Here is a 288358-nt window from a genome sequence, read left to right as displayed (position 1 = left end):
TGCTTGTCCCTTTTCCCTTCCTCCGTATCTTCCTCCTGTGTTCTAGCCATCTTCCTGCATTTTCCAGTCTGTTCCATGTGAACAGAGCCCTGTCCTCTCTGTCTGTACCTTCAGCCCTGTTCTGCTCTGCCTTGTCCATCGCACCTGCGGTTTCGCTCCACTCTGTCTTTCCCACCGCTCCGGCGGTTTCTCTCTGCTCTGACTTACCCACCTCTCCGGCGGTTCCACTCTGCTCTGCCTTGTCCACCGCACCTGCGGTTTCGCTCCACTGTGTCTTGCCCACCGCTCCGGCGGTTTCTCTCTGCTGTGACTTACCCACCGCTCCGGCGGTTCCACTCTGCTCTGCCTTGTCCACCGCACCTGCGGTTTGGCTCCGCTCTGTCTTGCCCACCGCTCCGGCGGTTTCTCTCTGCTCTGACTTGCCCACCGCTCCGGCGGTTTCTCTCTGCTCTGCCTTACCCACCGCCCCAGTGGTTTCTCTCTGCTCTGACTTACCCACCGCTCCGGCGGTTTCTCTCTGCTCTGCCTTGTCCACCGCTCCGGTGGTTCCGCTCTGCTCTGCCTTGCCCACCGCATCTGCGGTTTTCACTCCGCTCTGCTTGCTCACCAAACCAGCAGTTCCTCTCTGCTCTGCCTTGTCCTCCGCTCCGGCGGTTTCGCTTTACTCTGCTTGTCTACCGCATCTGCGGCTCTGTACCTGTCTCCCAGTCTGTACTGGACCCTATCCAGCCTGCGCACCAACCTGCTAGTACCTCCCTGTCTGCACTCCAGCCGTGCTTGCCAGTATCTCCCTGTCTGCACTCCAGCCGTGCTTGCCAGTATCTCCCTGTCTTCACTCCAGCCGTGCTTGCCAGTGCCCACCTGTCTGCATACCAGCCGTGCTTGCCAGTGCCCACCTGTCTGCATACCAGCCGTACTTGCCAGTACCCACCTGTCTACATACCAGCCGTTCTTGCCAATACCCACCTGGCTGTATGCCAGTCTAACCTGCCTGTTCCTGCATTCCCCGGTGTGGGTCAACAACTGTGACTGGGGTCTGACTTGGTGTCGCACCTGGTCCCTCTGCTCGGTTCCTCCTTGGTCCATGGAGTCGACTAAGCCGCCGTGCGACCTTGGTCGGATCAGGTTGATACTTAGTTACGCCCCTCCAGGCACTCCTCGGTTCATGGTACAGTGGGATCACTAATCACGCTCTCGCCAGTCAGTCCGGGCGCGAGCGTAACAAATCTATCTCACTGGTAGAAAAATATTTAGATTTGAGAGTCCTCATTGGTTGATGCCTTTTAATGGCTAACTGAAAAGATGGTAACAAGTTGCAAGCTTTCGAGCTTTACTATGCCTGATGAAGAGGCCTGAGTAGTCTTGAAAGCTTGCAACTTGTTACCATCTTTTCAGTTAGCCATTAAAAGGTATCAACCACTGAGGACTCTGAAATCAAAATATTTTTCTACCAGTGAGATAGATTTCTTTTCTTCACAGACTGCTAAATTGCAGTCTCTTCCTTAATACGAAAGAGCATGCTCCATTGTCAAAACATGTAAGAGACAATACATGTGTGACATGCAGAAGTAGTGCTGTTGCTTTAAAAGCATTCAGCAACTATTAGAAGTAACACAAGCACATGAGACAGGAAGTGTTGTGCTCCAGAAGCATCCAGCAACTAGAGGGGTTAACACAGTCACAGGAGAAGGGAAGTGTTTTAGCAGAGCCCCAGGGGGATTGTGGGGAAGTTGTTTACTGTCTGGCTGGAGCCAAAGAGAAAGGTGGAGTGTGTGATCTGTATCTGTTAGAACCCTCCTTTTTGTTTTTTTCCATCTTGTGTTTTGCGGTCACGTGACCACATGATCTGCCTTTATATTCCAGCTCCGCCCTTTTGACTGTGCTGGACTTCAGTGTTTGACTGTTTCTCTAGCCAGGTGCTCCTGTGCCTTTCTCTGTCAGTTCGTTTGGTCCTTCTGGGACCTCTAGTACTTTTTTGTCTGTTTGTCTTTTTGTGTTTTGCAACAACTTCTCTGTTTAGGAGTTCTCCCATTTTTGTCCCAGTCCTTAGTTCTTTTAGTGACCCCTCCCCTTATGCTATAGGTCTTCGTTCAGACTAGCCGAGGACTAAGGCGAGTCTGTTCGCTAGAAACAGGCAGCCCGCTACATCGTAGGGATTCAGCTTAGTTTTTATGTAGGGACAGTTTTCCCGTATCTTTCCTTAGTACATGTTGCAGATCATAACAGTACCTCACAGAAGTGTTCTTGCAAGTGAAAAGGATTCAAGTCAGGAGTAGTGTTGAGCCACCCCCGTAGTGTTCGGGTTCGGTTCGGTTCGTCGAACACCGGGATGTTCGAGGAACTGTTCGTCGAACTGTTCGTCGAACACCTTAGAACACCTTAGAACACCGTCGAACACCGTTAAAACCAATGGCAGGCAAACAAAAACACATAGAAACACATAGAAAACAACTGCAAAGGTGTCCAAAAGCTGACAAACTGCTCAGAAGACACTCTCTTTAAAAAAGCCGGCCGGCAAATTCAGCAGCGGCATACACCGGTACCCGACAATTTAGACAAGAAGCAATAGAGCATCACACATAGATTAGATAGATAGAAACATGTCAGTCACACATATAAGAAGCACAGTGACAGTGTTGGTTACTGCACTTGTCATTTAGTGTAAAGGATTTATTAAAAAAAATATTAGTGTTTTCATGCACCGTCTCTTTAAAAAAGCCGGCCGGCAATTCAGCATCTGTACCCGACAATTTAGAACAGAAAGAATAGAGCTTCACACATAGATTAGATAGATAGAAACATGTCAGTCACATATATAATAAGTACAGTGATAGTGTTGCTTACTGTACTTGTCATTTAGTGTAAAGGATTTATTTAAAAAAATAATAGTGTTTTCATGCACTGTCTCTTTAAAAAAGCCGGCCGGCAATTCAGCAGCGGTACCCGACAATTTAGAACAGAAAGATAGAGCATCACACATAGATTAGATAGATAGAAACATGTCAGTCACATATATATGAAGTACAGTGATAGTGTTGATTACTGTACTTGTCATTTAGTATTAAAATAAAGGATTTATTATTAAAAAAATTGGCGTGGGGTTCCCCTTAATTTTAGGCTCTAGCGGAGGTTAAGCAGACGGCTGGGGCAGATGTTTGAAGCCTGGGAAGGGGGTAATACCCACGGAGCTTCCCAGGCTACTAATATCAGCCCCCAGCTGAATACATAGCCTTTACTAGCTATTAAAATGGGGGACCCCCCCCCCAAAAAATGACGTGGGGTCCCCCCTAATTTAATAGCTAGCAAAGGCTAGGCAGACAGCTGGGGGCTGATATTAATAGCCCAGGAAGGGAGCCATGAATATTGGCCCCCTCCCAGGCTAGAAACACCAGCCGTCAGCCGCCCCAGAAATGGCGCATTCATAGGATGCGCCAATTCTGGCACTTAGCCTCGCTTTTCCACGCTGCCCTGGTGCGGTGGCAGGGGGTAATAGGGTTGGGGTTGATGTCAGCTTATAATGCCAGCTGACATCAAGCCCAGGTTAGTAATGGAGAGGCGTCTATAAGACACCCCCATTACTAACCCCATAGTCAAAGTTAAAAAAAAACACAAACACCCAGAATAAAGTCCTTTAATTGAAATAAAGACACAATCCTTTATTGTTCTAAATTAAACCATACTTACCATCACGCCCATTCCAGCTGAAGCCAACGATCTCCTGCAATAAAAGAAAAATAATAAAGCAACCTCATCCTTACCTTTCCATGGTTCCCACGACAGCTTCAGCTCTGCTACATCGAGATGACAGGCTGGACCGCAGAAGAACGCTGCCATCCAGCCTGTCATCCCGCAGACACTGAGAAGCGCAGGCTTGCTTGCGCTGCTCAGCGTCTCTCTGTGACGACATCCAGATGAGCCGAGTTCATGTCCAATGAACTCGGCTCACCTCATGCACGTCACTGACAGCGTGGGAAAATTCTCACGCTGAAGCGCTGATTGCAGGAGAATTTTCCCACGCTGTCAGTGACGTGCAGGAGGTGAGCTGAGTTCATTGGACATGAGCTCACCTCATGCACATCACTGACAGCGTGGGAGAATTCTCCTGCACTCAGCACTTTAGCGTGAGAATTTTCCCACGCTGTCAGTGACGTGCATGAGGTGAGCCGAGTTCATTGGACATGACCTCGGCTCATCTGGATGCCGTCACAGCGAGACAGTGAGGAGCGCAAGCATGCCTGCGCTTCTCAGTGTCTGCGGGATGACAGACTGGATGGCAGCGTTCTGCTGCGGTCCAGCCAGTCATCTCGATGTAGCAGAGCTGAAGCTGTCGTGGGAACCATGGAAAGGTAAGGATGAGGTTGGTTTATTATTTTTCTTTTATTGCAGGAGATCGTTGGCTTCAGCTGGAATGGGTGTGATGGTAAGTATGGTTTAATTTAGAACAATAAAGAATTGTGTCTTTATTTCAATTAAAGGACTTTATTCTGGGTGTTGTGTTTTTTTTAAATACTTTACTAGAAATTCATGGCGGTCATGTCTAATACTGGCGTGACCCCATGAATTTTGGGCTTGGGGCCAGCTGATAATACCAAGCTGGCCCTAACCCCTTTATTACCCAGTGAGCCACCGCACCAGGGCCCTGGATGAGTTGGGTACAGCGCCAGAAGATGGCGCTTCTATGAACGCGCCATTTTCCGGGGTGGCTGCGGACTGCAATTTGTAGCGGGGGGGGGCCCAGAAAGCTTGGGCCTCCCTGCGCTGCAGATTCCAGCCCCCAGCTGCCTAGTTGTACCTGGCTGGACACAAAAATAGGGCGAAGCCCCACGTACTTTTTTTTTAATTATTTCATGAAATTCATGAAATAATTAAGAAAAAAAGGGCTTCCCTATATTGTTGTGTCCGGCCAGGTACAAATAGGCAGCTGGTGGTTGGGGGCAGCCCGTTCCTGCCTGCTGTACCTGGCTGGACACAAATATAGTGCGAAGCCCCACTTCAATTTTTTTTAATTATTTCATGAAATTCATGAAATAATTAAGAAAAAAAGGGCTTCCCTATATTGTTGTGTCCGGCCAGGTACAAATAGGCAGCTGGTGGTTGGGGGCAGCCCGTTCCTGCCTGCTGTACCTGGCTGGACACAAATATAGTGCGAAGCCCCACTTCAATTTTTTTTAATTATTTCATGAAATTCATGAAATAATTAAGAAAAAAAGGGCTTCCCTATATTGTTGTGTCCGGCCAGGTACAAATAGGCAGCTGGTGGATGGGGGCAGCCCGTTCCTGCCTGCTGTACCTGGCTGGACACAAATATAGTGCGAAGCCCCACTTCAATTTTTTTAAATTATTTCAGGAAATTCATGAAATAATTAAGAAAAAAAGGGCTTCCCTATATTGTTGTGTCCGGCCAGGTACAAATAGGCAGCTGGTGGTTGGGGGCAGCCCGTTCCTGCCTGCTGTACCTGGCTGGACACAAATATAGTGCGAAGCCCCACTTCAATTTTTTTTAATTATTTCATGAAATTCATGAAATAATTAAGAAAAAAAGGGCTTCCCTATATTGTTGTGTCCGGCCAGGTACAAATAGGCAGCTGGTGGATGGGGGCAGCCCGTTCCTGTCTGCTGTACCTGGCTGGACACAAATATAGTGCGAAGCCCCACTTCAATTTTTTTAAATTATTTCAGGAAATTCATGAAATAATTTAAAAAAAATTGACGTGGGGCTTCGCACTATATTTGTGTCCCTCCAGGTACAGCAGGCAGGAACGGGCTGCCCCCAACCACCAGCTGCCTATTTGTACCTGGCCGGACACAACAATATAGGGAAGCCCTTTTTTTCTTAATTATTTCATGAAATAATTTAAAGAAAATTGACGTGGGGCTTCGTCCTGTTTTTGTGTCCAGCCAGGTACAACTAGGCAGCTGGGGGCTGGAATCCGCAGCGCAGGGAGGCCCAAGCTTTCTGGGCCACCCCCGCTGCAAATTGCAGTCCGCAGCCACCCCGGAAAATGGCGCGTTCATAGAAGCGCCATCTTCTGGCGCTGTACCCAACTCATCCAGGCCCCTGATGCGGTGGCTCACTGGGTAATAAAGGGGTTAGGGCCAGCTTGGTATTATCAGCTGGCCCCAAGCCCAAAATTCATGGGGTCACGCCAGTATTAGACATGACCGCCATGAATTTCTAGTAAAGTATTTAAAAAAAACACAACACCCAGAAAAAAGTCCTTTAATTGAAATAAACACACAATTCTTTATTGTTCTAAATTAAACCATACTTACCATCACGCCCATTCCAGCTGAAGCCAACGATCTCCTGAAATAAAAGAAAAATAATAAAGCAACATCATCCTTACCTTTCCATGGTTCCCATGACAGCTTCAGCTCTGCTACATCGAGATGACAGGCTGGACCGCTGCAGAACGCTGCCATCCAGCCTGTCATCCCGCAGACACTGAGAAGCGCAGGTTTGCTTGCGCTCCACAGTGTCTCTCTGTGAGGGCATCCAGATGAGCCGAGTTAATGTCCAATGAACTCGGCTCACCTCATGCACGTCACTGACAGCGTGGGAAAATTCTCCTGCACTCAGCGCTTCAGCGTGGGAGAATTCTCACACTGAAGCGCTGAGTGCAGGAGAATTCTCCCACGCTGTCAGTGACGTGCAGGAGGTGAGCTGAGTTCATTGGACATGAGCTCACCTTATGCACGTCACTGACAGCGTGGGAAAATTCTCCTGCACTCAGCGCTTCAGCGGGAGAATTCTCACGCTGAAGCGCTGAGTGCAGGAGAATTCTCCCACGCTGTCAGTGACGTGCAGGAGGTGAGCTGAGTTCATTGGACATGAGCTCACCTTATGCACGTCACTGACAGCGTGGGAGAATTCTCCTGCACTCACCGCTTCAGCTTGAGAATTTTCCCACGCTGTCAGTGACGTGCATGAGGTGAGCCGAGTTCATTGGACATGAACTCGGCTCATCTGGATGTCGTCACAGAGAGACGCTGAGCAGCGCAAGCAAGCCTGCGCTTCTCAGTGTCTGCGGGATGAGAGGCTGGATGGCAGCGTTCTGCTGCGGTCCAGCCTGTCATCTCGATGTAGCAGAGCTGAAGCTGTCGTGGGAACCATGGAAAGGTAAGGATGAGGTTGCTTTATTATTTTTCTTTTATTGCAGGAGATCGTTGGCTTCAGCTGGAATGGGCGTGACGGTAAGTATGGTTTAATTTAGAACAATAAAGGATTGTGTCTTTATTTCAATTAAAGGACTTTATTCTGGGTGTTTGTGCTTTTTTTAACTTTGACTATGGGGTTAGTAATGGGGGTGTCTTATAGACGCCTCTCCATTACTAACCTGGGCTTGATGTCAGCTGGCATTATAAGCTGACATCAACCCCAACCCTATTACCCCCTGCCACCGCACCAGGGCAGCGTGGAAGAGCGAGGCTAAGTGCCAGAATTGGCGCATCCTATGAATGCGCCATTTCTGGGGCGGCTGACGGCTGGTTTTCTAGCCTGGGAGGGGGCCAATATTCATGGCTCCCTTCCTGGGCTATTAATATCAGCCCCCAGCTGTCTGCCTAGCCTTTGCTAGCTATTAAATTAGGGGGGACCCCACGTCATTTTTTTGGGGGGGTCCCCCATTTTAATAGCTAGTAAAGGCTATGTATTCAGCTGGGGGCTGATATTAGTAGCCTGGGAAGCTCCGTGGGTATTACCCCCTTCCCAGGCTTCAAACATCTGCCCCAGCCGTCTGCTTAACCTCCGCTAGAGCCTAAAATTAAGGGGAACCCCACGCCAATTTTTTTAATAATAAATCCTTTATTTTAATACTAAATGACAAGTACAGTAACCAACACTATCACTGTACTTCATATATATGTGACTGACATGTTTCTATCTATCTAATCTATGTGTGAAGCTCTATTCTGTCTGTTATAAATTGTCGGGTACAGATGCTGAATTGCCAGCCGGCTTTTTTAAAGAGACGGTGCATGAAAACACTATTATTTTTTTTGATAAATCCTTTACGCTAAATGACAAGTACAGTAAGCAGCACTGTCACTGTACTTCATATATATGTGGCTGACATGTTTATATCTATCTAATCTATGTGTGAAGCTCTATTCTTTCGGTTCTAAATTGTCGGGTACAGGTGTATGCCGCTGCTGAATTGCCGGCTTTTCATGTTTCACTGTTGGCACTGTTCCCATCGATTTGGGCAATCACTGTAATGCCACAACCACCATGGCTGTGGCATTACAGTGAGTGGCAGACAATCCCTGCATGATTGGTGCTCTAAATAGCGCCAGACATGCAGGACACGCTTTTGGTGCACGAACAGTTATCGAACATAACCTCGAACAGCCGAATTTTTTGCAAATCGTTCGGGTTCGTCGAACAACTCGAACACCGCCCAAAACAGCTCGAATTTGAGATTGGCGAACAGTTCTAGTCGAACACCGCTCATCTCTAGTCAGGAGTGAAGCTAAGCACAGGTCAGGTAGAGTTGCTGAACTATCAGTGCAGAGTATTGTCAGGCATAAAGATAAGGACTGGAAGAAATGGTGTCACAGGGATCATCTCCCTCAGCAAACCCCCCTCCTGCATCTCACTTTGCTGTAAAGAATGCTGTGTTCATTAATGTGCCTTTGTATTAGAACTGTGCTGTCCTGTACTACTGGGAAGACTGTTAACTGCTATGCTGCTAAGGATACTGTACTGTTTGTCACTGGAGCCTGTTGCTCATAAGACTTAACTTGCACTGGCTGTGTGGTTTCTTATTAAATGCTACTGTTCTACCATTTATGAGGTCTCTTGTCAAGTGTGTCTGGTCAGCAAGTGAAATAACTTATATGTCTGTGCCTGAGTGTCAATACCCCTGTGTTCCTGAGAGAAGCTGCAGCACATGGTATATGGTCGCCCTGAGTAACGGTTCCCCCAGGATTCCAAAGAATTCATGTAACCTGTCTCGCCCCTATCTGAACCTAGTGGCATGCGTGTAACACATGCAATAGATAACTGTTATTATAGGCCCAGGCCCTTCTCTGCCTCCATCTATTTTGAAGCCTACTGACACTTAGGTTCGTTACTAGAGCTAGGGACCATGCTGATTGGGTATATCTTGTCGTGGTAAGATGGCTTTTACACTTTTTTGATAAAAAAAATGTTAACTATGTACCATATGCTTTTTACAAGTTTTACTATATGCAAAAATGATGGTGAAGATGAAACCTTAAAAAAGGAAGACATGGAAGCCCAATCATTTTTGGTCTTTGTGCCTATCCCTGTGCAGGGGCTGTGCAGGGGCTTAATCATGTACAGGGTCCTACCTGAGAAATTCACCTCAGATGCTATCCCCAAAAGAGTAAATTTCACAAAAATTATGAAGCTAAGACAAATAAAAAATTATGCATTTTGTGTCAGACATTGCAGGAGCTCAATTCTACATAGGTTCCTATCTGGGGACTTAACCCACAGGTTGCTCTCCAAAATTTGATTTCAGTAAAAATTCGGACAATGCTGAGAAAAGTTGGAGTTACAAAAGACAAACAATGTTGTGCCTTCTTTCAAAGGCTTCAATAAGTCCTTCATCACCTACCAAAGAGAAATTTCATAGTACCACAAGCTCCATTTTCTATGCTGCATAATATTATCCGTCACCTCTTCATCTGATGTTACTTGTACAGATGCTGCAACATAGCAAATCAAATAGTGGCACAGTAAAAAACGTCCTGTCGCTTCAAATCGCTACATGGTTGAAGTGACCGCACTCTTCTGACAATGAGCACAACCTTGTCAGAAAAAATGTTGCACAAACAAATTGACTGTGTGTGCTGTTCAGAAATCATGTGTTATTTTGACTAATAGCATGGCAGCCACAATGTTTGTGGCATTTTCATTTGCAAGGTTGCCAAGTTGTAGTTAACTAGGAGTCAGAGGCTTACTGCCAATGGCGGCAGGCCCACATGACTGCTATGGGGCCCATGAGTTGGGGGGAGCGGTGACAGCATCGGCATTGGGGCCACCCGGCTTCGCACTTTCAACTGTATCGGCATCCTGCATGCCGATACAATTAATAGCAATGAAAGAAGAGGGAGCGCAGCTGATGTTCCCAACTTCATCACTCTTCCTTTGTGCTTGATGTCTCAGCCAAGCAGTGCAGAGTTCTGGAAGGCAATGTGGGGCATTATCCTTTATGGAAGGCTATGTGGGTCCATTATATGCAAGGCTATGTGGGGCTATTACATTATATGGAAGGCAATGTGGGACCTATTATATTATATGGAATGCTATTTGGGTCCTATTATAATATATGGAAGGCTATGTAGGGCTTTTATACTATATGAAAGGCTATGTGGGTGTCATTATACTGTTTGGAGGTCTGAGAGGGGAATTACACTGTTTGGAGGGCTATGGGGGGGGGGCATTACTGTTTGGAGGGCTATATGGGGCCATTATTCTGTTTATTGAGCTTTGTGGGTCCATTATACTATTTGGATGATTATGTGGGGGCTATTATACTGTTTGAAGGGCTATGTGGGGGCTATTATACTGTTTGGAGATCTATGTGTAGGCTATTATATTGTTTGGAGGGCTATGTGGGAGCCATTATATTGTTTAGAGGGCTATGTGGGGCCATTATACTCTATGGAAGGCAATGTGAGGCTATTACATTATATGGAAGGCTATGTGGGGAAAATACATTATATGGAAGGCTATGTGGGGCCTATTATATTATATGGAATGCTATTTGGGTCCTATTATATTATATGGAAGGCTATATGGGACCGTTATACTATATGGAAGGCTATGTGGGTGCCATTATACTGTTTGGAGGTCTATGGGGGGAATTACTGTTTGGAGGGTTATATGGGGGCCATTATTCTGTTTATTCTTTTTGTTGTTTTTTTGGGGGCCATTATACTGTTTGGATGATTATGTGGGGGCTATTATACTGTTTGGAGGGGTATTTGGGGCTATATGCTATTTGGAGATCTATGTGTGGGCTATTATACTGTTTGGAGGGCTATGTGGGGGCCATTATATTGTTTGGAGGGCTATGTGGGGGCCATGATACTGTTTGGAGGGCTATGTGGGGGCCATGATACTGTTTGGAGGGCTAGTGGAAGCCTTTATACAGTGCGGAGGTTTGTTTGTGGTCATACTGTGAGGTGGCCATCATATTGTGTGGAGGGCTGTGTTGGGGTCACAGTTGGGGCATCATACTGTGTCACCGGGTGAGCACTGTCATACTACTGTGCATCTGGAGGGTACAGTGTAGGAATTCACAGTGTGGGTATCATAGTATCATACTTTGTCTGGGGGGGGCACTTTTGTTGGCATCATACTTTATGGGAGCAACGAAAGGAGACTCTAGGGCTTCAATAGGAGGAAAATGACTCTGTAAGGGCTGCAAAGTTGTGAGATATGCTCTTCTATGCTGCATCAAATATTTTTTTTCCTTTTTTGAAGGACTTCTCCAACTTCTGCTATGGGGTCCCATGATTTCTATATACACCCCTGTTAGGAGTCTTCCTATGCGTTATTAGGTACAACATTCTTCCCTATCGCAGGGAATTAGGTACCACATTCTTCGGTTTTGAAGGGAAGATGTCCATTAAGGAAGTTGTGGAACCGTGCCCCAACTCTGTCCATTATCTCCCATATTTGAGATCTTCAAATGTAACCTGAAAACTCATCTCTCCATAAAAACCTACAGCCTACAATGTTCCCGTAGTCACCTCACGACCACCAAAGCTGCTACAACCTTCCGTCCTACTGTCTATCCTCGGTCAGTGTTAGTCTGTTTATTATAATTTACATATTTATTTTGTATGTAAATCCTTTTCACATGTACAGCACCATGGAATCAATGGTGCTTTAAAAATAAATAATAATGATAATAATGTCGAAGAAGTACATAAGCATTGCCTGGACTGGCAATATCACGAGTAAACAATGAGCCTGCTTTCGGTTCTGCATCACCACAAGGCAAAACATTGACTCAATGGGCCATAAAATACTGTACATGTAAATTCACTGGCCATAACTGCTGCCGTGGAGTGTAACTTGAACCACAACGTTAGTTCCAAGGAGTGGACCACGGTCTCTGTCACATTAAAGTGTAAAGCAGAGATGATTTTATTCCATAAACTAAGGTAGCTAATCAACATTCATAGAGTCTGAGCACACACGATTCTTTCACAAAAGGCAGTGCAATCTAGGTGGTTCGGTCAATTGTGGTGAACTTGTACATGTGGGAGTTCAGTTTCCACACAAACGGATAACTCAATGCTTGTTGCCAGGGCACACAAAAGGATAACTGACCATGCAGTGGATAGCCCAAGTGGCGTACAGAAAGCAGTAGATGAGTATAATGATTGGGATGATAACAATCAGGCAATGACAATTTTTGTGGAGGCAGACTGGCTACCAGAAAGACAATAATGAGAAGAGGAAGGATAGATTGGGGTTTGCTCATCTTGCTGGTCAGTTTGCTTTCCCCACTTGAGCAGGTGACGCTGCTTACAGAGATAACTAGTTCCTAGTTAATGTGTTCCAGAATGTGCATGACTTATTTTTCAACAGTAAAGCCTGCAGACAGAAATACATTGGTCCTTGAGCATCATGGAAAATAATTCCCACAGACAAGATGCCGCACCTAGGAATCGCCACTACCATGGCCACCATCAGAGCATTTAGGCCACATTGAGCCTCCTACACCAACATAATTCACGACACCACCTGCTCTTGAGCTTACCGCAGTAGAAACTGATTTTCCCACAGCTTATATTTTGGACAGACATTGGTGCTACTCTTTAATGCCAACAACACCACCTTTCCCTCTGATGACATCTCCTCAGCACCCCAATTTGATTCCCAATCATTATTCTTGACACAGCTCACAATTCTCTTCGTGTGGGAAAGAGTCCGACCTCTAGATTTGGCTGGCAGGACAGCACACAGCTAAGCATTTGAATTGTGTCCACCATCTCCTCCTGCACCAAGTCATCTGAGTACAAAGGCTGGCTGTCCAACTCATATTATAAATTAACTGGAAGAAGTTGTTCTTGTGAAATATCTTAATTAGCCCTTAAGGTGCTGTTGGTTAGCAAACTAAGGGGCTCAATGGATAGAAATGTCATTAATGGAGTTGAAAGTCTCCTATGTATACAATTAATTGATAGAATGTTGACTGTACAGAACACAGACTCAAACTGATTGTGTCGCTGTCAGAGGAAACAACTTCTTGATGTGACAGATACTAGTTGCTATATATTACATTATGCCCTCTGCTTCTTCCCCACTAATACTGTTTTCAGAGGCAAACAAAGGCAATTTTAACCAGCATTTGGTGTTCCTTGACTACCAAGGCAGCTGGTGCCAGTAGCACTGGTAATGCTGCTGCTCCTGTTAGAAGTTCAAATATTTTTTGCCACTCTCTGGCTGATGCAATCTTCAGCAATGTGTAAAATAACACCAGCATTTTTTTCAGGGGCAAAACACACAAATTGAATTCCAATTTTTTTTTAATTTCCAAACAGCTGCAAATTTCATGACATTCAACTCGAAGTCAATTTGCAGTGAATCAATTAGATCATCTATAGTTATTATTTATAATCCTAAAATGCTAAGACAATAATGTATCAATGTAAAAATAAGACAACAGTACAACCCAGAATTTTTAGATTATATTTATTCATGGTTAACATCATTGAAAATCTGTAATTATTTTTTTTTTTAGTAAAAACATCCATACTACCAGGCTTAATGGTCTAATCAATAACGTCAGATAAGGCTGCGTGCCCACTATACGTTTTTCAAGCGTTTTTGCAGCGGAATTTCCGCAGCGAAAACGCTTAAAAAATGCTTGGTAATACGTACCCCATGGTCCCCAATGATAATTCACATGCTGCGGAAATTTCCGCTGCGGATTATCATTGTGGAAAAATACGCACCATTAATTTTGCGGACACGCAGCGTAATATTGCTATTGACTTGTATTGAACCGCATAAAATCCGTATGAACAAATTTGCACAAGCGAATATTATGCGATTCAATGTGCGGATGGTACCCGGGTCTGGAGAAGAGAACACTCTCCTCCAGACTCGGGTACCATAGAACCTGTTAGAAAAAGAATTTAAAATAAAAAATAAAGATTATACTTACCTTCTGATGGCCCCCGGTTTCCTCAGCGATGTGTCCAGTCTGTTGTATGGGTCGCGGTGGTGTGAAAGAATCTGCCATGACGTCATTTAGTCATGTGACAGGTCACGTGACCGTCGACGTCAGCGGTCGCGTGACCTGTCACATGACTAAATGACGTCATGGCAGGTCCTTTCACACCACCGCAATCAGTGCAAGAGACTGGATGCATCATACAGGAGACCGGGGGACATCGGAAGGTAGGTATAATCTTTATTTTTTATTTTTTAGCATTCTTATTCTTTTTTTAGCTATTACTTGGTCACACTACTATAAATCCATGCCGGTTGCATGGATTTATATAGTGTGACCAAGTTGTCAAGCATTTTTCCAAGTGATGCTAAAATCGCTTGGAAAAGCGCTTGATAACCCGCATGCAGAAATGCATGCAAAAACGCTTGACAAACGCTTCTACCTGGCAGGAAAAACGCATGTAAAATCCGCACCCGTTTTTCCTGCAAGTGAGAAGCGGAAAAAATATGCAGCATTTCTGCATCATGGGCACTTAGCCTAAATCATTGTGGATTATATACAACTAGATCAACATATCAAGTAGGTATTGTAAAACATGAGATGATTACTCTATTGTGGAATCACATTGTGTTTTATTAACTCTTTAGCATTAGATGTTTATAACACAATGCTCTCCAAAACCAAAACAGATCCTCCTCATGTAAATTCTCCGCATCTTTGCTGCTTGCCTACTATTTGATTGGGAAAGGGGAAACCCATCTTTAGGAGAAAGATTGTTTCAGAGTTTTTTTAATCTCCCAGCAAAATGGTAGGCAACCAGGGAAGAGTATGTGGATTAAGTGTGTGCAGTTATGGAACGAACTAATGATTATACTTCTGAGTTTCCAAAGTTACTTGATCAGTTGCCAAATTATATCCTTAAATCATGTCCTGAAATAGATTTCTATGTATATTTAAAATTGACTCTTTATACTGTGGCAGGACAAGAGGAAAATGATTGAATGAGTGAAGATTATATCAAGTTTCTTGACTTATACATTTTAAAATGCAGACAAAATTTTTGTAGCATAAAAAAAAAATTGACAGTTTTCTGCATCAAAATTTTTTTTTGATTGTATAGAGCTAATTTTGCGGCAGAAACTTTACAATATCTAGAGTTTGTGATTTTCAATTTACAACAAATCTGCAACCAGTCTTAACATCATATTTGCACAACATGTTGATTTACTCTCTGATATTTTTCCCGCAGCATGCGGAGGATATATGTTAAAATCTTGTACAATTCAATAGTAATACACTGTGGATTTACTGCCTGCAAACCTGGATGGAAAATCTACAGCATTTCTGCTATAAGTGAAAATGGCCTTTATGTTTTCCCTTTAACTGCTTGAAAAATAAATAACATTGAATGAGGCCAGTGAAGAGGCCATGTATGATTGAAGTGGACACTGTGTTCTTAGTATGCCTGAAATGTTCTTCTATCTCACAAGATGGCAATACCATGAGCTATTCCTGTTGGAAAACTAAAAAATGATAAATTGTTTTTCATAAGTAATTGACTTTTCATTTTCTATTCTGTTCTATTTTGTTTTGAAGTCACAACCTTTACTGGAGCTCAAAGTAGCGATTCTGCAGATTCAAAATTATATTTTTCGTAATGCTTTTCTTTTTATCATTCTCTTACCATTGATGTAGGGCAGGTAGGATTTTTTATTTTTTTACATTTCATCCCCATAGGAATAAGCTGGCAAGTTTTGCTGCTTTTTCTTTGCCATTTTATTTATAAAGCACATTTGAAAACTTTATATACTTTAGTTTTTGGCATTCTTCTACACTTTTAGTTTTATGTTTAAGAACAACATGTTTAGTTTATGGCTTTTTTTTTCACCATACTCTTCTCGGGGAAAAACTTTTTTAAAATAAAAACGCCACAGACATGTTTGTAAAAGAAAAAAGAAAAGCTATGAAAGTGCTTGAAAAGACATACCATTTTTTTCACACCAAATCTAACAGAATAACTTGTATATGTCTCTGCTTAACATTCACAGGCAGGTTCGTAATGATCGCAGTCGCAAGGAGTATGACCTCGACCAGGTCCGGAAGTGGCTGAGGCTTCTTCATGGAAGCAGCAGTTTCAGTTCAGTTAGACAGGGGCGCTATTATGCCTGCAGTAACACGAAAGGCAACAGTGCTCTTCCCTCCTGCTCAGCAGCCTCTGCCTCTGCAACTCACAGAGATCACGAGGTGAAAACAGTCAGGGGTTGATATAACCCAATTTATATACAGCAATGACTTTAAACACTTAGTGTTAGTAACAAGGCAAATCAACAGTATAACTATTAACAGTAAGCTTGGAATAGAAAAGAAAGTCTTTCACTAATTAATGGTAATGTTCTTTTCAAACAGGTGGTGCGCCCAGTCCTGACCAACATAGGAGGAACTCGGAGTTCTCCTGCGGGGGATCTGGATCTTGCCAGTCAGTGACCGGCACCTGGGTGGTGTGGACTTCCCACTGAGGCCTGTCACGATAGACTCAGCGGCATCTATGGAGCACGTCAGCTCCGTTCTCTTGCTTAGCGCCAAATCTGTCTGTGGTTTGGCGCGCAGGGCTTTTACATCAAGGAAGTTCTTCCTGTGGGTCACCTGATCAGCTCCAGCACCCAAAGTCACTCCCCCTGCAAATCTTCCAGCACAAATTGGTTCATCTTGATTTCGCCTGGCCAGCAGATGGCAGTCTTTCCTTACCAATGGCACATCCTGAAAGGGCTCTTCAGGGAATTCACTGCTTCTTATTACACATAGCCAAACTATTTACTGACCTCAGTCAGCTTCAGTCCCTTCTGCTCAGAGGAAGATATTTCTGTGTTGAGCCTATCAGCACTGACTTTACACTATGCACAGAGTAGGCAGGAAGCTCGGCGCTCAGGAGAGAGGCTGCTTGTAACTAATATGGGGGTGGCTGCTGTGACACTGAGAAAGAAAACTGCAGCTAGTGACTAATGATACTGTGGTTAGAGGGCTGCAGGGATTAACTGAGGGTAAGGCCTCATTCAGACGTAGCTGATTTTTCATCAGTATTTGTAAGTCATGTAAGTCAAAACCGGGGGTGTCTGAAAGACACGCCGCATGTCAGTTTCCGAAGGTGATCCACAGGTGTACAGAGATGCATAGTGCCAGAAGCGTAGTGAAATCTCATCAGACCTGTATCCACAAGTGTACACCACCAATTAAATCATATCAAAAAGGGGAAAGGGAAAAAGGAAAAGAATGTGGATATATAATCATTTAAAATTCATATACTTTATTAGATTTCTTTAAAAAAAATTTTTGAAAGAGTACAAATTACTCATGCATCCACAGATGCATATAAGGTAACCATCCTAATTTTGGACGGTACCCACTAATAAATCTGGTTAGATGGTGTGTTGGATTAATTTGGAATGCTACAGCCCCATCCCTTGATTCATTAGGCTATAGCTGTATATTATACATTGCCCCTTCGACAGATATGTGCACTAATAATCACAGCGAGTAATCACTGCGACCTAACTCTCAGATAGAGCATCAAGTTATTAAGTTTGCTATCTATCCTCACCCCAGTTACGTATACATATGATCGTTGCAAATAGGCTGTTTGGTGTTATCATGACAGACCGTGATGCTCTATCTGAGAGTTAGGTCGCAGTGTGGATGCATGAGTAATTTGTACTCTTTCAAAAAAATGTAAATAAATCTAATAAAGTATATGAATGTTAAATAATTATATATCCACATTCTTTTCCCTTTTCCCTTTCCCCTTTTTGACAGAGATGCATAGTGGACATGGAATTTCTAGAAATCCCTTCCACTACGCTGTAACATATTCCTATTCAGTGTGTATTGCAATGAATATCAGTATATATGTATTTAAAATACAACAGAGTACTTTGTGCATCTGTGTATGTACATTCATATGTGTTTATATAAAATCATATTCGTGTATATATAATATCATGTGACTGTGTATAATTTTTTGTGTGTACTATTATTTATTATTATAGTGCCATTTATTCCATGGCGCTTTACATGTGTAAAAAGGAGTATACATAGCAAAAATAATTACAACAATCTTGAACAAAGCGAGTAACTGACTGGAACAGGAGGAGAGAGGACCCTGCCCACGAGGGCTCACAGTCTACAAGGGATGGGTGAGGATACAGTAGGTGAGAGGAGAGCTGGTCATGCAGCGGTATGGTTGAGCAAGGGTTACTGGCTGCAGATTGTAGGCTTGTCGGAAGAGGTGAGTCTTCAGGTTCCTTTTGAAGGTTTCCATGGTAGGCGAGAGTCTGGTATGTTGGAGTAGAAAGTTCCAGAGTAGGGGGGATGCACGGGACAAATCTTGTATGCAATTGTGGGAAGAGGAGATAAGAGGGGAGAAGAGAAGGAGATCTTGTGAGGATCGGCGGTTGCATGCAGGTAAGTACCGGGAGACTAGGTCATAGATGTATAGAGGAGACAGGTTGTGGATGGCTTTGTATGCCATGGTTAGGGTTTTGAACTGGAGTCTCTGGGCGATGGGGAGCCAGTGAAGGGATTGACAGAGGGGAGAGGCCGGGGAATAGCGGGGGGACAGGTGGATAGGTCGGGCAGCAGATTTTACGATAGGGGTGCGAGAGTGTTGGAGGGGAGGCCACAGAGAAGGAGGTTGCAGTAGTCAAGGTGGGAGATGATGAGGGCGTGCACTAGTGTTTTCGCAGATTCATGGTTGAGAAAAGTGCGGATCCGGGAGATGTTTTTGAGTTGGAATCCACGGCTTGGCTCTGAGGGAAGGGTGGATGAGCACTAGTCAGTCTCCACTAACAACTAAAGACAACAAGTGAGACAAACACGAGGAAAGTAACTTAGCTTGAGCCGACATCATAGAGATTACACCACACATCCTCCTAGCACCAGAGAGGAAGTAAACAGACTGCAATAGCTCCAAGCCTTCACAAGGGATCAAGTGAATATCACCGGCACCTCCCTGTAGCAAACAGAAAGTATTTAAACACCCAGGCCTGGGTGTCAATTAGCAGGAGGGAGGTAGCCGCTGGGTCCTAGAGTGAGACAGATCTAAGAAGGTGTCTGTAATGCCAAATGAAGAGATTTTCTGCAACCAACTGCAGGGCGACTGTCTGTCTCATCTGACACACCTGTGACAGTAACCCCCCTCTACAAGTGGCCTCCGGACACTCAGGACCAGGTTTCTAAGGATAAGAGGTGTGGAATGAACGAACCAACCTGGGAACGTTCAACTTTGATGCTGAAACCCACCAAGTTTTGTAGGGAATGACGATGGAGACGAGAATCTACAATCCTCGAAATCTGAAACTCCAGATTACCATCAACCATTATTGGGGGTGGGGGTGGGGGTGAGGGCTCAAGACATTCCACATATTTCTTGAGTAAGGACATGTGGAAAACATTGTGGACTTTAATGTCCTGAGGAAGCTCAAGACGAAACGCTGCTGGGTTAATGACGGCGGTTATTTTATAGGGACCAATAAACCTAGGTCCCAGCTTCCAAGAAGGGACTTTCATCTTGATATTCCTGGTAGACAACCACACAAAGTCATTCACATTCAGGTCCGTACCTGGCAGGTGTTTTCTGTCAGCTATATGTTTATACCTCTCTCCCATGATATTTAAATTACTCAGAACCCCCCATCACACCGAGGAGAGCCACAAAGCAAAATATTCCTCCTCAGGAACTCCCAAAGCTCCTCCCCCACTAAAGATACCAAACTGTGGGTGGTAACCATATGTACCAAAGAATGGCGACCTGCCAGTGGATTCTTGACAATGATCATTAATGGCAAATTCTGCCAGCGGTAAGTAGGATGCCCAATCCTCCTGATTTTTGGAGACGAAACACCTGAGGTAGGTCTCTAAATTATGTTTGATGTACTCGGTGTGTCCATTCGACTGAGGGTTGAAGGCAGAGGAAAAGGACAGCTGCACCCCCAGTCGAGAACAGAATGCTTTACAGAACTTGGAAACAAACTGGGTGCCCCAGATCTGACACCACATCGAAGGGAACCCCGTGAAGCTTCACGATCTCATTTATAAACACCTGAGTAAGTGTCTTCGCATTTGGAAGTGCAAGTAATGCGACAAAGTGAAACATTTTACTGAACATATCTACAATCACCAAAACCACCATTTTGCCTGCAGAAACTGGTATGTCAGTAATTAAAAAAACAATGGACAAGTGTGTCCATGGCCTGCTAGGGATAGGTAGCGGTAGAAGAGTACCAGACCGACGGATATGCGACACCTTAGAATGCACTTGCCTTACCACCTGGATGACCAGCATGCACAGAGTTGTGATGTTCCTTAATTACTTTGCAGCGCAGATTAGATGGTACAAATAACCTTTCTGAAGGGCAGGAGGCAGGAGCGTCCCAGTGAGCCTCCAACACCTCACCCTCCAGTTAAGGACACAATGCCGAAATGACTACCCTCTTCAGTAATATCGGGGCAGGGCTCTCATGATCACCGCCACCAGGGAAGCTCCGGGACAAAGCATCAGCCTTGACATTTTTGACCCCTGGACGAAAAGTGGCAACAAAATTGAACCTAGTAAAAAATAGGGACCATCTGGTTTGCCTAGGGTTGAGACGTTTAGCTGACTGGAGATGTGACAGGTTCTTAAGGTCAGTAATAACAGTAATAGGATGAACAGCCCCCTCCAACCAGTGTCGCCATTCCCCGAACGCCAATTTGATCGCCAAAAGTTCCCATGTCATAATTTCTCTCAGCCAAAGATAATTTTTTAGAAAAGTAAATGCATGGATGCCATTTACCAGGGGACGGACGCTGAGACAACACAGCCCCAACCCACACATCCGACACATCAACTTCAACAATAAAGGGTTGGGAAACATCGGGTTGACTGAGTATAGGTACCATGGCAGAGCAATTCTTTAAGGAAGAAAAAGCCTGGAGGGAGGCTTCTGACCATTTGGAAAAATCAGACCCCTTCCTAGTCATGTTAGTAAGGGGTTTTGTAATTTTGGATAAATTTCCGGTAAAAATTAGAAAAGCCCAGGAAACGTAGAAGAGCCTTCAAGTTCTCAGGATGGTCCCAATCAAGGACTGCACGGATCTTCTCTGGATCCATCCAAAAACTCAAAGATGACAACAAGTACCCCAAAAACTGCAGCTCCTGAACAGCAAAAACACATTTTTCTAGTTTGGCATATAGTTTATTATCCCTTAATATCTGGAGCACCTGTTTAACATGCCCCCAATGTGTCTCAAAATCAGGTGAGTAAAACCATCCCCTTCTCTGATTCTAGCCAGATTGTAGGCTCCCCTTAAATCCAACTTGGAGAATACCTTAGCTCCCACAACCTTGCTGAACAAATCTGAAATCAGAGTAAGAGGGTGTGGATCTCGGATGGTAATTTGATTTAATTCCCGGAAATCTAAACAGGGACGTAGGCCGCCATCTTTTTTCTTCACGAAGAAGAACCCTGCCGCCACGGGTGAAGATGAGGGCCTGATGTGTGCCTTCTCCAGACTTTCTGCAATGAAATCCTTCATGGTTTGTCTCTCAGGGCCAGAAAGATTATACAGTCTGGACTTTGGTAGTTTAGCTCCGGGAGTCAGGTTAATAGGACAGTCATAGGCATGATGAGGAGGCAAATCCTGACAACCCCTCTCAGAAAAAACATCCTCAAAACCAAACAGAAAAGCAGGTAATATTTCCATAGAGACTGTAGCAAGGGAAATATCTAAACAGTTCTCATGGCAGTAATCTCCTCATTCAATGATCTCCCTGGCTTGCCAATCTACCAACGGATTATGTTTCACCAACCAGGGAAGATCCAAAACAATTGGGGTGGGAAGACCGTCCAGTACATAGCAAGGGATTATTTCACAATGAACCGACCCCACCCTCAGTTTTACATTATGTACTACCTTTCTGGACTAGCGACCATAGGTAAGTATAGAGCAGGGTAGTAGGTATAATAAAATATTACTTTTAATAAATAGAATTAAAATAGTCAGTAAGGCTCAAAAGGACACCAAAAAAATAGCAAAAAACATTAAACGACACACATAGGTGGTTGTCACCTACACAAAAGGAGGGGGCATAATCCCTACCAGTGTAACCTAATTAATGTGATGGTAACACAATAAAAACATATACACTGTATATGAGAAAGGAACAATCTCACCGTTAGTTGGAGTCAGACCTTACTCATACAAGAGCAGCCTGCTCTTCCTCATACAATTGAGGCAGTGACATCATATGCCGACGTGTGTGCCGACCTCAGCTGCTGGCCTCTGATTGGCTGGCGGCTGTTAACTATTACCATGCAGGAAGCCATTGACCGAATACTGCCCCTGGAGCACAATGAGCAGAAAAAATAAGAGGGGGGCTCGATCTTGCTTCTGCTCACTGGGTCCCATATGCTAGTAATGGCAGTAATGTCCTAATGGTTGCCCTGACCATCAACAAGTTTCTTATACCTCTCAATTGGAATTTTGGACCACTCTTCTTTTGCAAACTGCTCCATGTCTTTCATGGGTGCTTTCTCTAAACAGCAATTTTAAGATCTCTCCACAGGTGTTCAGTGGGATTTAAATCCAGACTCATTGCTAGCCGCTTCAGAACTCTCCAGTGCTTTGTTTCCATCCACTTCTGGGTGCTTCTTGAAGTATGCTTGGGGTCATTGTCCTGTTGGAAGACCCATGATCTAGGACGCAAACACAGCTTTCTGACACTGGGCAATACATTGCGACCCAAAATCCTTAAGCAATCTTCAGATTTCATGATGCCTTAGACACAGTCAAGGCAACCAGTGCCTGAGGCAGAAAAGAACCCCAAAACATCTTTGAACCTCCACCATATTTGACTGTAGGTACTGTGTTCTTTTCATTGTAGATCTCATTCTGTTTTCGGTAAACAGTAGAATGATGTGCTTTACCAACAAGCTCTATCTTGGTCTCATCTGTCCACAAGACGCTTTCCCAGAAGGATTTTGGCTTACTCACGTACATTTTGGCAAACTTCAGTCTAGCTTTTTTATGTCTCTTTGTCAGCAGTGGGGGTCCTCCTGGGTCTCATGCCATAGTGTTTAATTTCATTCAAATGTTGATGGATAGTTTGCACTGATAATCATGCACTCTGCGCCTGCAGGATACCATGAATTTCTTTGGAACTTGATTGGGGCTGCTTATCCACCATCCACACTATTCTATGTTACAACCTTTCATCAATTTTTCTCTGCCGTCCACATCCAGGGAGAGCAACTACAGTGCCATAAGCTTCTTGATTATGTTGCACACTGCTGACAAAGGAACATCAAGATCTCTGGAGATAGACTTGTAACCTTGAGATTGTTGATATTTTTCAACAATTTTGGTTCTAAGTCCTCAGACAGTTCTCTTCTCCTCTTTCTGTTCTCCATGCTTAGTGTGGCTCACACAGACACACAATGCAAACAATGAGTCAACTTCTGCCTTTTTATCTGGTTTCAGGTGTGATTTCCATATTGTCTTCACCTGTTACTTGCCACAGGTGAGTTTGAACGAGCATGCTTGAAACAAAGTTGTTTATCCACAATTTTGGAAAGGTGGCAACAATTTTGTCCAACCTATTTTTGGGGTTTTGTGCGAAATGATGTCTAATTTGCCTTTTTCTCTGTTTTTTATGTTGTTCCAATACACACAAAGGCAATAAACATGTGTATAACAAAACATCTGTATTTGCAATAATTTCATGTGATAAATACTTTATCTGGAACAATTTCAAGGATGCCAACAGTTTGGCCATGACTGTATGTGGGTGGACATAAGTGGTGGGAGAAAGAATAATAAAACACTGATAGGGGTTTGTTATAAGTCTCCACATATATAGGAAATAGTAGAAAATATCATTATAAAGCAAATAGTTGAGGCAGTGAATTAGGGAGAAGTAATTATTATGGGAGACTTCAACTACCCTGATATAATAAATTGAGGAGCAGAAACCTGCAGGTCCAGCAAAGGAAACATGTTTTTGACAACAATGATAGGCAATTACCTTTCACAACTGGTTCAGGACCCAAAATGAATGGGGGCACTGCAAGATCTAATATTAACCAATAGACAGGAGAGAAATAACATATACAGGGTGGGGGTCGCTTGGGTAATAGTGATAACTAGAGATGAGCGTTGTTCTACTCGAACTGTTCGCCAATCTCAAATTCGAGCTGTTTTGGGCGGTGTTCGAGCCGTTCGGCGAACACGAACAATTTGAGAAAAATTCGGCTGTTCGAGGTTATGTTCGATAACTGTTCGTGCACCAAAATCATAACTGGATTTTTTCTCAGTAATGATGAAAATTAATGTTAATACGCAGTTTGAGTGTACTGCGGGGTGGGGGGAGGGGCAGGGGATGGATCTCTGCAGGAACAATGAAGATCTCCATTTTTTTTTTCTCTTTCCCGCATTTACAGTGGGGAGGTGCAGTCTGTCAGCCTATCAGCAGCGCACACACGGAGCGAAGTGCTTTTTTTCACACAAGCAAGGGCATGTGTCATTGGCAGTGTATGTCACATGTCCTTGCCCTATAAGACCAAGCCATTTTCCCCGTCGCCACCATTTTCTCACTGCTGCAGCTGCGTGTTAGACGGCACCGCTGTTGCTGTGTGCGCTATACCTTGTTAATTTCAAGCCAATTTTCACACAAATCTACAGATAGCTTGGGAGTAGGGAATAGTTGTGATTGCAGTCCTTTTAAGGACTAGGTTACAGCATTTCCTACGACTTTTATCAGGCAGGTCTGTGCTCTTAAATAGATAGATTGTGGGAGTAAAGACTAATTGTAATTGGAGTCCTTTTCAGGACTAGGTTACATCAGTTCCTATCAGTTTTTGCCAGGCAGGTCTGTGCCAGTGCTGTGCAAGTTTTTTTCACAGCATTTGGCTGAATCTAGCAAAGCTAATCCTTTTTGGCCTATTGCAGAGTGTGTTAGTCAGTGGAGTAGCCTATCTGTGTTGCAAGATATACCACCTGTGTATAGAATACCAATTTTTTTACTGCACCTAGTGAAGTAAAATCTTTTGGGCATAGCATCATTCTATTAGTCCATCTATACTGACCTCCATCAGGTTGCAAATTGAATATAATTTTTTTCTGCATCTAGCTCTGAAAAAATATTGGGCTTCTAGCTGTGTGTGGGACTTGTTGCATTAGTCCATCTATACTGACCTCCATCAGGTTGCAAACTGCATATATTTTTTTCTTCATCTACCTCTGAAAAAATATTGGGCTTCTAGCTGTGTGTGGGACTTGTTGTATTAGTCCATCTATACTAACCTCCATCAGGTTGCAAACTGAATATATTTTTTTCTGCATCTACCTCTGAAAAAATATTGGGCTTCTAGCTGTGTGTGGGACTTTTTGTATTAGTCAATCTATACAGACCTCCATCAGGTTGCAAACTGAATATATTTTTTTCTGCATCTACCTCTGAAAAAATATTGGGCTTCTAGCTGTGTGTGGGACTTGTTGTATTAGTCCATCTATACTGACCTCCATCAGGTTGCAAACTGAATATATTTTTTTCTGCATCTACCTCTGAAAAAATATTGGGCTTCTAGCTGTGTGTGGGACTTTTTGTATTAGTCAATCTATACAGACCTCCATCAGGTTGCAAACTGAATATATTTTTTTCTGCATCTACCTCTGAAAAAATATTGGGCTTCTAGCTGTGTGTGGGACTTGTTGTATTAGTCCATCTATACTGACCTCCATCAGGTTGCAAACTGAATATATTTTTTTCTGCATCTACCTCTGAAAAAATATTGGGCTTCTAGCTGTGTGTGGGACTTGTTCTATTAATCCATCTATACAGACCTCCATCAGGTTGCAAACTGAATATATTTTTTTCTGCATCTACCTCTGAAAAAATATTGGGCTTCTAGCTGTGTGTGGGACTTGTTGTATTAGTTCATCTATACTGACCTCCATCAGGTTGCAAACTGAATATATTTTTTTCTGCATATACCTCTGAAAAAATATTGGGCTTCTAGCTGTGTGTGGGACTTGTTCTATTAATCCATCTGTACAGACCTCCATCAGGTTGCAAACTGAATATATTTTTTTCTGCATCTACCTCTGAAAAAATATTGGGCTTCTAGCTGTGTGTGGGACTTGTTGTATTAGTCCATCTATACTGACCTCCATCAGGTTGCAAACTGAATATATTTTTTTCTGCATCTACCTCTGAAAAAATATTGGGCTTCTAGCTGTGTGTGGGACTTGTTCTATTAATCCATCTATACAGACCTCCATCAGGTTGCAAACTGAATATATTTTTTTCTGCATCTAGCTCTGAAAAAATATTTGGCCTTCTAGCAGTGTGTGGGACTTTCTCTATTAGTCCATCTATACTGACCTCCATCAGGTTGCAAATTGAATATAATTTTTTTCTGCATCTAACCCAGCCAATAGTTTTGGCCTAATACCACAGTTTGGCCACTCAGCTCTGCTCGGTTCCCATCCATTGTTTTTTTGTGCAAACAACTCCAGAGTTGTTAATTAGTTAACCACCAAAATGAGTGGAAAAAGGCCTGCTGCTGGTGGAAAGGGGAATAGGCGTGTTGGGAAGGGGAAAAAAGGTTGTGTCCGTGGGGTAGGTGTTAAAGCAACAGTAACATCTGCAGAAGAAAGACCATCTTCCAGCCAAACTAAAATGTCTACTTCTTTTAGCGGACAATGTGATAAGATCCCTTTCTTACGGCCACGCCAATCGCTACAAATTCCAGATGAGGCACAAAAACAGCAGGTGCTTCAGCGGATATCAAGTGCTCCTTTAAGTGGGCTCTCCTCCACATCAACTTCAACATCACAAATACTGCAGTCCTCAAAGGTGTCACCCCAATCGCACTTGCTTCCTCACAGCTCCCAAATCTCCAGCTGCCCGTCTGAGTATGAGGTAGAACAGATGGTTAAGTCTGCAGAGCTGTTTACTCATACTATAGCCTGGGAATCAGAGGTCGACTCCAGCGCTTCTGTGAATCCAGACGAGGAAATGATCTGCACTGATGCCCAGAATCTTTATGAGTCGGATCCAGGACCAGACGCAGAAGGTTCTGACCATAATGTAGACCCTCATTCCCAAACTGTAACTCCTGTTGGTGGAGACAATGAGGAAGACGATGATAAGACTCAAATACCTGATTGGAGCAACAACTTTAGTTTTTTGTCAGGGCAGGAACAGGTTGGCTCTGAGGACGACGGGTGTGAAAACACACAGGGTGATGATGATGAGGTTGGAGATCCCACTTACTGTCAACCCACAGTCAGCCAAGAGATGAGGTCAGCAGAGGAGGTGGAGGAAGATGCTAGTGACGACGAGGTCAGGTTGCGCCTTCCTGGACAGAGACGTAGTACTGGAAGCACGTCAATAACTGCATCCTCAAACACAACTCTGCCTCTCACCACAAGTCGTGGTGGCTCTTCAGGTCGCATGGGTACTAAGCCTTGCATAGCCTGGGCATTTTTTCAGATCAATAAAGATGACCCAACTCGTGTTATCTGTAACATTTGTCAGCAAAAGCTAAGTAGAGGCCAAAAAATACATAGTTTGAGTACTTCATGCATGAACCGGCACATGGACATGAAGCATAAGTTGCAGTGGGAAGCTCAGTGTGCTACAATGCGGCCTAGCCGGCTGGGCCAACCACGATCTGCCATATCTTGTGCATCCGCGGCCTCTTCATCCTCTGTGACTGGGGGGACAGCAGTCACACCTGTTTTGGGGCGCAGACCTGCCACCTCTTTACCCGCAACAGCCAGCGTGATTGGCAGGTCATCATTTTCTTTGGAGGTGGTAACACCAGCTGGTGTTGAGCGCTGTCCGACATCGATAGCACCACCTTTGGATCAAGGCAACCTAACATGTCCGCCTGCATCTTCCTCACAGACCGGCAGTTTGCCGGGGACACCCTTATCAACCCCGTCTAAGCACAATAGCCAGCCCTCGGTCCCTCAGATGTGGACAAGTAAAAGGCCATTTCCTCCTAGCCATGAGAAAGCTAAGAGGTTGAATTTCACCATCTGCAAGTTCTTGGCTACAGAAATGCTGCCTTTCCGCCTGGTGGACACAGAGGATTTTCGAGACCTTATGTCCGTCGCAGTGCCCCAGTACCAGATGCCCAGTCGGCACTACTTCTCAAAGAAAGGTGTGCCTGCGCTCCACCAGCATGTCGCACACAACATCACCGCTTCTTTGAGAAACTCTGTGTGTGACAGGGTGCTTTTCACCACAGATTCTTGGACGAGTAGGCATGGACAGGGGCGTTACATGTCGCTGACTGTGCACTGAGTAACTATGGTGACAGCAGGACAAGGGGCTGCTGTCCAAGTCTTGCCGTCCCCACGAGTTGTGCGTCAATCCTCTTTATGTCAAAGTTCCTCCACTGCTTCTGCCTCCTCAACCTCCTCTCGGTCTTCCACCTGCACCCAAAGCCTGTCTGGTCATGCCACAAGCTTTCTAACTGCGCAGAAGGGATCCTGCACACCTCCTTACTATGCTGGCAGTAGGGCTCAGCGTCATCAGGCGGTTTTTACATTGAAATGTCTGGGAAATGTGAGTCACACAGCTGAGGAGTTGTGGTCAGCTCTGGAGAACCAATTTCATGAATGGTTGTCTCCACTGGACCTGAAACCAGGGAAGGCCGTGTGCGACAATGCTGCAAACCTGGGTGCGGCCCTTCGCCGGGGCAATGTCACACATGTGCCTTGTATGGCTCACGTGTTGAACCTGGTTGTCCAGCAATTTTTAGCCCACTATCCCAGACTAGATGGCCTTCTGCAGAGGGCACGGTCGCTGTGTGCTCACTTTCGCCGTTCGCATCCCGCAGCTCAGCGACTTACATGTCTACAGAAGTCGTTGGGCCTGCCACTTCACCGGCTAAAATGCGATGTGCCTACCCGGTGGAATTCAACTCTGCACATGTTGCAGCGACTGTGGCAGCACCGACAAGCCCTGGTGCAATACGTTCTGACGTATAGCCTGGGCCAACGAGATCCAGAGGTGGGGCAAATCACGCTGGAGGAGTGGTCTCAGATCAGGGACCTATGCACCCTTCTGCACAGTTTTGAAATGGCGACGAAGATGTTTAGTGCTGACGATGCCATTATCAGCATGACTATTCCGGTGATTTACATGCTGGAGCACATGTTAAACAGAATTCGGAGTCAGGTGGTGGCACAAGAGGAGGTGGAGGAAGTAGAGGAGGAGGAGTTGTATGCGGAAGGGCTAACATCTGCATGGTCCAGACGGTCGGCAGCACCAAGGCGGCAGGCATGTGAGGGTGGGGGAGATGGTTTTACCAGGGCGCATGGTAGCAGCCAAACTAGTGAGGAAGGTGCAGGAGCCCAGGAAGAAGTGGAGGACGAACTGATGGAAGACTCATCAGATGAGGGAGAACTTGATCACATTTCTGTTGTGCGAGGTTGGGGGGAGAGGACAGAGGAAGGAAGCATGATTGTTACCTCACCACCAACACAACAGGGACTTGGTGCTCCTGGATGCGCAACACACATGAGTGCCTTCTTGCTGCACTACCTGCAACATGACCCTCGAATTGTGAGAATTAGAAATAATCCTGACTACTGGGTTGCCACACTGTTAGATCCCCGGTACAAAAGTAAATTTGCAGAAATTATTCCTGCCATAGAAAGGGATGCACGCATGCAGGAGTATCAGCAGAGACTGTTGCAGAATCTTACATGTGCTTTTCCACAAAATACCAGTGGTGCACGTAGTGAATCTCACAGTTCCAACTTGCCAACCGTGGGACCGTCAAGTGTTCAGCACTCAAACCGTAACAGAACCACAGTATCTGCTGGTAACATCAATTTTGCGGAATCATTTCACCACTTTTTTAGCCCATCCTTTGCAAGGCCACAGGAGACAAGAAGTCTGACACATAGTCAACGCCTAGAGACGATGGTACAGGAGTATCTCCAAGTAAACATTGAAGCCATGACTGTGTCACTGGACCCTTGCTCTTTTTGGGCTTCCAATCTGGATAAATGGCCGGAGCTAGCCACTTACGCCTTGGAGATCTTGTCATGCCCCGCAGCCAGCGTTCTGTCTGAACGTGTGTTCAGCGCTGCTGGTGGTGTGCTGACAGATAAGCGCACGCGGCTCTCCACTGATAATGTAGACAGACTCACGTTCATAAAGATGAACAAATCATGGATCCGAAACGACTTTTCTACCCCTGTGTCATCCTGGGGAGAGTAAAAGCTTGATGATTGGTTAAAATCACCCTACCAACCGTTTTAAGCTTTCAAATTACTAATCATGTTTATCTGTATCTTGGCTGGAAAATAATTTGGGCTTTGTAGCAGTGTGAAGCACTGATTCTATTAGGCCATCTATAATAAGCTCCACCAGATTTAAAATTACTAATCATGTTTATCTGTATCTTGACTGGAAAATAATTTTAGCTTTGTAGCAGTGTGCAGCACTGATCCTATTAGGCCATCTATACTAAAGCTTCACCAGATTTAAAATTAATAATAATTTTTAGCTGCATCTAGCCCGGAAAATAATTTTGGGGCTCCGAGATGCGCAAGACACATAAGTGCCTTCTTGCTGCACTACCTGCAGCATGACCCTCATATTGTCAGAATTCGAAGTAATCATGACTACTGGGTTGCCACACTCTTAGATCCCCCAAACTTTTCGATCAACCTTTTCATTTTAATAAAGACCAAAAAAATGGTCATTTTTGAAATTATAAGCATTAGCAGGTTGTTAGAAACTGAAATCAAACAGTTTTCAACTCAAAACTTTATTCTAGGTGATGTTACATTTTCACATAGGACCCCTTGTTCGAAAGGAGCTTCTGAACTCTCTCGTCCATTGAATTTGTCAGGTTTTGGATGGTTTCTGCTTCAATTGTTTTGCATGATGACAGAATACCCTCCCAGAGCCGTTGCTTAGATGTGAACTGCCTCCCGCCATCATAGACACTCCTTTTAATGATGCTCCAAAGGTTCTGAATGGGGTAGAGGTCAGGGGAGCATGGGGGTCACACCATAAGTTTGTCCCCTTTTATGCCCATATCAGCCAGAGATGCAGATGTTTTATGTGCAGCATGAGATGGTGCATTATCATGCAGAAAAATGATCTTGCTGTGAAATACACGGTTCTTCTTCTTGAACCATGGCAGGAAGTGCTGTTTGAGAAAATCCACATACATTATGGAGTTCATCTTTAGCGCCTTCAGGGATCCTAAAGGGGCCGACAATCTCTCTCCCCATGATTCCAGCCCAAACATTACTCCACCTCCTCCTTGTTGGCGCTGTAGCCGTGTTTGCGTGGGGTGTCCATCAACCAGCCATCCTCCACTCCATCCATCTGGACCATCGAGCGCTGGACGGCACTCATCCGTGAACAAAACAGGTTTGAAATCAGTCTTCATGTAATGTTTGGCCCACTGGAGCCGTTTCTGCTTGTGTGAAGTGGATAGAGGAGGTCGACAGGATGGCGTATGCACAACTGCAAACCTCTGAAGGACCCTGCATCTTGTTGTTCGGGGGACGTTGGAGGCACAAGCAGCTTCAAAAACTTGTCTGCTGCTATGACAAGGCTTTTTTGCCGCTGCTCTTTCAACCTGACGTAATTGCCTGTAGGAAAGAGTCCTCAATTTGCCCTTATCAGCACGCACACATGTGTACTGTGAATCAGCTACATACTTCTTGATTGCCAAGACACTTCATCCTGATCATCGCACAATGTTGATTGTAGTCATGCCTTGACCTAAACACTCCACAATTTGTTGCTTCTCAGCAGCCGACACATCCTTTTTCTTTCCCATTTTGGCAGAAAATGTAGGCTGCTTAATAATGTGAGACAGCCTTCTTAAGTAGTCTTGCCTTTCATTGGACACACCTGCCAAACTAATTAGTACAGGTGTCTGCAATTGCTTACAGTGATATAAAGAGCCCTGACACACATCACCATCAATGAGTTTAACTGACAAACAAACAAATTCTTCCCTTATCACTCCTAAACACTTTTGGCATAATAATTTGGAACACAGTGTACATGTGCTTTTCCACAAAACACCAGTGGTTCACGTAGTGAATCTTACAGTTCTAACTTGCCAACCGTGGTCTGTATGGAGTTGTTCAATAAAGGGCCCAAAATTAAGATAACATAGATGGGAGAGGTCTCTATGAATAGGAATTCCTAAGTATTTGATACCCTGTGAGGGCCAGGCAAAGGGAAAGTTGGACTGGATGGAATCCTATATGGATTTGGGGAGGGAGACATCGAGGGCCTCAGACTTCGCTGCATTGATTTTAAAATTTGACCATGTAACAAAGTGATCTATTTCAGCCATAACAGCATGGATGGATATATGTGATTGAGTGATATATACTAGGACATCATCAGCAAATAGAGAGCACTTGTACTCGGTGCCTCCCACCTCAATCCACCTAATATTGGGGTTATGGCGAATTGATGAGAGCAGGTGCTCCGTCACTAGGATGTATAAGAGAGGGGACAGAGAACATCCCTGCATTGTCCCATTGGTGATTGTGAAAGGTGATGAAAATGTTCTGACGCGCCCCCTGGGCCTTGGGACACCCGGAGCCGGACCCTTTTTGGTGGATGCTGGTGGTTGTAGTCTCCGTGGCGGCAACCCGGTTCCGTGGCTCAGGGCGGTCAAACCAGTGGCGGAACTATTTATGTGGTTTTGATGTTTAAATGTCCGACTACGCCACCCGTGGATTGCGGTCAGAGTGAACCGCCGCTCCAGGCCAGACCGCTGAGGCTGGTGTTGTGGGTGCAGCAGAGCGTAGCATAACTCCCCACGGGAGGAGTATAGCCTCAGGGCAGTGTATGCGGAGGATGGGGGTGATGGTGCAGGGCAGCAGCAGTAATGACACGGAGTCAGTGATGCATTCCAGGGCCTTTACTCACAGTTTTTATTATCCAGACCACGTCTGCAGGTAACGGCTGCCCACGTCGTACTGTGCTCACCAGGTGAGGGGCTCAGACAACTCCCAGATAACTTTGGAGTGCTTCACAGGACCCCCTTTGTGTGTCCTTTGTCTGGCCTTTCTTACCAACCCTTCTGTCCGGCTGCCTCGGGCCTCCTCTTGGTAAACTTGGCGCCAGTTTCCCTGACCCTATGTGGTGCCTTCCTAGCTGGTGTAGCGAGGGGCTGCGCCACATAAAATGTCACAGCCTCCTGTTTCTAGCTGAGGGTCGTTTCCTGCCTCCACTAGTTTCGGGGACCGGTCTCCCCCTTTGGCCTGACCCCTCCACGCAGGTGGATTCGGGCGTGCGGTGGCGACTCACCCGTCCGCACCCCTGAGATCCCTTCGTTCCTCATTCCTGGAGCCTTCTCCGCTCCTCTTCCTTCCTTCTCCCTCTTCCAGGCCTGGGCCTCTGTTACTAGGCCCGCCTCCGGAGCAGAGCTCATGCAGAGCCCCTGCTCCCTGCCACTTCTGCTCAGACTTCTCTGCACTGAACTAAGATGGTGCCCACCTTTTATACTCCCTTCTCAATGCACCCAGGAACTGCTTCCTCCCTGCTCCTGCACTACAGGGTTCCCCTTCCTCAGTGTTCCCCCCCCCCCACTCCAGCCAGGGACAGGGACTGTCGTGCCCATCTCAGGGGCATATTGGTCGCCCTGCCCCACGGCAATGTGGTGTAATGCATGCAGGTGTCGGGTCCTGATCCACACTACATCCTTACCTCAGAGTGAGATATCACACCTCTGGGTGAGGTGCAATACCTCTGTAGCAACCGAGCCCTCAGGGTGCTACAGTTCCATTTATCTTCAGCCTAGGTGACGTATTGCGATACAGGGCCGTGATTTTGGCTATAAAAGGGTCCCCTAGACCCCTACCCCAAGCTTTTTAAGAGAATCATATATGGCGTGCCAGGAGACTCTATGGAATGCTTTCTCAGCATCCAACGAGAGTATCTAATTACAAATTTTTAACTGCATCTAGCCCAGGAAATACTTTGTGCCTAGTAGCAGGGTCTGCTAGTCAGCGGATTATCCCGGCTGTTAAGCAAGCTACACCACCTGTAGTTTGGACACTTCATTTTTTCAAAGGAAATGCTTCGGGACCACGGGATACTCAGTGAAGAGCATCAGGAGGCACCCCAAGGCATAGGGGCTCGGACTGGCAGTAGGATGCCTTGCGGTGGACAGCCGAGCTCGATCCTTATAAAAACTTTTTAACTGCAGCAGCTTTAGTGGACGCTACTGGAGCTGGAATTACGCGGCTGCTGGCATGAGACTTGCCCTCCAATAGATCCTTGTAAATGGATTTAAAGTGTATTTATTCAAATTAGAGAGACAATTTAAATTAAAAAGCTTAGAGCTGCCTCCACCACAGGGGGGCTCGCTCGACCCACCAGCGGACAGGCACCAGTATTGGGAGAGGGGGGCTGGCCGTCAGGGTTCACCGCGGCTCTGGCACAAACCCGGCGACACGGAGGTGGCACGGGCAGGAGCGGACTGAACGTGTCGGCTTCTCACTTTTTGGATTTTAGAAAGGCATGACATGCCTATATGTGTGTCTCCCCCTCCTTTTACTCCTCCACCTCTTTTCTTTTCGCATGACTATATGTACTTGTCACTTTTCCATGTGTTAGTTGTGTCTTCTGAGCAGTTTGTCAGCTTTTGGACACCTTTGAAGGTGTTTTCTATGTGTTTCTATGTGTTTTTGCTTGCCTGCCATTGGTTTTAACGGTGTTCGAAGGTGTTCGACGAACAGTTCGACGAACAGTTCGGCGAACACACGGGTGTTCGACGAACCGAACCGAACTCGAACACTACGGGGGTGGCTCAACACTAGTGATAACAAAATATTTAATGTATCCTTTAATAAAATGTATAGTAGCGGGGCTACAAGGACACTAAACTTCAGGAAGGCAAATTTCCAATTGTTTAGAGATGCTCTTAGTGCCATAAACTGGGACACAAAGTACACAAAGCAAATGGGACACTTTCATAAGCATCCTGAATAGGACATGTGCACAATATATACATAGGGATAAACAAGCTAGAAATAGAAGGAAACAACTATAGCAAAATAGAGCTGTAAGGGACCCACTAAATGACAAAAAGAAAGTATTTCGAGAATTAAAGAAAGAGTGCAGTGACGAGGCTTTAAATAATTATAGAAAAAAAATGTGTAAAAAGCAAATCAAGGCAGAAAAGGCTGAGACAGAGAGACTCACTGCCAAAGAAAGTAAAAATAATCCAAAAATATTCTTCCACTACATAAACAAAAAGAAACTAAAAAATTATAGTGTTGCCTCCCTCAAAAATAGTCTGGGTGAAAGGCCAATCTTCTAAACTCCTTTTTCTCTTCAGTATTTAGACAAGAAAATACCATGACAGATGACATGATTTGGCTTCCGGTTCAGGTGTTTCCTGCGCTAACAGCGCAGGAAACACAGGCTCTGATCGGCGGTTATAGCATTACCGTGGTCAGAGCGCTGTGGCATCATGCTGACAGCTGTGACAGTGACCCATGGTACATAGCTGACAGCGGGTGATAGGCGCCGGCTGATGGTACTACTACCACCATCAGCTGGTGCCTACTGTCATAGGAAACAGCAAGTGCAGGCGCCGCTGGATGGGAGCAGTAGTCTCTCACCAGCGGTGCCTGTGCTGAAAGTAAAAAGAAAATGCTAAAATGAATTAAAAAAATATTCAAATAAAAATAAAACACATTATACTCACCTACACCTTGTCCCCGATGTTCTCCGCCCCTGCAAAAAAAAAAAAAAAAAACATATACTCACCTTACAGCTAATTCCAGAAGCCCATGATCGCCTGTAATAAAAGTAAAATAAAAAAGCAACCTCATCCTCACCTGTCCGCCGCAGTCCAAATAGTGAGGGTCCCACGATGATCCCAGGAATAGAACGGCCACATTGTAAAATATCTATTTATCTATCTATCCGTATATCTATTATCTATCTATCAAAATATCTATATATCCATATATCTAACTATTATCTATCTATAAATCTATTTATCTATCCATATATCTATCCATATATATATATATATATATATATGTATATATATATATATATATATATATATTATCTAGTTATCTATCTATCATCTATCTATCCATATATATACAGTACAGACCAAAAGTCTGGACACACCTTCTCATTTAAAGATTGTTCTGTATTTTCATGACTTTGAAAATTGTACATTCGCACTGAAGGCATCAAAACTATGAATTAACACATGTGGAATTATATACTTAACAAAAAAGTGTGAAACAACTGAAAATATGTCTTATATTCTAGGTTCTTCAAAGTAGCCACCTTTTGCTTTGATGACTGCTTTGCACACTCTTGGCATTCTCTTGATGAGCTTCAAGAGGTAGTCACCGGAAATGGTTTTCACTTCACAGGTGTGCCCTGTCAGGTTTAATAAGTGGGATTTCTTGCCTTATAAATGGGGTTGGGACCATCAGTTGTGTTGTGCAGAAGTCTGGTGGATGCACAGCTGATAGTCCTACTGAATAGACTGTTAGAATTTGTATTATGGCAAGAAAAAAGCAGCTAAGTAAATAAAAACGAGTGGCCATCACTACTTTAAGAAATGAAGGTCAGTCAGTGCGAAAAATTGGGCAAACTTTGAAAGTGTCCCCAAGTGCAGTTGAAAAAACCATCAAGCGCTACAAAGAAACTGGCTCACATGAGGACCGCCCCAGGAAAGGAAGACCAAGAGTCACCTCTGCTTCTGAGGCTAAGTTTATCCAAGTCACCGGCCTCAGAAATCGCAGGTTAACAGCAGCCCAGATTAGAGACCAGGTCAATGCCACACAGAGTTCTAGCAGCAGACACATCTCTACAACAGCTTTTAAGAGGAGACTTTGTGCAGCAGGCCTTCATGGTAAAATAGCTGCTAGGAAACCACTGCTAAGGACAGGCAACAAGCAGAAGAGACTTGTTTGGGCTAAAGAACACAAGGAATGAACATTAGACCAATGGAAATCTGGGCTTTGGTTTGATGAGTCCAAATTTGAGATCTTTGGTTCCAACCACTGTGTCTTTGTGCGACGCAGAAAAGGTGAACGGATGGACTCTACATGCCTGGTTCCCACCGTGAAGCATGGAGGAGGAGGTGTGATGGTGTGGGGGTGCTTTGCTGGTGACACTGTTGGGGATTTATTCAAAATTGAAGGCATACTGAACCAGCATGGCTACCACAGCATCTTGCAGCGGCATGCTATTCCATCCGGTTTGCGTTTAGTTGGACCATCATTTATTTTTCAACAGGACAATGACCCCAAACACACCTCCAGGCTGTGTAAGGGCTATTTGACCCAGAAGGAGAGTGATGGTGTGCTATGCCAGATGACCTGGCCTCCACAGTCACCAGACCTGAACCCAATCGAGATGGTTTGGGGTGAGCTGGACCGCAGAGTGAAGGCAAAAGGGCCAACAAGTGCTAAGTGACTCGCCCCCTGGGCCGTGGGGCACTCAGGACCGGACTTCAGGGCAATGCTGGGAGTAGTAGTGGCGACCCGGTCCCGTGGCTCAGGGTGGTCAGACCAGTGGCAGCCTTTTATATGTTTTAGGTAATGTCCGACTACGCCACCCGTGGATTGCGGCTATTATGAACCGCCGCTGCAAGGCAGTCCACTGAGGCTGATGGTGTGTGCAGCTGAGGTAGTATAACTCCCCACAGGAAGAGTGTAGCCTCAGGGCAGTGAGCGCAAATGGTGGGGATTGAAGTGCAGGGCGTCCCAGCACCGGTAGTGCTGGCGCGGCAAGAAATGCAAAGACAACGTGTTGCAGTCCAGGGTCTTTTACTCACAGTTCGTATACTCCAAGTCACTTCCGCTGGTAATGACTGCCCGAGCCGTGCTGCGTCCACCAGGTGAGGGGCTCGGTCAACCCCCAGGCAATTCAGGAGTATGGCACAGGACTCCCTTCTATCCTTCCTCTGGCTCGTGCCCCACCAGTGACCAAGCTTTTGTCCAGCTGCCGCGGATCTATGCGGGTAAACGTGGGCCCCGTTTCCCGCTATCCTATATGGTGCCTTCCTAGCAAGGTTTAGCAGGGGGTCGCACCAAGTGATGATCACGACCTCCGGTTCTTGGCTGAGGGATAATTTACCTCCACTAACTTGGGATTCCGGTACCCTTATTCTGCCTGACCCTTCACCCGATATCTCGTGGGTTCTTAGGGTCCCTTCTGCCTTCTTGTTTCTGGAGCCTTTCTACTCCTCTTTCTCTTCTCCTTCCTTCCTTCTCCTTCTTCCTTTCTCCTCTCTGGCCCCGGCCTTTCTCTCTAGGCCTGCCACATGGAGCTGAGCTCAGGCCGAGCCTGTCAGCTCTCTCTCCCTTCAGCTCTCACTCACTGCTGTCCTAAGATGGTGCCCACCTTTTATACCTCCCCTGAGTATGAGCTCAGGTGACCAGCACCCAATGAGCTCCTTCCTATGCTACAGAAACCATCCCCTTCTGCTCCTACATCACTGGGTTTTCCTCCCCCCTCCCCACTCCAGCCAGGGACATGGTCTGTCGTGCCTGTATTACTGTATAAATGGGAGCACCGTTGAGCTGTCCCCCGGAAATGGGGTGTGTGTGATGCATGCAGCTAACTGAGCCCTGGTCCATACTCCATCCTTATCCGGGAGTGGAATATCACACCTCTGGCAGAGGTGCAATACCCCTGTAGCGGCCGAACCCTCCGGGCGCTACACTAAGCATCTCTGGGAACTCCTTCAAGATTGTTGGAAGACCATTTTCAGTGACTACCTCTTGAAGCTCATCAAGAGAATGCCAAGAGTGTGCAAAGCAGTCATCAAAGCAAAAGGTGGCTACTATGAAAAACCTAGAATATAAGACATATTTTCAGTTGTTTCACACTTTTTTGTTAAGTATATAATTCCACATATGTTAATTCATAGTTTTGATGCCTTCAGTGTGAATGTACAATTTTCAAAGTCATGAAAATACAGAAAAATCTTTAAATGAGGTGTGTCCAAACTTTTGGTCTGTACTGTATATATCTATATAGATAGATATATGGATAGATAATAGTTAGAAAGATAGGATGCGCCAATTCTAGCACCTAGCCTCGCTCTGCCCACTGCCCTGTAGCGGTGGCAGTGGGGTTATAGGGCTGGGGTTGATGTCAGCTTATAATGCCAGCTGACATCAAGCCTAGGTTAGTAATGTAGAGGAGTCTATAAGATGCCCCAATTACTAACCACATAGTGTAAGTGAAGTGTAAAATAAAGGAACCCACACCCAGAATAAAATACTTTATTTGAAATAAAGACAGACACCTTTTAATGTTCTAAATTAAACCATACTTACCATCACGCCCATTCCAGTTGAAGCCATTGTCACCTGCAATGAAAGTAAAATAATAAAGCAACCAGATCCTTACCTTTCCGACGTGAGGAACATCCATCTGTCCCACGACGTGTCCAGCTCTGCTACATCTGGATGGCAGGCTGGATAGTAGCTGGATGCGAACATCCAGCCTGCCATCCTGCAGAGACACTGAAGAGCGCAAGCATACTTGCACTCCTCAGTGACTCGCAGTGCCATCAATGAGCTGAGCTGAGTTCATGTTACATGAACTCAGCTAAACTCATTGACATTAGCGCAAGCATGGGAAAATACTCACCGCGCATGCGCTGACCTCAGTTGCCGGCACTGACCGTCAGTGTATCGTGGCTGCTGAACAGAGCGGTCACATTTTACAACGTGGCTGTACTATTCATGGGTTCGTCGTGGGATCCTCGCTATTTGGACTGCGGCGGACAGGTGAGGATGAGATTGCTTTATTATTTTACCTTTATTACAGGTGATCATGGGCTTCGGGGATTAGCTGTAAGGTGAGTATATGGTGTTTTATTTTTATTTGAATTTTTTTTATTAATTTTAAATTTTTTTTTACTTTCAGCTGATGGTGGTGGCAGTACCATCAGCCTGCGCCTACCTGCGGTAAGCTTTTTACCGCGGCTCACTGTCACAGCTGTAGGATCAAGCTAATGCTATTGCTGCCGATCAGAGCCTGTGTTTCCCGTGCTGTCACGCAAATGCCAGTGCGGGAAACCAGGTATATTCGGCTACCCAATTCACATGAATGGGGTCCGTGCTCGGGGTTCTGGCACCCGAACCCGAACTTTTAATAAACTGTTTGGCGTTCGGCTCAATTAGCCAAACCTGAACAGTCATGGGTTCGCCCATCACTAGACATGATCAGTGGTTCCAGAAATTCTCGATTACATGATTGTCCGAGCAGGAAGTACGTCGCCGCCTCAAAATCACTAATGTTGACATTTCTAAGCCCAGATAGCATACACCCCCGAATACTGCAGGAATTAAGTACCGTGATAGACAGACCAATATTTTTAATATTCACAGATTCCATAATAACATTATTATTATTTATTATTATAGATACATTTATTCTATGGCACTTTATATGTGAAGAGGGCTACACATAATAAAAAAACAAGTACATTAATCTTGAACAATAAAAGTCACCAACTGGTACAGGAGGAGAGAGGACCCTGCCCGCGAGGGCTCACAGTCTACAAGGGATGGGTGAGGATACAGTAGCTGAGGATAGACCTGTTCTTGCAGAGGTATGATGAAATGAGGGTTACTGCAGGTTGTAGTCTTGTTGGAAGAGGTAGGTCTTCAGGTTCCTTTTGAAGGTTTGCATGCTAGGCGAGAGTCTGATATGTTGGGGTAGAGGTTCAGAGTGGGGGGGGATGCACGGGAGACATTTTGTATGCGATTATGGGAATAGGAGATCAGAGGGGAGTATAGAAGGAGATATTGTGATAATCGGAGGTTGCGTGCAGGTTAGTACTGGAAGACTAGGTCGCATGGAAGAGACATGGCTTGTATGCCATGGTTAGGGTTTTGAACTGGAGTATCTTGGCAATAAGGAGCCAGTGAAGGCATTGACAGAGAGGAGAGGCCGGGGAATAGCGGGGGGACAGGTGGATTAGTCGAGCAGCAGAGTTTAGGATTGATTGGAGGGGTGCATGAGTGTTAGAAAGGAGACCACAGAGCAGGAGGTTGCAGTAGTCAAGGCGGGAGATGATGAGGGCATGCACTAGTGTTTTTTCAGATTCTTTATTAAGGAATGTACAGATCCAGGAGATATTTTTGAATTTGAGTCGACAGGAAGTGGAAAGGGCTTGGATATGCAGTTTGAAGAAGAGATTAGAGTCCAGGGTTACCCAGAAGCAGCGAGCTTGTGGGACTGGTGAGAGTGAATAGCCATTTACTTTAAAGGATAGGTCTATTGGGGAGGTTGATTGAGATGCGGGAAAAATTATGAATTCTGTTTTGTCAATGTTAAGTTTTAGAAATCTAGCAGAGAAGAAGGCAGACATTGGGGGATTTGGTTAATAAGGAGGTGATATCAGGTCCAGAGAGGTAGTGTCTAGTGATGAGCGAGCACTAAAATGCTCGGATACTCGTTGCTCGGGTCGAACAAATTGGAATACTCAGGTGCTCGACCCGAGCAACGAGCCCAATGCAAGTCTATGGAAAACTCAAGCATTTTTCAGGCGGCTCCCCCCGGCGGTCTGCAGAGGGCCTAAAAATTCCCCAAATCGATGGGAACAGTGCTCAAATGATATGGGAACAGCATGGGGAAGACCCCTGGAAGCATTTCTGACTCCCAGGTCACTGCTGTCAACAACGTTGTCAGAGTATTACGCCACTTTTATGGACTCACAATAAAACATACAAAAACAAAACCAAAATGGATTTTCCTGGGAAATATATTAAGGAACATCCTTTCCAGGGTAATTACTTGTATATAAGGCAAAATAAATAACCAAAACCAAAAATACTCCTGCACACCTTGGGCTATGTTCACACGTAGCATTTTTGATGCGTTTTTGCACTTTTGCATTGCTTTCAACAAAGACAAATGCATTCAATGGGAAATGTCATTTTAACATTTTACAACCTTATCTGGCCATGTGGTGTGTGACACATCATCAGACACATGCATACAGTGCTGAAAAGACATGGGAATTGCATGGGGAAGACCTCTGGAAGCATTTCTGACTCCCAGGTCACTGCCTAAAAGTGTGCCCATCATAAGTGGTCCTTGGCGCATGCGAAGATGCCTCCCGCCATGCACCTGTCGTTGCAGACTTACAACAATCACCGTCCACATCCTTGATCCAGTGCAGTGTTCAGTTGTCCCTACACCATTCCTTGGAATGCAAGCGCAAGTATGCAGCCTGCCACCCACCCACTCACAGGCTGCAATACTACACCGCGTGCAGAATTATTAGGCAAATGCATATTTTGATCACTTTGATACTTTTTATACATGTTGTCCTACTCCAAGCTGCATAGGCTTGAGAGCCAACTACCAATTAATTAAATCTGGTGATGTGCATCTCTGTAATGAGGAGGGGTGTTGTCTAATGACATCAACACCCTATATAAGGTGTGCTTAATTATTAGGCAACTTCCTTTCCTTTCGCAAAATGGGTCAGAAGAGAGATTTGACAGGCTCTGAAAAGTCCAAAATTGTGAGATGTCTTGCAGAGGGATGCAGCAGTCTTGAAATTTCCCACCTTATGAAGCGTGATCACCGAACAATCAAGCGTTTCATGGCAAATAGCCAACCGGGTCGTAAGAAGCGTGTTGGCCAAAAAAGGCGCAAAGTAACTTCCCATGAATTGAGGAAAATCAAGCGTGAAGCTGCCAAGATGCCATTCGCCACCAGTTTTGCCATATATTAGAGCTGCAACGTTACTGGAGTATCAAAAGCACAAGGTGTGCGATACTCAGGGACTAGAGATGAGCGGTGTTCGACTCGAACTGTTCGCCAATCTCAAATTCGAGCTGTTTTGGGCGGTGTTCGAGCCGTTCGGCGAACACGAACAATTTGAAAAAAATTCGGCTGTTCGAGGTTATGTTCGATAACTGTTCGTGCACCAAAATCATAACTGGATTTTTTCTCAGTAATGCTGAAAATTAATGTTAATACGCAGTTTGAGTGTACAGCGGGGCAGGGGGAGGGGCAGGGGATGGATCTCTGCAGGAATAATGAAGATCTCCATTTTTTTTTCTCTTTCCTGCATTTACAGTGGGGAGGTGCAGTCTGTCAGCCTATCAGCAGCGCACACACGGAGCGAACTGCTTTTTTTCACACAAGCAAGGGCATGTGTCATTGGCAGTGTATGTCACATGTCCTTGCCCTATAAGACCCAGCCATTTTCCCCGTCGCCACCATTTTCTCACTGCTGCAGCTGCGTGTTAGACGGCACCGCTGTTGCTGTGTGCGCTATACTTTGTTAATTTCAACCCAATTATCGCACAAATCTACAGATAGCTTAGGAGTACGAAAGAGTTGTGATTGCAGTCCTTTTAAGGACTAGGTTACATCATTTCATACGACTTTTCTCAGGCAGGTCTGTGCTCTTAAATAGATAGGTTGGGAGTAAAGACTAATTGTAATTGCAGTCCTTTTCAGGGCTAGGTTACATCAGTTCCTATCACTTTTTGCCAGGCAGGTCTGTGCCAGTGCTGTGCAAGTTTTTTTCACAGCATTTGGCTAAATCTAGCAAAGCAAATCCTTTTTGGCCTATTGCAGAGTGTGTTAGTCAGTGAAGTAGCCTATCTGTGTTGCAAGCTATACCACCTGTGTATAGAATACAAATTTTTTTACTGCACCTAGTGAAGTAAAACCTTTTGGGCATAGCATCATTCTATTAGTCCATCTATACTAACCTCCATCAGGTTGCAAATTCAATATAATTTTTTTCTGCATCTAGCTCTCAAAAAATATTTAGGCTTCTAGCAGTGTGTGGGACTTGTTCTATTAGTCCATATATACTAACCTCCATCAGGTTGCAAATTCAATATAATTTTTTTCTGCATCTAGCTCTGAAAAAATATTTCAGCTTGTAGCAGTGTGTGGGACTTGTTCTATTAGTCCATCTATACTGACCTCCATCAGGTTGCAAATTCAATATAATTCTTTTTTGCATCTAGCTCTGAAAAAATATTTAGGCTTCTAGCAGTGTGTGGGACTTGTTTTATTAGTCCATCTATACTGAACCCCATCAGGTTGCAAATTCAATATAATTTTTTTCTGCATCTAGCTCTGAAAAAATATTTCGGCTTCTAGCAGTGTGTGGGACTTGTTCTATTAGTCCATCTATACTAACCTCCATCAGGATGCAAATTCAATATCATTTTTTTCTGCATCTAGCTCTGAAAAAATATTTAGGCTTCTAGCAGTGTGTGGGACTTGTTCTATTAGTCCATATATACTAACCACCATCAGGTTGCAAATTCAATATAATTTTTTTCTGCATCTAGCTCTGAAAAAAATATTTCAGCTTGTAGCAGTGTGTGGGACTTGTTCTATTAGTCCATCTATACTAACCTTCATCAGGTTGCAAATTCAATATAATTTTTTTCTGCATCTAGCTCTGAAAAAATATTTCGGCTTCTAGCAGTGTGTGGGACTTGTTCTATTAGTCCATCTATACTAACCTCCATCAGGATGCAAATTCAATATAATTTTTTTCTGCATCTAGCTCTGAAAAAATATTTCAGCTTGTAGCAGTGTGTGGGACTTGTTCTATTAGTCCATCTATACTGACCTCCATAAGGTTGCAAATTCAATATAATTTTTTCTGCATCTAGCTCTGAAAAAATATTTCGGCTTCTAGCAGTGTGTGGGACTTGTTCTATTAGTCCATCTATACTAAACTCCATCAGGATGCAAATTCAATATAATTTTTTTCTGCATCTAGCTCTGAAAAAATATTTCAGCTTGTAGCAGTGTGAGGGACTTGTTCTCTAAGTCCATCTATACTGACCTCCATCAGGTTGCAAATTCAATATAATTTTTTTCTGCATCTACCTCTGAAAAAATATTTCGGCTTCTAGCAGTGTGTGGGACTTGTTCTATTAGTCCATCTATACTAACCTCCATCAGGATGCAAATTCAATATAATTTTTTTCTGCATCTAGCTCTGAAAAAATATTTCAGCTTGTAGCAGTTTGTGGGATTTGTTCTATTAGTCCATCTATACTGACCTCCATCAGGTTGCAAATTCAATATAATTTTTATCTGCATCAGTTGTGAATTAGTTAACCACCAAAATGAGCGTAAAAGGGCTGCTGCTGGTGGAAAGGGGAATAGGCGTGTTGGGAAGGGGAAAAAAGGTTGTGTCCGTGGGGTAGATGTTAAAGCAACAGTAACATCTGCAGAAGAAAGACCATCTTCCAGCCAAACTAAAATGTCTACTTCTTTTAGCGGACAATGTGAAAAGATCCCTTTCTTACGGCCACGCCAATCGCTACAAATTCCAGATGAGGCACAAAAACAGCAGGTGCTTCAACGGATATCAAGTGCTCCTTTAAGTGGGCTCTCCTCCACCTCAACTTCGACATCACAAATACTCCAGTCCTCAGAGGTGTCACCCCAATCGCACTTGCTTCCTCACAGCTCCCAAGTCTCCAGCTGCCCGTCTGAGTATGGGGTAGAACAGATGGTTGAGTCTGCAGAGCTGTTTACTCATACTATAGCCTGGGAATCAGAGGTCGGCTCCAGAGCTTCTGTGAATCCAGACTGATGCCCAGAATCTTTATGAGTCGGATCCAGGACCAGACGCAGAAGGTTATGACCATAATGTAGACCCTCGTTCCAAAACTGCACCTCCTGTTGGTGGAGACAATGAGGAAGACGATGATGAGACTCAAATACCTGATTGGAGCGACAACTTTAATTTTTTGTCAGGGCAGGAACAGGTTGGCTCTGAGGATGATGGGTGTGATAACACACAGGGTGATGATGATGAGGTTGGAGATCCCACTTACTGTCAACCCACAGTCAGCCAAGAGATGAGGTCAGCAGAGGAGGTGGAGGAGGATGCTAGTGATGATGAGGTCAGGTTGCGCCTTCCTGGACAAAGACGTAGTACTGGAAGCACGTCAACAACTGCATCCTCAAACACATCTCTGCCTCTGACCACAAGTCGTGGTGGCTCTTCAAGTCGCATGAGTGCTAAGCCTTGCACAGCCTGCGCATTTTTTCAGATCGATAAAGATGACCCAACTCGTGTTATCTGTAACATTTGTCAGCAAAAGCTAAGTAGAGGCCAAAAAATACATAGTTTGAGTAATTCATGCATGAACCGGCACATGGACATGAAGCATAAGTTGCAGTGGGAAGCTCACTGTGCTACTGTGCGGCCTAGCCGGCTGGGCCAACCACCGTCTGCCACATCTTGTGCATCTGCGGCCTCTCCATCCTCTGTGACTGGGGGGACAGCAGTCACACCTGTTTTGGGACGCAGACCTGCCACCTCTTTACCCGCAACAGCCAGCATGATTGGCAGGTCATCATTTTCTTTGGAGGTGGTAACACCAGCTGGTGTTGAGCGCTGTCCGACATCGATAGCACCACCTTTGGATCAAGGCAACCTAACATGTCCGCCTGCATCTTCCTCACAGTTTGCCGGTGACACCCTTCTCAACCCCGTCTAAGAACAACAGCCAGCCCTCGGTCCCTCAGATGTGGAAAAGTAAAAGACCATTTCCTCCTAGCCATGAGAAAGCAAAGAGGTTGAATTTCACCATCTGCAAGCTCTTGGCTACAGAAATGCTGCCTTTCCGCCTGGTGGACACAGAAGATTTTCGAGACCTTATGTCCGTCGCAGTGCCCCAGTACCAGATGCCCAGTCAGCACTACTTCTCAAAGAAAGGTGTGCCTGCGCTCCACCAGCATGTCGCACACAACATCACCGCTTCTTTGAGAAACTCTGTGTGTGACAGGGTGCATTTCACCACAGACACTGGGACGATTAGGCATGGACAGGGGCGTTACATGTCGCTGACTGGGCACTGGGTAACTATGGTGACAGCAGGACAAGGGGCTGCTGTCCAAGTCTTGCCGTCCCCACGAGTTGTGCGTCAATCCTCTTTATCTCAAAGTTCCTCCACTGCTTCTGCCTCCTCAACCTCCTCTCGGTCCTCCACCTGCACCCAAAGCCTGTCTGGTCATGCCACAAGCTTTCTAACTGCGCAGATGGGATCCTGCACACCTCCTTACTATGCTGGCAGCAGGGCTCAATGTCATCAGGCGGTTTTTACATTGAAATGTCTGGTAAATGTGAGTCACACAGCTGAGGAGTTGTGGTCAGCTCTGGAGAACCAGTTTCATGAATGGTTGTCTCCACTGGACCTGAAACCAGGGAAGGCCGTGTGCGACAATGCTGCAAACCTGGGTGCGGCCCTTCACCGGGGCAATGTCTCACACGTGCCTTGTATGGCTCACGTGTTGAACCTGGTTGTCCAGCAATTTTTAGCCCACTATCCCGGACTAGATGGCCGTCTGCAGAGGGCGCGGTCGCTGTGTGCTCACTTCCGCCGTTCGCGTCCCGCAGCTCAGCGACTTACAACTTTACAGAAGTCGTTGGGCCTGCCACTTCACCGGCTAAAATGCGATGTGCCTATCCGTTGGAATTCAACTCTGCACATGCTGCAGCGACTGTGGCAGCACCGACAAGCCCTGGTGCAATACGTTCTGACGTATAGCCTGGGCCAACGAGATCCAGAGGTGGCGAAAATCATGCTGGAGGAGTGGTCTCAGATCAGGGACCTATGCACCCTTCTGCACAGTTTTGAAATGGCGACGAAGATGTTTAGTGCTGACGATGCCATTATCAGCATGACTATTCCGGTGATTTACATGCTGGAGCACACGTTAAACAGAATTCGGAGTCAGGTGGTGGCACAAGAGGAGGTGGAGGAAGTAGAGGAGGAGGAGTTGTATGCGGAAGGGCTAACATCTGCAAGGTCCAGACTGTCGGCAGCACCAAGGCGGCAGGCATGTTAGGGTGGGGGAGATGGTTTTACCAGGGCGCATGGTAGCAGCCAAACTAGTGAGGAAGGTGCAGGAGCCCAGGAAGAAGTGGAGGACGAACTGATGGAAGACTCATCAGATGAGGGAGACCTTGATCACATTTCTGTTGTGCGAGGTTGGGGGGAGAGGACAGAGGAAGGAAGCATGATTGTTACCTCGTCACCAACACAACAGGGACTTGGTGCTCCTGGATGCGCAAGACACATGAGTTCCTTCTTGCCGCACTACCTGCAACATGACCCTCGAATTGTGAGAATTAGAAATAATCCTGACTACTGGGTTGCCACACTGTTAGATCCCCGGTACAAAAGTAAATTTGCAGAAATTATTCCTGCGATAGAAAGGGATGCTCACATGCAGGAGTATCAGCAGAGACTGTTGCAGAATCTTACATGTGCTTTTCCACAAAACACCAGTGGTGCACGTAGTGAATCTCACAGTTCCAACTTGCCAACAGTGGGACCGTCGAGTGTTCAGCACTCAAACCGTAACAGAAACACAGTATCTGCTGGTAACATCAATTTTGCGTAATCATTTCACCACTTTTTTAGCCCATGCTTTGCAAGGCCACAGGAGACAAGAAGTCTGACACATAGTCAACGCCTAGAGACGATGGTACAGGAGTATCTCCAAGTAAACATTGAAGCCATGACTGTGTCACTAGACCCTTGCTCTTTTTGGGCTTCCAATCTGGATAAATGGCCGGAGCTCACCACTTACGCCTTGGAGATCTTGTCATGCCCCGCAGCCAGCGTTCTGTCTGAAAGTGTGTTCAGCGCTGCTGGTGGTGTGCTGACGGATAAGCGCACGCGGCTCTCCACTGATAATGTAGACAGACTCATGTTCATAAAGATGAAAAAATCATGGATCCGAAATGACTTTTCTACCCCTGTGTCATCCTGGGGAGAGTAAAAGCTTGATGATTTGTTAAAATCACCTCACCAACCGTTTTAAGCTTTAAAATTACTAATCATGTTCATAGAATCATAGAATCATAGAATCATAGAATGGTACAGTTGGAGGGGACCTCCTGGGTCATCTGGTCCAACCCCCTGCTCAAAGCAGGATTCACTAAATCATCTCAGACAGATGTCTGTCCAGCCTCTGTTTGAAGACGTCCATTGAAGGGGAACTCACCACCTCTCGTGGCAGCCTGTTCCACTCATTAATCACCCTAACTGTCAAAAAGTTTTTTCTAATATCTAATCTGTGTCTCCTCCCATTTAGTTTCATCCCATTGCTTCTAGTCTTTCCTTGTGCAAATGAGAATAAAGATGATCCTTCTACAATGTGACAGCCCTTGACATATTTGTAGACAGCTATTAAGTCTCCTCTCAGTCTTCTTTTTTGCAAGCTAAACATTCCCAAATCCTGCAACCGTTCCTCATAGGACAGGCTTTGCAGACCAGTCACCATTCTGGTCGCTGTTCTCTGAACTTGCTCCAGTTTGTCTATGTCTTTTTTAAAATGTGGTGCCCAAAACTGTACACAGTATTCCAGATGAGGTTTGACCAAAGAGGAGTAAAGACCGATAATGACTTCACGTGATCTAGACTGTATGCTTCTGTTAATACATCCCAGAATTGTATTTGCCTTTTTTGCTGCTGCATCACAATGTTTATCTGTATCTTGGCTGGAAAATAATTTGGGCTTTGTAGCAGTGTGCAGTACTGATTCTATTAGGCCATCTATACTAAGCTCCACCAGATTTAAAATTACTAATCATGTTTATCTGTATCTTGGCTGGAAAATAATTTGGGCTTTGTAGCAGTGTGCAGTACTGATTCTATTAGGCCATCTATACTAAGCTCCACCAGCTTTCAAATTAATAATAATTTTTAGCTGCATCTAGCCCGGAAAATAATTTTGGGTCTCCTAGATGCGCAAGACACATGAGTGCCTTCTTGCTGCACTACCTGCAACATGACCCTCAGATTGTCAGAATTCGAAGTAATCCTGACTACTGGGTTGCCACACTCTTAGATCCCCCACACTCTTCGATCAACCTTTTCATTTTAATAAAGAACAAAAAAATTTTCATGTTTGAAATTATAAGCATTAGCAGGTTATTAGAAAGTGAAATCAAACAGTTTTCAACTCAAAACTTTATTCTAGGTGATGTTACATTTGCACATAGGACCCCTTGTTCTAAAGGAGCTTCTGAACTGTCTCGTCCATTGTATTTGTCAGGTTTTGGATGGTTTCTGCTTCAATTGTTTTGCATGAGGACAGAATATCCTCCCAGAGCTGTTGCTTAGATGTGAACTGCCTCCCGCCATCATAGACACTCCTTTTGATGATGCTCCAGAGGTTCTGAATGGGGTTGAGGTCAGGGGAGCATGGGGGTCACACCATAAGTTTGTCTCCTTTTATGCCCATAGCAGCCAGAGATGCAGATGTGTTATGTGCAGCATGAGACAGTGCATTATCATGCATGAAAATGATCTTGCTGTGGAATACACGGTTCTTCTTCTTGAACCATGGCAGGAAGTGTTGTTTGAGAAACTCCACATACATTATGGAGTTCATCTTTACCCCTTCAGGGATCCTAAAGGGGCCGACAATCTCTCTCCCCATGATTCCAGCCCAAAACATTACTCCACCTCCTCGTTGTTGGCGCTGTAGCCGTGTTTGCGTGGGGTATCCATCAACCAGCCATCCTCCACTCCATCCATCTGGACCATCGAGCGTTGCACGGCACTCATCGGTGAACAAAACAGTTTTGAAGTCAGTCTTCATGTATTGTTTGGCCCACTGGAGCTGTTTCTGCTTGTGTGCAGTGGATAGAGGAGGTCGACAGGATGGCTTACGCACAGCTGCAAACCTCTGAAGGACTCTGCATCTTGTTGTTCGGGGGACGTTGGAGGCACCAGCAGCTTCAAAAACTTGTCTGCTGCTATGACAAGGCTTTTTTGCCGCTGCTCTTTTAACCTGACATAATTGCCTGTAGGAAAGAGTCCCCAATTTTACCTTATCAGCACGCACACGTGTGTACTGTGAATCAGATACATACTTCTTGTGCGATGATCAGGATGAAGTGTCTTGGCAATGTTGATTGTAGTCATACCTTGACCTAAACACTCCACAATTTGTTGCTTCTCAGCAGCCGACACATCCTTTTTCTTTCCCATTTTGGCAGAAAATGTAGGCTGCTTAATAATGTGGGACAGTCTTCTTAAGTAGTCTTGCCTTTCATTGGACACACCTGCCAAACTAATTAGCACAGGTGTTTGCAATTGCTTACAGTGATATAAAGAGTCCTGACACACATCACCATCAATGAGTTTAACTGACAAACAAAAAAATTCTTCCCTTATCACTCCTAAACACTTTTTGCATAATAATTTGGAACACAGTGTACATGTGCTTTTCCACAAAACACCAGTGGTTCACATAGTGAATCTTACAGTTCTAACTTGCCAACCATGGTCTGTATGGAGCTGCTCAATAAAGGGCCCAAAATTAAGATAACATAGATGGGAGAGGTCTCTATGAATAGGAATTCCTAAGTATTTGATACCCTGTGAGGGCCAGGCAAAGGGAAAGTTGGACTGGATGGAATCCTGTATGGATTTGGGGAGGGAGACATCGAGGGCCTCAGACTTCGCTGCATTGATTTTAAAATTTGACCATGTAACAAAGTGATCTATTTCAGCCATAACAGCAGGGATGGATATATGTGATTGAGTGATATATACTAGGACATCATCAGCAAATGCAGAGCACTTGTACTCGGTGCCTCCCACCTCAATCCACCTAATATTGGGGTTATGGCGAATTGATGAGAGCAGGTGCTCCATCACTAGGATATATAAGAGAGGGGACAGAGGACATCCCTGCCTTGTCCCATTGGTGATTATGAAAGGTGATGAAAATGTTCTGACGCGCCCCCTGGGCCTTGGGACACCCGGAGCCGGACCCTTTTTGGTGGATGCTGGTGGTTGTAGTCTACGTGGCGGCGACCCGGTTCCGTGGCTCAGGGCGGTCAAACCAGTGGCGGAACTATTTATGTGGTTTTGATGTTTAAATGTCCGACTACGCCACCCGTGGATTGCGGTCAGATTGAACCGCCGCTGCAGGGCAGACCACTGAGGCTGGTGTTGTGGGTGCAGCAGAGCATAGTATAACTCTCCACGGGAGGAGTATAGCCTCAGGGCAGTGTATGCGGAGGATGGGGGTGATGGTGCAGGGCAGCAGCAGTAACGACACGGAGTCAGTGATGCAGTCCAGGGCCTTTACTCACAGTTCTTATTATCCAGACCACGTCTGCAGGTAACGGCTGCCCACGTCGTACTGTGCTCACCAGGTGAGGGGCTCAGACAACTCCCAGATAACTTTGGAGCGCTTCACAGGACCCCCTTTGTGTGTCCTTTGTCTGGCCTTTCTTACCAACGCTTCTGTCCGGCTGCCTCGGGCCTCCTCTTGGTAAACTTGGTGCCAGTTTCCCTGACCCTATGTGGGGTGTAGCGAGGGGCTGCGCCACATAAAATGTCACAGCCTCCGGTTTCTAGCTGAGGGTCGTTTCCCGCCTCCCCTAGTTTCAGGGACCGGTCTCCCCCTTTCGCCTGACCCCTCCACGCAGGTGGATTCGGGCGTGCGGTGGCGACTCGCCCGTCCGCACCCCTGGGATCCCTTCGTTCCTCATTCCTGGAGCCTTCTCCGCTCCTCTTCCTTCCTTCTCCCTCTTCCAGGCCTGGGCCTCTGTTACTAGGCCCGCCTCCGGAGCAGAGCTCATGCAGAGCCCCTGCTTCCTGTAACTTCTGCTCAGACTTCTCTGCACTGAACTAAGATGGTGCCCACCTTTTATACTCCCTTCTCAATGCACCCAGGAACTGCTTCCTCCCTGCTCCTGCACTACAGGGTTCCCCTTCCTCGGTGTTCCCTCCCCCCACTCCAGCCAGGGACAGGGACTGTCGTGCCCATCTCAGGGGCATATTGGTTGCCCTGCCCCACGGCAATGTGGTGTAATGCATGCAGGTGTCGGGGTCCTGATCCACACTCCATTCTTACCTGAGAGTGAGATATCACACCTCTGGGTGAGGTGCAATACCTCTGTAGCAACCGAGCCCTCGGGGTGCTACAGTTCCATTTATCTTCAGCCTAGGTGACGTATTGCGATACAGGGCCGTGATTTTGGCTATAAATGGGTCCCCTAGACCCCTACCCCAAGCTTTTTAAGAGAATAATATATGGCGTGTCAGGAGACTCTATGGAATGCTTTCTCAGCATCCAACGAGAGTATCTAATTACAAATTTTTAACTGCATCTAGCCCAGGAAATACTTTGTGCTAGTCAGCGGATTATCCCAGCTGTTAAGCAAGCTACACCACCTGTAGTTTGGACACTTATTTTTTTCAAAGGAAATGCTTCGGGACCCCTGGATACTCAGTGAAGAGCATCAGGAGGCACCCCAAGGCATAGGGGCTGGGACTGGCGGTAGGACGCCTTGCGGTGGACCGCCGAGCTCGATCCTTATAAAAGCTTTTTAACTGCAGCAGCTTTAGTGGACGCTACTGGAGCTGGAATTACGCGGCTGCTGGCATGAGACTTGCCCTCCAATAGATCCTTGTAAAAGGATTTAAAGTGTATTCATTCAAATTAGAGAGACAATTTAAATTAAAAAGCTTAGACCTGCCTCCACCACAGGGGGGCTCGCTCAACCCACCAGTGGAGAGGCACCAGTATTGGGAGAGGGGGGCTGGCCATCAGGGTCCACCGCAGCTCTGGCACAAAGCCGGCGACACGGAGGTGGCACGGGCAGGAGCGGACTGGCCGTGTCGGCTTCTCACTTTTTGGATTTTAGAAGGGCATGACATGCCTATATCTGTGTCTCCCCCTCCTTTTACTCCTCCACCTCTTTTATTTTCGCATGACTATATGTACTTGTCACTTTTCCATGTGTTAGTTATGTCTTGTGAGCAGTTTGTCAGCTTTTGGACACCTTTGAAGGTGTTTTCTATGTGTTTCTATGTGTTTTTGTTTGCCTGCCATTGGTTTTAACGGTGTTCGAAGGTGTTCGACGAACAGTTCGACGAACAGTTCGGCGAACATACGGGTGTTCGACGAACAGAACTCGAACACTATGGGGGTGGCTCAACACTATCAGGGACATGGCCAAGGTAAGGAAGGCTGAAAAACGACCACCTTTGAACAAGAAACATAAGATAAAACGTCAAGAATGGGCCAAGAAATATCTTAAGACTGATTGGCCAGATGGATGGGCCAGAGGCTGGATCAATAAAGGGCAGAGAGCTCCACTCTGACTCAGACGCCAGCAAGGTGGAGGTGGGGTACTGGTATGGGCTGGTATCATCAAAGATTAACTTGTGGGACCTTTTAAGGTTGAGGATGGAGTGAAGCTCAACTCCCAGACCTACTGCCAGTTTCTGGAAGACAACTTCTTCAAGCAGTGGTACAGGAAGAAGTCGGTATCATTCAAGAAAAACATGATTTTCATGCAGGACAATGCTTCATCACATGCATCCAACTACTCCACAGCATGGCTGATCAGTAAAGGTCTAAAAGAAGAAAAAATAATGACATGGCCCCCTTGTTCACCTGATCTGAACCCCATAGAGAACCTGTGGTCCATCATAAAATGTGAGATCTACAGGGAGGGAAAACAGTACACCTCTCGGAACAGTGTCTGGGAGGCTGTGGTGGCTGCTGCACGCAATGTTGATCGAAAACAGATCAAGCAACTGACAGAATCTATGGATGGAAGGCTGTTGAGTGTCATCATTAAGAAAGGTAGCTATACTGATCACTAATTTTTTTGGTTTTTGTTTTTGCATGTCAGAAATGTTTATTTAAATTTTGTGAACTGATATTGGTTTACCTCGTGAAAATAAACAAGTGAGATGGGATTATATTTGGTTTTTATTAAGTTGCCTAATAATTCTGCACAGTAATAGTTACCTGCACAAACATATATCCTCCTAAGATAGCCAAATCTAAAAAAAACCCACTCCCACTTCCAAAAATATTAAGCTTGGATATTTATGAGTCTTTTGGGTTGATTGAGAACATAGTTGTTGATCAATAATAAAAATAATCCTCTAAAATACAACTTGCCTAATAATTCTGCACACAGTGTATACTGCCAAATTTTTGACAGCTGCTTGCACGTGAAATGTGGCCTTTTAGACTCGTGGAGGAGGAAGCTTTTCATAACCTCATGCTGGCGGCGACCGGGTGTCCATACTCGGTCCCCAACCGTCACTGTTTCTCCCGGTGTCATCTCCGCCTTCCACAAGCACGGGTCCCACAACATTACCCGTGCCCTCCCCAGTTCACTTACTGGGAAGGACTGCCTAACCACAAACAGGTGGACAGGTGAATGTGGCCAGGGACGGTAAAGAGACAGTCCACAGCTTTTTTTGCTGAGTTGTATTTCACCACAGCCATAATCTTTAGCTTGGTGAAAGGACTTGGGAAACCATACCTACCCAGCTGTCATTTCTCCCAGGAAATCCTCTAAAGCTGCTTTCTCTTGAAATGTGGCCTTTTAGGCTCGTGGGGGCAGAAGCTTTTCACAACCTCATACCGGCGACGGCCGGGTGTTCATACTTGGTCCCAAGCCGCCACTATTTATCCCGGTATCGTGTCCGCCTTCCACAAGCACGGGTCCCGCAACATTACCCGTGCCCTCCCCAGTGCACTTACTGGGAAGGACCGCCTAACCACAAACACGTGGACAGGTGAATGTAGCCAGGGACGGTACGGAGGTACAGGTTCCACCAATTGTCACACACGACCATGCCTGGCTGTATGTTCAGCGGTGAGAGCCACAGATCAGGCTGCTGTGCTACAGCTTTCAACAACTCTGCAGTGTTGGGCGGTTTGTCAATTAAGCATGTTATCTTCAGCACAGCCTGTTGCCGCTTAGACAAGGCAGTGCTGCGGTGCTGTCAGCTTGTGACTGATGTGGTCATTTTGGAGATTGAGGAGGAGGTGCAGGAGTTGAACAATGTGATTACATTGAGGATAAATTGGTGACGCAGTTTTTTATACTAAAGAAAGATCCTATTGATTTGTTTTTTTTACGTTATTTTTTAAGACAAATGCATTCACCGGGAAATGTTATTTTAACATTTTACAGCCTTATCTGGCAATGTGGTGTGTGTCACATCATCAGACACATCTTGTTTTATTTATGATGGAGGGACTCTGAAAGTCATAAAGCCTATTTTTATAGGGCCATCAGACGGCCCTTACTATTCTTAAAAGGCCAGCAGTCGGCCCTCGCTATTGCTAGAGAGCCATCAGCCGGCTATGCTTTGTTGTTCCCATTATTAACAAGTGGGTCTCCTATACTGTTATTGCATATCCAGTGACTGCAAGGGCTGCCAAAAATTTGGACGCAACCTAATACCCCTTTAGAGAGACATAGAGGAGGGTCTCAGTAAAAAAAATGTTCCCATTATAAAGGAGCGGGTCTCCTATAGTGGTAATGCCCATGCTGTGACTGCAAGGGCTGCCAAAATTTGGGAAAAACCCCACTAAGAATTTTAAGACACATAGAGCAGGGCCACAGTAACGACAAATTCCCATTAGAGAGGAGAGAGTCTGCTATACAGTTATAGGGTATGCAGTGAGTCCAACGGCTGACCAATTTTAGGAAAAACCCCACTAAGAATTTAAAGACACACAGAGCAGGGCCACAGTAACAAGTACGACATGTTCCCATTAGAAAGGAGAGAGTCTGCTATATAGTTATAGGGTATGCAGTGAGTCCAACGGCTGACCAATTTTAGGAAAAAACCCACTAAGAATTTAAAGACATATAGAGCAGGGCCACAGTAATGACAAATTCCGATTAGAAAGGAGAGAGTCTGCTATACAGTTATAGGGTATGCAGTGAGTCCAAAGGCTGACCAATTTTAGGAAAAACCGCACTATGAATTTAAAGACTCATAGAGCAGGGCCACAGTAACGACAAATTCCCATTAGAAAGGAGAGAGTCTCCCATAGTGTTGGCCTATGCAGTGAATGCAAGGGCTGCCAAAAATTTCGTGGCACTTCAATGCCCCTTGGAAGAGATGTGGAGGAGGGCCTCATAAAAAAATGTTCCCATTAGAAAGGAGCGGGCCTCCTATACTTGTAATGCCCATGCACAAGTGTATGGGCTGACAAACATTTACCCCTGGGGGGTATACATGAACATACTGTATAAAAAAAAATTTTTTTACGGGCATCATAAACACCCTTTAAAAAAATTAAGTGGGTGTTGCATCACGGACCACGGTCACCCTGGTGATATGGTGGTGGAGGATGAGGAGAAGGAGGAGAACAAGAGCAAATAGCCAAAATCAGGAAGCGTATACCCATGTGTGGGTGTGAAAAGGTGCATGGGAATACACCTCTGAAGAAAAGACACTGGATTTGAGTTTATGTTACGCTGCTATCATTTGCTGGTGTTGAGAAGTCTGGCCCAATCCAGCCCTTGTTCATTTTTATAAGAGTCAGCCTGTCAGCATTTTCAGTTGACAGGCGGATGCGCTTATCAGTTATAATTCCACCAGCGGCAATAAAAACCTGCTCTGATGAAATGCTGGCGGCAGCGCAGGCCAGGACCTCCAAGGCATAGAGAGCCAGTTCATTCCAAGTATCCAGCTTGGATACCCAATAATTATAAGGCACAGAGGAATCACGAAGGACGTTGGTGCGGTCGGCAAGGTACTCCCTCAGCATCTTCCAAAACTTTGCACTCCTTGTGAGAGTACCCTGCGCCTCAGGGCCTGTGCGATGGGAGGGTCTGAGAAAACTCTCCCAGAACTTTGACAGTGTTCCATTGACTCTGCTGGACTGAAGTTGTGTCTCTCTCGCCTGTACTCCTTGATTGTCCAACGAAGTGTGCCCTCTGCCGCCAGCGTTTTCAGATGGGAATTTTTTTAATAGTTCCGCAACAAGGGCCTTCTGGTACAGCCCCAATTTTGTAGACCTGTCTACCTCAGGAATAAGAGATATAAAGTTCTCCTTGTAGCGTGGGTCTAGAAGTGTCACCAACCAGTAATGACTGTCTCCCAAAATTTTGAGAATACGAGGATCATGGGAAAGGCAGCATAACATAAACTCAGCCATGCGTGCCAGACTACTAACAGGCAAGACTTCTGTGCCCTCACCAAGAGGATGACTGACCATGCTTTCCTCCTCCTCCTCCTGCCTGTCCTCTGGTCATCCATGCTGAACAGACGGTATGAAACTAGCTCCTGTCCTTCCTCCTCCTCCTCTTCCTCATTGCCACCCAATCCACGTTGGGATGAGATGAGGCTTGGCTGTGTGTAATCACTCTGTATGGTTCCTTGCTCCATCTTACTCCTTAGGATGACGCGCGTGGCCCATTTAAGGGAGGGGGAGCGCGCACGAGCCCTAAGCACAGTGCCCGGGAAGGAGCGCGCGCTCCCCCTCCCTTAAAGGGGCCACGCGCGTCATCCTAAGGAGTCCCCGGCCAATTGCCGGAGGACTTCCCATATATAAGGCACCTCCTCCAAAATGGAGGTGCGCGAGCAAAGTTGTTTGCACTGTGTCTCACTTGTGCTTCAGCCCTCAGGTTCCACTGCTAGCCTGACTTCTCGTCCTGCCTGCCAGCCTGTTATCTGCCCGTTACCTGCCGAGCCTGCCAGCCTGCTCCCCTGGAGCGCTCACCTGTTACCTGCCTCATCTGTCAGACCACTCACCTGGGAGCGTCCACCAGTTACCAGATTGTTACCTGCCTCGTCTGTCAGACCGCTCACCTGGGAGCATCCACCAGTTACCTGCCTGTTACCAGCCTCATCTGTCTGTCCGCTCACCTGGGAGCACCCGCCTGTTACCTGCTGTGTCCGTCAGCCCGCTCACCTGGGAGCGCCCACCAGTTACCTGCCTGTTACCAGCCTCGTCTGTCTGTCCGCTCACCTGGGAGTGCCCACCAGTTACCTGCCTGCTACCAGCCTCATCTGTCTGTCCGCTCACCTGGGAGCACCTGCCTGTTTCCTTCCAGCCTGCCTGGAGACCCTGCCGTCACTTGCTGTGACTATCTTCCTGGTAAACCTAAAGACTGCCTACTAGTGTTGAGCCACCCCCGTAGTGTTCGAGTTCGGTTCGGTTCGTCGAACACCCGTGTGTTCGCCGAACTGTTCGTCGAACTGTTCGTCGAACACCTTCGAACACCGTTAAAACCAATGGCAGGCAAACAAAAACACATAGAAACACATAGAAAACACCTTCAAAGGTGTCCAAAAGCTGACAAACTGCTCAGAAGACATAACTAACACATGGAAAAGTGACAAGTACATATAGTCATGCGAAAATAAAAGAGGTGGAGGAGTAAAAGGAGGGGGAGACACAGATATAGGCATGTCATGCCCTTCTAAAATCCAAAAAGTGAGAAGCCGACACGGCCAGTCCGCTCCTGCCCGTGCCACCTCCGTGTCGCCGGGTTTGTGCCAGAGCCGCGGTGAACCCTGACGGCCAGCCCCCCTCTCCCAATACTGGTGCCTGTCCGCTGGTGGGTCGAGCGAGCCCCCCTGTGGTGGAGGCAGCTCTAAGCTTTTTAATTTAAATTGTCTCTCTAATTTGAATGAATACACTTTAAATCCATTTACAAGGATCTATTGGAGGGCAAGTCTCATGCCAGCAGCCGCGGTAATTCCAGCTCCAGTAGCGTCCACTAAAGCTGCTGCAGTTAAAAAGCTTTTATAAGGATCGAGCTCGGCTGTCCACCGCAAGGCATCCTACTGCCAGTCCCAGCCCCTATGCCTTGGGGTGCCTCCTGATGCTCTTCACTAAGTATCCCATGGTCCCGAAGCATTTCCTTTGAAAAAATTAAGTGTCTAAACTACAGGTGGTGCAGCTTGCTTAACAGCCGGGATAATCCGCTCACTAGCAGACACTGCTACTAGGCACAAAGTATTTCCTGGGCTAGATGCAGTTAAAAATTTGTAATTAGATACTCTCGTTGGATGCTGAGAAAGCATTCCATAGAGTCTCCTGGCACGCCATATATGATTCTCTTAAAAAGCTTGGGGTAGGGGTCTAGGGGACCCTTTTATAGCCAAAATCACGGCCCTGTATCGCAATACGTCACCTAGGCTGAAGATAAATGGAACTGTAGCACCCTGAGGGCTCGGTTGCTACAGACGTATTGCACCTCACCCAGAGGTGTGATATCTCACTCTCAGGTAAGGATGGAGTGTGGATCAGGACCCGACACCTGCATGCATTACACCACATTGCCGTGGGGCAGGGCGACCAATATGCCCCTGAGATGGGCACGACAGTCCCTGTCCCTGGCTGGAGTGGGGGGAGGGAACACTGAGGAAGGGGAACCCTGTAGTGCAGGAGCAGGGAGGAAGCAGTTCCTGGGTGCATTGAGAAGGGAGTATAAAAGGTGGGCACCATCTTAGTTCAGTGCAGAGAAGTCTGAGCAGAAGTGGCAGGGAGCAGGGGCTCTGCATGAGCTCTGCTCCGGAGGCGGGCCTTGTAACAGAGGCCCAGGCCTGGAAGAGGGAGAAGGAAGGAAGAGGAGCGGAGAAGGCTCCAGGAACGAGGAATGAAGGGATCCCAGGGGTGCGGACGGGCGAGTCGCCACCGCACGCCCGAATCCACCTGCGTGGAGGGGTCAGGCCAAAGGGGGAGACCGGTCCCCGAACTAGTGGAGGCAGGAAACGACCCTCAGCTAGAAACCAGAGGCTCTGACATTTTATGTGGCGCAGCCCCTCGCTACACCCGCTAGGAAGGCACCACATAGGGTCAGGGAAACTGGCGCCAAGTTTACCAAGAGGAGGCCCGAGGCAGCCGGACAGAAGTGTTGGTAAGAAAGGCCAGACAAAGGACACACAAAGGGGGTCCTGTGAAGTGCTCCAAAGTTATCTGGGAGTTGTCTGAGCCCCTCACCTGGTGAGCACAGTACGACGTGGGCAGCCGTTACCTGCAGACGTGGTCTGGATAATAAGAACTGTGAGTAAAGGCCCTGAACTGCATCACTGACTCCGTGTCGTTACTGCTGCTGCCCTGCACCATCACCCCCATCCTCCGCATACACTGCCCTGAGGCTATACTCCTCCCGTGGGGAGTTATGCTACGCTCTGCTGCACCCACAACACCAGCCTCAGTGGTCTGCCCTGTAGCGGCGGTTCAATCTGACCGCAATCCACGGGTGGCATAGTCGGACATTTAAACATGAAAACCACATAAATAGTTCCGCCACTGGTTTGACCGCCCTGAGCCACGGAACTGGGTCGCCGCCACGAAGACTACAACCACCAGCATCCACCAAAAAGGGTCCGGCTCCGGGTGTCCCAAGGCCCAGGGGGTGCGTCAGAACATTTTCATCACCTTTCACAATCACCAATGGGACAAGGCAGTGATGTCCTCTGTCCCCTCTCTTATACATCCTAGTGACGGAGCACCTGCTCTCATCAATTCGCCATAACCCCAATATTAGGTGGATTGAGGTGGGAGGCACCGAGTACAAGTGCTCTCTATTTGCTGATGATGTCCTAGTATATATCACTCAATCACATATATCCATCCATGCTGTTATGGCTGAAATAGATCACTTTGTTACATGGTAAAATTTTAAAATCAATGCAGCGAAGTCTGAGGCCCTCGATGTCTCCCTCCCCAAATCCATATAGGATTCCATCCAGTCCAACTTTCCCTTTGCCTGGCCCTCACAGGGTATCAAATACTTAGGAATTCCTATTCATAGAGACCTCTCCCATCTATGTTATCTTAATTTTGGGCCCTTTATTGAACAACTCCATACAGACCACGGTTGGCAAGTTAGAACTGTAAGATTCACTACGTGAACCACTGGTGTTTTGTGGAAAAGCACATGTACACTGCGTTCCAAATTATTATACAAAAAGTGTTTAGGAGTGATAAGGGAAGAATTTGTTTGTTTGTCAGTTAAACTCATTGATGGTGATGTGTGTCAGGGCTCTTTATATCACTGTAAGCAATTGCAGACACCTGTGCTAATTAGTTTGGCAGGTGTGTCCAATGAAAGGCAAGACTACTTAAGAAGGCTCTCTCACATTATTAAGCAGCCTACATTTTCTGCCAAAATGGGAAAGAAAAAGGATGTGTCGGCTGCTCAGAAGCAACAAATTGTGGAGTGTTTAGGTCAAGGCATGACTACAATCAACATTGTGCGATGATCAGGATGAAGTGTCTTGGCAATCAAGAAGTATGTAGCTGATTCACAGTACACACGTGTGCGTGCTGATAAGGGCAAATTGAGGACTCTTTCCTACAGGCAATTACGTCAGGTTGAAAGAGCAGCGGCAAAAAAGCCTTGTCATAGCAGCAGACAAGTTTTTGAAGCTGCTTGTGCCTCCAACGTCCCCCGAACAACAAGATGCAGGGTCCTTCAGAGGTTTGCAGCTGTGCATGCGCCATCCTGTCGACCTCCTCTATCCACTTCACACAAGCAGAAACGGCTCCAGTGGGCCAAACATTACATGAAGACTGATTTCAAAACTGTTTTGTTCACGGATGAGTGCCGTGCAGCGCTCGATGGTCCAGATGGATGGAGTGGAGGATGGCTGGTTGATGGACACCCCACGCAAACACGGCTACAGCGCCAACAAGGAGGAGGTGGAGTAATGTTTTGGGCTGGAATCATGGGGAGAGAGATTGTCGGCCCCTTTAGGATCCCTGAAGGCGCTAAAGATGAACTCCATAATGTATGTGGATTTTCTCAAACAGCACTTCCTGCCATGGTTCAAGAAGAAGAACCGTGTATTTCACAGCAAGATCATTTTTCTGCATGATAATGCACCATCTCATGCTGCACATAAAACATCTGCATCTCTGGCTGATATGGGCATAAAAGGGGACAAACTTATGGTGTGACCCCCATGCTCCCCTGACCTCTACCCCATTCAGAACCTTTGGAGCATCATTAAAAGGAGTGTCTATGATGGCGGGAGGCAGTTCACATCTAAGCAACAGCTCTGGGAGGGTATTCTGTCCTCATGCAAAACAATTGAAGCAGAAACCATCCAAAACCTGACAAATTCAATGGACGAGAGAGTTCAGAAGCTCCTTTCGAACAAGGGGTCCTATGTGAAAATGTAACATCACCTAGAATAAAGTTTTGAGTTGAAAACTGTTTGATTTCAGTTTCTAACAACCTGCTAATGCTTATAATTTCAAAAATGACCATTTTTTTGGTCTTTATTAAAATGAAAAGGTTGATCGAAAAGTTTGGGGGATCTAAGAGTGTGGCAACCCAGTAGTCATGATTACTTCGAATTCTGACAATATGAGGGTCATGCTGCAGGTAGTGCAGCAAGAAGGCACTTATGTGCCTTGCGCATCTCGGAGCCCCAAAATTATTTTCCGGGCTAGATGCAGCTAAAAATTATTTTTAATTTTAAATCTGGTGAAGCTTTAGTATAGATGGCCTAATAGGATCAGTGCTGCACACTGCTACAAAGCCCAAATTATTTTCCAGTCAAGATACAGATAAACATGATTAGTAATTTGAAAGCTTAAAACGGTTGGTAGGGTGATTTTAACCAATCATCAAGCTTTTACTCTCCCCAGGATGACACAGGGGTAGAAAAGTCGTTTCGGATCCATGATTTGTTCATCTTTATGAACGTGAGTCTGTCTACATTATCAGTGGAGAGCCGCGTGTGCTTATCTGTCAGCACACCACCAGCAGCGCTGAACACACGTTCAGACAGAACGCTGGCTGCGGGGCATGACAAGATCTCCAAGGCGTAAGGGGCTAGCTCCGGCCATTTATCCAGATTGGAAGCCCAAAAAGAGCAAGGGTCCAGTGACACAGTCGTGGCTTCAATGTTTACTTGGAGATACTCCTGTACCATCGTCTCTAGGCGTTGACTATGTGTCAGACTTCTTGTCTCCTGTGGCCTTGCAAAGGATGGGCTAAAAAAGTGGTGAAATGATTCCGCAAAATTGATGTTACCAGCAGATACTGTGGTTCTGTTACGGTTTGAGTGCTGAACACTTGACGGTCCCACGGTTGGCAAGTTGGAACTGTGAGATTCACTACGTGCACCACTGGTATTTTGTGGAAAAGCACATGTAAGATTCTGCAACAGTCTCTGCTGATACTCCTGCATGCGTGCATCCCTTTCTATGGCAGGAATAATTTCTGCAAATTTACTTTTGTACCGGGGATCTAACAGTGTGGCAACCCAGTAGTCAGGATTATTTCTAATTCTCACAATTCGAGGGTCATGTTGCAGGTAGTGCAGCAAGAAGGCACTCATGTGTGTTGCGCATCCAGGAGCACCAAGTCCCTGTTGTGTTGGTGGCGAGGTAACAATCATGCTTCCTTCCTCTGTCCTCTCCCCCCAACCTCGCACAACAGAAATGTGATCAAGGTCTCCCTCATCTGATGAGTCTTCCATCAGTTCGTCCTCCACTTCTTCCTGGGCTCCTGCACCTTCCTCACTAGTTTGGCTGCTACCATGCGCCCTGGTAAAACCATCTCCCCCACCCTCACATGCCTGCCGCCTTGGTGCTGCCGACCGTCTGGACCTTGCAGATGTTAGCCCTTCCGCATACAACTCCTCCTCCTCTACTTCCTCCACCTCCTCTTGTGCCACCACCTGACTCCGAATTCTGTTTAACATGTGCTCCAGCATGTAAATCACCGGAATAGTCATGCTGATAATGGCATCGTCAGCACTAAACATCTTCGTCGCCATTTCAAAACTGTGCAGAAGGGTGCATAGGTCCCTGATCTGAGACCACTCCTCCAGCGTGATTTGCCCCACCTCTGAATCTCGTTGGCCCAGGCTATACGTCAGAACGTATTGCACCAGGGCTTGTCGGTGCTGCCACAGTCGCTGCAACATGTGCAGAGTTGAATTCCACCGGGTAGGCACATCGCATTTTAGCCGGTGAAGTGGCAGGCCCAACGACTTCTGTAGAGATGTAAGTCGCTGAGCTGCGGGATGCGAACGGCGGAAGTGAGCACACAGCAACCGTGCCCTCTGCAGAAGGCCATCTAGTCTGGGATAGTGGGCTAAAAATTGCTAGACAACCAGGTTCAACACGTGAGCCATACAAGGCACGTGTGTGACATTGCCCCGGCGAAGGGCCGCACCCAGGTTTGCAGCATTGTCGCACACGGCCTTCCCTGGTTTCAGGTCCAGTGGAGACAACCATTCATGAAATTGGTTCTCCAGAGCTGACCACAACTCCTCAGCTGTGTGACTCACATTTCCCAGACATTTCAATGTAAAAACCGCCTGATGACGTTGAGCCCTACTGCCAGCATAGTAAGGAGGTGTGCAGGATCCCTTCTGCGCAGTTAGAAAGCTTGTGGCATGACCAGACAGGCTTTGGGTGCAGGTGGAAGACCGAGAGGAGGTTGAGGAGGCAGAAGCAGTGGAGGAACTTTGACATAAAGAGGATTGACGCACAACTCGTGGGGACGGCAAGACTTGGACAGCAGCCCCTTGTCCTGCTGTCACCATAGTTACCCAGTGCCCAGTCAGCGACATGTAACGCCCCTGTCCATGCCTACTCGTCCAAGTGTCTGTGGTGAAATGCACCCTGTCACACACAGAGTTTCTCAAAGAAGCGGTGATGTTGTGTGCGACATGCTGGTGGAGCGCAGGCACACCTTTCTTTGAGAAGTAGTGCCGACTGGGCATCTGGTACTGGGGCACTGCGACGGACATAAGGTCTCGAAAATCCTCTGTGTCCACCAGGCGGAAAGGCAGCATTTCTGTAGCCAAGAGCTTGCAGATGGTGAAATTCAACCTCTTAGCTTTCTCATGGCTAGGAAGAAATGGTCTTTTACTTGTCCACATCTGAGGGACCGAGGGCTGGCTATTGTGCTTAGACGGGGTTGATAAGGGTGTCCCCGGCAAACTGCCGGTCTGTGAGGAAGATGCAGGCGGACATGTTAGGTTGCCTTGATCCAAAGGTGGTGCTATCGATGTCGGACAGCGCTCAACACCAGCTGGTGTTACCACCTCCAAAGAAAATGATGACCTGCCAATCACGCTGGCTGTTGCGGGTAAAGAGGTGGCAGGTCTGCGCCCCAAAACAGGTGTGACTGCTGTCCCCCCAGTCACAGAGGATGAAGAGGCCGCGGATGCCCAACATATGGCAGACGGTGATTGGCCCGGCCGGCTAGGCCGCATTGTAGCACACTGAGCTTCCCACTGCAACTTATGCTTCATGTCCATGTGCCGGTTCATGCATGAAGTACTCAAACTATGTATTTTTTGGCCTCTACTTAGCTTTTGCTGACAAATGTTACAGATAACACGAGTTGGGTCATCTTTATCGATCTGAAAAAATGCCCAGGCTATGCAAGGCTTAGCACCCATGCGACCTGAAGAGCCACCACGACTTGTGGTGAGAGGCAGAGTTGTGTTTGAGGATGCAGTTGTTGACGTGCTTCCAGTACTACGTCTCTGTCCAGGAAGGCGCAACCTGACCTCGTCGTCACTAGCATCTTCCTCCACCTCCTCTGCTGACCTCATCTCTTGGCTGACTGTGGGTTGACAGTAAGTGGGATCTCCGACCTCATCATCATCACCCTGTGCGTTATCACACCCGTCGTCCTCAGAGCCAACCTGTTCCTGCCCTGACAAAAAACTAAAGTTGTCGCTCCAATCAGGTATTTGAGTCTTATCATCGTCTTCCTCATTGTCTCCACCAACAGGAGTTACAGTTTGGGAATGAGGGTCTTCATTATGGTCAGAACCTTCTGCGTCTGGTCCTGGATCCGACTCATAAAGATTCTGGGCATCAGTGCAGATCATTTCCTCGTCTGGATTCACAGAAGCGCTGGAGTCGACCTCTGATTCCCAGGCTATAGTATGAGTAAACAGCTCTGCAGACTCAACCATCTGTTCTACCTCATACTCAGACGGGCAGCTGGAGATTTGGGAGCTGTGAGGAAGCAAGTGCGATTTGGGTGACACCTTTGAGGACTGGAGTATTTGTGATGTTGAAGTTGATGTGGAGGAGAGCCCACTTAAAGGAGCACTTGATATCCGTTGAAGCACCTGCTGTTTTTGTGCCTCATCTGGAATTTGTAGCGATTGGCGTGGCCGTAAGAAAGGGATCTTATCACATTGTCCGCTAAAAGAAGTAGACATTTTAGTTTGGCTGGAAGATGGTCTTTCTTCTGCAGATGTTACTGTTGCTTTAACACCTACCCCACGGACACAACCTTTTTTCCCCTTCCCAACACGCCTATTCCCCTTTCCACCAGCAGCAGGCCTTTTTCCACTCATTTTGGTGGTTAACTAATTCACAACTCTGGAGTTGTTTGCACAAAAAAACAATGGATGGGAACCGAGCAGAGCTGAGTGGCCAAACTGTGGTATTAGGCCAAAACTATTGGCTGGGTTAGATGCAGAAAAAAATTATTTTGAATTTGCAACCTGATGGAGGTCAGTATAGATGGACGAATACAAATAGTCCCACACACTGCTAGAAGCCCAAATATTTTTTCAGAGGTACTGTAGATGCAGATAAAAATTATTTTTAATTTGCAACCTGATGGAGGTCAGTATAGATGGACTAATAGACCAAGTCCCACACACTGCTAGAAGCCCAAATATTTTTTCAGAGCTAGATGCAGAAAAAAATTATTTTTAATTTGCAACCTGATGGAGGTCAGTATAGATGGACTAATAGACCAAGTCCCACACACCGCTAGAAGCCCAACTATTTTTTCAGAGCTAGATGCAGAAAAAAATTATATTCAATTTGCAACCTGCTGGAGGTCAGTATAGAAGGACTAATAGAACAAGTCCCACACACTGCTAGAAGCCCAAATATTTTTTCAGAGCTAAATGAAGAAAAAAATTATTTTTAATTTGCAACCTGATGGAGGTCAGTATAGATGGACTAATAGACCAAGTCCCACACACCGCTAGAAGCCCAAATATTTTTTCAGAGCTAGATGCAGAAAAAAATTATTTTTAATTTGCAACCTGATGGAGGTCAGTATAGATGGACTAATAGACCAAGTCCCACACACCGCTAGAAGCCCAAATATTTTTTCAGAGCTAGATGCAGAAAAAAAATATTTTTAATTTGCAACCTGATGGAGGTCAGTATAGATGGACTAATAGACCAAGTCCCACACACTGCTAGAAGCCCAAATATTTTTTCAGAGCTAGATGCAGAAAAAAATTATTTTTAATTTGCAACCTGATGGAGGTCAGTATAGATGGACTAATAGACCAAGTCCCACACACCGCTAGAAGCCCAAATATTTTTTCAGAGCTAGATGCAGAAAAAAATTATTTTTAATTTGCAACCTGATGGAGGTCAGTATAGATGGACTAATAGACCAAGTCCCACACACTGCTAGAAGCCCAAATATTTTTTCAGAGCTAGATGCAGAAAAAAATTATTTTTAATTTGCAACCTGATGGAGGTCAGTATAGATGGACTAATAGACCAAGTCCCACACACCGCTAGAAGCCCAACTATTTTTTCAGAGCTAGATGCAGAAAAAAATTATATTCAATTTGCAACCTGCTGGAGGTCAGTATAGAAGGACTAATAGAACAAGTCCCACACACTGCTAGAAGCCCAAATATTTTTTCAGAGCTAAATGAAGAAAAAAATTATTTTTAATTTGCAACCTGATGGAGGTCAGTATAGATGGACTAATAGACCAAGTCCCACACACCGCTAGAAGCCCAAATATTTTTTCAGAGCTAGATGCAGAAAAAAATTATTTTTAATTTGCAACCTGATGGAGGTCAGTATAGATGGACTAATAGACCAAGTCCCACACACTGCTAGAAGCCCAAATATTTTTTCAGAGCTAGATGCAGAAAAAAATTATTTTTAATTTGCAACCTGATGGAGGTCAGTATAGATGGACTAATAGACCAAGTCCCACACACCGCTAGAAGCCCAAATATTTTTTCAGAGCTAGATGCAGAAAAAAATTATTTTTAATTTGCAACCTGATGGAGGTCAGCATAGATGGACTAATAGACCAAGTCCCACACACTGCTAGAAGCCCAAATATTTTTTCAGAGCTAGATGCAGAAAAAAATTATTTTTAATTTGCAACCTGATGGAGGTCAGTATAGATGGACTAATAGACCAAGTCCCACACACCGCTAGAAGCCCAACTATTTTTTCAGAGATAGATGCAGAAAAAAATTATATTCAATTTGCAACCTGCTGGAGGTCAGTATAGAAGGACTAATAGAACAAGTCCCACACACTGCTAGAAGCCCAAATATTTTTTCAGAGCTAAATGAAGAAAAAAATTATTTTTAATTTGCAACCTGATGGAGGTCAGTATAGATGGACTAATAGACCAAGTCCCACACACTGCTAGAAGCCCAAATATTTTTTCAGAGCTAGATGCAGAAAAAAATTATTTTTAATTTGCAACCTGCTGGAGGTCAGTATAGAAGGACTAATAGAACAAGTCCCACACACTGCTAGAAGCCCAAATATTTTTTCAGAGCTAAATGAAGAAAAAAAATATTTTTAATTTGCAACCTGATGGAGGTCAGTATAGATGGACTAATAGACCAAGTCCCACACACTGCTAGAAGCCCAAATATTTTTTCAGAGCTAGATGCAGAAAAAAATTATATTCAGTTTGCAACCTGATGGAGGTCAGTATAGATGGACTAATAGAATGATGCTATGCCCAAAAGATTTTACTTCACTAGGTGCAGTAAAAAAATTGGTATTCTATACACAGGTGTTATATCTTGCAACACAGATAGGCTACTCCACTGACTAACACACTCTGCAATAGGCCAAAAAGGATTAGCTTTGCTAGATTCAGCCAAATGCTGTGAAAAAAACTTGCACAGCACTGGCACAGACCTGCCTGGCAAAAACTGATAGGAACTCATGTAACCTAGTCCTGAAAAGGACTCCAATTACAATTAGTCTTTACTCCCACAACCTATCTATTTAAGAGCACAGACCTCCCTGATAAAAGTCGTAGGAAATGCTGTAACCTAGTCCTTAAAAGGACTGCAATCACAACTATTCCCTACTCCCAAGCTATCTGTATATTTGTGCGAAAATTGGCTTGAAATTAACAAGGTATAGCGCACACAGCAACAGCGGTGCCGTCTAACACGCAGCTGCAGCAGTGAGAAAATGGTGGCGACGGGGAAAATGGCTTGGTCTTATAGGGCAAGGACATGTGACATACACTGCCAATGACACATGCCCTTGCTTGTGTGAAAAAAAGCACTTCGCTCCGTGTGTGCGCTGCTGATAGGCTGACAGATTGCACCTCCCCACTGCAAATGCGGGAAAGAGAAAAAAAAATGGAGATCTTCATTGTTCCTGCAGAGATCCATCCCCTGCCCCTCCCCCCACCCCGCTGTACACTCAAACTGCGTATTAACATTAATTTTCATCATTACTGAGAAAAAATCCAGTTATGATTTTGGTGCACGAACAGTTATCGAACATAACCTCGAACAGCCGAATTTTTCTCAAATTGTTCGTGTTCGCCGAACGGCTCGAACACCGCCCAAAACAGCTCGAATTTGAGATTGGCGAACAGTTCGAGTAGAACAACGCTCATCTCTACTGCCTACCTGCCCTGCTTTCTCGAACTGTGACCACCTGCCAGCTACCAGAGACTTCCGCCTGCTTGCCGAGTCCATCCGCCATACCGGTCAGTCCCAGCCATCTGACCCGTGGGAGCCACCTGCTCTCTTACAAGGTCGTCCCCAGAGTAGCAAATGGTCCCTCAGCTAGGATCCTCCCTGGTCACGGTGTCGTTTGCTGCCGTACAACCAGGGTCGGTTCGGGTGGATACTTAGTCACGCCCCTCTGGGTCCCTCCTTGCACCTCGGCACAGAGGTTCCACCACCCGGCCCCGTAACACAATGCATGCTCTTTGAGAGAGCATTTCAGAAGACAGAGAAGCGGGATGGTGATGCTAAATATGGTGTCATCACCTCTCACCATCTTGGTGGAGTCCTCAAAGTTTTGGAGGATGGTACATATGTCTGACACCCATGTCCACTCCTGAGGTCTTATGTGTGGAGTCTGAACTGAATACCGACAGCCTTGTTGACGCTGGTACTCAACAACTTCCCTCTTCTGCTCACAAATCCTTCCCAACATCTGAAGTGTAGAGTTCCAATGCATGGGGACATCACACAACAGTCTGTGAACCGGAAGCAGCAAACGTTGCTGAAACACGGCAAGGGCGGCAGAAGCTGTAGTTGACTTTCTAAAATGGGCACACAGGCAGCGTACTTTAACAAGCAGATCCGGCAGCTCTGGGTAGGATTTGAGAAACCGCTGAACCACGAGGTTAAGCACATCAGCCAGACATGGTACGTGTGTGAGCTCGCCTCGCCTCAGAGCCGCCACCAGGTTCCGGCCATTGTCACACACGACCATGCCTGGCAGTAGGTTCAGAGGTGTGAGCCACAGATCTGTCTGCTCTTTCAGAGCTGTCCACAACTCTTCAGCATTGTGCGGTTTGTCACCTAAGCATATTAGCTTCAGCACAGCCTGTTGTCGCTTGTCCGAGGCAGTGCTGCAGTGCTTCCAGCTTGTGACTGATGTGGTCATTTCGGAGATGGAGGCTGAAGAGGAGGAATAGGCTGAAGAGGATGAGGTGCATGAGCTGCAGACCGTGGGGGCAACCCTGATTGACCTAGGGCCCGCAATCCTTGGCGTCTGGAGGACGTGTTCCGTCCCAAGGTCCGACTGGGTCCCGGCTTCCACTATGTTAACCCAGTGCGCCATCAGCGAGATGTACCGTCCCTGACCACAAGCACTTGTCCACGTGTCCGTGGTTAGGTGGACTTTCCCAGTAACTGCGTTGTTGAGAGCATGGCTAATGTTTTGGGACACGTGCTTGTGTAATGCGGGGACGGAACACCGGGAGAAATAGTGGCGGCTGGGGACCGAGTACCGAGGGACGGCCGCCGCCATCAGGTTGCGGAATGCTTCCGTCTCCACAAGCCTAAAAGGCAACATTTCGAGCGCAAGCAGTCGTGAAATATGAGAATTTAATAGTGTGGCCTGTGGGGCGTTGGCTGCATATTTGCGCTTGCGTTCCAAGGACTGGGGTATGGACAACTAAACGCTGCGCTGGGGCAAGGACATGGACGTGCTTCCTGATGCTGCTACTTGAGAGTGCGCAACGACAGGTGCAGGGCAGGAGGCATCTTCGCATGCACCATGGACAGGGGATTGGCTTGCATGCACAACAGCGGAAGAAGCAATGGTGCCACCTGCAGACACTGTTCCTGGACCCTGGGGTTCGGCCCACAAAGTCGGGGGCTTTGCTACATGTAGTGATGCGGATCTTATGCGATCCAATGCAAGTCAATGGCGGCGATTTCACAGCAAAATCGCACTAGAATTGGTCTTGCTGCGTTTTTTTTCGCAGCGGAAATTTCCGCATGATGTGCACAGCACATGCAGATTTGCATTGCAGTAAATGGCAGATCTATTACAAGCGATTCTAATGCATTTTCGCCGCGAAAATACGCTGCAAAAACGCATTAAAATCGCTTCATGTGCACATAGCCTTAACAATAGGGTACAACAGTGGTTAGTATTAGGCCCTCTTCTTTTTAACATACAGCATTTATTAACAACCTTGTAAAGAGCATATGTAGTAGAATTTCATTATTTTCAGATGATATTTAACTCTGCAGAATAACCAATACAGAGAAGGATAATTTAATGTTACAGAGAGATTTACAGTGGGGAAAATAAGTATTTGATACACTGCCAATTTTGCAAGTTTTCCAACCTACAAAGAATGGAGGGGTCTGTAATTTTAAAAAAATCTTAAAAAATATCCAGAAAATCACATTGCAAGATTTTTACATAATTAATTAGAATTTTATTGCTTGAAATAAGTATTTGATACAATAGGAAAACAAAAAATAATATTTGGTACAGAAACTTTTGTTTGCAATTACAGAGGTCAGACGTTTTCTGTAGTTCTTGACCAAGTTAGCACACACTGCAGCATGGATTTTGGCCCTCTCCTCCACACAGATCTTCTCCAGAGATTTCAGGTTTCAGGGCTGTCACTGGACAAAATTGAGTTTCAGCTCCATTCAGAGATTTTCTGTTGGGTTCAGGTATGGAGACTGACTAGACCACTCCAGGACCTTGAAATCCTTCTTACGGAGCCACTCCTTAGTTGCCCTAGATGTGTGTTTCGGGACCTTGTCATGCTGGAAGACCCAGCCAAGGCCCATCTTCAATGCTCTTACTGAGGGAAGGAAGTTGTTGGCCAAAATCTGACGATACATGACCCCATCCATCTTCCCTTCAATACGTGTAGTATCCATCTTCCCTTCAATACGTGTAGTGTAGCCGTCCTGTCCCTTTTGCAGAAAAGCAGCAACAAAGTATGATGCTTCCCTCACCATGCTTCACGGTTGGGACGGTGTTCTAGGGGTTGTACTCATCTTTCTTCTTTCTCCAAATACAGCGAGTGGAGTTGATACGAAAAAGTTCAATTTTGGTCTCATCTGAACACATGACCTTCTCCCTTGCCTCTTCTGGATCATCCAGATGGTCACTGGAGAACTTTAAATGGGCCAGGATATGTGCTGGGTTGAGCAGGGAGACCTTGTGTGCCCTTGTCATGGGTGTGTCAGGTGTAATAGACAGTCACTCTGGATCTGCCTGTAGAAGGTCACTGCACTTGGCATTGCAGACACCTTCTTAATCCTTCTTCCTTTAAGACCCAGCGGCAACCTCCCTCCTGCTGCTGATTGATACACCCTTGCATGGGAGTTAAAAATCCTCAGTTTGCTCCAGGCAATCGCCGGTGATACTTCTATGTACCTTTGTACGTGCTTTGAGCACTAGCTGTTGGCTTGCTTTTTCTCTGGTGCCCTTGGAGGACAGTTGGCGTTACTCCTCCGGTGTCTGCTCAAGTTAAGTTATTCCTCTTTGTTTGTCTACCTTGTTGTCTTTAGTTTGTAGTGGGGCCCGATCAGTGCTCATCCCTCCCCCTCCCTATCTAGGGCCAAGCTCTAGGGACATACAGGGTTTAGGGTCCTGCCCAGCGATAGGTGTGGAACCTATATAGGGACGATAGGGTAGGCAGGGTGTTATTAGATCTGCCTAGGGGTCTCCACTTCCCCTTTTCCTAGTGTTTGGACTTTCTCCCCCTCTTCCTTTTGTGTTGCACTTAGTCTTTCCCACACCTTGTGTGACAGCCCTGCAGGATTTTAATCCTTGATAGTGTAGTGTGTTAGTAACGGTAATGTTTGAGACTTTGGTCCAAGCTCTCTCCAGGTGATTGACCAGGTCCTCCCATGTAGTTCTGGGCTGATTCCTGACCTTTCTCTGAACCATCCTTACCCCACGAGACGAGATCTTGCATGGAACCCCAGACCGGTGAAGATTGACAGTCATCTTGTGTTTCTTCCATTTTCTAATAATTGCCTTCTCAACAAGCTGCTTTTCTATTGTCCTGTAGCCCAGCCCAGCCTTGTGCAGGTCTACAATTTTGTCTCTACTGTCCTTAGACAGCTCCTTGGTCTTGGCCATGGTGAAGAGGCTGGAGCGTATTTGATTTAGACTGTGGACAGGTGTCTTTTATACAGGAAAGGAGTTCAAACAGGTGCAATTAATACAGGCAATGAGTGCAGAGTAGGAGGGCTTCTTAAAGAAAAACTAACAGGTCTGTGAGAGCCAGAATTTTTGCTGGTTCGTAGGTGTTGAAATACTTATTTCATGCAATAAAATGCATGAAATGCAGTTGTTCTGTCCTTTTTGCAGAAAAGCACTCCTAAAGTATGATGTTTCCCCCACCATGCTTCACAGTTGGCACGGTGTTCTTGGGGTTGTACTCATCCTTCTTTTTCCTCCAAATATGGCTAGCGGAGTTGATACCAAAAAGTTCTATTTTAGTCTCATCTGACCACACGACCTTCTGCCATGCCTCCTCTGGATCATCCAGATGGTCACTGGCGAACTTTAAACGGGCCTGGACATGTGCTGGTGTGAGAAGGGGACCTTGCGTGCCCTGCAGGATTTTAATCCTTGACGGCGTAGTGTGTTACTAACATTAATGTTTGAAACTGTGGTCCAAGCTCTCTTCAGGTCATTCATAGAATCATAGAATCATAGAATGGTAGAGTTGGAAGGGACCTCCTGGGTCATCTGGTCCAACCCCCTGCTCAAAGCAGGATTCACTAGATCATCTCAGACAGATGTCTGTCCAGCCTCTGTTTGAAGACGTCCATTGAAGGGGAACTCACCACCTCTCGTGGCAGCCTGTTCCACTCATTAATCACCCTAACTGTCAAAAAGTTTTTTCTAATATCTAATCTGTGTCTCCTCCCATTTACTTTCATCCCATTGCTTCTAGTCTTTCCTTGTGCAAATGAGAATAAAGATGATCCTTCTACAATGTGACAGCCCTTGACATATTTGTAGACAGCTATTAAGTCTCCTCTCAGTCTTCTTTTTTGCAAGCTAAACATTCCCAAATCCTGCAACCGTTCCTCATAGGACATGGTTTGCAGACCAGTCACCATTCTGGTCGCTCTTCTCTGAACTTGCTCCAGTTTGTCTATGTCTTTTTTAAAATGTGGTGCCCAAAACTGTACACAGTATTCCAGATGAGGCATTGACAAGGTCCTCCTGTGTAGTTATGGACTGATTCCTGACCGTTCTCAGAATCACCCTTACCTGACAAGACATGATCTTGAATGCAGCCCCAGACCGAGGAAGATTGACAGTCATCTTGTGTTGGTTCCATTTTCTAATAATTGCGCCAACAGTTGTTGCCTTCTCAACAAGCTGCTTGCCAATTATCCCGTAGCCCATCTCAGCTTTGTGCAGGTCTATAATTTTGTCCCTGGTGTCCTCAGATGGCTCCTTGCTCTTGGCCATGGTGGAGAGGTTTGAGTGTGATTGATTGAGTGTGTGGACAGATGTCTTTTATACAGGAAACGAGTTCAAACAGGTGCAATTAAGACAGGTAATGAGTGCAGAGCAGGAGGGCTTCTTAAAGAACAACTAACATGTCTGTGAGAGCCAGAATTCTTGCTGGTTGGTAGGTGCTGAAATACTTATTTCATGAAATAAAATGCAATTTAATTATTTAAAAATCATACAATGTGATTTTCTAGATTTTATTTTTATATTCTGTCTCTCACAGTTGAAGTGTGCCTATGATAAAAATTACAGACCTCTCCATTCTTTGTAGGTGGGAAAACTTGCAAAATCGGCAGTGTATCAAATAATTATTTTCCCCACTCTACCTTTGATCATTGTGGCCAAAGAGTTCTATTTTAACCTCATCAGTACACAGGAGTTGCTTCAAAAATGCATCAGGCTTGTTTAGACGTTCTTTTACATACTTCTGACACTAAATTTTATGGTGAGGACGCAGGAGAGGTTTTCTTCTCATAACTCTTCCACAGAGGCCATATTTGTGCAGGTGTCTCTGAACAGTAGAACAATGTACCACAACTCCAGAGTCTGCTAAATCTTTCTGAAGGTCCTTTGCAGTCAAGCGGGGGTTCTGATTTGCCTCTCTAGCAATCCTACAAGCAGCTCTCACTAAAATTTTGTACCTAAGTTTTCACAAGTAGTGAGTACCCTGAATAAGCTTTTAAGAGGGTCTGTACAGGGTCCCCAAAATCGCCCCATCCCATGGGGACCCCAGCAGTCAAAGGCATTTGAAAAGGTGAAGGCCGCCCTAATTAGTTCTCCGTTGTTGGCGTATGCCCGGTTTGATTCCCCTTTCCTGTTAAACACCAAATGGCAGTCTGCATGGGCTGGAGGCGGTACTAGCACAAGTGCAGGATGGTCAGGAGTGAGTAATCGCCTATGGCAACAGGTCTTTAAGAGACACTGAACGCAACCCAGCTAACTACAGCTCGTTTCGCCTAGAGCTACTGGCCCTGGTGTGGGCGATGACAGAACGCTTTGCCGAGTATTTAACAGGAGCTGAGGTTCTAGTCATGACTGATAATAACCCTCTGGCTCACCTAGAAAATGCAAAACTGAGCGCGTTGGAGCAGTGGTGGGTCGCTCGCCTTGCTAAGTTTAACTATGGAATTAAGTTTCACTCTGGGCGGGAAAATGGAAATGTGGATGCACTGTCAAGGGTGCCCCTTGGGTCCTCGGGTAAAATGTTGATGACCAGCTTGAGGACACTGAAACCCCTGACTTGGGGCAGGTACATATCTTCCGAAGTGTGGTACATTAAAGTGGGGTGGTGTCAGGGATGCCGTGTGTTCCAGGAAAAACACCCTTGGATTGGGCGAAAGACCAGAACGATTGCCCAGACATTGCACTAGTGCGCAATTGGGTACAAAAAGGGGTCTGGCCACATGCAGAGGACAAGGCCCAGCAGTCTGCGGAAGGAATGAAACTGCTGTGACAGTGGGATAAGTTGTGTGTAGAACAGGGCCTCTTGTACCGTAAGGTGTACCTGCCATCTGAGCTGCAGCACAAGTACCAGCTAGTAATCCCTATTGGAATGGGTCCGGTGGTCGCTCACGAGGCGCATGAGAAGGGGGCCCACTTTGGGAGTGATAAGACACTCCAGTGGCTACAGCGAGTTCTCTATTGTCCTGAATTGGGGGGGATGGTGACAGAGGCGTGTCGGCAGTGTCGGGTCTGTGGGCTCAGTAAGAGCCCTGAGCAGCGGGCACCCACGCAATCTATTAAGACGTCCGCTCCCTTAGAGCTGTTCATGATTGACTATGTCTTGATAGGATACTCAACGTCTGGGTATTCCTATTGGTTGGTAATGACAGACCACTTCACCAAGTATGCTGTAGAAGTGCCGTCAAGAGATCACACGGTGGAGTCGGTGGCTGAGGCCGTGTGTCGACATTTCATCCAGGTGTTTGGGTGTCTGCAAAGAATACACTCGGATCAAGGGGCATGTTTCCAGAGGGCATTGATGAAGGAGCTGTACCAGCTGTATGGCATCGCACCATCAAGAACGACACCTTACCATTCCCAAGGTAACGGAGTTTGTGAGCGCTTTAATCGGACTCTGTTGCAGATGTTGAGGACGTTAGAGGGTAAACAGCAGTTACGCTGGCCTGAGTATCTCCCCGAATTGATGTGGGCCTACAATAATAGAGTGCACAGCACTATTGCCTACTCACCACACATGTTGATGTTCCAGAGGCCAGGGTGGGACATTGAGGATTTGAGCATGCCAGGTCCCTCCTCCAATCCCCCTTGGACCGCATCAGAATGGGTTCGAGAACACCGACGGCGATTAAGGGTGGGGCATCAGGTGGTGGGTGATCGACTCAGTCAGGTGACCCATAGGGATGAGCGTCCTGTGCAAGCCGAGCCTTTCTCCCCGGGGGATAGAGTGTTGGTGAGAATCAAACGACGGTCCGGAAAGCTGAGTGAACAATGGGAGGCGACTTCGTACCTGGTAAAAAAACGGGTGAGCCCTGAGATTCCAATCTACGAGGTCGAGCCGGTGGGGACCAACCCATAATCTTCATCGTAACATGCTACAATGGTGCTGGTTTGAAGATGCGGTCCCCGTTCCCATGGAAGGACAGGCCGTGTCCCGAGGGGTGGGCATTCCTAATGCTCTTGAATTTGATGGTGAGTCTCCCTCTGTGCCTGCTGTCCCCGTGTGGAGAGAGTGTTAAGAATGTGGTATGTCCTTCAGAGAAGAGGGAATCAGGTCAGTTACCTGATCCATATGATGTGGCACAGGGCGCCACCCCTCAGGAGGGAGCAGCCTCATTGGCTCCCTCTGATGATACCACTGAAGAGACTTCTGCCCCCTCGGGGACCGAGCCTGTTGGGGTGGGTCTCAGGAGAACTACTCGAGCTACGGCGGGTATACCCCCACTGCGCTATGCACAAGACGACTTTGAGTGGGGAGGTGTGTAGAGGACACCAACCTCTAGTGGGGTGGCATGTGAGAGTGTGAACTGTGATCGCAGCAGGAGAACATTAGGACCCTGTGGGTTTCACCTTGCTGAGCTCAGAGCAGGGGCAGACCAGGAAATCCTGTGTGTTCTGAGGGTGTCTTCTGTGTGAGACGCTGGAAGGAGAGTCTGAGGAGAACTGTGAGGACTGAACTTCAACAAGACTCTCTCTCTACAAGCTCTCCTGTAGGGGTTGTTATCCCTTGGCCCTGATGAAGCTGTATCCCTGCTTAAGAACGAGTGCTGAGCTGGGAAAAGCTGTGTGGCTCTTTGGAGTTTTGTGGAAGTCCATGCTGAGTGGACTACAGACTTTGTGCTGAACGAGCCAAGTGTCGAGTGAGAGGGAAAGAGACTGAGGATATCATCTCTGTGACGGTGCGCGTGGTGGGTGGTCTGGAAAACAGTGAGTGAGTACGAGAGGAGAGACGGGGTCCGGTGCCATTCACATTGAGAGGATACTGACAAGCCCTGGTGAAGAGTTCTTCCAGGACCTTAACCAGAGGCTACAGGACTAAAGTCCCCGGCGTGTGGGCTCGGCATCGGCCGACAAGACAAGGAACCTTTGCTCTTTTTGTAAACGTTGCTTTTTATTTGGCGCCAAAGTTTTCCGGGACTAGCTGCAGCCACCGCCATTCACAGGCCTGTGATAGACCACATCTGAGGTTAATGGTACCGTAACTTTAAGATACCTGGGTATCCCTATACTAGGGGTATAAGAGCAATTGGTATAGTTTCATGCATTGTTATTGTTAATAGTGGTAGGATTGTACTCAGTGTGCCATTTCAGAGGTCCCCATAGAACACCCATACTGGATTGACACAGTGTTTAGGTAAAATTGTTCCAGATCTTTAGTATAATTCACATAAACTGGAAACCTTGAGATTGGCACATTGATTTCAGCTTTTGCTGATTGTGTGTAGTTAGTAGAGACAGTGTTCCAGGTGGAACCTGAGACTGATTCATGCAATACTGAATTTTAGTCTAATCCCTGATTTAGTAAAGAAAGTGTTGTTTATTTCTGTCTCTGTCTCAGTTTGTGACTCACTGGATCTCTCTCGGACCTCCTGTCATTACACGAGACGCCGTCGTCCAAACAGCGCTGGCGTCACTGTCCCTGCCTCCTGTCGAATTTAACATGAAGAGAAAGTCAGAGAGCAACAGTAGCCTGGACTTCCTCTTCATATTCGATTTGTCCGAAGGCGGAGACAGTGACGCCAGCGCTGATTGGGTACCGGTGTCACAACAGCAGCACGGGAGCCCTGGGGAGAGCGAGTGTGGACACTGAGGGAATGGCGCCAGCATGGGAGGTGAACATAGGCTTTTTATTTTATCGGGGCCAAACATTTAGATCAAGAAGAGGTTGTCCAAGTAGTGGACAAGCCCTTAAACTGTTCACAATAACAGTAATTTTGATCAGAGGTGCCCAAACTTTTACATGCCACTGTATCTCCACAGAGATCCAAGTTTTAGAAAATAGTAGCTCTGTAGAAACTGTTTGGGTAACAAGGAGAGATGAAGAGAAAGGACACTACTGTAGGTGTTTACTAAAGGTCACCTGGACAGACTGAAGATATGGATGAACTATTTTACATCAGCTGTCTCTGTTCTCAAAAAAGTACAACATAGTGATCATGGGAGTTTTTAACTATCCAGATATTTGTTGGGAATATCTCTCAGGCAAAAGTTATGTGTCCAGAAAATTCTTATCTTCGTTCGCTGACAATTTTGTCTTTGAAAAGTTAGAAGTGAGAACAAGAGGATCTGCCATCTTGGACCTAATTCTTATGAATAGCAAGGAAATAGTTGAGGAAGTAAAGGTGGCTGGGAATTTAGGAGGCAGCGATCATGCTATCCTCTAATTTTGGATTACAAGAGGCAATATGAAAATGGGAAAAAAGAAGAGAAAGGAGAAGCACTCCTTGTGCAGGTTAGACACTAAGAGAACAGAGTAGAGCAAGTAATCTACTCACCTATGTGAGTTGTGCGATTCCAGGCACAACTCTGATGATAGCATATAGACACTCCAATGGCTGCTGCTCAACCCACTGGATTCAGGACTTGGACCCATGAAATACAATGGAGAAGTTGAAAAAAAAGAGGGTTTAAAAGCGCTGCCAATTCTGGACCAAAGGATGGGTACCAAAATATTGAGTATAAAAATTATATTTATTAAAATGCTTCTCGTTTCAGAGCTGAACTAGCTCCTTCTTCAGGCTTATACCTATATATAGAGGCGGAAGACATGTGAGGACTCAGACTTTAAGGTTGGACTTCAGAAAAGCAGATTTTAATGAACTCAGAAAGAGTATAGGAAAGGTCAAATGGATGGATGTTCTAAAGGACAGAAATGTCCAAGAAGGATGTGAGATTTTGCTAAATGAAATTCTGACTGCACAATCTGTAACAATTCTGAAAAGAAGGAAGAATTGGAAGCATTTAAAGAGTCCAGGATGGATGGACACAGAGCTTAAACACTTGCTAAAAAGGATAAAAGTAATGGATATCAAATGGAATTTGATACAAGAATTTAATACTGTCTGCAGAGAGTGCAAGGCAAGCATTAGAAAAGCATTAGAAGAGCTAAAGCCAGTAATGAAGTGAGGCTTGCAAAGGAGACCAAAAGCAATTAAAAAGGATTTGGGGGTATACCAAAAGCAAAAGAAAAGTCACTGTGCTATCGAAGGAATAAAATAATCCACACTATCTATAAACAGAGAGATGTGAGGGAACACTTAGCTAGTTTAAATTAATTTAAATCTACTGGTCCAGATGAATTACATCCTAGGGTACTGAAAGAGATGGCAGAGGAAATTGCAGAATCACTAGCCAGGATATTTGAAAATTCCTGGAGAACAGGAGAAGTCCCAGAAGACTAGAGAAGGGCAAAGGTCCCTATCTTCAAAAAAGAAAAGATGGAGCCAGAAAATTACAGGCCAGTGAGACTTACTTCTATATCAGGAGAGATCCTTGAACAAAGTATTAAACAGCATGTATGCAAGTACTTGGACAATAATACAGTAATTAACCAGCATCAGCATTGGTTTGTAGCAAACAAGTCATGCAAGACTAATCTAATTTCCTTCTATGATGGAATCACTGACTGGGTGGATCCGACAAATGCAATAGATATAGTATATTTCGACTTCAGCAAAACATTTGGTAAAGTATCTCATACTATCCTTATTGAAAAACTGACCAAGTATGGGATTGACAAGGCTACGCAACGGTTAGGTGGATTCATAACTGGTTCATTGAGTGGTAATAAATGGTTGCACATCCAATTTGAAGAGTGTTTCAGGTGGGGTACCACACGGCTCTTTCCTTGCCCCAGTGTTGTTCAAAATTTTTATAAATGATCTAGAAAGGGGAACTGAAGGTAAACTAATCAAATTTGCAGATGATGCAAAGCTAGGAGTGATAGCTAACACTAGAGAAGACAGAGAAAGGATTCAGACGGATCAAGATAAGCTTGAACAATGGGCAGCGACTAACAGAATGGTATTTAACGGAGAAATGCAAGATTCTACATGTGGGCAAGAAAAAGGAAAATTGCATCTACAGATGGGGGGAACAGAACAAAGCAACATTACATGTGAAAAAGACTTGTGTATAATAATATATCACAAACTGCACGAGTCAACAATATGATGTTGCAGCAAAAAAGGCAACCACAGTGTTGGAATGTATTAAGAGAAGCACAGAGTCTAGATCACAAGAAGTAATTATCCCCCTCTATTCCTCCTTAGTCAGACTTCATCTGAAATACTGTGTCTAGTTCTGGGCACCACATTTCACAAAAAGACATCTAAAAACTGGAGCAAGTTCAGAGAAGAGCTACCAGGATGGTGAGCGGACTGCAAACTATGTCCTACGAGGAATGGTTAAAGGATCTGGGAATGTTTACCTTGCAAAAATGAAGGCTAAGAGGAGACTGAATAGCTGTTTACAAATATCCGAAGGGATGTCACAGTGTAGAGGGATCATCGTTATTCTCGTTTGCACATGGAAACACGAGAAGCAATGGAATGAAACTGAAATGGAGAAGATAGAGATTAGATATTAGAAAAAACTTTTTGACAGTGAGGGTGATTAATGAGAGGAACAGGCTGCGCAAGAGGTGGTGAGTTTTACTTCAATGAAAGTCTTCAAACAGAAGCTGGACAGATATCTGTCTGAGATGGTTTAGTGAATCCTGCATTGAGCAGGGGGTTGGACACGATGACCCTGGAGGTCTCTTCCAACTCTAACAGTCAATGAATCTATGATTCCAATGTCTTTTCTTACATAAGAATATCTTAGGTAATAAATAGACTTTTTAGCCAATGAGAACAGCTGATGGAGGGAGAATTTGACAATGGAAACCCCACCATCTGGTTATTGTCAGTAGTCATCATGCAGTAAGGAAAAAAGAAAATGGACAGGCAAGCCAGAAATGATTACATGTATAACTTTTCTAATCTTTTACCTATTTCTCATTTAATGAGGTGTGCTAAATAGAAAAGAGAGTGTGATAGAAAGGGTGTCTTATTCCAAACCTCAGTAAAAAAAACATTACTACATACAGTAAAAAGTCTTACTAAGAAATCTTTTATTTTCTTACACAGACTAAACTTTATTCAAATTTCCTTCAGACAAAGATAAAAGATACAAATAAGAAACATCTTACCACACAGGTGACCAGAGACAAACTGTAACACTTCACCTATGTAGTTTTCAGCAGTTTTCTATGGGAAGACTATGAAATTGAGAGTTAATAGTATACATCCAGGTCAAAATTCTACGGACTATGCATTTTATGAGGGACCTAGTAGAATCTGTGAGTCCATCTCTATGTCTATATCTCGTATACCTTTCTTTATTCCTCCATCAGCAGCACAAGTATAATCTCCAGAACTCAGCAGAAAGCAGGAGGCTCCTGACTTGTTTTTGTCTTTGGCACTGGCTCGTCGAATAATTCTCTTGTCTTCAAGCTGTTGGAATGGGGTTGGGTCTTCGTGATCCTCATCTGACATTACCGTGTTGGCATCCCCATTTTGCTTAGAATCTGTGGAAAACATATTTCCTTTAGAATCCAAATATTGCAATGCAATAAGTTACTTTTTCTTACTTCCAATCCTACTACATGTATGAATTGAATGATAAAATAATCAAAATGCATTTGTATGCAAATATCAAAATCTGTATCTGTAGAAAAATACATTTAAACTCTAGTATGTTCACAGTGTTATCACATTTTCCTATCTAAAGTATCTATTAAAAGAGCCTAAAGAAAAGGTATAGAAGATCCCAGCAGAAGGCAATTCATGACTTGTATTAGAATCTGTTCCTCCATTGACCTTAATGATAAAATAACAAGAACTTCAGTTTTTCTGTATTTTACTAGTGTAGCAGACAGCTACCTCTGCCTCAGCCAACATTCATCTGTAACAAGATAAAAATAGAAGGAATATGTTGACTTTTTGACATGACTGGTTTCTCTCTACAAAAAAAATAATAATAATATGTTTTATTCCTTTGAGAAATGGTCTCACCTTTGGTCTTACAAACAACAGTTTAGTTTTTCATCATTGCAGCATTTGAAATTGGGCAAAGCGCTTTTGTATTAATCCTTTCACTGCAAAGGGTGTTATTATTATACATACTATGTACATTTTAAATAATGACAGGCTTATAATATTAATCTCCAGCAAACACAACGTTTTCCCATCACTCAGTCAGAATTTTATGAAATCACTCTGAGCTAATGACTTATACAGAGAGGATGTTGGAGAGGGCAAAAATCCCCATTGGACATTGATAGCACTGGATGTAATCAGCCTATGTTTTGGCTCCCTATCCAATGCTCCAACCCAGATCATTAGCAGGTAGTAATTCAGCACTTCCTGTGTCTATATCCCTATGATGAGATGCAAACTTAAAGGAGAAGTGGATATAAAACTGTGCTGTCAAAGGTCCAAAGTATGATGAGAGACAAAAATAGTCTAGATGCGAATTTTATTTGTCAACGCATTTCGAGGTATTCATACATGTCCTGATGAAGAGGTATGAACAACTCGAAACGCATTAACAAATAAAATCTGCATCTGCACCATTTCTGTTTCTCATCATACTTTGGACCTCTGACAGTGCAATTTTATATCCACTTCTCCTTCAAGTTTGCATCTCATTACATCAGTGGATCTGCAGCAGCCTACTCATACAATCCATAACAGAGGTTGTGACTGTCACAACCCCATCAGGTGAGCAATTCCTTGTGTTTTCCATTTTGCTTGTATACCAGATAAAACCCTATTGCGCTTTCTGTCATTCCAGTTTTACTTCCCTGTGATATTACTTGCTGCGACTAATGTACTGTACATCATTGACATGATTGGTAAATGCAGAGACTGCTTAACACTTTTATGGGAACATTTAGCTATCTGGAAATTATATGGAGGGATGTTACTGGTTGCCATCCTTATGGGAGCATGAGGCAGTCTGTGTCATATATATGCAAATTGCCTCTTCAGAGAGGAAGAGGACTTCTAGGGCTACCTAAGTAGTAATCCTAAAAGTCAATATCGAAACTTTAATAAGACTTGCCACATGACGTAGGATAAAAGCCAAAACAGAATCTCAGTTATTTAACTCTAGTGCCCCTATTGGAAGAAAAGCATTGCATGGCTTATAAGCCTCCATGTACTGGCATGGCAGGCATGTCACTCTCCACAATGAAAAAAGTTACCACTTACATATGTGTCATATGTTACTTTAAATTATTTTCATGAGCAAACAACATAAGGGAACTAGAATTTAGGGTTTTCAAAATTATGAAAACAGCACTGAATTCTGATATCAGAATGGACTCCGGAGTCCATAGCATTCAATAAGATTCATGATCATTGTTGTACACAGTAAGGTGCAAGAATGTTGCTTGTGCCCTTCTTCTATTGCTATACCCACAGCTTATATTTTCTTATTTATTGTTAAAAATAAAATGAATAATAACTTAAATATATTTATTACTGTTATCTCAAAAGAAAACATCTAAAAAGTCTTCATTCTCCCTGAAGCAGAAAAATGTATAAAACCTAATGCAAAGAAAAACTGATTAGAGCAGTAATTTTGCTTTGTCAGTGAAAGTGCGAGTTGTGCCCCGGGCGATCTATACAGATTGTTCAGTAATCATTTTGTTGCCATTACCATGTATGATACAATAGCTAAGTTGTAAGTATATTTCCATTAAGGTTTACTTTAAATGAAACATGTTGTTTTACTGGAGAAAGTATCTCTAAGGCTATGTGCCCACGATGCAGAAATGCTCAGGATTTTTTCCTGAGCGTTTCTGCATCTCCCTGGCTGAAAAAAACGCATGCGGATTGTACATGCGGATTGTACATGCGTTTTTCCTGCCAGGGACATGCGGAAATGAAGCGTTCTTCACATGCATTTCTGCATGCGGGTTGCCAAGCGCTTTCCAAGCGATTTTAGCATCACTTGGAAAGTGCTTGTCAACTTGGTCACACTATATAAATCCATGCCGTTTGCATGGATTTATATAGTGTGACCGTAAAGAATGGTTAAAAATAAAAAAATAAATCTATACTTACCTTCTGATGGCCCCCGGAGTCTTGCTTCGCTCCGTCCTGGCGTGCCGGCAGCTCGCGGTACACTACACTGAAGGACCTGCCGTCACATGACTATGATGTCAGTGCAGGTCCTTCAGTCCACCGCGATCTGCCGGCAAGGGAGGACAAGCGCAGCGGGGGCCGTCAGAAGGTAAATATAATCTTTATTTTTTATTTTATTCTTTTTTTTACAGGTTCTATGGCACCCGGGCCCGGAGGAGAGTCTCCTCTCCTCCACACCCGGGTACCATCCGCACATTGAAACGCTTGGATTCCGCATGTACAAATGCAGTGATGCAGAATCCAAGCGATTCAATGCAAGTCAATAGCGGCGAAAATGCAGCGCTTCGGCAAAATGATTGGTAGTGCTGCGTTTTTTTCCCGCAATGATAATACGCATGTGCTGTGCACATGATGCGGAAATTTCCGCTGCGGGTTATCATTGGGGAACATGGCATGCCTTCTACCATGCGTTTTTTAGGCGTTTCTGCAGCGTTTTTGCCGCTGCGGAAATGCTTAAAAAACGCATTGTGGGCACACAGCCTAAATATATAAACATAGAACCAATGCTATGGGTGTACTTAATACTCATAATGCCATGTATGGAAGGGGTGTACTATAACACACATCATTAATCAACCTATATTACTAAATAGTCAACCCCAAAACACAACCAGTTTTTACAAATAGAATAAAATAATATACTTTATTGAGTTACAAAATGGTTAAAACAGTAATTCTGATAGATAGGTATAAGGTGTACAATCAGTGAAGATCACAAGAGGGTACAATACATCATCTTAGCCAACAGGGTAAAGTAAATAAATAGATATGCGACAGCAAGTTAGTATTGCATATGTGCAAGTATGTCATAAAAATGTCGAGAAACCAGAAATCCCATAGAGCAAGTGCTCAAAAGGGGTGTATGGTGCACTACTGGTGCCAAGTTATAAGGCTCTCAAGCTGTAAAAGGAACTTACCCATGGCGTGGATGAATGACCGACTGTGAGCGTCACCCCGACACGCGTTTCGCGTGGTGGGCTTCCTCGGGGGGCGGTATGTTATTATTCACATTATATATCTGTAGATGTACAGTAGTGGCCAAAAGTTTCTTAGAGTGTCACAAATTTTGGTTTTCACAATGTATGGTCAGATGTTTCTATGGCTATTGAAGCATTTCATACGTTTTTAAACTTTATTGATAAATGCATCAAATTTATAGAAAGACTCATTATATACAGGTGCATCTTACAAAATTAGAATATCATCAAAAAGTTAATTTATTTCAGTTCTTCAATACAAAAAGTGAAACTCATATATTATATAGAGTCATTACAAACAGAGCGATCCATTTCAAGTGTTTATTTCTGTTAATGCTGATGATTATGTCTTACAGCCAATGAAAACACAAAGGTCATTATCTCAGTAAATTAGAATACTTTAAAATGTTTTTAAAATCCGAAATGTTGGCCTACTGAAATGTATGTTCAGTAAATGCACTCAATACTTGGTCGGGGCTCCTTTTGCATCAATTACTGCATCAATGTGGCGTGGCATGGAGGCGATCAGCCTGTGGCACTGCTGAGGTGTTATGGAAGCCCAGGTTGCTTTGATAGCAGCATTCAGCTCGTCTGCATTGTTGGGTCTGGTGTTTCTCATCTTCCTCTTGACAATACCCCATAGAGAATCTATGGGCTTAAGGTCAGGCGAGTTTGCTGGCCAATCAAGCACAGTGATACTGTTTTTTTTAAACCAGGTATTGGTACTTTTGGCAGTGTGGACAGGTGCCAAGTTCTGCTAGAGAATGAAATTTCCATCTCCAAAAAGCTTGTCGGCAGAGGGAAGCATGAAGTGCTCTAAAATTTTCTGGTAGATGGCTGTGCTGACTTTGGTCTTGATAAAACACAGTGGACCTACAGCAGATGACATGGCTCCCCAAACCATCACTGATTGTGGAAACTTCACACTAGACATCAAGCAGCTTGGATTGTGTACCTCTCCACTCTTCCTCCAGACTCGGGGGCCTTGATTTCCAAATGAAATGCAAAATTAACTTTGCATTTACTTAGTGTCAATGACTGCCTTTTGGACATCTGTCAAGTCAGCAGTTTTCCCCATGATTGTGGAGCCTACTGAAACAGATTAAGGGACCTTTTTAAACGCTTATGAAGCCTTTGCAGGTGTTTTTTGTTAATTATTCTAGTTTACTGAGATAATGACTTTTCTCTTTTCATTGGCTGTAATTAATAATCATCAACATTAACAGAAATAAATACTTGAAATAGATCACTCTGTTTGTAATGACTCTATATAATATAGTAGTTTCACTTTTTGTATTGAAGAACTGAAATAAATTAACTTTTTGATGATATTCTAATTTTGTGATAAGCATCTGTAATATTTGCAGTGTTGACCCTTATTTTTCAAGACTTCTGTCCTTCTCCCTAGCAGTTGGATATCAGTTTCTGGGCCAAATCCTGACTGATGACAACCTATTCTTACTTAATCAGCTTTTAGAGTTTAGCACAATTTTTGTGTTTTTGTTTGGACACCTGCTTTTTGAGTATTCACCACAGGTTCTCAATGGGATTATTTTGGTAACTTCAAAGTTCAGAGTGTTTTAAAAACAATAAAATATTTCTAAAAATTAAAAATTTGGTATAGTCATTATTGTATTGACCTGAAAAATCAAGTTACCAGTAGTGTTGAGCCACCCCCGTAGTGTTCGAGTTCGGTTCGGTTCGTCGAACACCCGTGTGTTCGCCGAACTGTTCGTCGAACTGTTCGTCGAACACCTTCGAACACCATTAAAACCAATGGCAGGCAAACAAAAACACATAGAAACACATAGAAAACACCTTCAAAGGTGTCCAAAAGCTGACAAACTGCTCAGAAGACACAACTAACACATGGAAAAGTGACAAGTACATATAGTCATGAGAAAATAAAAGAGGTGGAGGAGTAAAAGGAGGGGGAGACACAGATATAGGCATGCCATGCCCTTCTAAAATCCAAAAAGTGAGAAGCCGACACGTGCAGTCCGCTCCTGCCCGTGCCACCTCCGTGTCGCCGGGTTTGTGCCAGAGCCGCGGTGAACCCTGACGGCCAGCCCCCCTCTCCCAATACTGGTGCCTGTCCTCTGGTGGGTCGAGCGAGCCCCCCTGTGGTGGAGGCAGCTCTAAGCTTTTTAATTTAAATTGTCTCTCTAATTTGAATGAATACACTTTAAATCCATTTACAAGGATCTATTGGAGGGCAAGTCTCAAGCCAGCAGCCGCGTAATTCCAGCTCCAGTAGCGTCCACTAAAGCTGCTGCAGTTAAAAAGCTTTTATAAGGATCGAGCTCGGCTGTCCACCGCAAGGCATCCTACTGCCAGTCCCAGCCCCTATGCCTTGGGGTGCCTCCTGATGCTCTTCACTGAGTATCCCGTGGTCCCGAAGCATTTCCTTTGAAAAAATTAAGTGTCCAAACGACAGGTGGTGTAGCTTGCTTAACAGCCGGGATAATCCGCTGACTAGCAGACACTGCTACTAGGCACAAAGTATTTCCTGGGCTAGATGCAGTTAAAAATTTGTAATTAGATACTCTCGTTGGATGCTGAGAAAGCATTCCATAGAGTCTCCTGGCACGCCATATATGATTCTCTTAAAAAGCTTGGGGTAGGGGTCTAGGGGACCCTTTTATAGCCAAAATCACGGCCCTGTATCGCAATACGTCACCTAGGCTGAAGATAAATAGAACTGTAGCACCCTGAGGACTCGGTTGCTACAGAGGTATTGCACCTCACCCAGAGGTGTGATATCTCACTCTCAGGTAAGGATGGAGTGTGGATCAGGACCCGACACCTGCATGCATTACACCACATTGCCGTGGGGCAGGGCGACCAATATGCCCCTGAGATGGGCACGACAGTCCCTGTCCCTGGCTGGAGTGGGGGGAGGGAACACTGAGGAAGGGGAACCCTGTAGTGCAGGAGCAGGGAGGAAGCAGTTCCTGGGTGCATTGAGAAGGGAGTATAAAAGGTGGGCACCATCTTAGTTCAGTGCAGAGAAGTCTGAGCAGAAGTGGCAGGGAGCAGGGGCTCTGCATGAGCTCTGCTCCGGAGGCGGGCCTAGTAACAGAGGCCCAGGCCTGGAAGAGGGAGAAGGAAGGAAGAGGAGCGGAGAAGGCTCCAGGAACGAGGAACGAAGGGATCCCAGGGGTGCGGACGGGCGAGTCGCCACCGCACGCCCGAATCCACCTGCATGGAGGGGTCAGGCCAAAGGGGGAGACCGGTCCCCGAAACTAGTGGAGGCAGGAAACGACCCTCAGCTAGAAACCGGAGGCTGTGACATTTTATGTGGCGCAGCCCCTCGCTACACCCGCTAGGAGGGCAGCATATAGGGTCAGGGAAACTGGCGCCAAGTTTACCAAGAGGAGGCCCGAGGCAGCCGGACAGAAGGGTTGGCAAGAAAGGCCAGACAAAGGACACACAAAGGGGGTCCTGTGAAGCGCTCCAAAGTTATCTGGGAGTTGTCTGAGCCCCTCACCTGGTGAGCACAGTACGACGTGGGCAGCCATTACCTGCAGACGTGGTCTGGATAATAAGAACTGTGAGTAAAGGCCCTGGACTGCATCACTGACTCCGTGTCGTTACTGCTGCTGCCCTGCACCATCACCCCCATCCTCCGCATACACTGCCCTGAGGCTATACTCCTCCCGTGGGGAGTTATGCTACGCTCTGCTGCACCCACAACACCAGCCTCAGCGGTCTGCCCTGCAGCGGCGGTTCACTCTGACCGCAATCCACGGGTGGCGTAGTCGGACATTTAAACATCAAAACCACATAAATAGTTCCGCCACTGGTTTGACCACCCTGAGCCACGGAACCGGGTCGCCGCCACGAAGAGTACAACCACCAGCATCCACCAAAAAGGGTCCGGCTCCGGGTGTCCCAAGGCCCAGGGGGTGCATCAGAACATTTTCATCACCTTTCACAATCACCAATGGGACAAGGCAGGGATGTCCTCTGTCCCCTCTCTTATACATCCTAGTGACGGAGCACCTGCTCTCATCAATTCGCCATAACCCCAATATTAGGTGGATTGAGGTGGGAGGCACCGAGTACAAGTGCTCTCTATTTGCTGATGATGTACTAGTATATATCACTCAATCACATATATCCATCCATGCTGTTATGGCTGAAATTGATCACTTTGTTACATGGTCAAATTTTAAAATCAATGCAGCGAAATCTGAGGCCCTCGATGTCTCCCTCCCCAAATCCATATAGGATTCCATCCAGTCCAACTTTCCCTTTGCCTGGCCCTCACAGGGTATCAAATACTTAGGAATTCCTATTCATAGAGACCTCTCCCATCTATGTTATCTTAATTTTGGGCCCTTTATTGAACAACTCCATACAGACCACGGTTGGCAAGTTAGAACTGTAAGATCCACTACGTGAACCACTGGTGTTTTGTGGAAAAGCACCTGTACACTGTGTTCCAAATTATTATGCAAAAAGTGTTTAGGAGTGATAAGGGAAGAATTTGTTTGTTTGTCAGTTAAACTCATTGATGGTGATGTGTGTCAGGGCTCTTTATATCACTGTAAGCAATTGCAGACACCTGTGCTAATTAGTTTGGCAGGTGTGTCCAATGAAAGGCAAGACTACTTAAGAAGGCTGTCTCACATTATTAAGCAGCCTACATTTTCTGCCAAAATGGGAAAGAAAAAGGATGTGTCGGCTGCTGAGAAGCAACAAATTGTGGAGTGTTTAGGTCAAAGCATGACTACAATCAACATTGTGCGATGATCAGGATGAAGTGTCTTGCCAATCAAGAAGTATGTAGCTGATTCACAGTACACACGTGTGCGTGCTGATAAGGGCAAATTGAGGACTCATTCCTACAGGTAAACATGGCTACAGCGCCAACAACGAGGAGGTGGAGTAATGTTTTGGGCTGGAATCATGGGGAGAGAGATTGTCGGCCCCTTTAGGATCCCTGAAGGGGTAAAGATGAACTCCATAATGTATGTGGAGTTTCTCAAACAACACTTCCTGCCATGGTTCAAGAAGAAGAACCGTGTACTCCACAGCAAGATCATTTTCATGCATGATAATGCACTGTCTCATGCTGCACATAACACATCTGCATCTCTGGCTGCTATGGGCATAAAAGGAGACAAACTTATGGTGTGACCCCCATGCTCCCCTGACCTCTACCCCATTCAGAACCTCTGGAGCATCATCAAAAGGAGTGTCTATGATGGCGGGAGGCAGTTCACATCTAAGCAACAGCTCTGGGAGGGTATTCTGTCCTCATGCAAAACAATTGAAGCAGAAACCATCCAAAACCTGACAAATTCAATGGACGAGAGAGTTCAGAAGCTCCTTTCGAACAAGGGGTCCTATGTGAAAATGTAACATCACCTAGAATAAAGTTTTGAGTTGAAAACTGTTTGATTTCAGTTTCTAATAACCTGCTAATGCTTATAATTTCAAAAATTACCATTTTTTTGGTCTTTATTAAAATGAAAAGGTTGATCGAAAAGTTTGGGGGATCTAAGAGTGTGGCAACCCAGTAGTCATGATTACTTCGAATTCTGACAATATGAGGGTCATGTTGCAGGTAGTGCAGCAAGAAGGCACTTATGTGTCTTGCGCATCTCGGAGCCCCAAAATTATTTTCCGGGCTAGATGCAGCTAAAAATTATTATTAATTTTAAATCTGGTGGAGCTTAGTATAGATGGGCTAATAGGATCAGTGCTGCACACTGCTACAAAGCCCAAATTATTTTCCAGTCAAGATACAGATAAACATGATTAGTAATTTGAAAGCTTAAAACGGTTGGTAGGGTGATTTTAACCAATCATCAAGCTTTTACTCTCCCCAGGATGACACAGGGGTAGAAAAGTCGTTTCGGATCTATGATTTGTTCATCTTTATGAACGTGAGTCTGTCTACATTATCAGTGGAGAGCCGCGTGCGCTTATCTGTCAGCACACCACCAGCAGCGCTGAACACACGTTCAGACAGAACGCTGGCTGCGGGGCATGACAAGATCTCCAAGGCGTAAGTGGCTAGCTCCGGCCATTTATCCAGATTGGAAGCCCAAAAAGAGCAAGGGTCCAGTGACACAGTCATGGCTTCAATGTTTACTTGGAGATACTCCTGTACCATCGTCTCTAGGCGTTGACTATGTGTCAGACTTCTTGTCTCCTGTGGCCTTGCAAAGGATGGGCTAAAAAAGTGGTGAAATGATTCCGCAAAATTGATGTTACCAGCAGATACTGTGGTTCTGTTACGGTTTGAGTGCTGAACACTTGACGGTCCCACGGTTGGCAAGTTGGAACTGTGAGATTCACTACGTGCACCACTGGTGTTTTGTGGAAAAGCACATGTAAGATTCTGCAACACTCTCTGCTGATACTCCTGCATGCGTGCATCCCTTTCTATGGCAGGAATAATTTCTGCAAATTTACTTTTGTACCGGGGATCTAACAGTGTGGCAACCCAGTAGTCAGGATTATTTCTAATTCTCACAATTCGAGGGTCATGTTGCAGGTAGTGCAGCAAGAAGGCACTCATGTGTGTTGCGCATCCAGGAGCACCAAGTCCCTGTTGTGTTGGTGGCGAGGTAACAATCATGCTTCCTTCCTCTGTCCTCTCCCCCCAACCTCGCACAACAGAAATGTGATCAAGGTCTCCCTCATCTGATGAGTCTTCCATCAGTTCGTCCTCCACTTCTTCCTGGGCTCCTGCACCTTCCTCACTAGTTTGGCTGCTACCATGCGCCCTGGTAAAACCATCTCCCCCACCCTCACATGCCTGCCGCCTTGGTGCTGCCGACCGTCTGGACCTTGCAGATGTTAGCCCTTCCGCATACAACTCCTCCTCCTCTACTTCCTCCACCTCCTCTTGTGCCACCACCTGACTCCGAATTCTGTTTAACATGTGCTCCAGCATGTAAATCACCGGAATAGTCATGCTGATAATGGCATCGTCAGCACTAAACATCTTCGTCGCCATTTCAAAACTGTGCAGAAGGGTGCATAGGTCCCTGATCTGAGACCGCTCGTCCAGCGTGATTTGCCCCACCTCCGGATCTCATTGGCCCAGGCTATACGTCAGAACGTATTGCACCAGGGCTTGTCGGTGCTGCCACAGTCGCTGCAACATGTGCAGAGTTGAATTCCACCGGGTAGGCACATCGCATTTTAGCCGGTGAAGTGGCAGGCCCAACGACTTCTGTAGAGATGTAAGTCGCTGAGCTGCGGGATGCGAACGGCGGAAGTGAGCACACTGCGACCGTGCCCTCTGCAGAAGGCCATCTAGTCTGGGATAGTGGGCTAAAAATTGCTGGACAACCAGGTTCAACACGTGAGCCATACAAGGCACGTGTGTGACATTGCCCCGGCGAAGGGCCGCACCCAGGTTTGCAGCATTGTCGCACACGGCCTTCCCTGGTTTCAGGTCCAGTGGAGACAACCATTCATGAAATTGGTTCTCCAGAGCTGACCACAACTCCTCAGCTGTGTGACTCACATTTCCCAGACATTTCAAAGTAAAAACCGCCTGATGACGTTGAGCCCTACTGCCAGCATAGTAAGGAGGTGTGCAGGATCCCTTCTGCGCAGTTAGAAAGCTTGTGGCATGACCAGACAGGCTTTGGGTGCAGGTGGAAGACCGAGAGGAGGTTGAGGAGGCAGAAGCAGTGGAGGAACTTTGACATAAAGAGGATTGACGCACAACTCGTGGGGACGGCAAGACTTGGACAGCAGCCCCTTGTCCTGCTGTCACCATAGTTACCCAGTGCCCAGTCAGCGACATGTAACGCCCCTGTCCATGCCTACTCGTCCAAGTGTCTGTGGTGAAATGCACCCTGTCACACACAGAGTTTCTCAAAGAAGCGGTGATGTTGTGTGCGACATGCTGGTGGAGCGCAGGCACACCTTTCTTTGAGAAGTAGTGCCGACTGGGCATCTGGTACTGGGGCACTGTGACGGACATAAGGTCTCGAAAATCTTCCGTGTCCACCAGGCGGAAAGGCAGCATTTCTGTAGCCAAGAGCTTGCAGATGGTGAAATTCAACCTCTTAGCTTTCTCATGGCTAGGAGGAAATGGTCTTTTACTTGTCCACATCTGAGGGACCGAGGGCTGGCTATTGTGCTTAGACGGGGTTGATAAGGGTGTCCCCGGCAAACTGCCGGTCTGTGAGGAAGATGCAGGCGGACATGTTAGGTTGCCTTGATCCAAAGGTAGTGCTATCGATGTCGGACAGCGCTCAACACCAGCTGGTGTTACCACCTCCAAAGAAAATGATGACCTGCCAATCACGCTGGCTGTTGCGGGTAAAGAGGTGGCAGGTCTGCGCCCCAAAACAGGTGTGACTGCTGTCCCCCCAGTCACAGAGGATGAAGAGGCCGCGGATGCACAAGATATGGCAGACGGTGGTTGGCCCGGCCGGCTAGGCCGCATTGTAGCACACTGAGCTTCCCACTGCAACTTATGCTTCATGTCCATGTGCCGGTTCATGCATGAAGTACTCAAACTATGTATTTTTTGGCCTCTACTTAGCTTTTGCTGACAAATGTTACAGATAACATGAGTTGGGTCATCTTTATCGATCTGAAAAAATGCCCAGGCAATGCAAGGCTTAGCACCCATGCGACCTGAAGAGCCACCACGACGTGTGGTGAGAGGCAGAGTTGTGTTTGAGGATGCAGTTGTTGACGTGCTTCCAGTACTACGTCTCTGTCCAGGAAGGCGCAACCTGACCTCGTCGTCACTAGCATCTTCCTCCACCTCCTCTGCTGACCTCATCTCTTGGCTGACTGTGGGTTGACAGTAAGTGAGATCTCCAACCTCATCATCATCACCCTGTGCGTTATCACACCCGTCGTCCTCAGAGCCAACCTGTTCCTGCCCTGACAAAAAACTAAAGTTGTCGCTCCAATCAGGTATTTGAGTCTCATCATCGTCTTCCTCATTGTCTCCACCAACAAGAGTTACAGTTTGGGAATGAGGGTCTACATTATGGTCAGAACCTTCTGCGTCTGGTCCTGGATCCGATTCATAAAGATTCTGGGCATCAGTGCAGATCATTTCCTCGTCTGGATTAACAGAAGCGCTGGAGTCGACCTCTGATTCCCAGGCTATAGTATGAGTAAACAGCTCTGCAGACTCAACCATCTGTTCTACCTCATACTCAGACGGGCAGCTGGAGATTTGGGAGCTGTGAGGAAGCAAGTGCGATTGGGGTGACACCTTTGAGGACTGGAGTATTTGTGATGTTGAAGTTGATGTGGAGGAGAGCCCACTTAAAGGAGCACTTGATATCCGTTGAAGCACCTGCTGTTTTTGTGTCTCATCTGGAATTTGTAGCGATTGGCGTGGCCGTAAGAAAGGGATCTTATCACATTGTCCGCTAAAAGAAGTAGACATTTTAGTTTGGCTGGAAGATGGTCTTTCTTCTGCAGATGTTACTGTTGCTTTAACACCTACCCCACGGACACAACCTTTTTTCCCCTTCCCAACACGCCTATTCCCCTTTCCACCAGCAGCAGGCCTTTTTCCACTCATTTTGGTGGTTAACTAATTCACAACTCTGGAGTTGTTTGCACAAAAAAACAATGGATGGGAACCGAGCAGAGCTGAGTGGCCAAACTGTGGTATTAGGCCAAAACTATTGGCTGGGTTAGATGCAGAAAAAAATTATATTCAATTTGCAACCTGATGGAGGTCAGTATAGATGGACTAATAGAGAAAGTCCCACACACAGCTAGAAGCCCAAATATTTTTTCAGAGGTAGATGCAGAAAAAAAATATATTCAGTTTGCAACCTGATGGAGGTCAGTATAGATGGACTAATAGAGAAAGTCCCACACACTGCTAGAAGGCCAAATATTTTTTCAGAGCTGGATGCAGATAAAAGTTATTTTTAATTTGCAACCTGATGGAGGTCAGTATAGATGGACTAATAGAGAAAGTCCCACACACAGCTAGAAGCCCAAATATTTTTTCAGAGGTAGATGCAGAAAAAAATTATATTCAGTTTGCAACCTGATGGAGGTCTGTATAGATGGATTAATCGAACAAGTCCCACACACAGCTAGAAGCCCAATATTTTTTCAGAGGTAGATGCAGAAAAAAAATATATTCAGTTTGCAACCTGATGGAGGTCAGTATAGATGGACTAATAGAACAAGTCCCACACACTGCTAGAAGCCCAAATATTTTTTCAGAGGTAGATGCAGAAAAAAATTATATTCAGTTTGCAACCTGATGGAGGTCTGTATAGATGGATTAATAGAACAAGTCCCACACACAGCTAGAAGCCCAATATTTTTTCAGAGGTAGATGCAGAAAAAAAATATATTCAGTTTGCAACCTGATGGAGGTCAGTATAGATGGACTAATAGAGAAAGTCCCACACACTGCTAGAAGGCCAAATATTTTTTCAGAGCTAGATGCAGAAAAAAATTATATTCAGTTTGCAACCTGATGGAGGTCAGTATAGATGGACTTATAGAACAAGTCCCACACACTGCTAGAAGCCGAAATATTTTTTCAGAGCTAGATGCAGAAAAAAATTATATTCAATTTGCAACCTGATGGAGGTCAGTATAGATGGACTAATAGAATGATGCTATGCCCAAAAGATTTTACTTCACTAGGTGCAGTAAAAAAATTGGTATTCTATACACAGGTGGTATATCTTGCAACACAGATAGGCTACTCCACTGACTAACACACTCTGCAATAGGCCAAAAAGGATTAGCTTTGCTAGATTCAGCCAAATGCTGTGAAAAAAACTTGCACAGCACTGGCACAGACATGCCTGGCAAAAACTGATAGGAACTGATGTAACCTAGTCCTGAAAAGGACTGCAATTACAATTAGTCTTTACTCCCACAATCTATCTATTTAAGAGCACAGACCTGCCTGATAAAAGTCGTAGGAAATGCTGTAACCTAGTCCTTAAAAGGACTGCAATCACAAGTATTCCCTACTCCCAAGCTATCTGTAGATTTGTGCGAAAATTGGCTTGAAATTAACAAGGTATAGCGCACACAGCAACAGCGGTGCCGTCTAACACGCAGCTGCAGCAGTGAGAAAATGGTGGCGACGGGGAAAATGGCTTGGTCTTATAGGGCAAGGACATGTGACATACACTGCCAATGACACATGCCCTTGCTTGTGTGAAAAAAGCAGTTCGCTCCGTGTGTGCGCTGCTGATAGGCTGACAGATTGCACCTCCCCACTGTAAATGCGGGAAAGAGAAAAAAAAATGGAGATCTTCATTATTCCTGCAGAGATCCATCCCCTGCCCCTCCCCCCACCCTGCTGTACACTCAAACTGCGTATTAACATTAATTTTCATCATTACTGAGAAAAAATCCAGTTATGATTTTGGTGCACGAACAGTTATCGAACATAACCTCGAACAGCCGAATTTTTCTCAAATCGTTCGTGTTCGCCGAACGGCTCGCACACCGCCCAAAACAGCTCGAATTTGAGATTGGCGAACAGTTCGAGTAGAACAACGCTCATCTCTAGTTACCAGATCATTTTTACTGCACAATTAATACCATAAAAAGAAAATCCTCAAAACAATGGCAAAATTGCGGGGTGTTTTTTTTTACCAATTCACCCAATCATTTTAGAATTATTTTCCTGTTTTTTCAGTACAATACTGACCTGAAGAAACATGATACCAAATAATTTTTACTGAAAAATGAACGGCATAAAACAAAATCTCTAAAGAAATGACTGAATGTGTTTTTTTTTTCACTTTTTTCCAATTTTTCAGTGCATTATATGGTAATGTTTTTGGTGTCATTCAAAACTACAACTCTTGCAGCTAAAAATATATCCTCTTACAAAACATAGTCTGCATGTATGGAGGAAGCTCAGGAGCTGAGCTCCCTTCACATATGGCTGATGTTGGCTACATTACATTATTATATTATTATATGACATCTGTCTCTAGCAGCCATGGCTGGAGCTGAGTAAATTAATATTATATCAATATAGTAAAATGAATGGTGTTCTTTAAAACTACAAACTGTCCTGCATAAAAGTCCTCATATGTCCATGGCGATAGAAAAATAAAAAAGTTATATTTCTTTGAAAGAGAAAAGTAAAAACGGAAGCACAAAAATGAAAAATTATCCTTATAGGGTTAAGCTTTGGAACTAACGCTGAGCTCAGTGGCTCATGCAGTTTACATCAGCAGAGCTGCTGAGCTAAGTCATTAGCTGCAGAATGGCAGAGTAGGTGGAGTGACGATGCATTGGCGCAGTCCTAGAATGCCATACCTCTCAACTCAGGCAAAGACAGGCATATGTTCTGTAGCATTTACACAGTAATTGTGTCACTACTGAAGCCCCTTAATGTTCTGATCCACTATGAAACCCCTTTCATATCTCCCATAGTATATGATGTGCTCAAAAATGTTTCCCCCATTAAAGAACGATGTCCTCCACAGTTAACCCACACACATTATAAAGCCCTCACAGTAATCCCCACTCAGTATGATGCCTCCAAAAAACATTATGATGGCCCTCACAGCCTACCATAAAGCATGATGCCCTTACAGTCCTCTTACACAGTATGATGCCCGCATAGCCTCCCCACCCTGTATGATGGCCCACACAGCCCTCCCACACAGTATAATGTTCCCATAGCCAATTACACACAATATGATGACCCCCACACAGTATGATGCCCCCCACATAGTATGATGTCATCCAAAGTCCCTCCTACAGCTTTCACACTGTATAATGACCCCTCATGCAGTATAATGACTCACACAGTAAAATGACCCCCATGGCCCCTCACATTCCACACAGTATGATGGGCCCCACATAGTATGATAATCCTCACAGCCTCCCCCACATAGTATGATAACCCCCACAGCCTCCCCAACACAGTATGATAGTATGATGGCCCCCAAAGCCTCCCACACAAAGTATGAGTATGATGACCCCCACAGTCCCCCACACACAGAATAATGCCCCCATAGCTATACAACAGTATGATACTCGCAGAGCACCCTACACAGTACGATGCTTCCACAGCCTCCAACAAAGTATTATGGCCCCCACAGTTTCTCCTCCAGTAAGTACTGACTGACAAAAAATATTATGCACCTTGCCCAGTTCCTCCAATGCGCTGCTCCAGTCTGTGTTGCGCATGGACTGAGGCTCAGCACATCAGCTACAAGTTACTGATGTTATAGCGCCTGCGGCTCCTTGCTCTGTCATTGTTTGCAGCTGTATCTGTACACAGAGGATGCAGATACCATTGAAACGGAAACTATGGGGCAAGGAGAGTGAGTGTTGCCATTCGGAACCAGGCACCTCATCTCATGTGCCTCATAGTGGTTGTGTGGTCTGCCACTATTTGCGGTATGCTACATACCGGGCTTACATGGCAACTTTGGTTGCGACAAAGGCCATGCGGCTGAAGAATGGTATGTGCCGCTGCCAGGGTACCATGACAATGATAAGTCACAAAAAGTCAGACCCAGTCAGATTTGTTGTAATTTGCTATCATGGTACCATAGAAGTCTCAATGTGACCCTATTCACCTATGTAACTGACGCGCCCCTGGGCCTGTGTCGCGCTGCGTTGCGCACGCGGGAGCTTACCCGGAGCCGGATCTCTTGAGGGTTGTAGTCTCGTGGCGGTGATCCGGTCCGTGCCCAGGGAGTCAGACTAAGTGGCGCTGTATCAGCGGTAGATGATGGACGACTACGCCACCCGTTGAATGCAGCTATGGAGCTGCCGCTGCAGGGCAGACCGCTGAGGCCGGTGGAAGGATGGTGCAGCGTGGATGGTATAACCCCCAACGGGAGGGGTATGGCCTCAGGGCAGCCGACGTGGATGATGGGGGTAGCAGGAACCACTCAGAGACGATGCGGTGTAGTTCAGGGTCTTTACTGGTGACAAAGATAGACCCTCCCGGAGTACTGGCTAGCGATTGGGGCCTGGTCAGTCCTTGAGCAGATGGGATCTCCCCTGGCCAGGCGGAGTTGTAGGCCTCCCAAACTAACGATACTCTTCTGGCTACCTTGCTAGAAGCGAGTATAAGTAGCCCACGTCCCTGAGTGTACCGTGTGGTGCTCACCCGTATGGCCGGTGACTCGGGGCCTTCTAGTAGCTTCCGCTCCACGACGGCGGTGCTGGTCCCATGCGTGTGACCGTGCCTTCGGGTTTCTTGGCCAGAGGACCTGAAATCCCCTGCCTGACGGATTCTGCTGCTGGGTAGGAGTTAGTCCCCACAGCCTCGGACTCCGGGTCCGGTAAGAAATCTTCTCAGTCAGGGCGAGCTCTGCAGCTGCCAGCCCCTGACTCTTTGTAACACTGCTCCCACAGAGCTCCTGTTGTTTCTTCCTATGCTGCTTCTCTTCTTCTACTTCTGGCATGGCCCAGGAGCTGGGCCCAGCCGGAGCCACAGCTCCCTGTCAGCCCTCCTGGCTGCACTCTCCCTCTGAACTCTCTAACCCTGCCTCAGCCCCAGGTTTATACAGGGGAAGTTCTTCCCCTCCCAGGACTGGGCAGGAGGTGTGGCATGCATAGGATTCCTGACCAAGAGACCTCCCACCTGCTCTCAGACATAACATTGCCGTTACTGTGGAAACCAGACCCCTGGGGTGACACATTCCCCCCTAGTGAAATTTAGTACTCCGGGACTAAACATATTTTTAGAAAAACATAACAAGGTATAAACAATAATAATACAATAAGAAAAACACATAAAGATGGTTACGGCGTGTCCGCAACCGGGTGCAGTCTTTGAAGAAAAGCAAGGTGTCCATTTCACCAAAACAGGGAGACGTAACCAGGTAGGGGTCTGTCCTGCCCCGAGTCCTTAACAGTCTTTAGTCCGTCCTGGGTTACGCTCCAACTATGTACAAAGGATTCCCGGCAAATCCACCAAAGACTCCCATAAATTACTAGAAACACATAATTATTTACAGGATATGGCCGCTCTCAGTCCTCGGCCAGTGGGGATAAGGAATGGCTGCTCACAGTCCTCAGCCTGGTTTAAGATAGGGGCACATGGGGAACAATTCACTAATCCCAACGGGGACCATATTTTAATTAGCAGCAGTCCTTGTACCCTTACGAGTAACTATTTACAGCTCTTTATTCACGCTACTTCCCTTCAGTAGCTATGTCCTCTTTGTGCTCCCTCTTGAGGGTAGTCCTCAGACCCGTCCGGGTCCTCTTGGCTTTCCTCGTATTGGTAGTACTGCAGCTCCTCCTCGGTTAGCTGGGTTAGTATCTCTGCGACAGTCCTCCTCCCAGGTGGCCAGGACTTTACCTCCCTTTGGGCTGCCCCGGTTAATTGGGCCACCAGGATGCTCACTTTTTGCTCCTCTGTGAGGGGGTACACCTGGAAGAGGCTATCCAGCTTTTCTCTAAAGTCATGCAGGGTATGTGACTCCCCTGAGTACTGGGGTAGCCAGGCTGCCCCCGGGATATAGGGCATGGTGAAAGGCATGACCGCAACAGCGGTGGCGCTGGCGGGGATTGAAGCGGTGAAGCTCTCCTCCGTATCCGGCATCCTTCTCCCCCCTAGTGGACCGTGGCCTACCTTGCGATGATCCTCTTCCATAGGCCGCGGCTCCGCAGTGGATCGTCAGGGTTGAGGACCTTCCGTCGCGCTCCTGTGACGTCGGCGTCTGCTGGGCTCCTTCCAGGACCTTACGCAACGTCCGGACGTGAGGCGGGGCTTCAGTTCTCGCGCGCTTTCGGAGTCCACGCCCCTCTTCTTCCCACGCGGCGTCCTCAAGATGGCGTCCAATGGCGGGAAAACTCCACGTATGGCGGGAAGAAGGCTGAAGATGGCGCCGGATGGCGGGAAAACTCCACCGATGGCGGGAAGGAAGCGAAGATGGCGCCGGATGGCGGGAATCTTCACCACAGGTAAGTTTGAACAGTCTTTTTCAGGCACGCAGTACCCGGTGGTTGCGGGCACGAAATCCTGCCGACTACGCCAAAAGTTGACGCGCCCCTGGGCCTGTGTCGCGCTGCGTTGCGCACGCGGGAGCTTACCCGGAGCCGGATCTCTTGAGGGTTGTAGTCTCGTGGCGGTGATCCGGTCCGTGCCCAGGGAGTCAGACTAAGTGGCGCTGTATCAGCGGTAGATGATGGACGACTACGCCACCCGTTGAATGCAGCTATGGAGCTGCCGCTGCAGGGCAGACCGCTGAGGCCGGTGGAAGGATGGTGCAGCGTGGATGGTATAACCCCCAACGGGAGGGGTATGGCCTCAGGGCAGCCGACGTGGATGATGGGGGTAGCAGGAACCACTCAGAGACGATGCGGTGTAGTTCAGGGTCTTTACTGGTGACAAAGATAGACCCTCCCGGAGTACTGGCTAGCGATTGGGGCCTGGTCAGTCCTTGAGCAGATGGGATCTCCCCTGGCCAGGCGGAGTTGTAGGCCTCCCAAACTAACGATACTCTTCTGGCTACCTTGCTAGAAGCGAGTATAAGTAGCCCACGTCCCTGAGTGTACCGTGTGGTGCTCACCCGTATGGCCGGTGACTCGGGGCCTTCTAGTAGCTTCCGCTCCACGACGGCGGTGCTGGTCCCATGCGTGTGACCGTGCCTTCGGGTTTCTTGGCCAGAGGACCTGAAATCCCCTGCCTGACGGATTCTGCTGCTGGGTAGGAGTTAGTCCCCACAGCCTCGGACTCCGGGTCCGGTAAGAAATCTTCTCAGTCAGGGCGAGCTCTGCAGCTGCCAGCCCCTGACTCTTTGTAACACTGCTCCCACAGAGCTCCTGTTGTTTCTTCCTATGCTGCTTCTCTTCTTCTACTTCTGGCATGGCCCAGGAGCTGGGCCCAGCCGGAGCCACAGCTCCCTGTCAGCCATCCTGGCTGCACTCTCCCTCTGAACTCTCTAACCCTGCCTCAGCCCCAGGTTTATACAGGGGAAGTTCTTCCCCTCCCAGGACTGGGCAGGAGGTGTGGCATGCATAGGATTCCTGACCAAGAGACCTCCCACCTGCTCTCAGACATAACATTGCAGTTACTGTGGAAACCAGACCCCTGGGGTGCCACATAACACTGCGACATATAGTGATCTTTGGCTGTGCAATCTGTCACGGCCAAAATCGCTATGTAGCCTCAGCTTAATGAATTATGGCTCTTGCAATTTTTTTAGAACTTCACATTATCCACATGATTTGTTTTTGAGACGCAGTATTTTCCCTTTTTTATTTTACTGCTAATTGCTTGTTTGTTTTTTTTTAAGTATAACTTATAGTTTTTCGTTTGTACTAGTTTATTTGCTACATACAGTAGCTTCAGTGCTGTACAGTAATAGTTCTGTGCAGAGTGGAAAAGGGTTAAAAGACTAGACTGAGACAGGAGATGATGTAATTTGATTGGCAGATGCAGACAGGAGGACATCATTTGGAGAACAAAAAGAAATTACACAGGCTGATTACAGAGGAAAATAACTGTAATCATGTTACATGGTGTTAGATCTATTACGTAAGTAACGTATTTTGTTACTGAACTTAGGCTTGACACATCTAAAAAATACAGTTCCCTCCACTTTTTTATTTTTCTACTTTTTATAACGCAAAGAAACACACTGGGCTACAGTTATCAAAACTGTCTAATAAAAAAATTGCCTTCTTGCTGATAACAACCAATCAAATGTCTGCTTTTATGTGAATGTCACATTGATTAAGATATACTAAATAGCTATTTTGTACATAAATAGTGTACTTATATTATTCCTTTGTAGAATATCTCTTCATTAATACATACTGTTTCTTTTTCCTAAAATGGAATCTATTAAAGGAAACCTGTCATCTCCAAAAATGCTATATACGGAAGATGTAGGGGTAATCTGTAGGTAAATAGTGTATAAATCATGTCTGGATTGCATGCTGGAAGCATAACCATTCGAAGAAAATGTAGTTTTAGTCTTCCTGCAGGCACTGTTCTCATTCTGACACACTTACAGCCTGCTCTGCATCATATGTGTGTAGCCTATGCATTATGTATGCAGAGCAGGCTGCTACTTAATGTGCTAAGGAGTGATTTCATAGCACTCACTGTGTAGTGGCTGCAGGGAGAATGTAACTTCAGTTTTTCCCTGTAGCTGCTGCTCCAGTAAATCTGCCAGACATGATTTAAGCGCTATTTATATGCAGATTACCACTATATTTGCATATAAATATCATTTTAGGATGTGAAACATGTTCTCTTTAACTAGATTGTAAAAATATTTAGCTATGGGGATGAAGAAGGTCCAAATAACTTTGGGGATTTTCAGGCCTTTTTGCATGATTGAACTGGAACTAAAATTCACAGGCAATTTTCTGTCTATGAAAATACACATAAAAATAATAATATACAACAGTCATACAGTTAACAAATAACATCTCTATACAAGTAACAAATATAATAACCATTACTGTTACTGAACAAAACCTAGTATTCAAAGATCAATATTACCAATGATCCCGCCAAACCATGTTCACATATTACCACAAAATAATGATCAAATAATACCACAATGCTTATCATTAGCAAAACCCACTGTACGAAGACTGATTTTGCCACACTACAGTGGTCATATATCTGTAGACGCCAGTACTGCATTGATGCTCTGCATATCTTTAGATAGAATATAGTACAGATACATCTAGTGACTCACTAGTGACTCTTATTGGAGTCATTCACTCTCCCTTTTCTTCCTCATTCAACGCAGACCACCATGACGACTTCTTTCATCCATCATTCAATTCCGCAGAATTAAAAGCACACATATCTTTGACTAATTGCTTTTTCTGCCCTCACCTCTAAACACACCCATGCTATAACCATTCATAATGCTCTAAACAGTCATAATGAACCTAGGTGCATACACAGCAATAGTATCCTTTAGTGCTCCACATAGTAATAGTGCACCTCTGTTCCCCCACACATCAATAATGCTCCAACTGTGCCCCCACACAGAATTAATGTCCCCTCTCTCCTTCAATACAATAATAGTGCCCCCTTTATACCTCCACACACTGATAATGCCCCCTCTGTGCCCTAGCATGGTAATAGAGCCACCTCTGTGCCTCCACACAATAATAGTGTCCCCATTCAGTTTCTATACAGTAAAAATATACCCACTGTGCTCCTCAAATTATGGTTCCCCATTCTATGCCTCTACACATTAATATTGCCTCCACTATACCTCCATTTAGTAATAATGCCTCCCCATTTGCCCCCCATAATGCACCCCCTGAACTCCTCTCCCCTTTTGAGTCCTCCCATACTCTGTCATTAAAAGCAAACTAATAATCAACAATTGGAGAACGGCACTCCTGTTGGACTAAATGCTCAAGTTATGAATAATCCCTTTGACCAATACAGCAAAAGACTTGTTTGAGTGCCAAGACTTCTGATATATATACGCAAAACTGAAACACTTCTCACCCCTTTCCCATTAGAAAAACCCAATTTCTACAAATATCAACCCTTCCACAAAATTGCTTGCTTACATAATTTCAGTGATCTTCTCGTTAGCTCTGGAGAAAGTGTTAACAGGGACAATGCAGCTGATGTCACTCTGTCATGATGATTGAAGTTTAAGAGCAGACTGGTTGCATTAAAAGGGGGCTGGTGTTTGAAATTATTGTGTTTTTCTCTTACCCACGGTTACCTCCAAGGAAACAGGTAGAGTCATCATTGCCTTACATCAAAAGGGCTTTACAGACAAGGGCATTGCTTCTTCTAAGATTGCCCCATATCAACGATGTATTGGATCATTAAGAACTTCAAAAATAGAGGTTAAATTGATGTGAAAAAAGCTTCAAGGCATTCAAAAAGTCCAGCAAGTTCCAGGATGATCTTCTAAGGCTGCGTGCACACGATGCGTTTTTCATGCTTTTATGCTGCGGAATTTCCGCAGCGGAAAAGCATCAAAAACGCATGGTAATCCGCACCCCATGGTCCCCAATGGCATTCCGCAATGTCAATGCACATGCTGCGGATTTTTCCGCAGCGTTTCTGTAGCGCTCATAAATCCGCGGCATGTTCATTAATTTTGCGGAAGTGCCGCCATTGACTTGCATTGAGGCGCGTCTGTACATTTGTACAAGCGGATTCTATGCGTCTCTATGTGCGGATGGTACCCAGTTCTGGAGGAGAGAAGACTCTCATCCAGACCAGGGTACCATTGTACCTGTAAAAAAAGAATAAAATAAAAAATAAAGTTTATATTCACATGTCCGGCGGCTTCTCTCTGCATGCCGGCAGCGCTGAAGGACCTTCGGTGACGTCACAGTCATGTGACCGCAGGCCCTTCACCACTGTGTCTCGCGATATGCCGGCAGCCGGGAACCAGACAGGAAGGAGCGCTGCAGCACACGCCGGGGCATCGGGGGTGAGTATATAGCTTTATTTTAAGCATTGTTTTACGGTCACACTATATAAATCCATGTTGTTTGCATGGATTTATATAGTGTGACCTAGTTGTCAAGCACGTTCCAAGTGATGCTAATCGCCTGGAAAGCGCTTGTCAATCAGCATGCGGAAACGCATGTGAATCCGCATGTGAATCCGCATGTATTCCGCATGTATTCTGCAGGAAAAACGCATGCACAATCTGCATGCGTTTTTTCTGCCAGGGAGATGCAGAAATGCTGCAGAAATTTTCTGCTTCATTTCTGCATTGTGGGCACATAGCCTAAATAGGATTCAGCTATGAGATTGGTTTTACACCAGTTCTGTGCTCGCTCAGGAAAGGCAGCATGCAGATGTTAGTGCATTTGCATACACAGCAAGGTAAAAGCTTTTGAAGACTGGTCTTGTGTCAAAAAGGATAGCAGAGAAGTCACTTCCCTCCAAGAAAAACATCAAGGGCAGACTAATATTCTGAAGGAAGAGATTGGACAGCAGACAACTGAGGTAAATATATTTTCTCTGATGAAGCTCTCTCAGATAGTGTTGAGCCACCCCCGTAGTGTTCGTGTTCGGTTTGGTTCGTCGAACACCCGTGTGTTCGCCAAACTGTTCGTCGAACTGTTCGTCGAACACCGTTGAACACCGTTAAAACCAATGGCAGGCAAACAAAAACACATAGAAACACATAGAAAACACCTTCAAAGGTGTCCAAAAACTGACAAACTGCTCAGAAGACATAACTAACACATGGAAAAGTGACAAGTACATATAGTCATGCGAAAAGAAAAGAGGTGGAGGAGTAAAAGGAGGGGGAGACACAGATATAGGCATGTCATGCCCTTCTAAAACCCAAAAAGTGAGAAGCCGACACGGCCAGTCCGTTCCTGCCCGTGCGACCTCCGTGTCGCCGGGTTTGTGCCAGAGCCGCGGTGGACCCTGACGGCCAGCCCCCCTCTCCCAATACTGGTGCCTGTCCGCTGGTGGGTCGAGCGAGCCCCCCTGTGGTCGAGGCAGGTCTAAGCTTTTTAATTTAAATTGTCTCTCTAATTTGAATGAATACACTTTAAATCCTTTTACAAGGATCTATTGGAGGGCAAGTCTCATGCCAGCAGCCGCGTAATTCCAGCTCCAGTAGCGTCCACTAAAGCTGCTGCAGTTAAAAAGCTTTCATAAGGATCGAGCTCGGCGGTCCACTGCAAGGCGTCCTACCGCCAGTCCCAGCCCCTATGCCTTGGGGTGCCTCCTGATGCTCTTCACTGAGTATCCCGGGGTCCCGAAGCATTTCCTTTGAAAAAATTAAGTGTCCAAACTACAGGTGGTGTAGCTTGCTTAACAGCTGGGATAATCCGCTGACTAGCAGACACTGCTACTAGGCACAAAGTATTTCCTGGGCTAGATGCAGTTAAAAATTTGTAATTAGATACTCTCGTTGGATGCTGAGAAAGCATTCCATAGAGTCTCCTGGCACGCCACATATTATTCTCTTAAAAAGCTTGGGGTAGGGGTCTAGGGGACCCTTTTATAGCCAAAATCATGGCCCTGTATCGCAATACGTCACCTAGGCTGAAGATAAATGGAACTGTAGCACCTCGAGGGCTCGGTTGCTACAGAGGTATTGCACCTCACCCAGAGGTGTGATATCTCACTCTCAGATAAGGATGTAGTGTGGATCAGGACCCCGACACCTGCATGCATTACACCACATTGCCGTGGGGCAGGGCGACCAATATGCCCCTAAGATAGGCACGACAGTCCCTGTCCCTGGCTGGAGTGGGGGGAGGGAACACTGAGGAAGGGGAACCCTGTAGTGCAGGAGCAGGGAGGAAGCAGTTCCTGGGTGCATTGAGAAGGGAGTATAAAAGGTGGGCACCATCTTAGTTCAGTGCAGAGAAGTCTGAGCAGAAGTGACAGGGAGCAGGGGCTCTGCATGAGCTCTGCTCCGGAGGCGGGCCTAGTAACAGAGGCCCAGGCCTGGAAGAGGGAGAAGGAAGGAAGAGGAGCGGAGAAGGCTCCAGGAACGAGGAACGAAGGGATCCCAGGGGTGCGGACGGGCGAGTCGCCACCGCACGCCCGAATCCATCTGCGTGGAGGGGTCAGGCGAAAGGGGGAGACCGGTCCCCGAAACTAGTGGAGGCGGGAAACGACCCTCAGCTAGAAACCGGAGGCTGTGACATTTTATGTGGCGCAGCCCCTCGCTACACCCGCTAGGAAGGCACCACATAGGGTCAGGGAAACTGGCGCCAAGTTTACCAAGAGGAGGCCCGAGGCAGCCGGACAGAAGCGTTGGTAAGAAAGGCCAGACAAAGGACACAAAAAGGGGGTCCTGTGAAGCGCTCCAAAGTTATCTGGGAGTTGTCTGAGCCCCTCACCTGGTGAGCACAGTACGACGTGGGCAGCCGTTACCTGCAGAAGTGGTCTGGATAATAAGAACTGCGAGTAAAGGCCCTGGACTGCATCACTGACTCTGTGTCGTTACTGCTGCTGCCCTGCACCACCACCCCCATCCTCCGCATACACTGCCCTGAGGCTATACTCCTCCCGTGGGGAGTTATACCACGCTCTGCTGCACCCACAACACCAGCCTCAGCGGTCTGCCCTGCAGCGGCGGTTCACTCTGACCGCAATCCACGGGTGGCGTAGTCGGACATTTAAACATCAAAACCACATAAATAGTCCCGCCATTGGTTTGACCGCCCTGAGCCACGGAACCGGGTCGCCGCCACGGAGACTACAACCAGCAGCATCCACCAAAAAGGGTCCGGCTCCGGGTGTCCCAAGGCCCAGGGGGCGCGTTAGAACATTTTCATCATCTTTCATAATCACCAATGGGACAATTCAGGGATGTCCTCTGTCCCCTCTCTTATACATCCTAGTGACGGAGCACCTGCTCTCATCAATTCGCCATAACCCCAATATTAGGTGGATTGAGATGGGAGGCACCGAGTACAAGTGCTCTCTATTTGCTGATGATGTCCTAGTATATATCACTCAATCACATATATCCATCCCTGCTGTTATGGCTGAAATAGATCACTTTGTTACATGGTCAAATTTTAAAATCAATGCAGCGAAGTCTGAGGCCCTCGATGTCTCCCTCCCCAAATCCATGCAGGATTCCATCCAGTCCAACTTTCCCTTTGCCTGGCCCTCACAGGGTATCAAATACTTAAGAATTCCTATTCATAGAGACCTCTCCCATCTATGTTATCTTAATTTTGGGCCCTTTATTGAACAACTCCATACAGACCATGGTTGGCAAGTTAGAACTGTAAGATTCACTATGTGAACCACTGGTGTTTTGTGGAAAAGCACATGTACACTGTGTTCCAAATTATTATGCAAAAAGTGTTTAGGAGTGATAAGGGAAGAATTTGTTTGTTTGTCAGTTAAACTCATTGATGGTGATGTGTGTCAGGGCTCTTTATATCACTGCAAGCAATTGCAGACACCTGTGCTAATTAGTTTGGCAGGTGTGTCCAATGAAAGGCAAGACCACTTAAGAAGGCTGTCCCACATTATTAAGCAGCCTACATTTTCTGCCAAAATGGGAAAGAAAAAGGATGTGTCGGCTGCTGAGAAGCAACAAATTGTGGAGTGTTTAGGTCAAGGCATGACTACAATCAACATTGTGCGATGATCAGGATGAAGTGTCTTGGCAATCAAGAAGTATGTAGCTGATTCACAGTACACACGTGTGCGTGCTGATAAGGGAAAATTGAGGACTCTTTCCTACAGGCATTACGTCAGGTTAAAAGAGCAGCGGCATAAAAGCCTTGTCATAGCAGCAGACAAGTTTTTGAAGCTGCTGGTGCCTCCAACGTCCCCCGAACAACAAGATGCAGGGTCCTTCAGAGGTTTGCAGCTGTGCGTAAGCCATCCTGTCGACCTCCTCTATCCACTGCACACAAGCAGAAACGGCTCCAGTGGACCAAACAATACATGAAGACTGACTTCAAAACTGTTTTGTTCACCGATGAGTGCCGTGCAACGCTCGATGGTCCAGATGGATGGAGTGGAGGATGGCTGGTTGATGGACACCCCACGCAAACACGGCTACAGCGCCAACAAGGAGGAGGTGGAGTAATGTTTTGGGCTGGAATCATGGGGAGAGAGATTGTCGGCCCCTTTAGGATCCCTGAAGGGGTAAAGATGAACTCCATAATGTATGTGGAGTTTCCCAAACAGCACTTCCTGCCATGGTTCAAGAAGAAGAACCGTGTATTCCACAGCAAGATCATTTTCATGCATGATAATGCACCGTCTCATGCTGCACATAACACATCTGCATCTCTGGCTGATATGGCCTTAAAAGGGGACAAACATATGGTGTGACCCCCATGCTCCCCTGACCTCTACCCCATTCAGAACCTCTGGAGCATCATCAAAAGGAGTGTCTATGATGGCGGGAGGCAGTTCACATCTAAGAAACAGCTATGGGAGGGTATTCTGTCCTCATGCAAAACAATTGAAGCAGAAACCATCCAAAACCTGACAAATTCAATGGACGAGACAGTTCAGAAGCTCCTTTTGAACAAGGGGTCCTATGTGCAAATGCAACATCACCTAGAATAAAATTTTGAGTTGAAAACTGTTTGATTTCAGTTTCTAATAACCTGCAAATGGTTATAATTTCAAAAATGACCATTTTTTTGTTCTTTATTAAAATGAAAAGGTTGATCGAAGAGTGTGGGGGATCTAAGAGTGTGGCAACCCAGTAGTCAGGATTACTTAGAATTCTGAGAATCTGAGGGTCATGTTGCAGGTAGTGCAGCAAGAAGGCACTCATGTGTCTTGCGCATCTAGGAGCCCCAAAATTATTTTCCGGGCTAGATGCAGCTAAAAATTATTACTAATTTTAAATCTGGTGGAGCTTAGTATCGATGGCCTAATAGAATCAGTACTGCACACTGCTACAAAGCCCAAATTATTTTCCAGCCAAGATACAGATAAACATGATTAGTAATTATAAATCTGGTGGAGCTTAGTATAGATGGCCTAATAGAATCAGTACTGCACACTGCTACAAAGCCCAAATTATTTTTGAAGCCAAGATACAGATAAACATGATTAGTCATTTGAAAGCTTAAAACGGTTGGTGAGGTGATTTTAACAAATCATCAAGCTTTTACTCTCCGCAGGATGACACAGGGGTAGAAAAGTGGTTTCGGATCCATGATTTGTTCATCTTTATGAACGTGAGTCTGTCTACATTATTAGTGGAGAGCCTCGTGTGCTTATCTGTCAGCACACCACCAGCAGAGTTGAACACACGTTCAGACAGAACGCAGGCTGCAGGGCATGACAAGATCTCCAAGGCGTAAGTGGCGAGCTCCGGCCATTTATCCAGATTGGAAGCCCAAAAAGAGCAAGGGTCCAGTGACACAGTCATGGCTTCAATGTTTACTTGGAGATACTCCTGTACCATCGTCTCTAGGCGTTGACTATGTGTCAGACTTCTTGTCTCCTGTGGCCTTGCAAAGGATGGGCTAAAAAAGTGGTGAAATGATTCCGCAAAATTGATGTTACCAGCAGATACTGTGTTTCTGTTACGGTTTGAGTGCTGAACACTCGACGGTCCCACGGTTGGCAAGGTGGAACTGTGAGATTCACTACGTGCACCACTGGTGTTTTGTGGAAAAGCACATGTAAGATTCTGCAACAGTCTCTGCTGATACTCCTGCATGCGTGCATCCCTTTCTATGGCAGGAATAATTTCTGCAAATTTACTTTTGTACCGGGGATCTAACAGTGTGGCAACACAGTAGTCAGGATTATTTCTAATTCTCACAATTCGAGGGTCATGTTGCAGGTAGTGCAGCAAGAAGGCACTCATGTGTCTTGTGCATCCAGGAGCACCAAGTCCCTGTTGTGTTGGTGGCAAGGTAAAAATCATGCTTCCTTCCTCTGTCCTCTCCCCCCAACCTCGCACAACAGAAATGTGATCAAAGTCTCCCTCATCTGATGAGTCTTCCATCAGTTCATCCTCCACTTCTTCCTGGGCTCCTCCACCTTCCTCACTAGTTTGGCTGCTACCATGCGCCCTGGTAAAACCATCTCCCCCACCCTCACATGCCTGCCGCCTTGGTGCTGCCGACTGTCTGGACCTTGCAGATGTTAGCCCTTCCGCATACAACTCCTCCTCCTCTACTTCCTCCACCTCCTCTTGTGCCACCACCTGACTCCGAATTCTGCTTAACATGTGCTCCAGCATGTAAGTCACCGGAATAGTCATGCTGATAATGGCATCGTCAGCACTAAACATCTTCGTCGCCATTTCAAAACTGTGCAGAAGGGTGCATAGGTCCCTGATCTGAGACCACTCCTCCAGCATGATTTGCCCCACCTCTGGATCTCGTTGGCCCAGGCTATACGTTAGAACGTATTGCACCAGGGCTTGTTGGTGCTGCCACAGTCGCTGCAACATGTGCAGAGTTGAATTCCACCGGGTAGGCACATCGCATTTTAGCCGGTGAAGTGGCAGGCCCAACGACTTCTGTAGAGATGTAAGTCGCTGAGCTGCGGGATGCGAACGGCGGAAGTGAGCACCCAGTGACCATGCCCTCTGCAGAAGGCCATCTAGTCCGGGATAGTGGGCTAAAAATTGCTGGACAACCAGGTTCAACACGTGAGCCATACAAGGCACGTGTGTGACATTGCCCCGGCGAAGGGCCGCACCCAGGTTTGCAGCATTGTCGCACACAGCCTTCCCTGGTTTCAGGTCCAGTGGAGACAACCATTCATGAAATTGGTTCTCCAGAGCTGCCCACAACTCCTCAGCTGTGTGACTCACATTTCCCAGACATTTCAAAGTAAAAACCGCCTGATGACGTTGAGCCCTGATGTCAGCATAGTAAGGAGGTGTGCAGGATCCCTTCTGCGCAGTTAGAAAGCTTGTGGCATGACCAGACAGGCTTTGTGTGCAGGTGGAGGACCGAGAGGAGGTTGAGGAGGCAGAAGCAGTGGAGGAACTTTGAGATAAAGAGGATTGACGCACAAGCGGTGATGTTGTGTGCGACATGCTGGTGGAGTGCAGGCACACCTTTCTTTGAGAAGTAGTGCCGACTGGGCATCGGGTACTGGGGCACTGCGACGGACATAAGGTCTCAAAAATCCTCTGTGTCCACCAGGCGGAAAGGAAGCATTTCTGTACCCAACAGCTTGCAGATGGTGAAATTCAACCTCTTAGCTTTCTCATGGCTAGGAGGAAATTGTCTTTTACTTGTCCACATCTGAGGGACCGAGGGCTGGCTGTTGTGCTTAGACGGGGTTGAGAAGGGTGTCCCCGGCAAACTGCCGGTCTGTGAGGAAGATGCAGGCGGACATGTTAGGTTGCCTTGATCCAAAGGTGGTGCTATCGATGTCGGACAGCGCTCAACACCAGCTGGTGTTTCCACCTCCAAAGAAAATGATGACCTGCCAATCACGCTGGTTGTTGCGGGTAAAGAGGTGGCAGGTCTGCGTCCCAAAACAGGTGTGACTGCTGTCCCCCCAGTCATAGAGGATGAAGAGGCCGCGGATGCACAAGATGTGGCAGACGGTGGTTGGCCCGGCCGGCTAGGGCGCATTGTAGCACAGTGAGCTTCCCACTGCAACTTATGCTTCATGTCCATGCGCCGGTTCATGCATGATGTACTCAAACTATGTATTTTTTGGCCTCTACTTAGCTTTTGCTGACAAGTGTTACAGATAACACGAGTTGGGTCATCTTTATCGATCTGAAAAAATGCCCAGGCTATGCAAGGCTTAGCACCCATGCGACCTGAAGAGCCACCACGACTTGTGGTCAGTGGCAGAGTTGTGTTTGAGGATGTTGACATGCTTCCAGTACTACGTCTCTGTCCAGGAAGGTGCAACCTGACCTCATCGTCACTAGCATCCTCCTCCACCTCCTCTGCTGACCTCATCTCTTGGTTGACTGTGGGTTGACAGTAAGTGGGATCTCCAACCTCATCATCATCACCCTGTGTGTTATCACACCCGTCGTCCTCAGAGCCAACCTGTTCCTGCCCTGACAAAAAACTAAAGTTGTCGCTCCAATCAGGTATTTGGGTCTCATCATCGTCTTCCTCATTGTCTCCACCAACAGAAGTTACAGTTTGGGAATGAGGGTCTACATTATGGTCAGAACCTTCTGCGTCTGGTCCTGGATCCGACTCATAAAGATTCTGGGCATCAGTGCAGATCATTTCCTCGTCTGGATTCACAGAAGCTCTGGAGCCGACCTCTGATTCCCAGGCTATAGTATGAGTAAACAGCTCTGCAGACTCAACCATCTGTTCTACCCCATACTCAGATGGGCAGCTGGAGATTTGGGAGCTGTGAGGAAGTAAGTGCGATTGGGGTGACACCTCTGAGGACTGGAGTATTTGTGATGTTGAAGTTGAGGTGGAGGAGAGCCCACTTAAAGGAGCACTTGATATCCGTTGAAGCACCTGCTGTTTTTGTGCCTCATCTGGAATTTGTAGCGATTGGCGTGGCCGTAAGAAAGGGATCTTATCACATTGTCCGCTAAAAGAAGTAGACATTTTAGTTTGGCTGGAAGATGGTCTTTCTTCTGCAGATGTTACTGTTGCTTTAACACCTACCCCACGGACACAACCTTTTTTCCCCTTCCCAACACGCCTGTTCCCCTTTCCACCAGCAGCAGGCCTTTTTCCACTCATTTTGGTGGTTAACTAATTCACAACTCTGGAGTTGTTTGCACAAAAAAACAATGGATGGGAACCGAGCAGAGCTGAGTGGCCAAACTGTGGTATTAGGCCAAAAGTATTGGCTGGGTTAGATGCAGATAAAAATGATATTGAATTTGCAACCTGATGGAGGTCAGTATAGATGGACTAATAGAACAAGTCCCACACACTGCTAGAAGCTGAAATATTTTTTCAGAGCTAGATGCAGAAAAAAATTAGATTGAATTTGCAACCTGGTGGAGGTTAGTATAGATGGACTAATAGAACAAGTCCCACACACTGCTAGAAGCCCAAATATTTTTTCAGAGCTAGATGCAGATAAAAAATATTTTTAATTTGCAACCTGATGGAGGTTAGTATAGAAGGACTAATAGACCAAGTCCCACACACTGCTAGAAGCCGAAATATTTTTTCAGAGCTAGATGCAGAAAAAAATTAGATTGAATTTGCAACCTGATGGAGGTCAGTATAGATGGACTAATAGACCAAGTCCCACACACTGCTAGAAGCCCAAATATTTTTTCAGAGCTAGATGCAGATAAAAATTATTTTTAATTTGCAACCTGGTGGAGGTTACTATAGATGGACTAATAGACCAAGTCCCACACACTGCTAGAAGCCGAAATATTTTTTCAGAGCTAGATGCAGAAAAAAATTAAATTGAATTTGCAACCTGATGGAGGTCAGTATAGATGGACTAATAGAACAAGTCCCACACACTGCTAGAAGCCCAAATATTTTTTCAGAGCTAGATGCAGATAAAAATTATTTTTAATTTGCAACCTGGTGGAGGTTAGTATAGATGGACTAATAGACCAAGTCCCACACACTGCTAGAAGCCCAAATATTTTTTCAGAGCTAGATGCAGATAAAAATTATTTTTAATTTGCAACCTGGTGGAGGTTAGTATAGATGGACTAATAGACCAAGTCCCACACACTGCTAGAAGCCCAAATATTTTTTCAGAGCTAGATGCAGATAAAAATTATTTTTAATTTGCAACCTGGTGGAGGTTAGTATAGATGGACTAATAGACCAAGTCCCACACACTGCTAGAAGCCCAAATATTTTTTCAGAGCTAGATGCAGATAAAAATTATATTGAATTTGCAACCTGATGGAGGTCAGTATAGATGGACTAATAGAACAAGTCCCACACACTGCTAGAAGCCAAAATATTTTTTCAGAGCTAGATGCAGAAAAAAATTATATTGAATTTGCAACCTGATGGAGGTCAGTATAGATGGACTAATAGAACAAGTCCCACACACTTCTAGAAGCCGAAATATTTTTTCAGAGCTCGATGCAGAAAAATATTATATTGAATTTGCAACCTGGTGGAGGTTAGTATAGATGGACTAATAGAATGATGCTATGCCCAAAAGGTTTTACTTCACTAGGTGCAGTAAAAAAAATTGGTATTCTATACACAGGTGGTGTAGCTTGCAACACAGATAGTCTACTCCACTGACTAACACACTCTGCAATAGGCCAAAAAGGATTTGCTTTGCTAGATTTAGCCAAATGCTGTGAAAAAAACTTGCACAGCACTGGCACAGACCTGCCTGGCAAAAAGTGATAGGAACTGATGTAACTTAGTCCTGAAAAGGACTGCAATTACAATTAGTCTTTACTCCCAACCTATCTATTTAAGAGCACAGACCTGCCTGGTAAAAGTCGTAGAAAATGATGTAACCTAGTCCTTAAAAGGACTGCAATCACAACTCTTCCCTACTCCCAAGCTATCTGTAGATTTGTACGAAAATTGGCTTGAAATTAACAAGGTATAGCGCACACAGCAACAACGGTGCCGTCTAACATGCAGCTGCAGCAGTGAGAAAATGGTGGCGACGGGTAAAATGGCTGGGTCTTATAGGGCAAGGACATGTGACATACACTGCCAATGACACATGCCCTTGCTTGTGTGAAAAAAAGCACTTCGCTCCGTGTGTGCACTGCTGATAGGCTGACAGATTGCACCTCCCCACTGTAAATGCGGGAAAGAGAAAAAAAAATGGAGATCTTCATTATTTCTGCAGAGATCCATCCCCTGCCCCTCCCCCCGCCCCGCTGTACACTCAAACTGCGTATTAACATTAATTTTCATCATTACTGAGAAAAAATCCAGTTATGATTTTGGTGCACGAACAGTTATCGAACATAACCTCGAACAGCCAAATTTTTTTCAAATCGTTCGTGTTCGCCGAACGGCTCGAACACCGCTCAAAACAGCTCGAATTTGAGATTGGCGAACAGTTCGAGTCGAACACCGCTCATCTCTACTCTCAGACTGTTTGGGGCATCTGGAAGAATGATTATTGGGGGGAAGAAAAGGTAAGCGCTACCATCAGTCCTGTGTCACGTGAACAGAAAAAAATCTTAAGAACATTCACATGTGACGTTAACAATTGTAAATATTGAGTCCTTGCATAAACTTTATATACAGTAGGTGCAAAAGATTTAGGCAAGTGTGGAAAAAAATGCTGCAAAGTAAGAATGTTTTCAAAAAATAGAAATGTTATTAGTTTATTTTTAGCAATTAACAAAATGCAAAGTGAATTAACAAAAGAGACATCTAAAACAAATTAATATTTGTTGTGAACGCCCTTTGTCTTTAAAACAGCATCAAAGCATCAATTCTTCTAGGGACACCTGCACACTGCCAGGGAAGTTGTTCCGAACATCTTGGAAAACTAATCACAGGTGTTCTGTGGATGTAGGATTGCGCAAATCATTCTGTCTCTTAATGTAATCCCAGGCAGACTCAATGATGTTGATAACAGGGCTCTGTGGAGGCCACATCATCACTACCAGGACTCCTTGTTCTTTTTTACTCTAAAAATAGTTAAGATAGTTCTTAATGACATTGGTGGTATGTTTAGGGTCATTGGCCTGCTGCGGCATAAATTTGGAGCCAATCATATGCCTCCCTCTTGGTACTGTATGTTGGATAAGTATCTGCTTGTATTTTTCTAAAATCAATGAAATAGCAAAGTTTGCGAAAACAAAATATGTGTCTCAAAAACTTTTGCTATGATTAATATGTGTAATATAGTTGGCATCTGCCTGTAACTGCAGCTACCGGAGCTTGCTCCATTCACTGCAGTTTAACCATTTAAATGACGTCATCACCGATGCATGTGCACAGGCTTCTATTGGCCCCTTGATGTGATCACGGGTGCCGGTGATCGGTAGGTTACCATGACAGCTGGGCAGGGCTGGCTTCAGGTTTTCGTGGGCCCCGGGTGAAAGAGTCTCAAAGGGCCCCTTCAACACATGCCACGACTCATGATGCACAGATAATAAATATAGGTATCGTACAATGCCAAAGATTTCATTTACTTCTTACATTACATGAGTGATACAGTATATTATAAATTCTACAATAACTCAAAAACCGGCGAATCCTCGCAGTGCACAGTGCGTGCCCTGGGGGATTCAAAAGTCTGCAGTCACACAGTGGCTGCAGACATTTCATTTTATAAACAAAAAATCAGCCTCACCGTGTCCTATTTATATGACTCAGTCCGTCTTACAATGTGGTGGGTCTTCAACCGGTCGCCGTGACTTACGGCTTCACATAAGAAAATAATTTTGGTGAGTCCCAAAAATAATTAAAATCCTCAATTTATTACAAAATAATCAAAAAGATCATACAGGTTGGGAATACATCTCAACGCATTTCTGGTAAAAAGCCCTTATTCACTGAGATACAGATTCCTTATGATACGTGGTATAAAAACAAATGGTAACCAACCATTGATCAATACAATCAATATCAAAACAACAAAAAACACCACACAAAACAGAAAAAAAAAAAAAACCTGCATTCAAATCCCTAAGATTTAATATAGATAAAGAGTATCATTCCTATTGTTCATGCCGTTGGGGTATTTTGTATCAAGTTTAATGATCCAAAATAATTCTCTTAGAAGGAGTTTTTTCCTCCAATCCCCTCCTCTAATAGGAATATCCAATTTTTCTAGCCCATAGAATGAAAAATTGTTTAATTCCCCTTTATGTCTCTCTACAAAATGCTTGCATGCTCCTGAATAGGATGCGTTTTTATTTTTGATGTTGGTAACATGTTCTGCAATCCTTTTCTTTCATTTACATATTGTGCAGCCAATGTATTTTATTTTACATTCTTTGCAAAATATGTAATACACAACATAATTTGTATTGCAATTAATAAATCTTTTAATATCATTAGCTGCATCAATTTTTTGAGTTTGCAATACATACTGGCACATCGTACATTTGGAACATGCACATTTAAAAAAACCTTTACAACTTAGCCAGGTTTTTTTATCGCTTTTTTGTGGCATGTATAGACTTGGGTAACAGTAGCATCTATTGATCTCCCTTTTCTCGGCACACATACTAATCCAATTTTCAGGATTTTATTTAAGTCCCGATCTTGGAATAATACAATAATATTTTTTATTTCCTGAAATTGGCAACTATATGGGGTACTGAAGATGATTTTTGTCCATATTATTTGATTTTATTGTTATTGGTTTCTGGTTGTTATTAATATCATCATCTCTGTTGTTTAAATGAGTATTTCTTACAAGAACTTTTTTAATGCTGAATCAATATGTTTTTTCTTATACCCCTTTCCATTAACCCCTTAAGCCCCGAGGGTGGTTTGCACGTTAATGACCAGGCCAATTTTTACAATTCTGACCACTGTCACTTTATGAGGTAATTACTCTGGAACGCTTCAACGGATCCCCCTGATTCTGAGACCGTTTTTTCGTGACATATTGTACTTCATGATTGTGGTAAAATTTCTTCGATATCACTTGCGTTTATTTGTGAAAAAAATGGAAATTTGGCGAAAATTTTGAAAATTTTGCAATTTTCAAAATTTTAATTTTTATGCCCTTAAATCAGAGAGATATGTCACACAAAATAGTTAATAAATAACATTTCCCACATGTCTACTTTACATCAGCACAATTTTGGAATCAAAATTTTTTGTTGTTAGGGAGCTATAAGGGTTAAAAGTTGACCAGCGATTTCTCATTTTTCCAACAAAATTTACAAAACCATTTTTTTAGGGACCACATCACATTTGAAGTCACTTTGAGAGGTCTTTATGACAGAAAATACCCAAAAGTGACACCATTCTAAAAACTGCACCCCTCAAGGTGCTCAAAGACACATTCAAGAACTTTATTAACCCTTCAGGTGCTTCACAGGAATTTTTTGAATGTGGAAGAAAAAAATGAACATTTAACTTTTTTCACAAAAATGTTACTTTAGACTCAATTTTTTTTATTTTCACAGAGGTAACAAGAAAAAATGGACCACAAAATTTGTTGTGTAATTTCCCCTGGGCACGCAGATACCCAATATGTGGGGAAAAAACACTATTTGGGCGCACGGCAGGGCTCGGAAGGGAAGGAGCGCCATTTGACTTTTTTGATTGTAAAATTTGCTTGAATAATTAGCTGATGCCATGTTGTGTTTGGAGAGCCCCTGTGTGCCCAAACATTGGAGCTCCCCCACAAGTGACCCCATTGCTTCACAAATTGATTCGTAAAAATGAAAAAGTGAAAAAAAAAACACTTTTTCATTTTTATGAATCAATTTGTGAAGCACCTGGGGGTTCCAAGTGCTCACTATGCATCTAGATAGGTGCCTTGGGGGGTCTAGTTTCCAAAATGGGGTCACTTATGGGAGAGCTCCAATGTTTGGGCACACAGGGACTCTCCAAATGCAACATGGTATCCGCTAACAAATTGAATGGAAAATCGGCTCAAATTGTTAATGGACACCAAGTTGCGTTTGGAGAGCCCCTGTGTGCCCAAACTTTGGAGCTCCCCCACAAGTGACCCCATTTTGGAAACTAGACCCCCAAAGGCACCTATCTAGATGCATAGTGAGCACTTGGAACCCCCAGGTGCTTCACAAATTGATTGTAAAAATGAAAAAGTGAAAAAAAAACACTTTTTCATATTTATGAATGAATTTGTGAAACACCTGGGGGTTCCAAGTGCTCACTATGAAACTAGATAGGTGCCTTGGGGGGTCTAGTTTCCAAAATGGGGTCACTTGTGGGGGAGCTCCAATGCTTGGGCACACAGGGGCTCTCCAAACGCAACATGATGTCGGCTAACAATTTGAGCCGACAATTTGTTAGCGGATACCATGTTGCATTTGGTGAGTCCCTGTGTGCCCAAATAATGGAGCTCCCCCACAAGTGACCCCATTTTGGAAACTAGACCCCCCAAGGCACCTATCTAGATGCATAGTGAGCACTTGGAACCCCCAGGTGTTTCACAAATTGATTCATAAATATGAAAAAGTGTTTTTTTTTCACTTTTTCATTTTTACGAATCAATTTGTGAAGCACCTGGGGGTTCCAAGTGCTCACTATGCATCTAGATAGGTGCCTTGGGGGGTCTAGTTTCCAAAATGGGGTCACTTGTGGGGGAGCTCCAATGTTTGTGCACGCAGTAGCTCTCCAAACGCAACCTGGCGTCTGCTAACAAGTTGAGGCGATTTTCCATTCAATTTGTTAGCGGACACCATGTCGCGTTTGGAGAGCCCGTGATGTGCCTAAACAGTGGAGCTCCCCCACAAGTGACCCCATTTTGGAAACTATACCCCTCAAGGATTTTATTAAGGTGTATAGTGAACATTTTGAACCCAGAGGTACGACACAGAATTTGTTTACATTAGGTCATCATATTGAATAAGTTGTCATTAGTCTTGAGCGCAAGTGCTCGCTACTTGAGTTTGCATCGGTACTCAGGTATGCACCTTGTACAGCGTGTGCTCGAGTGACATGCTCGAGTCCCTGCTCCGCATATTTCACGGTTATTAGACACCCAAAAAAAAACATGCGGGGATCGCTCGTGCATGGCAGGCAATCCCTGTAAAGTTTTTTTGGCCGCGAAGCATATGGGGCAGAGACTCGAGCATGTCACTGAAATACCCACGATACTCAATGCATACCAGAGCACCCGATGCAAACTCAAGTAGCGAGCACTTGCTCTCAACACTAGTCGCCATATCGTCATCTTTTTTCTTACTTTTGAAAAAAATCCCAACCCCATCACAACCCTAACCCCAACCCCAGCCCTAACCGTAGCACAACCCTAACCGTAGCACAACCCTAACCCTAGCACAACCCTAACCCTAGCACAACCCTAACCCTAGCACAACCCAACCCCAAACCCAGCCCTAACCCTAGCCCAATCCTAACCCAAGAGTTTATTTTTTGCGCCTTTCCTCGTGCGGTATAAGTGATTAGATGACTTTATTCTTCGGGTCGGTGCGATTACAGTAATACCAGAATCATATCGGGTTTTTATGACTGACAGCTGTCACACACAAAAAGACGCATTTTTTGTAAAATCTAGTTTTTGCATCGCCATATTTTGAGAGCTATAATTTTTCCAAATTTTGGCAGACAGTCATGTGATGGCTCGTTTTTTGCAGGATGAGTTGACATTGTTATTGGTGCCATTTTCAGGAACGTGACATTTTTTGATCGCTTTCTATTCCGATTTTTGGGAGGCAGAATAAACAAAAAACAACAATTCAGGAATTGTTTTTTTTTTTTTTATTCTGTTCCACGTGTGGTAAGAGTGATAAGGCAGCTTTATTCTTCGGGTCAGTACGTTTACAGTGGTACCACATTTATATAGTTTTTCTATGTTTTGCACTTTTACATAATAAAAGCAATTTTATATAAAAAAATATTTTTTAGCATAGCTTTATTCTTAGAGCTATAACTTTTTTATTTTTCGGCTGATGGAGCTGTATGTCAGCTTGTTTTTTGCGGGACGAGATGACGTTTTCAGCGGTACCATTTTTATTTATATTCGTCTTTTTGATCGCGTGTTATTCCATTTTTTATTTGGCGGTATGGTGATAAAGCATTGTTTCTTGCTTCGTTTTTTTTTTTTTTTCTTACCATGTTCACTGAAGGGGTTAACTAGTGGGACAGTTTTATAGGTCAGGTTGTTCCGGACGCGGCGATACCAAATATGTGTACTTCTATTGTTTTTTTTGTTTTTTTTTATAATAATATTTATTGATGGGTACATTATATTTTTATTTTTGGTGGATTATTTTATTTTTATTTTTTTTATATTTTTGCAATTTTTTTTTTTTTTTTTTCACTTACTGACAGTTTTTATACTTTATTACTCTGTCCCACTCTGGGACTTTCACTTTTTTTTCTCTGATCGCCTGCATGGCACAGGAATGCAGCACCATCCCTGTGTCATACAGGCTATCAGCGCTGCACAGTGAGAAGATTGTTTGGAGATGCACTGCACATGTCCAAACAATCTTCCTCCTGTCTGGTGACCCGGATGTTGTCATGACGACATCGGGTCGTCATGGCAACACCCGGGAAGCCTTTGCAGACAGCGCTGGAAGCCGGAAGAGGAGGTGAGTATCTGCGATCACCTCCCCTTGCCCCCGCAATGCTGCGATCGGCTGCGATCGACTTCGATCGCAGCATCGCAGAGGTTAATGTGCTGGGAGCGGTGCAGGACCGCTCCCTGCACATAGTACCGGGTGTCAGCTGTGACAATCAGCTGACACCCGACGGCGATCGCGCCCGCACAGCCTGTGTGCGCGCGCGATCGCGATGACGTACTAATACGGGTCTGGCTCTTAAGTCCCAGGGCACAGACGCGTATTAGTACGTCAGATGTTATTAAGGGGTTAATCTAGATGTTGCTACCTATACCTATACTTTCTACCTATATTAAATCTTAGAGATTTGAATGCAGGTTTGTTTTTTTTTTGTTTTGTGTGGTGTTTTTTGTTGTTTTTGTTTTTCTCTCCTTCTGGTTTTCCTTGTGATTTAGCCTTGTGATTATGCTAATTATTCTCAAATGTGATTGATTGTCAACATATGTGTTTATTGATCAACGGTTGGTTACCATTTGTTTTTATACCATGTATCATAAGGAATCTGTATCTCAGTGAATAAGGGATTTTTGCCAGAAACGCGTTGAGATGTATTCCCAACCTGTATGATCTTTTTAATTATTTTGTAATAAATTGAGAATTTTAATTATTTTTGGGACTCACCAAAATTATTTTCTTATGTGAAGCCGTAAGTCATGGCGACTGGTTGGAGACCCACAACATTGTAAGACGGACTGAGTCATATAAATAGGACACGGTGAGGCTGCTTTTTTGTTTATTTACCTTGTGGTTTTCTCATTTTGCCCCGTGTATCAGCATATATTATGCAATGGATTGAAGAAGTCCGTTTGGATTTATTATAGTTCACAATCGAATCCACTATTTCCATCATTTCTACCATTCAAACCTGCTGAGAAGGATTACCTTCTCCTCCATGGAGTCACGGCAGGACAAACTACAAGAAGTATTCGGTGATTCAGAAAGGAACACTGACCCGAGCCTGATAGAGTTAATGCATATGTAAGGGGGAAGACCGGGGTGTAAGTACTTTCAGAATAAGGGATCCAGAACTGCCAGGGCCGTGCCTCTGGTTGCAGGGGGAAGACAGACTGCGAGCACAGGAATCAGGTGACCGGGAAGCTGGGGGCGTGTCCAGAGCCAGAGCTCGGGGGTCAGGTGCCGGGGAGCTGGAAGCGTGTCTAGGAAGAGGGAAAAAAAGGAGTTTTGTGCGGGAAAGCAGGCAGTTGACAGTGGGTGTCAAGCCCGACTATAGGACGAAGAGACGCAGGGTCCGTGGAGCCGAGCAAGTGAGGTGCAGTGTTATGGACTAGGGGCTCAGCGGGTCAAACCGGAGACCGCCCGCTGCCGCCAGAAGACGGAGCATTGTTTAGGCGGGGAAGCCAGAAGAAAACAACACCGGCATCAGCCGGCAACTGCCTTATTGGGAACAAGAGTCAGCTAAGTGTAAAACTGCCGATTACAACCATGTCGACTCTGCTACATCTAGCCAAACTGTGAATTGTCGTTTATAGTCTGTTACCTGCTACTCCCCTTGTTGTCCCCATATTTCCCCATATTTCCCCTGTTACTCCCTGCGTGGAGATTGACCCTGTTACAATAAATCCCCCCTGTTTATTAACCCTGTACTGGCTGCTCTGTGTTTCTGTGTCACTGCATCTAAAATACCTGTGTTACACATAAGCTGGAAAAAATCTCTCATCAAGAGTTGAGAACATGGTGGGATTGCAATACCTTGAGTACATATGTGGAAAAATTGATGATGCCAAGAGGACTCAGAATTAAAAAGGTACCCATTTATATTTTCTCTGATATATTTCTAACACAATGGAATGACATTTTATCACAATGCTCAAATGACCTCATGAAGTTGATCATCTCTGAGGAACAAAAAAAATTACAACAAATTAATTTGGACATTGCACAGATAAAATCCTCACTTGTGAGTTTCAATAAAACTCAGGAGTATGAACTGTTACATCTTAAAATGAAAGAAAATTTGGACAAAATTGAAAATAACATCATGACAATAAAAAAGAAAAAGTTTCAAAGAGATTGTTTGGATTATAAACATGATAAAGTTTATGATTGAAAGAGGAATATAAGATCTATTTCACAAAATCCCAAAAAACTGAGGGATAAAACTGACTTAAAATCTATCCTGAAGAATAATATAGATGACAAAACTCGATCCAGAAATGTAACTTTTTCATCTGAGGAAGGTTTTTCAGATATCAATGCAGAGAGCTCAGAAAATGGAACAGGAGGAGATTGTGGTAATCCTGCTTCAAAAAACGACAGAAGAAGCGACCGAGGAAGAGGAGGAGGAAATCCATATCCCCTAAGTTTCAATACGAGGGGCAAGAAAAAGTAGACAACCCATGGTCCAGTGTTATCGTGCTTAACCCTACAATTCTCTCTGAACATGAGATCAATATCTTAACTAAAGGGTCTAATTTTGTTCCTAATCAGGATTTTGATTTATTTCAAACGATTCTAGATGTAAATAAACTAGCCAGATTATTGACAGTAAAAAAGCATTTCTATAATGATCTCAATGTCCCTGGGGAATTGTATAAGGAGGAGGATAATTGTGAAACCCTTGCACAATTGATGTTTGATGAACAATGTGTGCGGCTTACTTTGGAGGATTTAAAAGGTGAATCAGGTGAAGTCGATCTAATAAATGTTGATACAAAGGATTTTTGTATTTTGAATCCATCTTTCTATCCAAAAGATTCTAAGGCTGAATGCATTTCAACTTTTCAGTCTTTAATTGAAAAAGATTTGATAGAACTTTCTCAAATAATTAAACAGAGTGTATCAAATAAAAAAATAATCTAACTATAGATGAGAAGAAAGCAATCACCAGCTTATCCAAAAGAGATGACCTGGTGATTAAGAAATCCGACAAAGCAGGCTGCATTGTTCTTATGGATAAGAAACTCTATGAAAAATGTGTTTATGATATCCTGGATGATAGTGAGACGTATAAAAGGATACAATTTAATCCTACAGAATCATGCAGAAAAATCTTGAGTAAATTGGTTGAATATGGAGAAAAAATGGGGGTGTTAACTGAAAAAATTAGTTCTAATATTATACCTGATAATCCGATAACACCAATTTTTCATGGGCTCCCTAAAACCCACAAGCACCTACACCTTTACGCCCCATTATATCAAGTATTTCTTCATTGAATGAAAATTTAAGTTGATGGGTAGATTTTTATCTACAGCCATTAATCCCCAGAACACCGGGTTACTTAAAAGATACGTCATCAGTAATTGATTATATGAAAAATGTAAAATGGTCTGAAAAATCTAAATTTATGTCATGTGATGTAAATCTGTTTTCATCTATTCCACATAATCTAGCATTAACTGCTGTGTTCCACCATTTACAAAAATATAGCGGCTATACGGACGAAACGAAGGAAATGATTATCCGTAGTATTGAATACCTCCTCGAGCATAATTTTTTATGTTCAATGAAGAATATTATTTCCAAATTAAGGGTTGCCCAATGGGCTCATGTTTCTCCCCATCTTTAGCCGTATTTTTTGTATCATGGTGGGAAGAAAGCACTATTTTCACAGACAAAAATCCTTTTAAAAATGACATTGAACTATATGTTAGATATTTGGACAATGTTTTACTAATATGGGTAGGAGAAGTGAAAAAATCCCATATTTTTTATCCTATATCAATGCTAATGATGTAAATTTAAAATTTACTTATACTGAACCGCAGGATAAAATCAGCTTTTTGGATTTGTATCTCATGGGGGATGTAAAACAACAAAAGGTTAGATATCGCAGCTATAGAAAACCTATTAGTGGGAACACTACACTTAGAGCAGACAGCTGCCACCCCACCCATACTGTGAATTCAATCCCCTATGGGGAATTAAATACAATTTATAGAAATAGCTCTGATATCACACTATTCAATGAACAAGCAAAGGTAGCAACATCTAGATTAATGGAAAGGGGGTATAAGAAAAAAACATTGATTCAGCATTAAAAAAAGTTCTTGTAAGAAATACTCATTTAAACAACAGAGATGATGGTATTAATAACAACCAGAAACCAATAACAATAAAATCAAATAATATGGACAAAAAACCCATCTTCAGTACCCCATATAGTTGCCAATTTCAGGAAATAAAAATATTATAAACAGATATGCCCCTGTATTATTACAAGATCGGGACTTAAATAAAATCCTGAAAATTGGATTAGTATGTGTGCCGAGAAAAGGGATATCAATAGGTGTTACTGTTACCCAAGTCTATACATGCCACAAAAAAGCGATAAAAAAACCTGGCTAAGTTGTAAAGGTTTTTTTAAATGTGCATGTTCCAAATGTACGATGTGCCAGTATACATTGCAAACTCAAAAAATTGATGCAGCCAATGATATTAAAAGCTTTATTAATTGCAATACAAATTATGTTGTGTATTGCATATTTTGCAAAGAATGTAAAATAAAATACATTGGCTGCACAATGCGTAAATTAAAGAAAAGGATGGCAGAACATGTTACCAACATCAAAAATAAAAACGCATCCTATTCAGGTGCATGCAAGCATTTTGTAGAGAGACATAAAGGGGAATTAAACAATTTTTCATTCTATGGGCTACAAAAAGTGGAGGGGATTGGAGGAAAAAACTCCTCCTAACAGAATTATTTTGAATCATTAAACTTGATACAAAATACCTCAACGGCATGAGCCATAGGAATGATACTCTTTACCTATATTAAATCTTAGGGATTTGAATGCAGTTTTTTTTTTTTTTCTGTTTTGTGTGGTGTTTTTTGTTGTTTTTGTTTTTCTCTCCTTCTGGGTTACCTTGTGATTTAGCCTTGTGATTATGCTAATTATTCTCAAATCTGATTGATTGTTAACACATGTTTTTATTGATCAACGGTTGGTTACCATTTGTTTTTATACCATGTGTCATAAGGAATCTGTATCTCAAGTGAATAAGGGCTTTTTGCCAGAAGCGCGTTGAGATGTATTCCCAACCTGTATGATCTTTTAAATTATTTTGTAATAAATGTAATTATTTTTGGGACTCACGAAAATTATTTTCTTATATCATTTTATATCGGACAGTATAGTCTTCCATACAGTATTATTGGCACCACATAGTCTTTCATACAGTATTATGGGCACCACATAGTCCTTCATACAATAATATGGGCACCATATAGTCCTCCATACAGTATAATGGGCACCACATAGTCCCTCATACAGTATTCAGGGCACCACATAATCCTCCATACAGTATTATGGGCACCACACAGTCCTCCATACAGTACAATGGGCAACACATAGTACTTCATACAGAATTATGGGCACAACATAGTGCTCCATACAGTATTATGGGCCCCATATATTGCTCCATACAGTATAATGGTCCCCATATAATGCTATACAGTGTACTGGACCCACATAGTGTTCCATACAGTATAATGGGCCCCATATATTACTCCATACAATATAAGGGGCCCCATATGATGCTCCATAGATAAAAAATAATAAATAAATAAATGAATACTCACCTCTCCCCATTCCCCCGGTGCTCCGATCTCAGCATCTTCTGACGCTCAGCACTGCTCAACACAGAGGGCTTGCTGTAGTAACATCATCGCTCCCTCTGCGCTGAGATGTCACAGAGCTCAGACACTGAAGGGCAATGATGGGAGAGGGAGCATCAGCGGACAGTTAAAAGTATGATGCGTTGAGCCCCTGTGCTCACGGGCCCCATAGCGTGCCAATGTCCCTGACTGTGAGTAGGTCCCCCTATTTGTCCAGGGTGCCAGCACTTGCTCGGGTGCACCGAGTGGTGACATTGGCCCTGCAGCTGGGGGCCTGCTGAAGGCTCCTGTAACAACCATCTTGGTCCTTCTGTGCTGCTCAGCCACAGGTTGAGCTTCATAGGGGAACTGCTATTTCACTATATGCTGTACTGCAGTACAATCGTACAACATTATACAGTGGGTATGGAAGGTATTCAGACCCATTATGGTCATAAGTATTCAGACCCTTTGCTCAGACACTCATATTTAAGTCACATGCTGTCAATTTCCTTGAGATGGTTCTACTCCTTCATTGGAGTCCAGCTGTGTTTAATTCAACTGATAGGACTTGATTTGGAAAGGCACACAGCTGTCTATATAAGACCTCACGGCTCACAGTGCATGTCAAATGAGAATCATGAGCTCAAAGGAACTGCTCAAGGAGCTCAGAGACAGAATTGTGGCAAGTCACAGATCTGGCCAAGGTTACAAAAGAATTTCTGCATTACTCAAGGTTCCTAAGAGCACAGTGGCCTCCATAATCCTTAAATGGAAGAAGTTTGGGACCACCAGAAGTCTTCCGAGACCTGGCCGTCCAGCCAAACTGAGCAATCGTGGGAGAAGAGCCTTGGTGAGAGAGGTAAAGACGAACCCCAAGATCACTGTGGCTGAGCTCCAGAAATGCAGTAGGGAGATGGGAGAAAGTTCCACCAAGTCAACTATCAGTGCAGCCCTCCACCAGTCGGGCCTTTATGGCAGAGTGGCCCGACAGAAGCCTCTCCTCAGTGCAAGACATATGAAAGCCCGCATAGAGTTTGCTCAAAAACACATGAAGGACTCCCAGACTATGAGAAATAAGATTCTCTGGTCTGATGAGACAAAGAGAGAACTTTTTGGTGATAATTCTAAGCGGTATTTGTGGAGAAAACCAGGCACTGCTCATCACCTGCCCAATACAATCCCAACAGTGAAACATCGTGGTGGCAGCATCATGCTATGGGGGTGTTTTTCAGCTACAGGGACAGGACGACTGGTTGCAATTGAAGGATACATGAATGCGGCCAAGTACAGAGATATCCTGGTTGAAAACCTCTTCCAGAGTGCTCTGGACCTCAGACTTGGCTGTAGATTCACCTTCCAACAAGATAATGACCCTAAGCACAAAGCTAAAATAACAAAGGAGTGGCTTCAGAACAACTCTGTGACCATTCTTGACTGGCCCAGCCAGAGCCCTGACTTAAACCCAATTGAGCATCTCTGGAGAGACCTGAAAATGGCTGTCCACCAATGTTCACCATCCAACCTGACGGAACTGGAGAGGATCTGCAAGGAAGAATAGCAGAGGATCCTCAAATCCAGATGTGAAAAACTTGTTGCATCATTCCCAAGAAGACTCATGGCTGTACTAGCTCAAAAGGGTGCTTCTACTCAATACTGAGCAAAGAGTCTGAATACTTAAGACCATGTGATATTTCAGTTTGTTTTTTTAATAAATTTGCAAAAATTTCTACATTTCTGTTTTTTTTTCAGTCAAGATGGGGTGCAGAGTGTACTTTAATGAGAAAACAAAATGAACTTTTTAGAATTTACCAAATGGCTGCAAAGAAACAAAGAGTGAAAAATTTAAAGGGGTCTGAATACTTTCCGTACCCACTGTATAGTAAAAGGGAATGACGTTCATGCCCCCTAAGGAGTATAAAAAAATAAACTGAAAATAAAAAAGTTAAAATAAAAAATATATATAAAAAAACCTAATAATTTCCTTTTACCTTCATTAAAAATAAAGCCATTTTAAAAAATAAACATATTTGGCATTGTAATGTCCAAAAAAGTTAAATCTATCAAAATATAAAATTATGGAAAACATAGTGGTGTGAAAAAGTGTTTGCCCCCTTCCTGATTTCTTATTCTTTTGCATGTTTGTCACACTTAAATGTTTCAGATCACAAAACAAATTTAAATATTAGACAAAGATAGCACAAGTAAACACAAAATGCAGTTTTTAAATGAAGGTCTTAAAGAAATCCAAACCTACAGGGCCCTGTGTGAAAAAGTGATTGCCCCCCCCATTAAAACATAAATTAATTGTGGTTTATCACATCTTTGGGAAGCTGAGTTAAATTTCCCTAGCCACATATTGGCTTGATTACTGCCACACCTGTTCTCAAGAAATCACTTAAATAGGACCTTTCTGGCAAAGTGAAGTAGACCAAAAGATCCTCAAAAGCTAAACATCATGCTGTGATCCAAAGAAATTCAGGAACAAATGAGAAACAAAGTAATTGAGATCTATCAGTCTGGAAAAGGTTATCAAGCCATTTCTAAAGCTTTGGGAATCCAGCAAACCACAGTGAGAGCCATTATCCACAAATGGTGAATACATGGAACAGTGGTGAACCTTCCCAGCAGTGGCCAGCCGACCAAAATTACCCCAAGAGGGCAGCGATGACTCTTCCAAGAGGTCACATAAAAATCCACAACAAAATCCAAACAACTGCAGGCATTACTTGCGTCAGTTAAAGTCAGTGTTTTTGACTCGACCATAAGAAAGAGACTGGGCAAAAATGGCATGCATGCAGAGTTCCAAGATGAAAACCACTGCTGAGCAAAAAGAACATAAAGGCTCATCTCAGTTTTGCCAGAAAACATCTTGATGACTGAACTTTTTGGAAGGTGTATGTCCCATTACATCTGGTGTAGAAGTAACACAGCATTTCAGAAAAGGAACATCATGCCAACAGTAAAATATCATGGTAGTAGTGTGATGGTCCAGGACTGTTTTGCTGCTTTAGGACCTGGAAGATTTGCTGTGGTAAATGTAACCATGAATTTTGCTGTCTACCATGAAATCCTGAAGGAGAATGTCCAGCCATCGGTTCATGACCTCAAGCTGAAGCGGACTTGGGTTAAGGACAATGATCCAAAACACACCAGCAAGTCCACCATTAAATGGCTTAAGAAAAACAGAATTAAGACTTTGGAGTGGCCTACTCAAAATCCTAACCTTAATCCGATTGAGATGATGTTGCATGACCTTAAAAATGGGGTTCATGCTCAGAAACTCTCCAATGTGGCTGAATTACAACAATTTTGGAAAGATGAGTGGGCCAAAATTCCTCCAGAGCGTTGTAAAAGACTCATTGCCAGTTATCGCAAACGTTTGATTGCAGTTGTTGCTGCTAAGGGTGGGCCAACCAGTTATTAGGTTTAGGGGACAATCACTTTTTCACACAGAGCCCTGTATGTTTGTTTTTCTTTTTCCCTTAATAACAAAGACCTTCAATTAAAAACTGCATTTTGTGTTTACTTATGTTATCTTTGACTAATATTTAAATTTGTTTTGTGATCTGAAACATTTAAGTGTGACAAACATGCAAAAGAATAAGAAATCAGGATGGAGGAAAACACTTTTTCACACCACTGTGCATTATATTATGAGAAGAAAAAAAAATTGGCCACTTTTGCGTTGCATTTAACCCCAAAAAATTCAATAAAAAGTGATTAGAATATTGTATGTACCCTATAATGGTATCAATAAAAACATCATCTCTCAGTGCAAAAAACAAGCATTCGCTCAGATCTATGGAAGAAAAAATAAAAAGTTATTGATCTCAGAAAGTGGTAACCTAAACCCAAAAATTTTTTATTACTAATTTCAGGATTTCGTTTCACAGCTAAAATAACAGAAAAACTGGACAAGTGTGGCTTTGTAGTATCTGTAATGTCCTAGAGAATTATGCTGCCTGGACATTTTTACCATACAGCGAACGCCATAATAACAAAACACAAAAAAAACAATGACGGAATTGCATTTTTTTTCACAATTTCATACCGCTTGAAATTTTTTCTTTTTTTTTTTGGTACATTGTACGGTAAAACAAATGGTGTCATTTAAAACTACAATTTTCCTGCAAAAAAGAGGCCCTCATATGGGTACGTAAACGGAAAAATAAAACAGTTCTGGTTCTTGCAACAAGGAGAAAAAAAATGCAAAAACGAAAAATTCCTGGATATTTAACCCCTTCATGACATTTGACATAACTGTACTTCATGATCGGGAAGAGGCTCCCGACATATGACGTATAGTTACATCATAGTGATCATGCGGGCACATAAGCTGTGTCCACGCGATCACCGCCCGGCAATCACTTAAGCTGAGCTCCAGCTGTCACAGCCAGGGCCAGCACTGCCCCCAGCTGTATAACCCCCCTACATGCTGCGATAAATAGCTATCGCACCATTTGGAAGGCTAGGAGAGGAAAGTGACTCCCTCTTCCACCTGACTGCACCCCCTGATTGACGTAATCGCAGGCTGCTGATGGTAGTCATGGGTCAAATAATGACCTCCTGGACTTCCAGCTACGGTGACTTGTTAGACCATGCAAGACCATGCAAGTGGTGGGGTCTATGACAGGGATGCACATCTCCGATCCTCAAGGGCCACCAACAGTTAATGTTTTCAGGATTTCCTTAGCATTGCACAAGGTATTGGAATCATCACCTGTCCATGTGCAATGCTAAGCAAATCCTTAAAATATGCACTGTTGGTGGCCCTTGAGGCCTGGAGATGTGCATCCCTGGTCAAAAAGCCATTTTGACAGTGTGACACTGATAGGTGTAATGCGTTGCATAGCTGAAAACGTTATCTTGTCCAGCAAAAAACAAGCTCGCATACAGCTCCATCAGTGGAGAAATAAATGAGTTTTAGCTCTCAGAATACAGTGATGTGTGGCGCCCCTGAGGGTTCAGTCGCCACAGGGGTACTGCACCTCAGTCCGAGGTGTGGTATCTCCTCCTCCGAGATAAGGATGGAGCACTTCTCAGGACTCTACTTCACCATCCAACACTACACCTCTCCCACCTGAGGGGGGCTCATATGCACCAGGGTGCTTTCCCAGCCGGGATAAGAGGAGATGGGGGGAACCAAAGAAAGGGGGAACCATGTAGTGGGAGAAGGTGGAGGACACACTTAGAGGTTACACCACAAAATTCATATTTAATAAACGGCCATCTTGGGCTTATGGTCTTTGATTGTGATCTTCATCACTGAACGTGGCTTTCTGTGTGAACCGGCAGCTGATAGAGGATACACGGTCCTCGTCCTCTGCCTTGAGGCAAGGAGCAGGTTAGAGTTAACGGCGGTCTCTACCCGGTCAAGGTCCCTAACTAAGAAGGCCTGGAGGGGAGCGAGGAGTCAAGCTCCGCAGGCAATAGGATCCCAAGGGGGATGCAGACGGAGCGGCTTACGCCACCTGTCCTCACTATTCTGGCCTAGTCAGAGGGATTCCTGCTGCAAAAGGGGTACCGGCCCCCGATATCTGACTCTGTCACTTCAAGTCTCAGTCAGAAAATCCCGGAGTCTTAGTGGATCCCAGGAGGGATACGGACGGAGTTGCATACGCCACCTGTAACTCTCTACCTGAACTTTATCCAGAGGGACCCGGCCTTACAACTAGTTCTAACCACACGTACAGTCAAGTGAAGACTTAGTGGGAGAACACATCTAGGTGAGGAACACACACCAGAGGGGTCTCGACAGGTGCTCCTGATCTATCTGGAAAGTGATGGACCCCTTTCCTGGTGGCCGCAGCATGCCACGAGGAGCAGAGGGAAGCTTTGCGGCTAAAGTTCATCTGAATGTGAGTAAAAACCCTGGATGACTTCACACCCCGCTTCAGCCTGTTATTTACTGCACGGCACTGCACCCACCATCATTCCATCCTTCCTCATCCTGCCCTGAGGCCTGCTCTGCCTGCGGGGAGCTGTTCCATCTAAGCTGCCCCTTTAACACCGGCCTCAGTGGACTGAAGCAGCGCTGGTGTCTATCACCGGAAACCGTAGGTGGTGTAGTCGGAAAATTACCACTCAACCCTGAAAGCCCATTACATCTTTTATTGTGACAGCCCTGGGCACGACTGCAACCCCCCCAACATCTGACCCGGCTCCGAGTAACCCCCACTTCCCTGGGTGAGGGCTGTGAGCGTCACAAACTTGGCGTAGTCGGCAGGATTGCGTGCCCGCAGAAATGGAAAAGAAGATCCCCATTGCTGCCGGTTACTGTGCGCCTTTACACTAAAAGACTATCGTTTACACTTATGGTGGCGCCGCCCAAGAAGAACGGACGCCATTATGTGCCAAAACGACAGCTACCAGAGTCCTCCCTTCGTGGGCCTGGCTCCCCAATGTTGCCAAAAATGCAGACCGCCCCTTCCAGCAGAGACAGTCCGCGCAGTGGTGTCCATCAAAACGGATGGGACATCCCTGGGAGTGCCCGTCAGCCTGCTGCCCTGGAGCCGCCCCAAAAGAAAGAGGAGAGTGAGACGCTACCTTGCAGTCATGATGGATGCGGCGGAAGAAAAGTCCTCCGAGACCTCTGACGCTGTTCCACGAGCTGCCACCTTCCTCGGTGTGAAGGGAATATGCCTGACCCCGGAGGAGGACGAGTTCCTCGGAGGAGAAACCCCGGACTTGACCCGGAGGGTCGAGGAGGCACAGAGATTGGTCGCCGCAGAGTGGAGGAAGTCGGTGCTGCAAAGGATCCAGGCCTGCCGCCAGAGCTCCTCATGTCGGTCCGTTAAGGCCGCAGCCCAGGCGGAGGAAACCCAAGAGGCCGTGCGTGACCCAGGAGCGGGTAAGACGGAAATCCCCAGCCCGCGCGCGGGACGCACTGTATCCCTCATAAGTGTCCTGCCAGCACCCCTGTCCCTGGCCGCCATCATATGGGAGCAGCTATTGGCTCTGGAGGCTGAGGCCCAAGCCACTGCCATCACCGGAGACCTGCTGTGCCTCCCGACTCCAGTCCCGGGGAGTCCTGAGTTTTATGGGGAATCCACCTGCCCCAACCCGGACTGATCCATATTAGCAGAGGGTCCGCAGCAGCCTCCGCTCTTGCCGCTCCCTGCGCCCCCAGTTGCCTGCCCACCGGCAGAAGAGTATGTCTGGGAAAACCAGGGGGGCGACCAAATGGGCTTCCCCCGGGAGACCCGGGCTGAAGCGCACAGGAGGGAGGAGACGTGCCGAGAGCAGCTCCTCCAATTTGACAAGGAGCGACACCAGAAGGAGGTCCGCTGTGAGCGCCTGGAGGTGCGGACCAAGGCCGCAAAGTCGCGGGCCCGCCAGGCAGAGGCCGCCCGTCCAAGCCCCCGGGAGGAAGGCCTAATTGTCCGATTCCACCAGGAGGCCGGATTGGGCTTTATTCGCAGCCCCCAGTTCCACCGAGACGTGTTTGTGAATCGGCGGGACGTCGAGCCGCGGCTGGAGCAAGGCCACCCTGACCGGAACCTCTACCCGGGCGACTTGGTGTCCTACACCCGCCACCACAGGGAGCAGGGGTGGTACGCCCTGGACGTCCATAGGGTGTTTAAAGGGGATCCCCCCACTCACCTGCCCACAGAAGACCGGTCAGGTTCAGTTGGCAGAAACGAGCCTTTTCCCAAGTGGGGATACCGCTTCTGAGCAGCCCTGGGAGATGCAACTCCCTGTTATGTGAACAGTTGAGTGAACTGTTTTTGTTTTCCTTTTACACCCGGATTTAAGTTTGAAGAGACATTTGTCCCTGCGGACACTGGCAGTAGACAGACTTCTATTGTAAATAGTTCTGCATCTCTTTAGGTGCTCCCTATTGGTTTTATGTAAAACCGCTACTACTTCTACCTCAGACCTCAGAAGCAAAACCTGTCTGGAGTGGCTCTCCTGGAGGTCCAACCCAGGATCTCCATGCCCTGCAGCCACCCCAGGGCCCACGTTGAGGGTTTGGGACAGGTCCGTCATGCTCCTGAACTGACACTTTTCTACAATATTTTCTAATGATCTGTCTACATGCATAATGTCTCTTTACTGTTGTTTTACATTTATACTATATTTATATATACTATGCAACGTTTAAAGTGTTCTTACCTCCCATAAAGGGAAGATTGTTATTGTTATACAAAAACTTTTAAAAATTGAAGTCTGTACCTGTATTTTACTCTATTGCAGCCCGCGGACGTGCTGTGTTTCACAAGGGGGGAATGTGGCGCCCCTGAGGGTTCAGTCACCACAGGGGTACTGCACCTCAGTCCGAGGTGTGGTATCTTCTCCTTCGAGGTAAGGATGGAGCACTTCTCAGAACCCTACTTCACCATCCAACACTACACCTCTCCCACCTGAGGGCGGCTTATATGCACCAGGGTGCTGCCCCAGCCGCGATAAGAGGAGATGGGGGGAACCAAAGATAGGGGGAACCATGTAGTGGGAGAGGGTGGAGGACGCACTTAGAGGTTACACCACAAAATTCATATTTAATAAACGGCCATATTGGGCTTATGGTCTTTGATTGTGATCTTCATCACTGAACGTGGCTTTCTGTGTGAACCGGCAGCTGATAGAGGATACACGGTCCTCATCCTCTGGCCTTGAGGCGAGGAGTTAACGGCTGTCTCTACCCGGTCAAGGTCCCTACCTAAGAAGGCCTGGAGGGGAGCGAGGAGACAAGCTCCGCAGGCAAAAGGATCCCTAGGGGGATGCAGACGGAGCTGCTTACGCCACCTGTCCTCACTATTCTAGCCTAGTCAGAGGGATTCCTGCTGCAAAAGGGGTACTGGCCCCCGATATCTGACTCAGTCACTTCAAGTCTCAGTCAGAAAAGCCCGGAGGCTTAGTGGATCCCAGGAGGGATACGGACGGAGCGGTATACGCCACCTGTAACTCTCTACCTGCGCTTTATCCAGAGGGACCCGGCCTTACACCTAGTTCTAACCACACGTACAGTCAAGTGAAGACTTAGTGGGAGAACTCATCTAGGCGAGGAACACACACCAGAGGGGTCTCGACAGGTGCTCCTGATCTATCTGGACCCCCTTCCTGGTGGCCGCAACACGCCGCGAGGAGCAGAGGGAAGCTTTGCGGCTAAAGTTCATCTGAATGTGAGTAAAAACCCTGGATGACTTCACACCCCGCTTCAGCCTGTTATTTACTGCGCGGCACTGCACCCACCATCTTTCCATCCTTCTTCATCCTGCCCTGAGGCCTGCTCCGCCTGCGGGGAGCTGTTCCATCTAAGCTGCCCCTTTAACACCGGCCTCAGTGGACTGAAGCAGCGCTGGTGTCTATCACCGGAAACCGTAGGTGGCGTAGTCGGAAAATTACCACTCAACCCTGAAAGCCCATTACATCTTTTATTGTGACCGCCCTGGGCAAGGACCGGGTCCGGGCCACGACTGCAGCCCCCCCAACATCTGACCCGGCTCCAAGTGCCCCCCACTTCCCAGGGTGAGGGCTGTGAGCGTCACAGATGGAAAAACAATTCTTGTATCTGTAAAATAGTTTTTACTGTGTAAAAGAGGCAAAACATAAAAAAATTATGTAAATGTAGTATCGCTGTAATCATACTGACCCGAAGAGTAAAGCTTTCTTATCACTTTTACCACATGGTGAACTACATAAAAAAAAATTCCTGGGTTTTGTTCATTCTGCCTCCCAAATATCGGAATAGAAAGCAATCAAAAAATGTTATGTATCCGAAAATAGTATCAATATAAACGTCAACTGTTCCTGCAAAAAACAAGCCGTCACAAGACTGTTAGCAGAAATCTAGAAAAAGTATAGCTCTTAGAATATAGCAATGCAAAAACTTTTTTTATTTTACATGTGTCTTTTAGTGTGTGAGAGCAGCCAAACATAAAAAACACATAGAAATCTGGTATCGCTGTAATCGTACCGACCCAAAGAATGAAATAAACATCAATTCCGGTCGGCACTCAGTCTGTGGTGCTCGTGTCTAGAGTTGGCATCCCATTGTAAATAACATAAGAAGACCGACACTAGTAAGTTTGCAGCATTTGTAGAATTTATTAATTGTAGAAACATTTCTAGGTTTTTTTTCAAATAGAGATCATGATATGAAAAGGTAGAAAAAAATTACATTACCAAAAAAACAAAAAAACTCAGCATAAAAACCTGATTTAAACAATAGGTCATTTTCTAATGATAGCTTCCCTGTCTCTGTTTGAAAAAGGCTTGTGTTCAAGCAGAAATGCGGAACATATTTGTCTTTTAACTCCTTTCTGACGTGGAGCGTAATAGTACGCCCCACGTCATAACCCCCTGTCAGCGCCGGAGCCTGCACCTTTCCAGGCACATGTCAGCTGATCTATATAGCTGACATGTGCCCACAACAGCCACGGGTGGAATCGCGATCCACCCACGGCTGTTAACCAGTTAAATGCCGCTGTCAATTTGTAGCAAACTTTGGATTTTTTTTCACCACTTATATAAAAAAGAACCTATACATGTTTGGTATCTACGAACTTGTAATGACCTGGAGAATAATAATGACAGGTCACTTTTAGCATTCAGTGAACGTGGTAAAAAAAAAAAAAAACAACAACTGTGGAATTGCACTTTTTTTGCAATTTCACTGCACTTGGAATTTTTTTCCAGTACACTATATGGTGAAACCAGTGATGTTGCTCAAAAGTACAACAATATGGCCCTCACAAACCCATATTGACTGAAAAATAAAAAAGTTATGGCTCTGGGAAGAAGAGGAGCAAAAAACGAACACGCAAAAACAGAAAATTCTCCGGTCATGAAGGGGTTGAAGAACATGGAATAAATTCTACAAATTCTGCAAACTTACAAGTGAGTGGCGGTATTCTTATATTATTTGCAATGGGACCCGAAGAATAAAGTCATCTAATCACCTATACAAGGAACAGTGTAAAAAAATAAATAAATCCAATTGTTGACCTGCTGTTGATTTGCTCATTCTGCATTGCAAAGATCGCAGTAAGGCCCCCTTCACACATCCTTTTTTTCAGTGTGTGTGATATTCGTTGGGAGGTGATAGGGAAGCAGCTGCTGATTGGCTGCAGGGCTCACGTGGCATAACAACGTCACGCGAGCCCTGTGAAATTCAGTGTCGTCACTTTGGAATGCACTGAAAGAGAGTACAGCCTGTTTTTATTTTATAACAGATAATATAGCAATTGAGAAGAGGTTGTACGAGTAGTAGTAATGAATAGCGTCTTATGTATGAAGAAAGCTTCAATACATTTTCTTAGTGTATAAAAGACAAGAAGGTGTCCTGGGCAAACTGAGTAAAAAAAATAATGGAGTGGGGGCCACCAGAGGCAATTTTGCTCAGGGTACTATTTAGAGTAAGGCTGGTCCTGAATGGAAATATTGGGGCTTCCATGTTACAGGTTGCACAAAAGCTCTTGAAAAGCGCTATGGGTCCCTCCCAAAAAGAAATCCAGCAAATTCTGTGCTCCCAAATCCAAATTCCCCCATCTTTTTTGTGCCCCACAGTGTGCCTAAACCACATTTAACGTCCACATGTTTGATATTTCTGTATTAATGAGAGCCCGCTTAATTTATGGGGTGCATGTCTTCACAAGCACGAGCTGGGCATAATTTACAGGCGCTACAATGTACTGGGCACTACAATGGCAAATTGCCAATTTTCACTCAGCAACATCCATTACTGTCAAATAACACTCCTTTCCACTGCAAAGTGTAGCAAAGCAGTACTGTATGACACATATGGGGTATTGCCACATTAAGCAGGAATTGTATGACAAATTTTGGTGCCATTTTTCATTGAGAAATGTAGTTTATAAAATGGGATCACTTATTACCTGTTTTGAAAATTTAAAATTTGGGGCTAAAGCAAGATTTAGTGGAAAAAATGTAATTTTTTATTTCATCCTCTGAGGATTAAAAATGCTCACTACATCAAGTCATCACTATAATGAATTCCTCAAGATGTGTAGTTTCCATAATGGGGTCACTTGTGGCAAAATATGATGTTTTGGCATGTCAGGGACTATTCAAATGTGACAAGGCATCCACAATCTATTTAAGTCAAAATTGTGCTCCAAAATTCAGATAGTGCTCCTTCCCTACCGAGCTATGCCGTGTGACCAAACAGTAGTTTTTCATCACATATGAGGTATAGGCGTACTCAGGAGAAATTGCACAAAAAATTGTATGGTCCATTTTCTCCTGTTACCCTTGTGAAAACGAAAAATGTGAGGCTAAAGCAACATTTTTGTGGGAAAAATTAAAATTTTCAATTTTTCCTTCCACATTGCTTTGATTCCTGTGAAGTACCTAAAGGGTTACTAAACTTTTTTAACGTGGTTATAAGCACCTTGAGGAGTGCAGTTTTAAAATGGTTTCTCTTTTGGGTATTTTATGCCATATAGTCACTTCAAATGGAACGTGATCCCTAAAAAATTGATTTTGTATATTTTGTTGGAAAAATGAAAAATTGTTGATAAACTTTTAACCCTTCTAACTTCCTAACAAAAAAATGATGTTTCAAAAATGATGCTGGAGTTAAGTAGATATGTGGTGAATGTAATTTATTAACTATTTTGAGTGGTATACCTATCTGGTTTAAGGACATAAAAATTCAAAGTTTGAAAATTGTGAAATTTTCCATTTTTTTTGTCAAATTTTTAGATACTTTCATAAATAAACGCAAATCATATAGACCTAAATTTACTACAATCATGAAGTACATTGTGTCATGAAAAAACAATCTCAGAATCACTGGAATATGTTGAAGCATTCCAGAGTTATTACCTCATAGAGTGATGCTAGTCAGAATTGAAAAATTTGACCTAGTCTGAAAGGTGAAAACCGGCTTGGAGGTGAATGGGTTAAAGAGAACTTAACAGCTCCCCCATTTACCTACAAACCACCACCATTCTTATCTTAATATCCTTCCTAGCAAGTCCTTTGTACTGTATATTTGATTGTAGAATACGGCAAAAGAATGTATAAATCCTTTTGTGATATGGTAATTATTCTCAGACTAGTTGAGGTTTCCCCTGGCAAGTCATCCCACTAATCATGTTATTGCACATCTATCAGCATGATAATATGTGTAAAAGACTGTTAGTGTCAGCTCTTTGCATATTTCATGCATGTGCGTAATTTTCATCCTTTCATGTCATTGCGCAATGAAGTTGATGTACGGATACGGATTTACGTTCCCAACTCCCAGCTTCATTGCACACTGAGACAAAAGAAGAAAAGTCTCGTACATGCGCGAGATTTGGAAAGAACTGACATTGATACCTGCTCTTTTACATCATATTATCGTGCTGCTTACAGTGCCATGATAACATGATTAGAGGGACGACAAATCTGGGGAAACCTATGCGCCCCTTAACTAGTCTGACACCAATTAGCATATCAAAAAGAGATATTTTTCAGATTATAAGATGCACTTTTTTTCTCCAAAATTTGGGGGGAGAATGGGGGTGAGTCTTATAATCCCAATGTAGTTTACCGATGGGAAGCGGCTGCGGTGGAGTGGGGTCCCAGTAGGCAGAGATGCTGCTGCAGGAAGCTGGCGGCAGTGGCAGGAGTGGGGCGATGCTTCGATGCTGCATGCCCCGGGCTGGGAGGAGGGTGTGTTCGGCGGTGCAAGGCTGTGTCGGACCCCTGGCTTTCACAAAATGTTGTTGGATTCCCCGCACTTCCCATCGTTTTCACTGCGGTGGACTTCGGGAAAATGGCCGCTGAGGCGGCACATGCGCAGATTGAGATCTCAGCTCCCGACATCTCAGCTCCCGAGATTTCAATTTATGCATGCGCCACCTCTGGCGACCATTTTCCCAAACACCACCGCAGTGAAAACAATGGAAAGTGGGTGGACTCCACCGACATTTTCTGAAAGCTCGAAGCCCGCCACAGCCTTACACCCCTGAATACCCCCTCCAAGGGGTTACCTGCGGCAACCTTAATGATGTCACCAGTCATTACAGAAAAATTACTCACGTCTGAATTAGGCTTCAGGTATAGTGCACTAGTGTTTTGGCTATATGAATGGGTGGGATATAATTCCCGTGTTTTTCTTGTAGTTTCGGTAAGGGCTCTTTCCGTGATCATCGGGCCGATCTCGAACTGAAAACGCGACTCCCGAACTGAGCATGACAGCCTCATAGAAATTTTTGAAGCTGTCACACTCAGATCAGGAGACCCACGGTCAGTTTGTGCATTGCAATCTGAGATCAGGTCGATGATCATAGACGTCTGACAGAGCCCTAAGGCTGCATTCACAAATCCACGTGAGTGTTATCATCCGAAAGAAATGGATTATTTTTTTCTCAGGTGTCATCCTAGTTGCATATCTTTTTTTTTTCTCATCTGTTTTTTTTTCACAGAAGCAGGTAGACTGTCTAAACTTATTTTTATCCATTGACTCTCAGCAATTTATCATTTAAAATGGATGAAACTTGGATGGAAAAATGAAGTACAAAGTCTGTCTTCGTTGTTTCATCCATTTTATATGGATCCTCATGGTCAACTCTGAACCTCAAAACAGATGAGAATAGGACCTGCTCTGAGTGTCAAATACCGGAGACACATCCATTTTTAAAACTGCTTTGTGTAGCAATGAATGAAACTCTATAAATCTGTTTGCTGTCTGAAAGAAAAAAACAGATAGCACACAAAGATGTGCCACTGCAGCCTTATGGAGCCGGACAAGCTAAAAATCATGTTAGTCCATGTGTCTATGAGTAAAAACATCAATTTCTTGAGGTTTATTACATTCAGCCACTTTTAATATAAGAACTGCTTCAACATTTTGCCAAAGGAATTTTCCATCAGCTACTTAGTGGCCAATACAGAGGAAAATAAATAGTTTACTTGTGAACAAACAAACAAATGTAATACATGGACATAGCTGGTCTGCCAGTGTACATAGACTTTATGGCAGGTAACTGATATATGGTTTGTTCACACATCAGCTGCCCTTGTAAGCCGTAAGTGGAAATGATTAATTAAATGATTGTGTCCTATTTTAGCATGTATCTTTATTCAAAATGTTAAAACAAGCGTGCTATTAAGCTTAATGTCTCCTTTCTTATACTGTCCAATGTAGCGATTATGTAAGTTTATAGTAGTCTTACCAACTGAGCTATTTGACTAATTTTCCTTTCACACTGGACAGTGGTATTGCTTTAATTTCCCAACAGATTTCAGAGCAGAATCAGAACTATGTGTGGGCCTGATGCTCAATTACTTTGCTATTTTGTATAGGCTTACAATAAAGTGCAAAAGTTTTAGGCGGGTGTTCAAAAATGCTGCAATTTAAGAATGATTTAAAAAAGTAGAAGTGCTAAGATTTTATTTTTTATCAATGAACAAAATGCAAAATGAATGAAAAAAAGAAAAATCTTAATCAAATCAAAATTTGCTGTGACAGCCGTTTGCCTTCAAAGCAGCTTCAATTATTCTAGGCTTGCACAAAGTCAGGGATTTTGTAGGATTCTAGTCGGGCATATGAGTTACCATTTATACCAAAGAAGTGCTAATGATCATCATTTTCATATGTAGGTTGAAATAGTAGGTTGAGGTCATGGAAGAAAGTTTCATGTCACAGATCACACTATGAAAAGACTGAGCTCAGCAACAAGACACAAGGTAGTTATACTGCAACATCAAGTTGTCTCCCAGGCAAAGATTTCAAAGCACACTGGGATTTCCAGAAGTACTGCTCAGCTCTTTTGAAGAAGGATCAAGAAATAGCAACATTGAGGACCGTAAACACAGTGATTAGTCAAGATATATGTCCCTGCTTAATTGTAAAGTGCTGTTGAATATGTTAAATAAAAATTATTATTACTGCAAATAATGAAAGACATATCATACTTCTATCTGAAACCAGAAGATATCCAGTAGTGTCATCAGCTCAGAACTAGCAGCAACCAGTGGGACTCAGGTACAGCCATCTGTTCGGACAAGTCTTTCCAGAATTGGTCTTCATGCAAGAATTGCGGCCAAAAATCCATACCTTTGACATGGAAAGAAGGCCAGTGACTCATCTATGAATGAAAACATAGGAACTGGTATGTAGCAGGTGCTGAGGACTTATGAGTCAAAATTTGAAATATTTGGCTGTAACAGAAGGCAGTTTGTTTGTCAAATGGCTGGTCTGTGGTACAATAATGAGTGGCTGGAGGCAACAGTGAAACATAGCAGAGGTTTCTTGCAAATTTGAGGGTGCAGTGGACGTGGGGATTTGGTCAGGATTATTTATCCTGTAATACAACCAGGGAGGCATCTGATTGGCTCTAAATGTATTCTGCAGCAGGATAAGAACCCCAAACATACAGCCAATGTTATTAAGAATTATCTTCATGGTAAATAAGGGTTCCTGGTAGTGATGATATGGCCCACACAGACCTCTGATCAACATCATTGCGACTGTCTGGGATTACATGAAAAGACCAAAGAATTTGCACAAGTGTGGCACCCTGCTGTTCACAGGTACCACAGGACTCAAAAGGGTGCATGGATGGACTTCTCCACAAGAGGCCCTCATTACATGCAGACACCTCCACCCTTTCACCTCATACCACCAGAGGGAGCCCTGATAGGGATATATATATGGAGGGTGGAGCCAGGCAGTTCAGTTAGTTGTTCAGAGAGTGTGCTGCCACTGAGAGCAGTGAAGATGCAGCACGTCTGCTGCTGAATTGAGTGTGGCCGGAGGCAGTAAGGAGGTCTGCAGCAGCGCCGGTAACCATTACCGGAAACCATAGGTGGCGTCACGAGACAAACTGTACACTAAAACCCCTTTTTAAAGAGAGACCCAGAGTATGGGCCCGGGAGCCGACTGCCGTGACCTCCTAAACAAGGTAGAAGGCCCGGGTACCGAGTCCCCTATATTCCCCCTGGGTGACACACAAGACTACATCCACAGATCTGTGGTTAGTTCTCCAAGATGTTTGGAACAACCTCTTTGTCGAGTTCCTTCAAAAACTTTGTGCAAGTTTACCTAGATCAATTGATGCAGTTTTGAAGGTAAATGGCGACACACCAAATATTGATTTGATTTCAATTTCTCTTTTGTTCATTCACTTTGCATTTTGTTAGTTGATAGAAATAAAATGTTAAACTTCTAGTTTTGAAAGCATTCTTTCTTTTCAGTATTTTTTCCTGCCCAAAACTTTTTTTACTGTACTGTATATTGTGTAGGGCGAATTCACATTACGTTTGATCCCCACATCAGTGATTCCGTCTGGGCTTATATCAGAGGCCCTGGAAAATGATGCAGATGGAGTTGAAGTGTGCTCAGCTCAAATTTGACTGCCGAATCGCGATGTGTACCCCGGCATAATTCCCCATTCCCTTGTATCTTCCTTGTGAGTGTCAGTCAATTGACTGCATGTGTGTGATTTTCATACGGTTACATGTTAAGTAATTTCATCCAGCTTCTCTCAATAAAAGAGAATTGAGAGAAGCCATATGAGACATATCGGCACATGACTGCAAGTATTGAAATCACATACATGAGGGAACATGACCGCTAACTCGCACAGAAAATACAGGGGAATCGTGACAGTGTGCGCATCGTGATTTGGCAGTCACATAGAATGACTATGGACTTTTAATTTCAGCGCAGACAACACCTTGAACTAAAATCAAAGACAACTGTATATTAACAAGTAGTTAATTATATAGAAGACCTTTACTTACACCCATATCAAAGCAAGATCATGCATTAATCATGCTGTGTGCTTAAAAAGGTACCTTCCATTATTCCAAAAATGTAGAGAAACACATGACTGAAAAGAAACATATCAATGACAATGTAATTATATTGATACTTTAATTTTTTTCATCTTTTGCTCAGATTTAATGGAAAATGGCATTAACATTTGAACCTACAAAATGACAACATAGTAATACAAATAGTCCCATTTGTGTTTGCAATATTGTCATGACTTCTATTTTTAAAGTCGTTTTCCAGGTTTATGATATTGATGACTTATCCATAGGACAGACCGTTAATATCAAATCGGTGAGGGTCTGACATCCAGCACCCCCACCACACAGCTGTTTATAGCTCCGCGGCAGCTGAATATAGATGAGCAGAGCCGTAAGAGCATTTAAGCAAATTGCAGCTGAGCTGCAGTTCTTGACAATGTCCACTAAACTGATTGGAGGTGCTGGCGCATTAATCTGAGAGTGGTTCCCTTTACCATGTGATTAGCTCTGTTCAGCTATATGAGGTCAATCACAGTTGAAGGAGCAATGTCCAAAATGAACAGAAATCATGAGGTCACATAGAAAATTCAGAAAAGTCCCCAAAAAGTAAGACTTGATAAACACCTATATACAACAATATTGGAATCTGAGAGTCCTCAGTGGTTGATACCTTTTAATGGCTAACTGAAAAGATGGTAAACATAGCAAGCTTTCGAGACAACTCAGGTCTCTTCTTCAGGCTAATACACTTATTATTATTAAAACTTATTAAACTTATTAAAATTATTAGCCTGAAGAAGAGACCTGAGTTGTCTCGAAAGCTTGCTATGTTTACCATCTTTTCAGTTAGCCATTAAAAGGTATCAACCACTGAGGACTCTCAGATTCCAATATTGTTCTATCTACTGGCTAACACAGTATAAGTATTCTTTACCTCACCTATATACAGTCACTCTCCTGCATGCATTCTTCCGGTCTGATAGAAATACATGTTAAAAGAGTCATTTTCAAGGAATTTGTTTTTGAATGGATTCCAACAAATTGTAACAGATGCCGCTGACCTACAATGTGATGATTTTGGTAACTATTGTATATTTTTTTTATCAAATATATATATATATATATATACATATATATATATATATATATTCACCAGTTAGGACTTCCTTCATTGATGCAAAGGACTCAGTCTGCTCTTTGCCCCACTGGAATGGGGGACTTTTTCCTCTTTTGGACTGTCCTACCAGGAGATCTTGTAGAGGTGCTACCTTTTTGGTATAGTCCTTTATGAACCTCCTGTAGTACCCGACCAGTCCAGGAATTGCCGTACTTCTTTGATGTTTCTCGGTTCAGGCCACTTCTGGATGGCAGTGACCTTTTCCGGGTCTGGTGCTACCCCCTCTGAGCTGACCACGTGTCCCAGGTACTGAACCTTCTGTTTGAGCAGGTGGCACTTGGAAGGTTTTAGTTTCATCCCATACAGGGACATTCTTTCACAAATGTTTGTAAAGGCAGATTGCATGACTAGGGTTGGATTTTTTATACTTGTAACAATGGGATTAAAAAAAACTTGAAATCAATATTTAAGAAGTATCTGCATACTTTTTTCATATAGTGTATGTTACACCTCCTCAATACACAGTGCTAATTCCAGAGATAATAATACCATAGTAAGACAACAGGAATAGGGGTTCAATATTAGTAAGGGAAATAATTATTTTTTAAGCTTTGGTCAAGTTATCTTACATTTTAATGTCACAATTTTGTCCCCAATTTGAGAACGCAACTCTACAGTAGTGCTTCATTTAGTACTCTGAGATCTCAATTCATCATTTGCATTTTTTATAAGTCACAGTCTTTTTTCGCCAAATTATTTAAAACGGCGCACAGTCCATAAATTGCATGCAAAGTCAAAAATGGTCTTTATTTTTGTATTAGAGCTTATGCACGACTTTGTACAGCAAAAAGTCGCATGTGTTGTAAAATGGTGCAAAAATTGCACCAAAAAAATCTGCTGTACATAAAATCAGTCCAGGGAGAAGTGGAATAAAATTACGACAAATTTTGGAGACTTTTTAAAAAGTTGCTATTAATTACGCAAAAGCATCAGGAAACCCTAAACTCTGCCCACAAAGGAATTAAATAGAGAAAAAAAACAGAACAGGTGAAATTAGAATTAAAAAAAGGTGCTAATGAAAAGAAGAATTAGGCGCAAATGAAAAACAGGCAAAAGAAACATTGAAAACTAAGCAAAAAAACAGGCACAAATGCAATCATGAATTATGCCTTGAGGGTCCGTGCCCACGATGCGTTTTTCAAGCGTTTATGCTGCGGAATTTTTGCAGCGTAAACGCTTTGGAAACGCTTGGTAAGCCTTCCCCCATGGTCCCCAATGAAATTCCGCACTTTCAATGCCCATGCTGCGGATTTTTCCACAGCATTTTTGAGGCGCTCAAAAATCTCCAGCATGTCCATTATCTGTGCGTTTCCGCATGCGGAATTGCCATCTACAATGCATTAGAAAACGCATGGCAATTCCGCATGTGCAAAACGCGCGAAAAACGCGTGTCAAATTCCGCACGCGTTTTTCCGGGCAAGGAGATGCAGAAATGAAGCAGAAATTTTCTGATTCATTTCTGCATCATGAGCACATAGCCTTAATCTTTCTTTCAACTGTATACCAATTAGTAGCCATTACTGTTGCAGCAGATCAAGGACATGGCCTTATTATAGGTCAATATGACCTACAATTTGTCTGGAGTCATAAATTTGAACCTATATATATATTCTGACAAACATAGTGTTTTGTTCTGTTGCATGCCATATTATGTAGGCACTCTATTGCCCCTGGTGAGAATACAGTGCTGCCCATAGGTACCACTCAGTAGCTATGAGGTTTAAACTGTTGTGTGATTTTTTTTTACCATTTCACAAATATATTTTTTTCCACAAAGATAGCTAGGAAATGAGTAATGACACTGATTGCTCTTTTCACGGCATGTAAAAGCCTTTTCTAGCTTTATGTGAGAGTTGTAAGCCACATTCAGTAATTGGTCAGAATTTTAATTTTAACTGAGCATTTTAACTCAGCATTTTACTGTTATGATCTGCAACATGAACTAAGGAAAGATAGGGGAAAGCTGTCCCTACAGTAAGACTAAGCTGAATCCCTATGATGTAGCGGGCTGCCTGTTCCTAGCGAACAGACCCGCCTTAGTCCTCGGCTAGTCTGAACGAAGACCTATAGCATAAGGGGAGGTCCCTAAAAGAACTAAGGACTGGGACAAAAATGGGACACCTCCTAAACAGAGAAGTTGTTGCAGAACACAAAAAGACAAACTGACAAAAAGGTACTAGAGGTCCCAGAAGGACCAAGCGAACTGACAGAGAAAGGCACAGAAGCACCTGGCGAGAGAAACAGTCAAACACTGAAGTCCAGCACAGCCAAAAGGTCGGAGCTGGAATATAAAGGCAAATGGTCATGTGACCGCAAAACACAAGATGGAAAAAACAAACAGGAGGGTTCTAACAGTACCCCCTCTTTTATGAGGATCCTCCAGGCCCAGGCCTATCCGGAAACCTCTTGTGGAAAGCTTTAACAAGCCTAGGAGCAGAGACATCATCCGTCCTTACCCAGGAGTTGTCTTTGGGACCGAAACCCTTCCAGGAGACGAGATACTGTTATCTCCCTCTATGCCATCTAGAATTCAAGATACGAGAAATTTAATATTTGCCGTCTTCCACAACAGGAGGAACTGTGACAGTGGTGTCCCTATCAGATACATCAGCCTTTTTCAACAAGGAAACATGAAACACAGGATTAATCTTCCAGGAAGTAGGGACATCCAACCTAACAGCAGACGGGTTAACAACCTGAAGCACTTTAAATGGACCCACAAACTTAGGACCCAGTTTTTTAGAGGGAATCCTCAACCGCAGGTTCTTCGAGGACAACCAAGCCATGTCACCCACAGTAAACAAAACCTCCTTACGTTTCCTGTCAAAATACTTCTTGGACTACTTGTTAGCCTCTTGAAGGTTACAACGTACATTAGTCCAAACTCTCTCCAAATCACCGGAAAAATTCTCCTCTTCTTGCACCGCCGACCCCAATTTGGAGAACGAACCAAAAGACGGATGTCTCCCAGTACAACAAAAAAAAGGAGAACACCCAGCAGAGGAGGATGTATGATTGTTAAGAGCAAATTCTGCGAGAGGCAGAAACTCATACCACACCTCTTGATTGTCCGCCACAAAACAACGCAAAAACTGTTCAACATCCTGGTTCTTTCTTTCAGTCTGGATGATAATCAGACAAAAATGACAAATGGACTCCCAACCTGTCACAAAAAGCACGCCAAAAGCGAGACAGAAACTGAGGTCCTCTATCAGAAACAATATCCGTAGGAACGCCATGGAGCTTGACAATCTCCTTAACAAACGCCTTAGCGAGTGTCTTGGCGCAGGGCAACTTAATGAATGGAAACAAATTACACATCTTGCTAAAACGGTCCACGACCACCCAGATGACAGTAAAACCCTCAGACACAGGAAGATCAGTAATAAAATCCATTATGAGATGCGTCCAAGGCGCACTAGGAACCACCAGAGGGCAAAGCAACCCCGCAGCAGGAGTATGTGAAGCCTTTGACCTAGCAGACACAGTACATTGACGCACCCACTTGATGACTTCCTTCTGCCATCCAGGCCACCAAAAACTGCGACTGATAAGTCTCTTAGTCTCCGAAATTCCGAGATGACCTGCCAACCGAGACTCATGACACTCTACAAACAAATCTCTCCTAAAGGGTCTTGGCACGAACAACCTCCCATGGGGAGTGTTAGATGGAGCATCATCTTGAGCTTTCAGAATCCCATTCTCCAACACGGAGTCCAATGCCGCCGCCACAACTCCTTTCTGTAAAATGCTCTCCTCCTCCTCGGCACCATAGGAGACAGGCTGCGAGATAAAGCCTCGGCTTTAACATTCTTAGTACCAGGGATATAGGTAACAGAAGAATTAAACCAAGAAAAAAAAAGTGCCCACCTAGCTTGACGGGCATTCAAGCGCTTGGCAGCATCCAGATAGATCAAATTCTTATGATCTGTGAACACCTGAATAGGAAATCTAGCACCTTCCAAAAAATGACGCCAATGTTAAAAAACGAGTTTAATAGCCAGCAACTCCCGATTTCCAACATCATAATTCAGTTTGGTTTCCGAAAAAATTTTTCGAAAAGAAGGCACAAGGATGTTCTCCGCCCTTGTTCTCCTGAGACAAAACTGCTCTGACCCCCACCAATGAAGAATCGACCTCGACCAAAAAAGGCTTGGTCTCATCAGGCTGCATAAGGATAGGGGCAGAACTGAACCTCTCTTTGAGATACTCAAATGCTTCAATGGCCTCAGTAGTCCACTGGGCCGTATTCCCACCTTTCCTGGTGAGATCGGTTAGAGGTTTAACAATCACAGAAAAATTCTTAATTAATTTCCTGTAATAATTGGCAAAACCCAAAAATCTCTGTATAGACTTCAAACCAATAGGCCTAGGCCATTCCTGCACAGACTGAACCTTCACAGGGTCAATCTCAAAGCCCTCGCTGGAGACAATGTAGCCCAAAAAACTAATTTTCTGCACAGCGAACTCACATTTCTCCAGCATAGAAAAGAGTGAATTATCACTCAATAACTGCAAAACTTCACGTACACTCTGCCAATGGGACTCTAAATCTGGTGAATAAATCAAAATGTCATCCAAATACACAACCACAGTCTTACCAATCAAAGGTCTCAGGATGTCATTAATAAGGTTCTGAAAAAATGCAGGTGCATTGGTAAGACCAAAAGGCATCACTAGATTCTTAAAATGACCTACCGGAGTGTTAAAAGCAGTTTTCCATTCATCACCACCCTCCTTCACTCATAACAAATTGTATGCCCCCCGGAGATCAATTTTAGAGAACCACTTGGCCCCCACTAACTGGTTAAACAAGTCAGGAATTAACGGCAATGGGTAGGAATTGCGTACGGTAATCTTATTAATTTCACGAAAATCCATACTTGGACGTAAACCCCCGTCCTTTTTTTTAACAAAGAAAAATCCAACTGCCACAGGCGACTCAGAAGGTCTAATGTGACCAGCAGCCAGGCTAGTCTGTATGTATTCTTTCAAGGCCTTTCTTTCAGGGATAGTCAGATTAAACAAGCGACTCTTGGGAAGAGCAGCTCCCAGAACAAACTCAATGGCGCAATCATAATCCCTATGAGGAGGTAAAACTTGCAACTTCTCCTCCGAAAAAAACCTCCAAAAATCTTGAATAGGTACAGGTAATTCCCCTTTTTCCACAGCCGCAATGCGACCATTACAACATTTATCATAGAACTTCGGACTCCAAGAGTTAATCACATTAGTAGACAAGTCCAGTGAAGGATTGTGCAGTTTTAACCAAGGCAATCCTAGAACGACCGGAGAGGGTAAATTATCTAAAACAACCAAGTCCAAAATTTCTTGGTGAACTCGATTGATAGTGAGGGGAAATGCAGCAACCTTGTGAGTAATACATTTCAAGGGAGTGTTATCAATTGCAATCACAGAAATAAGTAATGACAAAGGTTTGGATTTTAATTTAAGGTTTTCCAAAAACCCTTTATCAATCACAATAAGTGTTGAACCTGAGAGGATTAGAATGAGTTAATAAAAGACTCGATGCTTATAATGCCGTATATGGCATTATCATGCTTACATATTTCAGCTAAAGATCCAGATGTTCTTGGTATATAATGTCTTGGTAAAGCCTTTTACGTATGTCTGTACACACCCTATATTTTACTATATAAAGAATGGGACAGCACCCTGTTGGACGGACGCTCCTGGGGCTCTCTCGAGATTGAAACATACAGCATTGTGTCTGTGTCTACTTTCTGGTTGCCCGCCATATTTGAGGTTCGCCTTGTCTCTCCCCAAGAAATATCGATCCTCCTATAAATCATAGTGAGTGATCTCGACATTTTCCTGGTGCCCGAACAGGGACCCGAGTCAGAGTATCCTGTCAAGCCCACCCGGTGACACGAACAAACAGGATCACGGTCGAGACGGTGGACAGCAGATAAAACCTGGCCAGGTAAGAGAAACTTTTGTATATTCTCTTTAATCTGCTCTCCATAGTCTGAGGCCGTGTCCAGGTTTGTGTTAGTAGGAGGACTAGTAGAGGCAGGTACCTATATTTCGGGTTCTTGTGAACCAGTAGGAAAACGGGTTAGAGAAAGTGCGAACAACTACGCTGCTAGTAAAATGAATGGCGAAACCGTATGTGTATGACAGAATGTGTGATGAGAAAGTAGTAAAATAAGCTGCACGGGATTAGGTGTGCGCCAAAGAGTGGTGATATTGCCTAACTGGGTCATGTGACTGCGTCCTTTCGGGGAGGTCACCGCCTAAGCTTAAATCAACACCCTTTTCGTATAAACCTCCGTGACAGATAAGAGTTGTGAAAGCATGAGCCCAGGACGCCACATGAGTCTGGGATAAGATACGGAAGGGAAAGCTAATGGAAGTTGTGTTCTTTGTTCTTTGTCTGCTTGGAATGTTCCTCTTTGCTGGGGCAATAGCCGTAAGGTATTTGCAGCACATTAGGAAAGTAGGAACACAGACCCCATTTAACGTTTTGGCTCCCTAGGAAGAAGGCAACGAGGTATAGTGGGTCAGATCTATATAAATCTCCCCAGTAAAGCTAACCCAACACGCTACCTAGGGCAGGAAGTCAGACGAGAGAAGAATGGGTAATGAACAGACAAAGATACAGGATCAGGGAAGAACAGTGAAGGACATAGTCCGTGACAGATGTGGAAGCGATGCGGCAAAAGATTTGGGAAAGATCCTTAAAGAATTTAGAATAACGGGAGCGAAGCAGCTAGATCCCGACGTTTGGGATGACATTAAGGAAAGTAAGTTGGGTAAAACCAGGGATAATGGATGGCAGGATCAGGTAACAGCCCTGGTGAAAATTTCCCACCAGGCAAGAAAGGAGGGATGGGAATATCAGGAAAAAAATCAGACTTGGAAGTGTTGTAAAGCTAACCCGAAGACAGCAGAATCCTCCTCACATTGCCCTCCAATACCTGCTCCTCCTCCCTATCCTAACCCATTGGCTGTGCCTTTCTCTTCAAACAAACTTTACCCTGAATTAGGAGAACTCCCAACACAGGCCCAGCTAAGTGCACCTCCCCCTGTAGGAGGTTCAGAAGGTTGGACATGTACGAATTGTGGTCAGCAAAACCCCGAGTGGAGAGAAACCTGTTTAGCTTGTGGTGCACCCCGGATTCAGAATACGATGTTAGCACCCGTCAGAACACACAGAACGCCTTTTAGAGAAGCAGACCAACAAGGCATTCTGCAAACTAGGCTCATTGAGACCCAACTTTACACCCCCTGGTCCCCTGCTGAATGTATGGCATTGTTAGCGAATGCACCTGACCCCACTAGTCACCCCGCCCGATTTGCAGCATATATTGGACAAATAATGGTAGTGCATAGGGCTACGTGGCTGGACGGGGAAGAACTGTGTAGACTTAAGTTCTCCCTTTCCATGTACCAGGAGTTAGTACAGCACATGGTCAATGTAAGACCAGATGACGAAGCCCAAGGCAATGTATGTACCCGAGAGTCCGCTGTCCCTTTTATACGCCTATTACAACAGTTTATGACAGATAAACAACGACAGAGGGGAACAATGACTTCCACTTCACAACTACCCGGCCAAACAGTGACTGAATTTTACCACCAATTAGAGGGATCCTTTCTAGATGAAGGTCTTGATGTTAATAACCCAGGGGTACAGAGATTGCTGGCCAAATCCTTTGTAGAAGGATTATTACCCACTCTGAAAGACAGATTGAAAAGTAGTACCCCTGAATGGAGATCAGCCCCTGATGCTCATGGTCTCAGACAAAAGGCACAAGGTTTGGAAATGGATTTGAAGGAGTCAAGGAAAATTGTAAAAGTCTCTACAGTGCAGGAAGGCGGTGCCAGGAGAAAAGTTTTTACCTGCCATTATTGCAAGAAGCCCGGACATTTTCAGAGAGAATGCAGAAAAAAGAAAGCTGACAGAGCCGTAGAGAAAGGACAGACACCCTCTGTACCATTTCCAGACGATACAAACTGACTAGCTGCCATTAAGTTACAGTTAAATGCCCGACAACCAATGGTAACTGTTAAAATAGCTGGTAAAGATGTCCCCTTTCTTGTAGACACTGGAGCTACTGCATCAGTGATTAACAAAAAGGCACTCACTGATCCAGGCACACAATTGTCTGACTATGCAACTATGGCCTCTGGGTTTGATGGGCAGGCGGCCATTATCCCTATCAGTAATCCATTATCAGTCAAAATCGGACCAAAAATGTTTGTAAGCAAGTTTTTGTTCGTCAAACATGCTCCTACCTGCCTTTTAGGTGCAGATCTCCTCCGTAAGATTCACGCTAACATTCAATTCACTGAGGATGGTCAAGTAATCCTTACCATCCCTGACGGTGATGAGATTCTGGAAGCATGTATGCAGATCCAGGCTATGGAAGTTGACCTGGATAACGAACAAATGAGTCTCAAAATTGATTTGTCCACACTGCCCTCCCACCTGTGGGCAATGAGTAACACTGATATAGGATTGTTGCCAGTTGCACCGGTAAAAATTGAAATTATTCCAGGAACAGTCTTACCACAACTAAGACAATACCCAGTCAGTGCACAGCAGGAGTTGGCCATACAATCACAGATCACTGAATTTGTGGCTAATGGAGCCCTTACAGAAATCAAATCTCAAGCTAATACACCATTGTACCCTGTCAAGAAAAAAACAGAACCAGGACAAATTGTGAAATATCGTATGGTACATGATTTAAGGGAAATCAATAAAATTTTGAAACCACTCACTCCAGTTGTTCCAAATCCACATACTTTATTGGCCCAAATCCCTAGCTCAGCAAAATTTTTCACAGTTATAGATTTGTCCAATGCCTTCTTTTCAGTACCACTACACCCAGACAGTTGGCATTTGTTTGCATTTACCTTTAAAGGTAAACAATTTGCATGGACCCGACTACCACAAGGCATGCAGCATTCACCGACACATTATACGCAGGCATTGAGTTCAGTATTAGCCGGCTGGCCACCACCGGAAGATGTTGTCCTCCTCCAGTATGTGGACGACTTACTTCTGTGCGCACCAACGGAACAGGTATCCACGAGAAGTACCCTTTCCCTTCTTTCATATCTAGCACAGAATGGCTGCAAGGTAAATAAGGCCAAACTTCAAGTCTGCCAGCTTACCATTGTATTTCTAGGCCATTGTATTTCACAAGGAAAATGGCATCTCACTGCAACAAGAATACAGGCGATTATTCACATGAATCCGCCTACCACCCATAAGCAGCTGAGGGCATTTTTAGGCATTATTTCTCATTGCAGACAATGGGTTATACATGCCAGTGAAAACATGCAGCCACTATATGATTGTGTCAAAGTAGAGCCATTTCATCTCACTGAACCGGCACTACAAGCTTTTCAGTACCTGAAACAGGCAATTGTCTCATCTCCAGCTCTTGGCCTGCTAAACTATACTGATCCTTTCCAGTTAATGTTGGCTGAGGTCCATGGTCATGCTACGGGTGTTCTTACACAAAAGCATGACAAGAAACTGAGGCCAGTAGCATATTACTCTGCCCGCCTAGACTCTGTTTCCCTAGGTGCACCATCTTGTGTTAGGGTAGTGTCAGCAGTTTCCCTTCTTTTGGACAAAGCCTCTGAAATAGTTCTGGATAATCCTTAAATTATCCTTACTACACATGATGTTCATGGAATACTGACACAGGTTCATCCGAAACATATTTCTATGGCAAGACAACTTAGGCTACAATGTGCACTGTTACTGCCCCCAAATGTTACCTTTTCCCGGCTTCATACTCTGAACTTGTCCACACTGATCCCAGTTGCAGAGTCTGAAGGGGGGGATGACAGAGGTGCAGCGACAGACAATCCCCTGACTTTTAAAGACACACATGATCATGATTGTCTTGAACTAATGAGTCAGGAGACAGCAGGACTACCTAATGTTCATGAAACCCCACTACAGAATCCACGATTTGAATTTTTTGCAGATGGAAGTAGATATGCTGAAGGCAAATTTCACACAGGTTATGCTGTGGTCACAGAACATGAGAAAATAGAAGCAGGTCCACTGACACCTAGTTGCTCGGCTCAGGAAGCCGAATTAGTTGCGCTAAGACAAGCTCTCACATGCGCCAAAGACGCAAATGCAAATATATACACAGATTCTCGATATGCTCATGGCATAGCACATGATTTTGGGTCCATATGGAAAGCTAGAGGGTATATTACTGTAGCAGGATCGCCAGTAAGACATGCACAATTAATTAAAGATATTTTAGATGGCTTAAACAATACAAAGGAAGTAGCCATTATCAAGGTACCAGCACATACAAAACTCGATACCAAGGAATCCAGAGGAAATGACAGAGCTGATAGAACAGCAAAAGAGGCAGCTTTGAGACCCTTAGAACAGGTCCACACGGTACAGGAATCACGCGAAGATTATTCCATGGATAGACTTAAACAACTACAACAGACGGTAAGTATAGAAGAGAAGGACACCTGGAAGAAAATGGGGGCAGAAGAAACTGAAGGTATGTGGCAAATGGGACAACTGATATGTCTCCCTAGGGCACTGTACCCTGCGATGGCAGACTTGGTCCACCGCCCAACACACCTTTCTGCAAACGCTATGATTCAAACGGTGGCGAAACACTGGATTGCGCCTGTTTTTTGGAACCATGGCGCGAGAGGTATGTGCCGCATGTGCTATATGCCTGGCACACAACCCTGGACAGAGAGTAAAGACCCCCTCCAGGCACCATGTAAAACCATTATATCCTTTCCAGAGGTTGCAGATAGACTACATTCAACTTCCAAAAAGTGGTCTTTACGAGTTTGTACTCGTGTGTGTGGATATGTTCTCAGGGTGGCCAGAAGCCTATCCAGTAAGAACGGCTACTGCCAAAGGCACAGCCCGGAAACTGATGACAGAATTGATTCCTCGATACGGGTTACCTGAGGTTATTGAGTCAGGTAGAGGTACACATTTTACTGGTGAAATCATGCGAAATATCATGCAAATGTTGGGGATCCAACAAGAGTTCCATACACCATATCATCCTCAAAGTTCAGGAAAGGTAGAGCGAATGAATGGAACGTTAAAACTAAAAATCCAGAAAGCAATGGAAGAGACAGGGAAATCTTGGCCTGACTGCCTGCCTCTTGCCTTATTTTCAGTCAGAAACACCCCTAGAGGAAGGCTAAAGTTGTCACCTTTCGAGATTCTGTTTGGTAGACCACCTAATACTGGACTGTATTTTCCACAACTAGTGCTCAATGCTGAAGGACTAGCTAGCTATGTGCAAGGGTTACAGAAACAATTAACTCACATGCATTCTCTAGTTCTCTCTTCCATTCCAGATCCAGACAGCATTGAAGGAACCCATTCGTTGAAACCTGGAGACCAAGTCTATGTGAAAATTCACACCAGGAGAACTCTCCAGCCACGATTCCAGGGTCCTTATCAAGTGTTGCTGACAACGCCTACTTCAGTTAAGCTTGAAGGAAGACCCACGTGGATACATGCTAGCCATTGCAAGAAAGTAAAATGAATCCTGCTCTACTGTTTAGAATTTTGTGTGTTATTTTGAGTTACTGCCTGTCTATTGCTTGGACACCAGGGTATAAGATAAGGCCACTTTCCAGGACACAGGTTCCCTATGGAATAAGGAATAGTACCGAGGAAAGGAGACAGGATAATTATACTTGTCCCACGAACCAGCACTGTGTGCTTGGAAATATTACTTTCTCAGGAAATGTGTCCCTTTATTTAGTAAGACCAGCTCGATATTTGGTAGTAATTCAGGACACAGTAAACGTAACCTTTTCTCATCACCCTAATGTCACGGCCGTTGCTTGTTATAAATTGAATATTGAAGAAGGAAAGGGACCTTATACCCTCCCTCTCTTCCTCAATGGACAAAACCCTCCAACTGGTTTAGATTGGATAAAGTGGTCCAATTCTTCGAACTATACATCATTGACGAAAGAAGGTTCATACCTTTGTACTAATCAGACAAAAGATAATTGGTCTTGGGTGACTTTTGGCATATTTATATACAAACCTCAGAGGCCCACATTTACAAATTCTTGCCTAATCCCAGTCCCTAACACATGTACTAATGTGTCTACAACTCAACAGAAAGTAAAAATTATTTTTAATCTCACCTTTCCTGAACTCCCTAGGTGTTGGACTAAGAGGGTAAAAAGAGCATGGTATGACACCCTCTTGGGAGGGGTGGGGACAGGGATGGGAGTGCTAAATTCAGCTCAGATGGAGATAATGAATAATAAATGGAGTAGAGCAGGATCTGATCTTTCAGAAGCCGTTAAAATTACGGGAAGATGGCTACCCACCAGTATACAGTACAGACCAAAAGTTTGGACACACCTTCTCATTTAAAGATTTTTCTGTATTTTCATGACTATGAAAATTGTACATTCACACTGAAGGCATCAAAACTATGAATTAACACATTTGGAATTATATACTTAACAAAAAAGTGTGAAACAACTGAAAATATGTCTGATATTCTAGGTTCTTCAAAGTAGCCACCTTTTGCTTTGATGACTGCTTTGAACACTCTTGGCATTTTCTTGATGAGCTTCAAGAGGTAGTCACCAGAAATGGTTTTCACTTCACAGGTGTGCCCTGTCAGGTTTAATAAGTGGGGTTTCTTTCCTTATAAATGGGGTTGGGACCATCAGTTGTGTTGTGCATAAGTATGGTAGATACACAGCTGATAGCCCTACTGAATAGACTGTTAGAATTTGTATTATGGCAAGAAAAAAGCAGCTAAGTAAAGAAAAACGAGTGGCCATCATTACTTTAAGAAATGAAGGTCAGTCAGTCCGAAAAATTGGGAAAACTTTGAAAGTGTCCCCAAGTGCAGTTGCAAAAACCATCAAGCGCTACAAAGAAACTGGCTCACATGAGGACCGCCCCAGGAAAGGAAGACCAAGAGTCACCTCTGCTTCTGAGGATAAGTTTATCCGAGTCACCAGCCTCAGAAATCACAGGTTAACAGCAGCTCAGATTAGAGACGAGGTCAATGCCACACAGAGTTCTAGCAGCAGACACATCTCTTCAACAACTGTTAAGAGGAGACTTTGTACAGCAGGCCCATAGATGCTAGGAAACCACTGCTAAGGACAGGCAACAAGCAGAAGAGACTTGTTTGGGCTAAAGAACACAAGGAATGGACATTAGACCAGTGGAAATCTGTGCTTTGGTCTGATGAGTCCAAATTTGAGATCTTTGGTTCCAACCACTGTGTCTTTGTGCGACGCAGAAAAGGTGAATGGATGGACTCTACATGCCTGGTTCCCACCATGAAGCATGGAGGAGGAGGTGTGATGGTGTGGGGGTGCTTTGCTGGTGACACTGTTGAGGATTTATTCAAAATTGAAGGCATACTGAACCAGCATGGCTACCACAGCATCTTGCAGCGGCATGCTATTCCATCCGGTTTGCGTTTAGTTGGACCATCATTTATTTTTCAACAGGACAATGTCCCCAAACACACCTCCAGGCTGTGTAAGGGCTATATGACCAAGAAGGAGAGTGATGGGGTGCTGCGCCAGATGACCTGACCTCCACAGTCACCAGACCTGAACCCATTCTAGATGGTTTGGGGTGAGCTGTACCGCAGAGTGAAGGCAAAAGGGCCAACAAGTGCTAAGCATCTCTGGGAACTCCTTCAAGATTGTTGGAAGACCATTTGCGGTGACTACCTCTTGAAGCTCATCAAGAGAATGCCAAGAGTGTGCAAAGCAGTCATCAAAGCAAAAGGTGGCTACTTTGAAGAACCTAGAATATAAGACATATTTTCAGTTGTTTCACACTTTTTTGTTAAGTATATAATTCTACATGTGTTAATTCATAGTTTTGATGCCTTCAGTGTGAATGTACAATTGTCATAGTCATGAAAATACAGAAAAATCTTTAAATGAGAAGTTGTGTCCAAACTTTTGGTCTGTACTGTATCTATGCATGAAATCCCGTTAAAAATAGAAGATCACTTGAATGATATGTTTAATAGAAGTATACTGGAAAGTTTAGCATTGTGGGAAAATATGAGTTATGTATTAAACCAAACTCAATGTGGATTTGATATGCTGTATTACCATATTCAAAAAACCAAGGCCCAAACCCAGCTGATGACAGAAAACTATAAAGTATGGGAGAAGTATTTCGACCTAGGTACCAGTGATGTCTGGTTTACTACTACAGGAACTGCTGTAGAATGCACAGAGAAATACTGTGTAGGAAACTTTGGGGTTTACCACCTAAAGCCGAACAAAACAAAAATAATGTGTAAAATCTTTGTGCTCCCGGTGGTGGTAGACAAAATTGAAGGTCAAGCTGAATTCTGGTATCCTCAAATCTATGGTAAATATATTGATTCCATGAACCAAACACATGACTTGTCCTTGTGTACTCATACGAATAAAGGACTGGTCTGTGGAGAAGGTACGCAGCAGTATGAACCTTGTTTATTACAACATACCTCAAATATGTGCAAATTACTGAGGACTCCAGTTACTGTAGGTAACAGGTTTATAGAAATAGGAACACAACATGTGTGCCTTATCACCAATAATGATGACACTTTGCGTCCACTAGGTAGGACTGCTCCCTTTGCAGGATGTATCAAGGACTTACATGTGTTAGACTGGAAGAATGAAACATTTTTATTCGAGCCAGATGTTGTATTGCAGATAGGGTACCAGTTGAATTTAAGTGCATTCCAAGAAGTAACAGGGCATACTTTTGATCTTACCCCACTACAGGGTCTTTTAAAGGATTCTGAACATGTACGCAAACATGTTCAAATATATAATCATACATTACAAACAAGCTTGCTTACTGCTTATATAGAAAAAGGAAAATTGATATCTTTAGCTTTGGCCATAAAATCTGAAACTGAACACCATTGGTATTATATCTTTTTAGGGTGGTCACCTACAGGAAAACAGATACTTTTGGCATTTTGTTATCCGATAGTGATACTAGTGATCCTTATAGTTATCCTTACCTGTGTTAACATATGTACATACAGGCACATGAGAAAGACAATGCGTAAGTTCAACGATAAACTATATTATAAATAAACTTTTTTTCTCTCTCTGTTTTCGAGGTTGACATCTCACCATCACATCTGGATGGGAAGGGCTCTTCTGAGAGTGGACGCGGGATAAGTACCCGGGGGATGGAGATGGTAAAAGAAGATACCTGTTCTCCCTCAGGCAACTCGTCGGTCTGAGATAGTACCTAGGGAACGTCCTGCTATCAGCCACAACCAGAGGACACAGCCTTTTGCTTACTTGCTCGATGGATGAAGATGTCAAAGGGGGGAATGAGAGGATTAGAATGAGTTAATAAAAGACTCGATGCTTATAATGCCGTATATGGCATTATCATGCTTACATATTTCAGCTAAAGATCCAGATGTTCTTGGTATATAATGTGCGTACGTGTAGCAATTTCACTAATGTATAACAGAAGAAGCCTTTTACGTATGTCTGTACACACCCTATATTTTACTATATAAAGAATGGGACAGCACCCTGTTGGACGGACGCTCCTGGGGCTCTCTCGAGATTGAAACATACAGCATTGTGTCTGTGTCTACTTTCTGGTTGCCCGCCATATTTAAGGTTCGCCTTGTCTCTCCCCAAGAAATATCGATCCTCCTATAAATCATAGTGAGTGATCTCGACAAACCACCATCCACAAATACCTGAAATTCAATCAAATCTCCCTGCAGAGTAGTATTCCCAAAAAGAAATACTCTTGCAGAGCGTAAACACGCTATACAGGCGTAACTGACCTTTTTTTTTTCTTTACTTAAACAAAGCTCACAATACTTAATCAAATGGTCAGCTTTACCACAATAAAGACACAATCCCTCGGCGAATCTCCGATCTCTTTTCTGAGAGCGGAGTGACATCGCCCCAACCTCCATCCGTTCTCCGCCGTCTGAGCAGATTTTCTGAGGACTAGGAAATGACATTACAGGAGTCTTTACCTCATTCAGCCTGAACCTCAGCCTCCTGTCCACACAGACAGCTAATTGCATGGCATCCTGCAAAGTCTCAGGTGCAGGGAATGCAATTAGCAGATCCTTAACCCTTTCACTCAAACCAGCAAGAAATAAACATTTCAGCACAGGATCATTCCATTTAACTTTTGAGGCCCATCTCCTGAAGTGTGTGCAATAATTTTCAGCATCACCTGACCCCTGATTCAAATGCCTGAGTTCTGCCTCAGCAGATGAGATTCGATCAGGATCATCATATAATAGCCCCATAGCAGAAAAAAATTCTTCAACAGACCTTAAATACGGATCATTAGGTTGGAGAGAAAAGGCCCACCCCTGTGGTTCATTGCCCAAAAGTGACATAATAAAACCAATGCACTGTGATTCATTCCCAGAGGACCTTGGTCTCAAACGAAAATATAACAAACAAGCATTTTTAAAGAAAAAAAAAATCTTGCTGTTTACCATAAAAAACATCAGGCAGTCCTACCTTGGGTTCGACAAAATGCTCTGCAGAACAGCTACTCACGTGTTGCTGAAGCTCGGCCACCTCCAGAGACAATCCCTGAAGGCGTTGAGCCAAATCCTGGACGAAAACCATACTGATCCCCGAATTTCTTTCCTTTTAGTTTTTTGGGCTGGACTTACTGTTATGATCTACAACATGAACTAAGGAAAGTTAGGGGAAAGCTGTCCCTACAGTAAGACTAAGCTGAATCCCTGCGATGTAGCGGGCTACCTAATCCTAGCAAACAGACCCGCCTTAGTCCTCGGCTAGTCTGAACGAAGACCTATAGCATAAGGGGAGGTCCCTAAAAGAACTAAGTAACAAAGAAAATGACGGCACTTCCACTATAAGAAATAGGTGTGAACAGGTGCTTACTAAGAGCAGCTACCTCCATATATAATGAACAAATAAAGTAGCACACTGTAACACTGAGTATATAGATATGAAATATGAAATATGAATAGCATAACTGCTGTAAAAAATAGAAATAAATGAAAAATTTTTGAAAAAAGTTTTTTTAGCGCATGTAAATATGAAGTATGGAAAATGAATAGCATTACTGCTGTAAATAAATGAGAAATCTTAGCTCATAAATTGGCCAATTCATTTTAAAAAAAATTTCATTTATTTCTATTTTTTACAGCAGTTATGCTATTCATATTTCATATTTCATATCTATATACTCAGTGTTACAGTGTGCTACTTTATTTGTTCATTATATATGGAGGTAGCTGCTCTTAGTAAGCACCTGTTCACACCTATTTCTTATAGTGGAAGTGCCGTCATTTTCTTTGTTACTAGATTTAGCGTTGACTGAGCACTCCACCCCCACCCCCATGCCGCAGGTGGTGTTAAATGCATCAGGATCTGTCTTTCCCACACATAAGCAGATGGAGGTCTCTTAGAGAGGTATTCACATTGATAGGTCCTCACATCGAGAAACGCCTTACCGCGGCTGTCAGGTACACATGAATTGGCCAATTTATGCGCTAAGATTTCTCATTTATTTACAGCAGTAATGCTATTCATTTTCCATACTTCATATTTACATGCGCTAAAAAAACTTTTTTTCAAAAATGTTTCATTTATTTCTATTTTTTACAGCAGTTATGCTATTCATATTTCATATTTCATATCTATATACTCAGTGTTACAGTGTGCTACTTTATTTGTTCCTAAAGGAACTAAGGACTGGGACAAAAATGGGACACCTCCTAAACAGAGAAGTTGTTGCAGAACACAAAAAGACAAACTGACAAAAAGGTACTAGAGGTCCCAGAAGGACCAAGCGAACTGACAGAGAAAGGCACAGAAGCACCTGGCGAGAGAAACAGTCAAACACTGAAGTCCAGCACAGCCAAAAGGTCGGAGCTGGAATATAAAGGCAAATGGTCATGTGACCGCAAAACACAAGATGGAAAAGACAAACAGGAGGGTTCTAACAGTACCCCCTCTTTTATGAGGATCCTCCAGGCCCAGGCCTATCCGGAAACCTCTTGTGGAAAGCTTTAACAAGCCTAGGAGCAGAGACATCATCCGTCCTTACCCAGGAGTTGTCTTTGGGACCGAAACCCTTCCAGGAGACGAGATACTGTTATCTCCCTCTATGCCATCTAGAATTCAAGATACGAGAAATTTAATATTTGCCGTCTTCCACAACAGGAGGAACTGTGACAGTGGTGTCCCTATCAGATACATCAGCCTTTTTCAACAAGGAAACATGAAACACAGGATTAATCTTCCAGGAAGTAGGGACATCCAACCTAACAGCAGATGGGTTAACAACCTGAAGCACTTTAAATGGACCCACAAACTTAGGACCCAGTTTTTTAGAGGGAATCCTCAACCGCAGGTTCTTCGAGGACAACCAAGCCATGTCACCCACAGTAAACAAAACCTCCTTACGTTTCCTGTCAAAATACTTCTTGGACTACTTGTTAGCCTCTTGAAGGTTACAACGTACATTAGTCCAAACTCTCTCCAAATCACCGGAAAAATTCTCCTCTTCTTGCACCGCCGACCCCAATTTGGAGAACGAACCAAAAGACGGATGTCTCCCAGTACAACAAAAAAAAGGAGAACACCCAGCAGAGGAGGATGTATGATTGTTAAGAGCAAATTCTGCGAGAGGCAGAAACTCATACCACACCTCTTGATTGTCCGCCACAAAACAACGCAAAAACTGTTCAACATCCTGGTTCTTTCTTTCAGTCTGGATGATAATCAGACAAAAATGACAAATGGACTCCCAACCTGTCACAAAAAGCACGCCAAAAGCGAGACAGAAACTGAGGTCCTCTATCAGAAACAATATCCGTGGGAATGCCATGGAGCTTGACAATCTCCTTAACAAACGCCTTAGCAAGTGTCTTGGCGCAGGGCAACTTAATGAATGGAAACAAATTACACATCTTGCTAAAACGGTCCACGACCACCCAGATGACAGTAAAACCCTCAGACACAGGAAGATCAGTAATAAAATCCATTATGAGATGCGTCCAAGGCGCACTAGGAACCACCAGAGGGCAAAGCAACCCCGCAGCAGGAGTATGTGAAGCCTTTGACCTAGCAGACACAGTACATTGACGCACCCACTTGATGACTTCCTTCTGCCATCCAGGCCACCAAAAACTGCGACTGATAAGTCTCTTAGTCTCCGAAATTCCGAGATGACCTGCCAACCGAGACTCATGACACTCTACAAACAAATCTCTCCTAAAGGGTCTTGGCACGAACAACCTCCCATGGGGAGTGTTAGATGGAGCATCATCTTGAGCTTTCAGAATCCCATTCTCCAACACGGAGTCCAATGCCGCCGCCACAACTCCTTTCTGTAAAATGCTCTCCTCCTCCTCGGCACCGTAGGAGACAGGCTGCGAGATAAAGCCTCGGCTTTAACATTCTTAGTACCAGGGATATAGGTAACAGAAGAATTAAACCAAGAAAAAAAAAGTGCCCACCTAGCTTGACGGGCATTCAAGCGCTTGGCAGCATCCAGATAGATCAAATTCTTATGATCTGTGAACACCTGAATAGGAAATCTAGCACCTTCCAAAAAATGACGCCAATGTTAAAAAACGAGTTTAATAGCCAGCAACTCCCGATTTCCAACATCATAATTCAGTTTGGTTTCCGAAAATTTTTTTCGAAAAGAAGGCACAAGGATGTTCTCCGCCCTTGTTCTCCTGAGACAAAACTGCTCTGACCCCCACCAATGAAGAATCGACCTCGACCAAAAAAGGCTTGGTCTCATCAGGCTGCATAAGGATAGGGGCAGAACTGAACCTCTCTTTGAGATACTCAAATGCTTCAATGGCCTCAGTAGTCCACTGGGCCGTATTCCCACCTTTCCTGGTGAGATCGGTTAGAGGTTTAACAATCACAGAAAAATTCTTAATTAATTTCCTGTAATAATTGGCAAAACCCAAAAATCTCTGTATAGACTTCAAACCAATAGGCCTAGGCCATTCCTGCACAGACTGAACCTTCACAGGGTCAATCTCAAAGCCCTCGCTGGAGACAATGTAGCCCAAAAAACTAATTTTCTGCACAGCGAACTCACATTTCTCCAGCATAGAAAAGAGTGAATTATCACTCAATAACTGCAAAACTTCACGTACACTCTGCCAATGGGACTCTAAATCTGGTGAATAAATCAAAATGTCATCCAAATACACAACCACAGTCTTACCAATCAAAGGTCTCAGGATGTCATTAATAAGGTTCTGAAAAAATGCAGGTGCATTGGTAAGACCAAAAGGCATCACTAGATTCTTAAAATGACCTACCGGAGTGTTAAAAGCAGTTTTCCATTCATCACCACCCTCCTTCACTCATAACAAATTGTATGCCCCCCGGAGATCAATTTTAGAGAACCACTTGGCCCCCACTAACTGGTTAAACAAGTCAGGAATTAACGGCAATGGGTAGGAATTGCGTACGGTAATCTTATTAATTTCACGAAAATCCATACTTGGACGTAAACCCCCGTCCTTTTTTTTAACAAAGAAAAATCCAACTGCCACAGGCGACTCAGAAGGTCTAATGTGACCAGCAGCCAGGCTAGTCTGTATGTATTCTTTCAAGGCCTTTCTTTCAGGGATAGTCAGATTAAACAAGCGACTCTTGGGAAGAGCAGCTCCCAGAACAAACTCAATGGCGCAATCATAATCCCTATGAGGAGGTAAAACTTGCAACTTCTCCTCCGAAAAAAACCTCCAAAAATCTTGAATAGGTACAGGTAATTCCCCTTTTTCCACAGCCGCAATGCGACCATTACAACATTTATCATAGAACTTCGGACTCCAAGAGTTAATCACATTAGTAGACAAGTCCAGTAAAGGATTGTGCAGTTTTAACCAAGGCAATCCTAGAACGACCGGAGAGGGTAAATTATCTAAAACAACCAAGTCCAAAATTTCTTGGTGAACTCGATTGATAGTGAGGGGAAATGCAGCAACCTTGTGAGTAATACATTTCAAGGGAGTGTTATCAATTGCAATCACAGAAATAAGTAATGACAAAGGTTTGGATTTTAATTTAAGGTTTTCCAAAAACCCTTTATCAATCACAATAAGTGTTGAACCTGAGAGGATTAGAATGAGTTAATAAAAGACTCGATGCTTATAATGCCGTATATGGCATTATCATGCTTACATATTTCAGCTAAAGATCCAGATGTTCTTGGTATATAATGTCTTGGTAAAGCCTTTTACGTATGTCTGTACACACCCTATATTTTACTATATAAAGAATGGGACAGCACCCTGTTGGACGGACGCTCCTGGGGCTCTCTCGAGATTGAAACATACAGCATTGTGTCTGTGTCTACTTTCTGGTTGCCCGCCATATTTGAGGTTCGCCTTGTCTCTCCCCAAGAAATATCGATCCTCCTATAAATCATAGTGAGTGATCTCGACATTTTCCTGGCGCCCGAACAGGGACCCGAGTCAGAGTATCCTGTCAAGCCCACCCGGTGACACGAACAAACAGGATCACGGTCGAGACGGTGGACAGCAGATAAAACCTGGCCAGGTAAGAGAAACTTTTGTATATTCTCTTTAATCTGCTCTCCATAGTCTGAGGCCGTGTCCAGGTTTGTGTTAGTAGGAGGACTAGTAGAGGCAGGTACCTATATTTCGGGTTCTTGTGAACCAGTAGGAAAACGGGTTAGAGAAAGTGCGAACAACTACGCTGCTAGTAAAATGAATGGCGAAACCGTATGTGTATGACAGAATGTGTGATGAGAAAGTAGTAAAATAAGCTGCACGGGATTAGGTGTGCGCCAAAGAGTGGTGATATTGCCTAACTGGGTCATGTGACTGCGTCCTTTCGGGGAGGTCACCGCCTAAGCTTAAATCAACACCCTTTTCGTATAAACCTCCGTGACAGATAAGAGTTGTGAAAGCATGAGCCCAGGACGCCACATGAGTCTGGGATAAGATACGGAAGGGAAAGCTAATGGAAGTTGTGTTCTTTGTTCTTTGTCTGCTTGGAATGTTCCTCTTTGCTGGGGCAATAGCCGTAAGGTATTTGCAGCACATTAGGAAAGTAGGAACACAGACCCCATTTAACGTTTTGGCTCCCTAGGAAGAAGGCAACGAGGTATAGTGGGTCAGATCTATATAAATCTCCCCAGTAAAGCTAACCCAACACGCTACCTAGGGCAGGAAGTCAGACGAGAGAAGAATGGGTAATGAACAGACAAAGATACAGGATCAGGGAAGAACAGTGAAGGACATAGTCCGTGACAGATGTGGAAGCGATGCGGCAAAAGATTTGGGAAAGATCCTTAAAGAATTTAGAATAACGGGAGCGAAGCAGCTAGATCCCGACGTTTGGGATGACATTAAGGAAAGTAAGTTGGGTAAAACCAGGGATAATGGATGGCAGGATCAGGTAACAGCCCTGGTGAAAATTTCCCACCAGGCAAGAAAGGAGGGATGGGAATATCAGGAAAAAAATCAGACTTGGAAGTGTTGTAAAGCTAACCCGAAGACAGCAGAATCCTCCTCACATTGCCCTCCAATACCTGCTCCTCCTCCCTATCCTAACCCATTGGCTGTGCCTTTCTCTTCAAACAAACTTTACCCTGAATTAGGAGAACTCCCAACACAGGCCCAGCTAAGTGCACCTCCCCCTGTAGGAGGTTCAGAAGGTTGGACATGTACGAATTGTGGTCAGCAAAACCCCGAGTGGAGAGAAACCTGTTTAGCTTGTGGTGCACCCCGGATTCAGAATACGATGTTAGCACCCGTCAGAACACACAGAACGCCTTTTAGAGAAGCAGACCAACAAGGCATTCTGCAAACTAGGCTCATTGAGACCCAACTTTACACCCCCTGGTCCCCTGCTGAATGTATGGCATTGTTAGCGAATGCACCTGACCCCACTAGTCACCCCGCCCGATTTGCAGCATATATTGGACAAATAATGGTAGTGCATAGGGCTACGTGGCTGGACGGGGAAGAACTGTGTAGACTTAAGTTCTCCCTTTCCATGTACCAGGAGTTAGTACAGCACATGGTCAATGTAAGACCAGATGACGAAGCCCAAGGCAATGTATGTACCCGAGAGTCCGCTGTCCCTTTTATACGCCTATTACAACAGTTTATGACAGATAAACAACGACAGAGGGGAACAATGACTTCCACTTCACAACTACCCGGCCAAACAGTGACTGAATTTTACCACCAATTAGAGGGATCCTTTCTAGATGAAGGTCTTGATGTTAATAACCCAGGGGTACAGAGATTGCTGGCCAAATCCTTTGTAGAAGGATTATTACCCACTCTGAAAGACAGATTGAAAAGTAGTACCCCTGAATGGAGATCAGCCCCTGATGCTCATGGTCTCAGACAAAAGGCACAAGGTTTGGAAATGGATTTGAAGGAGTCAAGGAAAATTGTAAAAGTCTCTACAGTGCAGGAAGGCGGTGCCAGGAGAAAAGTTTTTACCTGCCATTATTGCAAGAAGCCCGGACATTTTCAGAGAGAATGCAGAAAAAAGAAAGCTGACAGAGCCGTAGAGAAAGGACAGACACCCTCTGTACCATTTCCAGACGATACAAACTGACTAGCTGCCATTAAGTTACAGTTAAATGCCCGACAACCAATGGTAACTGTTAAAATAGCTGGTAAAGATGTCCCCTTTCTTGTAGACACTGGAGCTACTGCATCAGTGATTAACAAAAAGGCACTCACTGATCCAGGCACACAATTGTCTGACTATGCAACTATGGCCTCTGGGTTTGATGGGCAGGCGGCCATTATCCCTATCAGTAATCCATTATCAGTCAAAATCGGACCAAAAATGTTTGTAAGCAAGTTTTTGTTCGTCAAACATGCTCCTACCTGCCTTTTAGGTGCAGATCTCCTCCGTAAGATTCACGCTAACATTCAATTCACTGAGGATGGTCAAGTAATCCTTACCATCCCTGACGGTGATGAGATTCTGGAAGCATGTATGCAGATCCAGGCTATGGAAGTTGACCTGGATAACGAACAAATGAGTCTCAAAATTGATTTGTCCACACTGCCCTCCCACCTGTGGGCAATGAGTAACACTGATATAGGATTGTTGCCAGTTGCACCGGTAAAAATTGAAATTATTCCAGGAACAGTCTTACCACAACTAAGACAATACCCAGTCAGTGCACAGCAGGAGTTGGCCATACAATCACAGATCACTGAATTTGTGGCTAATGGAGCCCTTACAGAAATCAAATCTCAAGCTAATACACCATTGTACCCTGTCAAGAAAAAAACAGAACCAGGACAAATTGTGAAATATCGTATGGTACATGATTTAAGGGAAATCAATAAAATTTTGAAACCACTCACTCCAGTTGTTCCAAATCCACATACTTTATTGGCCCAAATCCCTAGCTCAGCAAAATTTTTCACAGTTATAGATTTGTCCAATGCCTTCTTTTCAGTACCACTACACCCAGACAGTTGGCATTTGTTTGCATTTACCTTTAAAGGTAAACAATTTGCATGGACCCGACTACCACAAGGCATGCAGCATTCACCGACACATTATACGCAGGCATTGAGTTCAGTATTAGCCGGCTGGCCACCACCGGAAGATGTTGTCCTCCTCCAGTATGTGGACGACTTACTTCTGTGCGCACCAACGGAACAGGTATCCACGAGAAGTACCCTTTCCCTTCTTTCATATCTAGCACAGAATGGCTGCAAGGTAAATAAGGCCAAACTTCAAGTCTGCCAGCTTACCATTGTATTTCTAGGCCATTGTATTTCACAAGGAAAATGGCATCTCACTGCAACAAGAATACAGGCGATTATTCACATGAATCCGCCTACCACCCATAAGCAGCTGAGGGCATTTTTAGGCATTATTTCTCATTGCAGACAATGGGTTATACATGCCAGTGAAAACATGCAGCCACTATATGATTGTGTCAAAGTAGAGCCATTTCATCTCACTGAACCGGCACTACAAGCTTTTCAGTACCTGAAACAGGCAATTGTCTCATCTCCAGCTCTTGGCCTGCTAAACTATACTGATCCTTTCCAGTTAATGTTGGCTGAGGTCCATGGTCATGCTACGGGTGTTCTTACACAAAAGCATGACAAGAAACTGAGGCCAGTAGCATATTACTCTGCCCGCCTAGACTCTGTTTCCCTAGGTGCACCATCTTGTGTTAGGGTAGTGTCAGCAGTTTCCCTTCTTTTGGACAAAGCCTCTGAAATAGTTCTGGATAATCCTTAAATTATCCTTACTACACATGATGTTCATGGAATACTGACACAGGTTCATCCGAAACATATTTCTATGGCAAGACAACTTAGGCTACAATGTGCACTGTTACTGCCCCCAAATGTTACCTTTTCCCGGCTTCATACTCTGAACTTGTCCACACTGATCCCAGTTGCAGAGTCTGAAGGGGGGGATGACAGAGGTGCAGCGACAGACAATCCCCTGACTTTTAAAGACACACATGATCATGATTGTCTTGAACTAATGAGTCAGGAGACAGCAGGACTACCTAATGTTCATGAAACCCCACTACAGAATCCACGATTTGAATTTTTTGCAGATGGAAGTAGATATGCTGAAGGCAAATTTCACACAGGTTATGCTGTGGTCACAGAACATGAGAAAATAGAAGCAGGTCCACTGACACCTAGTTGCTCGGCTCAGGAAGCCGAATTAGTTGCGCTAAGACAAGCTCTCACATGCGCCAAAGACGCAAATGCAAATATATACACAGATTCTCGATATGCTCATGGCATAGCACATGATTTTGGGTCCATATGGAAAGCTAGAGGGTATATTACTGTAGCAGGATCGCCAGTAAGACATGCACAATTAATTAAAGATATTTTAGATGGCTTAAACAATACAAAGGAAGTAGCCATTATCAAGGTACCAGCACATACAAAACTCGATACCAAGGAATCCAGAGGAAATGACAGAGCTGATAGAACAGCAAAAGAGGCAGCTTTGAGACCCTTAGAACAGGTCCACACGGTACAGGAATCACGCGAAGATTATTCCATGGATAGACTTAAACAACTACAACAGACGGTAAGTATAGAAGAGAAGGACACCTGGAAGAAAATGGGGGCAGAAGAAACTGAAGGTATGTGGCAAATGGGACAACTGATATGTCTCCCTAGGGCACTGTACCCTGCGATGGCAGACTTGGTCCACCGCCCAACACACCTTTCTGCAAACGCTATGATTCAAACGGTGGCGAAACACTGGATTGCGCCTGTTTTTTGGAACCATGGCGCGAGAGGTATGTGCCGCATGTGCTATATGCCTGGCACACAACCCTGGACAGAGAGTAAAGACCCCCTCCAGGCACCATGTAAAACCATTATATCCTTTCCAGAGGTTGCAGATAGACTACATTCAACTTCCAAAAAGTGGTCTTTACGAGTTTGTACTCGTGTGTGTGGATATGTTCTCAGGGTGGCCAGAAGCCTATCCAGTAAGAACGGCTACTGCCAAAGGCACAGCCCGGAAACTGATGACAGAATTGATTCCTCGATACGGGTTACCTGAGGTTATTGAGTCAGGTAGAGGTACACATTTTACTGGTGAAATCATGCGAAATATCATGCAAATGTTGGGGATCCAACAAGAGTTCCATACACCATATCATCCTCAAAGTTCAGGAAAGGTAGAGCGAATGAATGGAACGTTAAAACTAAAAATCCAGAAAGCAATGGAAGAGACAGGGAAATCTTGGCCTGACTGCCTGCCTCTTGCCTTATTTTCAGTCAGAAACACCCCTAGAGGAAGGCTAAAGTTGTCACCTTTCGAGATTCTGTTTGGTAGACCACCTAATACTGGACTGTATTTTCCACAACTAGTGCTCAATGCTGAAGGACTAGCTAGCTATGTGCAAGGGTTACAGAAACAATTAACTCACATGCATTCTCTAGTTCTCTCTTCCATTCCAGATCCAGACAGCATTGAAGGAACCCATTCGTTGAAACCTGGAGACCAAGTCTATGTGAAAATTCACACCAGGAGAACTCTCCAGCCACGATTCCAGGGTCCTTATCAAGTGTTGCTGACAACGCCTACTTCAGTTAAGCTTGAAGGAAGACCCACGTGGATACATGCTAGCCATTGCAAGAAAGTAAAATGAATCCTGCTCTACTGTTTAGAATTTTGTGTGTTATTTTGAGTTACTGCCTGTCTATTGCTTGGACACCAGGGTATAAGATAAGGCCACTTTCCAGGACACAGGTTCCCTATGGAATAAGGAATAGTACCGAGGAAAGGAGACAGGATAATTATACTTGTCCCACGAACCAGCACTGTGTGCTTGGAAATATTACTTTCTCAGGAAATGTGTCCCTTTATTTAGTAAGACCAGCTCGATATTTGGTAGTAATTCAGGACACAGTAAACGTAACCTTTTCTCATCACCCTAATGTCACGGCCGTTGCTTGTTATAAATTGAATATTGAAGAAGGAAAGGGACCTTATACCCTCCCTCTCTTCCTCAATGGACAAAACCCTCCAACTGGTTTAGATTGGATAAAGTGGTCCAATTCTTCGAACTATACATCATTGACGAAAGAAGGTTCATACCTTTGTACTAATCAGACAAAAGATAATTGGTCTTGGGTGACTTTTGGCATATTTATATACAAACCTCAGAGGCCCACATTTACAAATTCTTGCCTAATCCCAGTCCCTAACACATGTACTAATGTGTCTACAACTCAACAGAAAGTAAAAATTATTTTTAATCTCACCTTTCCTGAACTCCCTAGGTGTTGGACTAAGAGGGTAAAAAGAGCATGGTATGACACCCTCTTGGGAGGGGTGGGGACAGGGATGGGAGTGCTAAATTCAGCTCAGATGGAGATAATGAATAATAAATGGAGTAGAGCAGGATCTGATCTTTCAGAAGCCGTTAAAATTACGGGAAGATGGCTACCCACCAGTATACAGTACAGACCAAAAGTTTGGACACACCTTCTCATTTAAAGATTTTTCTGTATTTTCATGACTATGAAAATTGTACATTCACACTGAAGGCATCAAAACTATGAATTAACACATTTGGAATTATATACTTAACAAAAAAGTGTGAAACAACTGAAAATATGTCTGATATTCTAGGTTCTTCAAAGTAGCCACCTTTTGCTTTGATGACTGCTTTGAACACTCTTGGCATTTTCTTGATGAGCTTCAAGAGGTAGTCACCAGAAATGGTTTTCACTTCACAGGTGTGCCCTGTCAGGTTTAATAAGTGGGGTTTCTTTCCTTATAAATGGGGTTGGGACCATCAGTTGTGTTGTGCATAAGTATGGTAGATACACAGCTGATAGCCCTACTGAATAGACTGTTAGAATTTGTATTATGGCAAGAAAAAAGCAGCTAAGTAAAGAAAAACGAGTGGCCATCATTACTTTAAGAAATGAAGGTCAGTCAGTCCGAAAAATTGGGAAAACTTTGAAAGTGTCCCCAAGTGCAGTTGCAAAAACCATCAAGCGCTACAAAGAAACTGGCTCACATGAGGACCGCCCCAGGAAAGGAAGACCAAGAGTCACCTCTGCTTCTGAGGATAAGTTTATCCGAGTCACCAGCCTCAGAAATCACAGGTTAACAGCAGCTCAGATTAGAGACGAGGTCAATGCCACACAGAGTTCTAGCAGCAGACACATCTCTTCAACAACTGTTAAGAGGAGACTTTGTACAGCAGGCCCATAGATGCTAGGAAACCACTGCTAAGGACAGGCAACAAGCAGAAGAGACTTGTTTGGGCTAAAGAACACAAGGAATGGACATTAGACCAGTGGAAATCTGTGCTTTGGTCTGATGAGTCCAAATTTGAGATCTTTGGTTCCAACCACTGTGTCTTTGTGCGACGCAGAAAAGGTGAATGGATGGACTCTACATGCCTGGTTCCCACCATGAAGCATGGAGGAGGAGGTGTGATGGTGTGGGGGTGCTTTGCTGGTGACACTGTTGAGGATTTATTCAAAATTGAAGGCATACTGAACCAGCATGGCTACCACAGCATCTTGCAGCGGCATGCTATTCCATCCGGTTTGCGTTTAGTTGGACCATCATTTATTTTTCAACAGGACAATGTCCCCAAACACACCTCCAGGCTGTGTAAGGGCTATATGACCAAGAAGGAGAGTGATGGGGTGCTGCGCCAGATGACCTGACCTCCACAGTCACCAGACCTGAACCCATTCTAGATGGTTTGGGGTGAGCTGTACCGCAGAGTGAAGGCAAAAGGGCCAACAAGTGCTAAGCATCTCTGGGAACTCCTTCAAGATTGTTGGAAGACCATTTGCGGTGACTACCTCTTGAAGCTCATCAAGAGAATGCCAAGAGTGTGCAAAGCAGTCATCAAAGCAAAAGGTGGCTACTTTGAAGAACCTAGAATATAAGACATATTTTCAGTTGTTTCACACTTTTTTGTTAAGTATATAATTCTACATGTGTTAATTCATAGTCATGAAAATACAGAAAAATCTTTAAATGAGAAGTTGTGTCCAAACTTTTGGTCTGTACTGTATCTATGCATGAAATCCCGTTAAAAATAGAAGATCACTTGAATGATATGTTTAATAGAAGTATACTGGAAAGTTTAGCATTGTGGGAAAATATGAGTTATGTATTAAACCAAACTCAATGTGGATTTGATATGCTGTATTACCATATTCAAAAAACCAAGGCCCAAACCCAGCTGATGACAGAAAACTATAAAGTATGGGAGAAGTATTTCGACCTAGGTACCAGTGATGTCTGGTTTACTACTACAGGAACTGCTGTAGAATGCACAGAGAAATACTGTGTAGGAAACTTTGGGGTTTACCACCTAAAGCCGAACAAAACAAAAATAATGTGTAAAATCTTTGTGCTCCCGGTGGTGGTAGACAAAATTGAAGGTCAAGCTGAATTCTGGTATCCTCAAATCTATGGTAAATATATTGATTCCATGAACCAAACACATGACTTGTCCTTGTGTACTCATACGAATAAAGGACTGGTCTGTGGAGAAGGTATGCAGCAGTATGAACCTTGTTTATTACAACATACCTCAAATATGTGCAAATTACTGAGGACTCCAGTTACTGTAGGTAACAGGTTTATAGAAATAGGAACACAACATGTGTGCCTTATCACCAATAATGATGACACTTTGCGTCCACTAGGTAGGACTGCTCCCTTTGCAGGATGTATCAAGGACTTACATGTGTTAGACTGGAAGAATGAAACATTTTTATTCGAGCCAGATGTTGTATTGCAGATAGGGTACCAGTTGAATTTAAGTGCATTCCAAGAAGTAACAGGGCATACTTTTGATCTTACCCCACTACAGGGTCTTTTAAAGGATTCTGAACATGTACGCAAACATGTTCAAATATATAATCATACATTACAAACAAGCTTGCTTACTGCTTATATAGAAAAAGGAAAATTGATATCTTTAGCTTCGGCCATAAAATCTGAAACTGAACACCATTGGTATTATATCTTTTTAGGGTGGTCACCTACAGGAAAACAGATACTTTTGGCATTTTGTTATCCGATAGTGATACTAGTGATCCTTATAGTTATCCTTACCTGTGTTAACATATGTACATACAGGCACATGAGAAAGACAATGCGTAAGTTCAACGATAAACTATATTATAAATAAACTTTTTTTCTCTCTCTGTTTTCGAGGTTGACATCTCACCATCACATCTGGATGGGAAGGGCTCTTCTGAGAGTGGACGCGGGATAAGTACCCGGGGGATGGAGATGGTAAAAGAAGATACCTGTTCTCCCTCAGGCAACTCGTCGGTCTGAGATAGTACCTAGGGAACGTCCTGCTATCAGCCACAACCAGAGGACACAGCCTTTTGCTTACTTGCTCGATGGATGAAGATGTCAAAGGGGGGAATGAGAGGATTAGAATGAGTTAATAAAAGACTCGATGCTTATAATGCCGTATATGGCATTATCATGCTTACATATTTCAGCTAAAGATCCAGATGTTCTTGGTATATAATGTGCGTACGTGTAGCAATTTCACTAATGTATAACAGAAGAAGCCTTTTACGTATGTCTGTACACACCCTATATTTTACTATATAAAGAATGGGACAGCACCCTGTTGGACGGACGCTCCTGGGGCTCTCTCGAGATTGAAACATACAGCATTGTGTCTGTGTCTACTTTCTGGTTGCCCGCCATATTTGAGGTTCGCCTTGTCTCTCCCCAAGAAATATCGATCCTCCTATAAATCATAGTGAGTGATCTCGACAAACCACCATCCACAAATACCTGAAATTCAATCAAATCTCCCTGCAGAGTAGTATTCCCAAAAAGAAATACTCCTGCAGAGCGTAAACACGCTATACAGGCGTAACTGACCTTTTTTTTTTCTTTACTTAAACAAAGCTCACAATACTTAATCAAATGGTCAGCTTTACCACAATAAAGACACAATCCCTCGGCGAATCTCCGATCTCTTTTCTGAGAGCGGAGTGACATCGCCCCAACCTCCATCCGTTCTCCGCCGTCTGAGCAGATTTTCTGAGGACTAGGAAATGACATTACAGGAGTCTTTACCTCATTCAGCCTGAACCTCAGCCTCCTGTCCACACAGACAGCTAATTGCATGGCATCCTGCAAAGTCTCAGGTGCAGGGAATGCAATTAGCAGATCCTTAACCCTTTCACTCAAACCAGCAAGAAATAAACATTTCAGCACAGGATCATTCCATTTAACTTTTGAGGCCCATCTCCTGAAGTGTGTGCAATAATTTTCAGCATCACCTGACCCCTGATTCAAATGCCTGAGTTCTGCCTCAGCAGATGAGATTCGATCAGGATCATCATATAATAGCCCCATAGCAGAAAAAAATTCTTCAACAGACCTTAAATACGGATCATTAGGTTGGAGAGAAAAGGCCCACCCCTGTGGTTCATTGCCCAAAAGTGACATAATAAAACCAATACACTGTGATTCATTCCCAGAGGACCTTGGTCTAAAACGAAAATATAACAAACAAGCATTTTTAAAGAAAAAAAAAATCTTGCTGTTTACCATAAAAAACATCAGGCAGTCCTACCTTGGGTTCGACAAAATGCTCTGCAGAACAGCTACTCACGTGTTGCTGAAGCTCGGCCACCTCCAGAGACAATCCCTGAAGGCGTTGAGCCAAATCCTGGACGAAAACCATACTGATCCCCGAATTTCTTTCCTTTTAGTTTTTTGGGCTGGACTTACTGTTATGATCTACAACATGAACTAAGGAAAGTTAGGGGAAAGCTGTCCCTACAGTAAGACTAAGCTGAATCCCTGCGATGTAGCGGGCTACCTAATCCTAGCAAACAGACCCGCCTTAGTCCTCGGCTAGTCTGAACGAAGACCTATAGCATAAGGGGAGGTCCCTAAAAGAACTAAGTAACAAAGAAAATGACGGCACTTCCACTATAAGAAATAGGTGTGAACAGGTGCTTACTAAGAGCAGCTACCTCCATATATAATGAACAAATAAAGTAGCACACTGTAACACTGAGTATATAGATATGAAATATGAAATATGAATAGCATAACTGCTGTAAAAAATAGAAATAAATGAAAAATTTTTGAAAAAAGTTTTTTTAGCGCATGTAAATATGAAGTATGGAAAATGAATAGCATTACTGCTGTAAATAAATGAGAAATCTTAGCTCATAAATTGGCCAATTCATTTTAAAAAAAATTTCATTTATTTCTATTTTTTACAGCAGTTATGCTATTCATATTTCATATTTCATATCTATATACTCAGTGTTACAGTGTGCTACTTTATTTGTTCATTATATATGGAGGTAGCTGCTCTTAGTAAGCACCTGTTCACACCTATTTCTTATAGTGGAAGTGCCGTCATTTTCTTTGTTACTAGATTTAGCGTTGACTGAGCACTCCACCCCCACCCCCATGCCGCAGGTGGTTTTAAATGCATCAGGATCTGTCTTTCCCACACATAAGCAGACGGAGGTCTCTTAGAGAGGTATTCACATTGATAGGTCCTCACATCGAGAAACGCCTTACCGCGGCTGTCAGGTACACATGAATTGGCCAATTTATGCGCTAAGATTTCTCATTTATTTACAGCAGTAATGCTATTCATTTTCCATACTTCATATTTACATGCGCTAAAAAAACTTTTTTTCAAAAATGTTTCATTTATTTCTATTTTTTACAGCAGTTATGCTATTCATATTTCATATTTCATATCTATATACTCAGTGTTACAGTGTGCTACTTTATTTGTTCCTAAAGGAACTAAGGACTGGGACAAAAATGGGACACCTCCTAAACAGAGAAGTTGTTGCAGAACACAAAAAGACAAACTGACAAAAAGGTACTAGAGGTCCCAGAAGGACCAAGCGAACTGACAGAGAAAGGCACAGAAGCACCTGGCGAGAGAAACAGTCAAACACTGAAGTCCAGCACAGCCAAAAGGGCAGAGCTGGAATATAAAGGCAGATGGTCACGTGACCGCAAAACACAAGATGGAAAAAATAAACAGGAGGGTTCTAACATTTACCCCAGCATTTTACCTCAGTATTTTACCTCAGCATTTTACCTCAGTATTTTACCTCAGCATTTTACCTCAGCATCTTACCCCAGGATTTTACCTCAGTATTTTACCTCAGCATTTTACCTCAGCATCTTACCCCAGGATTTTACCTCAGTATTTTACCTCAGCATCTTACCCCAGGATTTTACCTCAGTATTTTACCTCAGCATCTTACCCCAGGATTTTACCTCAGTATTTGTAAGCCAAAACCAGGAATGGAACAATCAGATAATAGAAACACGTTACCACTTCTGCATTTTTTACCCATTCCTGATTTTGGCTTAGAAATACTGAGGTAAAAAACTCACCACAAATACTGAACGTGTGCACGTGACCTTAGATGTCAGCCATTATAAACAGCGATATCAAGTAACTGATGGCATCAGAGAAAGAAAAGTGTGTGCTATCAATACGGTGTGATAGGTGAGTATAATTATTGAACATCATACAGTAAACTGGGATACTATGGTCAGATGCCATTTTTCCAGCACTGTCAGGTCATTCAGAGACAAATTATGGGCTTTCTTTCTGTCAGAAGACAATATTAAAACATGTAGAATGGGCATACTGTACCTACATCATGTGAATAAGTCCCTGTGGTGTCAGAACAATACCTTGTGCTCATTGATTTTATGACCTAATTATTGTACTGTTATGATGAAAAATCCTTTATCATTTCTATAAGTGCTCCTAGCATAATTCTGGGCACTGTGACTAATTTTTTTATATAACTCATGATGGGAATTAAAGCTGACAATTACTACTGTTACAGTTTTATTACCCTAGATACAGTACATGACTCAATCGTACACTTGTCTTCTAGGCACCTGCGTTAATGGTAGCACACAAATAGCTTATAACATTGCTTTTAGTGGATATTACTTCTGGCTTATTCCTGGATATGATAGTATCTATGTATTTAAAAATTAGCATCCGAACTGGCATGACTTGCAGCTCCACTATTATTGTTCTCTATTATTGTTTTTTATTATTGTTCTCTATTAGTGTTCTCTATTATTGTTTTCTATTACTGTTCTTTATTATTGTTCTCTATTATTGTTCTATATTATTGTTTTTTATTATTGTTCTCTATTATTGTTCTCTATTATTGTTCTTCATTATTGTTCTCTATTATTGTTCTATATTATTGTTTTTTATTATTGTTCTCTATTATTGTTCTCTATTATTGTTCTTCATTATTGTTCTCTATTATTGTTCTCTATGCTGCCAGTGCTGTGCATGGCCGTACAGTGATTCAGATGTTAGCAGTGATAACTTTGAAAAATTGTCATGTGTGTAAATGTTCTGAACTGCGGTGCTTTATACTATAAATAGGTTTTGGCATGTAAATGCTAGGTGAGGTCATGCAAATATGGCAAGGTACTATGCTACGTTGTAAGCGCTCGGAGATATACAAATAAGCATCACGCATAATGCTGCATCTGCTGACTACAGTTCTAGTTTAGGCTTCCGCAACTCTAGGTAATGATTGGATTGTAATAATTGTCTGATTGATTAAATGAATCAAACAATAAATAAATCAATCAATCATTGAACAGTTTGCGCTTTAAGACTACAATATAAAGTATATATGGAGTAGTGTGTAAAAGTTTTAGGCAGGTGTGTCCACATTTCAGCATTTAATTCCTTTGTGTTAATTGTGTGGTCCAGACACCAGTTCACATTTCGGCATATAAATCTTTTGTGCTAATTGTGTGGTCCAGACACTAGTCAACATTTCAGCATCTAAATCCTTTATGCTAATTGTGTGGTCCAGACACCAGTCCACATTTCAGTATCTAAATCATTTGTGCTAATTGTGTGGTCCAGACACCTGTCCACATTTCAGCATCTAAATCATTTGTGCTAGAAGTGTGGTCTAGACACCAGTCCACATTTCAGCATCTAAATCCTTTATGCTAATTATGTGGTCCAGACACCAGTCCACATTTCAGCATCTAAATCCTTTGTGCTAAAAGTGTGGACTAGACACCAGTCCACATTTCAGCATCTAAATCCTTTATGCTAATTATGTGGTCCAGACACCAGTCCACATTTCAGCATCTAAATCCTTTATGCTAATTGTGTGGTCCAGACACCAGTCCATATTTCAGCATCTAAATCATTTTTGCTAATTGTGTGTTCCAGACACCAGTCCACATTTAGGTATCTAAAACCTTTGCGTTAATTGTGTGGTCCAGACACCAGTCAACATTTCAGCATATAAATCCTTTGTGCTAATTATGTCGTCCAGACACCAGTCCATATTTCAGCATCTAAATCATTTTTGCTAATTGTGTGTTCCAGACACCAGGCCACATTTAGGTATCTAAAACCTTTGCGTTAATTGTGTAGTCCAGACACCAGTCAACATTTCAGCATATAAATCATTTGTGCTAAATGTGTGGTTTAGACACCAGTCCACGTTTCAGTATTTAAATAATTTATGCTAATTGTGTGGTCCAGACACCAGTCCACATTTCAGCATTTAAATCCTTTGTGCTAAAAGTGTGGTCTAGACACCAGTCCACATTTCAGCATCTAAATCCTTTGTGCTAATTGTATGGTCCAGACACCAGTCCACATTTCAGCATCTAAATCCTTTGTGCTAATAGTGTGGTCCAGACACCAATCCACATTTCAGCATCTAAATCATTTTTGCTAATTGTGTGTTCCAGACACAAGGCCACATTTAGGTATCTAAAACCTTTGTGCTAATTGTGTAGTCCAGACACTAGTCAACATTTCAGCATATTAATCCTTTGTGCTAATTGTGTGGTCCAGACACCAGTCCACATTTCAGCACCTAAATCCTTTGTACTAATTGTATGGTCCAGACACCAGTCACATTTCAGCATCTAAATCCTTTGTGCTAATTGTGTGGTCCAGACACCAGTCCAAATTTCAGCATTTAAATCCTTTGTGCTAAAAGTGTGGTCTAGACACCAGTCCACATTTCAGCATCTAAATCCTTTGTGCTAATTGTATGGTCCAGACACCAGTCCACATTTCAGCATCTAAATCCTTTGTGCTAATAGTGTGGTCCAGACACCAATCCACATTTCAGCATCTAAATCATTTTTGCTAATTGTGTGTTCCAGACACAAGGCCGCATTTAGGTATCTAAAACCTTTGTGCTAATTGTGTAGTCATAGTAACATAGTAACATAGTTTGTAAAGCCGAATAAAGACTTGCGTCCATCAAGTTCGACCTGTTAGTTCTGTAATTGCTAAAGTTGATCCAGAGGAGGGCAAAAACCCCAAATGATTTGGCCAATCTTCACCTGAGGAAAAATTCCCTCCCGACTCTGAAACCAGCAGTCAGAATAAATCTCTGTATCAACTTACTATTTTATTTTATTTTTAAGTATATGCTGAAATCTGCCTGGTATCTAGAAATGCATCCAGTCCCCGCTTGAACTGGTGTAGTGAATCCGACATTACCGTCTCCTCACTCAGTGAATTCCATATTCTCACTGCTCTTACCGTAAAGAACCCCTTCCTATGCTGGTGCTGAAACCTTTTCTCTTCCAGTCTTAGTGAATGCCCTCTTGTTACCGTAATATTCCTCCTTTTGAACAAATCCCTGGCAAGGTCTCTATACTGTCCCCTGACATATTTGTACACATTTATTATGTCCCCCCTCAACCTTCTCTTTTCCAGGCTGAATAGTCCTAGTTTTGCCAACCTCTCTGGGTATTGCAGTCCCTCCATTCCCTTTATTAATTTTGTTGCCCTCCTTTGTACCTTTCAAGCTCATTTATATCCTTTCTATATATTGGGGCCCATAACTGAGCACAGTATTCCAAGTGTGGTCTGACCAGTGCTTTGTACAGTGGAAGAACAATGTTCTCATCCTTTGCAGCTATACCTCTTCTGATACATCCCATTACCCTGTTTGCCCTTACAGCAGCGGCCTGACTTTGAGCACTCCAATTTAGTTTGCTATCAATCAAGATGCCCAAGTCCTTCTCCATCTCTGAATTCCCCAATGATTTCCCATTCAGTGAGTACTGGTGACTTCCATTTTTCCTTCCCATATGTATGACCTTACATTTCTCCTCGTTAAACCTCATTTGCCATTTAATGCTCCACATACCCAGCTTATCCAAATCCCTCTGTAGGTCTGCACTGTCCTCTTTTGTATTAATTGTTTTACATAACTTTGTGTCATCTGCAAATATTGATATTTTACTATTTATCCCATTGACTATGTCGTTAATAAAGATATTAAATAACATTGGACCTAGTACAGACCCCTGTGGTACCCCACTAGTGACGCTTACCCAATCTGAGTATATTCCATTTATAACCACCCTCTGCCTTCTATCCTTTAGCCAGTTAGCTACCCACTTGCAGACATTTTCTCCCAGCCCCATCATTCTCATTTTGTATACCAACCTATTATGTGGCACGCTATCGAACGCTTTTGAGAAGTCGAGATACACGACATCCACTGGTTCCCCCTGATCTACTCGAGAGCTAACCGCCTCGTAGAAGTCAATCAGGTTTGTTTGGCAGGAGCGATTCCTCATGAATCCATGTTGGTTCGGGATTAAAAGATTATTAGCATCAAGATGCTCCGTAATTGCCTCTTTAATGAAGCTTTCAAAAATTTTGCCCACAACGGACGTCAGACTCACCGGCCGATAGTTTCCGGCGTCACTTTTCGCTCCCTTTTTGAATACTGGCACTACATTCGCCTGTCGCCAATCAAGTGGCACAGACCCAGTCTCAACAGAGTCCTTAAATATAAGATATAACGGTCTGTCTATCACATTACTTAGTTCCCTTAGTACCCGTGGGTGTATGCCATCAGGTCCTGGTGATTTGTTTATTTTAATGTTACTGAGGCGTTTCTGTACCCCAGCTTGGGTTAGATTTGTCATACTTAGTGGAGGATTAAGCTTGTCACTTCTCATTTCTCCTGTTAGTTCAATTTCCTTTGTGAAAGTTGTCGAAAAAAAATTATTTAATAGATTAGCTTTATCCTCATCTTTCTCTATGATTTTGCCTTCCTCACTTTTTATCGGTCCAATATTATCCGATTTAATCCTTTTACTATTTATATACGTAAAGAACAGTTTGGGATTTGATCTACTTTCCCTAGCAATACGTCTCTCTGTTTCCTCCTTCGCTATTTTTATTTGTTTTTTACAGGTTCTCGTTTTTTCCTTGTAACACATTAGTGCCTCCTTACTGTTTTCCTGTTTTAATCTCATGAATGCCTCTTTGTTGCTATTTAACGCCCCTTTTACGTTCTTGTTCAATCATATTGGTTTCCTCTTATTTCTGGCCCTTTTATTCCCATACGGTATATACCTCTCGCACTGAGTATTCAGAATTCTTTTGAAGGTTTCCCATTTACTATTCGTATTCCTTTGATTAAGAACTTTGTCCCAGTCAATAAGTTGAAGGCTTTCTTTCAGCTGATCAAACTTCGCCCTCCTAAAGTGTAATGTTTTTGTTGTTCCCTTATTGATAACCCTACTGAAGGGCATTTTGAAGTCGATAATATTATGGTCGCTATTACCTAGGTGCCCCCCTATCTGTACCTCAGTTATTCTATCAGGCCTATTAGTCAATATTATGTCCAACACGGCCTTCCCTCTCGTTGGTTCCTGCACTAGTTGGGAGAGATAATTATCCTTAATATTTGTCAAGAACCTTTTTCCTTTCTGAGATCTACAGGTTTCTGTTTCCCAGTCAATATCCGGGTAGTTGAAATCCCCCATTACAATCACTTCATTATGTTTTGCTACTTTGTCTATTTGTCTTAATAGCAGATTCTCATTCTCCTCTGTTATATTGGGTGGCTTATAGCAGACCCCCAGTAATATTTTATTATTATTTTTAGTTCCCTCTATCTCTACCCACATGGACTCGACCCCCTCTTCTCCCTCTCCTATATCTTCCCTTAGTCTGGGTTTTAGACATGACTTTACATATAAGCAGACTCCTCCGCCTTTCCCCTGTTTCCGGTCCCTTCTAAATAAACTATAATCTAATAAATTTACCGCCCAGTCGTAGCTATCGTCTAGCCAAGTCTCGGTTATACCTACGATGTCATACCTCTCCTCCGATATAAGCACCCGCAGCTCATCCGCCTTATTGGTCAGGCTTCTTGCGTTGGTCAGCATGCAAGATAAAACTTTGGGGTTATTTAGCATCCTATTCTTCTCTAACGATCTAACTGTACTATCCCCACCCCCCTCTCCACCCTCATTATATTCACTTCTCCCCTTCCCCCTTGCTTGCCTCACATCCCACCTATTTCCTTGGTCCCCCCCCCCGTCTCTAGTCCAGACACTAGTCAACATTTCAGCATATTAATCCTTTGTGCTAATTGTGTGGTCCAGACACCAGTCCACATTTCAGCACCTAAATCCTTTGTGTTAATTGTATGGTCCAGACACCAGTCACATTTCAGCATCTAAATCCTTTGTGCTAATTGTGTGGTCCAGACACCAGTCCACATTTCAGCATATAAATCTTTTGTGCTAATTGTGTGTTCCAGGCACAAGGCTGCATTTAGATATCTAAAACTTTTGTGCTTATTATGTGGTCCAGACACTAGTCAACATTTCAGCATTTAAATCCTTTGTGCTAAAAGTGTGGTCTAGACACCAGTCCACATTTCAGCATCTAAATCCTTTGCGCTGATTGTGTGGTACAAACACCAGTCCACATTTCAGCATCTAAATCCATAATGCTAGTAGTGTGGTCCAGTCACCAGTCCACATTTCAGCATATAAATCTTTTGTGCTAATTGTGTGGTCCAGACACTAGTCAACATTTCAGCATATTAATCCTTTGTGCTAATTGTGTGGTCCAGACACCAGTCCACATTTCAGCACCTAAATCTTTTGTGATAATTGTGTGTTCCAGACACAAGGCCACATTTAGGTATCTAAAACCTTTTGTGCTAATTGTGTGGTCCAGACACCAGTCCACATTTCAGCATCTAAATCATTTGTGCTAATTGTGTGTTCCAGACTCTAGGCCACATTTAGGCATCTAAATCATTTGTGCTAATTGTGTAGTCCAGACACCAGTCCTCATTTGAACATATAAATCATTTGTACTAATAGTGTGATCCAGACACCAGTCCACATTTCAGCATATAAATCCTTTGTGCGAACTGTGTGGTACAGACACCAGTCCTCATTTCAGCATCTAAATCCTTTGTGCTAATTGTGTAGTCCAGACACCAGTTCACATTTCAGTATCTAAATCATTTGTGCTAATTGTGTGGTCCAGACACCAGTCCACATTTCAGCATTTAAATCCTTTGTGCTAACAGTGTGGTCCAGACACCAGTCCACATTTCAGCATACAATTCCTTTGTGCTAATTATGTCGTCCAGACACCAGTCCACATTTCAGCATCTAAAACCTTTGTGCTAATAGTGTGGTCCAAACACCAGTCTACATTTCAGCAACTAAATCCTCTGTGCTAATTATGTAGTCCAGACACCAGTCCACATTTCAGCACCTAAATCCTTTGTGCTAATTGTATGGTCCAGACACCAGTCCACATTTCAGCATCTAAATCCTTTGTGCTAATAGTGTGGACCAGACACCAGTCCACATTTCAGCATCTAAATTCTTTATGCTAATCTTGTGGTTCAGCCACACTATCTCAGCAATACTGATTTTTAATTTAGTGACAGTTGACTGACAGGTCTGGGCCTAGGATTGTGAAACAGCTGGTTAAAAGAGGGGAAGGGTTAATCCAACATGAGTGGGAAAAAGCAAGGTTGTGTTGGAAGGAAAATAGGCTTGGTATACGTGGGGTAGGTGGCAATGTTACTGAAAGCTCTACTGAACAAATACCAGCTCGTCCTATCGAAAGACAACTGACAACTTCTGTTACTGGATGGGCTACTCGACTCCCTTCCTTTGGCAGCCGCACAGCAGTATGCCTTCTCGATGAGGGCCAGAAAGAGCATGTGCTCCAGTGGATAGCAAGCGCGGCATCAAGTGGCCTCTCCTCCTCTTCCTCTTCCTCCACCTCAACATCACACACAGTACAGTCCTCAGAGGTGGCACCCCAACTACCCTTGTTTCCCCTCGCATCACAACTCTCCAACCGCCCAACTGACTGTGGGGAACCACAGATGAGTGAGCCTGCAGAGCTTTTCACACATTCTATACCATGAGCATCAGAGGTCTGCCCCAAAGATACACAGACTCAAGAGGAGGAAAGCATCTGCAGCATTGTCCAAAATTTTTATTCAGTTGGATCCGGGGCTGGACGAAGTAGGGTCCAGGCAGAATCCAGACCTTTGTCACCAGACAATAACCCCCAGGGGTGGAGGTGATCCTGGTGAGATTCAGATACTTCAGGCGCACGCGGTCTGTACTGTGCTGTCAGGGCAGGAAGAGAAGGAGGGTGACTCTCAGGGCGAGGACAGGGAGAACAGAAAGGATGATGATGAGGTTGTAGATTCCACTTGCTGTGAACCCAGAGGCAAGGAGCGGAGTAGCTCAGCAGAGGAGGTGGAGGAGGAGGAAGGAGGAGGTTACGTTGCAGCTTCGCACACAGACACGGAGTGATGTAACCACGACAAGCACTGCACCCTCAGCCACAAGTCTGGCTGTGACAAGCAGCATTCGCGGGTCTGCAGTAGAGATGAGCGTTGTTCTACTCGAACTGTTCGCCAATCTCAAATTCGAGCTGTTTTGGGCGGTGTTCGAGCAGTTCGGCGAACACGAACAATTTGAGAAAAATTCGGCTGTTCGAGGTTATGTTCGATAACTGTTCGTGCACCAAAATCATAACTGGATTTTTTCTCAGTAATGATGAAAATTAATGTTAATACGCAGTTTGAGTGTACAGCGGGGTGGGGGGAGGGGCAGGGGATGGATCTCTGCAGGAACAATGAAGATCTCCATTTTTTTTTCTCTTTCCCGCATTTGCAGTGGGGAGGTGCAATCTGTCAGCCTATCAGCAGCGCACACACGGAGCGAAGTGCTTTTTTTCACACAAGCAAGGGCATGTGTCATTGGCAGTGTATGTCACATGTCCTTGCCCTATAAGACCAAGCCATTTTCCCCGTCGCCACCATTTTCTCACTGCTGCAGCTGCGTGTTAGACGACACCGCTGTTGCTGTGTGCGCTATACCTTGTTAATTTCAAGCCAATTTTCTCACAAATCTACAGATAGCTTGGGAGTAGGGAATAGTTGTGATTGCAGTCCTTTTAAGGACTAGGTTACAGCATTTCCTACTACTTTTATCAGGCAGGTCTGTGCTCTTAAATAGATAGATTGTGGGAGTAAAGACTAATTGTAATTGGAGTCCTTTTCAGGACTAGGTTACATCAGTTCCTATCAGTTTTTGCCAGGGAGGTCTGTGCCAGTGCTGTGCAAGTTTTTTTCACAGCATTTGGCTGAATCTAGCAAAGCTAATCCTTTTTGGCCTATTGCAGAGTGTGTTAGTCAGTGGAGTAGCCTATCTGTGTTGCAAGATATACCACCTGTGTATAGAATACCAATTTTTTTACTGCACCTAGTGAAGTAAAATCTTTTGGGCATAGCATCATTCTATTAATCCATCTATACTGACCTCCATCAGGTTGCAAATTGAATATAATTTTTTTCTGCATCTAGCTCTGAAAAAATATTGGGCTTCTAGCTGTGTGTGGGACTTGTTGTATTAGTCCATCTATACTGACCTCCATCAGGTTGCAAACTGAATATATTTTTTTCTGCATCTAACTCTGAAAAAATATTGGGCTTCTAGCTGTGTGTGGGACTTGTTGTATTAGTCCATCTATACAGACCTCCATCAGGTTGCAAACTGAATATATTTTTTTCTGCATCTACCTCTGAAAAAATATTGGGCTTCTAGCTGTGTGTGGGACTTGTTCTATTAGTCCATCTATACTGACCTCCATAAGGTTGCAAACTGAATATAATTTTTTTCTGCATCTACCTCTGAAAAAATATTTGGGCTTCTAGCTGTGTGTGGGACTTGTTCTATTAGTCCATCTATACTGACCTCCATAAGGTTGCAAACTGAATATAATTTTTTTCTGCATCTACCTCTGAAAAAATATTTGGCCTTCTAGCTGTGTGTGGGACTTGTTCTATTAGTCCATCTATACTGACCTCCATAAGGTTGCAAACTGAATATAATTTTTTCCTGCATCTACCTCTGAAAAAATATTTGGCCTTCTAGCTGTGTGTGGGACTTGTTCTATTAGTCCATCTATTCTGACCTCCATAAGGTTGCAAACTGAATATAATTTTTTTCTGCATCTACCTCTGAAAAAATATTTGGGCTTCTAGCTGTGTGTGGGACTTGTTCTATTAGTCCATCTATACTGACCTCCATAAGGTTGCAAATTCAAAATAATTTTTTGTCTGCATCTACCTCTGAAAAAATATTTGGCCTTCTAGCTGTGTGTGGGACTTGTTCTATTAGTCATCTATACTGACCTCCATCAGGTTGCAAATTCAAAATAATTTTTTGTCTGCATCTACCTCTGAAAAAATATTTGGCCTTCTAGCTGTGTGTGGGACTTGTTCTATTAGTCCATCTATACTGAACTCCATAAGGTTGCAAACTGAATATAATTTTTTTCTGCATCTACCTTTGAAAAAATATTTGGCCTTCTAGCTGTGTGTGGGACTTGTTCTATTAGTCATCTATACTGACCTCCATCAGGTTGCAAATTCAAAATAATTTTTTGTCTGCATCTACCTCTGAAAAAATATTTGACCTTCTAGCTGTGTATGGGACTTGTTCTATTAGTCCATCTATACTGACCTACATAAGGTTGCAAACTGAATATAATTTTTTTCTGCATCTACCTCTGAAAAAATATTTGGCCTTCTAGCTGTGTGTGGGACTTGTTCTATTAGTCCATCTATACTGACCTCCATAAGGTTGCAAACTGAATATAATTTTTTTCTGCATCTACCTCTGAAAAAATATTTGGCCTTCTAGCTGTGTGTGGGACTTGTTCTATTAGTCCATCTATACTGACCTCCATAAGGTTGCAAATTCAAAATAATTTTTTGTCTGCATCTACCTCTGAAAAAATATTTGGCCTTCTAGCTGTGTGTGGGACTTGTTCTATTAGTCATCTATACTGACCTCCATCAGGTTGCAAATTCAAAATAATTTTTTGTCTGCATCTACCTCTGAAAAAATATTTGGCCTTCTAGCTGTGTGTGGGACTTGTTCTATTAGTCCATCTATACTGACCTCCATAAGGTTGCAAACTGAATATAATTTTTTTCTGCATCTACCTCTGAAAAAATATTTGGCCTTCTAGCTGTGTGTGGGACTTGTTCTATTAGTCCATCTATACTGACCTCCATAAGGTTGCAAACTGAATATAATTTTTTTCTGCATCTACCTCTGAAAAAATATTTGGGCTTCTAGCTGTGTGTGGGACTTGTTCTATTAGTCCATCTATACTGACCTCCATAAGGTTGCAAATTAAAAATAATTTTTTGTCTGCATCTACCTCTGAAAAAATATTTGGCCTTCTAGCTGTGTGTGGGACTTGTTCTATTAGTCATCTATACTGACCTCCATCAGGTTGCAAATTCAAAATAATTTTTTGTCTGCATCTATCTCTGAAAAAATATTTGGCCTTCTAGCTGTGTGTGGGACTTGTTCTATTAGTCCATCTATACTGACCTCCATAAGGTTGCAAACTGAATATAATTTTTTTCTGCATCTACCTCTGAAAAAATATTTGGCCTTCTAGCTGTGTGTGGGACTTGTTCTATTAGTCCATCTATACTGACCTCCATAAGGTTGCAAACTGAATATAATTTTTTTCTGCATCTACCTCTGAAAAAATATTTGGGCTTCTAGCTGTGTGTGGGACTTGTTCTATTAGTCCATCTATACTGACCTCCATAAGGTTGCAAATTCAAAATAATTTTTTGTCTGCATCTACCTCTGAAAAAATATTTGGCCTTCTAGCTGTGTGTGGGACTTGTTCTATTAGTCATCTATACTGACCTCCATCAGGTTGCAAATTCAAAATAATTTTTTGTCTGCATCTACCTCTGAAAAAATATTTGGCCTTCTGGCTGTGTGTGGGACTTGTTCTATTTGTCCATCTATACTGACCTCCATAAGGTTGCAAACTGAATATAATTTTTTTCTGCATCTACCTCTGAAAAAATATTTGGCCTTCTAGCTGTGTGTGGGACTTGTTCTATTAGTCCTCTATACTGACCTCCATCAGGTTGCAAATTCAAAATAATTTTTTGTCTGCATCTACCTCTGAAAAAATATTTGGCCTTCTAGCTGTGTGTGGGACTTGTTCTATTAGTCCATCTATACTGACCTCCATAAGGTTGCAAACTGAATATAATTTTTTTCTGCATCTACCTCTGAAAAAATATTTGGCCTTCTAGCTGTGTGTGGGACTTGTTCTATTAGTCCATCTATACTGACCTCCATAAGGTTGCAAACTGAATATAATTTTTTTCTGCATCTACCTCTGAAAAAATATTTGGGCTTCTAGCTGTGTGTGGGACTTGTTCTATTAGTCCATCTATACTGACCTCCATAAGGTTGCAAACTGAATATAATTTTTTTCTGCATCTACCTCTGAAAAAATATTTGGCCTTCTAGCTGTGTGTGGGACTTGTTCTATTAGTCCATCTATACTGACCTCTATAAGGTTGCAAACTGAATATAATTTTTTTCTGCATCTACCTCTGAAAAAATATTTGGCCTTCTAGCTGTGTGTGGGACTTGTTCTATTAGTCATCTATACTGACCTCCATCAGGTTGCAAATTCAAAATAATTTTTTGTCTGCATCTACCTCTGAAAAAATATTTGGCCTTCTGGCTGTGTGTGGGACTTGTTCTATTAGTCCATCTATACTGACCTCCATAAGGTTGCAAACTGAATATAATTTTTTTCTGCATCTACCTCTGAAAAAATATTTGGCCTTCTAGCTGTGTGTGGGACTTGTTCTATTAGTCCTCTATACTGACCTCCATCAGGTTGCAAATTCAAAATAATTTTTTGTCTGCATCTACCTCTGAAAAAATATTTGGCCTTCTAGCTGTGTGTGGGACTTGTTCTATTAGTCCATCTATACTGACCTCCATAAGGTTGCAAACTGAATATAATTTTTTTCTGCATCTACCTCTGAAAAAATATTTGGCCTTCTAGCTGTGTGTGGGACTTGTTCTATTAGTCCATCTATACTGACCTCCATAAGGTTGCAAACTGAATATAATTTTTTTCTGCATCTACCTCTGAAAAAATATTTGGGCTTCTAGCTGTGTGTGGGACTTGTTCTATTAGTCCATCTATACTGACCTCCATAAGGTTGCAAACTGAATATAATTTTTTTCTGCATCTACCTCTGAAAAAATATTTGGCCTTCTAGCTGTGTGTGGGACTTGTTCTATTAGTCCATCTATACTGACCTCTATAAGGTTGCAAACTGAATATAATTTTTTTCTGCATCTACCTCTGAAAAAATATTTGGCCTTCTAGCTGTGTGTGGGACTTGTTCTATTAGTCCATCTATACTGACCTCCATAAGGTTACAAACTGAATATAATTTTTTTCTGCATCTACCTCTGAAAAAATATTTGGCCTTCTAGCAGTGTGTGGGTCTCATTGTATTAGGCCATCTATACCAAGCTCCACCAGCTTTTCAATTAATAATAATTTTTCGCTGCATCTAGCCCTGAAAATAATTTTTCTTCCCAATAGTGGTAGCAATAGAAATATGGGGTGCGCTCCTGGCTTACAAAAATATACGCTTCATAACAAAAAACACCAGCTTAGCGCACTGCATTAATAAGATGGCATCATCGTCTCTCCCAGTGCTAGGCCTACTACCCAGGCTAGCATTCCTGTGCCTAAAACACAATGTATGGGTCCGCGCTAGCCACTATGCTGAGGGGTCTAAAGCTGCTGCTAACGCTTTATACCAATTCAATTGGCAGATTTTCACAGAGCTCTTCCACAATGCCCACCCATCGGGACAACAGTTGCCCACCTTCCCTATGGGATCTAGTGGCGAATAGTTGATGCCATTAATCAGAGCGTCAGTTGCCCCGTCGACGTGGCAAGCATACGGTAAGGCATGGGAAGAGTGGACACGACTAGTAGCAGGCAGACGGGTTGACCAATGCGAACAAGCCAGATCACAAGTCACCATAGAATTTCTCCACCAGCTAATGATGAGGGGCATATCAGGGGCGTCAGCGCAGCGGTGTCTGACCGGAGTAGCATTTCACTTCCAACTACTGAATTGGGGAGATGTGACAAAGATTCATCATCAGACAATCCATAAAAGGGTGGAAAAGGGGTCAGCCAAGTCAGGAGTGTAGACGTCCCGTCCCGTGTCAGTAAAACTGATTTCTCACATCATATCCCTAACACCATTAACATGACACTCACAATTTGAAGCAACACTACTGTCTACTGCATTTGTGATCGCCTTCTTCGGGGCGCTATGCATAAGCGAATTAGTCCCTCAATCCAAAATTAGCACCAGTGGAGGCTTATTACACCAGGACGTAGTCATAGCCAATAATGCAATACGTCTACGCATACACAAATCGAAAATGGTTCCAGCGGGCAGGGGCACTTGGGTACTTCTACAACCCACAAACGGTACACTGAGTCGGGTAACAATAGTAAAACCATATCTAACCATCAGATCACAAAGTAATTTGTTCCTATCACACATTGATAGGACGCCATTAGCAAGATACCAGTTCCAAGCTATATTTAATAAATGCATAACATCGGCAGGGAACCACCCCAAAGATTATGGGACACACTCATTCCGCATAGGCGCGGCCACAGAAGCAGCAAGAGCAGGACTGTCAGAAACGGAAGTTCAGAGGATAGAGAGATGGTGATCCACGTGTTTGGCAAGATACATAAGACCGGACTTGTTATCCTAACGTGGTTTGTTTCTTTTACAGGTGACGCTAAGCCAACAGTGTGGGTGATAGGCCAATCGTATATATATTGGGCAGATTAAAGGGCGAAAGTCCACCCAGGCGGGAGGAAATTAGAGTTTCATAACACATATTTCAACTGGAGAGGTATTAGAGGCCTGCTATGGCCACAGGTACTAATGGAGGTAATCAAGGTAGGGAGAGAGGCAAGATGTCTGGTCATCTTAGTTATACAGGCCGGGGGAAACAACCTAGGTCATCACAAGAGCGCATAACTAATGGCAATAATGAAACTAGACACTGAGCGCTTCAGAGAATTTTTCACAAAACTAGCTATAGTATGGTCAGAGATTGTGCCGATAGCGGTATGGCAAGGTGCGCGAGACATCACGGCCATCGAACGGACAAGGCGGGTAATAAATATTCGGATGGCAAAATTTAGAAGAGACAAAGGCGGTGTAGTGGTACGACAACGACAACTGGAAGGAGATAAAGCAGGCCTCATACGGTGTTCACTTAATGGATATTGGACTGGACATATTCCTGTCAGGACTCCAGGACGGAGTGGAACAAGCGTTAAGAGTGATGGGTGGGGGTCAGAGTCCTGCATACGAGTACGCAGGATCCTCCGTGGCCTGGAAATAGAAAGGACATGTTGGAGAGTTACACTTGTTGGCCAAGTTGCCGGAGTGGAGACCCAGGGCATGCTGCAACAAGCTGAATTATTTTAGAAATAAAATGTCTTTCTAATGGAATGAGTATAAAGAGTTAATAAAGCTGTGACCGATCCTCACCCATCCAGTTGTAAGAGTTACATTATTGTATTGTCAAGGAAAGGGGGGCGGTAGGGGGGCTGAGCGTCTGGGTTTGGTTGGGGGTCCCCACAGTCTGCCTAGGCTAGATGCATTTAAAAATTCTTATTAGATACACAGGCGGTGCAGCTTGCTTCGCAGCTGGGCTACTACGCCCAAAGTATTGCCTAGGCTAGATGCAGTTAAAAATTCTACGCTGACTAGCAGACACTGAAGATTTGGAGCAGACCTCTGAGTAAACAGCTCTTCAGACTCAATCATCTGTGTTACCCCAAGCCATAGTGTATGTAGTTTCTTACAGTTAAAAGGGGGGGGGGGAGCGACCCAACCCACCTGGAATTGACGATGCCAACGTCACGTAAGACACAGCAAGGGGATTCCAAAAAGAGTTTCCATTTTTTCCCAAAATTGTGGCACAGACACCACTTAACCCTAGAACGCATACCTGGGGCCTCGCAGTCCCGCCCTGTTAATTGTTTTCTATTTTCTGCAAGATTACTTTAGTTAGAATTTTGAAACTCTAGGTATTCTTCATATATATAGTTGTTTGTCATTTGAGTTTGAGTTATTCAATGTTATTTGCACACGGGCCTAAAAGGCCCCAGGTATATGAAAGTGTAGATTTTTATGGTCATGCGTTCTAGGGTTAAGTGGCATCAATTGCCCCACAGTTGCTTAAAACGGTTGGTGAGGTGATATTACCAAATCCTCAAGCTTTTAGCCTCCCAAGGATAACACAGGATTAGAAAAGTCCTTGCGAATCCATGATTTGTTCATCTTTATGAACGTGAGTCTGTCTACATTCTCAGTGGACAGCCGCGTGCGCTTATCTGTCAGCACACCATCAGCAGCGCTGAACACACGTTCAGAGAGAACACTGGCTGCAGGGCATGACAAGATCTCCAAGGCGTGAGTGGCGAGCTCCGGCCATTTTTCCAGATTGGAATACCAAAATGAGCAAGGGTCCAGTGACACAGTCATGGCTTCGATGTTCACTTGGAGATACTCCTGCACCATCCTCTCTAGGCATTGACTATGTGTCAGACTTCTTGTCTCCTGTGGCCTTGCAAAGGATGGTCTAAAAAAGTGGTGAAACGATTTCACAAAATTGCTGTTACCAGCAGATACTGTGTTACTGTTACGGTTTGAGTGATGAAGACTCGACAGTCCCGCGGTTGACAAGTTAGAACTGTGAGATTCGCTTCGTGCACCACTGGTGTTTTGTGGAAAAGCACATGTAAGATTCTGCAACAGCGTCTGCAGATACTCCTGCATGCGTCAATCCCTTTTTATGGCAGGAATTATTTCGGCAAATTTACTTTTGTACCGGGGATCTAAGAGTGTGGCAACCCAGTAGTCGAGATTACTTCGAATTCTGCAATCTGAGGGTCATGTTGCAGGTAGTGCAGCAAGAAGGCACTCATGTGTCTTGCGCATCCAGGAGGACCAAGTCCTTGTTGTGTTGGTAGCGAGGTAAGAATCATGCTTCTTTCCTCTGCCCTCTCCCCCCAACCTCGCACAACAGAAATGTGATCAAGGTCTCCCTCATCTGATGAGTCTTCCATGCCCATCGCCAGTTCATCCTCCACTTCTTCCTCGGCTCCTGCACCTTCCTCAACAGTTTGGCTGCTACCATGCGCCCTGTTTAATCCCTCTCCCCCACCCTCCCATGCCTGCCTCCTTGGTGCTGCCAACCGTCTGGACCTTGGAGATGTTATCCCTTCCGCATACGACTCCTCCTCTACTTCCTCCACCTCCTCTTGTCTGACCACCTGACTCTGAATTCTGTTTAATGTGTGCTCCAGCATGTAAATCACCGGAATAGTTATGCTGATAATGGCATCGTCGTCAGCACTAAACATCTTCGTCGCCATTTCAAAACTGTGCAGAAAGGTGTGTGGCGCCCCTGAGGGTGCAGTCACCACAGAGTTACTGCATCTCACCCAGAGGTGTGGTATCTCACCCTCAGGTAAGGAAGGCGTATGGCTCGGGACCCTAACACCTGCATCCAACACATACCCGCAGTGGGGTTAGGGCGAGATTGCTCCTAAGGGAGAGCACAGTCCCAGGTCCCTAGCTGGTGGGAGGATCCTATGTAGTGGGTGCTTAGGGGAGCAGCTTAGGGGAGCACATGACAGGGAGAGTATAAATAGGAAGCCATCTTAGAAAGAGCAAGCCAGTCAGAGGAGGAAAAGTGACAGGAGCAGAGGCTCGGCATGAGCTCTGCTCCGGAGGCGGGCCTAGCCTGGGAGGCCCAGGACTGAAGGAGAGAAGAGAGGAGTGGGAGCAGGAAGGCTCCAGGAACCGAAGGGACCCTAGGGCTACGGGCCGTGCAGAAGGCCACCTGTACTCCCGCTGCTACCAGGAGGTAGAGGGGTCAGGCCAGATAAGGGGAACCGGTCCCTCAACTAGAGGAGAAACAGCAAGGCTCAACTAGAAACCGGAGGCTGCAGCATTTCATGTACTGCAGGCAAAAGTCCACACCAGTCTCACTAAGAAGGTAGCCACATAGGACCCAGGGGACGGAACACAAGTCGCCCGCCAAGGCCCGAGGATACCGGATAGAAGTGTCACTGGGTGTGAGGTGCAGGGAGAAGGCCAGAGAAAGGACACACAGAAGGGGGTCCTGCTAAGTACTCCGGAGCTATCTGGGGGTGGACTGAGCCCCTCACTGAGTATGCACAGCACGACGGGTGAGATAGCTCTGGTACCTGTAATCTGGACTGCAACAACTGTGAGTAAAGATCTTGGGACTGCATCACACGGACTCTGTGTTCATTACTGACTCCCTGCACTACAACCACCATCATCCACCCACACTGCCCTGCAGCTACACTCTTCCTGTGGTGAGTAATAATACCATTGCAGCAAAACCACCAGCTTCAGAGGACTGTTCCGCAGCGGCGGCCCCTTTGGCCGCACTCCACAGGTGGCGTAGTCGGACATTATAAAATCCATATATACAAATTACCGTTGGATTGACCGCCCTGGGTCACGGACCGGGTCACCGCCACAGTGACTACAACCCCCAGCGTCTACCGGCCCGGCTCCGGGTACCCCACGGCCCAGGGGGCGCGTCAACTTCATAGGTCCCTGATCTGAGACCACTCCTGCTGTGTGATTTGCCCCACCTCTGGATCTCGTTGGCCCAGGCTATACGTCAGAAACTATTGCACCAGGGCTTGTCGGTGCTGCCACAGTCGCTGCAACATGTGCAGAGTTGAATTCCACCGTGTCGGCACATCGCATTTCAGCCGGTGAACTGGCAGGCCCAACGACTTCTGTAGAGATGTAAGTCGTTGAGCTGCGGGATGCGAACGGCGGAAGTGAGCACACAGCGACCGTGCCCTCTGCAGAAAGCCATCTAGTCCGGGATAGTGGGCTAAAAATTTATGGACAACCAGGTTCAACACGTGAGCCATACAAGGCACGTGTGTAACATTGCCCCGGCGAAGGGCCGCACCCAGGTTTGCAGCATTGTCGCACACGGCCTTCCCTGGTTGCAGGTCCAGTGGAGACAACCATTCATGAAACTGGGTCTCCAGAGCTGACCACAAGTCCTCAGCTGTGTGACTCACATTTCCCAGACATTTCAAAGTAAACACTGATGCCGTTGAGCCCTGCTGCCAGCATAGTAAGGAGGTGCGCAGTTAGAAAGCAGGTGGCATTACCAGACAGGCTTTGGGTTCAGGTGGAGGACCGAGAGGAGGTTGAGGAGGCAGAAGCAGTGGAGGAACTTCTAGATAAAGAGGATTGACGTACAACTCGCGGGGACGGCAAGACTTGGACAGCAGCCCCTTGTCCTGCTGTCACCATAGTTACCCAGTGCCCTGTCAGCGACATGTAACGCCCCTGTCTATGCCTACTCGTCCAAGTGTCTGTGGTGAAATGCACCCTGTCACACACAGAGTTTCTCAAAGAAGCGGTGATGTTGTGTGCGACATGCTGGTGGAGCGCAGGCACACCTTTCTTTGAGAAGTAGTGCCGACTGGGCATCTGGTACTGGGGCACTGCGACGGACATAAGGTCTCAAAAATCCACTGTGTCCTCCAGGCGGAAAGGCAGCATTTCTGTAGCCAACAGCTTGCAGATGGTGAAATTCAACCTCTTAGCTTTCTCATGGCTAGGAGGAAATGGTCTTTTACTTGTCCACATCTGAGGGACCGAGGGCTGGCTGTTGTGCTTTGACGGGGTTGAGTAGGGTGTCCCTGGCAAACTGCCGGTCTGTGAGGAAGATGCAGGCGGACATGTTAGGTTGCCTTGATCCAAAGGTGGTGCTCTCGATGTCAGAGAGCTCTCAACACCAGCAGGTGTTTCCACTTCCCAATGAACTGACGACCTGCCAATCACGCTGGCTGTTGCAGGTAAAGAGGTGGCAGGTCTGCGTCCAAAAACATGTGTGACTGCTGTCCCCCCAGTCACAGAGGATGAAGAGGCCGCGGATGCACAAGATGGGGCAGACGGTGGTTGGCCCAGCCTGCTAGGCCGCATTGTAGCACAGTGAGCTTCCCACTGCAACTTATGCTTCATATCCATGTGACGGTACATGCATGAAGTACTCAAACTATGGATTTTTTGGCCTCTACTTAGCTTTTGGTGACAAATATTACAGATAACACGAGTTGGGTCATCCTTATCGATCTGAATAAATGCCCAGGCTATGCAAGGCTTAGAGCCCATGCGACCTGAAGAGCCACTACGACTTGTGGTCAGAGGCGGAGTTGTGGTTGAGGATGCAGTTGTTGACGTGCTTCCAGTACTCCGTCTCTGTCCAGGAAGGCGCAACCTAACCTCGTCGTCAATAGCATCTGTGACGCCCCGCTGCGCTTGGTATCACAGATCCTAGAAGAGTGTATTGATGGAATCCTCCACAAGAGGCCCCCATAAACATTCACACATCTCCACCTTCCACCTCAGACCAGCAGAGTGAGCCCGTTAGGGATATAAATAGGGAAGGTGGAGCTAGGCAGTTCAGTTCCTCTGAAGAGTTCCTGCAGTAGAGCCTAAGAGAGGTCAGTCTGCAGTGGAGCTCAGTCTAGTCTAGAGAACTCAGTTAATAGTTCAGCAGTGGAGCACGAGGCTCCTGCTAGCTAGATTCAGGGAGCCCAGATAGAGCTTAAGGTGTGCCAGCGTCATAAGATCGGTGAAGCGTGGCAAGCTGCCGTTAGTGTGTATAGCCTATTGAGGGCCCGAGTAGGCCGAAGGCGAGTGGCGAGTTAGTACATAAGGGGCAGAGGAGCTTAACCAGCTCACCCCGAAGCATTTACCGGACACCGGATCCGAGCTTACCGAGATCTCTATGACCCAGTAAGGCATAACCGGAATCCCTGGAGAACTACAAGTCCCAGGATCGCTAAGGTGCTGATACGTAACAGAGCCAGGAGACACTTAGGCCCCGCATACTGTGAGCGTGAACTTCAAGAGAAGGCCCTACCACAAGGTCAGCCAGCGCAGGACAGAGACAAAGTTAGGCCTAGCTCCAGGCAGGTCAGAAACTTACTGCGCAGAGGCAAGAAACAGGAGGCCGTACACCCGCTCATTGGGGAGGATCCTGATATGCACCCTTCACCCTACAGTGCTCCAGGATGTGCCTGAATTTCCTCCAGTAAAAGGTACTGAAGTGACTACCGTGTCCGTTTCCGTTCTTGCTCTGACCCAGCTGGGTCTCGCCTGTCCTGCATTCCCCCTGCATACGCTGCCCTGAGACCTAGCTCCACCTGTGGGGAGCTATACCATCGAGCTGCCTTATCACGGGCCTCAGTGGACTGCTGCAGCGCTGGTGCTTCTCACCAGATACCACAGGTGGTGTCACAAACTCTTATAAAATTAACAATTATCCACCCTTTTAAAGAGTGACCCCAGGGTACGGGCCAGGGAGCCGACCACCGAGACATCCCAAAGGCCAGGCAAAGGCCCGGATGACCTCATCGACTGGCTGACTGTGGGTTGACAGTAAGTGGGATCTCCAACCTTGTCATCATCACCCTGTGTGTTATCACACCCGTCGTCCTCAAAGCCAACCTCTTCCTGCCCTGACCGAAAAGTCAAGTTGTCGCTCCAATCAGGTATTTGAGTCTCATCATCGTCTTCATCATTGTCTCCACCAACAGGAGTTACAGTTTGGGAACGAGGGTCTACATTATGCTCAGAACCTTCTTCATCTGGTCCTGGATCCGACTTATAAAGATTCTGGGCATCAGTGCAGATCATTTCCTCGTCTGGATTAACAGAAGCTCTGGAGCAGACCTCCGTTTCCCAGGCTATAGTATGAGTAAACAGCTGTGCAGACTCAACCATCTGTGTTACCCCATACTCAGACGGGCAGCTGGAGACTTGGGAGCTGTGAGGAAGCAAGTGCGATTGGGGTGACACCTCTGAGGACTGGAGTATTTGTGATGTTGAAGTTGAGGTGGAGGAGAGCCCACTTGAAGGAGCACTTGATATCCGCTGAAGCACCTGCTGTTTTTGTGCCTCATCTGGAATTTGTAGCGATGGGCGTGTCCGTAACAAAGGGATCGTATCACATTGTCCACGAAAAGAAGTCGACATGTTAGTTTGGCTGGAAGATGGTCTTTCTTCTGCAGATGTTACTCCTCCCCCACCGCGGGGGGCTCGACCCACCAGCGGACAGGCACCAGTATTAGGAGAGGGGGGCTGGCCGTCAGGGTCCACCGCGGCTCTGGCACAAACCCGGCGACACGGAGGTGGCACGGGCAGGAACGGACTGGCCGTGTCGGCTTCTCACTTTTTGGATTTTAGAAGGGCATGACATGCCTATATCTGTGTCTCCACCTCCTTTTATTCCTCCACCTCTTTTCTTTTCGCATGACTATATGTACTTGTCACTTTTCCATGTGTTAGTTATGTCTTCTGAGCAGTTTGTCAGCTTTGGACACCTTTGAAGGTGTTTTCTATGTGTTTCTATGTGTTTTTGTTTGCCTGCCATTGGTTTTAACGGTGTTCGAAGGTGTTCGACGAACAGTTCGACGAACAGTTCGGCGAACACACGGGTGTTCGACGAACCGAACCGAACTCGAACACTACGGGGGTGGCTCAACACTAGTCTGCAGTTAGCAGGGTTGCCTAGCTTGGGCCATTTATGAGACCGCAAAGGATGACCCAACTCACATTATGTGCCAAGTTTGTAAAAAACAACTCAGTAGAGGCAAAAATTGCAATAATTTCACTACTACATGCATGAACTGGCACAAGCACGATCAACATACATTAGTCTTCGAAACACACTGCGCTAAAATGTGGACTAGTGGGCCTTGCCAACCACTAGCTGCCCCATCAACTGCATCTGCTGCTTCTTCCTCCTCTGTCACCATGGCAAGTGTTCTCAAACAGGTCTCCAGCAGCAGAACCTTCACTTGTTTACTCGCTACAGTCGGGGTAAGTGAGAGCCCGTCTGCTGTTACAGAAGTGGACATGCCTGCTGTTTATGTGTCACCAAGCACACCACACCTTTCTCAATCCACCATAACAACTCTGCCTACACCTCACTCACAGTCCAGCAGTTTGTCGTGATCACCCTACTACACCCTCTCTCAGCACAGCAGCCAGTCCTCGGTACAAGATTGTTTCCTCCTACACATACCAAAGCTAAGAGCTTGAACTTCACCTTCTCCAGTCTGTTGGCCATCGAAATGCTGCCTTTCTGCCTGGTGGGTACAGAGCTTCCAAAAGTTGATGACCAATGCAATCCCCTAGTACCAGTAGCCAGTTGCCATTACTTCTCTAAGAAAGCTGTGCCTGCGCTCACCAGCATGTCGCAGACAACATCACCCATTCCTTTAAAAAATCTATGTCTGACAGTGTGAATTTCACCACTGACACCTGGACAGCAAGCATGGCCATGGGCTTTACATTTTGCTGACTGGGCACTGGGTGACTTTGGTGGCTGTGGGGGCAGGTGGGGAAGGGGCTGCTCCTCAAGTCTTGGAATCCCCAAGGCTTGCGGGACAAACCTCTTTATGTAAGACTTCCTCCACTGCTTCTGCCTCCTCTAGGTCCTTCACCTGCACTCCCAACCTCTCCCTTAATGAGACACGCATGAATAGCAACAAATTTATTGGGTACATGGTATATAATATCCACAGGTATTAAGTATTACTATGTATAACTGTGGATACTAATTTGCCACTCCAAAAAACAATTAAAGTGAATCTGTCACCCCCTGGGACTTATCTGACCTCTAATATGGGCATACAAGTGATAGAAATGTAAATCTAAACATACCTGTATGCCTCATATTTGAGGGCTTTTTGCTGTTAAATGTCTTTTTATTCAGTCAAGTTTCTGATGCTTTCAGGCCACGGGTCTGGAAGAAATCCTTGCCTCCTGTGTGAATTACAATGTTTTCCCCTCCCTTGCATGTCACAGTGCCCTGTGATGTGCAGTTGCAGCAGCCAAATCCACGCACTGTTACTTGCAGGAGAGGGAGGAATCATTGAAATTACCACAGTAGGCAGGGATTTCTTGCAGTCCCTGGGCCTGCAAGCATCAGAAACTTGAATGAATAAAAACAGCAGCAAGACCTCTAATATGAGGCATATAGGTATGTATAGATTTACATTTTATCACCTGTATGCCCATATTAGAGGTCAGATAAGTGCCAGGGGGTGATAGATTCCCTTTAAGATCCTCGTTTCTAATTGCACTCATATTGTCTTTTGGAGTGGCAAATTAGTATCCACAGTTATACAGTACCAAAAGTTTGGACACACCTCATTTAAAGATTTTTCTGTATTTTCATGACTATGAAAATTGTACATTCACGCTGAAGGCATCAAAACTATGAATTAACACATGTGGAATTATATACTTAACAAAAAAGTGTGAAACAACTGAAAATATGTGTTATATTCCAGGTTCTTCAAAGTAGCCACCATTTGCTTTGATGACTGCTTTGCACACTCTTGGCATTCTCTTGACGAGCTTCAAGAGGTAGTCACCGGAAATGGTTTTCACTTCACAGGTGTGCCCTGTCAGGTTTAATAAGTGGGATTTCTTGCCTTATAAATGAGGTTGAGACCATCAGTTGTGTTGTGCAGAAGTCTGGTGGATACACAGCTGATAGTCCTACTGAATAGACTGTTAGAATTTGTATTATGGCAAGAAAAAAGCAGCTAAGTAAAGAAAAGCGAGTAGCCATCATTACTTTAAGAAATGAAAGTCAGTCAGTGCGAAAATTTGAAAATGTCCCCAAGTGCAGTTGCAAAAACCATCAAGTGATACAAAGAAACTGGCTCAAATGAGGACCGCCCCAGAAAAGGAAGACTAAGAGTCACCTCTGCTTCTGAGGTTAAGTTTATTCGAGTCACCAGCCTCAGAAATCGCAGGTTAACAGCAGCTCAGATTAGAGACCAGGTCAATGCCACACACAGTTCTAGCAGCAGTCATATCTCTTCAACAACTGTTAAGAGGAGACTTTGTGCAGCAGGCCTTCATAGTAAAATAGCTGCTAGGAAACCACTGCTAAGGACAGGCAACAAGCAGAAGAGACTTGTTTGGGCTAAAGAACACAAGAAAAGGACATTAGACCAGTGGAAATCTGTGCTTTGGTCTGATGAGTCCAAATTTGAGATCTTTGGTTCCAACCACCGTGTCTTTGTGCGACACAGAAAAGGTGAACGGATGGACTCTACATGCCTGGTTCCCACTGTGAAGCATGGAGGAGGAGGTGTGATGGTGTGGGGGTGCTTTGCTGGTGACACTGTTGGGGATTTATTCAAAATTGAAGGCATACTGAACCAGCATGGCTACCACAGCATACTGAACCAGCATGGCCACCACAGCATCTTGCAGCGGCATGCTATTCCATCCGGTTTGCGTTTAGTTGGACCATCATTTATTTTTCAACAGGACAATGACCCCAAACACACCTCCAGGCTGTGTAAGGGCTATTTGACCAAGGAGAGTGATGGTGTGCTACGCCAGATGACATGGCCTCCACAGTCACCAGACCTGAACCCAATCAAGATGGTTTGGGGTGAGCTGGACCGCAGAGTGAAGGCAAAAGGGCCAACAAGTGCTAAGCATCTCTGGGAACGCCTTCAAGATTGTTGGAAGACCATTTCCGGTGACTACCTCTTGAAGCTCATCAAGAGAATGCCAAGAGTGTGCAAAGCAGTCATCAAAGGAAAAGGTAGCTACTTTGAAGAACCTAGAATATAAGACATATTTTCAGTTGTTTCACACTTTTTTGTTAAGTATATAATTCCACATGTGTTAATTCATAGTTTTGATGCCTTCAGTGTGAATGTACAATTTTCATAGTCATGAAAATACAGAAAAATCTTTAAATGAGAAGGTGTGTCCAAACTTTTGGTCTGTACTGTACATGGCAATACTTAATAGCTGTGGATACTGTATACAATGTACCCTATGAATTTATTGCTCTTCATTGTCTTTTCTGTGTTTCTCACAGCTGATTCTAGGGTCAGTATGGGTTTTAGAGCCTGCGATGGGGAATGGCTCTTAAAAATCAATGAAGTTTTTAAGGATGACACTGCTACCATGGTTAATGCCAGTGAAAATAGCATACATGAAACGGTGGTGAGACTCAAAGACCTCTTAAAAATGAGGACCAAGACCAGGTAGAACTGGGCATTTCTAAACAAATATATTGAAAAAGGGTTAATACCCTGAGGATTGAGGGTACAAGTCTTCCCATCATTCGCCGTAGATGAAGATTCTTTTAAATCGAGATGGGAGGAATTTGCAAATGCCTATTCAAAGGGCTTTATGGAATTATTATGTGGACTTAGCCAAACCACATTAAGTGGATTAGAAAGCGAGATAGAAGGATTACAGTCCGTGTTAAAAAATTAGCTATCATCTGATGAACTCACAAAATTGAGCGATGATCTAGACCATGATTTCCAAGTATGGGAAAAAGAAATACAATCTATTAAAGCCAAGACGTTTCAGAGAGACTGTAATGACAAACTGGCAAATCAGGTCTATAAATGGAGGATGAGAACAGATCGGTCTCGTTCGGGTTCAATGGTATCATATACCTGTGGGATTGACATGTTTCCCAACAAAGTCACAGACGAAAGTGAGGATCAACCCTGAACTTTCAGATATAACAGAACATGGTTGGGAACCAAACGTAAAAATACTAACCAACAAGATAAAAAGACAAAAAACAATTTACAGGTAATCAAAATGTCTTCCCGTACATTGACCGAAGCTCAGACCGAGGTACTGAGCACAGAGTTAACATTCACCCCCACTAATTGCTTTCATTTTTTCACAGCAATGAAGGATCTATATATTTTCGCCTGTAAACTAATCTTGAGGAAACTACATAGTCGTGCCATACCCCATACCAACTTGGATAGTGCAGCTGAGCGGGAAGCCCTGGCTATTTTGGAAGAACTAATGAATGAACAAATTAATGCAAAACAAGGTATGTTTCCAAAAAATATCTTACCCAGATCCACGAGGTTTCTCTCTTTGTCCCTATGCCCGGCGGTTGAGATATTCACGAAACTTGTCATTGACGACCTTCCGAAGATCTCATCCCAATGTAGACAAATCAATCTTAATTTTAAACAACGAATGTCTCTGAAGGAATTGCAAACATTTGATGATGTGGTCTACAAGCCAGCGGACAAAGGGGAAAACATCATGGTCTGGCCAGTCAACAAATATGAGAGGGAGGCATTCAAACAGCTTAAGGATAAACGCACATTTCAGAAACTACCTTCCTCCCCTCTTACGGCCTTCTCCGCTCAGCTGTACGCAATTCTGGATGGGGCATTAGACAAAGGTATAATTACCAAACAGGTATTTGAGGGTTTCATGGTTGGTGATTTCAACCTTCTACTTACTCCCTAAAGTCCACAAGGATCCCGTTGACCCTCCTGGCCGTCCGATAGTGTCAGCTATAGCGGTATTATGTGAACCAGTATGTAAATTTATCGACTACTACTTGAAACCTTTAGTGGAGATGTTGCCATCGTTTGTTAAGGACACTATTGATGTGCTAAGGAGGGTCGACAGGATCTTTGTGGAAAAGGACATGCTCCTGGTCACTGCAGATATAGAATCCCTCAATAAGTGTATAGACCACGAAGATGGTCTTAAGGCTGTCTGCTTCAACCTGGGGACTTCCAACTGTGACAGCCATATTAGTGAGTTGGTCCTTGAGTTGCTCCGGTTCATCCTTACACATAATTTTTTTTGTGTTTAAAGATAATTTTTATTTACAGAAACATGGCATTGCCATAGGTGCGGCCTGTGCGCCCGCATATGTAAACCTGTTCCTGGGATACTGGGAGCGTGGTTTGTTTGGTGACGTGGGGGCACTGGCCGCCGACCATAAGCAGTGCTGGTTAAAATACATTAATGATTTATTGATCATATGGTAAGGTACAGGGATTGAGCTGGAGCAATATATGGACCAACTTAATCAGAACCCATTTAATATTAAACTGATGTTTAAACATGACAGTCGTGTGATAGATTTTCTGGATATTGCTATTGAGGTGGATCAGCAGCCCTACTTACAAAAACATGTGTACAGGAAAAGCACATCAGTAAATGCATTATTATATGCAGAGTCTGCTCATAATTTTTCTACAGTGAAGGCTGTCCCAGTTGGTCAATACCTCAAGATGAAGCGGATATGCTCATCTGAGGAAAAATTTCAAAATCAAGCGAGGGATTTATCTGCCAGATTTACAGAAAGGGGCTATAGCAAAAGATGCATTAAGCAGGCATATAAACAAGCGACGTCGACCCGCATAGCCAGTTGCTAAACCCAAGAGCTAAACAGGAGGAGGGATATGGACAATTCAAGATTGGGGGACCATGAGATCCATACTACAGAAATATTGGCCTGTGTTACGGACTGAGCCCTCTTTAAGCCCACATCTTTCGGCGTCTCTACTCATGACACCGAAACGATGTAAGAATTTGAAAGACATCTCAGATAAAAGTTATTATATTCCACCCAAATGAAACCCTTTTGGGTCAAGGGCCCCCATCAATGGGTGTTTTCCGTGGGGCCACTGTCTGGCATGCGTCAATGTCTCTCGCAGTTCTGTATTCGCATCCACTTCTGGGAATCGTCAGTACAAAATAAATTACCACATTTCATGTGGGAGTTCTTACGTTGTTTTCTATGCAACATGTGGCTGTGGGAAAATCTATATTGGACTTACATCCAGGGAATTGCTGGTGCGGGTCAGGGAGCATGTGAGAGACATTGGTGCGGCGAAGACAGTGGCCGACACATCAACATTAAAGATGCTGCATTTCTAACTTTATCATGATAGTAACCCCAAATCCTTCATGGTTCGCGGCATTGACATCATTGATGGAGTAATACGTGGGGGTAATGTCAAGGTGATCCTATTTCAGAGGGAGATGAAATGGATCGTAGAGGTGGGAACTATAGCCCCCTCTGGCCTAAACGAATCTTTGAGTTTCACTGCTTTTCTTTAATATGTATAGCCCTTATGATATTTTTAATTGTTTTTAACTGTATTGCTTTTTAATTTCTCTTCTCTTGTCATTTGTTTTTTTCTTTCACAGCGGAAATATAGTACTGCCGTTTATTTTCATCATAATCCTCTGACCGATACTGTACATCTTCTAATATGAAAATATGTAAGGGCACAGCATTTAAATACAGAACTGGAAATTATAATTGTACCATTATAGCCCCGATATGTATACACTGCAGTGTGTTGTGATGTAATTGTACCATTGCAGTGTGTTGTAATGTAACTGTACTATTATGGCTTGGATATGTATATGCTGTAGTATTCTGTGGTGTCCCATGCTTACATCATTATTCCCTTTTCCACTACTATGGACTATGGTGTGCATGTGTGTGCCCTGGTGTCCGCGCCGCTCCCGGCATCTACATGGGCGTCTGCACTCGCTGGGACCTTGACAACCTGTCTTGTGCTCCTGGCCGGGCGTGGCCTCCCTTGATTGCTGTGGGCGGAGTTTGGTGGAGCGCACAGCGGTGCGCGCATGGGCCAGTATACCTGGCCGTGATTGTTCAAGGGAGACCTGGTGATCGCTGGTCCTGGCAGTTAAAAAGAAAGTATAAGGTCCTAATATTCCCACGAGGAAGCAACATACTATACACGAGAAACGCACGTTGGGGTCTTTTATTTCTCTGCTGATAGGCCACCCATGGGTAAGGGTGCAATTCTTATACTTGTTGATTTGTAATGCACAAGCACTGTCATAATTGCATAATTGTTATGCAGGTTGTTCTATTATGGCAGTTACTGTGGTAGCTTTATAGCTCTTACAGACCTGTGCTACACTTATGCTTTGCTCAACACTTTTGCCAGTTGTGGGGTGGCATACATACCCTGTACTCATTTCTGAGTCGCTGGGGCTATTATTGGTGCTTTGTCATTCTCTTTCTCTCTTTTGTGTAATTTATGTATATATTTTATGATATTTCTATTTAATAAACTATTGATATAATTTATGTCATTAAGCTCCTCGTTTCTCATTGCACTCACGCGGTCCAACAGTGCAGAGAGAATCCCTCCCACCTCCGTACTGCACAGCCAGGGCTCACCGCAATCCAGCATTGTTTAAATTAATATGCTTTGGAGATTGCAGTCACAGTTCAAGAGTTGTGGACAGCTTTCCAGGCCGAGTTTGAGCAATGGCTGTCTCCACTGAACCTGGAGCCAAGGAAGGCCGTGTGCGATAACGGTGCGAACCTGGTGGCGGCCCTTCGCTGGGGCAACCTCATACACGTGCCTTGCATGGCTCACGTCCTCAACCTGGTGGTACAGAAATTTCTCCAGCATCCCGGCCTGGATGTGCTGCTGCAGAAAGCACGGTCGCTGTGTGCTCACGTCTGCCATTTGCACCCCGCGGATCATCAACTTGCATCGCTCCAGAGGTCTTTCTCCCTACCGGTTTATATGCAATGTGCTGACACAATGGAATTCCATCCACTCTGCACATGTTGAAACGACTGTGGCACCAGCAACGAGCCCTGGTGCAGTATGTCACTTTGCATAGCCTAGGCCAACGCAGTATGGACGTGGTGCAAATCACGCTCGCTGAGTGGAAACAGATGAAGGATCTCTGCACCTTTCTGCACAGTTTCGAAATGGCTATTAAGATGGTTAGCGCTGATGATGTTGTCATCAGCATCACTATTCCAGTCATCTACATACTGGAGCACACTTTGAATAGTCTGCGGGAGGAGGTGGTTGTCCCAGAGGAAGAGGAGGATGCAGAAGGGCTAACAATATCTGTAAGTTCAGGAATGCCGTCGCACAGGCGGATGCCATGGGAGGGTGGATTACAGCGATTGAGGGAGGCTCATTATGCCAGACAAACTGTTCGTGAAGGTGCAGGAGCCAAGGAACAAATGGAGGAGGACGAGGAGGAAGAGGTGATGGGCGCGCAACAGTCAGGAGATGAAGAAGATAATGATCCCCTCTCTGTTGTCTGTGGTTGGTGGGAGGGGACGGAGGAAGCAAGCTTGAGTGTTACCACACCACCAACACACCATGGACTTGGACCTCATGGAAGCAACTGCAACATGTTGCCCATATTATTAGGATTAGAAATAGTGCTGACTACTGAGTTGCCACTCTGTTATATCCACGGTACAAGAGTAAATTTTGACAGATGCTTTCCACCCTGGAAAGGGACGTGCACATGCTGGAGTATCAAAACTCACTTGTAGGCAATCTTAAGAGTGGTTTTCCCCAAGACAGCAGTGAGGCACACAGTTGTGCATCGCAGTTCTAGACTTCCAACCCCGGGAACGTCAAGTCGTCAATGCATAAACATTAGAAGCAGCAGTGTAAGTGGCAGAGGCAATTTCTGTGAGTAGTTTCACACATTTTTTAGACCAGCCCGTGCACCAGCAGAACAGAGTACAAGTCTGACACACAGTAAACAACTGGAGAGGATGGTGCAGGAGTATCTTGAGCTCAATATCAATGCCATCAGAGGGGGGGTTGGACCCTTTTGCATTTTGGTCTTCAAAAATGAAAGCGTGGTCTGAGCTTGCCTGTCACGCCTTGAAGGTTTTGTCATGCCAGGCAGCCAGCGTTCTCTCAGAACATGTCTTCAACACTGATGGTGGTGTCCCAACGGATAAGTGCATCTGGCTGTCCCCTGAAAGTGCAGACCGCCTAACTTTTATCAAGATGAAGAAGTCATGGATCTCCAATAACTTTTGCACCTTAAGCGCAGACTGGGCAGACTAGGCGATGGTGTAGTTTTTAGTGTGCTGCATTGATCTTGCGTTATTGCAGACTGTGACACCTTTGTCTTGGCTTCTGTGCCTGCTGTTGCTACTGTCACTGATATTACTAACAATTTTTTGAAATGTGGAGACTCCAAGTTGGGTCTCCATCTGGTGGGTTGCCTGTAGTGGAAGGGGTGTCAAAGCCCCATTATACTATTTCTACTCTGGGGAAATTGATGCCACTTTAGTGGTGTCTGCCCCTAATTTTCGGAAATCTTTGGACTCCAAGTTGGGTCTCCTTCATGTGTGTTGCCTGTAGCAGAAGGGCTCCCAGACTGGCAGGCCTACACTTATAGCTGATATTTGTGCCACCTGAGTGTGGCTGAGCAGAAAAGCAGTTTGAGCTGTTGTATGAGGTATCGGGGCTCCCAGCACAGCAGTCCTACACCAGTCCCTCACCCACCTTGTCTTAATTTGAACTTAAATTCAAAGCTGTATATGCTGGCCAAGACCCTGTCTCATGCATGGCCCATGCCTGACTGCTGCTGTGCCATTATAAAATTTCTACTGTGTGTCAATTGATGCCACTTTTCCTGGTGTTTGCCCCTAATTTTTGGATTCCAAGTTGGGTCTACTTCATGTGTGTTGCCTGAATTTGGCAGGGCTCTCAGAGCACCAAGCCTATACCTGCCACTCATCCACCTGTTACTGATCAATGTTTAAACTAGAAATGCTGGTCCAAATCCTGTCCCAGGCCCTGTCCCATTCATCCATGCTGCGCAATTATACTATTTGTACTCTGGTTCAATTTATGCCACTATTCCTGGTGTCTGCCCCTAATTTGAGCTGTTTTGGCAGTTTTTGGTCTCCCCTGAAGGTGTTGTCTATGCGTTTGGTTTTACCTCCCATTGAATTCAATGGGGTTCGGATATGTTTGACGAACTGTAGGCGAACATCGGGACGTTTGCCAATCCGAAATGAACCTTGAAAGGTTCACTCATCTCTATAAGGGGGTTGCCCTGTGAAATCAAGTTATCACCTATCCACTAGATGGTCTGACCACTCAGACCCGCACCGATCAGTAGAATTGGAAACTATTATTCCCATTAGAACAGAGTAGCAGTCTGCATGCTCAACTTGAGCTACATGAATTTCCTATGGGGCTGCCAAGTGCTGCAATCTGCTTTTTCCGGCTGCCCCATATAGAATAACTGGACCAGTATTCAGGCGTCTAACCTGTCTCATCATGTCGGTGCTAAAATTTCTTTCAGCTACCAATCTGTGCAAGTTCCGACGATGGAACACCTACCGGTCAGCAAGTTATCACAAATCCTGCGTATAGGTAATAACTAGTGATGGGCAAGCACTAAAATGCTCGGGTGCTCGATGCTCAGGTCGAGCAAATTGGAATGCTCGGGTGCTCGACCCGAGCAACGACCCCAATGTAAGTCTATGGAAAACTCGAGCATTTTTCAGGTGACTCCCCCCAGCAATCTGCAGAGGGCCCAAAAATTGCCCAAATCGATGGGAACAGTGCTAAAATGACATGGGAACATCATGGGGAAGACCCCTGGAAGCATTTCTGACTCTCAGGTCACTGCTGTCAACAACGTTGTCAGGGGTATTACGCCACTTTTACGGACTCACAATAAAACATACAAAAACAAACCAAAATGGATTTTCCTGGGAAATATGTTAAGGAACATCCTTTCCAGGGTAATGACTTGTATAAAGGCAAAATAAATAACCAAAAACAAAAATACTCCTCCAAACCTTGGGCTATGTTCACACGTGAGACATGATCAGACACATCCTGTTTCATTTATGAAGGAGGGACTCTGAAAGTCACAAAGCCTACTTTTATAGGGCCATCAGGCGGCCTTTACTATTCTTAAAAGGCCAGCAGTGGGCCCTCGCTATTCTTAGAGAGCCATCAGCCAGGTATAATTTGTTGTTCCCATTACTAAAGAGTGGGTCTCCTATACTATGATTGAATATGCAGTGAGTGGCAGGTCTGCCCAAAATTTGGATGCACCCCAATACCCCTTTGAAAATTTGGATGCACCCCAATACCCCTTGGAAGAGACGTAGAGGAGGGCCTCCTGAAAAAAAATGTTCCCATTATTAGGAAGTGGGTCTCCCATTGTGTTTGCCTATGCAGTGAATGCAAGGGTTGCCAAAAATTTGGAGGCACTCCAATGCCCCTTGGAAGATACATGGAGGTCAGAGGGCCTCCTGAAAACAATTGTACCATTATTAAGAAGTGGGTCTCCCATTGTGGTTACCTATGCAATGAATGCAAAGGTTGCCAAAAATTTGGAGGCACTCCAATGCCCCCTGGAAGAGACATGGAGGTCAGAGGGCCTCCTGAAAACTATGTTCCAATTATTAGGAAGTGGGTCTCCCATAGTGTTGGCCTATGCAGTGAATGCAAGGGCTGCCAAAAATTGGGAGGCACTCCAATGCATCTTGGAAAAGACATGGAGGAGGGCCTCATAAAAAAATGTTCCCATTAGAAAGGAGCGGGTCTCCTATACTTGTAATGCCCATGCACTAAGTGTATGGGCTGACAAACATTTACCCCTGGGGGGTATACATGAACATACTGTATAAAAAATTTTTTACAGGCATCATAAACACCCTTTAAAAAAATGTGGGTGTTGCATCACAGTCCACGGTCACTCTAGTGATATGGTGGTGGAGGAAGAGGATGAGGAGAAGGAGGAGGACAAGAGCAAATAGCCAAAATCAGGAAGCGTATACCCATGTGTGGGTGTGAAAAGATGCATGGGAATACACCTCCCAAAAAAGACACTGGATTTGAGTTTATGTTACACTGCTATCATTCGGTGGCCCAATCCAGCCCTTGTTCATTTTTATAAGATTCTTGTCTGTCAGCATTTTCAGTTGACAGGCGGAATGCACTTATCAGTTATAATTCCACCAGTGGCACTAAAAACCCGCTCTGATAAAACACTAGTGGCAGGGCAGGCCAGGACCTCCAAGGCGTAGAGAGTCAGTTCATTCCACGTATCCAGCTTGGATACCCAATAATTATAAGGCACAGAGGAATCACGGAGTACGTTGGTACGGTCTGCAAGGTACTCTCTCAGCATCTTCCCAAACTTTGCACTCCTTGTGAGAGTACCCTGCACCTCAGGACCTATGTGATGGGAGGGGCTGAGAAAACTCTCCAGAACTTTGACAGTTTTCCCCTGCCTCTGCTGGATTGGAGTTGTATCTCTGTACTCCTTGGTTGTCCAATGAACTGTGACCTCAGCCACCAGCGATTTCAGAAGGGAATTTTTTTAATAGTTCTGCAACAAGGGCCTTCTGGTATTGCCCCATTTTTGTAGACCTGTCCGCCTCAGGAATAAGAGATATAAAGTTCTCCTTGTAGCGTGGGTCTAGAAGTGTCACCATCCAGTAATAGATAGATGCTGGGACAGGAAGCTGTTTCTGCTCTCTCTGAAGATTATGTATGGTTGTCCTGAGGAAGGAGTCGGTGGACTCTAAAACGTATAGACAATAAACCTAGATTTTTATCCATACTAATGGTTTGTCGTGACTCCAGAGAAAGCGCAGAAACAACTTCCTTCCCAGCATCTATCTCTGACATATCCACAGTAAGGTGCAGCATTTGGAGTCCAGGCTTTATAGGTGTTGTGTCCCACACAACCCTACTAGGTGAGCAGTTTTTAATACTTTTATCTAACATTTATTAATTGGATTAAACTCTATTGCGCTCTTGCATTTTTTCATACCAACCAGTAATAACTGTCACCCAAAATTTTGAGAACGCGAGGGTCACGGGAAAGGCAGCATATCATTAACTCAGCCATGTTGTAACATACCTGGCGGCGTCCTTGCATGGTGGTCCATCTCCCACTGTGCAAGAGGGCGCACTTGATCTCCTGTCCAGAATGTCTCTCTGGCTTCCCTCCATGCTGTCTGTTTGTGTCTGTTTCTGCTGCTTAAGGGCGGCGCCCGATCACTTCCTGCCTTTTGTACCTGCTGTGGGTCACACCCCTTGTGCGTCCTCAGCCTATTGCTGCCTGACACTTGGTATATAGCTCAGCAGCTCCCTTCTATCCCTGCCTGAGCATAGTGTTTCCTTCAGTGTGTGCTTGCACTCTGTAGGTGCCAGGTCCCGTTCTTTGTTTCCTTCTGCCTTTCCTGGAGGCTGTATTTCCAGGCCTGTCTGAACTTAGTCCTGTATGTCTCCTGCTTTGCGGTATCAGCTCCCGTGTCTGAACTGAGTCCTGTATGTCTCCTGCTTTGCGGTATCAGCTCCCGTGTCTGAACTGAGTCCTGTATGTCTCCTGCTTTGCGGTATCAGCTCCCGTGTCTGAACTGAGTCCTGTATGTCTCCTGCTTTGCGGTATTAGTTCCCGTGTCTGAACTGAGTCCTTTCTGTGTTCTCTTGTCTGTCCTGTCTGAACACGCTCCTAGCCTGTTCCTCCCGCCTTCTAGGGGCCGATTACCTAGACCCGCTCCTGTATCTTGTCTGTCCTGTCTGAACACGCTCCTAGCCTGTTCCTCCCGCCTTCTAGGGGCCGATTAACTAGACCCGCTCCTGTATCTTGTCTGTCCTGTCTGAACACGCTCCTTGCCTGTTCGTCCCGCTTCTCTGGGGGCAGTATTCCCAGACCCGCTCCTGTATCCCGCTGCAGTGTCGGTCTCCTCCGTACACTCAGTTCCAGTCTGAACTCTCTCCTATCCTTTACCTGTTTTGCCTCTATGTCCGTTCCCTTCCTTTTTCTGCAGAGTCTGAACTCGTACCTAACTCCTGCCTGTTGTCTCTGTACTCCCGTTTGTGAGTTTGTGGTCCACTCGCTACTTCACTGCAAGTACCCTGTGGGTGTCTGGCTCTGCCTTTCCCTTCCTGTCTGTTCCGTGTGAACAGAGCCCTGTCCTCCCTGCTCAGCCTTGTCTGCACTCTAGCCGTGCTTGCCTGTACCCCTCTGCCTGTATTATTCCTGAGTCCCAGTGTGTACTGGGTCCTATCCCGCCTGTGTTCCTACCTGCTAGTGCCTCCCTGTCTGCACTCTAGCTGTGCTTGCCTTTACCCCCCTGCCTGCATACCCGCCTGCCTGCATACCAGTCGTACCTGCCTTTACCCACCAGTCTGTGTGCCAGCCTACCAGCCTGTTCCTGTATTCCCCTGTGTGGGTCAACAGCCGTGTCCGGGGTCTGTCCTGGAGTAGCACCTGGTCCCTCTGCTCGGTTCCTCCTTGGTGCACTGGCGTCGTATGCCGTCGTGCGACCCTGGTCGGATCGGGTGAATACTTAGTCACGCCCCTCCAGGCATTCACTCTCCGGCACGGTCCAGTGGAATCACTACCAATCACACGCACACGCCGCTTAGCCCGGGCGTGTGCATAACAGCATGCTCAGGCCATGGTTCCCGTTGAGCCCCACGGCCTTCGCTCTTTGAGAAGTTTTTCCAGCGAATTCATGCATTAAAATAAAATAAATAAATTTTTTTCCCCCTTTAGCTGAGTTCCAGGCGAATTACGCACCCGTCCAGATGGATCTATCAGCCCTCGTTCCCGCGGATCCGCTACGTTATTATGGGGATCCTAGACAAAGTCGTGCATTTGTGGAGCAATGCATGCTACACTTCAAGTTCTACCCTCTATGTTTTCCCACCGATCGGGTTAAGGTGGCATTCATTATGTCTTACCTGGCGGGTGATGCCTTGGAATGGATCAACCCCCTATATGAAACACAGGATCCGATCCTCCTGGACCTAATGGCCTTCCTGGTGGCCTTTCTAATGGTCTTCGATGATCCTAACCCGGAGGCTCCTGCTGAAGCTTCACTTCCCAATATCCCGGAGCAGCCCCAATGGGTAATGTGTGTGGGTAGCGCAATAGTCCTCCAGCCCAATGAGACTACTGCCCACCCAGAATCCTCACAGGGTGACTACGCTTTCCGGAATACTTCTCCCAACCTCAAGAGGCAGTCCAGACATGCTAGACGTAGAGGCAAGCCGTCACGCCAGGGTCTGTCCTCCCTGAGACCTCCTGACCCCAACCTTGAAGTCCCTACTGAAGCTTCATCTCCCTGTATCCCGGAGAAGCCCCAACGGGTAATGTGCGTGGGTAGTGCACCAGTTCTCCTGCCCGAAGAGACTTCTGCCCATCCAGACTCCACACAGGAGAACTTCCTGCACCCGGCATCAGATGCTTCACCCACTTTAACCGGTGTGCATGTCCAAGGATGCTCCAAAGCTGTGGTTACCTCAGAGTCTGTGCACCTCTACTACCTGGCGGAGGACCCCCTGTTGCCTCCTGAATCCTCCGGGATACCACTCGATGACAAATGGAGAGAGAATCCTCTACACCCGGTACTCAATACTTTGTCCGCTTCGTCCTGTGAGCCTGACAATGGGTACCCCAAAGTGGTAGTTACCTCCGAGTCTCTACACCCCTCCGACCAGGCGGAGGATCTCCAGTTGTCTCCTGAACCCTTCGGGGTGCTACCTGGTAGCGAAAGGACAGAGACTCTCCTATACTCTGTACCTGATACCTCGCTCGCTTCGTCCAGTGAGTCCAACCTAGTGTACTCCGAAGCAGAGGTTACTCCTGAGTCTCTACACCCCTCCGACCAGGCGGAGGACCTCCAGTTGTGTTCAGAACCCTTCGGGGTGCCACCTGGTGGTGAATGGACAGAGACTTTCCTATACTCGGTACCTGATACCTCGCTCGCTTCGTCCAGTAAGTCCAACCTAGTGTACTCCGAAGCAGAGGTTACTCCTGAGTCTCTACACCCCTCCGACCAGGCGGAGGACCTCCAGTTGTGTTCAGAACCCTTCGGGGTGCCACCTGGTGGTGAATGGACAGAGACTTTCCTATACTCGGTACCCGATACCTCGCCTGCTTCCTCCAGTGAGTCCGACCTAGTGTACTCTGAAGCAGTTGTTTTCTCTGAGCCTCTGCACTCTTCTGACCCGGCGGAGGACCTCCAGTTGTTTCCTGAATCCTCCGGGATACCACCAGATAACAAAGAGACAGTGACTTTTCCTCATTATGTACCTGATAACCCGTCTATTTTTTCCTGTGAGCTTGACAAGATGTACCTCGAAGCAGAGATTACCCTCAAGTCTCTGTCCCCCTCCAACCCAGTGAACGACTGGTCCTCGAATTCCCTGCGGAAGATTCTGGCAGGCCTGAAGAAGAGGGGGCGTAAGGGGGGAGGTACTGTAACATACCTGGCGGCGTCCTTGCATGGTGGTCCATCTCCCACTGTGCAAGAGGGCGCACTTGATCTCCTGTCCAGAATGTCTCTCTGGCTTCCCTCCATGCTGTCTGTTTGTGTCTGTTTCTGCTGCTTAAGGGCGGCGCCCGATCACTTCCTGCCTTTTGTACCTGCTGTGGGTCACACCCCTTGTGCGTCCTCAGCCTATTGCTGCCTGACACTTGGTATATAGCTCAGCAGCTCCCTTCTATCCCTGCCTGAGCATAGTGTTTCCTTCAGTGTGTGCTTGCACTCTGTAGGTGCCAGGTCCCGTTCTTTGTTTCCTTCTGCCTTTCCTGGAGGCTGTATTTCCAGGCCTGTCTGAACTTAGTCCTGTATGTCTCCTGCTTTGCGGTATCAGCTCCCGTGTCTGAACTGAGTCCTGTATGTCTCCTGCTTTGCGGTATCAGCTCCCGTGTCTGAACTGAGTCCTGTATGTCTCCTGCTTTGCGGTATTAGTTCCCGTGTCTGAACTGAGTCCTGTATGTCTCCTGCTTTGCGGTATCAGCTCCCGTGTCTGAACTGAGTCCTGTATGTCTCCTGCTTTGCGGTATTAGTTCCCGTGTCTGAACTGAGTCCTTTCTGTGTTCTCTTGTCTGTCCTGTCTGAACACGCTCCTAGCCTGTTCCTCCCGCCTTCTAGGGGCCGATTACCTAGACCCGCTCCTGTATCTTGTCTGTCCTGTCTGAACACGCTCCTAGCCTGTTCCTCCCGCCTTCTAGGGGCCGATTACCTAGACCCGCTCCTGTATCTTGTCTGTCCTGTCTGAACACGCTCCTTGCCTGTTCGTCCCGCTTCTCTGGGGGCAGTATTCCCAGACCCGCTCCTGTATCCCGCTGCAGTGTCGGTCTCCTCCGTACACTCAGTTCCAGTCTGAACTCTCTCCTATCCTTTACCTGTTTTGCCTCTATGTCCGTTCCCTTCCTTTTTCTGCAGAGTCTGAACTCGTACCTAACTCCTGCCTGTTGTCTCTGTACTCCCGTTTGTGAGTTTGTGGTCCACTCGCTACTTCACTGCAAGTACCCTGTGGGTGTCTGGCTCTGCCTTTCCCTTCCTGTCTGTTCCGTGTGAACAGAGCCCTGTCCTCCCTGCTCAGCCTTGTCTGCACTCTAGCCGTGCTTGCCTGTACCCCTCTGCCTGTATTATTCCTGAGTCCCAGTGTGTACTGGGTCCTATCCCGCCTGTGTTCCTACCTGCTAGTGCCTCCCTGTCTGCACTCTAGCTGTGCTTGCCTTTACCCCCCTGCCTGCATACCCGCCTGCCTGCATACCAGTCGTACCTGCCTTTACCCACCAGTCTGTGTGCCAGCCTACCAGCCTGTTCCTGTATTCCCCTGTGTGGGTCAACAGCCGTGTCCGGGGTCTGTCCTGGAGTAGCACCTGGTCCCTCTGCTCGGTTCCTCCTTGGTGCACTGGCGTCGTATGCCGTCGTGCGACCCTGGTCGGATCGGGTGAATACTTAGTCACGCCCCTCCAGGCATTCACTCTCCGGCACGGTCCAGTGGAATCACTACCAATCACACGCACACGCCGCTTAGCCCGGGCGTGTGCATAACACATGTGTGCCAGACTGCTAACAGGCAAGACTTCCGTGTCCTCACCAAGAGGATGACTGACCATGCTCTCCTCCTCCCTGTCCTCAGGCCATCCACGCTGAACAGACGGTATGACAGTTGTGCAGGTAGTACCATCTATAGCGCATGAAGTTAGCTCCAGTTCATCCTCCTCCTCTTCCTCATTGTCACCCAATCCACGTTGGGATGAGATGAGGCTGGGCTGTGTGTAATCACCCTGTATGGTTCCTTGTTCCATCTCATCGTGCTGCGCCTGCAATGCATCCTCTTTGATTGTGAGCAGATAGCGTTTCAGAAGACAGAGAAGAGGGATAGTGACGCTAATTATGGCGTCATCGCCGCTCACCATCTTAGTGGAGTCCTCAAAGTTTTGGAGGATGGCACAGATGTCTGATATCCATGTCCACTCCTGAGGTCCTATGTGTGGAGTCTGAACTGAATACCGACGGCCTTGTTGATGCTGGTTACCAACAACTGCCCTCTTCTGCTCACAAATCCTTCCCAACATCTGCAGTGTAGAGTTCCAACGCGTGGGGACATCACAGACCAGTCAGTGAGCCGGAAGCTGCAAACGCTGCTGAAGCACGGCAAGCTCGGCGTAAGCTGTAGCTGACTTTCTAAAATGGGCACACAGGCGGCGTACTTTGACAAGCAGATCTGGCAGCTCCGGGTAGCTTTTGAGAAACCGCTGAACCATGAGGTTAAGCACATGGGCCAGGCATGGTACATGTGTGAGCTTGCCTCGCCTCAGAGCCGCCACCAGGTTCCGGCCATTGTCACACATGACCATGCATGGCTGTAGGTTCAGCGGTGTCAGCTACAGATCTGCCTGCTCTTTCAGCTCTGTTGCCGCTTGGCCGAGGCAGTACTGCAGTGCTTCCAGCTTGTGACTAATGTGGTCATTTCGGAGATGAAGGCTGAAGAGGAGGAGGAGGCTGAGGAGGATGAGGTGCAGGAGCTGTAGACTGTGGGGGCAGCCCTGATTGACCTTGGACCTGCAATCATCGGCGTTGGGAGGATGTGTTCCGTCCCAAGGTCTGACTGGGTCCTGGCTTCCACTATGTTAACCCAGTGTGCCATCAGTGAGATGTACCGTCCCTGCCCACAAGCACTTGTCCACGTGTCCATGGTTAGGTGGACTTTCCCAGTAACTGCATTGTTGAGGGCACGGCTAATGTTGTGGGACACATGCTTGTGTAATGTGTGGACGGCACACCGGGAGTAATAGTGGCGGTTGGGGACCGAGTACCGAGGGACGGCCGCCGCGATCAGGTTGCGAAAAGCTTCCATCTCTACGAGCCTAAAAGGCAACATTTCGAGGGCAAGCAGTCGCGAAATGTGGGAATTTAGTAGTGCAGCCTGTGGGGCATTGGCTGCGTATTTGCCCTTGCGTTCCAAGGACTGGGGTATGGACAACTGAACGCTGTGCTGGGACAAGGACGTGCTTGCTGATGGTGCTAGTTGAGAGTGTGCAACGACAGGTGAAGGGCGGGAGGCATATTCGCATGCACCATGGACAGGGGATTGGCTTGCACGCACAACATCGGAAGAAGCAGTGGTGTCACCCGCAGACACTGTTCCTGGACCCTGGGATTCAGCCCACAAAGTCGGGTGCTTTGCTGCCATGTGCCTGATCATGCTGGTGGTGGTCAGGCTGGCAATTTTGCTACCGCTGCTGATGCTGGCCTGGCAGGTGGTGCAAATGGCCTTTTTGGGGTTATCGGCAGAGTCTTTAAAAAACAACCAGACTCTGGAAGACCTAACAGTTGTACTGGCAACGTCCGTCGTGTTGGTGTTACGGGGAACGGTTCCCCGCCTTCTGACTGTGGCCACCACACTGCTTCTTCCTGCCTGTTGGGGTGCTCTGCCTCCCTCCCCCTGTGTGCTGCTGTTCTCGCTCTGCATGTCCTCCTGCCAGGTTGGGTCAGTTACTATATCATCCACCACCTCATCTTCCAATTGCGCACCCTGGTCCTCCTCCTGACCTTCTGGCAATTGTGTCTCATCACCGTCCACCTCTTGTGACACTTTCCCACCGTCGCCTTCGTATGACCGTGGCTGCTCAAATATTTGGACATCGCTACATGCAATCTCCTCTTGTCCCTCTTCAAGTGGACCAGGTGAAAGGCCCAAATCTTTAAATGGAAAAGTGAACAGCTCTTCAGAGTGTCCAAGTGTGGGATCAGTTGTCTCTGGGCACTCAGCATGGTGGGAGGAAGGAGGTTCAGGGTGAGGAATATGCGGTCCAGACTCACGGCTACTGAGACTTGACTGTGTGGAAGACAGGGTGGTGGCTAAGTACCTGGAAGCATTATCTGCTATCCAACCAATAACCTTTTCACACTGCTCTGTATTCAATAGTGGTGTTCTGCGGTCCCCTATTAAATGGGACAGGAAGGTCAAGCGAGAAGATGTGGGCGTTTGTTGTGGCACAATTTCAGCTTGCCCACGGCCTCGGCCTCTGCATGCACCATCACCATCACGTCCAGTTCCCCGTCCCTTGCCACGTGCCTTGCCCATTTTAAATGGAGGACAATATCTTCCACGCTTGCTACAAATGGCTGAATTTGGAGCAAACTTATATGTGATCAGTGTGACGGACAAACCACAGTTTTAAATAGCTGGCCTGTAGGTAACTATTTTTAACAGCGCCGACCTCGTGTCAATCAGTTTACTGACACACTGCAACAAAATTTAAATGGATGCCAGAAATGGCAATATTTTCAGCGCAATTATATATGATCCGTGTGACGGACAAACCACAGTTTTAAATAGCTGGCCTGTAGGTAACTATTTTTAACAGCAAACTGGTGTCAATAACTTCACTGACACAAAATTTTAATGGAGGCCAGAAATGGCAATATTTTCAGTGCAATTATATGTGATCTGTGTGACGGACAAACCACAGTGTTAAATAGCAGGCCTGTAGGTAACTATTTTGAACAGCAAACTGGTGTCAATAGCTTCACTGACACACTGCAACAAAATTTCAATGGTGCCAGAAATGGCAATATTTTCAGCTCCATTATATGTGATTCGTGTGATGGACAAACCAGTTTTAAATAGTTGGATTTTTAGAGCTGTAATATGGAAAGGACCTGACTGTATTATGCAGTGCCAACAAGCAAATGGCACAGATAAACGGTGTTCTCTGGATTGCTTTTTAAGCAAATAATTAGTATTAAGATTAAAAAAAAATATTCCTAGCCCCTGATACTTGGGCCTATTTCTACAAATATCTGTAAAAGCACCAGCAGCAAACAGAACTGGAAGGACCCTCTTGCTCTGTGCTCTGCAGTGTGCTATATACCCTACCTGCTTGCCTAGCACTGATATCTCTCCAGCTGGATTAGTCCTCAGTAGGACTGTTAGTTGAGATGGATATGTGTCTCTAATATAGTCCGGTATACCTACACTAATTAGAAACAAGCAAATCTCTCCCTAGCTCAGCAGCAGCTCTACCTACACTGTCTGATTCCGGAGTGACTGTGACGAGCATGCCGGCGCCAGGTCTGATATAGACCTGATGACGCTGTGCGGCCAATCACTTTAATGCCACAAGCAACATGGCTTCGGCATTACAATGTATGGCAGACAATCCCAGCATGTTGATTGGCACTCCAAAGAGCGCCAAACATGCAGGGAGGGGACCCGAGCTCCCGCCGAGCAACCCTGGAAATACTCGGCGAGCGCCAAGCATCTCAAGCAGTGAGATGCTCGGGTAAGCACTGAGCAGTAGCGAGCATGCTCACTCATCACTAGTAATAACATATTTTAACTGGACACCTCTTTTTGGTCTAAATTCATTCAGGGGATTTTGCACTCTACAGTACAACTATAAAACTCAACTATAGGGGTATATTAAGAAACCATTCAGCACAGAATATGAGAGCAAGGATGCAGTGAGATAGCATTTTTTGTAAAGATTTTTTTTTGGAAATCATAGAAGTTTGTAGTTCACAGTAACAGCTTCTCCGTTCACAGGGATGATCCACGCAAAACTGCAAGTGAAATGACATCAAAAGTGATATTCTTGGCTCCAAGGCTTTGCGGCAATGATTTATTTAAAATCTTCCCCAAGAAAACCTGAAACTTTTTAAGACATAGCAGGTTAGGCTATGTTCTCTAACACTTAAAAACAGGATTCAGATAGGAGCCCCGACGAAACCACTCGTTATAATGAGGCAGCGTCCATCTTTTTCTCAACATGCATCAGATTTTATTTGCATAACACCTAATGTGGAGAAGAAGCTTGAATTTATATAAATGTCTATTTATGGATTACACAGAATAAAGGGAGAATATTCATTTATGCAAATTAAAAACATTTGTACATTCAAACGTTTTTCTTTTATTATTTTTTTTCACCAAGAATGGAGCAAGACTTTTGGCAGTACTATGGTGGGAAGGGATGGCCTGTTTACAATGAGGTGCAAATACGTCATTATCATTAAAAAAAAGGCGTTATCTAAATTGAATGAGAATGAATGGCAAGTATAAAATTAGAATTTTTATTGCATACGATATCACATGTCCAGGGTCATTCAGTGACGTTTGTTCATAAGGTACAATCGGTTAGAAATAAATATATCTGGCAGGTGTAGACAGGTTTGTATATGAGTTTAGTTCTAAAACAACATTGAATGGACAGGATCACAGATTACTTCAAAAAATTAATAATCAGAATTGCTTAACACTAATTTGCATTGCCTCCAGATATCACAGACATTCAGCATTCTTCAGCTCTCCCCTGATTTGCCGTTATTCTTTGTACAGGTTTTTGCAATGCCCTTCTTCACATTATATTGGCACTGTGTAGGAAACATATAGTGTATATGTGCAGTGACACGAGATAAGTGACAAATTAATATAATGGATGGTAAATCTATATGTACAAATATATGTTTTGCTCATTCCGCATAGTATTAGAACAGTGCCTAGGACTTTGACAGCAGTTATGACAACTACTCCATTGGAAATATGGGGCAAATCCATTGATTAACCGGAATCTGTCAGGAGGATTTCACATGCGCATGTAGCTTTTTCAAAGACAAGTCCAACAATACCTTTACAGGGCAAGGTAATTTCTCTATTACTGAGTTATCAGAGTTTCAATTGTTATGCAAATGAAGCTGTAGATCTGAAGCCACTGTCACTCCAGCTCTATTCCCTGCCCAGTGCTGGATGAAAAGACAAAAGACAATATGGTCACCAGTTGACCAAAATCAAAACTAACCATAATCAGCTACAAATGTTCTTTTAATTCAATTATCACATTTTAGAACCATATACATTACATTCATTTTTTTATATTTCCAAAAAAGGCAAGTTTTGCCACTCCCATCGCCAACAATAAAAACAGACACAAAGACAAATGAGGATCTTTAAATTTCAATATAATTAATCATTATGATCTTTTATTGTATTTCATGTTTAGATGAACAATGATTTAATCATTTTCAAAAGTCTTTAAATGATATAAAAACGTATCTAAAAAATATTCTATTTTTTTCTTAACTCAAACAGAAGATCAGTGATGTCCCATGCATGGGATTATCATTGTTGCTGAAAATGAAGTTCCTATATAAACTCCATTAACCATATTGATGATCTGCCCAGGATGTAAGATGAATACTGGATGTCTGTCCACCTAGTCCTGCCAATCAGAATTCAACTATCAAAAGAGGCTCTCATAATTATTACATAAACCTAAATTCATGGACTAGTTTCATTACATCTATGAGTATATCTGAAATACATAACAATTTGTTAATAACATTTTATTATTAAAGACATAAATAATACTTTTTGTGGAAGGTAGTTTGTGTCAAGACACTAGTGCCAACTTCTAAAGGCAGTGATACTGGAGAAAACCTTATAGAGGAACAGTCACCATATCTAAAGGGGCCAGTTTTTGCTGTTATTTTATTCTCACTGCTCGCCTGATTATACTGGTTTTTGTTTTTTTCAATTTATTTCTAGGTTCAGTACTCCAGTTATTTTAAAGAGGACTGGGCAGCATTGCTCTTGTTTTATTTCTGCTGTTCCCCTATTTTTTTATGTAGTGCTAATTTTTAGTCTCTACTTAAGGAGTGTGGCCCACAGGATTCTCTGGGGGCATGTTGTTAGGCTGCTCTGCATTTTTACCCTGTGAGCCATGCCCCCTTAGTAAAAAAAAAAAATAGCACTACATAAAAAGAAAGGCACATATCTCTGGAACCATATCGTGGATTTACAAAAACAAAACAAAAAAAACAATATTCAAAGGAACAGCAGAAATAAAATAAGAACAAAACTGCCCACATTGGACATGGTGAAAGGTCCTCTTTAAAATAAAAGGAACATTGAACCTAGAAATAAATGATAAAAGTAAATGTAGAAAAAAGTTGATCACATTATTTGTCTGGGTGATATTTTGTTTAAAATTGTGTTGTACAATTTTGATTGCAATAAAATGAGAGAAGATATGATCAAGATAGAGGATGATACTAAGGGGAATTTTTTGTTTTTTTAATTGTTTCTTTGTTGTTTTCCTTTATGCCACTGTAAACCCTATTTGTGCATAGAATATCACGTTGTAACATAATTTCATGCTATTTTATGCTTTGTGCTAGCAAACTTCAAGGATGGCAGTGTTAATAGTTGTTAATAGAAATGATTGTGAAATATATAACTTTAATCAAAATATACATTGCTTATAGAATGACCATGCTATAACAACACATATGATGAGTTTATGGAAAAACACAGACTTAGATTACAATGTAATACTAGCTTAATGACAGAATATAATGATCATTAGTTAGACATACCATATAATGAGAATACACAAAGTATTTCAGAATTTTTAGGCAATCCAAATACTTTACATCAAGCAGATGAATGTTACAAATATTTAGACAGAGACATTGTATGGAAGACCTTGTACTGATGTCCTCAAAAGTCTAAAGTACATAAATATGAAAATTACTTGTCTTGAAATTCGTAGTGTTGTACATTCCCAAAGACATTCATGCTGAAAAATATTGTCATCGACATAATTTTCAACAGTCTAAAAGTATTTGGACACTTTAATCCCTTTCACTCCTGAGCGATTTTTCGTTTTTGCGTTTCCATTTTTCCTTCCCTTCTTTTACTTTTTTATTTTTTATTTTCCCACCAACAGTGCCATTTAAGGGTTTGTTTTTTGTGGGACGAGTTGTAGTTTTGAATGACACCATATATTTTACCACATAATGTACTGGAAACGGGAAAAAAGTGAAGTGAGATTGCAAACAAAAAACCCACAGTGATTCTATCATTGTTTATTGGGGTTTGTTTTTGTTCATTGCGTCTTAAAAATGACATCACAACATAATTCTTCATGTCATTGTGATTATGTTGGAACCAAACTTTATAGTTTGTTTTTTTATACTAAAAGGGGTTTTCCCATAAGCAAAGTTCATTTTAATCAATAGATCTTGGAATGATAACTTCCACAATTGGACGTATTTGAGTAAAATGTTCCTGTGCTGAGATAATCTTATAAATGTTCCCCTGCTGTGTACTGTGTAATGGCTGTGTCTGACCGTACAGGAACATGGTCTGATCATACCACATCTCCTGGGCAGGGGAGGAAGCAAAAGACTTTACAGACATTACAGCACGTGATCGTAAACAATTCTTTCTTTGAGGTAAAACATTTTTTAAAAACAGGTAGTTAAATACTTTATCTCACAAAAAGCTGTGATAACATGATGTAATATCTGTATCCTCTCCTGTGCTTCCCCCCTGCCCAGGACATGTGGTATGATCAGATCATGTTACAGTACGGTCAGACACAGCCATTACACAGTACACAGCAGGGGCACATTTATAAGATTATCTCAGCACAGGAACATTTTTTTAAACACATTCAATTGTGGAAATTATTATTATTCCAAGATTGATTGATGTATTGATTAAAATCAAGTTTAAAATTAACTTTGTTTGTGGGAAAACCCCTTTAAGTAGTGCATTTTTTTTTGTAAAAATACTTTTTTTCTGCCATTTTCTGAGTCCAGAAACATTTTTATTTTTCTGTCGATGGAGCTGTATGAGGGCTCACAATTAATTTATACCTTTTTTGAATAGGTACATGGTTTGATCTCTTTGTATTGCAATTTTTAGGGAGGTGCGGCAACTAAAAATAAAATGCAAATGTAATGTTTCGATTTTTTTCTCATTATGATATTTACTGTTGGGGTTAATTAATTTTGTATTTTGATAGATTAGACTTTTGCATACAAGTCAATACCAAATATGCTTTTTTTTTCTTTACTGTTAAATGAGTGGTGATTCAAATTTTTGATTTTACATTTTTATGAGGATTTAAAGAGCCCTGTCTCAATAGGCCTGAGGTCGAGCATGCACACATCCATTCTACCCATTCTCATTCGGAGTGCAGGAGATAGCTGATCTCAAATGAGGGATCACCATGTCAATGCTATGCATCATAGAAGTGGAGGGAAGCACAACGATTAACCAGTTCAAGACTGAGCCATTTACCCCCTCCTTCCCCACTCCCAGTTCCTGACCAAGTATATTTTTGGGTATTTTCGTACATGTGGTTTAAAGAGCAGTAAAATTCTCACTCAGATTCACATAAATGTTGTTGTTTTTTCATGATACATTGGGCTTTATTTTCAGGTCACTGTCATATTCTTTTATTTTTTTGCTGATATCACGCAATATCAGGAGGAAAATAAGGGAAATAGGTGTCATTTTTTTCTAACCACAAAAGAGAGCTAAAATACATTTAAAAAGTTGTTCCCCATTCTATAAAACAATTATTTTTATATACTTATTTTTATATACTTTTTTCATATGGGAGCGAGGCTGGTAACTAGAATTTGGATTGACAGTGGAATATTTATTTATTTCATTTATTTTACATTAATTTTACACTTTGTGCCCAAAATCAGGTCACAAAAAACCTATGAGGGTATTTAAATGTTGAAATACTTTTATTTTCATCTTATTTCCCTTGTAACTTGGGCTGGTATATTAGCACCAGTTACAGGGGAAATGTAGCTTCCTGGCTGAATAGCAGAGCTGTCTAGGTCTCTTATGACCTTGCAGCTCCTGCTCCCTCTTTATACATAGTGATCATATGACCACTATGTAAGGAGGAGGGATAACAGTCAGCGCTTCCTATTACTGCATACACAGCATTTGTTCAGCACTGTGTATACAATAATAGAAAATATTCAGACATAATAAATCTGGGAGCTGTGGTATGATCTGACCATGTTAATGCATGGTAAGACACAACCATTACACAGTACACAGCAAGGGCACATTTATAAGATTATCTCAGCACAGGAACATTTTATTTAAACACATCCAATTGTGGAACTTATTATTATTCCAAGATCTATTGATTAAAATGAGCTTTTGCTCGTGGGAAAACCCCTTTAAACTATAGATATAGTTTCAACTGTACCCTTCTATAGTGAAATAATGTGGGGTATAGTGAATAGTGAAATAATGGTCTGCGATTTGTCTCGTGGTTTGGATTGAGCTCCTTATTTTCAGTGAATGAAAAAGTTTTGAATTACACCATTCATCTTACTATTTAATGAACTGGAAAAAGGGAAAATTTCAAGTGCAGTGAAATTGCAAAAACAAACAATCCTGCAAATCTGCAATAGTCTTTTCAGTTTTACTTTCATGGTATTCACTGTATGATAAAAATAACCTATCAACATGATTCTCCAGGTCAATATAATTATGGAGATACCAGATATGTATATATTTTGTTTTTATTTAAGTGTTGATACATTTTTTGGAAACGTGCAAACAAAAATTTTATTTGTGTTGTCATTTTCCGAGACTTGTAACATTGTAATTTTTCCATCAATTAAGCTGTGTGAGGGCTGGTTTCTTGTGGAGTTGATGTTTTTCTTTTATTGACACCATTTGGAGGTGGAAACGTTTTGATCACTTTATATTACATTTTTTTGTGAAGTTGTGGTGACAAAAAACAGTAACTCTGTTATCTGATTTTTTTTTTCTCATTAAAGCGTTTAATGATCTGGTCAACTAATTTAATATTTTGATCAATCAGACTTCTATGGAGGCGGAGATATGAAATATGTGCATTTTTATTTTTAGTGTGAAAAAGGGGAGGTGACTAAAAAAAAAATTTTTTTTTAATCTTCTGTGGATCGGAAGCACATCAGTGAGCCTTGGGTGCTTATGAACCCATCAACAGTTCACCAGTTGTCCTTTCTTGCCTCACTTTTTGCAAGCACTAACCACTGATACACCATAAGATCTGTGGTGTTAGAGATGTCTAGAATCATCTAGCCTTCACAGTCACTCAAATTCTAATGTTTACCCATTTTTCCTGCTTGAAACTACCATATTTACAGGGAACTTGTCACCTAGTAAAACACTATTTACCTGAACTACAATGCTGTCTGGCCACCCTACTGAAAGTGCTGCTACCAGGAGAAAATGAACGTATTTCCTCCCAGGAGCTGCTGGCTTTCAGTCATGGGGGGCATACACGGAGCGGGTTTAACAATGCTCACAGCACTGCTCACTATACTGTTAGCAGCACTTATAAGCACGCCCCGGCACTTTGCTTGACAGCGTATCTGTGTACAGCAAGCGGTCATTCAGTCTCAATTTTGCTAGTATAAATCTTAGGCCACAGCCCCACTATCAGTATTTGGTCAGTATTCGGTCAGTATTTTTTCTCAGGAGTGGGAGCCAAAACCAGGAGTGGATGATAAATACAGAATTGGTGACTTGTTTCTGTTATACCTTTTTTCTGATTGTTCCTCTCCTGGTTTTGGCTCCCACTCCTGAGAAAAAATACTGACCAAATACTGACAGTGGGGCTGTGGCCTTAGGTTACAAAAGGGATGGGGGTTTGTGCAAATGGCCATTTTGGGTACAGGTCCCAGCTTTTTGGGGGACATATCTAGGCGCATTTCTTCAGTCTAACATATTTTATGATTTATATGTTGGTTGCTATGCAGTCTTATTTGCTAGAACATATGAAATCCATTCAAGGGGTTGTACAGTAAAAACAAGTTATCACCTATACACAATATTGCAGATAACTTGATGAGTGGGGGATGTCTTACTGCTGGGACCCACACCGATCAGCAGAACAGGGAATTTTTATCCCCGACAGAGAACTTTTATCTGTGTTACAAAATGTCATGGCATTTTGGACACCTGACCGGCAATTCTCTATGGGTTTGCCGGAAAAAAACAAGTGCAGCACTCAGGAGCCCCATTGAGAATGAATGGATCAGCGGTCAAGCATATGCACTGCACTCTACTCTAATGGGGAAAAAAGTGCAGGTCCCAGCAGTTGGACTCTCACCAATCAATAATATATCACTTGTAAGTGAAATATACCCTTTAATGCAATAGTAAAAATTCGGTTGCTCCAAACTAGGTCACTAGTGTGACAACAACGATAATGCCCTATGTACACTGAAAAGTCCATATAAAATTGGTTAGTGTAACTGGTACCCAGACCTCAGCTCAGCTCGATTTGGAATCGATAGGACTGTGGCTGTGCACCAGACCTTGTACAAGGTGCTCTGTGATTTTACTTATGCTCTTGTGAATGGAAACAAATCCACATAGCTCTATTCTAAAATGTAGTGTAGAGCCTTCTCAGAGTGGATTTGTATATGACCCACTAGACCAGTATTCTTCAACCTGTGGCTTTCCAACTGTTGCAAAACTACTACTGTCATCATGCCTCTACAGATGCTACAGCCATAGAAAGGCCTGTGCAGCATATGATCACTTCTACGAAAATTGTTTCACCGGCTGCGCCTCACTAATAAATCACTGGTCAGGCCAGCCTCACAGTTAGCAAAGCATGACCCAGACTACATAATATGGTTTGGAATAAATTATTTAAGAAACTTATATTGGATACAACAAGCAACTGTCTATATGCTTCATGTATAGTATAACAGTTTGGGCAAAGGGGAGATACGTGGCACTCCTAAGCTTATGGGTGCTCAGATAGGATTCCACTCCAATTTATAAAAAGTAAGAATCTGGCACTCCAAATTTCAGTGAAAAGATTTCAAAAACTATTTTTTATTATCATGATTCATTAAGTTTACGTTTCGGCCTCATTCGGCCTTCATCAGAACCAGGATCTGCCCAGTGGAAACAAGGAGAGTCAACCAGTGGCAGGGTTATATGGAGGAGAAAAAAAATATCGATGCTCAGCAGTTACTGAGCATTACACACAGCACGGTAGTGCTTTTCCCCCAGCGCTGTAAGCAGTAACTGCTGAGCATCGATATTTTTTTTCTCCTCCATATAACCCTGCCACTGGTTGACTCTCCTTGTTTCCACTGGGCAGATCCTGGTTCTGATGAAGGCCTAATGAGGCCGAAACGTAAACTTAATGAATCATGATAATAAAAAATTGTTTTTGAAATCTTTTCACTGAAATTTGGAGTCCCAGATTCTTACTTTTTAATATAACAGTTTGGCCACGGCCCTACTATCAGTAATCTGTCAGTATTCGGACAGTATTTTCTCAGGAGTGGGAGCCAAAAGCAGGAGTGGGTGATAAATGCAGAATTGGTGCACTTCTTTCTATTAATGTTCCTCACCCGGTTTTGGCTCCCACTCCTGAGAAAAAGTACTGATCAAATACTAATAGTGGGGCCATGGCCTTATATTAATAATGTTTATCAATAAGCTGCAATTTTAGGGATCAGCAGAGAAAAAACCTTAAAATATACTCTTGAGGGGAAATGGCTTGTGTGGCTAGTTTTCAAACTTAAAGCACAACCGTAGATTTAACCCTTTTTTTACCATACCACAGGTGAAAATAAGAAACTATGGAATTCTTTATTCATGGGTAAATATAATTTTCCTATACTGAGATGAGGGATAACAGTTGGTGCTAAAGTTCTATGGAGAACGTGAAAGTCATTTAAAGGAGAACTTGCAGCATAATGATTGTGTTTGCCTCTAATTCCTCTCTCCTCCTCCCACCCATCATGTCCACAGAACTTTATGAGCACCAACTGTCATCTCCTATCTCAGTAATAGGAAAAATCTACATTCACTGAACAAAGATTTTACCCATGAATTAAGAATGAATGATCAGTCCAGGAAGAGAAAGAAGCAGATTTCTCTGATAACATATTTTAAAAAGTGGCTGATTTTCATGTGCACTATTGATTTATGAAAAAAACGACGGTTACCCTTTAAGTTTGTCACACACATTTTTTTAAATAGATCGGCCTTAGATAGGGAGGGCCAACCCCAAAGATTTATTTTGATTTATTCCTGATTAGCATAAATTATATCAGATATCCATGCAGCCATGCAGACTGATAGATGGTGTACATTTCGTGGCACACACACATTCTAAAGATGCATCAAATTTATTAAGAGACAATGTGCCTGTTGATAAGTTTACCACATTTTACTCCAGTTGGCTTCTGATTAAAACCAGCCTATGAAGCACCAGTCTAAGTAAATCCCCCCTCACTGCTAAGTTTACATGTGATGTTAATAATTATTGGGTGACATTTATTACCAACAGCAACCAATCATTCTGCAGTTTTTCATTTCTTTTTCACAGCAGTTTAAAAATTAAATCTGAGATCAGCTTGGTTGCTATTGGGAACAAGGATAGTGTTTTATAATATCATTTGCATAATGAGGCTTTCTGAAATATGGATGAAAAATACATAGACATAACTCTGCTCTCTAAAGTCACTTACACTAAAAAATATAAAATCATATGTTCTATTGGAGATCAGCTAAGATATTATAGTTGTTTCCAATGTTAACGAGCAGAATTGTGCAGCTCTGAACTATATTCCAGGTTGTGACTTAGAGGCCTAAAAGGCTTTGTTGTAGGCATCTACATCATTATTGTAGGTTATTTAGGATAGGCCATTAATGTCAAGTCGTTGGGAGTTCACTTCCCAGAACCCCCACCATTTAGACCAGTGTTTCCCAAACTCCAGTCCTCACGGCCCCCACAGATCATGATTTCAGCATTTCCTTAATATTGCACAGGTGATGGAAGTATCATCAAGGCATCAGGAATTCTCTCACCTGTGCAATACTTTGGAAATCCAGAAAACATGATCTGTTGGGACGATGAGGACTGGAGTTTTGGAAACACTGATTTAGACATTTCTATTTCATTGGTACTTGCCAGTCACAGCGCCATACTTTTGATAGTGGCTGTACATGGTATTGCAGCTTACTGCAGCTCAAGTTTCACACATGTAAATGAGTAAAAAAACTGGGCACAGATTCTACATAAAAATAAACAGCTCTACCTAGTAAACCATGAAAAGCTTCAGCATAACCCCTTCGGTCATCAATTTTATGTTCATGGTCTATCCTAAAGGCACCCATACACAATAGATAGTTGTTGTCCAAACGATCGTTCACCGACAGCCGTCAACTTTCGATGTGAGCGTTCCTGTTTTCTCTGTTTGAAAGTCACTGCCAGACTCCTCTAGCAGAGGCTTATCCTTGTGCCAAGCAATAAGACGGGCCATTGAAATTCAATAGGCTGGGTCCTTCTCTTCCCAAACATCATCTGTTGACGTAGAGTTGGGAAACACTATAACAATAGATAGTTGGCCAATTCAACTGAAAGCGGCGGGTTTGGATTACTTTTATCTATAAATAAAGAAATGTCCTGAAAGGTAGGCCATGAACACAGTATTCTCATAAAACTCCTTTAATGGTACTAGCCAAACCACTTTTAATAAGTGCCCACTTGTAGCCCTACATCTTTCAATTAAAGTAATTCCATTAGGCATTGTATTCCTGAGATTGTGTATAGACCATAGGGAAGAAGAATTGTATAGCTATTGAAGATTCAGAAACAGCCAAAACCACGTCTTCTGAACATTCTTCCCATTAGCCAATCATTGTATCATTGCACATGTCTGTGGTGCATCTTACCTGTCCTCTTTTCCGTGACCTCCTCTCCAGCCAATGGGCAGGATTCACTTTGAGTGCTGTTGCGATGTGATGTGTCTCCAGATTTAGCAGTAACTGGAGAGTCCAGCGGCATAGGTTTAGGAACATGTTTCTTTTTCTTCTTAGGAAGCTTTTGTTTGGCCATAGCAAGAGAATAATACATTCCAAAATTATTCACAATGACTGGAACAGGCATTGCAATGGTAAGCACACCAGCCAGGGCACATAAAGCCCCCACTAGCATGCCAGACCAAGTCTGTGGATACATGTCCCCATACCCAAGTGTGGTCATGGTTACCACTGCCCACCAGAATCCAATGGGAATGTTCTTGAAGTGCGTGTGGTTGCTTCCAGTTGGGTCTGATGCGCTTGCACCTATTCGTTCTGCATAATAGATCATGGTGGCAAAAATTAGAACCCCTAGAGCTAAAAAGATGATTAGAAGCAGAAACTCATTTGTACTGGCACGAAGAGTATGCCCTAAAACTCGCAGCCCAACAAAATGTCTTGTCAGTTTGAATATACGTAAAATCCGGACAAAGCGAACAACACGTAGGAAGCCCAGAACATCTCGTGCAGCTTTGGATGATAAGCCACTGAGGCCCACCTCTACGTAAAATGGCAAAATGGCCACAAAGTCTATAATGTTCAGGAGTTTCTTCACAAAGACCGACTTATCTGGGCAACAAGTAATTCGGACAATGAATTCTAGTGTGAACCAAAAAACACAAACCCCTTCTATGTATGTCAAAATCGGTTCTGTTTCCACCTCCTTTACCACTATGACCTGTGTCATATTTCCCACAATGACCAGTTCTGTTACATTTATGTCCACAATGAAAGCCTCGTGGGTCTCCAAGCAGAAAGTGGTAATAGACATCAGGATGAAGAAAAGAGAAATAAATGCCACTACCTGCAAGAGAAATGAGAGGAGAAGCACAAATTTCCCATTTGCACAAATTCAAATTATGGAAAACGTTTTTATGGAACAGAAACCTGTCTGCATGAAATATCAGTGAGCAACATGTGTCCTATTTACATGTCCTAAAGTGAACTAGTTTTCATTTGCAGCTTTAGTCCGCCTATTTCCTGAGCAGTCACTTAGGTCATTCAGATGGCTGGGCATTCAGCCAGTAGTAAAGAGAGATACCCAGAGTCATTTTCAATGGTTTTGTCTATGTAAGAAGAACTTCACAGCTATTTGCTTTTCAGATCATCTCAACCATTCTATGTTCTTGGTATGGAAAGGTAGAAATGTTTTTGAGCTTTTTTTATGAAAAAAAGAGAATCTGCTATCATCTAGATTTTAAAATCAGATGTTTTTGTAAAGATGGCTTAATCATAATAAAAATGATAATAATACTGATAAAAATGATAATAATAAGGTCTCTTGCAGATATCTGTGATAATCTGTCCAATGTTGGATCGCAATGTAAGGACTGTCCGCACGTCTCCTGACCCAAGTGTAACGTCTTCATATATTTCTTTGAAGCTGCCACGCTTGGGTCAGGAGATGTGCGGACAGTCTGTGCATTGCAATCCGATAATCGGACCGATTATCACGGATATCTGAAACAGCAAAAAGGTTTTGTCTGCCTTTGCACTCCAAAAACAGTTTCTAAAACTTCTGTTAAACAGTACTTCCCTCTTATCTAGGATCACATGTACAGCTACTTGGTGCCGCACTTGTCAAAGGGTCATGAAACAAGTCATCTGACTCCTACTGACCAATTAACCGAGATTCATCAATATGCGTCATGAGTTATCTCATGGCTTGGCAATGCTGCCTGCTTGCAACCACTGGCACTTAGCACCCGGGACACATGCTCACCCCCAGAATCCAGGGTACATACTCACCCCCAGCTACTCCGAAGAATAAAGAGAGTCTGTCACCTGCAAAACTTGTTTAAAACTACTTATATAGTCCTATAGGAGACTTGGTTTCTATAAAACTCATATCCACACTACAGATTTTACTTTAGTTGTACAGAAAAACCTTTTTACTTCATATGCAAATGAGGGCTCATTGAAGCACCATTCGAGTGGCTGAACAGGCGCACACACACATGCAGTGACTGTGCGATTCCATGTGCAAAGCAGCACAGTGGTGAGTAGTCACTAAAGACACGAGAGAAGGATGAGAGCACATTTGTACAGACAATGTGTGTGTCCGAGCTTGTTGGGTTCCTGTAGTGCAAGCGCTGTTCAACTAACAAGGGTAGATGAGCGGCTTGTTGACTGAGGGGAAGGAATGGTACACTGAGCATTTGGCCCCACCAAGGGTGCATCAAGATGCTCTCATTTGCATATGGAATAAAAATGTTTTTCTCTATAACTAAAGAAGTGAAATCTATTCTGCAGATATGAGTTCCCCTATAGGACTGTATTAGTAGCTTTAATCAGGTTGTGCAGGTGACCGACTCCCTTTAATCATCGGTGGAGCTGGGGGTGAGCATGTGCCCTGGATGCAGAGTGACAGTAGTTGCAACACACCACATTGCATTAGCCAGTGTATTCAGATACTGGGCCAGGGCAGTGAGCTGCACATTTTTCTTCAGGTAAAAGACTCTGCATAAATTTGGCAATTGCTTCAACCAGCTTACTGTAAAATTGGGGCTTCTAATAAAAAAAGGTTCTTTCTGTTCAATTCTTTAAAGGTACAGAACACCATAAACATCAGATATACTGGCCATGGAAATAACAATCTTACATAAAAAGCAAAAAAAAAATGATCCACTAATTAAGATTAATAGTTTTTCATACGTATAAATCCATGCTGATGTAAGTGGCAATGTGTCTGGTAGAAGCAAGATATCACTGTGAGGCACACCACTTTACTGGTCCATGGCAGTTAGTCAACAATGTAATTCTGATGTTCTGCACTCCCATAGGGGCAGAAAAAAATAAATTAAAAGCAGTGCTGTACCCCAATAGATTCTATTGACTAAAATGGGCTCCATAAGGTCATATGACTCAGTATTTTGCTAGAAAATAATAGAGCAACATGCTGCACAATTTTGTATGGCATTTCTGGCCAAATCTGAGATGGAGGCTCTAAATAGCCCCTCCAATTCAGATGTGAACAGAGCCCTCACAGACAAGTTTGTTTTCAAAGGTTTGAATTGTTGTAAATATTTTGATCTAATCCTGAGGATACAGAAAGTTGGATTATTTATCATGAAGTGTTATGCTTATGGTCAGTAAGAGCCAGGAGTGAAAGAATCAAAGTCTTTGGGAGCAGTTCCAGCTATAAATGTGTATAATTGCCCTTTACAAATTGTTGCCTTTTTAAGATAAAAATATTACAGGGACAGGACTAGAAATCAAAATCTCATCATTCCATTACTTTGAGTTGCTGAGAGTATTGCTCTTTAAGATCTAAATTAAGGAGGTTGATCAAGAAGAGAGCAAAGCTCCAAACTTACCCTGGCAGCTCTAGATGAGTAGGGGTCCTCAAACAGTGCCCACATCTTAGACATCCATCTCTTGCAATGACACCTGGACCTGTCTGGCCTCTCCTCTATACAAAGTAGTTCGGGTGTGGAGTCCTTTTCCTCATCACCATCATCTGGTTCTACATTTTCAAAGATATCTAAAGCCTCCTCTGCTTCCCTGTGCTGCCTGTATGTCATCCAACAACAAGGCTCCACATCTGTCTCATCGATGCCCCAGAATGCCAACTCCTCCTCAAAGAGAGGACCACAGATGTCCGCCGGGCAGTGCAGCTTCCCTGTGCGGTAGTAGTTGAGGACATAGGAGAAGATCCCTGGGTGCCTATCAAAGAAGAATTCGGTTTGTTGTGTGTCAAGATCCAACTGACTGGAGGTGTCAGGGTCTGCCAGCCATGCCAGGCGAGTGCCAGGCAGCGTCCTCAAGGTGCTCTTATAGGTCTCATGGCGAGTGCCCCCTACATTGATGGTGATCTTGCCAGAGTCTTCCCCCTTTGCCATCTCCTCCTTCAGACATGTTTTGGAGGGGGGTTTGTTCCCAGACTTTCGTCCTCGGTAAGATGAGACACACACCGAACTAATCATAGATTTCTCTGGGTAAGACCCCTTTAGACAGTCTCAGGGGTTTCCAGAGAGACTGTCTGGGGGTATGAGACAGCACGGATCTTCCAACAGGTGACGGAGAGAGGAGGAGAGAGCTGCAGAGAGCAGGGCGCTGGGGATGGGAGTGACTGCGATGATGAGGAGGAGGAATTGTCTATAGCAATTGGAGAATTGGCTCAGCAATCATGGGCACGGACTGAAAACAAACATAGGAGGAATCGGGCACCTTGTGGGTGAGGAGGTGGTGGTGCTCTGTCCTGGACCGCTGGTGCTGAAGTGCCACTGCTGCAGGGGGCAAGTTCTCCACCTGAGCCACGACTTGTTGACAGGGCTGCAAAGGCTAAGCTTATTGACTCTGCTGCTCCTGATGCTGCTCCACCTGTGCTAATACCATTCTCTCACACTGATGCTGCTCCACCTGTGCCAATACCATAAATGCTATTATTGACACTGCTGCTCCCGATGCTGCTCCACCTGTGCTAATACAATACTGGACCTTCTGCAGGAGAAGCTCCTCCACCTGGATCAATGCAGCTGACACAATGGGAGCTTTCTGTGCAGTCGCCTTATCTTCTACACGCTAAGCCAGCTGTGTTCTTCAGCTTCCTTCCCACACAAATATTAAGACCTCTTTCCTCCCAGGCAGCGCGTAGGCCCCTTCTTCATAGGTAGAGAGCAGGGTGGAAGTTGCTGAGATGAGAAGAACACGTTTCCTTGACGCTGCTGCTGTTAGATCAACAATTGGTCTTCTCCTCTAAGCAAAGAAGGCTCTCCTGCTACCTGATGTCTACCATCTCACAAGTCCTCTATTCCATGATGGATCTAGCTGAAGTTTGCCCATCAGCAGAGATACTTGTGCGTTTCATGCCATCACCTGAGGAGCAGCAGATGATGTCCCTCGTTGTTGCCCTTGCAATGTCACCCTTCCTCCGTAATTTGAGCAGGGAGCTAATAGAGAGGCGTCACTCCCTGAACTGGGAGCTGCTTGTCCGGATCCAGCAGGTGGAGGCAGACTCTTGTCTCTGTAACCCTTTCACCCATATGCTTCTGGCTGTGCTGTCAGGCAGCAGATTCTCCTGTGCTTCCAGGATTGCTGGCTGTCATTTATAGAAACACAACCTGTGGGAGGACCCCAGGAATTCTGCAACAGCAAGCAAAATCTGCAAATCGATACATTATTGTTATGATAAAGTGCCTGTATTCATTAGTAAAGCTTTTAAAGAGGATACTGAAGTTTAAAGTGAGCCTTGGCTGGATGATAGGAGAAGAGTCTACGCCATGGTCTTCTTAGGAGAAGAGCAGGTAATATAGGTATATAGAGTATAGAGAAAGAACCACTTAGTGTGAGGAGTGTACAGGACAATAAAAGATGTATGGAAATCAGTGAAGGACAGCAAAAAATATTCTTTGTTTTGTGTGCAGATGATCTGTATTATCACTCAATGTGTGTGTCCTAAATAATAGAATAGAGAATGTCGCAATGTCATCTATCTATACTCCAGTTACTACAAATAGCACAGTAACAGAGTATTCAAGTTTAGATCATATATATAGATATATGTATACAGTATATATATATATATATATATATATATGTATATATATATATACAGTATATATATATATATATATACAGTATATATATATATATACATATATATATATATATATATATATATATATATATATACACACACACACTGACTGTGCACTCGTCCAATCAACCTAAGGCTATTTGTGATTAGTGCTAGATCCTACCTGCCCTTTAAATTTGCAGGTTTTTAGCCCAGGAGAGGCATGATATTAGGTTAGGGTCTCATCAAAGAAGGACGTCTTGTCACGACTGATGAGCTCACATGAATTGGCCAATTTATGAGCTAAGTACCTTCATTTTTATAAGTATATTCTATATAGCAATAATGCGGTTCCACTTTCATGTGTTCAATCTTTGCATACATCTTTGCACTTAGAGAGTGCTGCTGTTTTCTTTTATTTATATATAAATATATATTTAGATATATATATATGTATATTTATATACACTGCCTATATAAATATATATTTATATATATCTATACTTCTAGATATATATTACATTAATTTAAAAACATACAGGGTGGTCCAAAATTAGGTGGACAGAAAATAATAACATTTATTTTGATTTATATATAAAATTATATTTACTAACACAAGCATAACATTGACAATTACATTTTATTCTGAACAATAATACAAAAGCCCTTAAATTTTATCAACGCAGGCGCTCAAACTGTTTTCCATTACAATTTGCACAGCTTTGAAGTCGCCTCTTACGCTTCGATAAACTTTTTCACACAAGTCTCTTTGGGTAATTTCTTGAAATACATCTCTTATGTAATTTTTCAAATCACTGACACTTTTTGGTTTTCGACTATAAACTTTGTCCTTGAGTACTCCCCAAAAGAAAAAATCCATTGGGGTCAAGTCTGGTGAACGTGCCGGCCAATCAAGTGGGCCTCTTCAGCCAATCCATTTATTAGGAAATGTTTCATCAAGATACTTGCGGACTACTCTTGAATAATGTGGAGGGGCCCCATCTTGTTCGAAATAAAGACTTTTTTTTCAAAGAGTCTGTAAAGAATGAAAAGTGGAATCTGATTGGTTGCTAAGGGCAACTGAGCCAGTTTCACTTTACACCATGTTTGATAAATCTCCCCCTTCATAACCTTATTACACTTTCTGTCCACCTACTTTTGGACAACCAATATACATATATATATATATATATATATATACAGTTATATGAAAAAGTTTGGGCACCCCTATTAATCTTAAGCTTAATGTTTTATAAAAATTGGTGTTTTTGCAACAGCTATTTCAGTTTGATATATGTAATAACTGTTGGACACAGTGATGTTTCTGCCTTGAAATGAGGTTTATTGTACTAATAGAAAATGTGCAATCTGCATTCAAACAAAATTTGACAGGTGCATAAGTATGGGCACCCTTATCATTTTCTTGTTTTAAATACTCCTACCTACTTTTTACTGACTTACTAAAGCACTTTTTTTGGGTTTTGTAACCTCATTGAGCTTTGAACTTCATAGCCAGGTGTATGCAATCATGAGAAAAGCTACTTAAAGTGGCCACTTGCAAGTTTTTCTCCTGTTTGAATCTCCTCTGCAGAGTGGCATCATGGGCTCCTCAAAAGGACTGTCAAATGATCTGAAAACAAAGATTATTCAACATAGTTGTTCAGGGGAAGGATACAAAAAGCTGTCTCAGATTTAACCTGTCAGTTTCCACTGTGAGGAACATAGTAAGGAAATGGAAGAACACAGGGACAGTTCTTGTTAAGGCCAGAAGTGGCAGGCCAAGAAAAACATCAGAAAGGCAGAGAAGAAGAATGGTGAGATCAGTCAAGGACAATCCTCAGACCACCTCCAGAGAGCTGCAGCATCAACTTGCTGCAGATGGTGTCACTGTGCATCGGTCAACTATACAACGCACTTTGCACAAGGAGAAGCTGTATGGGAGAGTGATGCGAAAGAAGCCGTTTCTGCAAGCATGCCACAAACAGAGTCGGCTGAGGTATGCAAAAGCACATTTGGAGAAGCCAATTTCTTTTTGGAAGAAGGTCCTGTGGACTGATGAAACCAAGATTGAGTTGTTTGGTCATACAAAAAGGCGTTATGCATGGCGGCAAAAAAATACAGCATTCCAAGAAAAACACTTGCTACCCACAGTAAAATTTTGTGGAGGTTCCATCATGCTTTGGGGCTGTGTGGCCAATGCCGGCACCGGGAATCTTGTTAAAGTTGAGGGACGCATGGATTCCACTCAGTATCAGCAGATTCTTGACAATAATGTTCAAGAATCAGTGATAAAGTTGAAGTTACGCAGGGGATGGATCTTTCAGCAAGACAATGATCCAAAACACCGCTCCAAATCTACTCAGGCATTCATGCAGAGGAGCAATTACAATGTTCTGGAATGGCCATCCCAGTCCCCAGACATGAATATCATTGAACATCTTGGGGGATCATTTGAAGAGGGCTGTCCATGCTCGGCGACCATCAAACTTTACTGAACTGGAATTGTTTTGTAAAGAGGAATGGTCAAAAATACCTTCATCCAGGATCCAGGAACTCATTAAAAGCTACAGGAAGCGACGAGAGGCTGTTATTTTTGCAAAAGGAGGATCTACTAAATATTAATGTCACTTTTCTGGTGAGGTGCCCATACTTATGCACCTGTCAAATTTTGTTTGAATGCAGATTGCACATTTTCTGTTAGTACAATAAACCTCATTTCAAGGCAGAAACATTACTGTGTCCAACAGTTATTACATATATCAAACTGAAATAGCTGTTGCAAAAACACCAATTTTTATAAAACATTAAGCTTAAGATTAATAGGGGTGCCCAAACTTTTTCATATAACTGTATATATATATATATATATATATAAATAAAAAAAAGCAAGAGTAAATATCTTAATCTATTTTACAGCATGTTATTAAATCCTGTATGTAACTGTATTGGAAACTGATTTCAAGTCATGGTAAGTAGAATATTTTGATTAAATAACTTCTTTTATATAATAATCATCAGAAAGTTAAATGACAAGGCGACAGTTGTGTATCACACCTCGGACCTCTGTCTTTGACATTGCATTAATCTCTGGATAAGATGGATGGTGCAAACCCTGGAATAACCCAGCCTCATTACACCGATTCATTAATGCATATAATTTGTTCTGCCTACTTGTAAATAATCCTAATAATCCTCTGTTGGGCATATGAATGACATGTACGCTCATATCCATTCTCAATACACAGAGCATCATTCTACTTTAGTGAATACAAGGAAGTGTATTCTATTCTGAATGCTCTTCAAAGCTCAAGAGCTTATGTGTTCTTTACATGGAGCGCTTCAGAGGTACTTTACAGTACATTACTATGTTTAAAACATATGACTGTCTCATAAGTCCTTTAATTTTTTAATACCCTGCTCTCTGTAGCTTTGTAGATGATTTGCAGATAGCCAGAACTCATATTCAAATGACTGCTGACATTGCAAAAATGTTGTCATTTTATATTTCATGTTATTTATTTTATTTATTTATTATGCTTGCTTGTATGTAGCAAGCATACCCTAAATCTATATATCCTAACTGTTATCGTGCAAGTAGAGATTGCTTTCATGGTCAGTAATGTTAAATATGTAGGATAAAATTTGTCATATGCTCCATGTGGTTATATGCACTAGTCCATGCACTAGCACTTTATAAACTCATCCACTGCTTATATGGTATCAATATATGTTGATTTTTTGTTAGCATTTTGGCCTGAATTCCTCATGATTTGATATAGCAACATTAGTACTTTAGGTGATTCTTTTTTATATATATATTGATGACCTACATTACCCTCGCCTGTCACGTTATTGTGGATCTGCAATCACAAACACCTGTGTGTTCGCAATTGACTTTCTTAATATTGATGTAATGAGATTTTGCCTGTTTTTTTGCAATTTTCAATAAACATTTTTGCATTTTATATGTGTTGGTGGACTCCATGTCTATTGTAGGAAATACATGTTAGGGAGACAATTTATGTGGACAATTTATTTAGGCCATTATTTTAGGCGTTTGGCCATGATATAAATTATTATGCAATGTTTTCGGTTCAGATGATATTGATTTAATTTAATATCAGAGTATTGCACTATATAGTAAAAATCAGTCTCTGGTGAAGGCCAGCCAGAGGTTGGTCCTCACAGTGCACTGTCTTTGGCAAGCATGGGGACATTTTTCAGACAAGGGAACCCATTCCATTCCCAACCCTTTCCCACAATTTGATCCTAGATCATGTGCTTTAAATGCTGCAGTCAGAATTTGGTAGCAGCTAGGGATAAGCGAGCACTAAAATGCTCGGGTACTCGTTGCTCGGGTCGAGCAAATTGGAATACTCGGGTGCTCGACCGGAGCAACGAGCCCAATGTAAGTCTATGGGAAACTCGAACATTTTTCAGGCGGCTCCCCCCGGCGGTCTGCAGAGGGCCTAAAAATTGCCCAAATCGGTGGGTACATTGCTCAAATGACATGGGAACAGCATGGGGAAGACCCCTGGAAGCATCTCTGACTCCCAGATCACTGCTGTCAACAACGTGGTCAGAGTATTACGCCACTTTTACTCACAATAAAACATACAAAAACTAAACCAAAATGGATTTTCCTGGGAAATATGTTAAGGAACATCCTTTCCAGGGTAATGACTTGTATATAAGGCAAAATAAAAAACCAAAAACAAAAATACTCCTCCACAACTTGGGCTATGTTCACACGTAGTGTTTTTGATGCGTTTTTGCACTTTTGCATTACTTTCAACCAAGACAAATGCATTCACCAGGAAATGTCATGTTAACATTTTACAACCTTATCTGGCCATGTGGTGTGTGACACATCATCAGACACATGCATACAGTGCTGAAAAGACATGGGAACAGCATGGGGAAGACCTCTGGAAGCATCTCTGACTCCCAGGTCACTGCCTAAAAGTGTGCCCATCATAAGTGATCCTTGGCGCATGCGAAGATGCTTCCCGCCATGCACCTGTCATTGCAGACTTGCAACAATCACCGTCCACGTCCTTGTCCCACTGCAGCGTTCAGTTGTCCCTACCCCATTCCTTGGAATGCAAGCGCAAGTATGCAGGCAGCCACCCACCCAACCACCCACAGGCTACAATACTATACTGCCAAATTTTTGACAGCTGCTTGCACTTAAAATATGGCCTTTTAAGCTCGTGGAGGCGGAAGCTTTTCACAACCTTATGCTGGGTGTCCATACTCGGTCCCCAGCCGCCACTATATTTCCCGGTATCGCCTCCACCTTCCACAAGCATGGGTCCCACAACATTACCCATGCCCTCCCCAGTGCACTTACTGTTAGAACCTTGCTGTTAGGTTTTTTTTCCTTTGCTGGTCACATGACCTTGTTGGCCTATTTAATCCTGCTCCGCCCTTCTGGCTTTGCTGGACTTCATTGTATATCTACTTTCTAGCTAGCCTGTGCTCTGTATCTAACTCTGTTAGTTTGCTTGGTCTACGGACCTCTATGTTCTATCTATTTTGTTTGTTCGTCTGTCTGCTACTATTTCTGTTAGGAGGTGTCCCATATTCCTCCCAGTCCTTAGTACTTGTAGGGATTCCCTCCTCACATCTATAGGTCTCCGTACAGACTAGATTAGGACTTTAGCAGGTCTGATCGCAGGATCAGGTTCCCTGTTACATCGTAGGGATTCAGCTGAGTCTTATAGTAGGGACAGATCTCCTCTCTTTCCTTAGCTTTGGTAGCAGAACATAACACTTACTGGGAAGGACCGCCTAACCACAAACACATGGACAGGTGAATGTGGCCAGGGACGGTACGGAGCTAGTCCACAACTTTTTTTGCTGAGAGTTGTATTTAGCTCGGTGAAAGGACTGGCATAGAGGGAAACTGTTTCTACCCTGTGTGTCATTTCTCCCAGGAAGTCCTGTAATTGTGCTTGTTGCAGAAGCAATGGCAGCCCGTCCAACATCAACTCGCACTTGTCGGTGGTGCTTTGACACACACACATCTTTCTTTGCACATTTAATTTCTTGAATACAGAGTTGGACAATGGACTGATCTGTAATGCGTTTTGAGAAATAACATGCATAAGCATGGCCGATCCACATTAAAAAAGCAGCCATAGAGTGTCCGGGAACCTTCCCCCACACTTTTCTTAGCCAGGGCTGCTTTTCGGCAGGGTTGGATGGGCCCACCAGAGAACCGGAGACTCCTCCAGCGGGCCCTGGCTTCTCCTTCAGGAGAGTTCATAGTGCCGAGGTGAGGCCATGATGATGATAGAGGCCACCATCTGCTTAGTTTTCTGTTACTTGGAATGCAAGTGCAAGTATGCAGCCAGCCATCCACCCACCCACAGGCCGCAACATTAAACTGCCAGATTTCTATGCAGCTCTTTGCACTTGAAATATGGCTTTTTAAGCTCTTGGAGGTGGAAGCTTTTAACAACCTCATGCCGGCGGCGGCCGGGTGTCCATACTCGGTCCCCAGCCGCCACTGTTTCTCCCGGTGTCGCCTCCACCTTCCACAAGCACGGGTCCCACAACATTACCCTTGCCCTCCCCAGTGCACTTACTGGGAAGGACCGCCTAATCACAAACACGTGGACAGGTGAATGTGGCCAGGGATGGTACGGAGCCAGTCCACAACTTTTTTTGCTGAGAGTTGTATTTAGCTCGGTGAAAGGACTGCCATAGAGGGAAACCGTATTTACCCTGTGTGTCATTTCTCCCAGGAAGTCCTCTAAAGCTGCTTGCACTTGAAATGTGGCCTGAACATTACTGCTGGTACTTTTCTGTGGGAATTTGCTTGCCTCCTACCAGCCTGGAATATTTCCAGCAAACTATGGTACAACGCCATGGTATTAGCACTGCCCCCAGTACCAGTAGCGAAGCCATCACCAATTTCCTTCTCAGGAATTTTATTTGGTAGACTGAGTGACTGCCCAAATACATTTTCTCACAAAGTAGCTGAAGATAGAGTGGCAGTAGGTGCAAGTTTCTCCAGCCTGTTAGATATTAGAGGTTGAACGGCAGCACATTGGATCAGTGGTTAGCACTGAAGCCTTGCAGCGCTGGGATCCTGGGTTCAAATCCCAGCAAGGACAACATCTGCAAGGACTTTGTATGTTCTCCCTGTGTTTGCGTGTTTCCTCCTCAGTAAAAATAGAGTGTCCGGGAACCTTCCCACACACTTTTCTTAGCAAGGACTGCTTCTCGGCATGGTTGAACGGTCCCACCAGAGAATCCTCTGGTGTTCCTTGGCTTCTACCTCAGGAGAGTTCATGATAGCGCTAATTTTGCAGCTGCTATGGGGCTCTTGAGCGGATGAGAAAGGTTATCCCTCAGAATTAAATCCTCTGGTGGGCACAATGTTTTTCAATCTGAAACAGCTTCTCAGTGGGAGTTGTATTTCACCACAGCCATATTCTTTAGCTCGGTGAAAGGACTGGCATAGAGGGAAACCGTATCTACCCCGGCTGTCATTTCTCCGTCACCAGGTTCTGCCCATTGTCACATACGACCATGCCTGGCTGTATGTTCAGCGGGGAGAGCCACAGATCAGGCTGCTGTCTTACAGCTTTCAACAACTCTGCAGCGTTGGGCGGTTTGTCAATTAAGCATTAACCCTAGAACGCATGACCATAAAAATCTGCACTTTCACATACCTGGGGCCTTTTAGGCCCGTGTGCAAATAATAAATAAATGACCAACTGGAAATGACAAACAACTATATACCTGAGGAATACCTAGAGTTTCAAAATTCTAACTAAAGAAATCTTGCAGAAAATAGAAAACAATTAACAGGGCGGGCCTGCGAGGCCCCAGGTATGCGTTCTAGGGTTAAGCATGTAATTTTCAGCACAGCCTGTTGCCGCTTGGCCAATGCAGTGCTGCAGTGCTGTCAGCTTGTGACTGATGTAGTCATTTCGGAGATGGAGGAGGAGGTGCATGAGCTGAACAATGTGATTACATTGATGTTAAATTGGTGACGCTGTTTTTTATACTAAAGAAAGATCCTATTGTTTAGTTTTTTTTTACGTTATTTTTTAAGACAAATGCATTCACCGGGAAATGTCATTTTAACATTATACAACCTTATCTGGCAATGTGGTGTGTGACACATCATCAGACACATCCTGTTTTATTTATGATGGAGGGACTCTGAAAGTTATAAAGCCTATTTTTATAGGGCCATCAGACGGCCCTTACTATTCTTAAAAGGCCAGCAGTCGGCCCTCACTATTGTTAGAGAGCCTTCAGCCGGCTATGCTTTGTTGTTCTTATTATTAACAAGTGGGTCTCCTATACTGTTATTGCGTATCCAGTGACTGCAAGGGCTGCCAAAAATTTGGACGCAACCCAATACCCCTTTGAAGAGACATAGAGGAGGGTCTCAGTAAAAAAAATGTTCCCATTATAAAGGAGCGGGTCTCCTATAGTGGTAATGCACATGCTGTGACTGCAAGGGCTGCCAAAATTTGGGAAAAACCCCACTAAGAATTTAAAGACACATAGAGCAGGGCCACAGTAACGACAAATTCCATTTAGAAAGGAGAGAGTCTGCTATACAGTTATAGGGTATGCAGTGAGTCCAACGGCTGACAAATGTTAGGAAAAACCCCACTAAGAATTTAAAGACACACAGAGCAGGGCCACAGTAACAAGTACGACATGTTCCCATTAGAAAGGAGAGAGTCTGCTATACAGTTATAGGGTATGCAGTGAGTCCAACGGTTGACTAATTTTAGGAAGAACCCCACTAAGAATTTAAAGACACAGAGCAGGGCCACAGTAACAAGGTACGACATGTTCCCATTAGAAAGGAGAGGGACTGCGATACAGTTATAGGGTATGCAGTGAGTCCAACGGCTGACAAAATTTAGGAAAAACCCCACTAGGAAATTAAAGACTCATAGAGCAGGGCCACAGCAACGACAAATTCCCATTAAAAGGAGAGAGTCTGCTATACAGTTATAGGGTATGCAGTGAGTCCAACGGCTGACGAATTTTAGGAAAAACCCCACTAAGAATTTAAAGACACATAGAGCAGGGTCACAGTAACAAGCTGCGACATGTTCCCATTAGAAAGGAGAGGGTCTGCTATACAGTTATAGGGTATGCAGTGAGTCCAACGGCTGACGAATTTTAGGAAAACCCCCACTAAGAATTTAAAGACACAAAGAGCAGGGCCACAGTAACAAGGTACGACATGTTCCCATTAGAAAGGAGAGGGTCTGCTATACAGTTATAGGGTATGTAGAGAGTCCAACGGCTGACCAAATTTAGGAAAAACCCCACTAAGAAATTAAAGACACATAGAGCAGGTCCACAGTAACGACAAATTCCCATTGGAAAGGAGAGAGTCGGCTATAGAGTTATAGTGTATGCAGTGAGTCCAACGGCTGACGAATTTTAGGAAAAACCCCACTAAGAATTTAAAGACACATAGAGCAGGGCCACAGTAACAAGGTACGACATGTTCCCATTAGAAAGGAGAGGGTCTGCTATACAGTTATAGGGTATGTGTGACACCCCAGGGGTCTGGTTGCCACAGTAATAGAGATATTACGTCTGAGAGCAGGTGGGAGGTCTCCTGGTCAGGAATCCTATGCATGCCACACCTCCTGCCCAGTCCTGGGAGGGGAAGGACTTCCCCTATATAAAACTGGGGCTGAGGCAGGGTTAGAGAGAAAGAGCAGAGAACACAGACAGAGACACAGTCTGGTCTGTAGTGGAGCAGCTTTAGGAAAGAGAGATCAGGAGCTCTGGGGAAGTCGTGCTAAAAGGAATCAGGGGCTGGCAGCTGTAGAGCTCGCCCTGATTGAAGAGTTACCACCGGACCCGGAGTCCGAGGCTGTGGAGACTAATCCTTACCCAGCAGCAGAAACCGACCGGCAGGGGATTTCAGGTCCTCTGGCCAAGAAACCCGAAGGCACGGTCACACGCGTGGGACCAGCACCGCCGTCGTGGAGCGGAAGCCATTAGAAGACCCCGAGTCACCGGCCATACGGGTGAGCACCACACGGTACACTCAGGGACGTGGGCTACTTTTACCCGCCTCTAGCAAGGTAGCCAGAAGAGTACAATTAGTTGGGGAGGCCTACAACTCCGCCTGGCCAGGGGAAATCCCATCTGCTCAAAGACTGACCAGGCCCCGATCGCTAGCCAGTACTCCGGGAGGGTCTATCTTTATCACCAGTAAAGACCCTGAACTACACCGCATCGTCTCTGAGTGGTTCCTGCTACCCCCATCATCCACGTCGGCTGCCCTGAGGCCATACCCCTCCCGTTGGGGGTTATACCATCTACGCTGCACAATCGTACCACCGGCCTCAGCGGTCTGCCCTGCAGCGGCAGCTCCATAGCTGCATTCAACGGGTGGCGTAGTCGTCCAACATCTACTGCTAATACTCAGCCACACAGTTTGACTCCCTGGGCACGGACCGGGTCACCGCCACGAGACTACTACCCCCAACAGGCCCGGCTCCGGGTAGTCCCCGCGTGCGCAACGCTACACCAAGTAGGCCCAGGGGCGCGTCATCTTTTGGCGTAGTCGGCAGGATTTCGTGCCCGCAACCACCGGGTACTGCGTGCCTGAAAAAGACTGTTCAAACTTACCAGTGGTGAAGATTCCCGCCATCCGCGAAGTTTTCCCGCCATCCGGCGCCATCTTCTACCTTCTTCCCGCCATCCGCGAAGTTTTCCCGCCATCCGGCGCCATCTTCTGCCTTCTTCCCGCCATCCGTGGAGTTTTCCCGCCGTTGGACGCCATCTTGAAGACGCCGCGCGGGAAGAAGAGGGGCGTGGACTCCGAAAGCGCGCGAGAACTGAAGCCCCGCCTCACGTCAGCACGTTGCGTGAGGTCCTGGAAGGAGCCCAGCAGACGCCGTCGTCACAGGAGCGCGACGGAAGGTCCTCAACCCTGACGATCCACTGCGGAGCCGCGGCCTACGGAAGAGGATCATCGCAAGGTAGGCCACGGTCCACTAGGGGGGGAGAAAGATGTCGGATACGAAGGAGAGCTTCACTGCCTCAACCCCCGCCAGCGCCACCGCTGCTGCAGTCATGCCTTTCACCATGCCCTATATCCCGGGAGCAGCCTGGCTACCCCAGTACTCAGGGGAGTCACATACCCTGAATGACTTTAAAGAAAAGCTGGATAGCCTCTTCCAGGTGTACCCCCTCACAGAAGAGCAAAAAGTGAGCGTCCTGGTGGCCCAATTAACCGGGGCAGCCCAAAGGGAGGTAAAGTCCTGGCCACCTGGGAGGAGGACTGTCGCAGGGATACTAACCCGGCTGAGGGACACCTTTGATACCCGCACCTCAGCCGAGATTAAGCTTAGATTCTATGGGTGCAAGCAGCGAGCACATGAGAGTATAAGGGACTATGCGCTAAACCTACAAGAGGCCCTGAGAGCCATTAAGCAGACCGACCCTGACAGCGTGGGAAACGAGGACAGGCTGTTGACCGAGCAATTTTTAGAGGGACTATATTGCAATGTCCACCGAACCCAGTTGCGGGCCATAGCCTTACAGGATCCTCATCTGGACTTTGCACAATTCAAGGACAGAGCCATCCGGGTGCTCCGAGAACCGGCACCGGGTGGCGTTGTGACCCACAGGTGCCCAGCTATCATTTACCAACAGGAGGCGGCGCCCTTGTCGGCAGGGCCTGTGGGGGCTGATGCGCAGGCTTTGAACAATGACCCGGCTCCGGACCTGCACCATCAGGTCCAAGAGCTAGCTAAAAGCGTTGCTGCGCTAACCCGAACTGTGCAGTCTTTACAGGTTTCCACTCCAGGGAAGATCCAGCTGGCATCCGGACCGGAGGACATCCCGTGGCGTCGACCAAGGAGGACCCCACCGGCCAGAGGAAGACCCAGCGACCGATACAACGAGGACGGACAACCCATCTGCCGCCGCTGCAATCAACCCGGACATATGGCAAGGTACTGTCCTTTAAACTGGCACAACCTGGGGTAGAGGGCCAACCCCCAGGAAAAAGATCACCAGGCCCATCGAACTGGCGCGACAAATATGTGGGAGGACGTCCAGTCTTGCCTGTGGTACTGGATGGCATCCCTATGAGTGCCCTACTGGACACCGGGTCACAGGTCACCACCATCCCGTACGTGCTCTTCAAGCAGTACTGGAATGACTCGGATATAACCCGCTATCCAGACGACGACTTGAGTATCATCGCCAGTAATGGTCAGCCCGTGCCACAGATCGGATTTAAAGAAATGACCATTAAAATCGGTAGAGTCGAACTGGCAGCACAGGGACTGATCATTGTAGACATTGACAAGCGCGAGAGTCACCCAAAGATAACTCTAGGAACTAATGTGATTGATAATTGTCTTGCAGAGGTGATTTTCATTTTACAGCAGGTTACCAAGAACGCCAGCTCCGGCCAGCAGCGAGTGCTCCAGAAAGAGATCCGGGCACTGATGCGACGGCAACAGGTGGAACTCTCCGGTGGTGAGATTGGTAGCGTAAGAATGTGTGACCCTTTCCCTATTGCCATGCCCCCGAAAAGTGAAATGATTTGGTGCCGGGCAGCTATTGGTCTGAGAGGTAGAGATTACCAGGCCATGGTAGAACCAGTCTACTCAGACAGTAGGCCCACCATTTTGATAGCACGGGGGGTAGTTGATGTACGCCATGGGAGGGTGCCCGTTCGTATAATAAATATCGGGAAAAGGGAAGTATACCTGCCCCGGTATGCTACGCTAGCCAAATTATATACTATCAACCAAAATTCTATACAGTCTGTGGAACCCTTGCCTCCATCTCACCCGGAGGAAGGTAACGGTTCTACGAAAATAATGGAGGATTGGTGTCAGCAACTACATTTGGGTACTGACTCCACTCCCTCCCACCAGAAACAGGGAGTCTACCGGGTGGTTCGAGAGTACGAGAGAGTGTTTAGTAAACACCCGTTAGACTTTGGGCGAGTCAAGGGGGTAGAACACCACATCCCCACGGGAGACCATCCTCCCATAAAAGAGAGGTATCGACCCGTACCCCCTGCACACTACCAACACGCCAAGGGGATGCTTAGAGACATGAAGGAGGCTGGGGTAATCAGGGATAGCTGTAGCCCCTGGGCAGCTCCACTAGTCTTGGTCAAAAAGAAAGACAACACCATGAGAATGTGTGTAGATTACCGGAAAATTAACCGTATCACACACAAAGATGCATACCCCTTACCAAGAATAGAGGAGTCTTTGGCTGCTTTAAAATCTGCTAACTTCTTCTCCACCTTGGATCTCACTAGCGGGTACTGGCAGGTTCCTGTAGCAGAGGCGGACCGGGAGAAGACCGCATTCACCACCCCGATGGGACTTAGCGAGTTTACCTGCATGCCGTTCGGACTCTGCAACGCACCAGGAACCTTCCAGCGATTGATGGAATGCTGTCTGGGACACCGAAACTTTGAGACGGTCCTGTTATACCTGGACGATGTCATCGTCTATTCCAAGACCTACGAGGACCACCTGAAACACCTGGCGGAAGTGTTCGAAGCTCTGGCAAGTTACGGCCTAAAGGTGAAACCCTCCAAGTGTCACCTCCTGAAGCCAAAGGTGCAGTACCTGGGACACGTGGTGAGTGCTGACGGAGTGGCTCCCGACCCTGATAAGATCACCGCAATTAAGGAATGGCCAAGCCCCTCCAGCGTAAAGGAAGTGAGGCAGTTCCTCGGGTTGGTAGGCTACTACCGAAGGTTCATTCCCGGTTTCACCAAAAAGGCAGCTCCTATGCAGGACCTCCTGATAGGCCAGTCCAGGAAGGCCAAGAGCCAGAAGTCACCCTTCAGATGGGAGAAGCTGGAAGAAGAGTCCTTCCATCAGCTGAAGATGGCCCTCACGGGGGATGAAATCCTGGCGTACCCTGATTATAGCCAGCCCTTTATCCTCTACACCGACGCCAGTAACATCGGGCTAGGAGCCGTACTGTCCCAGATCCAGCAGGGGAAGGAACGGGTAATTGCTTACGCCAGCCGAAAACTGCGACCCACCGAAAGAAACCCTGAGAATTACAGCTCATTTAAGCTAGAGTTCCTGGCAGTGGTGTGGGCAGTCACCGAACGTTTTAAGCACTACCTCGCTGCTTCCCGGTTCACCGTGTACACGGATAACAACCCGTTGACACACCTGGACACTGCAAGACTCGGTGCCCTAGAGCAGAGATGGATGGCCCGCTTGTCCAACTATGAGTTTACAATCAAATACCGGGCAGGACGCTCCAATACCAACGCGGACGCCCTGTCCAGGATGCCGAACCTACCGGACGTAGGGGAAGATTCAGAGGAACTGGAAGAAGTTGAACTCCCCGCGTTCCACCGTCATGGGACTATCCAGTATTCCCACCGTGTAAGGAGTAAGCAATCCGCTACGTTCAACCCATTACCTCATTACAACTGGGCGGAGACGCAAGACAGTGACCCTGCCGTCCGACTGGTAAAGGAGATGCTGACTCGGCCAGATGCACGCCTTGACCCAGACGCTCCGGAGGAAGCCAAGCAACTGTGGGCTGAGAAGAGTCGACTGTTCCTTTACAAGGGGAAGTTGTGCCGCAGAATGGTTAACTCCCGGACGCATGAACTAATCTGGCAAGTAGTGGTGCCAAGAAGAGACGCAGCTATGGTGATGGAGGCATACCACGACGGAGCTGGGCACTTCGGATGGAAGAAGCTGGAGTTCCTGCTGCGCGGGCGGTTCCATTGGGTAGGCATGAGAGGAACCATCGAGAGGTGGTGCAGAGACTGTGGCCCATGCAACCTAAGAAGGAGGGACCGTGCCAGCCAGAAGACTCCCCTGCAGTTCATCATCACCAGACAGCCGTTGGAACTGGTAGCCTTGGATCATGTAAAACTGACCCCAAGCAGAAGTGGCTACGTCTACGCGTTAACCATCGTGGATCACTACTCCCGGTTCTTGGTTGTCGTCCCCGTCAAGGACTTAACGGCTCAAACAGCAGCTAGAGCCTTCCAGCAGCACTTCTGCCGTCCGCATGGATACCCGGAGCAGGTGCTGATGGACCAGGGGCCTGCCTTTGAAGCGGAAGTCTTCCAGGAGTTCTGCACCCTGTATGGCTGCCGGAAGATTAGAACAACACCCTATCACCCGCAAACTAATGGACTTTGTGAGAAAATGAACCAGGTGGTGATAGATCTTCTGAAAACATTGCCCCTGGAAGAACGTAGCCTGTGGCCTGAAAAGCTGCCTGACCTGGTGGACCTATACAACCACATCCCTGTAGGCTCCACCAACTGTACCCCGGCTTACCTAATGAGGGCAAGACCTGGTAAGCTTCCTGTTGATCTGGAGATGGGAGTCCTGACACCCGAGGACACTTCACCAGAAGCAGACTGGGACACAGAGAGGCAGCAGCAGTACCGGAAAGTACAGGAGAGCGTGGAGCGAAGTCTCTGTCAAGCTAGGGAAAGACAAGAGAAAACTTACAACCAGTATGCTCCCGCTGTTCCCCTGGTGCCCGGAGAGCAGGTCTTGAAGAGGAAAAGACGGCTCCACAAGTTGGACGACCAGTGGGAGAAGGACCCGTACACCATACTGCCCTCAAGCCACGACAACCCAAAGATCTGTACAATCAGTAAAGACGGAGGGGAAACCACAGCCATTGTATCCCGGGATCACCTGAAGAAGTGTCCCGAATAGCTACGGAACCCTGAAGAGGAACAAGAAGACCCTCGACCCGTAAAGGAAAGGGAAGATATGGTTAGTACTGTGCTCGGAGACTTCCCTCGGTCTTGGACTCAAGTCAATGGTGCTGTTGTGGTACCCGTCCTCACGTTCCTCCAACCAGCATCCCAAGTGCCTACGGAGACACAGGTAGAGCTGGAAGAACAGCCGGTCCAGGAGGCAGAAGACCCCACACAAGCAGACCAGGAGAATCAACCCTCTGCTTATAGTGAGCCTGCCATACCCCTAGTGAGCCAAAGAGTCCGTAGACGGCTGCCCAGTTTACCCTTGACAGCTCCTATACCCTGTAGCTCAGGACCAGTCAGCCAGCTCCGTAGGTCCACTAGGGTCACTAGAGGCCAGTTGCCCATACGGTGGAGGATCTAAATGTTCAAGCTATTTTATTAATGTTTACCTGTTTATTGTTGCTTGTGTATAATTATGTGTTTCTAGTTATTTGTAGGAGTCTTTGGTGGATTTACCGGGAATCCTTTGTGCATATAGTTGGAGCGTAACCCAGGAACGGACTAAAGACTGTTAAGGACTCGGGGCAGGACAGACCCCTACCTGGTTACGTCTCCCTGTTTTTGGTGAAATGGACACCCTTGTTTCTTGAAAAACTGCACCCGGTTGCGGACACGCCGTGACCATCCTAATGTTTTTCTTTATTGCGTTGTTTCTGTTTGTAATTTGTTATGTTACAAAAATATGTTTAGTCCCGGAGTACTAAATTTTACTAGGGGGGAATGTGACACCCCAGGGGTCTGGTTGCCACAGTAATAGAGATATTACGTCTGAGAGCAGGTGGGAGGTCTCCTGGTCAGGAATCCTATGCATGCCACACCTCCTGCCCAGTCCTGGGAGGGGAAGGACTTCCCCTATATAAAACTGGGGCTGAGACAGGGTTAGAGAGAAAGAGCAGAGAACACAGACAGAGACACAGTCTGGTCTGTAGTGGAGCAGCTTTAGGAAAGAGAGATCAGGAGCTCTGGGGAAGTCGTGCTAAAAGGAATCAGGGGCTGGCAGCTGTAGAGCTCGCCCTGATTGAAGAGTTACCACCGGACCCGGAGTCCGAGGCTGTGGAGACTAATCCTTACCCAGCAGCAGAAACCGACCGGCAGGGGATTTCAGGTCCTCTGGCCAAGAAACCCGAAGGCACGGTCACACGTGTGGGACCAGCACCGCCGTCGTGGAGCGGAAGCCACTAGAAGGCCCCGAGTCACCGGCCACACGGGTGAGCACCACACGGTACACTCAGGGACGTGGGCTACTTTTACCCGCCTCTAGCAAGGTAGCCAGAAGTGTACAATTAGTTGGGGAGGCCTACAACTCCGCCTGGCCAGGGGAAATCCCATCTGCTCAAAGACTGACCAGGCCCCGATCGCTAGCCAGTACTCCGGGAGGGTCTATCTTTATCACCAGTAAAGACCCTGAACTACACCGCATCGTCTCTGAGTGGTTCCTGCTACCCCCATCATCCACGTCGGCTGCCCTGAGGCCATACCCCTCCCGTTGGGGGTTATACCATCTACGCTGCACAATCGTACCACCGGCCTCAGCGGTCTGCCCTGCAGCGGCAGCTCCATAGCTGCATTCAACGGGTGGCGTAGTCGTCCAACATCTACTGCTAATACTCAGCCACACAGTTTGACTCCCTGGGCACGGACCGGGTCACCGCCACGAGACTACTACCCCCAACAGGCCCGGCTCCGGGTAGTCCCCGCGTGCGCAACGCTACACCAAGTAGGCCCAGGGGCGCGTCATATGCAGTGAGTCCAAAGGCTGACGAATTTTAGGAAAAACCCCACTAAGAATTTAAAGACACATAGAGCAGGGCCACAGTAACAAGGTACGACATGTTCCCATTAGAAAGAGAGGGTCTGCTATACAGTTATAGGGTATGCAGTGAGTCCAACGGCTGACCAATTTTAGGAAAAAACCCACTAAGAATTTAAAGACACATAGAACAGGGCCACAGTAACAAGGTACGACATGTTCCCATTAGAAAGGAGAGAGTCTGCTATACAGTTATAGGGTATGCAGTGAGTCCAACGGCTGACCAATTTTAGGAAAAACCCCACTAAGAATTTAAAGACACATAGAGCAGGGCCACAGTAATGACAAATTCCCATTAGAAAGGAGAGAGTCTCCCATAGTGTTGGCCTATGCAGTGAATGCAAGGGCTGCCAAAAATTGGGAGGCACTTCAATGACCCTTGGAAGAGACGTGGAGGAGGGCCTCATAAAAAAATGTTCCCATTAGAAAGGAGCGGGCCTCCTATACTTGTAATGCCCATGCACTAAGTGTATGGGCTGACAAACATTTACCCCTGGGGGGTATACATGATTATACTGTATAAAAAAAAATTTTTACGAGCATCATAAACACCCTTTAAAAAAATTATGTGGGTGTTGCATCACGGACCACGGTCACACTGGTGATATGATGGTGGAGGATGAGGAGAAAGAGGAGGAGAAGCGCAAATAGCCAAAATCAGGAAGCATATACCCATATGTGGGTGTGAAAAGGTGCATGAGAATACACCTTCCAAGAAAAGACACTGGATTTGAGTTTATGTTACGCTGCTATCATTCGGTGGTGTTGAGAAGTCTGGCCCAATCCAGCCCTTGTTCATTTTTATAAGAGTCAGCCTGTCAGCATTTTCAGTTGACAGGCGGATGCGCTTATCAGTTATAATTCCACCAGCGGCACTAAAAACCCACTCTGATAAAGCGCTGGCGGCAGGGCAGGCCAGGACCTCCAAGGCATAGAGAGACAGTTCATTCCACGTATCCAGCTTGGATACGCAATAATTATAAGGCTATGTGCCCACGATGTAGAAATGCTCCGGATTTTTCCTGAGCGTTTCTGCATCTCCCTGGCAGAAAAAATGCATGCGGATTGTACATGCGTTTTTCCTGCCAGGGACATGCGGATGTGAAGTGTTTTTCACATGCATTTCCGCATGCGGGTTCTCAGGCGCTTTCCAAGCGATTTTAGCATCACTTGGAAAGTGCTTGTCAACTTGGTCACACTATATAAATCCATGCAAACGGCATGGATTTATATAGTGTGACCCCAAAGAATGGTTAAAAATAAAAAAATAAATCTATACTTACCTTCTGATGGCCCCCGGAGTCTTGCTTCGCTCCATCCTGGCTGCCGGCAGATCGTGGTACACTGAAGGACCTGCCATCACATGACTATGACGTCAGCGCAGGTCCTTCAGTCCATCGCGAGCTGCCGGCATGGGAGGACGAGCGCAGCGGGAGCCGTCAGAAGGTAAATATAACATTTATTTTTAATTTTATTCTTTTTTTCACAGGTTCTATGGTACCCGCGTCCGGAGGAAAGTATCCTGTCCTCCACACCCGCGTACCATCCGCATATTGGAACGCATGGATTCCGCATCTATAGATGCAGTGATGCGGAATCCATGCTTTCCAATGCAAGTCAATGGCGGCGAAAACGCAGCGCTTCCGCAAAATAATTGGTAGAGCTGCGTTTTTTTCCGCAATGATAATCCGCAGCGGAAATTTCCCCAGCATGTGCACAGCACATGCGGATTATCATTGGGGAACATGGCAGGCCTTCTACCATGCGTTTTTTAAGCGTTTCTGCAGCGCTTTTGCGGCTGCGGAAACGCTTAAAAACGCATCATGGGCACACAGCCTTAGGCACAGCGGAATCATGGAGGACGTGTGTACGGTCGGCAAGGTACTCCCTCAGCATCTTCCCAAACTTTGCACTCCTTGTGAGAGAGCCCTGCGCCTCAGGGCCTATGCGATGGGAGGGTCTGAGAAAACTCTCCCAGAACTTTGACAGTTGTGTCTCTCTCGCCTGTACTCCTTGGTTGTCCAACGAAGTGTGCCCTCTGCCGCCAGCGTTTTCAGATGGGAATTTTTTTAATAGTTCCGCAACAAGGGCCTTCTGGTACAGCCCCATTTTTGTAGACCTGTCCGCCTCAGGAATAAGAGATATAAAGTTCTCCTTGTAGCGTGGGTCTAGAAGTGTCACCAACCAGTAATGACTGTCACCCAAAATTTTGAGAACGCGAGGGTTATGGGAAAGGCAGCATAAAATAAACTCAGCCATGCGTGCCAGACTACTAACAGGCAAGACTTCCGTGTCCACACCAAGAGGATGACTGACCATGCTCTCCTCCTCCTCCTCCTCTCTGTCCTCTGGCCATCCACGCTGCACAGACGGTATGACAGCTGTGCAGGTAGTGCTGTCTATAGTGCACGAAACTAGCTCCTGTCCTTCCTCCTCCTCCTCCTCTTCCTCATTGTCACCCAATCCACGTTGGGATGAGATCAGGCTTGGCTGTGTGTAATCACCCTGTATGGTTCCTTGCTCCATCTCATCGTGCTCCGCCTGCAATGCATCCTCTTTGATTGTGAGCAGAGAGCGCTTCAGAAGACAGAGAAGTGGGATGGTGATGCTAATTATGGCGTCATCGCCGCTCACCATCTTGGTGGAGTCCTCAAAGTTTTGGAGGATGGTACATATGTCTGACATCCATGTCCACTCTTGAGGTCTTATGTGTGGAGTCTGAACTGAACACCGACGGCATTATTGATGCTGGTACTCAACAACTGCCCTCTTCTGCTCACAAATCCTTCCCAACATCTGCAGCGTAGAGTTCCAACGAATGGGGACATCACACACCAGTCTGTGAGCCGGAAGCTGCAAACGCTGCTGAAACACTGCAAGGGCGGCCAAAGTTGTAGCTGACTTTCTAAAATGGGCACACAGGCAGCGTACTTTAACAAGTAGATCCGGCAGCTCCGGGTAGGATTTGAGAAACCGCTGAACCATGAGGTTAAGCACATGGGCCAGGCACATAGGCCTCGCCTCAGAGCCGCCACCAGGTTCCGGCCATTGTCACACACGACCATGCCTGGCTGTAGGTTCAACAGTGTGAGCCACAGATCTGCCTGGTCTTTCAGAGCTGTCCACAACTCACAAGCATTGTGCGGTTTTTCACCTAAGCATATTAGCTTCACCACAGCCTGTTGCCACTTGGCCGAGGCAGTGCTGCAGTGCTTCCAGCTTGTGACTGATTTGGTCATTTCAGAGATGGAGGCTGAAGAGGAGGAGGAGGCTGAGGAGGATGAGGTGCAGGAGCTGTAGACCGTGGGGGCAACCCTGATTGACCTAGGGCCCGCAATCCTTGGCGTCGGGAGGACGTGTTCCGTCCCAAGGTCCGACTGGGTCCCGGCTTCCGCTATGTTAACCCAGCGAGATGTACCGTTCTTGCCCACAAGCACTTGTCCACGTGTCCGTGGTTAGGTGGACTTAACCGGTAACTGCGTTGTTGAAAGCACGGCTAATGTTTTGGGACACGTGCTTGTGTAATGCGGGGACGGCACACCGGGACAAATAGTGGCGGCTCGGGACCGAGTACCGAGGGATGGCCGCCGCCATCAGGTTGCGGAATGCTTCCGTCTCCACGAGCCTAAAAGGCAACATTCTAGCGCAAGCAGTCGTGAAATGAGAGAATTTAGTAGTGTGGCCTGTCGGGCGTTGGCTGCATATTTGCGCTTGCGTTCCAAGGACTGGGGTATGGACAACTGAACGCTGCGCTGGGACAAGGACATGGACGTGCTTCCTGATGCTGCTACTTGACAGTGTGCAATGACAGGTGCAGGGCAGGAGGCATCTTCACATGCACCATGGACCGGGGGTTGACTTGCATGCACAACAGCGGAAGAAGCAATGGTGCCACCCGCAGACACTGTTCCTGGACCCTGGGGTTCGGCCCACAAAGTCGGGTGCTTTGTTGCCATGTGCCTGATCATGCTGGTGGTGGTCAGGATAGTCGTTTTGTCACCCCTGCTGATGCTGGCCTGGCAGGTGGTGCAAATGACCTTTTTAGGGTTATCGGCATAGTCTTTAAAAAACAACCAGACTCGGGAAGACCTAACAGTTGTACTGGCTACTTCCTTCGTGTTGGTGTTACGGGGAAGAGTTGCCTGCCTTCTGTCTGCGTCCACCACACTGCTTCTTCCTGCCTGTTGGGGTGCTCTGCCTCCCTCCCCCTGTGTGCTGCTGTCCTCGCTCTGCATGTCCTCCTGCCAGGTTGGGTCAGTTACTATATCATCCACCACCTCGTCTTCCACTTCCGTAACCTGGTCCTCCTCCTGACTTTCTAGCAATTGTGTCTCATCATCGTCCACCTCTTGTGACACTTTCCCACCGTCGCCTTCGTGTGACCTTGGCTGCTCAAATATTTGGGCATCGCTACACGCGATCTCCTCTTGCCCCGCTTCAAGTGGACCGGGCGAGAGGGCCGAATCTATAAATGGAAAGGTGAACAGCTCTTCAGAGTGTCCAAGTGTGGGATCAGTTGTCTCTGGGTACTCGGCATGGTGGGAGGAAGGAGGATCAGGGTGAGGAATATGCGGTCCAGACTTACGGCTACTGAGACTTGACAGTGTGGAAGACAGGGTGGTGGTGGTGGTGGTTAAGTGACTGGAAGCATTATCCGCTATCCAACCAACAACCTTTTGACAGGAAGGTCAGGCGAGAAGATGTGGGTGCTTGTTGTGGCACAATTTCGGCTTGCCCATGGTCTTGTCCTCGGCCTCTGCATGCACCATACCATCACGTCCAGTTCCCCGTCCCTTGCCGCGTGCCTTGCCCATTTTAAATGGAGGACAGTATCTTCCACGCTCACTACAATTGACTGAGTTTGGAGCGAACTTATATGTGATCCGTGTGATGGAGAAAACAGAGTTTTAAATACTTGGCCTGTAGGTAACCAGTTTGAACAGCAAACTGCGGTGAATTGCTTTAATGACACGCTAAAGGAAATTTTTAATGGAGGTCAGAAATGGCAGTATTTTCTGACAACGTATATGTGATTTGTGTGACGGAGAAAACAGAGTTTTAAATACCTGGCCTGTAGGTAACCAGTTTGAACAGCAAACTGCTGTGAATTGCTTCACTGACACACTTAAGGAAATTTTTAATGGAGGCCAGAAATGGCAGTATTTTCTGACAACGTATATGTGATCTGTTTGACGGAGAAAACACAGTTTTCAATAGCTGGATTTCTAGCGCTCTAATATGGAAAGGACCTGGCTGTATTCTGCAGTACCAACAAGCAAATGGCGCAGAAAAAATGGTGTTCTCTGGATTGCTTTTTAAGAAAATAATGAGGATTAAGATCCAAAGAAAAGTATTCCTGGCCCCTGAGACCTGGGCCTTTGTATAGAAATATCTGACAGTAGCAGAAGGCAGAATTGAAATGGAGCCTCTTGTGCTATATGCACTGCAGTCTGCTATATACACTGCCTGCCTATACACCCTACCTGCCTGATATCTGTGCAGATGGATTAGTCCTCAGAAGGACTGTTTGTTAAGATGGATATGTGTAATGTACAGTTTTTCTCCCTACACTACCTAATACACAAGCAAATCTGTCCCTGATGCAGCAGCACCTCTCCCTACACAAGCAAATGGCGCAGAAAAACTGTGTCCTCTGGATTGCTTTTTAAGCAAACAATGAGGATTAAGATCCAAAGAAAAGTATTCCTGGCCCCTGAGACCTGGGCCTTTGTATAGAAATATCTAACAGCATCAGAAGGCAGAATTGGAATGGAGCCTCTTGTGCTATATGCACTACAGTCTGCTATATACACTACCTGCCTATACACCCTGCCTGCCTGATATCTCTGCAGATGGATTAGTCCTCAGAAGGACTGTTTGTTAAGATGGATATGTGTAATGTATGGTTTTTCTCCCTACACCACCTAATACACAATCAAATCTCTCCCTAACGCAGCAGCAGCTCTCCCTACACTGTCTGATCCGGAGTGACTGTGACGAGCAAGGCGGCGCCAGGTCTGATATAGACCTGATGACGCTGTGCGGGCAGCCAATCACTGTAATGCCCACAACCAACGTGGCTACGGCATTACAGTGCATGGGATGCAATCCCTGCATGCTCATTGGTGCTCTAAAGAGCGCCAAACATGCAGGGAGGGGACCCGAGTTCCCGCTCGAGCAACCCGAAAATACTCGGCGAGCGCCGAGCATCTTGAGCAGTGAGATGCTCGGGCGACAACCGAGCAGTAGCGAGCATGCTAGCTCATCACTAGTAGCAGCATTTAATAGTTTGATGTTTAATCATTCAAATTAAGTTGCTCGGTGCACTCTTGGTGTGGCCAAGAAGATCAGGGCACAGTTTCGCCCACTGGTTTTGTATGCACCTGCTTTTCTTACTTGTGATTGACGACGCTGGCTTGCACCAGCTTTCTCTGCAGACTTTGCTCACTCTAGGCATGCGGAAGCACCGGGAATGCAAAACTGGTGTGCGGATGGTGCACTGAGCTTTTTGACCACACCAAGGGCGCACCATGCATCATAATTAGTATATATGATTAAACATCAGTTTCTGTGGAACAAAAGCAACGATTATATCACCAAAGGGGCTACATCACCTCCAAGGCTATTTATACTGTCAGGGGAAACTAAAAAGTGGAAAAATTATTTATACTGTCAGGGGAAACTAAAAAGTGGAAAAATTACAGCAACTACAATTGCTAACCCCACCCCCTAAAATCAAATGCAATCGCCCTAAAAGCAATTCCCTAAATAAAAAATATGTGTTATATATAAAATCTTAATTTATTGCCACAAAGTGCTTCATATTATACATATGATGCAGCACAGTGGCTCTGTGGATAGCAATGTAGCCTTGTAGCGTTGGAGTGCTTGCATTTAATTCTCACCAAGGACAAAACCTGCAAGCCTTTTGTATGTAAGAATACTGAATTTAGATTGTGAGCTCCTATGGGGACAGTGATGATGAAGATGTCAGCAATGCGCTGTGGAAATTAATGGTGCTATATATGTGAGTAAAATAAATAAATATTAGCACATATTTATAGGAGTTTTTTTCCTTCATTTTTGCATGATTTTCACTTCCATTATGTCACATATAGTCCTTTGGAGGAGCAATGGTAGTATCACTTTTAGTTTGGGCAGCCTTTTTCATGTACACTACTCAAAAAAATAAAGGGAACACTTACACAACAGAGTATAACTCCAAGTAAATCAAACTTCTGTGAAATCAAACTGTCCACTTAGGAAGCAACACTGATTGACGATCAATTTCTCATGCTGTTGTGCAAATGGAATAGACAATAGATGGAAATTATTGGCAATGATCAAGACACACTCAATAAAGGAGTGGTTCTGCAGGTGGTGACTACAGACCACATCTAAGTACCAATGCTTTCTGGCTCATGCTTTGGTCAATTTTGAATGTAGGTTGTGCTTTCACACTCATGGTAGCATGATACGGACTCTACAACCCACAGAAGTTGCTCAGGTATTGCATCTCAACCAAGATGGCACATCAATGCGATCTGTGGCAAGAAGGTTTGCTGTGTCTGTCAGCGTAGTATCCAGAGGCTGGAGGCGCTACCAGGAGACAGACCAGTACACCAGGAGACGTGGAGGGGGCCGTAGGAGGGCAACAACCCAGCAGCAGGACCGCTACCTCCGCCTTTGTGCAAGGAGGAACAAGATGGGCACTGCCAGAGCCCTGCAAAATGACCTCCAGCAGGCCACAAATGTGCATGTGCGTGCACAAATGGTTAGAAACCGACTCCATGAGGGTGGTATGAGGGCCCGACATCCACAGATGGGGGTTGTGCTCACAGCCCAACACCGTGCATGGTGTGGGGGTGGCATTTCTTTGGAGGTCCGCACAGCTCTCCATGTGCTCGCTAGAGGTAGCCTGACTGCCATTAGGTACCGAGATGAGATCCTCAGACCCCTTGTGAGACCATATCCTGGTGGGGTTGGCCCTGGGATCCTCCTAATGCAGGACAATGCCAAACTTCATGTGGCTGGAGTGTGTCAGCAGTTCCTGCAAGATGAAGGCATTGATGCTATGGACTGGCCCGCCCGTTCCCCAGACCTGAATCCGATTGAGCACATCTGGGACATCATGTCTCGCTCCATCCACCAACGTCACGCTGCACCACAGACTGTCCAGGAGTTGGCGGATGCGACTCAAGGAGAAGTCATTATTATGGGAGACTTCAACTACCTTGAAATACATTGGGGGACAGAAACATGTAGTTCAAGCAAAGGTAATAGGTTTTTGACAACTATGAGAGACAATTACCTTTCACAACTGGTTCAGGACCCAACAAGAAGGGGGGCACTGCTAGACCTAATATTAACCAATAGGCCAGACTGCATATCAAATATACGAGTTGGGGGTCACTTGGGTAATAGTGATCACAAAATAATACGTTTTCATGTAACCTTTAATAAGATGTGTAGTAGAGGGGTTACAAGGACACTAAACTTCAGGAAGGCAAATTTCAACAGTTGAGAGATGATCTTAGTGCCATAAACTGGGACAATATCCTGAGACATAAAACTAGACAAAGCAAATGGGAGACATTTATTAACATCCTGAATAGGACCTGTGCACAATATATACCCTTTGGAAATAAACATGCTAGAAATAGGAGGAAACCACTATGGCTAAATAGAGCTGTAAGGGGCGCAATAAGCGACAAAAAGAAAGCATTTAGAGAACTAAAGCAAGTAGGTAGTGATAAGGCATTAAATAAATATAGAAAATTAAATAAATTATGTAAAAAACAAATCAAGGCAGCAAAGATTGAGGCAGAGAGAATCATTGCCAGAGAAAGTAAAAATAACCCCAAAATATTATTTAACTATATAAATAGTAAAAAACTAAAAAATGATAGTGTTGGCCCCCTTAAAAATAGTCTGGGTGAAATGGTGGATGAGGATGAGGAAAAAGCCAATATGCTAAATGATTTTTTTTCAACCGTATTTACACAAGAAAATCGCATGACAGAAAACATGATTAGTGATAACAAAAATTCTCCATTAAATGTCACTTGCTTAAGCCAGCAGGAAGTACGGCGGCGTCTAAAAATCACTAAAGTTGACAAATCCCCGGGCCCGGATGGGATACACCCACGAGTACTGCAGGAATTAAGTAACGTCATAGATAGACCATTATTTTTAATCTTTAAAGATTCCATAATAACAGGGTCGGTACCACACGACTGGCGTATAGCAAATGTGGTGCCAATATTCAAAAAGGGGACAAAAACTGAACTTGGAAATTATAGGCCAGTAAGCTTAACCTCTACTATGGGTAAAATCCTGGAGGGTTTCCTAAGAGATGCTATAATAGAGTATCTGAAGAAAAATAACCTCATGACCAATATCAACATGGGTTTACGAGGGACCGTTCCTGTCAAACTAATCTGATCAGTTTTTATGAGGAGGCAAGTTCTGGACTGGACAAAGGAAATGCAGTGGATGTCGTGTATATGGACTTTTCAAAAGCTTTTGATACGGTTCCACACAAAAGGTTGATACATAAAATGAGAACAATGGGGATAGGGGAAAATATATGTATGTGCGTTAAGAATTGGCTCAGTGAAAGGAAACAAAGAGTGGTTATTAATGGAAAACACTCAGACTGGGTCTCAGTTAACAGTGGGGTACCACAGGGGTCAGTATTGGGCCCCCTTCTTTTTAACATATTTATTAATGACCTTGTAGGGGGCATACAGAGTAATATTTCAATATTTGCAGATGACACTAAACTCTGCAGGGTAATCAATACAGAGGAGGACAATTTTATATTACAGGAGGATCTATGTAAACTAGAAGCTTGGGCTGATAAATGGCAAATGAGCTTTAATGGGGATAAATGTAAGGTAATGCACTTGGGCAGAGGAAATTAAATGTATAATTATATGCTTAATTGTAAAACACTGGGCAAAACTGTCACTGAAAAAGACCTGGGTGTATTGGTGGACGACAAGCTCACGTTTAGTGGCCAGTGTCAGGCAGCTGCTGCAAAGGCAAATAAAATAATGGGATGCATTAAAACAGGCATAGATGCTCATGAGGAGTACATAATTTTACCTCTATACAAGTCATTAGTGCGACCACACTTAGAATGCTGTGTACAGTTTTGGTCTCCGGTGTATAAGAAAGACATAGCTGAACTAGAGAGGGTGCAGAGAAGAGCGACCAAGGTTATTGGAGGACTGGGGGTCTGCAATACCAAGACAGGTTATTACACTTGGGGTTATTTACTGTGGAGAAAAGAAGGCTTAGGGGTGATCTTATTACTATGTACAAGTATATGAGGGGACAGTACAAAGACCTTTCTACTGATCTTTTTACTTTGAGGCCAGAGACGGGGACAAGGGGGCATCTTCTACGTCTGGAGGAAAGACGGTTTTATCATAATCTCAGATGGGGATTCTTTACTGTAAGAGCAGTGAGACTATGGAACTCTCTGCCGCATGATGTTGTAATGAGTGATTCACTATTAAAATTTAAGAAGGGCATGGATGCCTTTCTTGAAAAGTATAATATTACAGGTTATATATACTAGATTCCTTGATAGGGCGTTGATCCAGGGAACTAGTCTGATTGTCGTATGGAGTCGGGAAGGAATTTTTTTCCCCAATGTGGAGCTTAATGTTTGCCACATGGTTTTTTTTGCCTTCCTCTGGATCAACATGTTAGGCTATGGGTTGAACTAGATGGACTTAGTCTTCCTTCAACCGTAAAAACTATGTTACTATGTTACTATGTTTAGTCCAGGTCTGAGAGGAGATCCCACAGGAGACCATCCGCAACCTCATCAGGAGCATGCCCAGGCGTTGTAGGGAGGTCATACAGGCATGTGGAGGCCACACGCAATACTCAGCCTCATTTTGTCTTGTTTTAAGGACATTACATCAAAGTTGGATCAGCCTGTAGTGTGTTTTTCCACTTTAATTTTGGGGGTGACTCAAAATCCAGGCCTCCATTGGTTAATAAATTTGATTTCCATTGATGATTTTTTTGTGATTTTGTTGTCAGCACATTCAACTTTGTACAGAACAAAGTTTTCAGTGAGAATATTTCATTCATTCAGATCTAGGATGTGTTATTTGAGTGTTCCCTTTATTTTTTTGAGCAGTGTATTTGCAATACGTATCATGCATTATGCATGTTTTCAATAGGTGAAGCACATTATTTGCATTTCAGTGTCCCAATATTCAATAACGAGTCAGGGGTTCACATTTTGTTTGGGGTTCTTAACCCCTTAAAAGCCCAAGGCATACTAATACGTACCTGCGCCCTGGGCTTTAAGAGGCAGGTACGTATTAGTACGCCCTGTTGATTTCGCCCGCACACAGGCTGTGCGGGCGCGATCGCCGCCGGGTGTCAGCTGATTGCCACAGCTGACACCCCGGGCTATGTGCTGGGAGCAGTCCTGCACCGCTCTCGGCACATTAACCCCCGCAATGGTGCGATCAAAGTTGATCACAGCATTGCGGGGGCAAAGGGAGGTGATCGCGATACTCAAATCTCCTGCCGGCGTCCAACGCTGTCTGCCGTGGCTTCCCGGATGTTACTATGATGACCCAATGTGGTCATGACAACATCCGGATCACCAGACAGCAGGAAGATACTTTGGTGATGCGCAGTGCATGACCAAAGAATCTTCTGCATCTGCAGCGCTGACAGCCTGTATAGCACAGGGATAGTGCTCCATCCCTATGCTATACAGGCGATCAGAGTAAAAAAAGTGAAAGTCCCATAGTGGGACAAAGTATAAAAGTAAAAAAAGTGTTAAAAAATGAAAAAAAAAAATGTGTAAAAATACTAAAAAAAAAATCCACCAAAAATAAAAATATAATGTACCCATCAATAAATATTATTATGACAAAAAACAATAAAAGTACACATATTTGGTATCGCCGCGTCCGGAACAACCTGACCTATAAAACTGTCCCACTAATTAACTCCTTTAGTGAACACGGTAAAAAAAATAAATAAATAACGAAGCAAAAAACAATGCTTTATCATCATACCGCCAACAAAAAATGGAATAACACGCGATCAAAAAGATGAATATAAATAAAAATGGTACCGCTGAAAACATCATCTTGTCCCACAAAAAACATGCCACCATACAGCCTCATCAGCCGAAAAATAAAAAAGTTATAGCTCTCAGAATAAAGCGATGAAAAAAATAACTCTTTCTATAAAATAGCTTTTATTGTGTAAAAGCGCCAAAACATAAAAAATCAATATAAATGTGGTACCGCTGTAAGTGTACTGATCCGAAGAATAGAGCTACCTTATCAATTTTACCAGCATAAAAAAATGTAAAAAAAAAGCAATTCCTGAATTGTTGGTTTTTGTTTATTCTGCCTCCCAAAAATCGTGATAGAAAGCGATCAAAAAATGTTATGCGCCATTATCCCCCATTTTTGTATCTGGAGATAGTGGTAGCAGTACTCTGCACCACTGAGATGGACTCTCACCATTGTGAGTCTCATTATATTTTTTAAGTCACTTGGCACTTTAATGGCACAGAGTCACTTTTTTACTCTTTTGTATGGCCAATGCCCCCCAAAAAATACCAAATACACTCCCCTGATGAGTCCCCGATAAGGAGGGAGAAACGCGTCAGGAGGGATCTTTTTTGTGGGTGACATTGTTAGGACATATTTGGGTACTGCCCTTGTTAGGGCGGGAGCTAACACCAGGGGCACGACAGGGTAAATTTTCTCCTGAGGAACCAATGGACTGAAGGGGATGAAGAAACCCGAATGATGCCCACATGCACAAAAAATGGGTGAGATCCACACATGTCACTAATATTTGATAACACTGTATGTTTTATTTACTGACCAGGATTTGTTGGAAATTATTGGCCTTTTTGTAGGTCATATGTTTGCATCCCAATAGGGCGGTCTAGGCACGTATTTTAGAACTATTGTTATTACCAGGCATCTTCTGCCTCTTGTTTTGATATTTCTAGAGGTAGTATTTGTCAATTTGGTTATAAACAGGATTCAATTGAGGATTGGTATCGAATTTTGGAGGTATTTACTATATACTCTCTTTTTAGAGATTCATTAAAGGTTATATTTTAAGAGATACCTCATGGCTGTTATATGTTGTTAAGACTGAGGAAAATTGTCTGCTGTATGTTAAGCAGATTATAGCTATTCTATAGTGTTGTGCTAGGGTTAGGGTTGGGGTTAGGGTTTGGGTTGGGCTAGGGTTACGGTTGGGGTTGGGGTTAGGGTTAGGGTTGGGCTAGGGTTAGGGTTGGGGTTGGGGTTAGGGTTGGGCTAGGGTTAGGGTTGGGCTAGAGCTAGGGTTAGGGTTGGGGTTAGGGTTGGGCTAGGGTTAGGGTTGGGGTTGGGGTTAGGGTTAGGGTTGGGCTAGGGTTAGGGTTGGGGTTGTATTAGGGTTAGAGTTAGGGTTGGGATTTTTTTCAAAAGTAAAAAAAAAATGATGATATGGCGACTAGTGTTGAGCACAAGTGCTCGCTACTTGAGTTTGCATCGGGTGCTCGGGTATGCACTGAGTATCGCGGGTGCTTGAGTGACATGCTCGAGTCTCCGCCCCATATGCTTCGCCATGCACGAGCAATCCCCGCTTGTTTTTTTTTGGGTGTCTAATAACCGTGAAACATGCGGACGAGGACTCGAGCATGTCACTCGAGCATGCGCGATACATGGTGCATACCTGAGTACCCGATGCAAACTCAAGTAGCGAGCACTTGCGCTCAAGACTAATGACAACTTATTCAATATGATGACCTAATGTTATCAAATTCTGTGTCGTACCTCTAGGTTCAAAATGTTCACTATACCCCTTGATAAAATCTTTGAGGGGTCTAGTTTCCAAAATAAAACAATGCTTTATCACCATACCGCCAAACAAAAAATGGAATAACACGCGATCAAAAAGACAAATATAAATAAAAATTGTACCGCTGAAAACATCATCTCGTCCCGCAAAAAACAAGCCACCATACAGCTCCATCATCCGAAAAATAAAAAAGTTATAGCTCTCAGAATAAAGCGATGCTAAAAAATATTTTTTTCTATAAAATTGCTTTTATTATGTAAAAGTGCAAAACATAGAAAAACAATATAAATGTGGTACCGCTGTAAAAGTACTGACCCAAAGAATAAAGCTACCTTATCAATTTTACCACACGCGGAACAGAATAAAAAAAAACAAAAAAAACAATTCCTGAATTGTTGGTTTTTGTTTATTCTGCCTCCCAAAAAATCGGAATAGAAAGCGATCAAAAAATGTCACGTGCCTGAAAATGGCACCAATAACAACGTCAAGTCATCCCGCAAAAAACGAGCCGTCACATGACTGTCTGCCAAAATCTGGAAAAATTATAGCTCTCAAAATATGGCGATGCAAAAACTAGCTTTTACAAAAAATGCGTCTTTTAGTGTGTGACAGCTGTCAGTCATAAAAACCCCATATGATTCTGGCATTGCTGTAATCACACCGACCCGAAGAATAAAGTCGTCTAATCACTTATACTGCACAAGGAATGGCGTCAAAAATAAACTCTTGGGTTAGGATTGGGCTAGGGTTAGGGTTGGGTTTGGGGCTAGGGTTGTGCTAGGGTTAGGGTTGTTCTAGGGCTAGGGTTGTGCTAGGGTTAGGGTTGTGCTACGGTTAGGGTTGTGCTAGGGTTAGGGCTGGGGTTGGGGTTAGGGTTGGGGTTAGGGTTGTGATGGGGTTGGGATTTTTTTCAAAAGTAAGAAAAAAAGATGACGATATGGCGACTAGTGTTGAGCGCAAGTGCTCGCTACTTGAGTTTGCATCGGGTGCTCTGGTATGCATTGAGTATCGTGGGTATTTGAGTGACATGCTCGAGTCTCTGCCCCATATGCTTCGCGGCCAAAAAAACTTTACAGGGATTACCTGCCATGCACGAGCGATCCCCGCATGTTTTTTTTGGGGTGTCTAATAACCGTGAAACATGCGGAGCAGGGAGTCGAGCATGTCACTCGAGCACACGCTGTACATGGTGCATACCTGAGTACCCGATGCAAACTAAAGTAGCGAGCACTTGCGCTCAAGACTAATGACAACTTATTCAATATGATGACCTAATGTAAACAAATTCTGTGTCGTACCTCTGGGTTCAAAATGTTCACTATACACCTTAATAAAATCCTTGAGGGGTATAGTTTCCAAAATGGGGTCACTTGTGGGGGAGCTCCACTGTTTAGGCACATGACGGGCTCTCCAAACGCGACATGGTGTCCGCTAACAAATTGATTCATAAAAATGAAAAAGTGTTTTTTTTTTCACTTTTTCATTTTTATGAATACATTTGTGAAGCACCTGGGGGTTCCAAGTACTCACTATGCATCTAGATAGGTGCCTTGGGGGGTCTAGTTTCCAAAATGGGGTCACTTGTGGGGGAGCTCCAATGTTTGGGCACACAGGGACTCTTCAAATGCAACATGGTATCCGCTAACAAATTGTCGGCTCATATGGATCCATATACACATCCAAACTGACATTTTTTAAGGTGGAAAAGGAAAATTAAAGAACTAAAATAATGTGGCTGTATAAATATGCACACCATTAAACTAATAATTTGTTGAAGTACCCTTTGAATTTATGACAGCATTCAGTCTTTTTGGGTTGGAGTCTATCAGCATGGCACTTCTAAAATTGACAATTTTTTTCCATTGTTACTTGCAGTAGCGCTACAGATCTGTCAGACTGCGAGGGCATCGCCTGTGTATAGCGCCCTCTTCAGGTCAACACACAGATTTTTCAATTGAATTCAAGTCTGGACTCTGGCTGGGCCATTCTAAAATGTTGAATTTCTTCTGGCGAAGCCATTCTCTTATAGATTTGGAGGTACGCTTAGTGATGTCATGCTGAAAGATGAAATTGCTCTTCATCTTCAGCTTTTTAGCAGATGCCGAAGGTTTTGATGCAAACATGTCCCGGTAACCTTCTCCACACTTTTCTTAGCCTGGCCTGCTTTAGGGCAGCATTGGACGAGCCCACCAGACAACCAGTCTCCTCCGGTGTGCCCTGGCTTCTCCATCAGGGGAGCTGAGAGTGCCAAGGTGAGGAGCATGATGATGATGATAGAAGTTAGCATCTGCTTTGTTTTCTTGGAATGCAAGCGTAAGTGTGCAGCCTGCCACCCACCCACCCCCAGGCTGCAATACCATACTGCTAGCTTGCTTGCACTTGAAATGAGGCCTTTTAGGCTTGTGGAGGCATACGCCAGCCACCATGTCAAGGCTGCGTCGGAGGCCTGGTATCCATACTCAGTCCCCAGCTGCCCGGCGGCCTGGTGTCCACACTCGGTCCCCAGCCGCTAGGGGGCAGCCGGGTGTCCATACTCAGTCCCCAGCCACCCCTATTTGTTCCGGTGCGCCTTATACACAAGCGCGTATACCAAAACATTACCTGTGCCCTCCCCAGTGCATTTAGTGGGAAGGACAGCCTATTCCGCTGTATTGTGTGCACGCTAACCCCCTGTTCATGGCATATGCGAAGATGCCTCCTGCCCTGCACCTGTCATTGCAGACTTGCAACTATCCCCGTTCAAGTCCTTGTCCCAGGGCAGTGTTCAATTGTACCTCCCCCATTCCTTGCAATGCAAGCGCAAGTATGCAGCCTGCCACCCACCCACCCCCAGGCTGCAATACCATACTGCTTGTTTGCTTGCACTTGAAATTGGGCCTTTTAGGCATGTGGAGGCGGAATCTGGCCACCACGTCATGGCTGCGTCGGCGGCCTGGTATCCATACTCAGTCCCCAGCCGGCCGGTGGCCGGGTGTCCACGCTTGGTCCCCAGCTGCCAGGGGGCGGCTGGGTGTCCATACTCAGTCCCCAGCTGCCCCACGGTCGGGTGCCCACACACGGTCCCCAGCCGCCTGGGGGCGGCCGGATGTCCATAAACGGTCCCCAGCCACCCCTATTTGTCCCGGTGCGCCTTATACACAAGCGCGCATACCAAAACATTACCTGTGCCCTCCCCAGTGTATTTAGTGGGAAGGACAGCCTAACCACAAACACGTGGACAAGTAAATGTGGCCAGGGATGGTCCATCTCACTGATGCCTTCACACTGGGTTAATATTGTGGAAGCCGGGACACAGTTGGACACTGGGATGCAACAGGTCCTCCAGACATAGAGGATTGCGGGTCCTGGGTCAATCAGGCTTCAACACAAAGTTCAGAAGGTAGACAGCAGCAGTGGTCGGCCTCCTACACAACGAGTAAATTATTCATCTCCTTAGCTTTCTGTTCCTTGGAATGCAAACGCATGTATGTAGTAGCGGCTAGGCCTGAGGTGGTCAGCGTTTTGGCGCATATCCTACCTCCTCCGAGGATTGCTGGATGTTTTCCTGCTACTATCCCAGTTCTATGACTCCCGTTAAAACAAAGCTTCAGGTGATGAATGATGAATGAGGTGGTGGCAAAGGAGAAAGAGCAGGAGGAACAGGGACCATTCACATCAATATCAGGCCAGTCAACCACACATGTCTTGTAGGATATGTTTCTGTACCAAAAGGAGCGGTTCGGCTACACAGTTATAGGGCATACAGTGAGTTCAATGCCTACCAAAAATTTCGAGGCACTCCAATGCCCCTTGGAAGTGACATGGAGGTCAGAGGGCCTTAACTAAACCATTTTTTCCATTTATAGCAACTGGATCTCCTGTACACTGTTGGCCTAAGCAGTGAATGGAAGGCTTTCCAAAAATTATGAGGAACTGCAATGCCCCTTGAAACAGACGTGGATTACAGCGTACTAAAAACCTTCTACCCATTATTGGGGAGTGGGTCTCCCTTAGTGTTCGCCTATGCATTGAAAAGCAAAAGCTGACTAAAATTAGGAGGAAATGCAATGCCCGTTGGAAGAGTAATGGAGGTTAGAGGTAATTAAAAACAACATTTCAATGCCCCTTGAAAGAGCTGTGGAGTTCAGAGTGGTTTAACAAGACGATCTTAATGCCCCTTGGAAGAGACGTGGAAGTCACAGTAGCTTAACAAGACGGTTTTAATGCCCCTTGGAAGAGACGTGGAGTTCAGAGTGGTTTAACAAGACGGTTTTAATGCCCCTTGGAAGAGACGTGGAGGTCCAAGTGGAATAAAAAGACAATATCATTCGCCCTTGGAAGAGTGGTGGAGGTCGCAGTGGAATAAAAAGACAATATCAATGCCCCTTGGAAGAGTGATGGAGGTCGCAGTGGAATAAAAAGACAATATCAATGCCCCTTGGAAGGGTGGTGGAGGTCGCAGTGGAATAAAAAGACAATATCAATGCCCCTTGAAAGAGTGGTGGAGGTCCCAGTGGAATAAAAAGACAATATCAATGAACCTTGGAAGAGATGTGGAGGTCACAGTAGCTTAACAAGACGATTTTAATGCCACTTGGAAGAGACGTGGAGTTCAGAGTAGTTTAACAAGACGGTTTTAATGCCCCTTGGAAGAGACGTGGAGGTCACAGTAGCTTAACAAGACAGTTTTAATGCCCTTTGGAAGAGACGTGGAGTTCAGAGTGGTTGAAAAAGACGGTTTTAATGCCCCTTGGAAGAGACGTGGAGTTCAGAGTGGTTTAACAAGACAGTTTTGATGCCCCTTGGAAGAGACGTGGAGGTCCCAGTAGAATAAAAAGACAATATCAATGCCCCTTGGAAGAGTGGTGGAGGTCCCAGTGGAATAAAAAGACAATATCAATGACCCTTGGAAGAGACGTGGAGGTCACAGTAGCTTAACAAGACGATTTTAATGCCCCTTGGAAGAGACGTGGAGTTCAGAGTGGTTTAACAAGACGGTTTTAATGCCCCTTGGAAGAGACGTGTAGGTCACAGTAGCTTAACAAGACGGTTTTAATGCCCTTTGGAAGAGATGTGGAGGTCCCAGTGGAATAAAAAGACAATATCAATGCCCCTTGGAAGAGTGATGGAGGTTACAGTGGAATTAAAAGACAATATCAATGCCCCTTGGAAGAGTGGTGGCGGTTGCAGTGGAATAAAAAGACAATATCAATGCTCCTTGGAAGAGTGGTGGATGTCCCAGTGGAATAAAAAAACAATATCAATGACCCTTGGAAGAGACGTGGAGGTCACAGTAGCTTAACAAGACGATTTTAGTGCCCCTTGGAAGAGACGTGGAGTTCAGAGTGGTTTAACAAGACGGTTTTAATGCCCCCTGGAAGAGACGTGGAGGTCACAGTAGCTTAACAAGACGGTTTTAATGCACCTTGGAAGAGACGTGGAGGTCCCAGTGGAATAAAAAGACAATATCAATGACCCTTGGAAGAGACGTGGAAGTCACAGTAGCTTAACAAGACAATTTTAATGCCCCTTACAAGAGCCATGCAGTACAGCATATTAAAAACATTATTCCCATTATTGGGGAGTGGGTCTCCCATAGTCTTTGCCTATGCCTTCCAAGCAAAAGCTGCCAAAAATTAGGATGGAGGAACTTGCAATGCCCCTTACAAGAGCCATGCAGTACAGCATATTAAAAACATTATTCCCATTATTGGGGAGTGGGTCTCCCATAGTCTTTGCCTATGCTTTCCAAGCAAAAGCTGCCAAAAATTAGGACGGAGGAACTTGCAATGCCCCTTACAAGAGCCATGCAGTACAGCATATTAAAAACATTATTCCCATTATTGGGGAGTGGGTCTCCCATAGTCTTTGACTATGCCTTCCAAGCAAAGCTGCCAAAAATTAGGACGGAGGAACTTGCAATGCTGGCAACATGGACCACAGTCACCCTGGTGGTATAGTGGTGATGGAGGCTGAGGATAAGGAGAAGAGCAAAAAACAGCTGAAATGAGGAAGCGTATACCCATGTGTGGGTGTGAAGCGGTGCATGGGAATACACCTCCCGAAATAACACAGTGGATTTGACTTTATGTTACTCTGCTGTCATTTGGTGGTGATGAGAAGTCTGGCCCAATCCAGCCCTTGTTCATTTTGATAAGGGTTAGCTTGTCAGCAATGTCAGATGACAGGCAAGTACGCTTATCAGTTATAATTCCCCCAACGGCACTAAAAACATGCTCCGATAACACGCTAGTGGCAGGGCAGGCCAGGACCTCCAAGGCGTACAGAGCGAGTTCATTCCAAATGTCCAGCTTGGATACCCAATAATTAAAAGGCACAGAGGAATCACGGAGGACGCTGGTACGGTCGGCAAGGTACTCCCTCACCATCTTTTGAAACTTTCCACTCCTTGTGAGAGTACCCCGCGCCTCAGGGCCCGTAAGCTGGGCGGGTCTCAGAAAACTGTCCCAGAACGTTGACAGTGTTCCCCTGCCTCTGCTGGATTGGAGTTGCGTCTCTCTCGCCTGTATGCCTTGGTTGGGCAACGAACTGTGACCTCTGCTGCTGGGGATTTTTTAACAGTTCTGCAGCAAGGGCCTTCTGGTACTGCCCCATTTTTGTAGACCTCTCCACCTCAGGAATAAGAGAGTGAAAGTTCTCCTTGTAGCGGGGGTCTAAAAGTGTCACCAACCAGTAATGACTGTCACCCAACATTTTGACAACGTGAGGGTCACGGTTAAGGCAGCGTAGCATAAAGTCAGCCATGCGTGCCAGACTGGTAACGGGCAAGACTTCCGTGTCCTCACCAAGATGACGACTGACCATGCTCTCCTCCTCCACCTCCTCCTCTCCCCTGTCCTCAGGCCACCCACGCTGAACCAACGGTATGACAGTTGTACAGGTACTACCGTCTACAGCGCATGATACCAGCTCCTGTTCTTCCTCCTCCTCCTCCTCTTCTACCTCATTGACCCCCAATGCACGTTGGGATGAGATGAGGCTGGGCTGTGTGTAATCGCCTGCTACGGCTTCTTGATCCATCTCATCATACTCTGGCAGCAATGCCTCCTCTTTAATTCTCTGCAGAGAGCGTTGCAAAAGACAGACAAGTGGGATGCTGACGCTAATGATGGCATCATCGCCACTCACCATCTTGGTGGACTCCTCAAAGATTGTCAGAATGGTACATATGTCAGTCATCCAGGTCCACTCCTGAGGTCTTATGTGTGGAGTCTGACCTGAATATCGACGGCCTTGTTGCAGCTGGTACTCCACAACTGCTCTCTTCTGCTCACAAATCCTTTGCAACATGTGGAGGGTAGAGTTCCAACATGTGAGGACTTCACACACCAGTCGGTGTGACGGAAGCTGCAAACGCTGCTGCAACACAGCAAGGGCGGCAGAACCTGTAGCCGACTTCCAGAAATGAGCTGACAGGCGGCGTACTTTGACAAGCAGATCTGGCAACTCGGGGTACAATTTAAGAAACCGCTGAACCACGAGGTTAAGCACATGAGCTAGGCATGGTACGTGTGTGATCTCGCCTCGCCTCAGAGCCGCCACCAGGTTATGGCCATTGTCACACACGACTATGCCTGGATGTAGGTTCAGCGGTCTCAGCCTCAGATCTGCCTTCTCTTTCACAGCTGTCCACAACTCACAAGCAGTGTGAGGTTTATCACCTAAGCTTATGAGTTTCAGCACAGCCTGTTGCCACTTGGCTGAGGCAGTACTGCAGTGCTTCCAGTTTGTAACTGATGTGGTGATATCTGAGATGGAGGCTGAACATGAGGAGGAGGAGGATGCGCAGGAGCTGTACACTGTGGGGGCAACTCTGACTGACAAAGGGCCCGCATTCCTCGGTGTGGGGAGGATGTGTTCCGTCCCAAGGTCCGACTGGGTCCCGGCTTCCACTATGTTTACCCAGTGTGCCGTCAGGGAGATGTACCGTCCCTGGCCACAAGCACTTGTCCACGTGTCCGTTGTCAGGTGGACTCTCCCAATAACTGCGTTGTTGAGGGCACGGCAGATGTTTTGGGACACGTGCTTGTGTAGTGCGGGGATGGCACACCGGGCAAAATAGTGTCGGCTGGGGACCGAGTACCGAGGGACGGCCACCACCATAAGGTTGCGGATGGATTCCGTCTCCACCAGCCTAAAAGGCAGTATTTTCAACGCAAGCAGTCGTGAAATGTGCGAATTTAGGACTGTGGCCTGTGGGGCGTTGGCTGCGAATTTGTGCTTTCGTTCAAGGGTCTGGGATATGGACAATTGAACGCTGCGGTGGGACGTGGACGTGGACGTTGATGTTGTTTCTTGAGAAACTGCCATAACAAGTGAAGACTGAGAGGAGGGGGCATCTTTGCATGCAGTATGGACAGGGGATTGCCTTGCATGCACAACAGGGGGTTCTCTTACACGCACAACAGCGGAAGAAGCAGTGGTGACACCCGCTGACACTGTTCCTGGACCCTGGGGTTCGCCCCACAAAGTCGAGTGCTTTGCTGACATGCTGGTGGTGGTCAGGCTGGTAGTTTTGTCACCCCTGCTGATGCTGGCCTGGCAGGTGGTACAAATGGCTTTTTTGGGTTTATAAGCAGAGTCTTTAAAAAATTTCCAGACTCTAGAAGACCTACCGGTTGTACTGGCAACGTCCCTCGTGTTGGTGTTACGGGGAACGGTTGCCCGCCTTCTGTTTGCGGCCACCACACTGCTTCTTCCTGCCTGTTGGGGTACTCTGCTTCCCTCCCCCTGTGTGCTGCTGGCCTCGCTCTTCGTGTCCTCCTGCCACGTTGGGTCAGTTACTAGATCATCCACCACCTCCTCCTCTTCCACTTCCGCACCACGGTCCTCATCCTCACTTCGTAGCAATTGTGTCTCGTCATCATCCACCTCTTGTGACAAATTGCCAGCTTCGCCTTCCTGTGGCCGTGGCTGTACAAATATTTGGCCATCGCTACATGGGATCTCCTCTTCCACCACTTCAAGCGGAGCAGGCGAGGGGCCCAAATATGGAAATGGACCAGTGAACAGCTCTTCAGAGTGTCCAACTGTGGGATCAGTTGCTGTCTGACGACACTCGGGATGGTGGAAGGAAGGAGCATCAGGGTGAGGAGGAGTATGTGGTCGAGACTCACGGCTACTAAGACTTGACCATGTGGAAGACAGACTGGAGGTGGTGGTGCCCAGGTGACTGGAAGTATTATCTGCTATCCAATTAATAACCTGTTCACACTGATCAGTTCGCAATAGTGGTGCTGTTGTGTGCTTCCATAGTAATTCGGTCAAGAACTGGGAGCGAGAAGATGTGGCTGTTGGTTGTGGCACATTTTCACCTTGGCCACGGCCCTGTCCTCTGCACGCACCATCACCAGAACGTCCAGTTTCACGTCCCTTGCCACGCGCCTTGCCCATTGTAAATGAAGTAAAATAGCTTACACTCGCACTATCAATGACAAAAGGGTAATAAAAAGGAGATTTGAACCATGGAAGAGGAAAACCACAGTTCTAGTTCTCTGGCCTACACCAGAATCTTTTAAACAGATATATTTTTGTCTAAACAGTCAGCGAGACACTCAAACTGTTTTTTTTTATGGAAAAAAGGCATAAAGGTGGATTACACCCAGATTTCAACCGTGGTAGAGGAAAACCACAGTTCTAGATCTCTGGCCTACACCAGAATCTTTTAAACAGATATATTTGTGTCTGAACAGTCAGCGAGACACTCAAACTGTTTTTTTTATGGAAAAAAGGCAAAAAGGTGAATAACACCCAGATTTGAACCGTGGAAGAGGAAAACCACAGTTTTATTTCTCTGGCCTAAACCAGAATCTTTTAAACAGATATATTTGTGTCTGAACAGTCAGCGAGACACTCAAACTGTTTTTTTTTATGCAAAAAGGTGGATTACACCCAGATTTGAACCGTGGAAGAGGAAAACCACAGTTCTAGCTCTCTGGCTTACACCAGAATCTTTTAAACAGATATATTTGTGTCTGAGCAGTCAGCGAGACACTCAAACTGTTTTTTTTTATGCAAAAAGGTGGATTACACCCAGATTTGAACCGTGGAAGAGGAAAACCACAGTTCTATTTCTCTGGCCTACACCAGAATCTTTTAAACAGATATATTTGCGTCTGAACAGTCAGCGAGACACTCAAACTGTTAATTGTTATGTAAAAAAGGCAAAAGGGTGAATTACACCCAGATTTGAACCGTGGAAGAGGAAAACCACAGTTCTAGTTCTCTGGCCTACACCATAATCTTTTAAACAGATATATTTTAGTCTGAACAGTCAGCGAGACACTCAAACTGCTTTTTTTTATGCAAAAAGGTGGATTACACCCAGATTTGAACCGTGGAAGAGGAAAACCACAGTTCTAGTTCTCTGGCCTACACCATAATCTTTTAAACAGATATATTTTAGTCTGAGCAGTCAGCGAGACACTCAAACTGCTTTTTTTTATGCAAAAAGGTGGATTACACCCAGATTTGAACCGTGGAAGAGGAAAACCACAGTTCTAGTTCTCGGGCCTAAGCCAGAATCTTTTAAACAGATATATTCGTGTCTGAACAGTCAGCGAGACACTCAAACAGTTTTTTTTTATGTAAAAAATGAAAAAAGGTGGATTACACCCAGATTTGAACCGTGGAAGAGGAAAACCACAGTTCTATTTCTCTGGCCTATACCAGAATCTTTTAAACTGATATATTTGTGTCTGAACAGTCAGCGAGACACTCAAACTGTTTTTTTTTTATGTAAAAAGGCAAAAAGGTGGATTACACCCAGATTTGAACCGTGGAAGAGGAAAACCACAGTTCTATTTCTCTGGCCTACACCAGAATCTTTTAAACAGATATATTTGTGTCTGAACAGTCAGCGAGACACTCAAACTGTTTTTTTTTATGCAAAAAGGTGGATTACACCCAGATTTGAACCGTGGAAGAGGAAAACCACAGTTCTAGTTCTCAGACTCTTTTAAACAGATATATTTGTGTCTGAACACTCACAGACACACTCAATTTTTTTTCTTTTGGGGAAAAAATACCAAAAGGTTAATAAGATGGGTATTTGTACAGTCTGACTGAGGAAAAAAAAAAAAAGAGGATTTAGATGAAAAAAAAAGGATTTTTCCTGGCCTCTGAGACCTGGGGCTAAGTCTAGCAATTTGAGCAGCGGCAGCACACAGGACTGTAATGCAGTGCTTGTTGGTATAACCACTGCGTCTCCTATACAGCCTGCCTGCCTGATATCTGGGATGGATATTAGTCCTAAGAAGGACTGTTTGTTTTATTTTGCCGGCTTTAGAGACCCTACACTACCTATTTTGCAGTATAAATCTCTCCCTAGCTCAGCAGCACTCTCCCTACACTGTGTGACCGGAGCAACTGTGTCCAAGATGGCGGCGCCCGGTTTTAAACACAGGTAGGTGCAGGTAGCTACGGCTGGTATACAGGTGGGCACAGGCAAGTGCATGCAGGTACGGCTGCTATACAGGTGGGCAAAGGCAGGTGCAGGCAGGTATGGCTGGTATGCAGGTTGGCATAGCCAGGTGCAAGTGGGTTCGGCTGGTATAGCGGTGGCATGGCTGATGCAGGCAGGTACGCTGGAAGGCACAAGCAAGGACAAGCAGGAATGAGACAAGAACAAGCGGGTATGGGTAGGTACTGGCAGACCCCAGCGGGAACTAGCGGGTACTGACAGGTACTAACAAACTGGGGACCTGAGAACTAGCAAGCATGCAGGGAGCTGACTAAAAACATTGCTCGGGTACCTCCCATCAGGTGGAGGTGCCTTAAATAATAAGTGTCTCCCAGCCATTGGCCATTGGCTGGGGACACTTTAGGATGGCGCGCCCTGTCCCTTTAAGAGGAAGGGAGCATGCACGCCCCAAGCACAGTGCCCAGGAATCTGCAAGCTGTGCACAGACCCCGGGCAGGAGCCGGAGGAGAATGAAGTGCAAGAGGGGAGTTGTGGCGGTGAGTAAGTTGGCATCCCTGCCGGGGGAAAAGGGGAACGTGCTACACACACCATTCTTCTGGCAAGCTGCTTGCCCCTTTTGAGTGACTAATTCCTCACCTATCTGTCAGATACAATCTTGACAGTCAAGAACCAGCCTCTATACTCCTCTCTACAATAGCAATCCTCACCTCTCTTAAGGTGATACACTTTCATGTAGATTGGCTGGTCTCCTATACCTGGGAGCAATATGACCATGTCTACTGCTCAGACTAGTGCGCTTTTCATGCTCCACTGTGGCTCTCATTAAGCCCTGGGATAGCACACCTTTAGGGTATTTTCACATTTGCCATTTTTATGGGATTTTCAGTGTCTGAAAAATGCAGGTTATTCTTAGAAAACCGCAGAAATTTTTTATGTGTTTTTGATGTTAATCCATTTGTATCTCAGCTAGGAAAAACTGCAGTAAAA

At 44.7% G+C, this 288358-nt stretch overlaps 1 protein-coding gene across 1 annotated transcript; it reads right to left on the bottom strand.

Annotated features, from left to right (window-relative positions):
• Window positions 1–83565: 83565 nt before the first annotated feature.
• Window positions 83566–244107, bottom strand: KCNC4 (potassium voltage-gated channel subfamily C member 4). The gene is made up of 3 exons (XM_073666843.1): window positions 242331–244107; window positions 238888–239818; window positions 83566–84004 (listed from the first exon to the last, which is right to left on the bottom strand). Exons 1-3 carry the CDS (start codon window positions 242937–242939, stop codon window positions 83754–83756), a joined length of 1791 nt encoding a protein of 596 aa, XP_073522944.1. The 5' UTR covers window positions 242940–244107; the 3' UTR covers window positions 83566–83753.
• Between the last annotated feature and the right edge of the window lie 44251 nt (window positions 244108–288358).

The sequence above is a fragment of the Phyllobates terribilis genome, unplaced genomic scaffold (assembly GCF_046119375.1).
Source record: "Phyllobates terribilis strain yellow unplaced genomic scaffold, ASM4611937v1 Scaffold_2__4_contigs__length_985480577, whole genome shotgun sequence".
Lineage (NCBI taxonomy): Eukaryota > Metazoa > Chordata > Amphibia > Anura > Dendrobatidae > Phyllobates > Phyllobates terribilis.
This window is presented reverse-complemented; position numbering and strand designations above follow the sequence as displayed.

Bases quoted from the DNA above. Each gene is read 5' to 3' on its own strand.
- KCNC4 (XM_073666843.1), bottom strand. From the start codon at position 242,939: ATGATTAGTTCGGTGTGTGTCTCATCTTACCGAGGACGAAAGTCTGGG. The intron at 239,819-242,330 runs GTAAGTTTGGAG...TTTCTCTTGCAG, and splicing joins ACTCATCTAGAGCTGCCAGG to GTAGTGGCATTTATTTCTCT. The intron at 84,005-238,887 runs GTAAGATGCACC...TGTTTTCCACAG, and splicing joins GGTCACGGAAAAGAGGACAG to ATTCTAAGCAAAATGGGGAT.